The 234,146-nt window shown below is 37.1% G+C and overlaps 24 protein-coding genes, 3 long non-coding RNA genes, 1 other non-coding gene and 1 pseudogene across 44 annotated transcripts; 16 read left to right on the forward strand and 13 right to left on the reverse strand.

Annotated features, from left to right (window-relative positions):
• Positions 1-3,695: 3,695 nt before the first annotated feature.
• On the forward strand, positions 3,696-6,322 carry LOC147763234 (uncharacterized). Its single transcript, XR_015333451.1, has 3 exons — positions 3,696-4,073; positions 5,206-5,326; positions 5,747-6,322. It is a non-coding gene; the product is annotated as an uncharacterized LOC147763234 (long non-coding RNA).
• Positions 6,323-7,496: 1,174 nt separating this feature from the next.
• On the forward strand, positions 7,497-24,696 carry LOC106165843 (LIM domain transcription factor LMO4). Its single transcript, XM_013544207.2, has 4 exons — positions 7,497-7,845; positions 9,829-10,210; positions 18,351-18,600; positions 21,681-24,696. The coding sequence occupies exons 1-4, from the start codon at positions 7,809-7,811 to the stop codon at positions 21,687-21,689; spliced, it is 678 nt and encodes a 225-aa protein (XP_013399661.1). The 5' UTR covers positions 7,497-7,808; the 3' UTR covers positions 21,690-24,696.
• A 2,950-nt stretch (positions 24,697-27,646) lies between these two features.
• Positions 27,647-32,561, reverse strand: LOC106165842 (uncharacterized). The gene is made up of 8 exons (XM_013544206.2): positions 32,351-32,561; positions 31,833-31,953; positions 31,188-31,304; positions 30,742-30,839; positions 30,126-30,206; positions 29,470-29,601; positions 28,857-29,054; positions 27,647-28,400 (listed from the first exon to the last, which is right to left on the reverse strand). Exons 1-8 carry the CDS (start codon positions 32,414-32,416, stop codon positions 28,227-28,229), a joined length of 987 nt encoding a protein of 328 aa, XP_013399660.2. The 5' UTR covers positions 32,417-32,561; the 3' UTR covers positions 27,647-28,226.
• Positions 32,562-32,591: 30 nt separating this feature from the next.
• LOC106165841 (solute carrier family 35 member G1) lies at positions 32,592-36,234 on the forward strand. 7 transcript variants are annotated; one of them, XM_087008168.1, is made up of 3 exons: positions 32,592-32,689; positions 33,316-33,401; positions 33,705-36,234. In XM_087008168.1, exons 2-3 carry the CDS (start codon positions 33,399-33,401, stop codon positions 35,025-35,027), a joined length of 1,326 nt encoding a protein of 441 aa, XP_086864294.1. In that variant the 5' UTR covers positions 32,592-32,689; positions 33,316-33,398; the 3' UTR covers positions 35,028-36,234. The 7 variants fall into 7 exon arrangements, with proteins under 7 accessions (XP_086864294.1, XP_013399657.2, XP_086864293.1 ...); XM_087008167.1 differs by having other exon boundaries at positions 32,617-32,956; XM_087008169.1 differs by having other exon boundaries at positions 32,618-32,785.
• On the reverse strand, positions 36,229-45,211 carry LOC106165824 (long-chain fatty acid transport protein 4). The gene is made up of 11 exons (XM_013544180.3): positions 44,864-45,211; positions 43,903-44,291; positions 42,293-42,448; positions 41,774-41,843; positions 41,317-41,518; positions 40,875-41,067; positions 40,287-40,430; positions 39,862-39,999; positions 39,273-39,437; positions 38,594-38,740; positions 36,229-38,254 (listed from the first exon to the last, which is right to left on the reverse strand). The coding sequence occupies exons 1-11, from the start codon at positions 45,100-45,102 to the stop codon at positions 38,097-38,099; spliced, it is 2,001 nt and encodes a 666-aa protein (XP_013399634.2). The 5' UTR covers positions 45,103-45,211; the 3' UTR covers positions 36,229-38,096.
• A 132-nt stretch (positions 45,212-45,343) lies between these two features.
• On the forward strand, positions 45,344-48,292 carry LOC147763235 (ubiquitin-like protein 5). 2 transcript variants are annotated; one of them, XM_087008171.1, is made up of 5 exons: positions 45,344-45,490; positions 45,721-45,813; positions 46,054-46,137; positions 46,575-46,612; positions 47,051-48,292. In XM_087008171.1, the coding sequence occupies exons 1-5, from the start codon at positions 45,399-45,401 to the stop codon at positions 47,092-47,094; spliced, it is 351 nt and encodes a 116-aa protein (XP_086864297.1). In that variant the 5' UTR covers positions 45,344-45,398; the 3' UTR covers positions 47,095-48,292. The 2 variants fall into 2 exon arrangements, with proteins under 2 accessions (XP_086864297.1, XP_086864298.1); XM_087008172.1 differs by having other exon boundaries at positions 45,347-45,490; positions 45,721-45,783.
• On the forward strand, positions 48,121-56,935 carry LOC106165825 (uncharacterized). Its single transcript, XM_013544181.2, has 4 exons — positions 48,121-48,292; positions 52,914-53,068; positions 55,667-55,766; positions 56,008-56,935. The coding sequence occupies exons 1-4, from the start codon at positions 48,220-48,222 to the stop codon at positions 56,457-56,459; spliced, it is 780 nt and encodes a 259-aa protein (XP_013399635.2). The 5' UTR covers positions 48,121-48,219; the 3' UTR covers positions 56,460-56,935.
• Positions 56,936-58,697: 1,762 nt separating this feature from the next.
• On the forward strand, positions 58,698-66,395 carry LOC106165819 (TNF receptor-associated factor 2-like). The gene is made up of 8 exons (XM_087009564.1): positions 58,698-59,574; positions 60,194-60,333; positions 62,002-62,074; positions 62,250-62,351; positions 62,764-62,919; positions 63,408-63,485; positions 64,048-64,110; positions 64,658-66,395. The coding sequence occupies exons 1-8, from the start codon at positions 58,717-58,719 to the stop codon at positions 65,645-65,647; spliced, it is 2,460 nt and encodes an 819-aa protein (XP_086865690.1). The 5' UTR covers positions 58,698-58,716; the 3' UTR covers positions 65,648-66,395.
• Positions 66,396-67,271: 876 nt separating this feature from the next.
• On the reverse strand, positions 67,272-68,697 carry LOC106165821 (collagen triple helix repeat-containing protein 1-like). Its single transcript, XM_013544176.2, has 4 exons — positions 68,404-68,697; positions 68,088-68,164; positions 67,694-67,904; positions 67,272-67,520 (listed from the first exon to the last, which is right to left on the reverse strand). The coding sequence occupies exons 1-4, from the start codon at positions 68,615-68,617 to the stop codon at positions 67,369-67,371; spliced, it is 654 nt and encodes a 217-aa protein (XP_013399630.2). The 5' UTR covers positions 68,618-68,697; the 3' UTR covers positions 67,272-67,368.
• Positions 68,698-70,389: 1,692 nt separating this feature from the next.
• Positions 70,390-72,089, reverse strand: LOC106165823 (collagen triple helix repeat-containing protein 1). Its single transcript, XM_013544179.2, has 4 exons — positions 71,755-72,089; positions 71,416-71,492; positions 70,851-71,067; positions 70,390-70,628 (listed from the first exon to the last, which is right to left on the reverse strand). Exons 1-4 carry the CDS (start codon positions 71,786-71,788, stop codon positions 70,396-70,398), a joined length of 561 nt encoding a protein of 186 aa, XP_013399633.2. The 5' UTR covers positions 71,789-72,089; the 3' UTR covers positions 70,390-70,395.
• An 869-nt stretch (positions 72,090-72,958) lies between these two features.
• On the forward strand, positions 72,959-77,196 carry LOC147763236 (uncharacterized). 2 transcript variants are annotated; one of them, XR_015333537.1, is made up of 4 exons: positions 72,959-73,366; positions 75,037-75,222; positions 75,549-75,674; positions 76,155-77,196. It is a non-coding gene; the product is annotated as an uncharacterized LOC147763236 (long non-coding RNA). The 2 variants fall into 2 exon arrangements; XR_015333536.1 differs by lacking the exon at positions 72,959-73,366 and adding an exon at positions 74,466-74,737.
• On the reverse strand, positions 76,938-81,464 carry LOC106165849 (uncharacterized). Its single transcript, XM_013544213.2, has 4 exons — positions 81,329-81,464; positions 79,939-80,014; positions 79,523-79,699; positions 76,938-79,219 (listed from the first exon to the last, which is right to left on the reverse strand). Exons 1-4 carry the CDS (start codon positions 81,351-81,353, stop codon positions 79,174-79,176), a joined length of 324 nt encoding a protein of 107 aa, XP_013399667.1. The 5' UTR covers positions 81,354-81,464; the 3' UTR covers positions 76,938-79,173.
• Positions 81,465-83,456: 1,992 nt separating this feature from the next.
• LOC106165799 (uncharacterized) lies at positions 83,457-87,956 on the forward strand. The gene is made up of 6 exons (XM_087009333.1): positions 83,457-83,714; positions 85,306-85,411; positions 85,694-85,929; positions 86,187-86,528; positions 86,809-86,958; positions 87,216-87,956. Exons 1-6 carry the CDS (start codon positions 83,568-83,570, stop codon positions 87,333-87,335), a joined length of 1,101 nt encoding a protein of 366 aa, XP_086865459.1. The 5' UTR covers positions 83,457-83,567; the 3' UTR covers positions 87,336-87,956.
• LOC106165802 (xanthine dehydrogenase/oxidase-like) lies at positions 86,964-103,400 on the reverse strand. The gene is made up of 33 exons (XM_087009334.1): positions 103,000-103,400; positions 101,624-101,681; positions 100,433-100,529; positions 100,046-100,154; positions 99,662-99,788; positions 99,105-99,313; positions 98,635-98,776; positions 98,262-98,429; positions 97,902-97,978; positions 97,522-97,615; positions 97,156-97,268; positions 96,792-96,976; positions 96,379-96,544; positions 95,983-96,193; positions 95,441-95,616; positions 95,011-95,130; positions 94,482-94,703; positions 94,135-94,198; positions 93,854-93,923; positions 93,522-93,609; positions 92,962-93,048; positions 92,529-92,720; positions 92,108-92,253; positions 91,686-91,770; positions 91,335-91,433; positions 91,003-91,131; positions 90,681-90,755; positions 90,334-90,386; positions 89,948-90,062; positions 89,329-89,415; positions 88,593-88,760; positions 88,208-88,375; positions 86,964-87,888 (listed from the first exon to the last, which is right to left on the reverse strand). The coding sequence occupies exons 1-33, from the start codon at positions 103,054-103,056 to the stop codon at positions 87,838-87,840; spliced, it is 4,008 nt and encodes a 1,335-aa protein (XP_086865460.1). The 5' UTR covers positions 103,057-103,400; the 3' UTR covers positions 86,964-87,837.
• Positions 103,401-104,313: 913 nt separating this feature from the next.
• Positions 104,314-106,451, reverse strand: LOC106165848 (uncharacterized). Its single transcript, XM_087008398.1, has 4 exons — positions 106,291-106,451; positions 105,753-105,880; positions 105,402-105,499; positions 104,314-105,149 (listed from the first exon to the last, which is right to left on the reverse strand). Exons 1-4 carry the CDS (start codon positions 106,327-106,329, stop codon positions 104,989-104,991), a joined length of 426 nt encoding a protein of 141 aa, XP_086864524.1. The 5' UTR covers positions 106,330-106,451; the 3' UTR covers positions 104,314-104,988.
• Positions 106,452-106,621: 170 nt separating this feature from the next.
• On the forward strand, positions 106,622-111,306 carry LOC106165847 (F-box/LRR-repeat protein 3). The gene is made up of 4 exons (XM_013544210.2): positions 106,622-106,785; positions 107,197-107,435; positions 107,946-108,129; positions 108,421-111,306. The coding sequence occupies exons 1-4, from the start codon at positions 106,729-106,731 to the stop codon at positions 109,516-109,518; spliced, it is 1,578 nt and encodes a 525-aa protein (XP_013399664.2). The 5' UTR covers positions 106,622-106,728; the 3' UTR covers positions 109,519-111,306.
• Positions 111,307-111,948: 642 nt separating this feature from the next.
• LOC106165839 (uncharacterized) lies at positions 111,949-114,527 on the reverse strand. The gene is made up of 3 exons (XM_013544200.2): positions 114,417-114,527; positions 112,592-113,350; positions 111,949-112,405 (listed from the first exon to the last, which is right to left on the reverse strand). Exons 2-3 carry the CDS (start codon positions 113,330-113,332, stop codon positions 112,280-112,282), a joined length of 867 nt encoding a protein of 288 aa, XP_013399654.2. The 5' UTR covers positions 113,333-113,350; positions 114,417-114,527; the 3' UTR covers positions 111,949-112,279.
• A 40-nt stretch (positions 114,528-114,567) lies between these two features.
• Positions 114,568-128,150, forward strand: LOC106165838 (uncharacterized). 2 transcript variants are annotated; one of them, XM_013544199.3, is made up of 15 exons: positions 114,568-114,749; positions 115,217-115,341; positions 116,119-116,222; positions 116,652-116,707; positions 117,380-117,502; positions 117,883-117,992; positions 118,659-118,728; positions 118,954-119,128; positions 119,517-119,656; positions 120,346-120,393; positions 120,742-120,784; positions 121,177-121,395; positions 124,510-124,608; positions 126,120-126,214; positions 126,976-128,150. In XM_013544199.3, exons 1-14 carry the CDS (start codon positions 114,689-114,691, stop codon positions 126,178-126,180), a joined length of 1,434 nt encoding a protein of 477 aa, XP_013399653.2. In that variant the 5' UTR covers positions 114,568-114,688; the 3' UTR covers positions 126,181-126,214; positions 126,976-128,150. The 2 variants fall into 2 exon arrangements, with proteins under 2 accessions (XP_013399653.2, XP_013399652.2); XM_013544198.2 differs by having other exon boundaries at positions 126,120-126,176.
• Positions 128,151-132,581: 4,431 nt separating this feature from the next.
• Positions 132,582-135,809, reverse strand: LOC147763237 (uncharacterized). Its single transcript, XM_087008262.1, has one exon. The coding sequence runs from the start codon at positions 135,112-135,114 to the stop codon at positions 133,615-133,617; it is 1,500 nt and encodes a 499-aa protein (XP_086864388.1). The 5' UTR covers positions 135,115-135,809; the 3' UTR covers positions 132,582-133,614.
• Positions 135,810-137,793: 1,984 nt separating this feature from the next.
• Positions 137,794-147,360, reverse strand: LOC106165826 (uncharacterized). 3 transcript variants are annotated; one of them, XM_087008260.1, is made up of 8 exons: positions 147,239-147,360; positions 146,821-146,896; positions 145,284-146,590; positions 144,922-145,089; positions 144,446-144,575; positions 144,065-144,171; positions 143,539-143,635; positions 137,794-143,197 (listed from the first exon to the last, which is right to left on the reverse strand). In XM_087008260.1, the coding sequence occupies exons 2-8, from the start codon at positions 146,893-146,895 to the stop codon at positions 143,087-143,089; spliced, it is 1,995 nt and encodes a 664-aa protein (XP_086864386.1). In that variant the 5' UTR covers position 146,896; positions 147,239-147,360; the 3' UTR covers positions 137,794-143,086. The 3 variants fall into 3 exon arrangements, with proteins under 3 accessions (XP_086864386.1, XP_086864387.1, XP_013399636.2); XM_087008261.1 differs by having other exon boundaries at positions 145,284-146,584; positions 146,815-146,896; XM_013544182.2 differs by having other exon boundaries at positions 146,815-146,896.
• Positions 147,361-147,366: 6 nt separating this feature from the next.
• LOC147763238 (scaffold protein ILK pseudogene) lies at positions 147,367-147,822 on the forward strand (annotated as a pseudogene).
• Positions 147,823-150,485: 2,663 nt separating this feature from the next.
• LOC106165827 (scaffold protein ILK) lies at positions 150,486-161,239 on the forward strand. Its single transcript, XM_087008786.1, has 14 exons — positions 150,486-150,535; positions 154,087-154,252; positions 154,606-154,701; positions 154,921-155,017; positions 155,404-155,484; positions 155,804-155,889; positions 156,193-156,302; positions 156,671-156,792; positions 157,209-157,330; positions 158,189-158,257; positions 159,828-159,927; positions 160,464-160,594; positions 160,819-160,869; positions 161,087-161,239. Exons 1-14 carry the CDS (start codon positions 150,486-150,488, stop codon positions 161,237-161,239), a joined length of 1,434 nt encoding a protein of 477 aa, XP_086864912.1.
• A 3,571-nt stretch (positions 161,240-164,810) lies between these two features.
• LOC147763239 (uncharacterized) lies at positions 164,811-166,880 on the forward strand. Its single transcript, XR_015333412.1, has 3 exons — positions 164,811-165,000; positions 165,762-165,898; positions 166,168-166,880. It is a non-coding gene; the product is annotated as an uncharacterized LOC147763239 (long non-coding RNA).
• Positions 166,881-168,378: 1,498 nt separating this feature from the next.
• Positions 168,379-168,470, forward strand: Trnar-ucu (transfer RNA arginine (anticodon UCU)). Its single transcript is given in 2 exon segments — positions 168,379-168,416; positions 168,435-168,470. It is a non-coding gene; the product is annotated as a tRNA-Arg (tRNA).
• Positions 168,471-170,456: 1,986 nt separating this feature from the next.
• On the forward strand, positions 170,457-181,356 carry LOC106165840 (uncharacterized). 3 transcript variants are annotated; one of them, XM_013544202.2, is made up of 3 exons: positions 170,457-170,672; positions 179,800-179,946; positions 180,358-181,356. In XM_013544202.2, exons 1-3 carry the CDS (start codon positions 170,651-170,653, stop codon positions 180,555-180,557), a joined length of 369 nt encoding a protein of 122 aa, XP_013399656.1. In that variant the 5' UTR covers positions 170,457-170,650; the 3' UTR covers positions 180,558-181,356. The 3 variants fall into 3 exon arrangements, with proteins under 3 accessions (XP_013399656.1, XP_086864935.1, XP_086864936.1); XM_087008809.1 differs by lacking the exon at positions 170,457-170,672 and adding an exon at positions 175,161-175,350; XM_087008810.1 differs by lacking the exon at positions 170,457-170,672 and adding an exon at positions 176,833-176,990.
• Positions 181,357-185,271: 3,915 nt separating this feature from the next.
• Positions 185,272-211,116, forward strand: LOC106165834 (uncharacterized). Of its 3 annotated transcripts, XM_087008629.1 has the most exons (19): positions 185,272-185,447; positions 185,837-185,923; positions 188,988-189,022; positions 194,340-194,385; positions 197,775-197,911; positions 198,222-198,342; positions 198,647-198,706; positions 199,007-199,097; positions 199,355-199,544; positions 199,910-199,990; positions 202,047-202,210; positions 202,521-204,207; positions 204,676-204,798; positions 205,413-205,509; positions 206,091-206,129; positions 206,983-207,091; positions 207,498-207,573; positions 207,814-208,047; positions 209,062-211,116. In XM_087008629.1, the coding sequence occupies exons 2-19, from the start codon at positions 185,887-185,889 to the stop codon at positions 209,404-209,406; spliced, it is 3,672 nt and encodes a 1,223-aa protein (XP_086864755.1). In that variant the 5' UTR covers positions 185,272-185,447; positions 185,837-185,886; the 3' UTR covers positions 209,407-211,116. The 3 variants fall into 3 exon arrangements, with proteins under 3 accessions (XP_086864755.1, XP_086864756.1, XP_086864757.1); XM_087008630.1 differs by lacking the exon at positions 206,091-206,129; XM_087008631.1 differs by lacking the exons at positions 185,272-185,447; positions 185,837-185,923; positions 188,988-189,022; ... (1 more) ...; positions 197,775-197,911; positions 198,222-198,342 and adding an exon at positions 198,402-198,480.
• Positions 211,117-211,820: 704 nt separating this feature from the next.
• LOC106172700 (organic cation transporter protein-like) lies at positions 211,821-221,590 on the reverse strand. Its single transcript, XM_087008787.1, has 10 exons — positions 221,406-221,590; positions 221,138-221,240; positions 220,763-220,866; positions 219,540-219,638; positions 218,283-218,519; positions 217,841-218,055; positions 217,290-217,398; positions 215,841-215,978; positions 212,138-212,353; positions 211,821-211,887 (listed from the first exon to the last, which is right to left on the reverse strand). The coding sequence occupies exons 1-10, from the start codon at positions 221,588-221,590 to the stop codon at positions 211,821-211,823; spliced, it is 1,473 nt and encodes a 490-aa protein (XP_086864913.1).
• Positions 221,591-224,804: 3,214 nt separating this feature from the next.
• LOC147763240 (organic cation transporter protein-like) lies at positions 224,805-230,128 on the reverse strand. Of its 2 annotated transcripts, XM_087009034.1 has the most exons (8): positions 229,688-230,128; positions 228,968-229,122; positions 228,180-228,348; positions 227,385-227,609; positions 226,975-227,189; positions 226,370-226,478; positions 225,875-226,090; positions 224,805-225,766 (listed from the first exon to the last, which is right to left on the reverse strand). In XM_087009034.1, exons 1-8 carry the CDS (start codon positions 230,026-230,028, stop codon positions 225,604-225,606), a joined length of 1,593 nt encoding a protein of 530 aa, XP_086865160.1. In that variant the 5' UTR covers positions 230,029-230,128; the 3' UTR covers positions 224,805-225,603. The 2 variants fall into 2 exon arrangements, with proteins under 2 accessions (XP_086865160.1, XP_086865161.1); XM_087009035.1 differs by lacking the exon at positions 229,688-230,128 and having other exon boundaries at positions 228,968-229,158.
• A 170-nt stretch (positions 230,129-230,298) lies between these two features.
• Positions 230,299-230,835, reverse strand: LOC147763241 (solute carrier family 22 member 7-like). Its single transcript, XM_087008788.1, has one exon. The coding sequence runs from the start codon at positions 230,833-230,835 to the stop codon at positions 230,299-230,301; it is 537 nt and encodes a 178-aa protein (XP_086864914.1).
• Between the last annotated feature and the right edge of the window lie 3,311 nt (positions 230,836-234,146).

Consider the following 234,146-nt stretch of genomic DNA (forward strand, 5'->3'; position numbering starts at 1 on the left):
TACCAAATGCCCCTCTTTTCTCAAAACCCTTGATGACCAGCAACAGCTTGAATTTGAAAATGGGAAAATTAATTACCGTCGCAACTCGGTCTATAATTAAAACTGTGTTAATTTGAAATGCGTGATGGTTGCCTACGTTTTATGTACGTGAACGGCCATGTGCACGTGGTGATGCCGTACGTCGATCCGGTTTACTCCGTGCTAGAGGCCAGCTGAGTGATGGCATAAATTCCGTACAAAAATTCTAGCTTAAAATGCACAGTAGAAAAGGGTGTAATGAATTAGACGGTGATACATCGGTGAAAATCGAGTGAAAAAAATCCATCTATGGCCCTGGTAGAACTGACCACAGCCTTGGACTTGTTAGTTTGAGGCCAGGTGGGACAGGAATTCGAAGTACAGGCTCCCATAAGATTAGTACACGTTAGGGTTAGTTGGAGTATTGGGGTTAGTATATGGGACGAATGTCACCTGTACAAAGTAATGAGAAGCGAACTACGGTTCCTAGCGGAGTTGTACTCGTGTTACACCGGGAAATAAAGCTTCGGGTACAATACTATTGCATAATCACCACCATACATTACCGATGTTCATTTACAGAAAAATAGACGAGCAGCATGCAGAGAATATCAGACAATTTTTATAAAACTTCTCTCGATATTTGACAGTCGCACCTTTTTTCAGGACAAGGTGTGGGCCTTTCTCAGAAGAAGAGACAGTTCAGTACATGTCTGTGACGGAAATCATCACGAGTTCTTAATTAGTGTCAAATAGGACCCTTGCCTCAAACGCTCTCTTGAATGTTACCAAATGCCCCTCTTTTCTCAAAACCCTTGATGGCAGTTAGCTTGTCACATACCATATTACATGCATCAGTATACACCAGCAACTATTCAAATTTGGAAATGGGAAAATTAATTACCGTCGCAACTCGATCTATAATTAAAACTGTGTTAATTTGAAATGCGTGATGCGTGGCTACGTATATGTACGTGAACGGCCGTGTGCACGTGACGATATCTGTGAATATTTAGTCAAGATGTGGTTTAGGTGTAGTATTGGTCGTCAAGCGAAGTGTTTTTTTTTTTTTTTTTTTTTTTCTTTTTTTGTTATTAGAACTACTGCGGCAACTTGATCTTTTCGGGCTTACATCTTTTATATAATTATGTTAATTTTATAACTTCTAATATTTTAAACGTAAAAAAATGAAGAGCTTGGTTATTCAGTTACTTGCCCTCTTTAGGTGGGTTTTGTGTGATATAAGAACTACTGCGGCAATTTGATCTTTTCGAGTTTGTTATTAAAGATACATTTTTTTAATATAATTATGGTCATTTATAACTTCTAATATATTAAATGTAAATAATTAAGAGCTTGGTTATTCAGTTATTATTGCCCTCTTTAAAAGAAAAGTCAAAGATAAGTTATTGACCTTGAAACAAAATCTTTTTTAAGATAGATAGCTATTCGTTGTAATCTATGAATCATGCACTTGGGAAATATATTACAAATAATAATACATGCATTAACAATAAAATACAATATATAACTGTAGATAAGGTATTACACGTTACCTATTTGCAGTTGGTTTCCTTTAAATAAAGTAATATAAGGAATTTAAGTAATATAAAAAAAAAAGAATAACACGAGCTTCACAAGAAGAACCCATGGTCTTTGTTTCTTGAAAAAAAATTGGATCGAATTTTTTAACCGGTATGTTGTCCGCTTAATTGTAGGTTGTTTGTAAAAGGCCGTTCTGTATACTTGAACATCTTCTATTCACCACCTCCACTAACATAGCGGTTGTGTCACGGATAGACGGATCAGAGACGACAACGCCACTGATGGTTAATCTTTCTCGTCAGTTCTCTCTCTCTCTCTCTCTCTGCAGGCTATTTTGTAATTTTATCCTGTGTATGTATGTATGTGTGAGTAATTTGTCTTGTTGTTAGCGTGTTCTTCTCTAGAGCGTCCATTTGGACCTGATTGCGCCCAACTGAAGCAGACCTCTCTATCAAAATGTAGATGTTGCTCCAGAAAACGTGAGTAATATATCGATTCTCCTTCCCTGCATTGTCCTTTATCAGCTGCCGTAAGTAGCTTACATTATGTTGCCTTCGTCATTACATTCATTATTTACTTTTTTAAAGAAAGTAAAAGTTAAAATTTCATTCCCCTAGTTGGATAATTAGTTCTTCTGTCCTTGTATTGCGTTGTCGCATAATCCTTTCAAATGTGTAAATTGTGATTCAGGGGCAGCAATAATGGTTAATGTAATGGTATGTTGATTGCAGGGCAGTATTCTAAGGACTTCAAAAAAAATTGCATGTATATTGACAATTTTCTATGCTTTTTTTCATGCCCTTTTTGAAAACAATATATACATGAGGGTCCCACTGGGTATTTTGGTTGCCCGTGAAAGCCACTTTTTTATTTCCCGAGATGCATGAAATGTTCATATTATTTATCGTGATCCGTAACGCACCCCATTCCCTCGCGACTCGCGAATGCGGCTTTTTATTCTTCGCCCTTCGTGGAACGAAGACATTGTACTCGTTGATTTGTGATTTTCAGGATTTTCGACTCGCATCAGTGAGATATGGAGATATGAATAAAATTTTATTTACTGTGATTTGTGAACTGATGATTTATGATTTTATTTATATTGGGTGATCTGAAACACGTCAACAACTGTCTCGAAGTTCTTGTCATGACGTACAGTAAAAAAAATTGTTTACCTAATTTGTTTCATTTTCAGTCGATATCTGCCAAATTAGTCGAAAGAAAGGATGTTTTGTATGTACATGTATAGGAAGTGCAGAGTGCACTGACTTTGTTTGCTCATTGATTTCGTGTATTTTTAGTCTGTTGGACTGCAGTAAATAAATATACCCCTTGTTGTCATCTTTCGAGTATCAGTTTTTATCAATAGCACACGTCCTCTGCATTCCTAATAGAAAGGTGCCCCCCCCCCCCCCCCCCCCCCAATAGAAAAATAAAGTACACATTAAACATATTAACGTTTAGACATAAATATTCACGAGACTCTGCTCCCTGATTTGTTTTTATACGGAAATTTGGGGTCCTTTCATATCGCGCTCACCACCTACAGTACATTGGTACGCCTCTGTACCTCGTTGTCTGAACATGATCCTCTTTGTTGGCCACTCGTCGTGCGCGCTCCCTCTATCGGTTTCTCTATTTTTAATCCCCGATCTACAACTCCTTACAGCCACGATCGAAGAACACGGCCTCCTAAATTTCATCAACTTAAGACATGCGATATCTGCCTCGACAGTCATTAAGAAAATTTGGAAAATTAGGTTACAGGTCCCTCCACCTGCCCCGTTGTAATCTGCGGCATTTGCATGATTTCCCCATAGTCCGCGTCATAATACAATCAACCAGGAAAGACGCTAAGAGACTGAGGAAGGGGGTCGCTTACTGATTTGTTTTTAATCGCGATGGCGTAAGTATTTGATGATATTTCCTCGGTTATGGAGGCAACATAATTTCTTAAATGTCTGCTTAGATTATCTCTACATCGCCGAGGCCAGATTTTAAACGTGCTGGCGCTCATTTCGCCGACTACAGACGAAATCCTCGAGTCGAAGCCAACCTGCCAAAAGAACAAATGAAAACCGAGTTGTAGGTCCACCTGTACGTTTCTCAAGCCATAACTTCCAGGTTGGTCAATTAATGCATGAATGCAAAACGGCACGTGTAAAGATATTATGTTACGCTGAACGGAGAACAATCTCAATTAGTTTTAGGGTAATTACTGGCTGTGTTCATATGCTCCGATTGCCGCATAAAAGCGCACAGTGCAGTGCGGCGAGTTCGACACTTCTTTAATTGTTGGTGCGCTCATGTTGACGGACCGATAATAGACGTCATTAAGAAATTGCTGCTCATGTAAATTTAATAAGGAGCCTATCAAGGTGGTTCATTAGTGAGCTGGTCGTAGTACTCGGGATTGAAAGGTTCAGTTTTTCATGCACATGATCTTCGGCAGCGGTCGACTGGAGTTACCAGCAGAGCGGTGCAGCTACTGAATACATTTCTCTGCCGAGGTAGGTCAGATGATGGGTTTGTGTGGGCTTTGTAGTAAAGCACATAAGTTATAACAGTGTCTCGTTGTTCAGAGGGCATCGCCCAATCAATCTTTTTCGTATACCTCTCTCTCTCTCTCTCTCTCTCTCTCTCTCTCTCTCTCTCTCTCTCTCTCTCTCTCTCTCTCTCTCTCTCTCTCTCTCTCTCTCTCTCTGACACACACACACACACACACACACACACACACACATATTACTAGGACACTATATACTGGTACTATACTGGGGAATATAAAGTAGGCCACGCCCACCCCACCAAATGGAAATCTTCTCTATTATCACCCCGGCTGTGCATCAGACTTGGGTACACCATCTACCAGGCTTGCCACTATTAATGGTCAAAGTAGAGATAGCATGTTTCTGCAGGTATGTTTTTCGTGATTTTTGTTCCTGTTTTGCTATCATTTCCAGCAATCGGCGATACGTGGAAAACATTATATCCTAAAGCTACCCCCTAAGTGCTAAGTAGTAACTCCCTGCTTATCAGGATATTATCACTTGGGTTTTGGCAGGTGTAACGTTCTAGCTGTGCATGTGGAACTGGCATACGATATCATGGTTGCATGCGTGTATAATGGCACCAGAAATGTCCACATCCACTAATTTTTTTGTTTTTTCACCTTAAATTAAGGGTCGAATATTGTTATTATCAGTGAAGATAAAAGCAGTTACAGCAAAATCCATATTTGACAAAAACGATTCAACTATTCAAACCACTCTTTCTGTTTACCCCCCATACCCATACAAACACACGTTCTTTTAAAATAGATAAAGTAATAGAAACATCTGAAGTCACTCTAAAAGAGCGATACAAGACAGGCATGCTATATATCATATTGTGCCTAATAAAAAATGAGTTTACTATTACAAAAGTAGAAGGATATGCCCTTTCTGGCGCACTGTGAATGCGGCTGGTATCTGGTATTATCGCTTATTAGCTTGGAAAAAGCTGCAGCAATCAGCGCCCATTGTACGCCGTTCACCGTTAGCAGGAAATCGTTAGGTAGTTTTTCACAATGGAGGCTCGTTAGACCCTAGCTTATAATAACGAGCTGTTTTGACAAGCCCCCAATTACCAGTGTTGTTTTGGTAGTGCGCATAAGGAGTCAATTAGGAGACAGAAAGGATAGAAATAGACGTCTCCACGCCAGAGAAGATATCAGTGTAAGGAGTAACCTCGTCGCAGGCAGTCGTATTGCTGATAACACGTAAAGGTAGGTACGTCTGTTTCTTACCGCGTTCCAAGTTGCAGAAAGAGCGTTCTGCCAGAACGCAATCACTTGCAGGCATGAAGACTTGATACACTGTGTGCTCACCTGAACATGCCTCTGGGGTAGGGTTAGGACTAGAGGATGTTTTTATTTAATATTTTTGCCCTTTTCTCTGAATACGATCGAGAAAATCTCGTAGAAATAGTGTGTATAGATTTATTGTCAGCCGAGGAAATGTTTTCTGGGTTTGCAGTGCCTGCCCAACTTGTACAAAGGATAACAGTCGATGATTCATTCGCGTCTATGTTCTGCACAGCAAGTTGGGATTTGAAAATTACTCATTTTACTACAATTTGTCCTTTTTTGTGCATATATTCTATTCACCTAATTTCGTTATTCGCGTGTCATCACTCACATTTGCAGCTGGACTGTGACTTTTACGGAAGGACGCAGAAGGCAGGTGTCCAGCGTGGCAAACGAGATTGTTCGTAATCATGAAAAATGCGTTGATTGGAGAAAAGGAATAGAAAGTTAGTAACGGAATGTCAAAAAAAAAAAAAATCTAAAGAAGTTCGTATACATGACCTAGTTAATTCAGTCTTTTGCTATCGTTATGATGGCTCTTCAAAGAGATTGAAATTTAGCAAATCGACTTAGATTTGTCTATTAAAAGATACATATCATACTGTACTAAGTTCAGTTTAAACAAGACGCCATGGTAAAAGCTAAGAAATAACTTAAATTTCTTAAAAACTTAAAACTTCCATCGTTGCTCTAAAATAATTTCGACTGGCGCATTAAAAAAGAGAGTTTTTTTGGATCCAACATATCTGTTAAACATGCGTTAAATGTGCAAAAAAAAAACCGTCGGGTCTCATGAACTTGCAACCTCAGTTATCGGAGAAAAATTGAAGATAAATGAGAATAAATCGGGTGTTCTAAATTAATCATACAACATCGCGAAATTGAATTTCGACCGGACCTGTTCTGAAAGAAAATTGGATGCATTTTTGCAGATTACTTCCACGTTTATCAAGATCACGATATGGATCCAGGAATGATTGCATCAATGATGAGAAAGCTAACCACATATCGCAAGGCAGGTTTGCGTGTTCTTCTTCGGTACAACTCCCTGGCGTAACTTCTCTGAAAGCAAAATTTCAAAAAAAAAAAAATCATTTCTGTTTTAATTTCTCGTTCTTTATTGAAACTGAATATCTTATTACTTATGTTTATTAATGGTAGGCCATGGGAAGATCGCCCCTACCTCCTGCTTGCGAGTCCCGCTTAAAAGATATTCACCCCATTCTCATAGATTAGATCGACCTACATTGGATCGACCTAACTCCCTGGGGGTTCACGCTAAATAGCTGTCAGCCGGGCGGACACGAAAGTTAATTACCCCTTATAGCTTGTAGTAGGCGGGGACGGACACTTAAGGCGGATTATCTGACAGTAATCTAGTGAGACTCCCCGCGGTGATAGATCGATCTAAAAGTTGTGAGAACAGAGCCATTGATACGAGTTGAGGACTTTTGCACTATTTATTTTGGTCTTCTATCTTTGTTTGGATTCATTATGTAGTTGTGGATATGGAGGGAGCAATCCCCAGACCATGCACACCCCCCCCCCCCACTCTCACCTCTCCAACCCAAGGTTCTGTGTGTGGCAACATAATTTTTGTACACTTTTTATTCCTCATTTTCTCCTCTTTGAATATGAGTTTCCCAAGGCGTGAACCCATGCGTCTTGCTCACTCAAAAGACTCAAACTCTGCACGCTGCTATTGTAGCTTGCATGTCATGATATAATTCACCCAGATTTCAAACTAAATAACTACTTTGCACGGTTCGGTCATTTCATGAGGGTTAAATTGTTCACGAATCACGTTGCGTAAATTTTTATTAATCATGGAAATTGAAAAACGAAAGCAACGTTTATAATCGAGGATTTATCAAAATGTATTGTGCACACTTACGTAACGAACCACTATATCAAATCTGAATAATTTTGCAAATGATTCCATTAATGAAATTGCAACAAAACGATTTCTTTATCTCAATTTTACTAATGCAGAATATGATCCGATATACACGATAAACAAATGATATGAAACTTAATCTTATCATCATAAGCAGGTCCAGGTGGTCAAGGCCTGATTTTGACCAACGCGGGCGCTAGTCGCCGGCCCGAAGTGCACCGCACCGTGCAACGCCGCAGATTGCGACGCTGGCCTATTTTACCTCCGACACATGTTAGTCAGATGCTGATGAGCCCCGAGCCCTTAAGGGTGCGTGACAGGGACAGTGATAAACTTCTATTGCCTGTACTTCTATTTCATCAGTATTTCATTGCCAAGCGGGTCTCCTGTAACAGTCGAGAGTTGATTTAGTATCACTGCGTATGACAAAGGGGTGCGGGTACAGTCTATACGTGGTAATAAGACAACGGAGCTGAGAATCTCCTGTGTACGAGGAATTCGAGGATGGAGGGCACAGGCAGTGGGGAAGAGAGTCTGGACAGTAAGTGGAAGGGGTTGTTGTTGATAAAGAAGATTTATGGTAGCCTGAAGATACGTTAAGGGTACATTATACATGGGCATTGTCTGGATAGACCTCCTGTGCATAAAATTGCCCTCCAAGAGGCTAGGAAAACTCTCTCTCTCTCTCTCTCTTTCTCTCTCTCTCTCTCTCTCTCAAACATATTATTAGTGTAATTTGTCATGGATGGACGATAGCACCAGATAAGCCTCGTCACGACCTCTTATCGGCAAATAATCACTGTAATGCAAGGGAACTCCAACACGATTTTTACAACCCTGTGTTATGTATGTATGTAGAGCTGTTTTGACTATCACGATGATTAGGCTGGTGTAGATACATACTGATCCACCGTGATGAACAATCTGTTCCAGCTCCATTTATTTTACATGCGGGAGATGAATAATAATAATGCACTCGCAGATTGTTAGACGAATAGGTCATTTCCTCAGTCGAGAGGCATATGTAGTACACAGAGTTGCGTGCCCAGAATTTCGTGACGCTAGTTTTTGGCCCTTAGATTCTGCTCATTTATGTCAGCGCTGCTGTGATCAGTTCAGCGAGCCCCGACCTTGCTTGGCTCGCTGCTGATAATTATGCTCGGGTAATGATGCGCACAGAACACACGAGGCGCATAGTCATTTGAAAGCAAATAAAACTAACGAACGAAAGACAAAGAATATACTGACTTTTTATAACAAGGAAGTGTTGACTGTTTCGATCGATTAGGTTAGAGTTGGTTTTCTTTGCCCTTTTTTTTCTAAATGTTGGGTTCAAATACCTGCAAACAAGCTTCTGCAAACTAATGGGACTAGACGAATATTTAACTCCGAATTCGCGGGCTAGGTGGCGTAATTTAACATGATAGTCTGCTTCCGATCGAAGTGAACAAAATATATTCATATATATTAGCGCGACTGAAAGGGATAAGATAAGCGTGGGCTTGGTTGCAATTTTCAAGACGTTAGGATATGTGGTCTCATCGCCTTCCGTTGTTAATTAAAAAAGCCAGATGACAAGCGTGTGAATTTTCCTAAATCCCTTTCACGGACACCAACCCACTCGTTTTTGTCAAATCCTGAAGTGAGAAACTGGCTATTTGCACTTGATTTCGATCAAGTTTCTTAATTAACCCCGTTAAATTATGAGTTATTGACCAGTAGTCGAGTCTTTTGCGTTCACCTTTACCAAAATACACGTAAGAAAATGAAGCTGGATTTTTGCGCAGAAAGCACAGGGAAACTACTCCCAAACTACATGTAGGTGCCTCGGCTCATTTTTATCTCCTACCACGACCGTAACAATAAACCGTGTTGTTTGTAATACAAAATTAAAATTTTCCCAAACTATGACGAGCAAAGTGATAACGTTTTCAGTTCACTTATTTACCTATCATATATGGGGAGTTTAGTATGTTTGTGATCTGATATGATGCCTCAAAAGAGGCGTGGAGCGGCCTGCACAACATATTGAAGATAATATTGCACAAGTTACATTAGAATATTTTCACTGCAAAGTCAAACGGATGCAACAAGTTAATTTTTAATGTCACGGTAAATTATTAATAACCTGTTTAATGATGACAAAACAGGAAGCCAAAGTGAAAGATGTCGTAGAACCGACCTGGGAATGTCGAGACGACACCGCAGCGAACCTTCTCCTCAGAGACGCTGTGAAAGCGCAGCGAGCCAAAAAGAGGTCTGTTTACGGGTTTAATTGTTAGATCTCGCGTGCCTATCGATCTGGGGCAATTAATCGAATCCTCGGTCTCTACGACTGCTTTCAGACGTCGTCGCTGCTGTTAGTCAGTTTGTCAAACAGGAGTACTATACTACTGCCAGAGATAGGCAGAGTCTGCGCCTGATAAGGTGGAGAGAGAGGCCTGCAAATTAAGACCTGTGTATATTCTATCAGGAGACTTCCCGAGATGCCTTAAATTTAACCTCCTTCCTGCCTTCTTTCCAGCTATAAACGGCAGCGGCGGTATTGGTAGAGGTAGCACCAATAGCAGCAGCAGCATTGTCAGCAACAACAGCAACGGTAGCAGACCTTCGCCGGCGGAAGTACAGACCACAACCAGCACGCTTGACAACAGCTTCCTCAGCAGTCTAGGCCAGGCTAGCAGTAACAGTAGCAGCGTAGAACTAAGCATGGAGGGTTCCGGGAGCAGCAAGGCATGCGCTGGCTGTGGCGCCAGGATTGAGGACAAGTTCTTGCTTCACGCGCTGGACAGGTACTGGCACTTGGGCTGCCTTAAGTGCTCGTGTTGCCAAGCGCATCTCGGAGAGATTGGAACGTCTTGCTTCGCGAAGGCTGGGATGATTCTGTGTAAAAACGACTATATCAGGTAGGGGATTTTGTTGTCATTGTTGTTGTTGTTGTAATTATTCTGTCAATTGCGGTGTACTTGCCACAGTTTTAAGTTAATTTATGATAAACACGGTAGCATATAGTGCACATATTCAATACACATTTGTAAGGTTGACATGTTCCTCCAGGTGAGAGCCGGTTTTAATGTAAACTCTCGGTGTAGAGTTCTCCAATTGCACATAGTCTATCTGATCGCATTGAATTTGAAGCTCATTGCGTGTACTGCATCTCGTCAACATCTCAGTTGACCATCCAGGATAGATTCAACCATCATTATCTCTGCATTCGTCCAGTATATATTCTCCCTTTCGTTTCATGTTGTAACGATCAGGGACGTTAAAATGGTTAAAATTCTGAAGAAATATACCTCATGTATACCCTCATGTATACTCTCTCTCTCCTGTGTGTGTGTGTGTGTGTGTGTGTGTGTGTGTGTGTGTGTGTGTGTGTGTGTGTGTAGGATGGGGTCAGAAGGGTACTGAAATTATTTAAGAGTTTTTATTAAAATGGTGTAATTCTAGAAAATAATGTAAATCACAGAAAAATTGGCCAAAGGCAAACTAAACGAGTCATTAAATTGAAATTGTACTGCATGGATTGATTTAAAATGTGAAATTCACAATTATAAGCATAAAGTGAAATTAAATTTTACAAACAAAACGAAACCACGTCATGTGAGATGTTTAATTGAAAATTTACTCCATTCTATTTCATATTAACCTAATCCAACATATCGCAGTAACATTTAAACACTGTGTAGATGTGATACTCCATTCTAACCAAAGTATCAGCTATAACCACGGAAATAGTTTTATTTAAGCAGCAGTGAATGACGCAAACTGTGTTGATGACTTATTGAAGAAACAAAAACGGTTTTTGGTAGCTAAGGAAAGCACGTTTTTCGCATCATTAACACTATGTGAATTAAATACGCCATGTTTAAAGCATTTGGTTTCATAAGTTGCAAAGAAATTGAAGATTTGAGAGCCTGATAATGACGTTCATAATCAGGTTACTGTGACTGGATATAGTAAATACGTGTAGGACTAATAGAGTCGACACTTTGTATGAAACTAAAATGATTTCAAACGTGATTATAATCCATTTCTAGCAGGTATGTGGCGTGATTCACTTTCCCTCGTATACACGTTTAAAAGTCTTTTAAGTTAATGAATTGAAATTTTATTTTAAGCTCAAGTTAAGTCTTAAGTTAAGTGCCTTTTATTATATAATCGATTGTCAGCACATCACACTAGAAAGAAACAAAGGAAGCGATGTCGCTGGATCAAATATTAATTTTATATGTGACCGTGTATGTTTCACCACATATTTGCCAACTTTTCCAGGAATTTTTTTAATTGCATTTTTAATATCGCCCACGTCCTTAGAATTGTCCAATTTTATTTTCATTTGCCGAGTTTTTTTTTAAATCTCAGGCAAACTTGACATAGAGGCGGATATGTTACTCCAGGTATGACCTGCGAAACGGCGCTACTTTCATAGGCAGTCTTCATCAACCCTCTGATACCGGTATCCTAAAATAGTGTACAAATTTAAACTATTAGCAGTAATTTTATAACAGACTACTGGCACCCCCTGTGATCAGAGAGTAGTAGTATTCATCAGGTTTGAAAAAGGCATCACAGTAGAAATAAAACGCTACTTAAACCATAGAATCAACACTGTGTTACCCCCCCCCCCCCCACCCCATGCCACAGCCTCTTACAGACCCTGTGATCGAGTCCGCAGTCCAGGCCATCAGATTAAGACTACGGTGCAGAGCATTTGAAAAGTCATCTGAAGCACTGCTGTGGGATCACATAACTGAACCACATAGAAAAAGCTAAATGACATTTTGAAAAATGCGTCTATCTGCCCATTAATGTTTTATACATTCAATCCTCTACCCCCAAAAATAGTGGCCTTGTCTCGCTGTCGCCCGCATCACTAGTGAGATGTTTGCACAAAAGTGGACTTCATTAAACTCAATTTCCGCTTTGCAATGAGATCCAATACTCGAGTTGAGGGTTGAATACACAACACGGCCGTAGCACGGGGCTGCAGTGAAGCTCCACCATATACTGGAGATCTCATTTGTCAATGCTCAAAATAACACGGGAAATCCTGATTGTGGCACTATATCCGACTTCAAATTGATGTTTTCTGTGTGTTGTAGATCACATAACTCTCCATTAATGTACTCATGCTATCCCTATTGTAATTTAAACAGAACTGCATTTAAATCGTATTGAGAATCGCGCTTTGTACGGCTACTTTGGCCCTTGGACCTAAATAGAGCCACAGTGGATGCAGAAGCACGCTTTGAAGGCACACTGTTCAGACAGTGCACACACAAGTGCGCTTTGTACAGCCACTTTTGCGACAGTGCATATCAATTTTGAATCAAACGCGCTTTTGACAACCAGTGCTTTCGATTTAACAGATGCAACTAATTTCCCTTTCCAAATGACTGGGTTTCTTTACAGAAATTCTCCTTCCATTCTCAAGTACGAATTCAATCTATATTAAGTGCATTAAGTTAGATTATGAAGACATATCGCAGCGAGTTTTGCCTGTAGATATATTATATTCTAGAGTGGTAGCTATTGATTCACAGGCCGTTGTCTATCGCAAATTGAATCTCAAAGAAAGCAATAAAATAATTGAACATTTAATAGCTTTCATAATGCAGCCCCGAACATTGATTTTGCACAGGGAGCAGAGCGGTCTGTGTAGTTTCAATTAGGCCCATTCCCCTTCATAGGAAAACACGTTGTACGACAGGGTGAGCGGGGTAATACAAGATACAGCTTCCAGGGCTAGATGCTTTTATGAAGCGCTTGAAAGTTTTGTTCTGTTTTTTTCTTTTTTTTTAATTTTTAATTTATGTCAGCAACAATTTTTGTGCTGATGCGTCGCGAGCATCAACCTATTTTGTTTTACATTTTTGATATTGTTTTCATTACATTTCGAATTTTCGTGTGAAAATGGTCCACTGTGAGCATAGTTATAAAAGTTACAGTCAGCTCTGACGGAAGGTATACAGTTAGATTTTTTCTAGTGACGGGTTCATTCCAGGCCTCGAGTTTATTTATAGTGTATATATATGTACTGCTGCCATTGTTCGTCTCCGTTGTCACAGAGTATCATCTTCTTCACATGACAGGTCATGTATCTTGCTATCATATTCTATTTTGTACATGGGTTATAATTGCTATAGCAGTAGACCCTTTTTTTTACAAAAATAGCCTGGCTCTTTCTTCGATTTATTATTTTACTGATTTGTCGCTTTTTAAAAAGCCAGTGCGTTTATAGAATGTCGACCAGGGTAACGCCCAACATACCCGGATAAAGCGCGATCTTAGGTATCGAGGCAAACCCTACGCCATTTGTATCGCTTAAGATGCGGTCCATTTGAGAATAGTGTGAATGTAGCCTACACAGATTTTCTTTGCATAAATCAGCACCAGAAAAGGCGATATAAACATGATATATTTTTTATCAAGGGAAAGCTGAACTTGTAATAAAACCCATTCTATGCCCGAGAAAAGTGGGGGAAATTACTCTGCCAATGCTAACAATAGGGAAGATTAATGCTTCATAAAAAACTCTTCCTTATAAGCCTGGAGAACGCTGCATATGTCTACGTGTCCGTGTTTGTTTGGGGCTAATTTGATTTGCTTGGGCGTTTTACAGCTTGCTCGTGGAATTGAACTTAAATCGGAAATCATTTAGTTTTATTTATTTTTTATTAGATAGGTGTCCAGGATATTTTTTCTCCTGTTATTTTTAATAAGAGTATCGTTGTACGTTGCTATTGGAATGATGCCTCTTGACCCTTCCTGGAAAAATAAACAATACAAACAACACAAACCAACAAAGATAACTTTTATTTTCAGTTTCAGACTTTCTTTTTAACTCACCTAATTAACCGTCCTCTTTGTTATTTCTCACAAAACGATATTTAACGGATCATTTATAACCACGTGAGTGGCGCAGGAAGTGAGACAAGAATTGAGAAAGGTTGTTAATCTGTTCTAGAATAATCTCTTCTTTGGCTGCAAAAAATATCGTTGATCAGAAAGCGTTCCATGTTTTCGTTGGCTTTTTAAGACCAACGTCTCATCAGACGCCTCTGCGAATTTCAATCACTTCTGATAAAGGAGACAATTGCATCAATTTGATCAAACCAATTAAAGGAGTGCTTGACTTGCCACTTAATAGCACGATGCGAACGCCAGGTGGATTAAATTGGGATTAAGAGCCTATCTTTGCTGACGAGTAAATTAGGGCTAAGAATTCTGAGGTCGGATTCCTAACACATTCCATTATTTAGCAAGAGAAAGCTACGGCGATGAAACTTTGTTCCACTCATCAGACAGTGACACTGAAGTCATCATTATCAATCTATGCGTGGAGACAACAGGAAGGCCATATCTATTTGCTAGTGTACTTCATGAAACATAATAAAGTGCCTCTGTTAAAATTGGAGACTCTCCTTTGCTCGTCCAGCTTATCGTACAAACAGACGACAAAATTATTATCGATCGTTCTTGTGACAGCAGGCTAGACACAATTTGCGAGGAGGAGACAATAAAATAATCACTTACTAATTGACATAGTAACTGATCTTGATTTGGACGAAAGGGGTGTAATTTGTTCTGCCTTTCTCAAAGTGCGCTTGTAGATCTTCCGAATAATGGTGGCCTCGTGCAGTGTGCATGTGTGTGTGTGTGTGTGTGTGTGTGTGGCAGAGAGAGAGAGAGAGAGAGAGAGAGAGAGAGAGAGAGGGGGAGGGGAGGGGATGCCACACGATGCTGTGTAGCTAGGGGCCTTGACGCTAGGACCCGTCAAATCATTTTTTCTTAGTGTGGAAGTAACTTTCTGCGTACGGCGTTGACTTAATTAACTGAACCCTCTCTTCCGCTCTAATACCTTTGATACTGACTCTTACGATAAATTAAATCTACAAACTACCAAGATTGACTTGAATTAAGCCTTAGAAATTTGGGAGTATTTCTTCATTAATTCGCCGTGTGTTGCCAATAAGACAGTGATAAGTCCCATCGGAAGAAATTAATATTATCACCTGTCTATAGAATGGGAAACTGACATTTGTAATCGTCGTAAGGGGCAGCTAATATCAGGACCTGGCACAGAGCTCTGTATAAAACATTATTAATTATCGTCATTCCTATGCCGGGCACGAAGGCGTAAGATAAGGACATAGATTGTGGGCAGGAGTGTACTGAAATAACGAGCCGCCTGATAGACAGCGATTCAGGTCCTGCATAAAAGTTATACAAATCGGCTCTGAAGGCGCTATCGCATTAACCAGGCTCAAATTTAATTTTCCGATAATGAACCCAATTAGTTTCCCGTCTGATGTGTAAACAATGGTTAAATGCTGTTTACGCGCTGTGTTCGTATTCTGCTCCACGTTACCTAGTGTTACATTAGGTACTTAACCTGTTCGACCCCCATGTGACGCTTTTCCATTTATTTTATGTTTCAAGGATACTAGCTTGCCTCCGGCACGATGATGGAGAAATTTGATAGAGAAAAAAAAATACGAAGAAGACGAGACGAAATAAGGCTCATATATGTGAAATCTTTTTGTCCATCCATTCTCTCGCTCTCTCTCTCAACTCACATCAAGTCGACCCGTTGTTTATTTCTGATAAAAGAAGGCCCAGCAAATTATTGCCTGCTCTAAAACAATAAATTGTTCGCCGAAGGGACGTCAGCTCATGATGCGTGCGACAGTTCCCACGGAGCGTGTGAAATAAATCCACCCTCGACACCAGTGAGAATGACGTAATTTCCATACTCTTTTCGCTATTGGAGTTCACTTCAAAATAATCAAGACCCAGTAGCCGTAATATTTTACGGACTCTTCTTGTTACTGAAGAAGACACGAGAGTTGCGTTCAGAACGGTTTTCACAAAAATCACTGCAGGTTCAACTTGGGGGCATTTTCATGCAATCGACCCCACTTGTACTTGCCGTTTGGGTGGGGAGAAACATGCAATCAAGAACCAGTCCCGTAGCCAGCAATTTAAAAGGGGGGGTTCTTTTTCTGAAAAAAAAGTGGACCATTTACCATGACACCGTCATGTACCTAAATAAAATTTTACTCAGAGGGGACCTTTTGCAGGCAAAAAGGGGGGGGGGGGGGGGGTTCTTTAGAACCCTTCAAACCTCCCTGGCTAACCTAAGAACGGAAGAATCAAGCGTCCTTTTTTCCTTCACTTAGAACTTGAGGTGTTTAGGTGTTTTTTATTATAACGTCTTTGAACGCGGTGCACGTCCTCCCTGTTCAAGTGGAAGGTAAAAAGAGTGAACGCCACTTTATGTTCAGCACACTAGCCCCACTAGCACTGCGTGTGTGACAGGGCGGCGTTTATTTATACAAAGGTATCAGAGCCGAAGAGTAAGAGTGATGAGCGAAATTGCTGGCTCTATCTTTCGAGAAAATATGAGGCAATCTCACGCACTGTTAAGTCCAATAATTAGGGAAAAGAGAGGTTAATGTTTCTTTACGCTAAAATTGAAGAGGTGAACTGGTAGAGCGCCTCTATAATGCCAATATATTTGCCAGATCTAATTTAAAGCCTGAGCAAAAAAGGAAAGAAAATCCCTTTTTAATTTGTCGGTTATACAAATAAACACTACCATTAAAAGTGTTTTTGGCATAATTTCAGATAATAATTTTGGGAAAACTGTTCATATATGGGGCATTCTCATATTTTGATAGTTGCCTCTCATGAGTCTCTATGCTAGAGCACCAGTAGATTTACTAAAAAGTATTTAGAAGCATTTACAATAAAGCTGCTGCCGCAGAGGCATCGGCATATTACTCCAGAACCCGATAAACAGTTCACTGCTTTCGTGGTTTAAACCACTCTCGTTATCATGCGTGGAGTTAATAACTGTTATATATTGACTGTCGATGCCAATATCTTTAACTTAATTAAGATGGAATTACACTCTGGTTAATTGGCAAATATTTGCGCCCACTGTGGCTGTGACATGTTATTTTAATGACAGAGACAGTTAATTGGGCTCTGGCTAGGAGATTACACTATCAGACGATAACTTTGTACTCCAAAAATGACTTGTTTCTTTCGTTGTATTTCCAAAATTGGCAATATGAGTTTTACTATGTACATTTTGTAAAATCTGTTTGTTTCGTTGTACAGATTTATTTGCCCACCGAATGCACATCTATGTAACAATCCGCAGCACAAATGTTTCTTGTTAATCTTATGAAAATTTGAGAAATGTGAGATTGGAAAGACTATTGAATAATTACGCTTCTTCTCACTCACGATTTCAATACTTGCAAAACAAGAACCAAAACTAAAGAAAAACTAAATAGGCGAAACAGTTTGCCCAAGTACTTTTCGAAGTTCGGTTAAAAAAAAAAATTCACCTATCGTTCGAATCGCCACTTTTTTCAACTCTTGTTTCGCGAGCTAGGAGTGTGTTAGAGGCGCAAATTGTCAGATAATTTCCGTCTCTCAGCGGACTTAAATCGGTAAGTGCAACACGTAGGTCCCAACTTCTGGGCCGGTTTGGCAGCGTTCCTTCCCACTGACGGCACTGGTTCGGCTTCATTGCTGACGCTGATCACTAAAAGCTATCTGCCATTTAGTTTATTGCCATGAGTCTTAATTATCTCCAATTACCCCAAAGAAACGCAGAGGAGCGCTTTGTTTTAACTCTCTGTAGAGTTATGGAAAGTACGTTTATTATTCTAGAAGAATCAGCAACAGCATCTGTTGCTCTTTGTCCAAGTTGAGTTACAAAAATGTTCAACGAAACAGAACAAAAGCAAAACATGAATGTGTTATCCACGGTGCGTTAATGAAAATATAAAACATTTTATAACATAATATGTATTAACTTAGTAGTTTCTCCTTAGAATGGACTCTTAATATGTACCCTTATAGTGTGTACATAATTAAGTTCACCAGTAACTGTATATATACAAATAGACACATTTCTTTGTGCATCTGTTATACATTCTGCATCTTTAGTATATTGCTTAAAAAAAGAAACGCATGCCAAGTGTTCATTTGTTTAAAATTCTTAAATTTTGTCGGTTTTTCTAGGTTATTTGGCGCTGGTGGTACATGCGCAGCCTGTGCCCAGCCCATCCCCGCCAGTGAACTGGTAATGAAGGCTCAAAACAATACTTATCACCTCAAATGCTTTGCTTGCGTCCAGTGTGGCACTCAACTGGTGCGTGGCGACAAGTTCGGCCTGATCAACGGGAACCTTATCTGTGAACACGACTATCCAAACTTCGTCAAAGGAGGACACGCGCACGCGCAGCCCACGAATATGAGAGCCAATCATAAGGTATGTTTTGAGGTATTTTCTTGTACATTTCTTAAATTCAAAACGTGCCCCGATTCTAATTATGGTGTTAAAAGATCCTGCAGTATAGATATTGCGGCAAATTTTGCGTGAATTTAATGTCGGGCTCTGCCATATTTGTTTCTCGGGGCAAATTTTGTATTGCAATTCCCAAACACAGAAAAAAAAACTGAATAAAGCAACACCACTTGTGTACAGTGTCGGTAATTATCATGGCCGTAGAATTCTGTGCATGGGTTTCTTGGAGCAAGCATAAATTTATACTGACAACCAGAGTTATTACAATCGTCTTGCATGCAAGTGACATTTGAGTATTTTGTTATGAAATAATTAGCACATTTATACAATCGGCATGCTAGGATTTCACCGAAGGATTGCAAAAAGATTTCAGTAATTTTCTTGCTGTCATGCAGGTTCGATCGTGATACGGTACAAGAAGAAATCCAATCAGCCGAAGTCACAAAACGTTCCTGTCTTTTGGAATCATTTCTCTTTGTTCTACACCTGCTGACTCGCGACAAGTGAAACCCAGGCGGTTTCGTTTTATAATCAGTTTAACGTTTCATCGCATGCTCGCTTTTATTAGAAAAGAACTACTGACGGGGATTGGTGCTATATTTATAATGTGCCGGTCTGCAATGAGCATATCTTATATCAAACTACACCAAATAAGTGTTTTTCTTCGTGCAGAAATTAAATATCAAATGTGCGCAAAAGGTTAAGCCAATGTTGTTCACAAACGGAAAAATTCTTTTTATGGAAATTTTCTGTTTTGTGAAATCTTAAACCGCATAGTGCCATGGTTTCAAATGAAGCCTTTAATAAGATGAACAGAATATCTCATTAGATAACCACACTACCTATGACATTGATTAACAAATACATCAAGAAGTATCCAATTTGTTATTGACCATAATTTGATACGCGTTAACTTTTTTTCGTCATCACAACGGAAAAACAATTATTTCAGCGAATAAGTCGTTTCGGTTATCTTTCTGAAACACATATTTGTTTTAATCCGTTGTTAATATCAGTCTGTGAAAAAAAGGATGAACATGTAAAGATAGTTTGATAAAAGAATGTATAATGTTTACATATTTCATCACGTGGCTTTGACGTTATGCAGGACTGGACTGCAGTCTTTTTTCAACAGGGTGCGACTTCAGTTTTATCGTTTGAAACAAGTCAGCATAGATATACCCTCTATACCATCATATTTAATTCGGGACTTTTCCTCTGACTTTTCATTCATCTCGAGACACATCTGTGAATATCAAGTGAAAAATTAATCTGTGGCCCTGGTAGAGGGCAGCATAAACACAGGTATTTGACGACGTCCGAGGCAGCACACTGAGACCCTATAACAAAATGGCCTCTGCTTCTTAAAACGAGCCCTGTTTCTCCTTCCTTCAATATAATACGTCCGATCACGTGAAAGAGTGCTTTTTTCACGATCCCATAGTAGTTTTGCAAAGTAATCGCAGGGGCTTGCCGTGTCAGTGGTCTATGTTCTGGGTATTTTCATTTCGTTTTCAGTTAATAATTGAAATCAATTTTTCGTATTATATGGCGCGGAAGGTCGATAATTATTAGGTTAAAGAGGCAAGAGAAAATAACCTTGGAGTGTTTCTACATATATAAACAATATCCGATGAGTCTTAATTGAATTGTTTCCCCACAAATGTGGCCGGCGGGTCATTCGCTCTATCTGTAATAAGAAGAGAGTGTTTAAGATTGCCTCCGCAGAAAGAAGCAATCCCATTTTCACGAGGAAGTTTTAATCATTTTTATTGCATTAGTCCCACGATGATATATGCACAAATGTGCGTTCGGCTGGGTTGAGAGTAATTTAAAAAACGGCTCTGGAGAACCGTTCGAGATGCATTATCGGGTACCCGCCATAGCAAACGTCGTGTTCTTGTGAGTTAGTTGTTCTCACAGCTCATCTCCCAGTCTTAACAGCTTGTCTTCAAGGGTAATTCAATGTGTACCGAGTAGTTGGAGATAAAATAAATTTATATTTCACTCCGCACCGGTGCAGGTCAGGTCTCTAACCTTAATGCCTGTATTTCGTCTGATTTGTGCTAGAAATCTCCATATACTGACAGGGAAATGCGGCTTTTATTTAGAAGGAATGTCGGGGACAGAAACTTCGAGTGATGGACTTCTGCCTTATTGCTCTCTTAGGCCAGAAAATCAATATCTGGACCGTATTAAGAAACGTAAACGTTTGGACCCGTTGACAAAAGCGCAACCCGTCAACGTTCCGTTGCAACTACTTTACTTGACATCCACAACCGAAAACGAGTGTGTTTTATGCCTACACTGACGCTTTCTCATTACTTCAATTTTTTGTATTTTAAAAATCTTTTTTATTTTTAATAAATTGATTAAATGATTTTCTAATTTAATTATTATTATTATTATTACTTCTTCGTTCACGTTGTTTTCTCTCCAATGGTTTAGCGACCAAGACACGTAGCTATGACGCAGATCATTAGTCGCATACTGCACAAACCTCTGCCCTATACCGTTTCTTGCAGGGTTTTTTGGTCCCGTATGATGCCACAGAGTGCCGACAGTCTCGTTTTTATGCTGTAATGGATGATCTTCATTAAAAAAAATTAAAAACCAAAGATTCTTCTTTGTTGTATAAAAAATTCTCTAAATAGCACTCAAATGTTTGGAAGTTTTTTTATGTAGACCAAAAGGCTCTTCTCTCATAATTTCAATGTCGTTTACAGGAATCACGGCTCGCCCAGAGAAAGTGATTCTGTGTCAACCAATGTATTGCCATATTTCCAACTTGTGCCAAATAGTTATGATTTATATTCAGAAATTAAGCTAATGAACAATTTTGTTCATTTATTGCCAAATTGTTTTATTGTTCTGTACAGAGGAATGCCTTAAACATCGAGTGACGATCGACAGATGTGGCGTGAGAGCACGGGTGTTTCTTTGGGACATCTAACTAAACCGTTGTGTACAAATTATGAATTGTATAATCTTCAATTAAGCTCAATTTTTCTTTCATATGTTAAATTACCTCTATTTAATTTTAGGTTTGCTGATATAAGACATGGTTGTTGACGCCAACCGTCCCACGGTAGCACTACTGTCCAGGTTGGTAATTTGGAGGCGTTACTTTGAAGGAGGAACACTATATCCACTCGGCAGGAAGACCGCGCTATAGTGGAACACTAATGCACTTGGAAGAACAATAGTCTTTCCTATCACACTTGTTTGTTTGTCTGTGGTACTGTAAAGCACTGCGGTTTGAGTGAACTGTGAGACGTAACATTGTTTTGCCGCCAACCAAGTCGAAGAAAAGGGTCAGACGCTATGACATGAATGCTTCTGTACATTAAAATGATACTCCTTTATCTTGGCAAGTTTCACGAGGACCTGGACACAGATACAGGTATTATCTAGACGCCTAGGAGCATTGTAAAGGTTGACGATATTCTGGAAAGATAAAGGCTGTCGACAAAGAATACAGCACGCAGAACCCGATGCCGCAACGCTCAACTTTCTTTAGCGTGATGGTTATGATTAAATGAGAACAATAAGAATACTGTTACTTTCTATATGTGAAACTGAATACCTCATGTATCCAAGGACAAAGAGAAGAAAAGCAAGTTTGATCAAGAGAAAAATGCAAGAATTTATTATATGCAAAGGATTGTAGCTTTAATAAGTCGCAGACCGCGTTCAGCACGGTTTTGACAACTAACTTCAGGAAGCAAACGCTTGCATACATCCACGCTGTGAGCCGCCCCTGTAACCTTTGACCTTTGCGGTCAATTTTGATAGGGTGGGCTAATTATTGGAAAACGTGGGCCTTGAAGCGTGGTCTAGACGTTGATTGCCATGGCTTGCGTTTTATAAAATCTGATCTTATTGAATCCTAACAGTTGTAAACCTGTTCTGCGACTGCCAACTTGTCCTCTCCAATGGTGGCTCAAGGGAATTCGGGAAGACTTTTTAAAAATATATTTTCGTTACGTATGATAAAAATGCCAATGCATCTTGATACGTGTGACAGAAAAGGTATTTTTCTTATGTTGTTCCGTACATTTGCCAGCATTTTCTGTCTACTAATATGATCAGATTCTTGAGGAAAAAGAGCAACTAATATTGGATTTTGAAGCAGAATTACCGACCGTTTTCAAAATCGAATTTGTAATTCAAACCAAAACTAATAATCAGACACGATTTATTGGACTCTGTCACTAATATCCCTCCCTTATTTCTTTATCGTGAATTATGGCAAAACTCGCCTAATCATTAGGTCACTGTTATTATGATAGCATGACTTGAATGTCATTTTTATCCCGGTGTCTCGTACGGGAGAGTCCCCTGTCGTATAGGGCCCGGTTCCTATGGATTTGTACAGGCAAGTCCCGTTCTAAATTTGACACACTGACGTCACGATAACTCTAACCTGTATGAATGAAACGAAGGGCGGATTCTCAAGACCCTCTGTTTTATAACGTCGGTCACACCAAGTGGCTTTCAATCATTATTTTGTAAATAGGAGCTTTTTTTTTAGCAAATTTATATTAACATGGCAGAGGAAATTTGCGGATTGTAGATGGTTTATTGGAAAGATTTTAAAACAGTAGACATTGTCTGGTGCTTCACAATTTGCTTTTCATCTCAAAAGTTCTTTTAGTTAAAGGATAACACTAGGGCTTGTTTTCAGTTCCAGATTGCTTCCTTTTTTTGTTCTGGCCTCTCCAATTTTCCGTAGACTTTTTGAAGCATTCCAATGTACTGGTTGGCCAACTTTTTATTAAAGCATTGAGGAACATGTCAAACAGCATTAACGTTAAGGACTTGGTGAATTATTTATATTGAGTATATTGTTGATAGACCTTGCTGTATATATAGATAATATCATTATTTATTTTTGTGAAATTGCCAAAGGTGAGGAATGTGTTATGTGTAAGTGCTTATTGTAGGTAGTTGTTAAATCACCGCACTTGCGTGTACTTGAATCATTCAGCCATATTAGAAGATATTTAGTTGGATAGGTATTCCCAGTTTAATACTGCAATTTTTGATGCATCGGTGTTACATATACCGAAACAAGTATAAATAGATTTTTGCTCATCTCATTCAGAAATTCATTATACCTGTTGGTTCTCGTGTACGGTGTATGCATTTTAAGTTAATTCATAACTGTTTCATTCAGTAACGTTGTAACACTTCATTATCCCACGTTTAAACTTAAAACCAGCAAAAGATGATCACCGTGTTCGGTAAAATCATTTAGTAAATTTAGTAATTGACAAAATTTCCTTCGGAGTAAGGTATTTTAGTCACTTCAGATTGTTTCACTCAATCATGTCTTGGTACAACCATTGCCCCCTTGGTGTGGGGTTTGGGGCCTGCTCAAGGGCCCGGAAAATTTTTTGGTAATTTGGAGAGCCAACAGTGCCCCTTGGTACGGTTGAGAACTATGATTTAGCTAGTCAAAATTCTAATTTCAAGAGGGGAATATTGGTGTGGTATATATTTTTCAGAAACTGCCACTGATTGTAACGACCGAACCAAAGCGTATATGACAATATATAAAGTTGGCCGACGTTATTGAGTGCATTGTAACTCCATATCCATAAATTTTGGTATGTTGGTTATAGTGTTGTGCAGTATTTTAATTACATGTGCCGCACAGGTAACAGTCCATATTAATTTTGTTATCGTGGTTTATATCTACAGAGCATTTTGCGTTTGTTTTTTTTTCTTACAAATTACATAAAAGTTGCCGTTGGATACGCAGATATTATGGGGACGTTGAAGTTATTGTAAATCTTTGAAATCAATGGACTTGGCCATGTTTGTTTGGGCCCGGTTATTAGTACTGGTTTAAAGCAATATTTTGTCATTTCTCATAATAATGTAAGGTACTTAGTCTTTATATTTTGCCCCCAGATGCTCATTATTATTAAGTGGTATTCCAGCCGGGTATTTTTTACATGTGGTGTGTAACTTCTTTGTGAATACATCAGTTATTGCTCGAATTCATATTGTTGATAAATGTTGTTTTCAAATAAACAATCGAAGAAAATATGAGGGTGACATTCGTTTTGTTTTTTTCTGTAGGCCTACAGTAGGCTACAATCACCAGCACCAGTACCTTTGAAACTGAACAACCACCAGGAACGAATTACCAGTATATTCTTTATTAATTTATTTCCTATTTGATATTTTCTTTTTCGGTTATTTGATACGTAGAGCTGTCGAAGATATCTACATTGTATCTTTCTCTGGTGGCATATTATAATGAAGAGTGCGGTTTCTTTGTAAGGCGCACCTTGGGCACATCCTGTTGAGGCATATGTTAATAAGAACTAAGCAATTATTCAAGCATTGCCAATATATATATATATATATATATATATATATATATATATATATATATATATATATATATATATATATATATATAAATGAAACAAAACCGAACTATATTTGATAAGTACTAGGTTTTATTGAGAAATGATGTAAAACAGTTATCGAAAGCCGGTCCTTTATTTTTGGTCCACTGTATAGAAGTCAGTGAGATCTGAGTAGCTGTACTGGGCCAAGTACGACTCAGCTCGGTCAAGGTCTAGGTGAGGCCGCCATACTAACTGTTTCTATAAGTAAATGACTTGTCAGTCCTGAACTCCAGAGGAAAAAAACGTTTAAAACACTTTCCTGTGCTGGTTACGCTTTATTGGCCTATGAAGAGAGCGACCGGCAGCGAATTAAAAACGATAGAATCGTTGTTGTAAGTGGTGACGCAATGTTAAACATAACCGGTTTAGAAATATTCTAGCTGTCTGGAGTGGGAAATTTGATCAGGGGAGGCACAGGAAGAATATGCTGCCAATTTTTGCTAAACAGATCCAATAATTGTAATGTCTTTTACTACCTTGGTTTACCCTGGGAGACTCCAGCGTGATTCAGTTTAAGCAAGGTCACTTGCCAGACCAGCCAGTCGAGACTCTGAAACAAAGAAGTTTCAACTGATACAGCGCAGTAGTGACTATCATTCGTAGAAGACGCAGTATTGATATAAAAAAGGTCCATGTTACTGTATTCCCTCTTAAGTTTTGTGCCTCCCTTGTATAAACATTTATGTGTAGAAATTTAAAGTGAAAGGCGATTGAGTGAGGAGCCTAAAAAAAGTATTTTTAAAGATACAGGTATCAACAGTCGCATTAGTGGAAAATCAAACAAGGATGGAAACAGGTCTGAAGTGAAATATTGCAAAAAACAAGTATTGCTGATTTTTGTAAGTTTAATTGAACTGTAGTTCAAAGTTTTACATTTAATACGCCACACTGTGTACACATTTAACAGACGTCTGGGTGGTCTAGTTCTTTGGAATCATTATATTGCCAATTAACCGCATTTGAGGCAACTTTTTGCTCTACGAAATGTCAAAGATTGATACATTAGTGAAATAAAAAAAACTTTCCAACCTGCACTGCGAAATAATTAGACGCCTTAAATGTGTTGATACAATAAATTTATCCTACAAGCGACTGGGTCTGTATAAAGCTGTTATTTGTTACTGAATTTTAAGACTTACACAAGAATGGGCTCAATGCACACATGTCCAGGGACTGTTCGTAATGAATTTTGTCGACTTAGCTTATGCGCACTAATTCCACGGGGACTCTCGCTGATTGCAATCAAATTAACAGACTAACCAGGGACTAACTTTGAATGTAGAAATAGATTCATTAACCATTGGTAAGTATGGGAAAAGTGTTGTTTACCCCAGGAAAATTCATTTTTTGGCCAAAACGAACAATTATTATCCCTTTAACTTGATTAACGCTTCAAAACCGCCTTTTCTCCCCCAGGAAGACCAGAAAACGGATTTGGTTAACTTGCTCCTGTTTTGTGATTCAAAGATGTTGCCTCTCTTTTAGTGAGACCATGTTACGTCTGTCAAACGAACCGGACGGGTTCAACACGTGTCACATGTATCCAGAAATACTCGTATTTTTTTTATGAAGTCAACCGAAAAACAATTTAAAAGACTAGTCTATGGAAAATGCAAAACGAGCCAACCTTTAATCAGTCTTGATATATTTAAATGTAATGTGATGTTCATTTCAATTCCATAAACATCAGATTCACGAGGAGAAATCTTAAATGAATGATTTTGCTTACATCATAATAGCTTTACTTAAGGGGCAACCAAGCAGAACTATAGGCCATAGAATGATTTTTCTTATTAACATTAATCTCATAACGTTTTGTAAAACGAGTAAGAGCGTGTAGTGCTCTGTAACGCATTTGGCTCAACCATCCATTAGCACAGCTACCACATTTAATCCCTCTTCATATACAGGAGCGGTTTCTCCACGGGATTTACCCGCCAAAATGAATTTTTCTAAGGTAAAGAGCAGTTTCTCCTACTCGCAAAGTATTATTGGACATGTCCCTACAATGTGCGCTAGTCTTTGACATGGCAAAAATTAATTACCCGGCCGATTTTGACACTTTCCCCTTTATCACCAAGACGCAACATATCCAAAACCGCTGACAAAATAACGGTCTACACACTAGTTTTTGAGTTCACATAGTTTTTACTTTTTGAGTCATTGTCGTTTTAAAAGGAGTGTTAGACTGGCGAATATCAGTAATGACGATTAAAGCATAAGTTATGTATTGTTTATACAGGGTTGTACAGAGTTGGCAAAGGCGCCGTTGCAGAGGGTTTTTAATGCATGGGTGTGACAAAGTTCCTTCCTCTCTAATTAAGTGCTAGACAGTATTAACTCTTATGCTTTTCTTGGAAAAGTAAAATTATAACTTAATGGGGGAGAGGGTGTAAGAATACTCGTTAATTGCCATGTTATTTTGTTTAATGCCAAGAGTTTGGTGAAGCGGTTGGAAAACAACCGTCATTAGTTTACACTGTGTTATAGATATGAAGGCCATGTAATGACATACTGGGACTGCTTTAATCATAGAGGTAGATGCTTACAATAATAACACAAAACAACACCATTATGACTGCAGTGTTTATCACTTTATTTTAAAATAATTTTAATAAATGCATACAAATAAATTTCTCAAGCTTAAATTATATAAATATCTAAAATTTTACCATTTTTTTCCTCCATATATTTTTCAATTAAAAGAAATAGTAAAATTTCACTTGATAATTTGATGGTCCCTTTTTATATTCTTTGATTCTCTTCAATTTTATTAAAAGTAAAGTTTGCAAACACAACAATAATGCGTAGATTTGTAACTGTTCAAAGCTTAAGTTCCTGAAGGAAAACTTGCTTCAGGTTCATAATGAGAAAAGGACTCTTATACATGCATGAACACAGCATCTACTAGTATAAGCCATTTCCCATGTCACAAATATTTTCTGCGTTGACACTTCACTAGTGTCAACAACGTCACAATCATGTCAACAATATGTCACAGTTTATGTCTATGTCTCCTGTGTTTTACATGCTGATGTCATGACAGTGTCATCAATGTCACTATCCTGTCAACAACACGTCAGTTTGTCTCCTGTGTTTTATATGTTGATATAGTGATGTAGTGTCTTCAATGTCACAATCATGTCAACACCATGTCACAGTTTATGTCTCCTGAGTTTTATGTGTAGATGTAGTGTGATCATCCACAGCTGTGTCCTCATTAGAAAGATTGTGCCACACTCGTGGGGCGGCTGTCATCGTCACCTGAGCAGCACCTGATGCCACCAATATTCCGCTTGATGTAAAGGCACAGTGCTGGGCAGTGTCTGTCTCTCCCTGGAATTAATAAAAAAATTAAAACCCATGTCAACTTGCAAGGTCATAACAGGTAACACACACACACACACACACACACACACAGTTTCACACACACACACACAGTTTCACACACACACACACACACACACACACAGTGACTGACCTTTGCCATCTAAGAGGTCTCAAATAATAATATTAATGTAACAAGTCTCCCTTTTTGTCCTTTCAGTACTGACTCCTCCACAAATAATAACAATAATAATTATTATTATTTTAAAAGTTTTACATTATTTAATGGTGTACGTACATAAGAATGTTCAAACACATAGGAAAATCAGGAAAAATTATCATTGTAATGTTAAAATTGCATACATACTAAAAACATTCCACTTCTAAAGTATGAATTTCTCAAATACTCTAAAAGGCAATATGGATATTTAAATGAAGGCTATAAACCATACCATGATACCTCACCTCTAAAACCTTATCACAGTGTCCAGTCACCACGTCCCAAATTCTGACCGTCTCATCATCAGCCACGCTGGCCAGGTAGCAACTGTCAGGTGAGAAGATGACCGCCTGGACCCAACCACTGTGACCCTCCAGCACATGGAACAATTTGCCAGTTTTGGGGTTCCACAAGCGGATGGTTTTGTCCCAAGAGCAGGAGGCCTGTTTGGGGTGAAGTAGACAGTGAGAGGAGTGATTGGTACTAGTAAGTTAATACTTCAGATATACTCACTGTCTTTGTGTGTGTGTGTTCACAATGAAACTATTGTATACTATGTAGATTGACCCAACCCTACAGGGACTCTTGCTGAATGCAATCAGAGTAACAGAATGACACGTCTCATTGAGCAGCTTGGGGGTATTATCTTATGTGTTCGCTCAGCTTCTGGACGATTTTTTGATTTTATTTGACTGCACACAAAAGTTAATCACCCCCTATTTACTCAAGGTGAGAGCTGACATATACACCTTACAGAGGAGAGTGTTTTACACGATTCATGGAGCATGTACAAAAGAAGCATAGAAAAATATATACTGTATGAAGATACAGGGCCCAGATACTACCACATGTACATACCAGCATTCCTTCCCGGGAGAAAGCCACTCCATGTATATTGCCTTTGTGTCCCGTGAGCACTGTGACTTCATCTGAGCCGTCCATACTCTGCAGTGTCCACAGTCTTACTGTGTGGTCCCATGAACCTGTAGCCTAGAGTGAAAGATAACACACTGATACATGGGTTCTATATACTCTGTAGTGTCCATAGTCTTACTGTGTGGTCCCATGAACCTGTAGCCTAGAGAGAAAGATAACACACTGATACATGGGTTCTATATACTCTGTAGTGTCCATAGTCTTACTGTGTGGTCCCATGAACCTGTAGCCTAGAGAGAAAGATAACACACTGATCCATGAGTTCTATATACTCTGTAGTGTCCATAGTCTTAGAGATCCTTCAGAAGCAGTTAGGCCAGCTTGGGTTGTGTGACCTAATTTCACGGGGACCCTTGTTGACTGCAATCAGATTAACAAACTTACAAGCCTCCTTTTGTTTCCAACATACTTGTATAATTACCAGCTTCTCAGTATTCTAATTCCATACAGCATGGAATTAGTGTGTAAAAGCTATTGCAACCAAATTCATTCTTTAAAAAAAAAAAAAAAAAATGGAATGCTGAAGCTGGTATTATAATTACCTCAACTTACTTCAAAGCACTAGTAAACAGACTTACCAGCCACTCTCCTTTATATGATATGGCAACTGATTGCACTAAGTTTTCATGTCCTTCAAATATGCGTAATGGAAACCCTTTCTGAAAGACAAAATAAACTGAATCATATGAAAATAACAAAGGGTAAAAAAATAATCATCATACTAAATAAATAAACACATTTTAAGCAGTATTTGTGGCCAAAATAAAATCTGTTTTCTTTTTCTTTGGGAAAAATAAATATTTTGTGTTTGGTAAGCTCTTTTAAGCTTTTCAACCCTATAATTTTGAAACAAAATTGAACAAGCATTCAGTATGTTGTTGTTATAGTGTATTCAAATACCGTTTCTTACTTGACACCAGTCTATATTTCATATATTTAAAAAATCAAATATCAGATTCTGAAAGATAGAAATTTACATATTTTATATACTAATACATGTACCACAGACACAGGAGGCACAAACTGTCTCCCCCTCCCCCCCCCCTCCTTTGAAATTACACAGCTTCCCTAAAACAGCTTTTTAATATGCAGACATGCACTGATGTACAAATCTTGTGCTTATCTGTATCCAGTATCTCTCAACCCCCCCCCCCCCCCAGGAACCCAATAAACTCCTGCTACTACACACTCTACCTCCACATCCCACAACATGGCAGTTCTGTCCCAGGAGCCAGATGCCAGGGTTTTCACATCAAATGAGAAGATTATACACTCCACACTCTTTGTATGTCCTGAAAATATCAATCAGTGGTGTCATTAGGGGGAACACAAGCTTCTAAATTAGATTTTAAAAATTTTTGATCATTTTTATTTTGCTTAGTGGAAGTCTGTGTTCTCAGAGTGCTCTCCAATCAGCATAATTACTCATTTAATTTGAACAAAATAAATAAATCTCCCCTCCACAAAGTAATGCTTTGATAGTAATACCATGCTGATTCAGTAATTTTGGAATATTACTTGCCTTTGAGCTAAAAAGTACATTTTTATGACTAACAAATAATAAATCTAGAAGAGTAAGAGTGAGTAAATAAGTCAGGCATTCCAAAATTTTAAGGAAATACTGTATACAACTCTTTTACCTTGTAAGACGTGAAGCAGAACCGCATCTCTTGTTCTCCAGATCCTGATGGTCTTATCATAGGAGGCACTGGCAAAGCACTTGCTGTTTGAAGCTACAGCAACGGATTTCACTGCACCTAATAAAATAAAAAGGTTTGGTGAACAACTGCTTAGAAAGAAAAAAAAAAGACAATAAGTTACTTTCTTAGATGAAAATAGCAATAATGAAGAGCAAAGCTTTTAAACCACGTTCCTGAGTACTGTCAATAAGTACAATTCAGATAATGAAAGATTTTACAAGACAAAGGGCTGATTCCCAATGAAATTATTGTTCTACATAGATCGTTCCAACTCTGCGGGGGCTTCTCCTGAATGCAATCTGATTAACAGATTTAGACTCTCCCTCTTGGCAAAGAATAGAATATGGAAAAAAATTGTGATTACATGAGTAAGCTGGAAACAAGGGGAGGTGCACGTGGTTTAAAATCTGTTAATCTGATTGCATTCAGCGAGAGTCACTTTGGAGATGGATCAATCTAGGTAGAAGGGCAGTATAATTAGAAATGAGCCCATAGATATAACTGATGCTGACTTATGGAGTATTTAAGTACAGTATAAAATGGCCTGAGTTACACATCAATGCTATTTAAAAAAGGCCACTGAACCTGTATGCCCCTTTAATTTGCACACCAGTTTCCCAGTCTGGACATTAAACACTCGGACTCTGTGGTCATCACATCCTGTCACCATCATCTCAAAGTCTGTGGAAAAGGCAACAGTATTGACCTGAGGAAGACACATCCCGGGTATAGTCTGATTAGTTAACAACATATATGTGTGACACTGTTAAAGATACAAATAAACTGGATTTTTACATTTGACTTGATTACTTGAGAAAACAACTATTTTGATAAAGATAATATAAAATGTATTAAGTGAGGAAGCTATAAGTAAACTTGGGATTATTTGGTTACTTGAGCATATTATTTTCAACAAGACTCTTCAATATTAAAAAAAGCTTCAAAATTAAGTGCTAACAATGTCTCCATAGTCCAAAATTGGGGCACTTCTTTAGCAAATTCAGGGCAGTTAAGGAGATAAGTCCAACCCTACAAGTGTCTGCATAAAGGTAAGATTTTCAAAATACTTTTACTTGGTTAATTTTTTTTTTATTTTTACACACCTCGTCTTTGTGACCGCTGAACTTCTTCACGTCCAGGTAGTGAAATTCCTCGACGTTTGGAAACATTTTCTTTGAAATGAATCCTGACAATACTACGAATGATTTTTGTAGATTTCCATTTTTATAGTTGAAAAAGACAATTCACCGGACAACGTCACATTTTCAGTCATGTAAATCGTTCACGGCTTCGTTGACAACCACCCTCCTGCAGTCGTCCTTGACCTTTCTTGACCCAATTTTTTATTTTAACCAATCATTGAACTTGTAAACATTCAGACCTTTCGAGTGGACATCATCTGACAGGCAAAAAGAAGTTTCGCCACCGATACGTAATTTACGGTATGTCCAGTATGTGTGCTGAAACACAAAAACAAAATCCGGAAAGTTCAAGCTGTCATTTGTTATCAACATGTTACTGAGACCGTTTGAAGCTAGGTGAATGTTCCCTGCTGACCTTTTAGTGGACTTGTACCAGTACAGGTACACTGGTACAGAAGGCCTACGTGGTGCACTTGGTTTGTGTGTACATGTGAAAGTGTACGTAGTCTGATGTGTACATGTAGCTCCTTCAGGTAGTACCTGTGCATGTGTAGGTGCACTGTGAAGGTAATAGTAGCACCATTTTTTTTTTTTTTTTTTTTTTTTTTGCGTTAGCACTACTATTTATGGTTCATGTACTTATGTGCTGTTTGTAAGCACGTAATATGGGCATGTGGTACAGGTACATATCAAAGACCGTGAAAACGTAGTAGGCATGAGACTTTGTGCCAAATAATATTAACAGAAGCATTCTCTCTGCCCGCTCCCTTTTCTTTTCTCAGTTGTGGGGAGTCGAACTATACAGGACCCACATGTACAGTGTATGTTCTGCATTGCTTACTTATTTTGCATATATATATATATATATATATATATATATATATATATATATATATATATATATATATATTATTTTTCTTTTTCAGTAAAAAGAAAATCAAAACAAGCATGTGAATGCCTTAGCCAGAAATGAAGAATATGGGCAAGAGAAATACCACTACAATCACCCATGGTAAAACTTCTGATGAAATTTTATCTATAACAGTATGAACAATTACATGTATCTACATTATTCCAAACCTAGTAGAACAATGCTGATATGAAATTTTGTATTCTAAAAGATGATATTTATTTCTGCTTTTGAAAGCTGCAATTTCTTTGTACAAGTAATATTTTGACCAGCAGTTGAAAAAAAAAAAAAAGAAAAAACAAACTAAAGAAGCTTCCTTGGTGTTTTTCATTTGAAAAGATGGCAAAATTGTCTGCTGAAAATCTCACTTGTACAAATGAAATTCAACTGTCTCTTAATGATAAGGGATGTGATGGTGCTAGTATGGATGACATTTTAAAAGATGATGATGATGATGACTGTGAAGACAACTTAAGATCAACTCCGAGGCAAGTAGAAGAAGTTTCTCTACTTACTGGCATCGGTGTTCAGCATTTACAACAAATGGATGGCAATACTATGGAAAGTGAACCATCTTCCGGTGTGATTATATTACTTGGTGCTAACAGCAAGCCAGACTTGCTGACAGAAAATGTAACGCATTTACCAATGGTTCAAATTGTGGATGAAAATGGCAAAGAAGTTGGCGAGGGCCCTTCAGATCCCTTGATCACATCAGACGTGGAATGTGAAGAAGCTGTCACTGAAGAAGACGCAAAAGCTGTCCCTCCGTTTCCTGGCTTTGGCATTCTGTTGGGGGTCATATCGAGTGTGTTTTTTTCTCTAAGTTCAGCTTTCGTTAAATGGGTCAAGGATGTCCATGTCTTTGAGATAATAGTGTTTCGACAACTTGAAATCACTCTCTTTATCACACCATTGGTTATATACAACAAACAGCCATTCTTTGGTGTAAAAGGGCAGAAGTTTGGTTTATGGCTAAGAGGACTTTTTGGAACAACCGCAATATGTCTAAGCTACCTTGCCTACAAAAATATGCCAGTAGGGGACGCCACTGTGATCATAAAGAGCACGCCAGTCTTTGTAGGGATTATCAGCTGCGTGTTTCTGAAGGAACGTTTCCGTGTGTTTGAAGTGATAGTAACCATCACTGTAATTGGTGGCTGCATTCTTGTTATACAACCTCCGTTTATATTTGGACAGTTGATTGAAAAAAGTTCTGAAGTATCTCAGCAGCATTTTTTGGGTGCTCTACTAGCTCTTGGAGGCACGTTAAGTACTTCCATAACCTTTGTTATTGTCCGTAAGATTTCTCATGTTCATTATACCACCATTATATTTTGCTTTGGTGTGTGGGGAATGATCCAGTCATTTATTTCACTTTTAGCTGTTCAGGGCTTAAAAGACCCGCCTACAGGGTTGCCTAGAATTTTTATCGTGTTAATTGGCGTCTTTTCATTCTTGGGTCAAATTTTTTTCACCAATGCCATGAAGTATGAAAATGCTGGCCCCATTAGCGTGACAAGGGCCTCGGAGGTGGTACTGGCATATTTATGGCAGTATGTGTTCTTCAGTGAAATCCCCACGTTGTATTGTATCGCTGGAGCCACCCTGGTGACAGTTAGTGTGGCATTCATTGGTATCAAGAAATGGGTGCATGCTATTAAGGAAAAACCAAATCCTCCAAAACATGTAGCCATGAAGTGCCTTAGCAAGCTTGTAGATTTATGAGAGGCATCCATGTCAGTAAGAAGTTATATGTAAGAGAGAAATAATCAGACATGGGGAAAACTATGGAGGTACTGAAGGTCCAGAAGACCTGCACTACAAGAAATCTGCAGGTCCCCTCAATTCTGTGTTGGTCTAGACTAAATATTTTATTTCCTTTGGTGTATGTTAACATGTGATTTATTATTATGTTATTGTATTTGCACATAAACCTAGCAGGTCCTGTAGCATTTCAGGCATTCATGAATTGATGGACAAGCAGTTTCCCCATGTCTGAAGTATTCTCTGGATATTTTCCCTTATCCTATTTACTCAGTGAAAAAATCTGTAGTTCTAAGAGCACAATTAAGGTACATGATGAGTCAAGAGATAGTTAATTAAGCATTTTCAATTGCTGATTAGAAATGATCAACACAATTTGTTTTTTTTTTTACACCAGCATACTGTTAATACTTTTCATTATGTCCTAAAATCCATCTATGTTATGTTTTATTTTTACATATAGCCACAGTACATTTTTACAGTAGTTTTGAAATATAAGGCATTTATACAGCCTTACTAAGGCAGGAGTTTGGGTGGGTGGGTTGGGGCTGAGGGGGTGTTTGCCAAGGGAAGACGAGGCTATGACTACTGGGCATAGCCTCATACCCCATCAAGATGGACCCTCTGCCATGCTAATATTAACTTGTGATTGTATTTTAGTTTTCACTTATATTTCATGGCTAATGTAAAAGTGAACTGTGACTTTGACCTGGCCACTTAACGGTTAAATTTGTTGACTATTACTTTTTATTTTTGTACTCTTTTTTTTTTGTTGGATAATGTTCTGTTATTAAAAATGACATTTTAAATTATATTGTTTTCATTTGAAGTATAGAGTGGTTATGTACATTTTATGTGGTATTTACACATTTATTGTAATTTTAATACCTCTAGATTTAAAGCAGCATCTAAAAAATAATTTTAAAGAAAGAGAAATTATATCTTTAGGATTGTTTATGTTTAAGTAAAATTAAAATATTTAATGTCAAATTATTTCGCATAATTGATTTTATACTGCACATTGCTTTTAATGAAAGGTGATTCTTTTTGTAAGGAATGTTTGAAATATTGACCTAAAGGATTGTGAATATTATAATTGTTTTTCATATATATTATAATGGATGATTGGATTAGTATTACAGTTGAACTATAAACTCAAATATTCTTGTGTCTTTTTCTCTTTTATTTACCAACAGGATAAAGTATTTATAGCCTAACTCGGTACAGCAATGACAACATGGTTGGCAATGTAAAAAATAAAACTGTACATGATCCAATGAATTCAAGATTTTTTACAGTGTAATAAGTCTAAAAAAGGGGAAAAACAATCAAAACTCATAAAAGTGGATCCTGGGGATTTACAAACAATAAACAAGATCCAGATTTAAGATAAATAACAAGCATTTCAAGCTTACTTTTTAAAAAATCTACTCTGATAACCATAACAAAATCTATCAATACATGTGACCAGTCGTGCTGTATAAGTTCAACCAGACACATGTAAATAATTTTGAAGTTTCAATTGTTGCACAGAAGCTTATCTATTCAAATTTATCTATTCTCCAGATAACATGACTAAAAGGAAAAGTAGTTAATATTAAACATAATACATCAATACTGACTTTGAATTCTTAAAAATCACTTGAAGTGTGTAATATCAGATGTCACTAATGCTGTTACTTCATAAACTTATGAACATTCAATTTTTCATAGAAATCTCACTGCTTTGACTGGTTCTAACGTGTAATTTTGATTTATGTGTGTATGTGTGTGTGTGTGTGTTTTTTTTTTTTTTGGTTCCTTTTCGCAAGTTTGCTTTCTACAGTGTGAACCAATCGAAATTAATTTTGTTAACTGGCCTTGTGGAGCGAAGGGTTCCATTTACTGGAGGACCTAATACCCATGTTATTAAGTTATTAATCTCTGGAAAGGTTGCGATAAAGGTAAGTATGCTGCACAGTGAAATAAAAAGGGCCTAGCTGCAAGGGACATAACTAAAACATTAGCATATATAAATCCGCAGATAGGATTTGGATGATGTTTTCACTTTGTTCTTCAACAGCTCGAGATTCTCAAATGGTTCCCAACAGAAATTCAGCAAATTGTCTTGATATTATGAAAAATCCCTTCTTATGTCTAGACAACAGTTACAGTGCTTTTCAGAAACTTGTTACTTAATTGTACTTCTGCCATAATTATCAACACACTAAACAACATCAATGCCTTTTCCTAACATAGCTTGATCATCTGTAATAGATAAAATACAATACTTTTTCAAAGACTACTAATAGCCCTAAAATCTTGAAGAATTCGTACTAATAACTGAAATCTGGTTTCATCAAATGCTGTGACATGTGATCAAATGTATTGCCTGATTTTAACCCTTTCTAAATTGACTCGTTTAGTCTGAGTTTAAACCTTCTGACCAAGTTCCAGCCAAGTTTAAATGATCCCATTTTACATTCAGAAGCTACATCCATTAAAAAAAAAAAAACAGTGGGGTAATATCAACCATAACCAGCTTTGGACCAAAGCCACGCATTTTTCACCGGCATATTATACTGAGATGTGCCACAGTATTTATTATAATTAATAAAATGTTTTATGGTACAATCACTGTACAGGCCTGTAGCCAGCAATTTCAAAAGGGGTGTGTGTGTGTGTAATAGTAGACCTTTTACTATGAAACTTATGTATACCTTCTACTAGTAGTAGATCAATTTTTACCCAGAGTGCACATTTTGCCTGGCAGAAAGGGCAGTTCGTTCGAACACCCCAGGCTACGGGCCTGCTGTAAATAAGCATTTATTCACTGGTATAACTAATGCCCTTTTCAGACTGGTTCCATACTAATACAGTATGTAGAAGACAAAGTCAAACTGAGAATTGTTCCAGACCTAATATCAGTGATCTTCCTGACTTTCTGACCAGTCTGAATGTACTTTAAGGCACCACAAAGTCCCTTGCATATTCATAAATACAGAACCAAGACGATACCACTTGAGCTGTTTTTATCTCTTCACTCCTGTCTTAGAATCTTATTTTCCCACCGCATATGTCATTGTAACTTTGTTTACTCAGAGGTGTAAACTCTCCAATTTTAGAATCCAGATAAAACATTTTGTCACCAGTCAAAGCAGGGTTAAAGCCCACTTTCTTTAATTCTGTTTTCTTTAATTTAAAAGTACCTACAAGAGAAAAAATAACACTTTACACAGACATGTTCAAACATATTTGGCAAAAATTCTAATCTATTTGTTTACATTTGAAGTAAACTCAATATCTAGACTGAATATTCATTTTTCTTAAAATTATTTTTCATTACTTTTTATTCACAGTAAATTATATCAAATGTCCAATTTATTGGTCTGTTTTAATAACACTGTTTTCAAATTATGAATACTATTCTTACTTAACCAACAATAATATGAAACCAAGAAAGCAGAAAAATTTGCACTTAACAAAAACATGACAATAAACTACAGATGGAAAGAACAGGCTTTTCCAAATATTTATCTACTACTTACCTGTGGTGTCTACCTCTTCCATTAACCTTATAAAGATTGGCCTAGCATATGGAGGCAGAGATTTCTGGAGATCTCGCTGGAGTGCCTTCAAGTTAACTGTATGATGTTTATCCACAATGGCTGCCATGCCTGCTCGGCCCTCCATACCTTAATAAAAGGTTAAAAAATGCAGAAAATACTTATTTGTGGACAAACAGATTAGACCACTGATGAGATGAGATTAAGTATTTAGATGCACACTTTATAAGAACATACATTTTGTGTGAATTTTGCTGACCAATTAATAATTAAATCACATCAAACTATGGGTCTTTAGATGTTCTTCTCAGATCCAATATCATTTCTACTGAAATTTTAAATGTTTTTAATTTTTTCAAATAGTGCATGTTTTCAGGTTCACAGTTGTTCTGCTGTTGACATCTTTTCCTCATCACACACCAAACTCTCACAGCAGAGTCTCAATCTTTCAAATGGGGAAAAAATTGTGAATATTACAGATAATGTCTTTTTGTCTGTCCATTTAGTGGCAGCAACAAATTTTTTCCCAAATGTAAAGATCTGAGTCAAAAGGACCATTCCTAGACCCAATCGTACTAACTTTAGATCGAATTATCTCAGAGGGGGCTTCTCGCTAAATTGCAATCGACTTAAAAATATCTGAGTCATTGCTGTCACTAACCTGGGATCTCCACTCCATACACTGCTGCATCCTTAAGTTTGATTATATTACTGATAACTGCCTCGACCTCTGCGGTGGAAACATTCTCCCCTTTCCAGCGGAATGTGTCACCTGTGCGATCCCTGAAGTAGAGATAGCCGAACTGGTCCATCACCAAGACATCACCTGGAGAGAGAAAAATATTGACCACCTGATTAGAAAATATCTACATAATTTAACATGAGGCACAAGTCTTTACTAACCAGAGTATGCAAACTTTCATAAATAAACATGTGAATATTCTAATAACTAGTAACTGTGTTGTTTTCATCTTTTTCTTGAGACTGTCACAATTACCCTTTTTCGCAACAAAGACAAATATTTTTTCTTACAAATTTAAAATATTTGCATATCTTTTTAAGAATCCAACCAAAATTTCTGAGTCAACTAATTATCATCCTTTTCTAGCACAATTCTTGAATTATTAATGTGTGGTTTGTCATATTTTAATACAATTTACAAGAAAAATGCTGGCTTGGATTTTTTCATAAAAATCTCAGCTATAAAACTTCAGGGGTCCTAGGAATAGACAGATATATCTAATACTCACCAGTCAAAAATGCCATATCACCCTTTGAAAAGACATCACGAGCAACTTTCTTCTCTGTGGCAGACTGGTTTGAGTAGCCGTCAAACTCTCGGATGATATCCCCCTTGATGATTTTACCCACCAGTTCACCAGGTTCCCCTGAATCAAAAAATGAATATTATTTGGGAGCTTAATAGTGAAAATGATTCATTGTTAAAAAAAACTATAGTATAGCAAAATTAATCAAACAAATTCCAGATCTTATTTTAGCAAAAGAAGTAGAAAAAGAAGAAAATAGAAAAAAGGTGTGTTCATTATTCTCATGAAGACACCTGTGCCTACCTGGCTGACAGTGAACACACAGCCCATTCCTTCCCCTGACACCTGTGCCTACCTGGCTGACAGTGAACACAAAGCTCATTCCTTCCCCTGACACCTGTACCTACCTGGCTGACAGTGAACACACAGCCCATTCCTTCCCCTGACAGGCTCTCCAGTTTCCTTGTCCACCTTGATCAGGGTGACAGGATACAGGGCGGGGGCTATTCTGGTCGTGAACCCCACCGCACCCATCTTACCCTCCATATTTACTGAAAAATAACAACATTACATTAAGGAAAGTGGTATAGCAAGGACGGGCAGATTCTTTGTGAAACTAAACTCCCCTTATTAACCTGCATGTTTGCGAAAAAACATACTTATAATAATTTGAACACAGAAGGTCTCAGAGAGGGGATAAGTCTTGTGAATATTTTGAGTCACTCACTCTATTGTCCCTTGTTTCAAAAATGGAATGGAAAAATATGAAGCTTTAAACAAAGGACTGTTAGCTACTGCATTCTAACAATAAATACAAGACTTTTATTACAATATATTCAAGGCCGATAACAATAAGGTAAAACAAAACCACTGTTTGATACTGAGTAGTAGATGCCTATTATTTTTCAAATAACATCTTGATGCAAACAGCCTGTACAAAGAGGGCCACAAATCAAACTTTATCACTCATTTTTATAGGTAACAATGTTACTCACAGACATTGGCATTGCCCTCTGTAGCACCATAAAACTCCCCAATCTTTTTCACCCCAAATCTACTGACGAACTGCTCCCATATCTGTGGCCTCAGTCCATTCCCATAGGCCAGCCTCACCTGGTGCTGGGTCTCCGTGGGACGGAATGGCTGAGCTAAAAGGTACCTACAGATCTCTCCTATATATTGAATTACCTAGTAAAAAATGGAATGAATAAATTATTTTCTTGAAAATGAATTGATGAAAAGAAATCTTCATTTTTTAATTATCTTAAGTCTGCATGTTTCAGAAAAATATCTAAACTACATTTCGAGTGGTCGTGATAAAAACATCCTTTCGGGGAAAAAAAACAACAACTGTGATATATAAAATGAAAACAGGATAAATATGACTAATAAGTTACATTGTAACCAAAGACAGTAAAAAGTTTCCATTTTCCTTACTGTGCAATTGTAAGCCACACAATCATCCCAGAATTTGCTGGCAGAAAACTTTTTCTTGACCACCAGTGTACACCCACTGATAATCATCTGGCCAACGCCCAGGATTCCTCCTGCTGAGTGGTAGAGAGGAAGTGTGTCGTATATAACATCACTGCTACGCATGGAAAACATCTTGTGCACTCCTTGGGACATGTAGTAAAACCTGAAAATTAATAAATTTGGCAGACTTGGCAGATGTGAAATCGTATAGAAAATTTCATGTGACATAACATACTCAGTAACTCATCTTTTTTTTCATTAGATAAAAAAAATCTATAAAGCCTGGAGAATAAACTGAGGTGCTTTCTTGTACAGACACTCCTGTCCCAATGCTAAGTATAACCAATAACAAATTTAGCTGTTATCATCATCATCATTTTCATCAGGCAAACAACGTCTGAGCTGATGTCTTCCTCACCTTCCATGTGTGATGACAGCTGCCTTGGGAAGCCCTGTAGTGCCAGAGGTGTAGATGAAAAATAGCTTATCTGGAAGAGAAAGCATACACTCAGCGATAATAATGTCCATAGAGCAAAATAAACCAAAGCGGAAGTGATTAAAAACCATTTCATTTTTGTTGCTATATATATATATATATATATATATATATATATATATATATCAAAATCAAAGTTACTAAGACACGATCATAATACCATAAAAGTCATGTGTAAGATAAGTGTATACGCTTAACATGTTTTACCCTCCTTAAATAAAGTTTACTATTATTATTATTATTATTATTTAGTCAAAATGTACAGACAGTGGCGTGTGCACACACATAACCACACATACAGCACACACTCCATATTTTACTAAAACTTTAAAAGAACCAGTACCATTGACTTTAATAACTGGAGCATTGGTTGGGTACATATAACCAAGCACGCACACGCACACACACACTCTTTTACTAAAACTTTAAAAGAACCAGTACCGTTGAGTTTGATAACTGGAGCATTGGGTGGGTGTTTGAGACTCATCTCTATGAGGGGGTCTAGGTTACTGGCCCAACCATTGAGACTGGGGTCTCTGGGCCCAGTGCAGTAGATTGACATGTGTCTGCCAAATGACCCATTAGCATCCTTCATGGCTGAAAAATGTTGATAAAATTAATTAGTAAACATACTGGTTGTATGAAATAATTTCTGAAGAAATATATTTAAAATGTAAACAGAATTATAACAACATGGTCTTTCTGTGGCATTTGTACTTCGTTTGTGATGAAAAGAACCACTTTGTATCACTTCAAGAAAATCTAAAATAATTAGAACAACTGAATTCAATACAATGGGGAACTGTATGAATCATCAACCCATGACATATTTCACACATTCCACAGGGAAAACTGATTTAAGGACACCTGTACTCTAGGTGTCTGTACCTGATATCATATCATTCACAAAACCTCTATCAAACAGCACTGTCCCCAAACCAGTTCATATTAAAATCCCCATAGCAAAATTTGTGAACATGGCAATGTTAAAATGCAGGTCTTTTAGCAAATGATGAGTGTATAATAAGAAAGATAAAGGGGTTTATCCATCTACTTGTATCTTTTAATGTAATATTTATTGTTTAACATTGTATTCCTTCCCCTTCTTAATTAGTATCTAGAGAGCCTACAAACATTAAAACTTTTTTGTGCTCAATAAATTCTTATAAATTATATTATCGCTTTAAAATCAAAGGAGTTAATTCTCAAAGGAAAAATGTGTGATTGATGAGTCAGGTAAACACCAGTGTACATTCATGCACATGTTTACTGTGACTAGGATAGATACACATTTGTTTGTACAGTATAGCAATGTATGATAACCAGGCCGTACAAATTTATAATTCTACATAACATGGCTGTATGGCTATGATAGCTGATGCTATCCCTTAAATCATAGGGTAAAAGTGCACTGGACATATATTATATATATATTAGAGCTTGGATAACTGAGCTGTTTTATTCATACAAGATTAGGGCCAGAGAACATGGGTGGGTTTTGTGTTGTTAAAGGATTATAAATCCAAACATTATCCATTAGTTAATTATTAATAATTGTTATTAATCATAAATAAGAGACCTTGGCACTGATGCCAGATGACAAACAGGATCACTTGATTATAAGTCTACCTAAATTTTGAAAGATAAGATATCTTTTCTTTTCTTTTTTTTGGGGCATATCTGGATATCTCAAAACTTAATTCCCAATTCACTATTTACTACAGCATATGGACTAAAGTTATCGAAGTTTCTTATTTTGTGCTATGTTTAACATGGCATTAATGAAGAAAATTAACTTTACCACTTATAGCTCTTTTCAATTTAAATGTAGTTTTCTTATTAAATTTCAAATAAGTCTCATAATCTCGCCTTTCTGAGGATTCCTAAAGCCTTACTAGGGATTTCTTAAGCTTAGAACATTTCGTTCCCTTGTCAAGTTGACAGTAAGGGCTAATTCCCAGTGACATTCAGCGCGAGTCCCCCCAGAGTTGGATTGATAGTACAATACAGTATTTTCATCCCTTGGGAATCTTTTCTTGTCCTAACATTACCTTGAGTCAGTTCTGTGCCAAATATGAGTGCCTTGGCATCAGCTGCCTTCACACAGTGTACCAGGGCCTCCATCCTGAGGTTAAAGTTAATGAGGGCACCTGTCACCCCTATCTTAGCCAGACCCAGCCACAGACAGACAAACTCTGGCCTGGTTTCCATAAATATGGCTATGACGTCCCCCTGTCTATAGCCGGCATCATGGAAATAGTTGGCTACAGCATTGGAATACTCATCCACCTGTCTGAAGGTCCATGTTTGATTTTCAAATAACATAGCTGCTTTTTCGGGCTGCCTTTTGACTGTTTTAGCAAACACTGTGGTGAGATTGCCATTGGTTCTCATCAACCACCTCATGTTTAGTTTGATCATAATTAGGTATGAGAGAGCTCTGAAATAGTGAAAAAAATTGTTTAACATTTTAAATGTCAATAGAAATGCATTGTAGTTTCTTTGATCTTTAATAAATTGCAGTATTACAACTGATAATAAATAAGTAAAGATTACAGTGCCTTCCTTGTAAGGACATAAAAAAAATCAAAGGTAACATTAATATGAACTAGTAACAAGAAAAAAATTCTAATAAATTTGATAAGTAAAATATAAGTGAACCGGCCATACATTAGATGGGTGGGGGTGGGGGCGCTTGGGTCTTTCCCCAACCAATTTACTTTCATAAATACATGTAGATATGTGTAGCTTTTTAACTACTCCTGTCTGCCCACCCAAAATAATCCCTGCTAAATTACTGACTAGTGTCATCATCCGGTTACTAGTACAATGGTGCTAGTTACTCATCTGGCTTGAAATCCGTCTTATTGTCAATACTGTACAGTGCGTACTGGTATGAAAAAGTGAAATCAATATAATTATCTACGTACTCGTTCTACTGGGAACTTACAAGTCTTACAAGACTACAGTAACAGAAATTTTCCTAATTCACTCCTGAGTTCTGGTACCCACCTTGCATCCCGTGGAAACGTTCTGATCACGACCCACGCGAACCTCCATCCGCCGGTTAATAAATATATGAAAAAACATGACAGCAAAGATATGCCGATGGACAAATCAAAGCCAAAACACAGCACTGATGCCAATATTAAAAAGAGTAGCGACTTCATGGTTGTCGTTTGCAGCAGGTAGCCCTGTACAAAGTCTCTCAGCACCCTCGCCAGTCTGAATTCTACCGACTTTGATCCCATGCGTTAAGAGATGCGATAGTATTATTATGTTGGACTTTGAACTCTGTAGTATGGTGTGTTTGGTATCAAAGGTCCGCATGTCAGACGCAGCGCATTCGCCGGTCTAGACTCCCCGCCAGTAGAAATAGTTCTATAATTATACATAACTGGCTAGATTCAAGAAAATTTTACTTTAATGAATTTTATATGACATAACAACCAACTCACACGACAAAAGATTCAGATATGCCGAATAAAAACATTAAATTTACCACAAAATCATTTAGAAAATATTATTGCGCGCTATAATTAGCCGGATGTCCAAGTTTCACTCTTCTTCATTTAAAGTCAGGAAAGTTATTTTTCAAGGCGAGTTTTGGAAATTTACGTCGTTCATTTTACATTGTCGGTAAGTGAAAGTTTGGTACGACTTGAGGTCGTAGCAAGTAGTTAAGAAAATCCAAAGCAAATGATTCTTTTATGTTACTCAGGGATGGTGACATATACGAGTTTTTTGTTTGATTTGAATGAAAAATTTCGCCGAAATCACAACTTGTAATTTGGGTAACTGTCCATTTACTAATAAAACAATATCACAACTAGAAACAAGGTTTAATTATAGAACTTTTGTTGTTGCAGGAAAAACATGATTGAAATAACGTGTAACGACCGTCTAGGAAAGAAGGTCAGAGTAAAGTGCAAGTATCCTATTATATGTATGGACCATGAATGGTGATTGAACAAGATATTTTTTATCAGATATTTCAATGTCTGTCAAATTTAATACTTAGAAATTGGTTGTTAGAATTGCATATTCCAACAAGTAGGGTTTAACTATGAAAAGAGTGAGTTCATAACCAACAGGCACTTGTTTAAACAGTTACTGCATTTCAAAGTAAAGAAACATGCAAGTACAGTATTTTAAATTTAATGAAAGACCACACAGTACGTCAATCCTTGACTTTCCGTCAGTCCTGATGACAAAATTGGAGATCTGAAGAAATTAGTTGCGGCACAGACTGGAACAAGATGGGAGAAGATTGTTCTCAAAAAATGGTAAGATTGATAAATAACTAAGAATTAATGATCTTCGTGAAAATAAAATGAAATGAGAAAATGAACAGTAAAAAAAAGCATTATAATATAAACTTAAAATAATATTTTCCAACAGAAAGGTTGCATTAATTGCTTTTTTCTGCCACAGCCAAAAGAGATCTTTTTTATGAACAGGATACGTGATTGATAAACCATACATTTCATTTTGTTAAAATGTGGATGATTTATTTAACCTACATAACATGTAAAATAAAAAGGAATTTGCTGTAACATAAACATTTATAACGGCAAGAAATGGTCAGTGATAAAAATGGAACCACCAAAATTGAAAATATGACTCCCATATCTTAATATTAAACATAACTGCTATTTTATTGAAATTTGTTTGTTGGAAATTTTATTTGTTGTAAATATGTTTTTATGTACTGTTATTTCAGGTACACTATTTTCAAAGACCATGTCACGTTAGCTGATTGTATCCTTTGCAGTGCTATAGGGGGTTTATATTTGAATATGATGTGCAATTTGAATATTTTTTCACCTTGTTACTGTGGTTGTTATATTGATATTTTTCAAAGGTTGGGAGCTGAACCCCTATTATGTTTCTTTTGTTGAAGAATTACTTAAAAATTGGTGCATTTTGCATGGACCTGATTTATTTTAGGTAATTTGTATAAGACACTTCATTCTAATGACATGATAACAAAGGTGATCCCATAGTTTCTCGACCATCTTCCTATGGAGACTTATGTGTGGATGATTCTCCGCTTTAAAACCTACTACCTTTGATGACTTAGATTGAAAGAGAGTACAGCAGTGATACAAATTAACTTTTTATGGATCCCGGCAATCCATATTTGTTCACTAAGAAAAAAAATAGAAAAACAGGTTAAATCCTTAACAGGTGTTTCAGATGAAATCAAAGATGGACAGAACTTGGAGTTGTATTATCAGTAAATCAGTCACATACAATTGTCATTTGAAGGACATCGTTTTCCATCATCATTCATCAGCTGAACCAAGGCACTCTCTTCACCAATGAGTCCTAGATTGGATCATATTTGTGTTTTCTGACTAAGAAAAAGTTTTGACTATATGGTGAATAATGACACTGAGCATTTACAAAACTGTAAATATGTCTGGATGCCTGGAAAGAAAGGAAAGATATCTACTGTAGATGTATATCTGTACCTCTTACAGATGACGCAAAATGCAGGTTTTCTTTTTCTTTATTTGCATCGTTGAATATGTAACAATCATCTCAATTGCTGAGATGCAAAAAGGGATGTTTAAAAGGCAAAATGGATTCAATAATGCTTAAAGCTTCAAAGCAGATGACATCTCTCCTTCCATGCAGTTTAGTTGTCTTTGATACTTGATCTGTATAACAAAGTATAACGAAGTCAGCGAAAAAACTTTATTAAATCATCTTGGACAAAAGTTTGAAAATGTGCAGATAAAAATTCATCTTGGAACATTTGACATTTGAGTTAAATTTGATATTTGAGTTTCATAAAACATAATACTGTGGATATAATAAATATTTAATGTTTACAAATATTTGTTTTGAGTGGTTATAAACAATTTTTTTGCTATGTAAATATGTACACAAAATGGCAGTTAATTGTAAAACTAACTTTTACTTGGAGTAACTTTTTAAAGGTGAATGTTGCGCCTCAACAATTTTAACTAATCTCACCTGATGCAATTGGCACAGCTAAGCCAGACGACGTCGTGCACTAAGCGTTTGGTCTTGACATCTGAAAAAAAATCTAAATCACAGTAACAATAATGTATGCATGTAATGCATTTAATAAATAGACATTTCGGCTACATCTGTTGTTCAACGGTGAAACGTTTTTTTTTCTCTTTTTTTATTTGTGAATTTACGCGTTCCACCATCTACATCCACGTTTTGATGTTAACCCTACCTACCTGGCTGACGTCACGTGGGAAGTGTGAATCACATTTGTTTGCTGTGAGCTGTGACAACTAGCCGGATCTCTGATCTTTGATAAGTTCGGTGCCAGCGTTCATATTTAAAAACGCTTCTTCTTACTTTCGCCATGGATTGAACAGTCGATGTTTCTGATGGGGTGCTCGTCGTCGAATTCGGCAAAAGTTGCTGAGCACGAGAAAAACTCAAAAGTGCCAGGTAAGAATAATAAGTAATACACCTGTATGGACTATGAAGTTTATCTTTCTGTTAAGAGGCACCGGCAGCCTTTGATAATAGGTCAGGTAAACGGCGCAGTATCTTTGTTAGGGGCTCGTTTATCACTGAAATTCATAGAATGAAAACGATCTATAATTTTGTATCGAAGAATGATTGGGAAACTTAGTTTCGTTTTGATCAGTGTAAGATAATTGAACTAGCCTTTGGGGTATCGATCTTGGGACATCAAAACTAACAAAAAACCCATATTTTTACAAGGGCAAGAGGATGCATTTTAACGAAAAAAATTGGCAAAGAGAGATATGAGTCATTTGAAGCATTTTTAACTTTCCAAATAGTAAAATATTAATTTTTTCAACCATTAAAGAAAAATCAGCGTTATTCAAAAATATTTTTTGGAAAATTGTTTAAGATAATACAATTTGTATTATATTAATGAAAAATTAAAGAAAAATCTTTATGTGCAATATGTTTTTTAAAAATGAAAGAATTATGTATAATTTGTTACAAAGTGAAACTAATACAGAGAATTGCATTTGATTTTTTTTTTTTTTTTGAAAGTAATGTGAAAACTTTTATGGGCAATTTCTTAGAATGTATTTGAAAGTGTTTTGTTTAAATATAGCATGCAATAATTGAAAGGAACGTATTATGCATCAAAAGACACCTGTGAAGTTGTAAAATCTATTGAACTGTTTTGTCCTGCATCACTTCAACCTGGTCTATTCAATGCCTTATTGTGTACTTAAGTTCACAGATCTCACAATTTAAACATTGGGGTACCCACAATCTCGACAGTATTTGCCTTCACCTTGATTTAACCCAAGTCCCAGAAAAAATGTCTGCTCAATTAAAAAAGAAAAAAACTGTGGGACTTAAGTGCATGACTTAACTAATTTTTTATTGATAACATTCTAGATTTTACTGTTTGTAAGGATGTCAAATTCCCAGTTGAAAAATTACGTACATCTATACACTTTTTAGACAACTTATTTCTCCACCGGTGACTAAGCTGAGTGAACTGTTACTTTCTTTCCTTGTATCAGCAGTTTATATCACACTTTGTGAGCAGCGACTCGTTATTTCAATACTCAGGAAATATATATGAAATACTTTCAGGTCACGTTAAGGCAGGATTTCTGAGAAATCTGTAATATAAACAGTAAAATCCTGTGTACCTTGTCTTAAGAATTGAACTGTCACTGTCAAAAATATTGTTTAGTTATTATGAATGTTATTTGAAGTACTTTAAGATGCCACGCACCTCATGCAAAATCATTAAAACCTTTGCAAAGTTTACCCATGCTGCAAGGGAAATTTATGAGTTGTCTACCAGGGTTCAAAATGAAACATAGATGAACTGGTAATTTGCTATATAATAAAAACTTCTGTGAAATAGGGGATTGCCAACAAATGCGCTGGCAGATAAGAGATATATTGGTTAGGATACGTATATATCTGTAAATCAGTCATGTGTGCAGGAAAAGTTGGTGCACACAGAAATCATGACTATTTTTCATCTCAAAGCTATAAATAAAAAAATCCCAACAATGTGTACAATTTGTGATAATTGCCACTGAAATCACTTTAGTTTGAACCCCTCCTTGCTACACATCTTTGTTAGGAAAGAAACAATTTAATATATAAACCACTTTGCCAAATACGTAATGTCTGTATTGGCTCCTCATTGTAGTAAAATTTCTATATTATGAGTATATTTAGTATATTTCCATAAAAAAATAACAAGACAAATTTACAAAGAGATAACTTTCTACTTGGTATCTAGATTTATATGGATTTTAAAATTTCTTCAGTTAAGAAATGGCCAGCAGACTGGTATGATTTTCTTTTTTGTTGACACATGCAGTATCAAGTGATGAAAATAAGTTGAGTTTATTCAGCATTAACTTAACATATCAGTGACAAATAGACACAGACTCTGAAGTGTGTCATAGGGGTAGTGCACTGTGGTCAACACCCAGCAAACATCTGCAGGGTTTGACCACAAAACCAGTACAAAATAATATTTAATCTTACTTATTGATCCTTTAAATTAACTACACTTCACCTAGTTTTTATTTCATTAGTTTTAGTCAGAGAATAGTCTCTTCCACCAGATTTGTTAATCTCTTAAGACAGTGTCAATTGATTCTGTGGAATAGCATCCTGGTGTAAACAGCGCAGTATTCAATGAGAGGGTGCCGTGGAAACGGGTAAACATTGACAGTGGTCCCTTTGTGCCCAAGGCTACTTTATGTTACCTGTTTCATATATTCTTGAACATGCCCCAGGATTTTCTGTGATAGATTTGATTACAGAAAAAATTACTGGGGTTAGATTAAAGTTAAGTGTGTCTGAGAAGTCTTTGTTGGAACACTGTAGTGAGAATTTTGTGTCGCCCTGCTTTCATTGTGCAAATTTTAAGTCCTGCATTCCCTGTAGAATGAAATGACGTCGTTGACTGAAAAGGCTTATATCATGTTTGTTTGCCAAGGTATTATCTCCATGTGCGAAATTTGCTTGCTCAAACAAATTAAAAATGGCTTCAGATCAATTACTGTGAAGATTAACCTCCTCCGGGATACCTTATCTTTAAGGTTGATGTTATGAGACACCTGTTAAAAGGGCATTTGTAAAATTGTTAGACAGGTTTATTAAGTGTCAATTAAATGTAGCTTAAAAGTTACCTGCTTACTTGTTTCCAGTCAGTCATTATTATACAGATTTGCCACATCTAGTAAGAACTTAACCTAACTTGATCCATGCCACACTTTGATTCTGTGAAGGTAAATGTATTCTTCCTGCATTTGACAGTGTCACTAATTTTTTTCCAATTCATACCTTAAAAATGATAAAACCCATCAAATAAAAGAAACAGATGTTGATTATTTCTTCTTCAGTGTTGGTTAGACAGGAGCAGTCAAAATTTCTGGCTAGACATTTAGAAGTAAATTATTTAATTGAAAATGGTATGAAACATTGAATCTGGACATTGGGAGAACTGCAGGTGTTGGGATGGGTGGAGCAATGATTCTTGAGTCTTCAGGAGAAAATTATTTTTTGAAAAAAATTAAATTTGGCTTGAAAACCCCAGATATAATACCTTTAAATAGAAGTTCTGATGCAAACAAAAAAGTATTTTAAGTAGGAATATAATGCTGTGATTAGAATGGCTTTTCAATAATCAATACTGTTTGCATTTGCGTTCTTTGTTTGACCAGTTTTATTCTCCGTTAAGCAGTAATAATGTGAACAATGCTTTTTGAAAAAAAAAACATTTTTTCATCATTAGTAAAGTTCATAAATAATCAATAGTGTGATAGAATTCTTAGTTAAAGGTTACTGAAATGGAAAAGTCAATATTCAAATACCAATACAAACTATTTAAAGACTTCCTATGTAAATTTTACCATTTTGTAAGTAATTGAAAGATAAAGCATGTAGGTTATTGAATATTTCCCCCCCAACTAAGTCTTTCACTGGGACTCACATACCCGGCCTGAATTTAGAGGGTTGCAGGAGTAAACAGATTAATTAAATTTACGTATTTTATTAAGTTGTTGATTTACACAGAACATATAATTGGTTTATAGCTTGGGACTTAATGGTTCACATATATTTGTAGAATACAAATTATTGATTAGGCTTCCTGGAATTGCATTAGCAGGTAATTGTTTTCAGGAATATTTGGAGAACCCTTTATAGATTCATTAGGTAATTGTTTTCTTTTTAGTTGACAGATACTGTTTGTTCATCTATGTTGGGATCTAAATCATTCATAGTAATTCCTGCATGCCATCATTTAAGTACTAGTGACAGGGAAAACTGTCAATACTGTTGTAGATAATTATCACACTGATGGCAAATTGATTTTTAAAGCAGAATCAGTTTATTTTCAAAGTTTGCACTTACATGAAAAAAACCTACCCTCTAACAGGCTGTGGAAAATATGTATACTCTTCTCTATGGGGATATCACAGATAGCCAAATGACCATCTTTTTATCTAAAGGCAGTTAGTTAGCTGAACTTTTCCTAAATATCCATATATATATGCCTATTTGTTCTGCTGACATTTGACTGTATGCGGGGACACAAGGCAGTTCATGATCGGCCACATCATAATGGCCTTGTGATGGGGTTTGCTGGTCTGAATTTAAACGGGTTTTTTTTTTGCGACAAATTAAATCTTATAGGTAAAGACCTTTCCTCAAATTCAATTACTGGACATGAATTGAGAAAAACCAAAGACTATAAAGAGGTCTATAAAGAAACAGTTAGTTTAGGCATCACATTTTATGACATGGTAAATTGAGCATTACGTTTAACAGCATGCTATAATAAGAAGGCATGGTGTGAGCCTATGTGACTTATCTGTGTTGACAACTTGTATGTGTAACATACCCTTACCTCTGTGCTTAAGCTTTCTAATTAGTTTTGCTTGTAAATTGATTAAACCTATCAGTGAATTTCCTTTTTCTACCCAATCAAAAAAGTATTCTCTAAAAATAACTGTACAATTCTAAAGTAGTACTTAAATATACAATATTAGAATGCAGAATTTTAAACCAAATAAGTAAGATCTCAATTTTTCTGTTTTAGACAAATTAATTGAAGAAAAACAGAGTAAATTAAAGGCAGAAGAAGAGGTGGCTGCCAGAACACTGAGAGGAGATTTATATCAAAAAGAGTCAGCAAGAAAAGCCAGGGAAAAGAAACTGCAAGAGAAAAGGAAAAAGACAGCATTTAATGCAGAGGTGAGATATTTTTTCAATTTGTCTCCTCTTTTTTTGTGTCTCTTAAAATAAACATCTCATCTTGTTACACATGAGTACTTAAAATTAGATGTCTCACACAAACAACAGCATAGTCTGGCATTGAAAAATAACGAAATACTTGGAGTGGCAAGAAAGAAGAGGGAAGCAATATTGATTGTAACATGTAACACTCCTCTCATTTATAAAATACAGCAGTTCTTGCACTCTGACACTTTAAACCCCAATCACACTTTTTGATAAAAAAAGTAACCAATGGATAAATATTTATTTATTTATTAAAAGTAGGGGCTTGTGATTTCATAGCATCTTGGCATTAGGGGGAAATGTTACATAAATCCATGCCATTGTTTGATGAAAATCTATCACTTCAATAGTTTCGAAAATATTTGGTTTTTAGATAAGAATCATTTAATAGGTCATTCATGCTTAAGCAGTGTTGATATAGTTGAAGTTATCAAAGTAGCCAAGTGAGCAACCCATGAGTCTCCATTTTAAAATCACAGATTTTGGACTTTGAGACAATTTTTATTCATTGAAAATCTACCAGATGTGCAGAAACAGTTATTTTCACCAAAGATATATATATATATATAAATATATATATATATTTAAACATTTTTATGTTTAAAAATAGTATGTTTGAAAAATATTGAAAAAAATTAAAAGGAAAAAACCGATAAGCTGCCTTTTGAATGCGAAAGTAGACCCATAGCAACCTTGGGCAGATTTGATAACCTTAAATGTGATAAAGAATCATGTGTAGATAATTTCATCAAAATGATAAACGACAAGAAGGGGAGATAACACACCTGTTGATATGAAAAAATGAAGGTTTTCATGATGATAGTACCTGGCTTCATGTTCAGATGTATTTCAATTTGAAATATCACTATAAATTTGACTGAAATTTAATTCATAGTCTGCAGCCTTTCCTGTGAAAATAGCATTCCATCCATTCACTTGGAGTGCATGCACTTGTTCTACCTGGCAGCACAGTCTAATACGGGAATATTATGTAATGGGTCAATACACTTAATACATAAGGGGCATGAGAATTAATACAGTATACATGGTTGGTTTTTAGAGCAAATGAACCTGTTCTCCTATTAATTGTTGGATAGTGTGTCCATGTTCTGTGTCAGGCTGACCTGGGTGGGGGTCTGAATGAGTTGTGATGGGTCACAGTGTTGGGTGTTGTGCAATGTCAGGGGTAAGCATTAAGTGTATCACAATATAAACAGTCAGCCAGTGCAGCTGAGCTTTTGTTAATGGTCTCAGTTAGTTTGTGGAACATTCTACAAAAAAAAAAAAAAAAAGGAACATTTGAGACATATCAGTGATGTGCCCATCTTGTGTAAGAATTGCATAATTTTGATTTGCCCCAAATTTGGGTGGACCCAGCTGGGGGCATAGGTACAGGGAGTACTGTATACACGTGCCCCTTCCTAAACACGCACGCTCTGGGCATGCACATCACACATGCACATACATACGCACACATTGCATGCATACTGCATGCATACATATCCATAGCTTTTTCTAAAAAAAAAAAAAAAAAAAAGATCCCCCCTCTTTCAAGACATTTTGTATTATGTAAGCGTTATAGATATGCCTGATATAAACAGTGAGGCTTTGGGATGAGTTAAGAATATTATATAATTGTTCATGGTGTTTTATTGGGTATGGCTACTAAAATATACATACCTGTACTTGCATGTAGTAACCTCAATCTTTTGTCAAAAAAGTTCTTGGTATGTGATACCTAGTTTGTTCAATGGGACTGACATTGAATGGCAAACAGTTATCACTTTGAAGTGTATGTTATTTCAGCAACTGGCAAAAGTGCAATTTGATATATTGTATAATCATATCTGATTTCTAATTTTTCCGGCAAAGAGGAAGTTATTCAGTCAAAACCACGAGCTATTCATTTTTGAATTGCAACATTTTTGAGTTGCTTAGACTGCCCCACAGCGAATGCTTTCAATTTATTTATATATAACATAAATATTGTGATACTTGTTTATAGACAATATTGCATATCCTTTGAAGTGTGTGATTTAAAATCTATAGTTAAGAATTCAAGGCGGGGTTATGGTATGGCTTGTGTTTACACCCGAGGGGGTGACTCTTTCCATAAACCCATTGATCAGCCATCACAAGGACATACAGGCTTAGTTCATTTATTATTGACTGTGTGATTTCATGCACACTGCTTTTGTGTTGATTTCGTAGGCTGTTGGAAAACTAGGATTGTTGGCTAGAGAAACAAGAAACGAGTAATATTGGCAGCATTGTTGTGATCCAAATTTAGGTCATGACCTAAAGGCTGATATTAGTATTGATTTTTTTAAAGAATTTGGTGATATAGTTTTCTTTTTTTTTTAATCTGTTCTTTTTCTGTGTCACTAAACAATGTCACACCACAAGAAAATAAAACAAAGAGAGATCGAGAGAGAGAGAGACCTCTAAATGAATGACAAGAATTGATGTGCTTAAAGTCACGTAAATTAGCACCACAAATTTTTAAATTCTAATTTAAAATTTTTTAAAGATTGAAATCCCTTCTTGTACCAGGTGATGTCAGACCGTGTCATGGAGGAGAAGGAGAGGTTGTCCTGGGTGTCATCAAGATCCAGAGCCACCTCCAGGGCCGGCTCACCTCCTGAGAAAAAGAGTAAGTTTGTGAAATGAGGAAAGTCCCATTATCCCATTTATCATAGACTATTTTGTCATGCTTATTACACGAGAGAAATTCAAAATTTGCCAATATTTCATCTGATACTTCCTGATATCTAAACAGCTAGTTCTGTTACTGAATCACATATTGATCTGTACAGTTGTCAGCTTCTCTGCCTTGAACGTTAATTGTTGCAGGATGTTCTTCATATCTAACAGTGAATCTGTCGTCCTTTCAGAGCATGTTACCTTCCCGGACCAAGTCAAGTTCAGTGGACCGGGGTCTTGTAGAATTTCCCCACTAGCACAGAGTAAAGATGTAGATAGGAATGTACAAGATGACAGGAGTGACACCACAGACACTGCGAGTTCAGTCACCGATGGTCAGGTGACCTGTATTATTCGCGTTGACGACACCAGTCAGTCCAGTCATCAAACACAGAACACAAAGAAAAGAAACCAAACTCTTTCCGAAAGGACAGAAAAGTTGAAAGATGAAAATTCAAATGATAGTTTTGTGCAAATTAATGGCTCTCTAGGGCATAAAAAACTACCTCCTATACTTCGTGGTGAAATGAAAGATGGCGCCACTATACACAGCAATTACAGACATGACAAGGTGCTTACACATTCTGGGCAAAGAAAAGACGCTGAGCAAGAATTGTCCAACCTTAGCACAGTGGAGGAATAATCTTTTCTCAATTTTGAATTGTAGATTAATATTTTTCACGTAAGTTGAAGAAAATGTTGGTTAGACAGTTATATTTGTGGCACTTCATGTACTTTGCAATCTTTTCACCTTAGACACAAAAACCTTCAGCTTCACTTTTGAAGAAATCTATTTATAATATGCAATATGAGAATAACGATACATTTAGTTTTATACTGTCAGCCGGTCTGACAAATACGTATTTTTAAAAAGTGAAAGAATGGTTAATGGTTATGTATGTTATTTATGACTGTGTAATCAGTGTAGATGCTACAAATGCCATCAGTGATATGATCTCTGTAATTGAAATTCAAATGATGACAACCGGGTTTAGACATAACAGTTAATATTTTACAGAGATACTGGATAGACTTATATTCTACATGTTGGGATAATTTTTTACGCCGTCCTGAATGACAACTATACTAAATGTTATAGTAATAAATATTGAAATGTTACGCTGTGTTTTATGAAGTTGGATGTTTTTCACTTGAAAATACGAGAAAATTATGACGAAGTGTGATCTTCTAAATTACCCCAATTTGACGTAAATCATGCTAATTCAAATTGAAATTTCACCTCATTTTCAATGTTTACTGCTTTAGTCGTAAACCAGATGACAAACTTCTTCCCTTCCCAGCTCCATCTTGAGTCAAGTCGCGTTTTAATTGATAATGGTCTAACTTTTATAACTTCTGTGGTATTTTAGGTCAGCTGTCTTTCCTTCACCTCGTTTTATGGTTATTATTTTATTACGGAAGATTCCGTAAACTCGGTAAGCTGTACGCACTCTTCATCAACTTGGGGCGCAAAATCACCTAGAAGGGCGTATGAGGTGCATTTACCAAATTTACGTCTTGTAAGCCCCCCCCCCCCAAAAAAAAAAAAAAAACTAAGATATTGTTAATCATTATCCCCCTACAGTTGTCCCAACCCACAGCATGTTCTGTTTTATTTAGAACACCGATGTACTTTGTATATGTATTTTGGATAAGGCCGTAGCGCTTACATATAGTTCATCTAGCTGTTTGATTTAGATGTTCGTAATAATATTCCGTAAAGCGCGTCGTAGGAGTCACCGAGCACTTATTGAAGAACTCACATTCTGGAGGAAGGAAGGCCACGGAACTCTGCCAGTTTGAATTTATTAAAGACATAAGTTACAAACCCGTTTGCAATGGAATATTTGACGCCTTAGTTATCCCAAGATAAATAAAAATAGCGCCAAATAGTCTGTCTCCTTCAATTTACCGACGGTTTTGTTTAATCGTAACACCCTACTATTCAGTGGGAATTTCACTTTCACAAATGCGGATGCAGTGATGATGTTTGAAGTTTGACTTTTAAGCACGTCTTGGCTTTAAACAATAAAAATCTTTATTTTAGGCATATAGTATGTAGGCTATACTTATAATACCAGTGCATGAAGTAAGGACTTGCATGAGGTTGCTCAGCATCAGTATTATGTGAAGCCTCCATTGTTTATTGTCAAGACTTGCTCAAAGTTTGCCATGGAAAAGCGAGTGGACTTAAGACTTCCACAAGAATTATAAATTCGGAATAAGTTGTTATATCAGTAATTGTTGGAACAAATTGTTGGAAGAGCTTTAAGACAAATACACAAAAACTGATAAAACATTGAGCCGATCAAAGAAAATTGCTTCTTTATTGCACGGTTGCTATGACCATATATATAGGCCCTACCAGGGCAAACAGTTGCGGAAGTGACGGCCTTGTTCTGTAGCAAACAGTAGATCCTGGGTTTAGTAATGGACCTCCTATTGATGTTATTGTCATTGATACCATTACGATAGCGGAGTTTTGTCATCATATGTCAATATCAACTCGATTTGAATTTCAATTTATTCCTGTATCGGTATAGACATTTTAGTCATTTTATGACCTTGTAAAATAAAATAAAATATTGGTAAATTACCTATTTGCAAATAAATGCAGATATAACTGAAGATTGACATGTTAGGGACAGTGGAAAGAGCAATAATAATGATAGAATCCATATATAATATCTTTATTGAAAAGCCTATTAGTATTACATTAGTTGAGCCTATATATCGCTTTCCATTGCGGTAGAGAAGTTTATTTGTTCTAATGAGCATGCGCACAGCGAAAAACATGCCGAAAAATCCCCTGTTTAAAATAAGCAAATCAGCTATTATTATCATCGACCAAAATTCCCTATTTTGGCCCCAACTAATGTTTCTCGAATATAAAGAGCGCCATGGCGTGTGGAGGGGGAGCCGTCGATCTCTTTAGACCTAAACTTATTTTAATCAAAGATTTTAGACGTATTCTAGTTGAAGAACATGAAAGGAGCATTCGAGCCATCCTTGATGACTTTGTTGAAAATGAGTGTGACAAGTTTGAAGCAAAGATGGAAGATAGAATGGGGAAGAAGAAGCTTTTCCGCGAGTTGTTACTGGGCAAAACTGTTCTTGTGGGCAAGAACATGGCAGGGAAGGCGGCCATGGACGGCGATCAGAAGTTGCAGGCAGCGGTTGACAAGTTTAAGAAAAAATATAAACAGATAATTGCTCAGGCGTCGAAAGAGGCTTTCTTGTTACTGAGTGGGCTGTCGACGGACGATGAATCTGAATTGAGAAAGAGTCAATGTGCGTGTTTGAAAAAAGTTTTTCCCGGCATTGAAGACAAAGAGGGGAATGTCGTTGAGGAAAGGGAAGTAAAAGACAAAACTGCGATGTTTCAAGTTGTGTCGGAATTCATTAAAAATCACAGTAATAAGACTCAGATGTTTATATTCTTCCTGGGGCATGGCAACGAGGACGGCAAGATAGAGCTTGCTGGAGGGCAGTGTATGCTTAAGGAGCTCGTCAAATTTGTTGAAACCACAGTACAAGAAGTGCCCAACTTTACCCACTTGACTCTGGTACTGACGCAATGTTTTGGCCATCTCTATGAGAAACCGGAGAATCCGTGGATAAATGTCGTTCACCTGACCGACAAGTGTTACCCCGAAACGTATACTTGCCAGAAGGAGGGAAAACAACCGGTTTATTATATTTTTGACCTGCTGGAATGGGCGCTGAAGGCCCGAGACCAACTTAACGTTAAAAAAAATGTACGTGGTAACATCAACATGAAACACTTAGTATCCGATTTGAGTGCAAATTACCTGTATTGCATATTAATCACCTCTAGGTCCCTAACAGTTCTTTATACGACTCAAATAACAAGCACGCCAAAAAATAAACCTTATTAATCACTCGATCGGAAAAAAAATTTGGTCATAAATTTAACCTTTTTTATCCGTCCCTCCATTTTGTAAAAATCCGCCAAATGCCACAGTAATTTATTGGAACAGCATATCATTATTGGCGAAAATGACCAAGTTCAAAATATCTCTTCAAATGCCATTTTTTTGGGAAATATACTTAGCAACAATACTCTTTAGGTATTTCTTTACGTTATGCTATATACAGTAGCCTATATTGTGGCATTAAGTCGAGTTTACTTGCCAACTTGCAAGAAACTTAACAAATAATTCATTCCCACCACTCCATTTTAATATAAACCGGGATATTCCAGTGGACAATTATTAAAGAATTAATCTAATGAAAGGAACACCTTTTAACAAACAAGCTATTACTGCATCGCCATTACGTAAGGTGGGATCGGAAAGGCGTTTTTTATTTTTAATTAAAACAAAATTTTGGTCAGTTTAGCCATTTCTTTTTCAGGGGTGCAGGCCCGCCATATTTCCTGGCGGAGGAGTTGAAAACAAGTTTCTGTGTGTGCATTGCAAGTTCGTGTTTAGAGACCCCGTGCAGAGTTCATGCGGCCATCGATACTGTAGAGAATGTCTTGATTCTCTGATAAGGTAATGTTCACCGAATCTTTAAATGAAAATTTGTATACATAGCCTATAGATCTAAAATGTAGGTGTCTTGAAAAGCAATAAGTTTAAGGTCAGTGGTATCTAGAAGGGGTGTAACAGTAATCCAAGTCCCCAAGGAACCGAGGTCCTACGAACCTCGGTTCCTGGTAATGGTTGTCCGTAGGACTACCATTACTTGGGGATAGTAGTCATACTGGGACTTGAGTTTTTGGCTCATAATTAGAGTAGGTAGGACTTGTATTACTGGCGGACTTTTATTCCGGTCATTTGAAAGTCCTATCCTTATGCATTAATACGGTTAAATGATACAATTATGAATGTATATGAAAATCGTTCTGGTGAACCATATATAAGACAAAAAATTATTGGTATGCAACTTCAGCTCGTCTGTGTAGTGGTTAGCTTGCATGACCATAAATATGTTTTCGTGAATCGCCCTGTTATATACTTGGGTTCGAGACCCACCTTTGACATAACCTTACCCCCCTCCTCCCAGGAAAACTTATTGTAGCTCACTGTATATTGGTGTTTTTAATGTGTATTATTCTAAATTCTGTGATTATTACACTTACAACATTTTTTGTTTTGTTTTTTTAAGCCTCAAAGCGTCAAAATACCAAAGAAATATTACAGAACATTATATTTTATTTCAAATTCTAAACTGTCTTGATATGTCTTAAATCCTCTATCCAAGAGCAAATTTCCATTGAATTTGGGGTTATTGTTCAATTTCTGCGAGTGTAAGCCGAAAAATTAGTCTACACGGAAAGAACGGAGATCCCGTGTTTTGTGTAAAGTGGTTTTCCCCTCTTTTGAAGGCCTACGAAGGTCAATGACACATGTAAAAATATGCGTTTACTACAAGAAAAATAAACAAAATAAAATAAATGAAAAAAAAACTATGGGAACCTTGTTGTTTCTGTTACTTCATTAATATGTGTACATAAAAACTGCCTATCGAAAAATAAAAAAAACATCGTAAAATGTTAATATAAAATGAAATCGATTATTATACCTTTAAATCTAGTACATTTCTATATCTATTTTTCATGTCATTTCTCGGTGTAAACTATATAGGACATGCGTTACTAAAATGTTAGGAACGCACGTCCCATTAGGACGTGCATTACTGCACGTAGTACTTGCATTACATGGGAGCCTTCGTCCTACGGACATTGAATCCTAGTAACGGATGTCCTAGGACTTCCATTCCTAGCAATGCATGCCCTAGGACTTGCATTCCCAGGGCTTGCGTTACTAGGACGCGCACTCCTGCCATATGGGGTTACCCCCCTCTCGACTAGCTGCAATGAAAAATTTGGAAAAATATCAGGTGATTTATGTATTTTACAATTATTTTAAAAGCCTCATATCAGTGTACTATATTCCCTATAAATGTCCGCCAGTTTGTTTTTAAAAAAGATAAATAAGCTAAGGGTAATTTCTTCCAAATAGTGGTGTAACTTTTACTTTTGAACTCGGTGAAAGTCTTTTGTAATAGCATAGCAAACACCCTATTTATAATAACATTGGTCTTCAAATGTTGAGCATTTCTTCAAAAGATAGGTCATTGACTGCCTATCATTTAATCACTACTAGATAGACAATTATTTTCTCTATCTGTGATGGGTTCTTACATTTTTTGCCTAGAAATGGAACAAATTCATGTGCTGTATGTTTGGAAGAAGGGGAGGAACAATTCGACGCATATCTTGGGAATGAGGTACATCAGAATGAAGCCTTTATATATATATATATAGACTATTCACTTTTTTGAAAATCAGTACTAGACTGGGAATACTAACTGAGGTGTCATTCATTATTACATAGTAAAATATCAAAAATGTATTTAGATTTCCAAAATTTATTCATTTTTATAATTGTTTAACATTTTACAGATAATCCCGGACAACTGCATGAAGCGCGAACTTGATCGTCTGCGCGTTAACTGCGACAATGAAGGATGCGATTGGACAGGGAGATTCTCTGAATATTTGGGGGTAATGTTTTAACGAACCAGAGTATTGATAACGAGAATATTACAAGCCACCATTTAAAAAAATATTTATCTATTTCATAAAAGGCTAACTTTGCAATCTAAAGATATATATATATATATATAACTACTTTCCTGTATAGCAGACTACCGAAGCTAGTTGTCAAGACAGTCCGCCCTAGGCCCAGGGTGATTATAGAATTTAATTTAGAATTCAGAAATTATAGAATTTAATCAGCGGTGCTATTTGCCGCAAAAATTTTTTTTGGAGGAAATTGAAAATTAAATTAAAAAACAGACAACATGTTAAAACCTACAATTAATAGTACTTTACCTCTCTCACACATTTTCATTTTCATTAAACCATTGCAGCGATTTTTTTAAAGCAGATTTTAACGAAAAACATAACGTTTTAGGACCACGAAACTACGTGCGCTTACGAGGCTGTGGAGTGCAACTGTGGAGAGAAGATAGCCAAGGTTAGCCTGGACAAACATAAGCGGGACAAGTGCCCGAGGCGCCAGGTGCCGTGCCGTTACTGCAACCAACTTTTCATCGCGTGCGAGAGCAAGGTAACACAAGCTGGGATGAGTTATGGACTGAACACTGTATTGATGTTATATCCCCTGCATTCGATATGTTTGGAAACTTTATTTACAAAAAATGGAATATATTTGCATACTACCATCTTCTGTTTTTATTACAGTAAAAATCCATTGTCTTCTTGGGCATCACCTTTTGATAAAATACTGTTTTATTGTTATTGATATTTCAAACAAAAACTTTTTCTTATCTTTTTCTGGAATAATGCATCCTTTAACAAATAACGTTGCTTTTGCAAAGACTTGGACACAAAATCAAGGGGCTTCTGCTACATACTTTATAAAGATGTGGAAAGTGGGCATTTTTAGGAGTAAAGAGTGGATATGACAAGATAAAAACATTGATATGCCATTTTTGTCAGCTGTCTTAATATGTGTGCTCTCTACGCAGTCAAATGTTCTAGGCTACAATTTTAAAATAATCGGGAAAACAATTCCACCGTTTGTTTTCGTTATAGGCACATAACGAGTTTTGTCTCAAGTTCCCAGTCCGTTGCACCCTGTGTAACTTGGGGCGAAAACTACCGAGGGATAAGGTGAGCCAAACTTTCGCGGGAAAACATCTCGGAGAATTTTGTTGAGAAATTGAATTGATAAAGTCACAATAGTATAGTTAACAATAATATATTCAGAAAATAATATATTCAGAAAATAATATATTTAGAATATTCAAAACACTACTTGTTGATATTATTGAAACCACCTCAGTTGGAACGTGGACGCGATAATAAAAAATAAAGAAAGTGCAATCACGTTCCTAATGATAGTTATATTTGCAAAAATTAACAGCAACAACAACTGAACATAATATTATTGTTGTTGGTCCATATATTTAAGTCCTTACGTGCTTCATTCAGATGCAGAGGAGTTAAACTTGGATATCTAGCTCGGATCTAGAGATATTTCTGACAGTCTTCCAAATAATCTTTGTTGATCCATTCTCCATTTTTGACCGTCTTCCGACAGAAAAAATTAAACAAGGATTAAGGATTAATGTAAACTTTAAGACCCAGAAGGCAGCCTCAATCCGCCCCATGATATACTTAATACAATAATAATAATAATAATAATAATAATAATAATAATAATAATTTCCAGATGCTTGCTCACCAGGAAACCGAGTGCCCAAAGAACAAGAGAACCTGCCCCTATGGCTGCGAGGTGAGTCGACACTTTACTGTTATAAAACCTGTTGTGAGTAAGAAAGGACGCCAGGTTGACAGGAAGGGTAGTCCACTGGAAGCTTTAAACCGTTATTTATTACTCGATATGCTGACGACGGCTGGAGAATGTTTCAGTTTGATTACAAGAAATCACTACATTAGTTTCTGTATTGCGTTTTTGCATTGATGGTTCCATAAGCCCAGGCCACTGGTTTGAGTATTCAGTGACCAACAGGAGAATGTTTGCTCAAGTTTATCGTGTACTTTTAAAATTTTTAAAGTTACATTTCGCTCTATTTGGTACAGAAAGTTACAACAATTAATTTGGGAGGTCATTTAAGATATACACTCTACAACCTTTGTGTATTTTGTTAGCATTTAAATGTTTTCCCCTGCATTTTATTTTGACATTTTGATACAATATATGATAATAATTAAACAATTGAAATTTTGGTAAAAGATCATCAAAAGAGTGAAGCATATCTCCGAATTTGTTTCATATAAAATTTGGAGGGATTTAAGTCTAAACATATATGTATTTCCAGCTTGGTGACGGCAGTATTGAAGAACACATGGAGTCGTCCGCGGTCGCTCACCTCGACTTTCTTCGCGACAAAGTTAGCATTCTTCAGATCCATGCTAACAGCGTGAGAGACGGCTCACTAGCCAGGGAACAAATTTCTGCACGTGTATCACGTCTCCAGGACCAACTCACAGAATGTGATCGCAAGACAGGGGACATCGAGAAAAAGACGCAGGACGCCATACAGATCCGTGAACGCCGAGAGAGAAGTAACGCGGAACAGTTTTCTGCTGAAGTAGCCCAGCTGACCAGCAGAAATGGCGCCATCAATTCCCAGGTAGACACGTTTGAAGGGATGGTCGCTGTACTCAACAGAGAGGTTGAGAAAGTTTGCTGCACACTGGAGTCTTATCCAGCCCAACGGAGTCTGGATGTGGAGGGAATAGACTTCCAAGAGAGGAAAGTGAAGACCATAGAGCGCGCCCTTGCTCTTAAAGACGTGAGTATGGCCGAACAAGATCTTCGACTTCAGGCTCTCGAGAATGCCAGCTACGATGGCGTCCTTGTTTGGAAGGTCAACGAATTCGCCAGGAAGCGTCACGACGCTAACAGCGGACGCGTGACCAGTATCTATTCCAATGCCTTCTATACCGGACCACACGGCTACAAAATGTGCTGTCGCCTTTACTTAAACGGCGACGGCATGGGGAAAGGGACTCACATTAGTCTTTTCTTCGTGGTGATGAGAGGGTATTATGATGCACTTCTCAGATGGCCATTCTCACAGAAAGTCACTTTAATGCTGCTGGACTTAAACAACAGAGAACACGTCCAGGATGCCTTCAGACCGGATCCCACCAGTTCCAGTTTTCAGAGACCTACGAGCGAGATGAATATCGCCAGCGGTTGCCCGCTTTTCGTGCCATTATCACAGCTCCAGAGACCTGGCACTGCGTATATTAAAGATGATGCGATCTTCATCAAAGTTGTAGTTGATTGTAAAGATCTTTAGATGCCTGTGAAAATTAACCAGTGAATTGTTCAATTGTCTTTGACATTCTGGGAAACGGTTCTATAGATTCTAGAGTTTGGCTTTATAATAACCAGATCAGCTGCGTGCACTTCATTACCCGGCACTGAGAGTTTTATGATATATGAGAAAATGTTGCCATTGATTCATAATTACCAAAATGAACAGTAGTTACCCATAGGGAAAGGAAGAGTGGCAGACATTCATTCCATTAAAAGGAAAAAACGATTTCAAATTCGTTATTTTTGCGCTGGTATTCAAACTTTTTAACGATAAAAATAATGCAAAAATTTTTTCCTAAAAACTGAAAAAATTTTTTCATGTTACAATTGTAGCACCATTTTTATGACCGACTTCTTTTAAGCTTATAATCAGTTGTTATTATTGCATGTGACGCCGCTTACATCCAGCGGTTCTGAAATACAAGAGCTCAAACAAATACATTAAACGTTCATATGCATATTGCAATAATAAATCCCTGTTTGACATGATATAAAGGTGATATAGGGATGTATTTTATGCTTTATCATACAGCTCAAACGATCATACCATTTATATATAAATGTATAAATTTATCTTTTAATGTCATAGCGCAAGCTTATTTCTATTCCATTGCATTTTTATCCCAAATGTACATTTTAATGTTCAATAACTGATTCCTTTTAAAATAACAATTACTGAATCCTTGACTGTTATAATATAGATTAAATGTTTAGTTTTACTTTTAAAATTGTCGTTTTGTTTTTAATTTCATATAATCAATTTTATCTAATGTATTACCTCGTGGGTTGCAACATTACTAATAAACTATCATGATAATTATTGAAAAACATATTTAAGGCAGAAATGGATTTTGTATAATATACATGTAGGTAGGACCACATGTCAAAAGTGATGTTATGATAATGATAAATAAAGGAATTAGGTTAGAAAAATATGAAACGGACATAAATCAAGCTAGTTATTATTTATTTCGTAAAAAAAGGTAACATTGAATGGGGTGATTTGATAATGGAAATAAAGATATTATTTTTGGCAAATGGAAAGCGGAAATCAAAAAATGCAATCCGTGCCAATAAAACAGAAAGTTAATAAGCTTACACTACTGCAGTGGTGATAGATAGAACAATATGAGCAGGATAAAAAAAGATGAACGATAAATAATGAAATAATAATCAAAAATTAATAATGAAATAATAACGACATCCTTGTATATTAGATTGGCGTTTGGTTTGATGTAGTTAGACCAAGGCCGTTGGTGCTTATTATCTCCAACAAAATGTACTGATTAGTATAAATATAGGGTCCGTCTGCCTGTAATTGTATGACCCATGTTGGTAATTGTTGACACGTTTCTAAATTTTAATGTTTATGTAGGATAGAGAGGTAATAAAAAACGCATCATACGCTCTTCAGGAAAAGAGCCACAGAATATTAAATCTTAATTGCAGCGTTCGTGTGGCGCAGTTTTAGGAATGGATTATCATTATTTTATGCTTTTTCACCATAATGATTCGATGAGAAATGCCGGTAATTGAGCTAATGTGATTTTTAAAACATTTTTGTCTACAGTTGCAATTCACACGAAGAGAAAAAAACGACGCCCTAGCATTCAATTCTTTATTGAAAGCATTTGCAAGTTGACTGCAAGAGTACACAAATCAGGTAAAGATGTGTCAGTCATCAGTTGGATATCTTTGACATCAAATCACTGTCACCTCCTCTACGATGATACGGGATACGCCAAAATAGCCAGTGAGGGCGTTGCCCTCTGGATAGTTCCCAACTTTGCATTTTCCGATGTTGAAGCCAACTGTTAGCTCACCGGCGGGAACATTGAAGCAGAGGCCTTCAACTGGAACACAAAAGCAGTTGGGATGCAACATGCCCAATTCTTATTTTCTGTAATGGGGTGTTTAGAAAACTGGAGCCAATGTGTATGATATTTATGTATAAGCAAATTATTACAGAAAAAACTCTTTGTATTTGCCAACTGATGTATAAAAAGCGTATAAAATTACGCCCCACCTGACGTCGTTTTATGGAAGTTCTCAGTGGGCTCTCCGAGTTTAGTGTGTACCACAATATCTATGGCGTCTGGAGAGGTGCATTCGGCGCCATTGAAGGTGAAATACCAGCGTTTGCAGGCATACCCACTGGAAGACTGAAACAGTCTCAAATCACCTGACCATTTCACCCTCAATGCAGACTTCGAGCTTTTCTTTGTAATGTAACACGACTGAAAGCAGAGAACAATGTAGGCAAAGAAATTACGCAAATGACAGAATGATATTACTTAAAGCAGAACATAATCAGTGTCAGTGTAAGTACAATTCTTAGAAGAGGTTGACTGCTCATTTATGATAGAATTCATTTCTGATTTTTTATATGTTATATTGAAATATTAAGCTGTGGTTCGTACCTTAACAAGTCCCGATGATAAGGATTTAGCGGCCCCCATACTGCTATGGTTCCATGTGCACTGGACAATATGGCTGCCTATATTGAATTAAACAAAAATTTTTCAGAAAGTAAATCTTTTTAAAAAAAAATCAACATGTATTGTCTTATTCAAATGTCAAAATATTTAAAATGTATGATCTCAGCCTTGTCAGATTGAAAGATAAGGTTCAGTTTCTGCCAACGACTGAAAACTTTTTGGCGTTAATTGAAAAAATTGTTCCAGAGAAAAGGGCCAATTGTTCCAGTGGCAAATTCCCTTCCATACAAATACATACCTTGTGAAGCTCCTCGCTCTTTTCCAGCCTGCATCTGAACCACAGTTGACTGAAGCTGTAGAACAGAGCTCTGAAGCTGTGCCAGAAGTTGTTGTTGATTGGAGCAGACAAGGGTTTCCAAGGCATTGCACGCGGCCGTAGTGTCACACGTGCAAACGGACATTGTCAACGCGAACGAAACAAGAAACAAGATGGTATTTCTCTGGATTCCCATCACTGAATTCTTATCGTGTTTTTCCAGGAGAAAATTCCAATGTAGCACAGTTTACGCGCTCGACCAAATTGCTTTATTCGATTGCTGTCAGTTTTATAGGTGATTAGTAATTAGCTTGAAACCCGGATTTTGGTTCAAAAAGTGTCTCACGTGTCTACATTCTGGATGAATCAGTCGATGATCTACGTGGCAGTGGACGCTAAGTCACGTAAAACGATGACAGAGTCAACATCATCTGTTATCACAAAATAGATTATTATTATTATTATTATTATTATTATTATTATTATAGGAGTGACTGCCAAATTAACTCACAATCTCATTCGACTTTCTCTTTCGTTCACTGTTTTCATTCTCTCACTCACAATCTCCACTCTTTTATATCTCACAACATTGCGCCAAGTTGCCCGACATTCCCTGGGCGTCAAAAACCCCAGGAAAAGAAATCTTTTGGTGCAAATCTTTTATATCATAGACCAGGTCTTCATAACTATTCCCACAGATGGGAAAATGGCAAGGGGAATGATTTCCATGCTGTCTGAGATACTGGTAACAGGTGTCCCTCCCACTATATTGCATACGTCGGTCCAGGGTTTTACACCAGAACTACCTTTACTAACACAACGTGACTGATATATCGTACGTGATTCAAGAACTCATTTTATGCTTTATCGTACAACTGAAGCAATCATATCATTTATCTTTAATATGTCATACATGTAGGAGAAGCTGATTTACGTTCCGTTGCATTTTACCCCATGTGCACGTTTTTATGATCAATGACTGATTCTTTTTAAAATTTCAATTACTGAATTCTTTTCCGTGTGCAGCTGTGTTTATTAAGATTAATTGTTGTCTTCTAACTTTTAAATTGTAGTTTTATGTTCTTTATTTCACGACCCCAATTTTATCAAATGTAAAACGTTGTCCAATGGGTTGCATTTTTACTAATAAGCTATTACAAAATTTATTGGAAAAATTTTGACAAGTTTCAGGTAGAAAGTCTGCATCATAAAATGCATTATGTATAAAAGGAATTACTAAGTGCCAAATGAGATTTTCTGATAATGAGAAGTAAAGGAAATAGTTACGAAAAATGTTAAAAAGTCAAGCTAGTTATTATTTATTTCGGAAATCAGAAAATGGTATGTCGAACTAAAGGTTTTGATGATAGAAAGAATGAATTATTTTTGTCGAATGGAAAATTTGAAATCAGAAAGTGCAACCTGTGCCAACAACACGGAAAGTTAATTAACTATATATTAATGCAGTGGAGACAAATAGAACAAAAACGAGCCAGATAAAAAATACAGACGAAAAAACGAAATAATAACGGCATCCTTGTATGTTAGAATGACGTACGTTTGGTTTGATGTAGCGAGACCAAGGACGTTGGTGCATATTATCTCCAACAAAATGTGCTCACACTTATCAATATAGAGTCCCTTTGTCTGACCTTTATCGGGTATGATTATCGAATTTCGAAAGTATACTATTTATAAAGGTAAGACAAAGAAAGTATACTATTTATAGGTAAGACAAAGAGCACCATAGGCTCTCCAGGGAAACGAGCTACAGAATTTTAAATCTTGTCTGATTACAGGAATGATATTTGGAAACAGCACAAAGTTTGTGTAGCTAGGTTTTAGGAATGGATTATTATCATTAATATTTTTTCATCATAAGAATTCGAAGAGAAATGACGGTCAATGAGCTAATGTGATTTTAAAAAAATTTCGGTCTAGCGCTGCAATTCACACGAAGAGATAAGACACTATTCAATTCTTTATTGTAAGCATTTGCAGGGTGACTGCAAGAATACACAAATCACATAAAGATGTGTCAGTCATCAGTTGGATATCTTTTGACATCAGATCACTGTCACCTCCTCTACGATGATACGGGACACGCCAAAATAGCCAGTGAGGACGTTGCCCTGTGGATAGTTCCCAACTTTGCATTTCCCGATGTTGAAGCCCACCAGCGGGAACATTGAAGCAGAGGCCTTCAACTGGAACACGCAAAACAAAATAAAAGCTTTTTCAAGCAGATGGTAAACAACGATTCCAGCGCTGAAAATCTGCAGTGATCTCGGTACGTGACTGCATGGATTAATGTTATATGGTAACAGTGTATAAATTCAGATTACAGCAAATCATCCTTCAAAATTTTATAAAATCACTCTTGTGATTTACCAATTACATGTAAAATTATATGTGAGACCATGCCCCACCTGACGTCGTTTTATGGAAGTTCTCAGTTGGCTCCCCGAGTCTTGTGTGTATAACGATATCTATGGCGTCTGGTGAGGTGCATTCGGCGCCATTGAAGGTGAAATACCAGCGTTTGCAGGCGGCGTACCCAATGGAGGACGTATGAAACAATCTCAAATCACCTGACCATTTCACTCTCAGTGCTGTCTTCGAGCTTTTATTTGTAATATGACACGACTGAAAGAAGAGAACAAGTTAAGTACAACAATTAGGCAATTGACAAAATTATATTACTAAAATAAGTACTGGTGGCATATGTCACAGAAACGGTTATCAGTACAGTGTCAGTTTTGCAACAAGTAAATTTGGCGAAATTCAGTCTTCGTCAGAAACCATCTAAATACAGAAAGTACGCAAGTGACAACATATTATTACTAAAAGCAGAACATAATCAGTGTCAGTGTAAGCTCAACTGTTACCCTTGCAATTCTTAGAACAGATTCACCGCCTATCTAAGATAAAATTTTTGAAACTTTTTTCTACACAGCGCACTGTAATATTGAAATATTTAACTATGATTCGTACCTTAACAAGTCCCGATGATAAGGTTTTAGCGGTCCCCATACTGCTATGGTTCCATGTGCACTGGACAATATGGCTCCCTATTTTATATTATACATTAAGTTTCATAAGGTAATAAGATATTCATATGCCAATATATATATATATATATATATATATATATATATATATATATATATATATATATATTTTTTTTTTTTTTTCAGTCAAATCAAAAGAAGATTGATTTATTGAAATATATGATGTTGAGGTGCTGCCAATGACGGAAGACTTTTACACGTTTGTTTCAGGGAAAATGACCGTTGGTCCCAGTGGCGACTTCCTTTCCATACAAATAAATACCTTGTGAAGGTCCCCGCTCTTTTCCAGCCTGCATCTGAACCACAGTTGACTAAAGCTGTAGAACAGAGCTCTGAAGCTGAGCCAGAAGTTGTTGTTGATTGCTGCAGACCAGGGTTTCCAAGGCATTGCACGCGGCCGTAGTGTTACACGTGCAAACGGACATTGCCAACGTGAGCGAAACAAGAAACAATATGTTATTTTTCTGTAATCTCATCGTGTCTTTCCCAGGAGAAAATCACAATGTAGCACAGTTTATGTTCTCGAGTAAATAGTTTTACTTACTTGCTTTGTCTGTTTTATAGGTGAACAACAGTAAACTGGAAACCCGGATTTTAGTTTAGAAAGGAGTTCAGGTGTCATGAAGCAAAATCAGTCGTTGATCCACATGAAACTGGACGCTAAATGACGTAAAACGATGACAGAGTCAACAATGTTAGTTATCAAAACATTCAACTGAAGTATGAGGCTACATGTATGTCCCCATAGCACGCTTCACGAAATAAGACATCAACATGTTAACTGACAAGAGAAAGTTCCTGACGAAGTTAAGGATATTGTAACCCTTCATTATCACCCAAGAATGAGGGTTTTCCTGCATCTAACTATTCAGTAATGCATCTATCTTTGTGCTGAATAAAAACAATAAAAATCCCTCGAAAGTATAAAATTTGGGTCTTTATATTTCTCGTTGCAATCTATAAGCATACGTGTGTCGTTATTTTTCAGTGGTGTGTGACATAAATTGGTTTCACACCTTGCTTATGTTTTTTAAAAACTGAATAGATTGAAGGGTGGATTCAGGATTATTTGAAGAGGGGAGGGGGGAGTCCGCAGATGCGAAAGCGATCCTCCACCCTCTCCTTAGCTGCAGGGCCCCGAAATATTTTGTATTTTAGCGGGCGAAAGGGTGCCATTTGGTACTGTATAGAACTATGATTCAGCTATTAATTTTTAATTTCAAGAGGGGACCATTGGTGTGATTTTTTTTCAGAAATCGAAGGACCCCCTGACCCCCCTTTATCCGGCGCTGAGATGATGATGACTATTATTATTATTATTATTATTATTATTATTATTATTATTATTATTATTATTATGTGAGTGACTGCAAAATAAACTAACAGCCTGGCTCTCTCGTTCACTCTTCCATTCTCACTCTCACAACCTCCTCACTGGTAGGCCTATATCTCACGCCATGGCGCAAGTTGCCCGACACTCCATGGAAAAGAAATCTTTTGGTGGAAATCTTGTATATCATAGACCACGTCTTCAAAACAGTTCCCACAGCTGGGAAAATGGTAAGGGGAAGGATTTCCTGAGATACTGGTAACAGGTGCTCCCTCCCACCATACCGCATATGTCGGTCCAGGGTCCTGCACTTACTCTACCTTTACACACACAATATGGCTGATCTATTAGCCTGCTCACAGTGGCCAGGTGAGGCGATATTTATTTTCATTTATGCGTGTTAATGATCAGATATCAAAACTACCAGTGGGTATGGACGGGTTTTCTCATTACCGGGCTAAGTGGTGGGGCTGGGACCTTTGATCCCGCAGCAATGATGCATTCGCCAATGATGGATGTACTGGAGTCCTTAGAGTACGAGGTGGTAAGTACGTAGTCGTGTTGTACACACACACACACACACACACACACACACACAGAGAATTTCTGCGCACAAAATAAGCGTGGCTTTTCACTGTTTTGTGGAGAACTCTGCATAAAAAAATTTGAGTAATATCTGATGCGCGAACCATAAAGGACATCATAAATGCCCATGTCACATCATGATGAAGTGTTTATCGGTCAAAATGTGTCACGCGTCTTCTGGGGTTCTACGCCATGTAATTGTCTTTTTTTTTTAACAAACACAACATTTCAATATCTTGTGGATTACTGAAAGTGAACATCTTTGAATGTCTGTTACTGATAACAACCAATTAAGGGGGGACTTGGTATAAACAAGAAATCCTCCTTAATTTTCTGCCAAATCTATATATTTTTACTCATACTGGCACGTGTAAGATAATGTTTGTTGTATATACCGTAGATGGAACATGCACTACTCACATCTTGGCAAAAAGTTAAGTCTTTCTATCCTACCTCTCCTCTGAATAATGTAATACCTTCGAGGAGAGGTGTCACGTTAAACATTTTATTTTACCTGCATCTTCTACAAGTGGTAATTTCAAAGAATATGTTGTTTTCGTTAATTACCTCCCATACACGGTCTCCTTTAATAATCAACGTGTCAACACTGTCTTGTTTCCCTTTTTTTTTCTTGTTTCCTTTTTTTGCATTTTAGCACCACTGTGTTTCATTTGGCGATTCATATCTAGTGATTTCATTAAAGCCTTATCGAAACCGCATCACATTGGTGAAATTGCAGTCAAAATGTGTAGGCAAACGATAACGGATGTGATTAAATTTCTTCATAATGATAAATAATTCTCTAGATTCTCTGAAATGAATGTGTTGTAAACATGCTAGGGCTGAAGGACCTTGGGACAAAATTTCAGCTGTTTTCTTTTTTCTATATATAAATACTGCAGATGAAAAAATCAACTCGCTCTCTCTCTCTCTCTCTCTCTCTCTATATATATATATATATGTTTTTGTTTTAATCGCCTTAGATTGTTTTGCTCAACAACAGTAAGTTGACCAACACCTCAAGAATAAACATTTAATGTGACGTGTGTGTTTACGTTTCACTTTCGTAACTTATGGAGAACTGAAAGATGCACACGCAGCTTCCTTAAAGTATCTTGGCCTAGGAAGTGTCAGACAAGGTGTAAACTGGTCGTTATGTCTTATATCATACCCAAAACCCAGAGCCAGCTGTCAAGGCGTTTTCTACATAATTTAAACAGGCGTATTCTCGCGCATACGAGCACGTACCCGGTACAGGGCGGTATCTTCTCCGAATTGTGGTTCAAGCGATACTAGCGCAGGAACCCCAATACATTTTCTTTGATGTCTGGTAAATGTATTGGAATTCTCTGGTATCACAAAATCGCGGTCGCGTATTTTTCGAGATTTTAGATGCTTCACCAAAACTTCGCTGTTTTACGTAGTTTACAAAGCAAATGTGTATGGAGGCCTTCTCATTAGTTATTACTCAGTTGAAGTAGTTTGAAAAATATTTCAGTATTTCAAACATATTGCTTTGTTAAAATTTACAATGTATCTATTACTCTATCAGTTTATTTATTTATCCAGTACTTTATTTATCTATGCGTAACTCGGAAAATAGATTGCATGCATACCCATTTGTTGCAGGTGAGATGTTAGCTCTGTTGGAGAGGAGGAGGCAAGATTTGTCAAGGATGACCGTATTCGGCGTCTGCTGTGGTGATGTTGTGGGGGCGGGGGTGCGAACGGTCCTAATAAAAACCGACGCGGCGGGAGAGGTGTTCCCAGAACAAGGGAGATTAAGGAAAGAAGCCATAGATACCAGTTAAAACGGTAAGTAAGCAGGACGTTGTGCTCAGAGTACCTGTTTTGCTATTACTGCAGGAAGATATTGCAAGACAATGACGGGATGTTATAACGTTGTTTGTAAAGTTGCTGTATTAATTACTGTAAAGAAACCAACTTTTATCATATTCATAAAAATAATATTAAAACGATAAATTTCAATAAGAACAAGTAAAAAAATCACTAACTTTCTTGTAAAAGATGATGATGGACGTTACGTGTGTCCCCATAGGTATTCACTTATAATGGGCGACTTCTTTGATGCATTTACATAAGCGCCGTTTTGTTTTCAAAAATGCCTCCTTCCTTTTCAGATATGGGCGAGTACGGATCCATCAGCTTTTGTACGAGATCTTTTGTATTTGGGGCATTTCTTTTGGTTGGTTTGGGAAAAGTGGAAAGTGCAACACTTAAAGGGACTTTTCCACCCGTGCCACTAGGTAGGTACCAGTTGGTAGTGCATCATTTGGACCATACCCTGGCACTGTACTATGTTTATTAAATACACACAATGGGCAATAGAAAAGTGTCACCCCCTGAATCAGAGTAATCAAATAATCAAGTAATCAATAATCAAAGTAGGCAGATTTTGAGTAGTTATAATACCTGGTCTACATTTTGTGTTGTTGTTTTTTTTTTTTTGGTGAAATTTGATGTTAATAAAATGATACCAGGAGCATATCATTCCACAGTCATTTATATCTCCCCCAAAGTATTGGTTCAGTAGGGGTGACACTTCTAGACACTTCTATTGTCCAGTGGGTGTACATGGTGGTACACTTCTCTGTAAGAAAGCCGCCTTGCCCAAAACCGTTTTTAACCTTTAATGATAAAGTTTAAAATGTGTTTATAAAATGAATTTTGATTTGTGTTGATGGTTTCAATAACATTCAGAATCCAGATTGTTTTTTTTTCTACAGAAGACGTTTCAGTGACGACAGAACAACAAATGCCAAGAAATCTGCCAAAGGCCACCGCTATCAGAATGTCAACCCAGAAGATCCCTGAAACTCCTTCATATCGAATGAAATTATCTTCGAAAATGAAACCTGCAACAACAAGAGGTTCATACCCACTTCTAACGATATACGATCACGGTCTTGGCTTTTACCGAGTACAGAGAAGCATCCAAAAAGGAAAAGATGAACACTCAAATCTGAAATATACGCGCATGCGCGATCGTCGTTTTGCTCGGAACTCCAGAAAAGGAAGATTTGAAGAGGGCTGTGATCCCAGAAACCTTGTATCATTACAGGATTATTTGGATTTCATTCGGTCCAGACGAAAATGTCTACGTAAATATCATTTCAGGAGGGTTCGATTTGGTATATGATATGACGGGGATGTTGTGCGGCATATTTTTTTTCTGTGAATCAGATTCACGAGTGACAAGCTGACCGTACAGAAAACAGTAGGGTCAGGAAACAACCGACTTTTTGGACGGTGTGACGTAACAGAGAGTCCCCCATGAAAGAGATTCCGGTTCCTATTTTTAAATTTGCACGTTTCTATACTTTCCAGAAACAAGTATATTTATCACAACCGTACGGGAATGTTGATATGCTTTTGTTTTGAATGTTCTTTATTGAACTGCCTTTGAGTTTAATGTCTAAAATAGATCGATAAAGACATTAGACCTAGTACATTCATATATTTTTCATGTGCAATTTTTCGGGGATTTGAAGAACTTGAAAAGGCATACCTTTATTAGGATATAGATTTATTTATATAAATAAAATGGTATAGAGAAATGAAAATGGAAACGCCTTTGTTATTTTGTTCAGAGCGTTCATCATGGGCCTTTTCCCCCTCCATCTTTGCTAAAGCTTTAATTTTATCTTAAACTGTAATTGGTTTACCATACATAATTATCATTCACAGATTTATATTTATCTGTCTGTATTTTAGATTCGTATATGTGTATTAATCAAAGTACAAATGTCAATAAAATGACATTTTCGACTAACAACTATATAATTCTGTTGTATCTTTAAAAAACCAAAATTTTTGACAGGTAACTAGCCCCAGAGACTCCTCTTAATTCATGCACAAATAAAATATATTATCCATGCAAAAAGAGATCTGGTCAGTTGTATTATATCACAATTAAAATGTAATAAAATACGCATAAGTAAAATAACGATATTTGGTGAGATCGTTCTCTATTAGTAGCCTATATAATGGTATTTGGTCCCTTGACTGGCGATTGCAGAATATACATGACACCATTAAAACTTACGTGTTATTGCTGAGAGTGACTTAAATCATGCGATGTAATGGCATACTGCATCTACATAACGTAATTACAGTCAAAAAAGTTGAATTGGCTTTAAAAAAACTTGTGAGCAGAACCTGCACCTCTCATTGCCAAAATATATCTTATAACATCCAGAGCCAAAACTCAAGCATTTTTGTACATCTAGCACCAACATTACATAAAATAAAACGATATTTTCTCCTAAAAAGAGGGTGATTAACAACTATTCCCCCACTGGCCCTATCCTTATCTGAGCCCCCCCCCCCTCCATTGTAAAGGAGTAATTTTTATCATGATCAAATTTACCTAAAAAAAAGAGGTATATTAACAAAAATGTACACTTTTTAAAAGACGATTTCTTGTCCTACCTCACATAACTGAGAACAACCAATGACTTGAAAAAATGAGACCAACAAATGATGAAAACAACCAATTGTTTAAATAATACCATCGCCAGTGCACTTAAAACCCATGATGTATAATAGTCATAAATTTAAAAATTGAGGAAAAACAATGTTTGTATACAATAAACCCAAACGTATATGTGATAACAATTAAGTAATACTTATATTTAATATATAGAACATTTAAAGACATGCCTAAGCCGGGTACACTACATATTCTGTAGCTTCGTCTTTGCCTTGAATTATGCCACTTATGAAATATGGGAATGAGCATCAAGTTAAGATGGCAGATGAAGGTAGTGGTTAAATAAACAGAGCCATCAGTTAAATTTGTATGTGAAACAATGAACGCTGAATGAAATGTGAGTTTATAAAGGACTGTGTATGATGTTACAGTTGCCACAGATAACACTGTGTTGCAGTCTATCCTGTATTTCATCAGTGTGTCGAATTTCTTAATTTTCCTATAGTAACGCTATCTTCCTGGCCTATGAAATGGCGGATTTAGGGCCTATCCTTTACCACGACCTCACCTATACTACCTATTTCTCTTATTTAACAATATCTAAACTACCAGTTCAACAATTAACTATTATTTCAACAGATATCACAGCCATGGTGTGGAAAAATGACAAAAATGGAGAGACATTCATATTGGAATACTTTGCAAATGCATTTCAGGCTTGCAACATTATCTAACTCAATCTCGAGCGGACCAGGGACTTCTGTTAATTTTATTTGTTTGCAATGCCTGGAGTCTCAAAGCCTCCTCCGTATTATCCTTATCACTAAAATTGTGAACCAAATTGTTGGAGTCGATGATTGTTCACCGTAAATGGTGAACGCAGTAAAACGTAGTAAAACTGTAGGCAGTGTTAAACGCTGAATCTAGGTTGATACCAACATATGCATTATTGAAAACTACTGGTCTCCATCATGTATGTTGTCTATAGTGCTGACTGATTAAACCACTGCTAGTATTCATGTCTGGTCACGTTATGCACAATCCCTTTCAAAATCTTGCAGCTCTTAGAAAAATGACCTTGTATACCAAAGACGACGGTATCCAGCTTTTTTTCCCTTTCTCTTTTTTAAAGGGTAACATTTTAACACCTGGGAACAGCGAACATGATGTCAAACAGAGGTGTGTTAGTTGAGATACGAATGAGAAATGGGAACAATCACTGAGGCATCCAACACGAAGCTGATCACTGCTCGCAAATGCAATTTTTGTTGTCTCTTTGAAGCCGAGATAAAAATCCACTTCATAGTAAGCTACTATATATAGCCTTTAGCTTCCATCTCCATCGTTTCCGGTGGGCCTCTGGAAGACAAAGAGAACAAAAAGCTTATATGTCCGTAATGTATATCAAAAACGAGAAAGAGAGAGAGAGAGAGAGAGAGAGAGAGAGAGAGAGAGAGAGACTGTAACTGTATGTCACTTTCGTCACAAAACATCTTGCATAAAACAGGTTTTAATACCAAATAAACACCAAGATTTATCCGGCCACATTTTGCTGAATCAGAACGCTGTGGTCGTAGTCAAATTTTCCCAGCCCCTTCCCCTACTCCACCATCACCCACCCCTCGACAATATGTGTATGGAATTTATTGGGGTATTACTTACACATGATCTCTGTCGTGGTCTGGAGGAGGCGGCTTCTTGGCCTGTTTCTTGCACCACCATATAGAGAAAACCACAGCCCCTATAAGAAGTAGGACAACCACCACCACACACACGACTACGATGATGGTGTGATGATCTTGATCTTGACACTGGTCTCCTATATAGCCGTCAGGGCATCTTCAATATAATATAATATAATATAATATAATATAATATAATATAATATAATACATGTACAATAAGAATACAACAAGAAAATTGAGGCAAATAATCAAAGGTAAGAGAAACACACACGAGGAACCATGAAACCAATCTGCAGAAAAATGTTTTAGAATAATTTCAATTTCAGTTAGTCTGGCCTTCATTTACCTCATTTACGGTGGTACAATTGTAATTCTAAAACAAAATTTACTCACGTGCACTTAAATGCTGCGTTCACGACCGTACATGTTCCTCTGTTCTTACAGTACCCAGGTTCGCACCACATTTGAGCTGAAGTTGAAGGAAGATAGAAATACAGTTTTAAAAAGCGCGTTGTGACCTTCATTTTTGTATTGAACGCCACACAGATGTTACAAGAGTTAATGAGTCAACACTTCTTATATTATACTTTGGAGACAAATCCATTAAGTTGCATTAAGTAATTCATTTAGTTGTAATGGATAATAACGTTTGTTTAAAGAAATTTCAACAGGTTCTACATGTATTTATACATATAAATGTATAAGTACTCTCTGATTATATTTTATAGCAAGATCTAACTACATTTTAACACGAAGTACGCCTCTATCCCGCACAACCACCTAGCCGTGTACGGGTCTGAATTCATTTTAAAGTCCTTTTAAAAGGGATGACAAATGACAATCACAAGTGGTCTATGAATATATTTAACTTTGTATTAAAACCGCAGCATACACAGGACGTCTACAACCCCATGACGTCAGATCGATTGAGGAAGAGTCCTCAGGAATTCGAATTATTTCCACTGTCGTGTAAGGGCGTTTCTGAACACATGTGCCAAATAGGACACTTAGATGCACAATATGCTATTTCACGGCCGGTTTATTCGTTGTCAAAGGGGCCACAGTTCGCAAGATTACTACAAGTACTATTAATTCATTGGATAGATCATAACATGTAGTGCGCTGGTATAATAATACATCAGCGTAAGTAAACTGTCGAGTATATACTATAACACACCACGCACAATACAAGCAGCTTGGCGCACATTTATGCATAATTGATGAACAGGAATGTTTTACATCAACAGTTCTGATACATGCCATGGAACCGAGATAAAATGAGAGAGAAATCAGATTTTCAGATACAGTTATCTCATACATGTATTTGAGAAAGAGTGGGCCTCAGATATAATCCCGTCGCCAGGTCTCTCATCCACATGTGAACGGCGTGATGGACTCCAGAATAATACTACACGGTGCTAGAAATGTAGTAGCCATGTCGTCTATCGAATACTTAAATACTACCGGTATACTACATAAACTGCTTATCACATGTACTAAGTAACGCTCTCTGTGTGTATCAAAAAGGCAGTATAGCTTTCATTGTAAAAGGACATTGTGAACGTTCGTAGAACAGCCTACCGTCTTACACGTAATAATTAAGTGATCTACTGATATCGTATTTATATAACGGCGTTTACTGCATGAGTGTAAGCTGCGCCGTCTGGGGGCAGATGAAGATAACATATAAATCGATAACAGTAAAGCCCTCACTTAACACGTTCATCCATCTAAACAGATCTACTGTGAGGGTCAAAATACGACATGTTTGTCTCTGTCTTACCTGTCGTCTGAGTCGATGTCGCCATCTTGCTTGTTTGTTCACCTGCCGACCTTCATTTGACCTCACCTGTGTCACCTTAACGTTAAGTGCGGTTGTGCAGGTACGCTGTAGTATGTCTATTAATAATACACGGATAGAGATGAGTCAACAGTGAGGTCTTTATAAACCTATCGTCATCATTTAAGGAAGGTTCAGTCTCAACAGAATCAACAACATGAAGCTAGTGAACGTGACATAAGTCTTTCTTAAATTTTCTAAGATTAAAAATTTTAAAGGATGCAATTAAGAGCACTGAACTTTTTCAGTAAAATTTTCTTCTCAATCTCAACTATTTGGTTTTTAATCCAAATTAGGATTGGGGCAATCAAAAGGCTTACAAATTATCTAAGTTCAGGCAGCCAAGAATTCTGAAATGATATTGCCAATAAATACAATTCCATTAATCAAAACTTGCGCTGACTTGCGGGAATTCGTCAGCATAAAATGCGGATTCCATTCTTCTGAATAAAATAAATTGTTCACAGGCAAAAATGCACGTGTGGATTTAATTATTATTTGATTAACGGCACTTCTAAATCACCAACTCCGTCAATTTTTTTGAAAACTAAACGTGTTCATATTCTTTATTATAATTTTTGTTCGAAATGAATGAACACATCTGTATAAAGGCGATATCTGTTATTTATTTATTATTTTTTATTTTTTTCTGCTCGTACAAATGTATGTGCGTGAAAAGTACAACTTTTGATAGTATAACGTCGATTCTCCTTGGAAGAAAACAACTTATAGACTATAATGACACCCGGAAAGTGGTTTACGCCACTAAGGAAATTTTACAACAGAAAAACAAAAACCTATAAGGAAAAGACAAAACGATCTCTAGGTATACTATGAACTCGTAATCATAAGGAAAAGTAATAAGAATATAGAAATAGATCATTCATCATCTGTCGAGTTATCCTGTTATCAAACCGTGTACGGCACAGACCGATTGACAGACACACAGACGGACACACACGAGCACGCGCGCGCGCGCACACACACACGCACACACACACACACACACACACACACAAATCATAAGCGCACTCTGAGAGAGAGAGAGAGAGAGAGAGAGAGAGAGAGAGAGAGAGAGAGAGAGAGATAAACGTAAGTTAACTTCAACGTTAACTTGGAATCAGTACCCAATGTCACAAAAATGCAACATTTTAATAAATGTCTATTACCCCCTGATAGGGTAAAGAACATTTACAAGTTCCCTCTCCCCTGGTCTCGAGCTTTCATCACAAGCTGTCTCCAAATTGAACCTAGACCCTCGGCAGCTGCACTCTAGGTAAGGGCACCCAGTGCTATCTGACCTACCCCTCTTTGTTTTCTTGCGGCAACATAAAACCAGAAAACTGTCAAACTCGTGCCATGAGACGCTCGAACTGATTAACACGATATTTAGATGTCAGTGGATGTCGTATCTGGAATTAACAACTCATATTAACTTCTGAGAAACTTATTTTTACCAGTGCTTCACATGCTGTATCCATATGAGCGCATTCCCAGAGAAAAAGGTAGATCCAAATAGATCCTAACTCCCTGGGGGTTCACGCTAAATTGCTGTCAGCCGACCGCGCACGGAAGTTAATTACCCCCTTACATCTTTTAGTAGGCGGGACAGACACTTAAGCTGGCTAAGCTGACGGTAATCTAGTGAGACTCCCCACGGGGATAGATCGATCTAAAATCTGTGGGAATAGGGTCTATAGCGCATGGCATTGCAGCAATTTAACCATGTGCATTCAAGTTCTGGATTCCGAATGTTTGGGTTAAACGGTTTGTCCGCAACAAGCAGCTATATAAACATTTTTATATGTTAGAAAAAACAAATAGCAAGTTTAAATGTACTATACCATCCGTACAAATGTCAATAATTCGATGGTGAATTGGCACTTGGTAGTTTCACGAACAATGAGTTGCCCTATTGTTAGTTAATTGGTAATGCAAATACAGTAACAAAATTTATATGAACTTCATCGATCATGTTTTGAATGCAACAGATTTAAGCAAATACAGAGTGACGGGTGTGGGGTTTATCTCATTGATAGATGTCCGTATACCTTATATATCGTTAAATCAAAGTTTGTAACTAGATCAAGGTCGCACGTTAGGTTTTAATCCCTTTCATCCATCTGTGAGTTGCCCAGTGTGTCAGACCAGTTCTAATTGTCGTGCCTGTAAAAATCGCGATATGAAGATCACTAAAATATCTGTTTATAAGGTTATTTTGCCTTTGAAAGACGGTCCTATTGTTTATGGCGATGGAAAAGTAAACGATCACTTTGACAGCACAGTAGTCAAAGTGGACACCGACGCTGGGATCTCAGGATTCGGAGAGGTACGGAACACTTTAGAAAGTTTTAGATTTTAATGCACTTTGTGTGCAGGTTCTTATATTATGTTTCAATACTACGTTAAAACGCTTTACGCACATCTCAATAAATTATTCTCAAAAGATTCATAAAGAGATTACTTTAAGGGTACGGTTACTTCAGGTTGTTTGAACGCCGTATGTGCCTTACTAGCAGACTGACGTCAGCAAAGGTTTACATTTTACAGTGTACCCGAAGCTGATGGAGCTGGGTGGGGGTGGGGGGTGGGGGTGGGGGTGGGGGGAGGTCCCCCTCTACCCGTCTTCAAACATATTTGCAAAAAAAAAAAAAAAATAGAAAACAAAACAAAAGTAGAAATATGCAAATAGCAACGAAAACTAATTCTTGATATTATGCACCTATATGTAGACTCTATTTATTGCACAGGCTTTGTTGACATAAGATATCCTTGGCAGCGTACGTGTACATAGTTCTAAGCAGTTCAAATCTCAACATACACCTGTATGGGCACGCTGCAGCTTATCAGGTGCGCGGGAGGCTTTAGATCAACCAAAACTGACTGATTACGTTAATCAAAACACCGCCAAACTATTTTCGGTATTGTAGCGTTTTGCTTCAAGAACGGAAGAAAATCGCTGTTTGTTAAAAGCATGATTTTTCTATTCTCCAAATGCAGCCAGATTTGTGGCAGATAAGAAGCATGGAAAATAAATATGTCACGCTTAAATTTAATAATTAAAGGGATAATAACTCTTCGTTTCGGCAAAAAAATGAATTTTCCTGGAGTAAACAACAATTTTCCCATACTTACCAATGGTTAATGAATCCATTTTTACATTCAAAGTTAGTCCCTGGTTTTTTTCTAAAAAGTTTGGTTTTTTGTTAAAATCTCTTAAGAAATCTCTTAAAAGAGTATAGCCATCAGTGGAGGCCACGTGGTCTAAAGACAAGCTCACATATCAGAATAATAGCTATAACTGCCGTTTTTGTGGTAAAACAGAATATATTATATTTCTAAGAGTTATTCACAATGTTTTTATTGTGAAATATAGATCTTTTACGAAGTGTTATTATCCCTTTAAAGTACGAAGCAATAAAAGAAAAAAAAGATATTAGAGATAGTGCAACAAAGCAAATCATAGGAAGACTAAGTAGCGGAATTTGTTCGTTACCAACAAAATAATAATAATAACGATTACGATAAACTGCATAGGGAAATGTACTGAGGACAAACAATGGGTATCAGGTGTGAAGACATTTAAGCTTTTTGAATAAAATTTTCCTTTCTTTGTGGTCTTCCATTTTATATTGTATGACACCAAAATTGGACATTTTTTTCTTTACTTAAAATACCATTACTTTTCAATTTAAAATAATCTTTTTATAAACTTTGTACTTTATTTATGGATTTAGGACTCTTATTAAATAAATAAATAAACAAACAAATAAATAATAATAACACTTATTATTATTAATTTGATTAAAGACCATTTCGCATCTTTTTTAATTTCTTATGTTCAAAAATGTTAACATCTTCAAATATACCGTTAACATACATGTAGATGTAGATGTAGATGTCCGTTGCCTCGTTGACAGGGATGTCCGTACGGCCCAAGCTACATGCCCTCCCATCCCAAGGGAATACTGGCCGGGCTGGAGGAACTGGGACCCCACGTGCTGGGACTTGATCCTTTAGAAATAGGTGAGTGCCGATGTAACGAAACTGAGGGGTCCAGGAATCCCTAAGCAATTGGTGTAAAATTAGTCGTGGTATAGGCAGTTTAAATGGCTACTGTGGAAAAACCTAAACATTTAACACAGCGCGTACTGAAATTTTAATTTATATAGCCATAACTTGCATAAACTGCACAACACAAGATAAGCTGATGTGCAGAATTAGGCGTTGATAAAATACCTTTATATTTATAATAATCAAGTTGAGTTAACACAGAAAATTACCACTGAAATACGAAATCATTTTCAGGAAAGCTTAACACCATAATGGACTACCACCTCAAAGAACATTACGATGTTAAGTCCCCTATTGACATGGCCTGTTGGGATATACTGGGCAAGCACACCAAGCTGCCCCTCTGTACGCTGCTTGGAGGCCGTTACGGAGAGTCGGTGAAACTACATTACCACGTGGGACAGAATACCCCGGAAAAAACCAGGGAAATTGTAACAAGGTTTAAAAACGAAGGGTTCGAGTGTTTCCAGGTGACCATTGCATTAATTATTTCCGTTTCAAAATATATGTGACGAGATGTTTAAAACGGCCTAGATAAATAAATTAATAAAATGCGGAAAAAGGAGATACAATTTTCCAAATGACATTAGCAGTTTCTAATCGAACACGATTTATTTAAATTAAAACTTACGGATATACCTCAGATAACCATGGCAAGCAAAGAGCGTAGGTGAATGGCCAAAAGACCCATCCACAACTCTCAATAACATTATCCATTACATTTCAGCTTAAAGTCGGCAGTAATCCCACACAGGACATTCAGAGGGTGCACGAAATCCGCAAAATGCTGGATCCGTCAAACATGCTCATGGTGGACCCTAACACCGCCTGGCTTCCCCATCAGGCCATACGCTTTGCCAACGCCGTCCAAGATCTGGACGTGTACTTGGAGCAGCCGTGTGCCAGCTACGAGGAGAACCTGCACGTGCGCAGATACACCAACCTGCCGTTTATCCTGGACGAAAGCACGGTCGACGTGGTCCGTCTGATGCAAGGAGGATTGGGTCAAGTGGCCCAGGGGGTGGTGCTGAAGATGAGCAGGCTAGGGGGTGTGACCAAAACTAAACAAGTATGAACAAAGTCGAATGTTTAATTCTCGTACATATGCGTCAGACTTTTCGAATAGCAAATTGTTAGCGGTGTGACAGGAATGGTATTCCGCTAGGAACAGTGGCCCCCAATTTTTGTACAGATGAAATCAATCCCATATACTCACCCAATACTGTGATTAACCCTAGACTGTAGTTAACATATGGGACCCGGACCTTCATTCGTAGGACTACCATTCCTGTCAGACCGAATGTAAATAATACCAAACGGATGTCATATTCTAGTTTTAATCTCTTCAGGCAAGGGACCTGTGTGTCAACCTTGGCATCGCTGCCAGAATTGAAGACCCCTGGGGAGGTGAAATCGCTTCTGCAGCCATTGCCCACCTGGCCCACAGCACCCCGGAAAAATACCGCATACCGGCCATAGATCTCAATAACTACAACTCTGTACGTTGACTACTGTGCTTTTTATTTTTATTCATTTTTTCTGGTCATGATTTTTTTCATTATTATTGTGTTTTACCCCACCTATGTTCCTTTCCCTCGTATTCCCTTGGTTATCTTGATAATGAATGACAATGACACTTCATTTGTACCCTTTCATTTGTGTAAAATGATTTAAGATCAATCAATATAAGCATTTCGTCTACTGAATACCATTTAAAGGATGAACCCTGAACGTACACGTTTGTCATATTCTTCAGGTAAAGATTGCTGAAGGCGGACCAGTGAGAGTGAATGGAACAATAGCCGCCAATAAAGGTCCCGGATTGGGGATTACCCCCTGCATGGATGTCCTCGGCGATCCTGTTCTCACAATGTAGTGCGTGTACTTGTGCATGAGATCTTCAAAATGACCTATTTCTTCCCGAATCCCTTATTATAATTTTAATATATGAAGGCGCCACAAAGTATCACAATACCAAAAAAGAGTTCATCTTTTGTTAAAAACACCATAACCAGCGCGTGAGATTTGCGAAGTAAAAAGTGTGTGCAACCCTACATTAAGTCTGCTGCCATACCTAATACCATCTAATAAAACTGAAAAAACAAATTAATAAATAAAAATTTAAATTGTTGAACCAGGCTTAATAATCTGATCATCCACTAGTAGGCAACCAACAGCAATTACTGACAGATTGAAATTGAGCACCTGCGTTCTACACACAATATGAATCGTCACTAGATTTGTTAATAATCATTAGCTTTCCTGTCGAAATCTCAAAATATCTTCGAATTTTATTATATGCATTTAGATATACATTTAGTATCAACGTCCCTCAACTGTATCGGGCATATACTCCAATGAAACAGAGCCATCATTTATTATGCGTTGACGAACCAAGGTTTGAATGTGCCAGGCTCACTGGGTGGAAACTGAAAAAGGAATACTTATCATTACAATGTATTATTACTTTTATTAAATTTTAAGTTAAATAACATAACAGACGACTAGGACAGAACTCAAACACTGCAATTACATGTATCTGTGTCTGAACATTACGACTTCTACTTGAACTGGGTACTACAGCTGGTGAATCGAGGAGTGAGTGATTATGCTGAGAAATATCTTTGGATTTACTAACTCGAAATCAAATGTATTGTTTATTGTTTAATTTCATTCTAGATGTAAGAACGCGTCATAAGCTTTTGCGTATCAGTTAATCTAAGGACAAAATGATTTAAAAGTTGGTACCTGTTTGGTGAACTGATCCTCGCACGCCATTCTAATTCTCTCTGACGTAGCGGGACTATCCAAACGAAACGCTCGTGACTTGCCAGCGTCTGCGCGCGCAGAACTTATCGCATCCTTGATGGCATAAAAGACTGACGCTGCCAACATCAGGGGAGGCTCACCAACACCCTGATTGAATGACATGAAACAGAAATAAAATAAACAATTCTACAAATTATATAGCAATATTGCTGAAGTAGATTGATAATGATAATAAAAAGGGAGCTATCATGAATTTAATAATGAGGAATGAGCATGAACATCAAGTTATTTCAACAATGTGATATTTCAACATCATTTCAATATTTTGACCTATGTTCCACAAGAACAACCAAAATGTTCTCACCTTAGAGGAATAAATCGCTCTTGGATTCGAAGCCCCCTTCAAGAAAGAAACATTGAACACTACTGGAACATCACCACATCCGGGTATCTTATAACTTCCGGGACCTCGGTTGAGGAGGCTTCCTTCAGGAGAATATTTGAGGTGTTCCAGCGTGACAAACCCGCAACCCTTTAAAAGTGAAACAACCATAAGGGGTTGAATGTACCGGTATTCAACTTTTAAATGTACTTTGATCCAAGGAAATTAAACAAGGTGTCTGACAAATGATAATAAACATTAGATACCATTAGGAAACACCATTTACCATAACGCAGCATTCCAACAGCACATGTTTTTTAATAAATGTAATATGGCCCTGATTTAGGTCAGTTAATGGATGATGTATCTTGATTTATAATTCTCAAGAAGCCTGTATACAGTGACTATAACTGAAAATGGGGTAAAATCGACTCTCTCACACTATATCTTAGTACCCATACAATTACAATTTACTCAACAGGCTGTTTAATTACGAATGCCAACTACAAGAGGATAAATCAATCCTTGTGCGCACCCAGCCACTTACACTGAGGTAAGTCTCGGGTCGTTATGCTGGTTTCTTTCTGACTACGTTTACAAGTGGCACATAAGGCCTGCTGGTATATCTTGTAGTACACACCAAGTTTGGTCAACCCAATGAAAACAAGCCTAAATATAGACGCACCCACACACAGGTGCGCAAACTAATCTTAATTACCTGCAGAAAGGCCCCCTCTATCTGGCCGATGTCAATCATTGGGTTCAAGCTCTTCCCCACGTCCATGACAATATCTGTTCGCCGCACCTGAAATTATGCCATTCCAAAGTTGGACTATTACTATTACACGAAGCAAAATAGTTATAAACTCTTTGTGTTTTGTCTTGCAAAATTAAAAAAAAAATATCCCTCTGGTTTGATAATTGATACATTGTACATACTAAAATATAAGACGGTAAAGGCTTATTGTATTATATTCCATTGCCATCTTATAATTCAAATGTATAGATTAGTGCCCCATCCTACAACGGGCTTGCAACCGCTGGGAGAAGGAATTTTGCCCCCCTCATTCCATTTGAGTGGGGCTTTGACAATATTTGACAGCCAATATGGAATTCAGTCATCAGTAGCTTTTTTTTTTGTTTCTCTTGTTTCACATTTATGAGACTGGACCAAATTTCGTTCCGAAAAGCAGTCTCATTCGGAAGCCCAAAGTGAAACAGCTTTTTAAAACACGGCATATTCACCAAATAATCTCAACAATTTGAACACTTAAAGAAAATCCTTTCTGCGTGGAATCGAGGCAATATCTTTTAAAGAAAAAACAGCGCATACATACCACGTGACTTCCGGTCAGGCAGTCTATCTCCACTTCTGTGCACGCGGCGCCAAAGGTGAAGTAATTGAACCTCATCCCAGTATTGGTTTTGGGATCGTAGCCAACATCTGGGGTCCTGGATAGGGGATGAAATACGCTGCTTAATACGCTGTTTAAAACTTAGTTTCAAAATAAAAGAATGTTCAGCTGTTAACGTGCAATTCGCAGAAAAACGAATTTATAATGTGTTGTGGCATGTTGTTTCACAAGTCTAGAATTGTCCGAAAATACCTTTGAGATTCCTAGAGGCGCAAAGTGTTTTGTTTTGTGAGATGGAGGTATGCACATTCACGACGTCTAACGAAGGCGCGTGTATTGATACGAATTTGACTTAAACCAATACTTACTTATAGAACCCTGTGGTAGAAAGACTGACTCTATCCATGTACGCCGCTCTAACCTTTAATTTGACAAGATTATATTGTCATTGAAAAGGACAATGTAGTTAAGATTTGGTGGAATATCTTGGGCAATTGTATTCATAAGCTTCAATGGGCGTAACATCTTAAAGAACAACTTAAATCTAACATTATGTGAAACAACGTGTTGATCAGGAAAATTGGCTTGTTCACAGAAACTGTGAAATTCAAGTTGATTGTTTTTTCTAGACATAATAAGGTGACAGCTTATGAAAGAGAGAATATAAAAACATGGCTTTGAGAAGAACCATGTTAATTTGGCATAAATGTCTCACCCAGTCTTCCCAAGCGCCGTCAGGGTTGGCATCTATATACGGCTCCAATCTGTCCATAATTATCTCACAGCCTCTCTGAAATTGCAAAGAGAAGGGGAAAGACTAAATCATCATACCACTTATATTGCTATTACGTCATCAATACTAAATATGCATATGCACATGTACATACTCAATATTAACGCTTATTTTTCTCTACTAAAATTCCTCTTTTAAGCATCTGCTGCTGGTTGCAGAGGGAAATTGTTCAAAAAAGTTCCAATACAACCAGACATGCCCAAGGTTTACGGGTGTTTTTTATATGCTCAACGCATGATCTTACCAAGACGGCCATGCCAAAGATGTCGGAACAGGAGCTTGCTCCAGAGACGGTGGCATTGGGAACAAGACTGGTGCTTGTCTCGCTAATGTGGATCTTTGATACGGGGATTTTCAACACTCTGCTGGCAATCTGAAGATGTATAGTAAGAATGATCAAATACAGCTTTTCCTAATGTCAAACACTTTGGAAATTGAAAGTGAAAGTGCTTTTCGCAGTTTTGAGCTGATTACACCTTTGCTTTCAGGGGACAAAGGAAACACTCACGTGTTTGTTCAAGATGAAAGAATCTATTTTAATTATTATGCACTAAACTGATCCTATGTTGCCCTTGCCTGTATAAGCTTAGTGTGAAGACCTTGTCCCATCTCTGTCCCTCCGTGTGTGATCAAGACGGAACCGTCGCCTTGGTAAACGTGTATTAGCGCAGCCCCCTGCAAAGAGAAATCCGTCCATTAGTTCTCCGTACATTGGTCTCGTTCTCGTTCTGGCTAATTTAAACTTTAAAAATTGCAAAGAAAATAAACTACAATTACTACTGCTGAATGGCAATTTTATTGTAATTCATAATTATATGTACATTATTGTTTATGGTTTCTTCAAAAACAAATGTTTTATTTATCTTTGGTGGACCTTAAGGCCCCTATTTATTTATTTATAACACAAGTCCTCTGTCCGTCAAATACCTGGTCTAAGAATCCTGAGCCTCCATAGGAAACCCCATATTTTGTGGGAGTGATGGCGATTCCCCTTTTCTTCCAACGATTTTCGCTGAAACAATTTAAGTGTTATATTTTAGCTCATTAAAATATTTTGTGTGTACCACGTGCCATTCCGCGATGAACTTCACTGCATTCCTTCAAGTTAAAGGAAAACTGATATGATGGAAATGATGATGATAATAATAATAATAATAATAATAGTAAAATGAAATGAAATGAAATATAAGATAAGTAATATACATCAAAATAATTTTAAATTTATTCAAAGGACAATCAAATGCATACATCATAAAAAAATTCAGAGTTAATTCAGTAATTTACAGGAAAAAAGCCAAAAATCCACCGTGATCAAATGCGTGCATTTACACAATTTAAGCTTCAGCTACCTATTGAATACGTCGACTTCAGTCCTCCGAGTTACATAGTTGCTCTGTTCCAGCAGCTGATCCAAGCAGCCTTGCAGGTTGCAGTTGGTCACGTGTTGGTTGTAATGCGTCAAGCCGTTTTCTTTGTACATATTGAGTGCTTGCAACTACATCAGGGACAGCAATAGCAGGAATGTTTTTTTTTAGGATTTTTCGACACAAGTGTATAAATATCAAGAGAGATATATCAAAACAGCAGAATGTACAGGAAAAAATCACCCTCTGTGACGGTTTGTTTTAAAGTACAAACAAATAGACACAACAAGTTTCTGAAAATTCAAACAATGAAAAATTATAACATTTTAATCACGAAATCTAATATTAGTGATGCTTTATAAAACACAGTTACTTCAGTTAAAAATCTTGCATATTTAGACTTTACCTCCAATGGTGCAATATCAAGGTAGGCGGCAACGTCAAACATTACGTTTTCACTGACAAATATACCCTGGGGTGAGCCATACCCCCTAAAGGCAGCGTTCGACGGCAAATTTGTCTTGCAGATGATACCAGTGACCCTCATATTAGGGATAAAGTAACTACCGTCCACATTAACCATGGTTTTGTCGAGAACCTGTGGAAAACGAGATCTTGATATTTTGATATTGATGAACATTTTAACCAGATATTTGATACAGGCCTGAATATACTTCAACTTCTTGAAAACGCCCTTCCATGTTACGTCGCGTAAAAACTGATTCATTTCATTAAATCTAAAAATATTAATTCGATGTTCTTCTAATAAAAGAGTTTTCTAGTGCTAATGTGTCAGTAGGTCTACATGTACCAAAAATTCGTAGAAGAAAAACACGTACCCCGACTGATGCCTCGGTGGAATGACCTGCGTTTGAGTACAGTGTCACGTCTAACGCCTCCAGGCGCCCTTCCCTGCTGAACCCCACCTAATGAAAAAAAAAAGGATGATCACAGTATAAAATACACGGAGGCGATAGCAGAATACTGCACAGAGTCAGCAATACCAACAGACACAAGGCTGGTGTGACAGAGTATAGCTTATCTAAGAATAACCATCGCCAATAATATGACGCCCAGTAACAAATACAAACTGTTTGTCCAAATTGTAATGTGAATTTGTCATGTTTGAGAAATATTGAAAGGTATAACAGGTACTCTGACACGTATCTTTGGAGATGTATCTCCCCCTCTCTCCTTCAATCACAAATTTATTTAATCACATCAGATATGATTACACACACACACACACACACACACACACACACACACACAAAGACAAAAACACACGCCCGTACACACACACACACACACAAATACACACACACACACACACACACACACACACACACGCCCATACACATACACACACACACACACACACGCATATATTGCACAGTACCTTGTATTTTCCCAAGAGCGGGTGCCTCCCTCCAGAAATAAGCATGTCTTCGTGACGGTCCAGCATACAACGCACTGGACGATTAAATCTGGAAGATCAACACAGTTTTTTTTAAAGAAAATATTAGACATTACGTCATAATAGGCATAGAGCATGGCGATAATATCACACGAGTTTAAATGTATAAAAGTAGATGCATGCAACCAACTCATTTTACATAAAAGTCGAGCTACAAGTACTTACATTTTCTGTAAGTGGCGTGCTTTTAATTAGCTTCTTTAATATTTTGACATTTCATACTTTGTAATACGGACACTACGTGAAAAACTCACTTCTTAGCCGCTATCAAGACTGGTAACATGACAACAAACGCTCGCGTTTGTTTACCTCCAAAACCACCCCCTGAAATAGCGTGGTAGTTCTGAGAATCCCATACATTAAATAGATATTGTAATAAAGAAATATTTTTATACTTTGAAAACAAACGCTCTTCCCTTTTTTTAACTTCCCTGGACTTAATTAATTAAAAGAAAGGAAAGCTAGACATTAAACACAAGCAAGCACTAGTATAGGACTTTTTAAAAAAATTATACTAAAACATAACTGAACTTGCCTATCCTCTTGACCCGGATGTTGATCCTATTAGCAGGAACGCCAAGGGCCTCGGCAGCCACTGCCTAGAAAATTTACAGCAGAAATAATAATTAAACCCGACATTAACATGCACATATAAAGAAGATATAAATCTGAAACGAAATTTTAGAAAACCACTTGCTCCTCAATGTGCCACAACCGAAGCCGTTAGACCTTCAACAAGATTAGGAATGACACCAAACAATGCAATAACCATAAATAACATAGAATGGGATTTATCATCACTGAAACTGTCTTAAAGAAGTCAATAGAACACTTTCAATGATTCGGGACTTAACATATATAAGCCATCAGGGGTCGATCTACCTGTGCAAAATGTGGCGCCTGTGTGGCACAAAACACCTCCATCTCGCCATCTTCTCCCCTGGGTACAGCACGCGTCACGTGCGTCTCCAGATAAAAGTGCGACTGACCACCCATCCTCAACTCCCCTTCCAACACGTGATCCGACTGACCAAAGCCCTTGTCCAGATCACCCTTTACGATTGTTCTTCCTCCCGGGAAGAATGACTCCGCCTTTATAGCATCCTGTGTAGTAAAAAATCACACTGATGTATTCGTTATGGTGACGACGACGACGACAAATTTAGAGTTCTAACATTTATTAAACGCTTACTTATGAATTTAAGATTAATGAAAACGCAAGCGTTTATTTAAATTTTTACAGCATGTGAAAAACATAACTGGTAAAATCTGGAAAGCTGCTTTTTTGTTGCGTTGGATGCTATTTGGAAGTCAAACAACTTTTGTACCCTAGTTCAGGCAGTCGCCAGAATTAACAGATATATTGACTATTAAAATAGGAATCTGTGTAATAAAAGATCCTATAACTTACCTCTATCGTTATAACAGCAGGTAGCTCCTTGTACTCAACTTTCACTTTCTTGGCCGCTCTCTGAGACTGGATTCTTGAATTGGCGACTATGGCTCCAATCACCTGGCCGATACAATGGACCTATAGAAGATGAGACGGATTGTCAGAATATAATGGAGATTAGAGGTCTGTGTACCTAGTTACTTATCTCCGTGTTTCCCATTCCGTATTATGTAGGAGCATCTTTTCATTGATTAATTGGTTGATAAAAGTATCTAATGTCGATAGCATCCCCTGAAATGTACATGATGTTCTAAAAACTGGTCAGGGGGAAATTCATTTTGGTATGGTAAATCCCGTATAGTGTACCTTTAAACTGCAGACGTAAAAAAGTGACATACTTTTTACGATGCTGTGCAACAACTGCCATACCTGTAATAATGATTCATACCTCTTCTGAAGCAAAAATCTCATCCTCATTAACCGGGCGTTTGATATTTGATCCCGGGACGTCTTTGTGGCACAGAAATGCATGCACTCCTGGCATGGCCAAAGCTTCATTGGCGTCAATACTTAGGATCTTGGCGTGAGCTTTGGTGCTAGTGACCAAAGTCAGGAAAAGTTCACCTGGAAGAACCAGGTCATGTTCTGAATGACTGTAAGTTGTTATTTCTATATTTTATCAAAGATTGAGAAGTACGGTAGACCCCCGTAAGGTTCTTTTGTTGCCTGGTGATATCCCATAACCTTGATAATATCAATATCACAAACCTTTTAATTTTGATTCTAATTCACTATAAACATTTCACAGAATTAGGAGTCTATGAGAAAGAAATGAAATGAAATGAAACCGATATTTTCGCACTGTAAATGCCTTGGCCAGCTAAATGAATTTTCGTCTATATTTTTTTTTAGAGAACAATTTTACGGGTCATAAAAGATGTGCCGAAAGACGGATTAGTGTCTTTGCATGAGACACTTTCTAGTCCATACCGTCTGCGCATGGCATATCATCATAATACTGCGCCTCTCCTGTGGTTTGCTGAACGCTGGACATGGTGGGCATTGGGCGTCCCACGGCATCGTCAAGTGACTGGTCGTCTGGCACATCCTCGTACACCTGAGTGCTTCGGCTTGGGTCTCTGTGAAACACGTGAGTGGCACTCATGTCAGAGGAGAGGACCTTGGGCGCAGGTTGCTCTTGCTGCCAAAAAGTCAAGAAATGGTGAGCGGCTTTAAAAAACTTTGCTTTATTACAATCTTTTGACACATTCCGATTTGATATTTCATAAAATAAATAATTAAGTAACTTTTTATTGCGTTTTTCTTTTGAGAGAGAGAGAGAGAGAGAGAGAGAAGGGGAGAAACAAAGAGCGGAATATAATGTACCTTGCACTGCATCAAGTGAAGTTGGACTGTCAAGTAGAATTTAAAGAAGAAGCTGCTGACCAACGTTCTTCTGTATTCCACTTGCCCGCCAGGTGCATCCTGGGATAGAGGAAGGTCGTCTGCAAGCCAGCGGCACATGTCTGGCACCAGATCATCCGCCCACCTCCTGTATTTAGATTTAGATTAAGATTTCGTATACAGAGTTTTTTTTTTATTTTTTGCTTTGGCAAAAATTGCGAAGAATATTTTTTCTTTTTGCACATATTTTACTAATGCTTAAAGATAAACATTACACATATTTATACAAAAAAAAAAAAAAAATAAATAAATAAATAAAAAAACAAAACAAAACAAAACAAAATTTATGCTGTAGAAATTTAACCCCCTTTTGAATAAAAACGCGATGTACAAACCTTCCCTGTGCTTGCTTGGCTGCATTATGAGCCACCAAAGATGTCGTAGCCAGGCCGCCAAACACGAGAGACATATTGTCAATCACGTTAGAATTGTCCTGGAAGAGCACTCTGATACCGGCATTAACAATAGCAACGTCATCCTCACGTCGCTGGGCTTGCTTGTAACCATAACAATACTCATTCTGGAAAACCAACACATCCAATAACCATAAAATACCACATGTAAATAATCAGCTATTGTAAATTTCTTTTTTTAGATCTCTAAACGCTTTCCGTTTACTGCAAAAAGTAGATTTTTAAGAAGGGATCTTTTTTAAGCATGATACAAGCATTTTATGTAAAAAAATGTATCTCGAGCCACCTTCTTTGAGTAGGGTATGTGAACAGCCACCAGCACTTCCTTCTCCTGAACCAGCGTCTTTCTTTGGCTTATGAAGAAATTGTGATCAAGGGGCAATTTTCTTTTGCTCTGGTCTGAAAACAAACAATTACATATGGAAAAATGCCCTCGTTGGTTCTAAACCTAGTTATATCTATACAGTCTTCAAACTTTAACCGTTTCTATTCAACATACAAAGTTACTCAGATATCTTGCAAGTTAACGCACAGATTTAAGGATCCTGCCTGATCATTTAAAAAGTAACAATTCTATCATAGATTAATATTGTCACAATGTAACTTTGATCTCACAGTAATACATGTAGCAGCTTCTGGTAATAGCACCAACCTTTCGAAGCCAATGTAACATAGCACCCTGTAGCCATGAAGAGGGTATTTAGATCAGAAATCCGCCGAGTAGTTAGGATATTTCCTGCAACGCACTGGGAAAAGACACCATCATACAATTTATGTCAAGGAATAATTTTTAAAGACTAAATCCCGGTTCCGTATACTATAATATAACTAGGGATATAAGGGTATCCTCTGGAATACGTTTATACATACATTTGAACATAACTATCATAGTCCTGTTGTATAAACAAAAGCGGTTTTAAAGAATACAGTATAGGTTCTTAAATAAAACGACATCCAAAACCATTCCTCTCTCTCTCTCTCTCTTCTATTCCACAATCTCTCTATTTCTCCGTGTGTGTGCGCATTACCTACCGCAACATTTCTGATTTGAGGTCCAGCAAACCACCTTAACATCTCTATGATAGCGGCATAGAAACGACTCTGGAATTCTAAGTTGAAGACAAATTTATTGATGTATATCACGACTGGGTGACTATTATGTCAGATCTCAACTTTGAGTACTATTCCGTGCTGTTTTCAGTTTCTTCTAAAGGTGAACACCAGAAAACAACTGATATCACGCTATTTATGTACCAGTATGTGTAGTGCGATTCATTCAGTAAAAGAAAAAAAAAACGATTATACTTGTCTGCAATGGCAATTCTCGATCGAAGTTTTCTCTTGCAATAAGCTTACTTTCACTTTCTATTTGACATAACAAGTATAGACTACCTGGCAGACGCTCCGACGCTTTAACAAGGACCTCTTCTAGCGTTGACAGAGTCACAGACCCTCCGATACTTATCTGGCTGTCTTCTTCCTTCACCTGGAGAAGTTCTGGCACGTGCCGTGCTGATATGACGACTGGATAGCAAATATTTCTGGCTCTCACTTCAATTCCTGGAAGTACTTGTACATGTATGTTGGATCAATCATGATTATTATAGACTAGTATAAATGATTAGCGCATACAATATTTGATACAACCCCATAGTCATGAAGATGAAGGTTATTTTAAATGCGCGTTTGAAAAAGGGGGTATAGCAAACTTAAAACTAATATTAACATTGTGACCACGTTGAGAGGGATTGACATAGACACAAACCAATTTCAGTATTTCCTGTTATCAAAATGGCTTCTGGATACTGTGCTTTCAGTTCTAAGAGCTGGTCCAAGGTTGTTGGTCTGTACCACGTGGTTCTCTCTCCCTTGAACACCAATAACTTCGATGAGAAGCCGTGCTGAAGCTGAACATAATGTTAAAACATACAAATAAATGAGCAATAATGATCTGGAAAATAAAACGGCAATTTTTGCGCGTACCGGGGGTATTACGGTCTACATGTAGTATGTGCTGCTGTATATCTTACGTAAAGGATCGTTGCTGGAGGCCTACATTTGATATTTTGTTTTTGTTTTTTTTCAATTAAGTATTGTTCAATTAAGTATTGTTCTGTACTGAACGTCGCACAGGGGGAATTTAAATTTATACTATTACAATTACAAATAAAAAATCTTATTTAATTAGGCAAAGTTTCGCCTTGAGTGTAGTAATGAAACATATCTTAAGTTAACCTGAAGTTCTGGTGGAAAAATGGGTTCCTGCGTCTGGTCTTCGGGCACATAGGCGCTAGGCGAACACGAGGCGGGTGCTGGTGCCTCACCAAGATCACCAGATTCTCGGTTCCTGCAGCACTCCTTGCCTCTCCCGCACAGGTTTTCCTCAGTGAAGGGTCTTATACCATCCAGGATGGGCCGATATCCTGTACATCTGCATAAGTTACCTGTGAGTGTTATCAACATTAAATATTTTAACAAGTTATAACTTCTCGTTCAATTAGAAGCCGAGCTTTTGTTCTACTTTTTGTAAACTAGCATTGTTATGTTTTTGTCGAGGGTACATACATGTACTATTAAAGTCCTGTTTTAGGAGCCAAGTTTTCAAGTTGCGTATTTTAAAATAAACGCCAATACTGCATTTTCATAATAATTTACCAATTTGAAACTCGGTTACCCTGTTGCCCTCACGAGCCCCCCCCCCCCCTCCCCGTCACCCACTAATCTCAGTATAGAGAGAGAAAAATACCAAACCAGTATATCAATGAGCTGATTTCCAGATCCCTATCCCTTGCCTTGAAACGATTTTTCCACTTCTTTCATGGAGGGCTTGGGTTTGTTCCGTAAGAGTGCATATGCTGACAACACAAACCCTGGAGTGCAGAAGCCGCACTGGGTACCATTGGCTTTGGCGATCCTCTCCTGGTTTAACGAAAATCATAGATATCTTTGAAAAAAAAAAGCGTATCAAATTTGCATCCAGGTACGTTGCTTTAACTTAAAAGTAAAACAAATAGTAAATCTGTGTTTGTAAATAGAAAAGTAAAATATACATGCCGAACGTATTGTCCGGCACCATTAGAATGGAGTAGAAAAAATTCGTTCATAAAAGAATTGTATAAAAGGGTAATAGGCCTACTGGTTTACTAGTATCGGAATATAAGGTTATATTTTCTCACCTGGACTGGGTGGAGACGAGTTTTGGAGCTACCTATGCCCTCTATCGTCGTGACTGCTAAACTATGCATAGAACAGACTGGCGCCAAGCAGGCATTGATAGCATAGTGACTGAAACCCAGTCAGGGGACATAACACGGTGAATGACGAGTTTGGGTAGCGGCACGTTATGCGCATGCCCATGAAAAATATAAACGTTCGCTGTCTGAATATATGAAATGAATCTTTTAAGTTGAATATTTCTGTCTCTTAATTTAAATTTTCTCCATTTCTTTATTTGCTTATTTATTAATTTTGAATGGTACAAGGCAATTGTAAATATAAGATGCACGCGCACAGGATTGTACTTTAAAAAAACCCACGGCTAAAGCCCGAGGTAAAAAGGATACTAAACTTTCTGCGTGGCCTGGTCATATCTGGATACCATCACCGTGCATGATCCGCATCCACCCTCGGCACAACCCAGCTTGGTACCAGTCAGCCGCACTGAGGCCGTTCGGTCAAGGAAATATTACGTGTGTCAATCATTTTTACTATCTACAGAAATAACCCGAGTACTTGCAACGTCTTCAACAAGCATGAGTGTATCAGTGAAGGGATTGCAGGCCAGTAGCCGGAGGGTGGGGGTGGGGGTCCCCTTTGGATCAAATTTTATCTGGGTTTATGAATGTTTCATGTTAAAAGGTCCACTTTTTTAGAAACCCCCCCCCCCCCTTCTGAAATTGCTGGCTGCGGGCCTGGATTGCGACAGTAAATTATACTACATTGCAGGTGCAGAAGAGCAAACGCGCTTTCTCTCTCTCTCCTCTCTCTCTCTCAATTTAGAAACAATGCAGAGCAATGTGAGGGTAGCACGTGCCATTCATCAGAAAACATTTAAAAACAATACGATCTGATTTTATTATCATTGTTGGCTTTATCAGTAGGCACGTGTTTCTGGTAGCACTTGGCTGCCATTTACACGGGTTATCAACCACATGTTACATACGCCTGTGCTAATGTGATAAGCTGCTGGGCCTCTAATGGATTTTAATTATTCAACTTTCAACAGAGATGATCACCAAAACTGCCTGTAGAGGTACAGGTCATGGTCCTTTAAAGGACAGAGGGCGATTTTTTAACAATCGGCATAAGGTTCAGCAGTTTCTTACACGTGAATTATAATTCCGAACATATATAAACGTTAATTACTGTGAAAAATAAAAATAAATCGAAATTAGGCGCAAAGGCACAGAGGCAAAAGATTGTGAGGAATATCTTTCGTATCGAATGATTTCAAAGAAATGATCTGAAAAGTGGACTTTTGTCCATTTTGTCGGTGAAAAGAGAAATTCAGACATTTGAACAGCAAGGCTGAAGTCATCGACAATGCTATCATATCATTTCAATAGGGAAAACGCATTTTTATAAAATATTTCCTACACACACAAACACACACACACACACACACACACACACACACACACAAAATTGACTGATACACAGCCACAAATCCTAACATGCATTCAATTGTTTTTCTGAAACCTGATTATATAAATATTCTATTCGCGTCAATTTCGCGATAAATCATCGAAAGATACATTTCGTCCTCAGATACTCCAGCAGTGACATCTCTGGGTCGGCATTCTTCTCTGTAACCTGTGAAAAAACGCAACAACAATAATAAAAATAAAGCGATGGTTGACAATTATTATTTTACGTTTTTAATTATTGAACAGTAAATGTTGTATTTCAATGACTGCTGTTCAAACTAACTTCTTTTCGGCAGTACAGTTCACCACTATGAAGTATGCGGGTTTGCAGATCTATAATTCTGCCACATTAAAATTGCAAAGACTTAACATAAGGCAAGATCACATTTGCCAAGGACGAGTGTGCAATGCAGAAAAGAACCAACTTCCTAATAATCTGGAGCTACTACACCAAGCTTTTTAGGCAGATGGGACACTTTTCCATAAAAATAAATCGTTACCCTTGTTGAAGGCGAGGCGCGCCGCCTGCAGAGTTTGTACGCAGTCAACACACGCTTTAACGAGCACATCCATATGCTAATTGTGTGTAAATTAGGTGACATTTGGTGGTGTCATTTCAATTTAATGGACATTTCTTTACCTCTGTGGAAATCACAGTGAAACATCGGTTTGAGGGGGTACATGACATAAATGTGAATAAATGGTATAAAATATGGATATCTTCTATTTTGTATTTTCTGTACCATGAATCATGTTAGTTTATTGTATCTGGAATAAGAAGCACTGTTTATTACAGTTAACACCTGTGAGGGGATAATTTTGAATTACATTGTAAAAGCACATGGAACTGGGACAACCTTTTTAGCCAATTTTGTATTTGCAACGTATGAATATCGCATGGCAAATATAATCTGAGCTTCAATACTTGACAGCATCGGGGTTAAGATAAATGTCGATATTTGCTTATCTGGTCTTCTGGTACGTAGTATACACATTACCTCATCCCGTGTTTGTCGTGTGCCGAGTGAAATTAAAGGGGTGACGATATATTGGTATTGCGGATTCATAGCCGCGTAACTTTTAATAACTGTGGACTTTGGGGGAAGGATTATTGGTTAAAGATGCATTGCATGAAGAGTCTGAAGAAAAACGAGAATATCAGTGGAATATATAGTTAAGAGTGTCCTTCCTTCTCCTCCTCCTACTCCACAGGACTGTCGCCAATCAGTATGAACTCCCACCTGATATACGCTGCGGGGAGGGGGAGGAGGGGCTCATTACACTCACCCAATATTAAACCCCCTTTACACTGGACGGCGTCCTCTCTGTGACCATGAAACTGGCATCGCTGTGGTCGTAAAAAGAAGGCACAAGTGTCGCTTTGGTTGCAGAATGAATGCGTGAAGTATTTTTTTTACTTTCAAACGGGGCCGTTCTGCCGGACGCAGAAAGGACGCCGTCCAGTGTAAAGGGGCTTCACTCACCTTCTTCCCGTTTACGAAGAAGACCAACTCATCTGCTGCTTTTCCGTCCATGTGCATACTGACAGCCGACTACCGCTCCACTCGCTTGATTTATTTTGTTATCAATCAAGTACTAATATCTTAAACAAGGCTGTTCACCTGTTGGAGTTTTTCTGGCATGCAGTGCCACTACACATGCGCATACTGTCACTGGGTATAGTGTCATTTCGACATGTGTCATGTAAATCACTGATAAAAGATACGGGACTGATCGAGGGCCCGGGGTTGGCTGTCTCTACTCAATGTCGTGTCTGACGTGAAAATGTTAAGGAGGTCATAATTATATAACATTGGTGCATGCAGTTTTCACTCAAGAGTCCTTGTGTAACTTGGCAGCATCTCTGAGTAACGCTGATGTTAAGCGAACCCAATTACACTCTGCAATTTGAAGTGCATGTAATCAGGATTATGTACCGCGAAAACAAAGCATCAGTCTCTGTAGTTTCTGAAAATTAGTACAAACGTTTTTTTTTTTCATAAAATCATTTTTTTTACAAAATTTTGGCTCTTTTGACCTTGAAATAAAGGTCAAATGCAAGGGCTTATTTGAAATTTAGGCCAGACTTCTGTGGAAACTTTTCCCATAATTCCTTCCGTTTGCAGGGGCGGATTGGGGCCGTCTTCCGTCTTCAGACGGTCAGATATTCAATTTTACATTGTCGGGTATCTATTTTTTTCTGTCGGAAGACGGTCAAAAATGGAGGATGGATCAACAAAGATAATTTGGAAGACTGTTAGAAAATAGCTCTGGATCCGCCCCTGGTTTGGGTGATATTTACATGTAGTATTTAATTTTCAAAAGTAGTCTTATATAAGAGCCATACAGTTCTTATAATAGTTTACTTAAAACTTTTAAAACATTTTGTGCCCAATTCAGTGGGTTTGGTCTGGTGTAACGTGACAGAGAGTCCCCCATGTTGGAAAGTCTGTTTCCCATTCATATGTACAAGTCTTGCCTTATATTTTGACCCACTTACATGTAGGTCAGACTAACCCTAACCATTATAACTAAATGGAGGGCGGACTTTCTGTTACACGGACCTGAAGTTTAGTTACACCGCTACATCCTTTTTTTTTACACTTCAAAAAGCAATCATCACGTTGCTGAGATTGGCCTCTGATCTACTGTTCAGCAAATCTGTCAAAATCTTGAGTTTTAGTAACAGACAGAGTGGTCCATTTTAGTCTGCTGGACAAAGCTAAACCTGTCCTTTGTATGACATATTGGCGACTTACCTGCCATCTGTTGAGGATTGAACATGGATGAAGATCATCTTCAATTTTGACATAGAAAGGAGTACTTTTATTACTTCACATAAATAGGTTTTAAATACAATCAGTACTGTGCTGTATTAATATAACTGCCACATTTATATAACAGATCACAAACAGAGCCTCCTCCCATCCTTTCCCAGCCCTTCAGAACAGGACCGACTCTGACATAAGAAAATGTTGAAGGCCACCAGATTACTTAATATCAGACTGATAATTCAAAGAGGGGTCCCTAAATAAGCTGGGTATTCAGTGATGTCATTTGGGTCCATTTTAAATTCATTTGAATGGACAATAATCTGGTACTCTAGTGATGTTATTTAAAACCATTTCAAATAGAACTGAATAGACAATAATCTGGGTGACTTGTGATGTTATTTTGGCCCATTTCAAATAGAGCAGCATACTTAACTGGTCCAGTATACTTTGAGAGATACAAACTAGTATTAAATAACCTTGCTATTAACTACAAGTAGCCCCTGTGTTCCACAAGGCTAATTTTAGTACAACTGAACAGCAGAAAGTGAACTTGTGAGAGGTAATACATGTTAGGACCTGTCAAAGTGTACCAGTCCAGTTAAGTGTACCACTGGATGTGAAAAAGAGCCTTAGATGACTTCTTCTTCTTCTTCTTCTTTTGTAGAAGGCCAGGCTGTTAACAAGGCCATAGTCTTTAGACTATACAGTGTCCATTATTTCAGCAGTGTCATTAACATCAGTAGAACTTTTTTTACTTCTACTTTTATTGTCTTTTTTCTGTGTGCCTTCAGACTGAGGGTCAGGGCTTTTCATTTCAATGTCTTTTAATGCCCCATTTGTGGACACCTCTTCAACTAAATCTGAATAAAAAACAAGAACAAACTATGTATCATCAGCAAATGTCACGTGCGGTTTGAGAAAACACACTGTAAGTTTAAAATTTTTTAGAAATATTTTGTAGTGCTTTTTATCAGGTCTACACATTTTACATACCAAAATTATCTTATATTTTTACTATAAGCACATTTTATTCATATAAAGAGATTGGAAAAGGAAATCATCCTAAGCTGAAATCTGACACTGTTGGGGTCTTTACTGGAAATACTACAAACCATTCAAAGCTGTCTGGTCTTTCTGCATGTGCCTCAGCTGCTTCAAAAGTTTCCTTTTCTTCTTTCCTGAGAGTTCTATGTTAGCTCTTGAACTTGTCCTGCAAAAAACAGTATTATCATTAAATAACCAGTGCAGTTTTTGAACTTGAAAAAAAGGTGACCAACATTAGCAGAGACGCCCATTTCAAATCTAAAATGGAATTGAAGTAAGACTCGATTCAGTTTTTCATAAAATCCATCATCTTTATTGTTTATATGGCCAAGATTTAGAGTTTGATAAATTTTCCTTCTGTCAACTATGCTATATCATATTCTTCACACATACAAAAGAACAATACAGCAGGCACTTACTTTCTTTTTCTTAAGTGATGTATTGTAATCAGTTCAGGATCTGGGATTTCTGAGAAAATCTTGCTCTTTTCCTTCTGTGCAGCTGTTTTAATTCTTTGTCTGCGATATGCCTTTTTCTGTTTGTTGTGCTGTGAAGATGACAGTATGATTAAAACAGATGTTTTCACATGATTTTTTTAAGTCTGTTAGAAACATATTTGACAAATAAAACTTGGGTTTCTTTATTTTGAAGGCATTAATATTACAATCTTACATTTCCTTTTGGGTATGTTACACCTTTCTTATCATGATCTTTACGTACAATCTGCTCAGTCAGTCAGTCAGTGTACCATGTCTTTCTTATTTGAATATTATAATTATAATTGAATGCTGATCAGTTTCCAAATACACTCCTTTGCCTCTGGGCAAGGTCTTGCTCTGTAGCAAAGCGGCCCTCATTCAAATTTCTTACAGTACACTTAGTGTGAACACATTCACAATATATCTTAACGCACTGCTATTCACTCATACCAACAGGTATTACAATGGAGTAACTAACCCTTCTCTTGCGATTACTTATCATTCCATGCACACCCATGACTGCCACTCGTAACGAGTAAAATCCAAAGTATTACTTTAAACGAAACACCAGACCAAAGGTAGACGTCGACTTCTTCACGTGTTACCTACGGCAAATGGGTACTACTGACATATTGCGACAACGCATTCCATCCATGTTTGACTATTTTTTTCACTGATTGAAGAGGAGATTAGTTCATAAATACAACATACTATGAAAAGATATATTTCAAAATACCTGAAGCCCATGTATAACCCTCTTGCAAGCAAACTTGTAAAATGCAACATACAGATACTGTAAATAAGTACTTGAAAGGCATCGTGTTTATTTTCGTCGTTTCCGTCACCGATCATATCACCAGCATCGGTGATCTGGGGGTGAACTGAAGTAAAGATACAGGGGAGACATGGTAAAAGTATGGGATCGTTAGCCGACAGTGCTGGGGCAATAGATGAGCAGGATGAAATAAGAAAGGTACTGGTTTTAACAAAAAGAAGAATACAAATTACTAGTAATAAGTTACTGGCATAAGATTATCAGTCCTTTTAATTTATATTTGATCAAATTTGTACCGACTACTTCGACAATTTACAAAAAATTCCAAAGATTGTGCATTAAAATGAATGTATGGGCGTTGACACATTTACCTGCACAAACTTAACTATCAATTTTGCAAGATTAAGATATCTGTACTGAGTACTTTTGATGTCTGATTAGGAATAGGATATTCTCACAGTAAGACATCAAAGCACTGCATATATGTGAGCACAAAAATCCTTTTACACAACAGTGCATGCCATAAAAGACAGCATTATGGCATAACGCATATTATTGTCAACAATAATTGCTATATCATGTATATGCACATTGAAATCTGCATTGCAGGTTAAGGAAAATGCCCAGGTTACCTCAAAGGAATATGAGAGTGGCCCTGATTTTAGTGATTTGCCAGATGTAGTTTGGGTTCAGGTGCTGAAAAAGCTTTCACTGTCAGACCGCGCTTCAGTGGCAGCCACTTGCCATGCACTGAATGAAGCTTTCAACCATCCTTCTCTGTGGCATACAGTCACCGTAATACTGAGAGGGACAAGCAAACCAGTATCCTTATGGTATCTGGATGAGAGGTAATGGTTAAGTAAATAATGTTTTACTAGTAATCATACGTGTATAAGAAATGACAAATAATGAAAATGATAAATTTTCAGACAATATTTAGTTGACACAGCCCTGGTCAGCATAGCCCATTTTAAGTCATTTATAGTGATATTTGCAATGTGTGTCCTATTTGGGATTTTTGTGCTGAATGGAATTTCTCTTGAGAAAAATTAGCAATTTTTTCTACTACTCATAAATCATTGCATGGCCTATAAGTAACTACCTTTGGATTGGGTGTTTGGATTTTTAATTAAATAGTTAAAGTTCAAAATGACTGGCCATATATTTAGACTGCTGTGTCTTCTAAAACATTTCAGTAGAAAATTTTGACATTAGGTACTTTTTTTGAAGGATTTTATCATTTTTAAGGTCTGTGTTAGGAAAAAGTACCTTTGCAGGATATGTACTGGTAAACATAGAAAACAAGACTTTGAAGACATTTTGAAGTGCATAAAATATACCTTTTACGTGTGATTCAGGGGAGTGAACACTGGTTTGTTGACGATTGAGTACAAGTACCTGCAACTTATAAAAAGATTTGGCAGCTTCTTCCAAAACCTCTCTCTGCTCATCCAAGGATATTTCAATAAGGTTCCACCCCATGTGAATGAAATTGTCTCCGAGCTGAGTGCAAGATGTCGTTTGGAAACTTTGACACTTCAGGTACATAGTAACATGATGTAAATGAAGTTTGCTTTATAAGGTGATGTAGGTAAACAGTGGGAAAAGAAATTGAATTCCAAATGTGTGTTTGATTTATCAATAGGCTAAATTTAAAGGCAAGCTTTGGATGCTGTTTTTGTAATTTTTACCTATAATGCAAAGGGTTTGGAAAAGTGAAAATGAAGCAAAAAAAAAAGTAAAATCTTTAAATTTGCAGCTATTATATATTTAAACATAATATAAAAACTTAATTTTTTTGTTTGATTGTAATGTTTCATTTAAATTTATCAGGTTGGCTCAATTCGAACTGCACTAGAGAATAATGGTGGCCTGGCCAGAAGTGGAAGACCCAAAGAGGAGGACCTTCGTGTTATACTTTCTCTTTTGAACAATTCCTATCGCCTTCGTGAGTTCCAGCTGCTTTCCTGGCCGTCCTGCAATCCAAACAAATATCCCGGTTTAGACATCATCCAATCTCTGTGTGAAAATGAGAAATTAAAACAACTGGAGAAGTTAAATCTCTTCTACGATGAATGCAAATGGAGCACAGTTAATGCCCACCTGCCAAGCGCAGAGAGAATGGTAACCACAGTGCAGCACTTCACGTACCTGTCTCACCTAAGTTTACGTCTCTGTATGATGAGCGATGAGTTGGTGAAAGGGTTGTCAAAATCATTTCGCACGCCCCTGTCAAATCTCAAGATTCTGGTCACATATTCAAGGCACAATCCTGCGTTGGCAATCCCCGAGATTTACTCCTCTTCATGGTCACAGCTTTCACAGCACTCTCCAGAGTTGGAGGTTGAAATCACCTTTCTAACGCGAATGCCTTACGTGGAGAAAGCAGCACTGCTAAAGCCAGAGATCCCCTTGACTGGTTTAGCCTTTATGACTTATTCCAATTGCACTTCTCAAGATATCTTAGGAATTACAGATAAATATTCAAAGACACTCAAAAAGCTTGTTAATTTCTCTTTTGGGGAGTTTTTTGACGAGGAATTAATTGCTTTAGTTTCTTGTTCGTCAAGGATGGATTCTCTAGTCCATCTGGGTGAAATTTACAGTAATACCATAGTACAGCTGGCTCAGCTAAAGCAATGGAAAGTCTTTGAATTCAAGGCAAACATGATCAAATTTGAAGATCCTAGTTTGCAGGATGAAGATGTGGTTGTTGGTCAAAGAGAGAATGGGGAGCTGTATTTGACATCACTTGAACGCAAGCCCTGTCTGGAGGAAGATCGCTTGGACAGTCTAGCCTCACTTCGTGAAGAGGTTTCACGTCTGCTGAGCTACTGTTGGCATCCTCAGGTGCCGGACGCTGAGGAACAGGAACCAAGCTATGGTTATTTTCATGCCTTGGAGAATAATGCACTCTTTTTAGAAAACTGATATTCCAACACCATGAAATTTTCAAAGGTAAAAAGTGGACTTTCAAAAATGTCTTGAAATGCAAGGGACATAGCTGAGCAGCACTGTATGTGGGATTTTGAGGGGATAAAAAAACAAAACCAAAATATCTCAATAAAACCACAACTTTCATCTCTTTTTATAAAAATTGAGAGTGGGAGGGTCAACATAGAGCAGCTGGAAAACTGTATTTAAAAAATTATTACAGCAAACTAAAGTGTTAACATACACTCATGCATGGCATCATTGGCTTGGAATGTAATGATGTTAAAAATTGATCATGTTAGGAAGTGTTTTCAGTGTGGCAACTTTCACTTTGAGTTGATTTACAGCGAGGTATTTCAGTTTATCAAAAATGTTATTTATCTAAAAACTCAAAAATGATTTTTTATTTTATCTTGAGAGACTAATCATGTAGGTCTGTTCATGAAGCTTGTCTGCAGCTGGCTGCCTTTTAAATTTGAAAAAAAAAAAATTGTATAACAAGCTTTAAAGAAGCAATTATTATTATTTTTTTATTACCAACACCAAGGAGGTTATGTTAATGTCACCTCTGTTTGTCTTCCCATTTGTTGCCAACCTTACTCGAAATGTTATAAATGGATTTTGATCAAATTTTCAGGATAGGCCAGCAATGGGTTAAACTAAGTGATTAGAATTTGATGGTGATTTTGGCTCTGTAAGTCGAAAGCATCGCGAATTGCAATCGAGCGCAAGTGTCTCTACCCATAACTCGGCATTTACCAAGTCATACCCTCGAAATGAAAGGTGTTATCACTATCACAATTCGTGATGCTTTCTAGTTATGGAGCCCTGGATCACCATCTGGATCCAAGAATTTCTAAGGGGTTCCTCATTGCCAGATACGGCAAATGACCTTGTGCAATGGATGCGTTCTCAACTATCACAATGTATCGGTGCACTATATTGTAACCGGTGTCACGTGAAGAAACCGTCGTCGTGAATAAACCGTTCTGACAGATTCTTCACGCGGGGGTAGCAGTCCGTGAACTTATAGCTACGTAGCTGCACATACATTTCCAATATTTTCCCATAGAGAAAGTTTTATTATTATCGAACATACAATTTCTTTTGACAAAAATTACTTAACTCTGAATTGAAAGAACATTGTAGGGTGAAAACATTTATACTAAAAGTCTTAGATCTATTATATACGTTTTTCTCACAGAGCAAAAAAGTTCAGTCGCGATCAAAAGCTCATTTCCAACATTCCCCCGTAGAGTTATAAGATTATCAAATACATACTCTCTCATGACGAAAACCACTGAATTATGAATTGAAAGATCATAGTTCAGTGCAAACATATGTCGACATCGTCATACCGGAAGTTCCTTCTTGCAATCTACCCTTAATGTGCATGTGCAGAACGATTTGGTCACGGAACAGGTCTATCATGCCACACTGGAGCCTTGGTGCTCTCAGATTTCTTTTATAGTTAAAAAGAGGTTTTCTGTGTTGTTTGTTTAACAATATGTGATCAGTACTGGTGATGAAATGAACTGCCTTAGCTTAAAGATAATGGTATAGATATTTAGACAGAGGTCATTTTACATCTTTATGGCTCACCTTAGGCAATAATGTTTACGATATCAGAGGCACTTCAAATCTTACAACAAATATATTTATGATATTTTACCTTTATTGGGATTGTTCATTATATGTTTCAGACATTGTAACATATATCAGTTTTTGTCTTGAAAAAGGGTGAATTACTTCAACAAACACCATAATAATATTTTATTTCAAGTTTGTCCAGTGTTGCCTCTTCACTTTTTATTCAAGGATAAGTAAATATATGATAATTTTTAAAGGTACATACGGACCGAGCATCGGTGGAGGGTGGATTCCCAGTAACACATGTAAACTACTTCTACTAGATTCTTATATGACTCAAATAAATTTGACATGCCAAGGGATAAACTGAACAGATCACTCGATCAGCCATAAAAGAGCTTTAGACTGCTCCTTTCTTTAAATTTATGGCTGTAAATTTAACCTACTTCCGTGACCTACTTTCCTGCCCCATTGACATACAGCTAAGATTGCCAGCAGAAAAATCTGTTCAAACATCATTTTCGGGTAAAATTAAACAATGCCTTTTGGTAATTCTCTTAGTTATACTACTTGAAACTATATGCTGGCATTTGGTTGGTTTTTGTGACAAAAAATTGACTTTGTATGTATCTTTAAAAAGATTCTTTTGCCAATGCCCTTTCCTGTTAAAGATATATTTTTCAAGTTGTTTAAAAATGTAATTCAAATATGTATATATACTTCACATATAAGAGATATGATCATGGCAATTCAGCAAAAGAATTGGTTCATTTCAATTTGTTACATTATAATCACCTTAAATAGTTTGCAATTCAACATTTATCAATAAATTTGAGGTGGTGTGCTAAAAAACTGCTGACACGTTTATTTTTATTGAACTCATTTCACTTCAAAAAGTTTTTTTCACTGCAGGCATGAATCACATTATACATTTTAAAAAACATGCTTATCAATTTCCATCTTTTAAGTTTATTGGTGCGCACGCTGTGTTGCAATATGAATAAGTAAGAGAAACAAAAACCATTTTTTAAAGAAATGTGTACAAAACAGTACATTAATCAATTTTAAATGTAGCAGGTCAATTCAATAATTCTATATAATGAGATATTCTGATATAAAACCTTCAAAATACAAAATCCTTGCAAATATAAGAGCAATTCTTAAAGTCCTAGGTATCCAATTTTTCCAGTGGTTTCAAGATTAGCTTTACACTTCTCTCCCCTTCTTGTTTTTCAATCTTTGCAATCCCTTTTGCAGCAGCCATGATAGTTTCTGCTAATCTTGTCAAGTTTGACTGGAACAGAGAAAGAAATATGTAAAATTGGGTCTCAACAGAGGAAAAATAAAAAGTCAAAATCAAGTTTTGGAGAAGTGGTTTATTATATAGGAAAACTATATTAATGCAACTAAGCAAATCTGTAACTAATGGCAATTGACTATTGCCTTATCCTTACTTTAAATATATCTGAATATAGTGTACCTGGTTTGATTTCTTGTTAATATTAATTGACACTTCCACCTCCATCCCTTTCTGTAAAAATTTGATTATGTGTTCCATCTTTGAGTCTAAATCTTTCTTCTCAATGTTGCCCTTCATACGGATCTGTTTTATCTTGGTTATATCTTGTTGGAGTTCAGTTTGGATTTCTTTCTTGACTTTCCACCATCCTTGAGCCTCCTCTGGTGTTACCATGACATACTTTGCCTTATTCTTTACATCATTTTTGTCCACGTACTGAACAAGACGCAATCCCTGCTCAGCTGCTTCTCGTTGGGCATGCTTAAAAGCTATTTCTTTTATAAGCTGACCCTCTTTGTCACACAGTTGGATATTTTTATCTGCCTTCAGAACGATTCTGGGTGGCAATTTTACCTTTTCTGGTCTTTTCTTTGGAAAAGTCCTCTTTTGTTCAGTTTCATCTCTCTCACTTTGGTTTTTGTTTTGAGAATCCCTGAAAATCAGGCTTGTATGTAAGAGTCTTTGCTGGCAGTCTACAAAGGGTAAACACTGAGGTGCCTTACCAAAAGATGAATGTGACTTTCTGTGTGAAGATCTGATTAATTTCCACCAAGAAGATGATCTCATCAACTGCTTTGCTTTCTGCTGTGGTGCGCCCTTCCTCTCACCGTGAACATGTATTATAGAGGGCACTCTGATATAAGTAGACAGCATCCTACATCTGGTCCTTACTGTCAGCACTACTCCCATTATGGAAGCCATGTTGTTAATTTTTGTTAACTGCAATACAAATGATAAAATAAATATTAAGCATTGTACAACAGACAGATACTGATAGTGCTGTACGTTATTTAGACATCTGAAAGTAACTGTGTTTCTATTGGTGATTAAGTAGAGACCAGAGATGATAAAATGTCCCCTAGTGTCAGATTACTTTATTTCAGTTTATGCTAGGTAACCTTGCGGCAGGTAAGGCCTCACCCTGCCTTATGTTTTAAATGCTAGTTGCTACAAATATATACATCCTGAAAAAACTTTGTCATCTGCTGCTTGCCCTTTGTTGAATGTCACTTCTATTTAAAGTATCTCTTTGCTCTTCAAGCACCAATTTGATAAAGTCTTGCTCTTTTTACATATTCCAGATATCTACGACTGGGTTCCCATACCTAGATCAATCTAACAGGAGCGGTCCATCTCCACAGGGTTTCTCGCTAAATTGCTTTCAGCGTCAGTGGCTTAGATGTCTAAGACCTACTAAGGCTGCTAAACGATAGTTAATTATCCCACATCAGCTTAAAGTAGGTGTGACAGGCATCTAGGCCACTTAAGTTAATTGCAATTAAGTGAGAATCCCCTTGGAGATAGTCTCTGGGAATGGTCTCTGCTGCATTCTACATGTGATAGTCATCAGTATAATGGACTTCACAAATGTACACTATATGTATGGTATATATGAAGTTTTGTGTTTATAATATCGCATTTTTTCGGCGGAGAAACAATCAAAATCGGACTTTTGGATTCAAAACTTTCTTAGTAGCCCCCCCCCCCCCCCCCCCCATAATTTGGAGTGGGGCAAGTAGATTTTCAGACCTTATTGCTGCCGAGCAAATACCTAAAATAGTTTATATCAAGCCCTGATGTATACAAGGTTTTGGAGATCTAGGCAACGTGTAAAATTAAAAAAAAATATATATATATTAGTTTTATTTTTTAATGTTAGTAAAAAGCATCCAGCGAGCATATCCATCGCGTTGCAAGATCTCTCATTTTTTGCTCTCTTTTTTCTCCTCAAGTCACATACTGCTGCGGTGTTAGAAGTCTACTGATAGCCGCTTCAACCAGTTACCTATGTGAGACGCTTTTTCACATGCAGGGGTAATCCCAGAGAGCCGCGTCACATAATAAGGGCGCTGACATCTTGGATAATGTTCGAGTATTTCCGTGGGTTTTAAATAAGCATTTGGATTCTTATCATATTGTATTTTTACTTTAAAATACAATTAACGTATAACAATCCAATAAGATTGAAGAATAAATGTGAAATAGCTGCTGTGTGCTTACTGATAAAAAATCCATAATTTACGGAAAAGACCGAAGTCAGTCTCAATAGAAAACAGCATGGCGGCCGCTGAAGTAACGAAACCGCCGAGTGAAGACGATGAAGCGTGGCTTTATGGAGGTACACAGATACACAAATTGTGCACTTACATTAAATTATAGCTTTGACAAAGAGCGATTATCGAAACAAACTTTACAAGGAATAAATTTGCCCAAGACCCGAAATCAAATATGTTTCAATTACCGTACCACATAACGCACCAAGTTGGACAAATGCTTTTGCATTATACTATAGCCTGAAGTATGGTGTATCTATAGCTTGTCGGCATTGTTGCTGTTTAATGCTATCTAGTTGTAACTTCTGGTGATCGGTTTTTGCTCTCTCTCTCTCTCTCTCTCTCTCTCTCTCTCTCTCTCTCTTCCATTTCCAAGGTAAAAGATGGCTTTTTACTAATCAGTGCAACTCTTGTGTTCTTGTTTATTTTGAAGTACTATGCTGTCATTTTTTAAAATGTGTTAACTGGTCAGTTGCACAGGAATGGGACGTGATATAACTTTAAATTATAAATGTCTGGGCATCAATTTCAGATGCAGATCAGAAGAAAGCAACAGATACAGGGGCGGCTGGTGATGATGCTCCAGCGTCCAGTCTGTCAGTAGAAGCTGAACCTTTTCAGCCAAAGAAAACAGATGACAAAGAAGCAGGAGAGCTGGTAATATAACGTCACTACTTTTAGCACAGTAAAAATAATGCAGGAGAACTGAGCTTAGTTGTAGATTTGACCACATATTGAAAAGTCATCCAAGATAGCCTAAAACAAAACTGTTGACACTGCATGAGATCATATCATATAATGAGATTAGAAAATGTGAAAATCCAGATGAGGTGGGCTTAAGCTTTAAGTAAAGGGTGAAACTCCATACAACATGAATTATATCTCACAATACAATTACAAACTAACATACAAAACATGACGAATTTGTACTTTTGGGAAAAATACTGATTCCATAGGACTAAGAGAAAATAATCAGAAGAAAATATTGGGTAGATTTTGTCAACTTTTAATTATTGCTGCACTGCACTAGTTAGTCTGCCATTATTTCTAACTCCTCTCTCTTCTGAATCCTTGGATATCTGGCTTGATTTTACCCTAAGTTGAGAGACTTATAGCTATTTCAGATGATTACCATTACAATTGATAAATACCATTGATTACTGTTAGTTTCTATTTTAATTAGCTTCAATCAACACATCAGTTTTGTTGTTTACAACAAGACAGTGACAAATGCTACCTTTTGAGATGGATTGTTTTATTTTGTCATAATATTTGTTGTTTATGTATTTAAGGATAGGGTTAGGAGCACATTGTTTTCCCATTTTGTTTTCATGAAAGTTGCATCTTTATATAGAGTTTTTCTCCATTTTCAATGCTATAGTCCAGTTTTTACTATGATGTAACATTCTGAACTGTGGTGGTGCTTGATTGCAGAGTGGAGAGGAGGAGGCTGCCAAAGATGAAGACGATGACGATGACTCAGATGATGATGTACAAGTTACGATAGGAGATATAAAAACTGGAGCGGCCGCATACGAGTATGTGTGCAATCTTTTTAATCGTAAAAATATGCATTGATTCTTTTGACCAAGTTGGCAATTTTTGACTTTAATTTCATTCCTGAAACCTAATCTGACCAAAGCATGAAATATGACACCATTTGCCATTATTTACTAATTAATCTGTAATTAAACCAATTAATTTAATCTGGTAAATGAGCACATGGTAATGACCTTTTACTAATAATTTGTAAAATCCCTTAATTTTATGTACTTTCCATATTATACTTCATAGTTTGTTTACTTACTAATTCATCAGCATCAGTGTTAAATCAGCTAGAAAAGAAAAAGCAAAGAAAAATTGACTCATTTAGTAAGAATTTTAAGCTGATTTTATTTTAACAAAAAGGTTTTGACCTGAAATGTTTCTCCCTTTAATTTGTACTCACAAATTTGTATTATTTCCAGGGCAGCACCTAGGAATTTATTCAAGGCAACAGCTTATGCAAAGTCAGGGCCAGCAAGTATGTTGAATTTTACTTTTTTGTTTGTTCATTTTTAGCAATTAAAGTAGATAAGTAGATTTCTTGTTAGTGAGGGACAGAATAAAGCTGATTAAAAATGAGTTGTTTGTGACTGGCGTCTGTGATGAATTGTTTGGATAATACAATGTAACATGGTCAGAACATGGCATAACAACAAACAGTGACATAAATCATATATTAAAGAAAAATTCAACATATAACACATGTGCTAATTAACACCCCATTTAGATAAAAATAGATAATTCAAGAAAATAATACTTTTTACCTATACCTGTGTGAATGTTGACCTACTCCAGTGTGAATGTTGACCTATGTCAGTGTTGACTTTACCTGGGGGAATGTTGACCAGTGCCTGTGTGAATGTTGAAATACACCCACATGAATGTTGACCTTTACCTGTGGGAATGTTGACCTGTGTCTGTGTGAATGTTGACCTCTACCTCAGGGAATGTTGGCCTGTATCTGTGTGTTTGTTGACCTCTACCTCAGGGAATGTTGACCTGTATCTGTGTGTTTGTTGACCTTTACCTCAGGGAATGTTGACCTGTATCTGTGTGTTTGTTGACCTTTACCTGTGGGAATGTTGACCTGTGTCTGTGTGAATGTTGACCTTTACCTCAGGGAATGTTGACCTGTATCTGTGTGTTTCAGGTGGAGTCAAGGCACCTGCTAAAGGTGTAGATGTGGAAGCCCAGGGGACAATTAATGGGGTATCTACACTAGAGTTTGATATTGACTCTTTAAAGAATGAAGAAAAACCATGGAGGAAGCCAGGTTGGTCACCATTATATTGAAAACTTAGTTTGAAAAGATAATGTGAATAAGTGATAGAAATAAATAAATAATGAGAATAAAAACAGATTAAATAAAGGAGGTGCACGAGTGGTCATTTGTAGTGAAATATTTTTTAAGTACCAGTCAGTGGCACTTTGTTAATTGTCAACATTTGAAATGAAATATTATCCATCTGGTAAATGAGCAGATAGTTATGACCTTTTACCACTGATTTGTGAAATCCCTTAATTGTATGAAGAGATAGTTCCATATTATACCTCATAGTTTGTTAGTGTGTCCTTAATCTTATGAGTGAGCTGTGTGTTGTGTCTCACATAGAGATTTCAAGTTAATGTTGGCAAACTATAATATTTTCCTAGGTGCTGATGTGACAGACTATTTCAACTATGGTTTCAATGAAGACACATGGATGCAGTACTGTGAAAAGCAGAGGAGGATGAGGTTGGAGAGCGGGGCCAACAAAGTCTTTGTAATTATATGCTTTTTTCATAACTCTTTCCCCCATCTGCATGGGTGACAGTTTTCAGGAATATGCCTGATTTCAGGATTTTCAGTCTTTATTTTGATCATCTTTTCATGTGGTCTAAATACGATGAGAAATTGCAAGATAGGTTTACAGGATTTTAAGTTTTTTCAACTTTCACCCATGCACATAAGACACGTCAACAGCCTGCAGCAATAAAACTTTTTAAAATTAAGGCCAGCATGGAGATTTTTTTGGCAAATGCTAAAGTTGGTCAAATATGGTTCAATGCGTAGTGTACTTGATGAGATTTTTTTCTCAATTTATCAAAAATTTGGTAAACATATTTATTATATGTAAAAAAAAGATTTGCTTTTGAATGAGACACTGGAAAACATTGTTGATAGATTTTTTGGATGAACAAGATCACTAACATTGCTAACATCAAAATAAACTTTTTGTTGCTATTATTGTTATCATGATTATAAATACTAAGCTCCCTGTATTGTATGAAAATTGTACACTATTTTGATAGATGAAGAGATAGTTGTAGATATTGATACATTCAAAAGTAATCCTTATTCTTACTGTAACAAAATTATTGCCTGTGAACTAATACTTACCTCAAGCTACCAGGTATATAAGTGATAACTTTGTTCCCTGTTATGTCAGGTTCATCATGGACAAGGAGCCCAGGGAGCCCCGCCTAAACCAGATACCACACCCAAAACACAGGGGAACAGTAAGTACATCTGGCAATAGAAACTGATACTCTCAAGAATCTGTACTTAGTGACTTTTGTTAGTGGTTCAGCAAATTGTCTGGAAATCAAGTTTTTTTTTTTTCAAATTCAGTTTGTATAACATGAACTTTAAATTGATGCCTGTAATATCTTTTCCTTTGTATATATTATAATATTTTAAAATAGATTTCCTTCGTTTATCATTATTAAACATCTCTTCCTCAGTTCTTGTCCTGTCAAGCACGTCACCAGCTCGTAACTACAAAGCAGGCCCGCCTCCACAGCGGAAAGTCTCTGGAACAATAGATGTGATTGGTGGCTCAGCACAGTCTTCACGGCGAGTTGACAGCGAGCCCCACCCTCCTGGCTTACCATCAGATGGTCTAATGAACCCAGATTTGTGAGTTTAAAATGAAATAATGTAGTTGAATGTATATGACAAATAGTGACATAAGTTTGTTAGTATTATACTTCGGTTATGTTTTTATTTTCTTTTTCTTTTTTTGATTATGACAGCCCTGTGTTTCCAACAAAATTGATATGGAAATGTTTTGTCCTCCATAATTTTTGTATATTAAATTATTCCATTTGAGCAAAGGAGACTTAGATGTCTTGCTCTCTCTGTATCATTCTGATAACAAAAGGGTTTATTGGCTTATTGCTAGTGCATAAGTTACAACAAATATAAATTTTAATTAATAAATTGTCTCTGCCTTTTTAACATGGACAAATACCTGTAATAATAGCCATATTCTCAGAGACATTATCGTATTCATTTTATATTTTAGTAAAAAACCATACCCCCAGCCAGTGCCGCCCCCTGGTGTGGCACCCAGCATGCAGCCTGTCCCACAACACGAGTATCCAGTACCCCCTCCAGGAATGCCACCCCCGGGGATGCCGCCCCCAGGGATGCCCCCACCACCTGGTAGGTATACAGAAAGGTAATGGGAATTGCCTAAAATAATGGCTATATGGGTGATGTTATATGAGACTAGAAAATGTGTGAGAATGGGATTGACGTCTTAGGAAGCAATACAGATGTGACCTGCAAAAGATGGTGAATTTGTACCATTGCAATGGATATATAGTAATGGCAGATCACCTGAAGTCTTTGTTTCACCTTTCTCTCCCAAAGTATAATCTGATCTGTTGACACCTGACAGGTGTTAGCAATACCTTAGGGCAGTGGGAAGATAGTGGTCGTAGTTTGAATTTGATTACAACTGTTAAAAGTATATTTTGAAGGGATTTCTAGCCTTTGGCAATTTCCGTAAAGTTTGGCATGTGTGATGGATATCATATACTGTCAATAACACTATAGCCGATAGTCAGGCTTAATGGCTTAGTAGATAACGTCTTTGGCTGCCAGTGCCCAGTGCTGCCCAATGGAATGTCAATAGTAGGGTTGACTTTTTTGTATTGCAAGATTACAACGTATAAGCTTCACATTCAGCATGAATTTTGTATTTTTCAAAATTATTGTTAGACTTATGTTAGTCAAATAAAATGAAATCACCATTTCGTATGTTTGTTTTGACTTTAAAAGACACTACATAGTAACTTTTGATAAACAAACTGAATTATTTCAGTGTTGTTTCCCCTGTTTTGTTCCAGGTGTGCCACCCCCAGGAGTTCCTCCCCCAGGATATGGACCCCCTCCCAGTAAGTTACTTAACTATGTCTATTGCCCCCCCCCCCCCTACACCCCAATGCATGTTCTCTCTCTCTTTCTTTCTTTCTCTCTCTCTCTCTCTCTCTCTCTCTCACACACACACACACACACACACTTGACTTTTGAATTGTGTGTCCTTTCCTATTCTAGCCACTTACCTTGATGTCCCAATACGCAGGTGCAATACGTCTACGTTTTTATCTTTTTTATTTGATTTATCTCATTTATTCAGTATTTTTCAGTAGTTTCTTTTTTGAAATAAGGGTAAGAGTTCTAATGAAAAGGAAAAATTTTTATATTAATACAGAAGGTTAAGTTATTGTGTACTTGTGATTCAGGTTTTTACCCCCCGCCAGGCGCTGGACCACCCCCTCCAGACAGGTAAGACATTACTTCACAGAGCTATAGTTTACTGTTTGTAAAGCTGTGTTATCAAAATTTATAAAAAGTGAACAGGTTAACACGCTTGTTCTTGTTTCCAGCTTACTCATATAATAACCAGCTTTTCTGTATACTACTCAGTGCAAGGAGGAGGTGTGTTAATCTGTTAACCTGATTGCATTCAGCGAGAGTTCCTCTGGGGTTAGAGGGCAGTAGCTAGTATGATAGATTTTTTGTGAACACACCATAAATTTCAGTCTTATCTGGTCGAATGACCATAATGTGTTTCAAAAATGTAGTTTCAAAGTAAGTGATTCTCACCAACAAAAACTGCTTATTTGTGGTCTTGGCACCATGAACAACATGCCTGAAAATCATCGTTCTCTTTTCAGGGGCCCACCCCCAGGGTTTGAAGACAGACCCCCATATGGTTATGAAGGTCCTCCGCCCTCTTTCTCACCTTATTCTGGTGGACCTCCCCCTCATCCTGGTGGACCACCCCCTAATTGGGACCCCAGGCCAGGGGGTGGATACCCCTCCAACCAGCCACCCCCCTGGGAGTACAATAGAGACCGAAGTCCAGCACGCTCTGATTCTTATTATGACAGCAGGTAGGAGACAGTAGTATATCACCTGAGAGAGAGGGGGGGGGGGGGGATGGGTAGCTGGAATAGTTTGTTTGTCCTGCCTCTCTGTCTGTCTGTCTATTTATGTGTGTGTCTCCGTCTTTTGTCATCATTGCTGAAATAGGATGGTCTGTCCTTCTGTCTGTTTGCCTGTCGGTGTGTTTAACCTGACTGACAGTTATACTGTTTTGAAATCCCTGATTGATGGACATATATTGTGTCTGACCCCCCCCCCCCCTCCTCCTTCGTTAAATTTTATTTATGATTCATTTTATTATCAGCTTTTGGATGGAGAGATCATACTGCGTTTATCCACCAAATTTGATATCTTATCTTAGAACAAGTTGAAAATGTATCCACAATGCAAGTGCATAGGATGGAAATGAATTTTTTGACATTAGAATATTTTCCATGTGTCATTTTAGAAACCTCTTGTGGAACTTCCAAAAGCATCAAAACCTTGCAGTCATGTAACAAAATATTTGAATGGGTAACAGCTGTCAGTGCTGACAGTATTGAAAAAGTGGAACATAACAACATGTGCTGGTGGAAAAAGGTCTATGAAACACAAACCTTGAAAATAGTGCATTGCTGATACATTTTTGTTTGTGCCCCTTTGAGCTAAAAATACCCGCTTGTATATACAAGTGAGTTATTATAGCAACTTTTTCTGCTGCCACTTTCCAAGAAAACATGGTTAATATGTCCTTCCTATTGAAATTGTTTTTCACAAATGAGAAACTGTTGATAATAAATCTTACTGTAATTGCATCTGACATTTTAGTATTTAGGAACTTGAAATTTGACCTCCCGTCAATATAGGCCCCCCTTGATGATGTTAGGGTTAAATTTAGAAGACAGTGGCTAAATATAGCAGTGCTTTTTATATTTGAGGTGTCTCTATGAGTTTCTAGTTCACAAGAGGTGTCTACATATCTGTAAGATTCTTTTGAATAGGTTTATCAATAGGAACATTGTCATGTTACAGTGATAATAATTAATGAAAAAATGAGAAAATGATAGTCAAAATATTGTTCCCAGTTTATGTTACAATATACTTTGATCCATAGTTGTATAAATATTTACAATAGCAAAATTAATTGTTTATGCAGTAAAGTTTTTAATTTCTTTTAATTTAATTTAGTTTTTTTTTTTTTTCATTTGTAAATACCTACCATGTTAAGACTTTTCACCACTCAAGGACAGCAGAGCAAAAAGTCAGTTCTGGCAGCAAACTTAGATATTCTCACAGTTCTTCAGTTATTTGCAACATTTTGCTACTTAGTTTTAACTTGTAATTAAATTTTAGCTGAGTAAAATTTAAAAGTGCAGCCTCAGTCAAAGCCGCTTTATTTGACCCAAAACAATTAACTTTCTGAATGTGCACTAATAAGATATTGTTGGGATTATCCAACACAAGTTGTGTGCCAGTGTTAGTATAGGACAAAGTACAATTAGTCACAATTAACTTTGATATATGTGTGAGCTGTAATGTAAAAAGAGATGGAAGTCTGTCGGCAGAGAGTATGGTTATTTACATCCCCAGGTCATTGCAGGACAGGTCTGATGCTCGTTTGAATACAAACAGTCGGGGTTCGTTGGCGCTGGGGCATTTTTAGCAACAAATCTGTCACCGTTGATGTCTTGATTTTGAAAATTCACAGATTTTTAATAAAGAGGTGTTTCTGTGCATTTCTGCTCTGTGCATGTCTAATTCAGTTTTTTAATGGTCATTTGTAACATTGTTTATATATGTATAAAAACTACTGGCATTAACTGTTCATGGCTTAGTTTGTTTGATGTACAGGCCCGTAGCCAGCAGTTCTAGAAATTCTTTTTCTGAAAAAATGGATCTTTTTCCATGAAACTTTTGTGTACCTAGAAAAAAAGGCAATTCGTTTGAACCTCCTGATCCCTTGGATAAAGACCTTAAATATTTCCATGGCATGTAGAGTTATATGTTGAAACAATTGTTTTTATTTTTGTGTTAAAGTACATCCTTAAATGATTTTAAGATAACTTTTTTCCAATTATAAGGCCACAAATCAGTTTACTGTTAAAAATATTAAACAAAACAAACAAATTGGCACATGTGCAACAAATAGACTTTTTTTTTCAAAGAATAAATGTAAGAAAGGATTTCATTAAAAATGTACTCTTTTCCTAATGCTACTTACCGTGTCATGCTTGATGGCATGTGCTATTCTTAACGAGTTCCTTTTTATGGACAATGTTTTTTCGTCGAGGTGAAAGAAAGACCTGGGGGACTTTTTGAACTTCATTTTCCTCCTCTTTTGGATCAGCTCATTAGGCTTCTAGGCCCCGCCAAGCTTCATGACCTTAATCATGGCCTCAAGTGTGTGGTACAGTTGAAAAATATTCAGGTTCATTTTATGGAATTTACCAATAGTGAAGAACTTTTTTGGGTGCACCCCCCCCCCCCCCCCCCCCCCCCCCCCCCCCCTTTTTCATATGCTGGAGAAGTGATATTAGAATATATTGCTGAATAGGCTAATAACTAGATAAACAGCCTGAGTACCCAGACCTCCACCAAGGCAGAATATTTTTCTAATTAATATACTTTATTGATATATCAAGTTATGGATCACCACTAAAATCAGTTCTTAGTTATCCCATTTCCGACTAAACCTCAAAATTTTATTCAAAACCGTTTTTTAACTTTTTGAGTTGGACTGTTTAAAATTAACAAACCAAGCAACTGAGCCAAACATGACATCTCATGCAGGCAAGGGTAGTAATCATCCTACTCTCCTTACATAATATTTAGTGAAAAAGAATTTCAATCTCTTTTTGCTACTTGTGCTCACTGTTGGCCTCCTGCATTATTCACTAGTGTGTGGAGAATGGGCAGTTCACTTAATTCATTAGTTACCATGACATATTTTTCTCATTCACGTTTTTCCAATTCATTGTTACTGAAGCCTTGTTTCCATTTGTTTTATTTATTTTCATGTTATTTTTTTAAGTGATTAGAGCAATTGAATATTTCAGTCAGCCTTAATACTCATGTATGTGTAATTTTTTCATTATTATTATTAGTATTATTATTATTATTATCATTATTATTATTACTTTCAGTTCAGACAGTGAGGGAGAGAGGAGCAGCAGCAGGTTTAACAGTAGTGGTGGGAGTGGTACCAGAGACAGGAGCAGGGATTCCTATGAAAGGGATTCAAGGTCTGTGCACTGCATGCTTTCTCAAAGATAGTGATACTCTTGACAGGATTTTTGGAACCAAATCTAATTTACCATGAGAAACAATTTTTTTTTTTTTTTTTTTTTTTTTGGGGGGGGGGGGGGGGGGAGTGCGCCTGAATCATTGCTTCACCATCCCTGCACTTGGGTTAGTGTTTTTTTTTTATTTTTCATTTCTACAAGTAATTAAACCACCTAGTTCAAAGACCACCTTGTCTACCTGACATTTTAGAAGGAAATATCAGCATCAGGGAAAGGCTTTTTTGAATTATTGTTTATGATCCTGTATAATAGGGAAACAGAAGTAACTTTGCAGAATATTTAGACATAAAAATGACTTCAGGAAATTTTTAATTGCATTTAGCATACCTTTAAGTTTGTCTAAAGTATAAGACTGAAAGATATAGTCTGCTATGACATAGGTTTAATCTGAGGTAGTTCCATAAAATGAGATTTTTCTGCACAAAAGTAAAAAGAAACTTGTTTTAGAGGAATATTTTGTAATCTGGCCCTCAAGTGGAAGAATACTAGTTATTATCTTCTTAAATTTGAAATATCTGTACTTATTGCTCTTTATTGTGGACTAAGTGGGTTTTTTTATTGTCATAGCTAGCCAGAATTAAATATAACTGTACCTAATGATCTTATTGGGAGATTGAGTGTGTTTTTACCAGGAGGAGACTCATTTACCTGACAAATAGGTTCAAAGTTAGCATGGTTTTGTGTGCGGGTGGAAATGTTACATGTGTTTCAAATTTTGAGACAAATCACATAAATATTTTGTGCTATAAATCTGCTGTATAAAAATGTGTTGCTTTGTAGTGGTGTGAATATAGGTGAAGCTAAATTTTTGGTGAATTAAAAGCTTCAGGTTGGTCGGTGACAAAGTCTGATTTGTAATTGCTTAGCACTTGAAATGTGTGAAGCCAGGAAATTGGTTTTTCCTTCTTGTGTTATACAGATGTTTTTGCTCTTTTGGGTTGTGAAATTTCATAATTTATGACTGTTACAATGTTCAGAAGTTTGATTCATTGCTTTATTTTTTGGTATATTTATATGATGAATCTGTAAAAAAATTATTTATTTATTATTATTTATTTTATTTATTATTTTTTTGAGTAAGGAAATTAAGTTATATTTGCAAATTGAAACTTGTGCTGTCCATGATTTTGAACAGAAAAAAATCTTAGGTTAGTTTACATAAAACAAGTTTATAGTTTATACAGAAAAGATAAGAGCAGAGCACAGATGTGTTATTATGATAATTATTATGTATTAAACATATTAATTTTGTAATTAGACCTCTTTCCTTCCAAGACTGTTGTCTGCAAAAATAAGTGTATATAAGAGAGAAGTAATTAAATATATTTATGATTACTGACAGGAATATAATGATAACAGTTGGGCACAAAGTTTAAACACCCATAACCCTTATGATGCTGGTGCTTTTTTCTTTCTTTCTAAAATATGTGTGTTTTTGAATGTTTTTCCAGGTATCGCAGAGAAAGGAGGCAACCGCACAGAGATCGAGAGGATCGCCATCGTCGAAGGTAATGGTAGGGCCGGGGCCATCTCGTTTGGAGATCTAGTGAGTCCAAGAGTGCCTCCTTTGGATTCAGTTCTCCCATTGCCATCTTTGATTTCCCATTGCCATCTTTGATTACACTTAAAAAAAACAGAAAATATCAAATTTGATGAGATTCAGTTCTTTTTATTAGCTGCCTCAATTATGGTTGCCCTTTTTGGTTTTCAGTAACTTTTGCATTTATCAGCTTCTTAGCTCTCTCTTCCTTAATTTCAAAACAAGTACAAAAAATTCAGTGGGGTTGGATAGCATGCGGTAATATTATAGACCTTTTAATTTGTGGGTGAAGGATATTGAGAAGATTGTTTTTTTTTGCCCAAAGGGTTATCCATTCTGACAATGTTTCACTCCCACATTGGCTGTTGCTGATGGTTTTTGACATTTTCAAATACCTGTTGAAGACATATAACCAGTGGGTGCTAAAATATAAACTCCCTCACTATATAATCATTATGTTATCACTGTCTCAACAAGCATATGTGATATATGATTATCATTATCCTCATATAAAAAAGATTTGAATGCTTTGCAGTTTTGCTTGGGAACAGTAGGCCAATACCTGCACGTATGTTTATGTGTGCGTGCGTGCGTGCAATCTTAACTACAAAGTTGGTTGGTCTTAGCCCACACTGAAATCTATTATAAACTCTTTCAGTTAAGTTGATGGAGCAATGTTCTAAATGTAACTGTTGCTGTTCAAAATTTTGAATGAGAATATATTCATACGTTTGCACTTATATTTGGTCATTTTTTGTTAACTTCAGGAAACACAGAGAAGAAGAAGAGAAAGACGGTGACCGTCACCGTGGCCATAAAAAGAAACGTTCACGAAGAGACCGCGAAGATGGCGAGGGAACGGAAGACTCACAACAAGGAGTGGAGTGAAAAGGTCGAGGACATCTTGGACTCTTTGTAGCAAATTGGAAACTTAACTAAAAAAAACTAGCAGTTTCAAGTTTTTACAAGCTTTAACAATGGAAGAGGACAGAACATCGTGGCTTATTTATGGCTCTTCCGTGTTTGATTCTTGTATATGAAATGGCAGGACTTGGGTATAAAGCACTGCCCCATGCTGTATAGTCAGTGTTGTTCTATAGTGAAGTGACAATACAGAACATTTACAGCACTGTCGCAGCTTAACATTCCTTCGTGTCATAATGTCATAACGTTTGACTGGACGATTTGTCATGGTGTAAGCTCTACGGTTACAACGACAAACAGCCTGTGCTTGGGTTTAATGGAAAGGAAGGGCAGGCCGTCTGCAGATCACAGTTTAAAGGTGGTGAAAACACCCTGACAGAGGGGACACTTATGATCTTCATCAGAGTTGCGAATGTGACAGAGGTCAGAATGCGTAGGTCTGTTGCCTAATGTCTCACAAACAACAGAATAACTCCAATACGCAGAGTGAATCTGTCTTAAACAATGCGTACAATGTGCGTACATGCAACTCTGATCTTGACATCGTAAAAGAACGGGTAGGGCCAGCTATTCTGGTTTCAACATGCACAGTATAGTGATGTGAATGTAAAGACAGAGAGAGTACAATGTTTTCAAGCTCTGTCACACCTAGCGTAAAGAGAAACGTATGAGTATCGTATGTGAAATCGATTATACGCACAGTTTTAAGCGTATTAAACCAACCCTTTCCAGCGTATGAAAATGAACATATAAAACGGCGTATGAAATTTTGAAACGTGTTCAAAACAGTTTTGGCTCCCTCCACGCATGGGAACGTACGCCAACGTTTGCCTGCGTACTCGATACGTTTACCAACTGTTAGTCTGCGTATGGGCAATTTGTTCTCATACTATAGTGCTGTACGCTAAATGTGACAAAGCCTTTAGATATGCATGTTCATGCACACATCAGTTCATTGAAGAGAAGATAAAAAAGAACACCCAGTTGGGGTGAATAAATTATATATAACTTTTATAAATGTTATTTTGTAGTGTAGAAATGTCGTGAATACAACGTACAGCAGTTGTATGAATTTTGCATTTAACTCGTGGAATGGGTGCGATATTCTTGATTCCACCCCCTCCACTCCTCTCCCGAGTAATATCAGCTGTACCCTATTTTCAAAGGAATGATAATTTTTTTAATCATTTTAATAGAATTCAGTTAAGGACAATAATGTTAGTCATTGCTTCGTGGGGGTGAAATTTCTTACAAGCCACCCCACCCCAAATGATCATCACAATGTATTTCGTTCGACTGCACTTTGACACAGTTTTGTCAAGTGAGTTTTGTAAGAAGTTCTCACCTTGCACCTTGAAGTATTGGGGCACGTCTCGAGGGGCAATCTATTACCGGAACTACAACAAACCCATCAGTCTGGAGAAATGAACACCCCCTCATAACAATTAACCACTAGGGAAGACAGACAGGACAACGGCATATATAACGGAATTTCCATTCAGAGCGCACTTGTTGTGTTCAATAAAGATCATCAGTTGAGCATCACCGACAGCAGAGCTATTTTATCAACGCTAAAAATATCGATAACCTCATTGTTCGCTTGTTATGAGTATTATGGTGGCGGAACATGTTGGTAATCCTACCTTTAATTGTGAATAAGTGATAAGAGATAGTCCGCGTGAGGTAGGCGGGAGATCGAGCTTGGGTGAAGGAAAAAAATCACGATTCTTTTGTAACAATGCTACCCCTCTAACAAGGCGTAACATTTGTGAGTGTCAGGTTACCATGGTGACGCCGTGAAAACGAGTGCACTTGGGTCACCTTCTCTCAATGGACCTGGTCACGTTTGTGGAGGTCATAAAAACGCTGACAATGCCCGACAACCGATGCCCACTGTGCGTCCTGGTGATCGGTTTGAACGACAACCGAACCAAGTTAATGATACGCGCTGAACCACAGTCAATAGATCATAAATTCATGACAAATGTGGATAAAAGAAACGCACACACCTGGATATTTATTTCATTTGATGTGAGATGGTGGAAAGTTAATACTGATGCAAAGAGTCTGCAACCCAAAGTTGAAACCTACCCCGAGCAGAATATTTATATATACCAGTATATATATCTTCTATTAAAATGTTTAAAATTGAAATTATTGGTGATATGAAAACAGCTTTGGTTGTCAGTCCCTTGTAGATAGCCTACATAATAAAAATTGGGGCGTTGTTAACAATCAAGGTACCAGTATTTAATATGAAACGCCGTATCTGTTGTTCTCCCTCGTTCCATACTTAATTATAATTTGGCGAACAAATTAATTTCATTTGTGTTTGTAAATCTGCCGATTGTTAAACAGATTTCTGCACATCATCAAATTCTTTTCTTTTTACATTTTAATTTTTTTAATTCTAAAATCATTTAGCAAGGGCTGAGTTATTATACAGACTTGACATTAAAATGATTAAAATCGAATGATCAAGAAGTTGGGAAGAGAGAGTAGAGAAAGTGGAGAAGGAGGAGAGACCAAGACTCTTATATAAACCCTTTACAAGTCTTAAAGTTAACGGAAAGAGTAGCAGTTTATATTGTATCTAGGAGTATTCTTACTTGTCCTGTACCCAAAAATAAATGAAAAAAAAAAAAAAAAAAAACTACATAGGCAAACACAAAGCCCATGCTATTGATATATTTTGCCAAGTCATTTCACAAACTGGTTTGTGGGTGCCACTTCTATCGGTGTTTGTGTTGACGACGATCTGTATATCTACCTAAATCGAGCTCTTTGACTTGTTCTTTCTTTCCGACATTACACAATAACTGCCTTTTGTGTATTGAAAAGAAGGTAGGCTATCCACAAAAGGATGCCCCGCCATCGCAATCCCATAAAAGAATAATCGTGATGTACTTGCTGCCAAAAATAGCAAACAACCTTTTCTCTATTTTTTAAAAAGTAGCGCTTTTTTGTTTTGACAGTAACAAATCTATACCATACGTAAGACTTGCGTTTTGCCACTACCTGTGGGAGTTCACACCTAATCCTTGCCGTTATCAGGCCAGTTCTGTAATTAGCAAATCATGCCATGACGACAATATTATCGTTCCAGGCAGCAATATCACGATAGGGATTCCTGACATGTTTCTATTGTTCATGGTTTTTACCTACACACCTACACTGTTTTTTTAACAAACACAAATACCACATCTTCAATAGCGATCACTTCACAGACACCACTGGAAGGAGGAAGTTAACAGGTGTTCACAAAAAAGCAATATCGAAGATAATGCATAATGCACTCGAGCAATGTAGTTTACGTTTCTATGTATATAGTTCCGGCACAGATCGATCCTTTTTTTTTTATATATAGAAATGTGAGTGTCCATATAGCGTGATACTGTGACAAAACGAGATATCTGTTAGTAAATATTGGAATTAGACCAGACATTTACGGTAGGCATGGCGTTGTCAAGACAGACTAAAACGTCGATACCGTCAAAACTCATAGATAAAGTAAATCTTATTTTCATAACTGATGAACTGGGGTTTAAGCATTGACTGCATTTATCTATCTCGGGGGCTAATTTCCTTTCGGAGAAATGAGGTATTTTAAGAAGCATAAAAATGACATTGATCTACATAAGTGTTCAGTACATTCTGGATTGAAGGTTCAATTTTAAGCATTCTAAGCGTCCTAGGTACAATGAATACCTTTAAAGAGGTTCCCGAAGCTTCGGCAATTGTACGTGTCATAGAAAGGCTTGGTCCCCCCCCCCCCCCCCCCCCCCCCAGACGTTTCCTTTGTTAAACGACTGCACCTTTGTGGTCTCCCAAGAATACCACCTTGTTATTCCCCATTTTTACTTCAATAAAAAAATCCGCTGCCATCATTTCCACAATTGTTCATCTTTAAAGGTATGGGTATACTTGTACAGTTTTGATTGGCGCCGCGGCAATAAAACACCGCGCTGCAATATGATGTTTTATTACCTGGCATAATGGCAAATGCATCCATTATACAGACCCATTTCAAAGCCTCGTCGTTTCTTTTCAACTAGAGATAAATGCTTTGACAATGTATATATATATGTTCAACAAGATGTCTTGTTCACGGAGGAACCGATATTGTTTGCGCGCCGGTCTAGGACAATATACACATTTGATACAGGCCGAAATAGATTAACCTTTGAAATCTAATGATTCTTAACCATTCCATTCCCTTCACCAGAAAAAGAAAGATGAAAAGTAATAAGGAAACAGCGTGTACAGAATTTATCGACAGAGCATACAAGTCCACTCCATGAAAACTAACAAATCACACACATGCGTTGCAGCAAATATAGCGGCGTTTTCAACCAGTGATGTTCATCATTTACAGGTCTGTTGTCAAATATTAGCTTATGAAATGATAATGTGGCTAATCTACTGGATCGATTTCACCGCATGGGTGATAAGGCGGAACATCGTGATACCCGATGCTAGTGAAGTAATCGAAGCAGTAAACTTGATGAAGTAATGTAGCGGTCCAAAGCATCCGCAGCTTGTAACCCCACACTGAGATTTTGCCTACCTCTTACAAAGCTAAAAAGATTTTGTAAAAGTAACGTTAGTGACATTTCTTAAACAGGTCACGGATTGGAATAAGTTACGTAAATCAAGGCATATATTTCGACCGTAATCTGAACCTCTTCGCGTGGGTTCTTTCCTTTTTATGAAGTAGGCCTTAATAAAAAAACTAGTTTTGTTAATTGAAAAGAAGTCACGTGTTATTTAATACAGGACAGCAAAGTGAAGTCATCAATAGACTTTAGCATATTGAAGACAGGCTTGAAAACATCACCTCCGCAAGCCATTAATGCTTAGGTTTTGAGGTTCTTTTTTTTCTCGTTTATTTTTTGTTGTTCCTCTCCACCATGCCAACACGTCCACGACATTGAATTTCCTTTGTGAATAAAATGTACAATAATCAGTGTAAAATTATTATATTACCAAAAAGGTTTCACAAAGCATAGTATGTAACGTTCGACAAATTAAGTCCAGTTCTTTTTTGCCGGTAAATTGTTAAATTGTACATGAATAAACGGCATTGCATGAATTATTTACTGTAATCTTTGATTGAGGGGTCCCCATGCTAACTTGTTGAAAAAAACATAATACATTACTTTAAAAAAATTGTCAGCACAACGTGACGTGCATGGTCCCCTTTCATTTTCAATTTAATTTTTTTTAACAATTAAATTGCCAGAAAAAAACTATAAGATTTGAAATAAAAGAGGAGGCAACGGTTAGAAATCTAAACACTGGAATATATTCGATTTGTTCAGAGGCAAGTTATGACAATTTATCAATGACGTTGTAGCATATATCAACTTTCAGAAATCAGTTGGATTGAAATAAAACGCTTATTCCCTCAGCATTGCCTGTGGTATTTCTAAATATTATTTTATGTGGATTTATTATACAGTTAAATATCACTTCTTTGGTACAGATTTTATGCTTTTTTAATCAAAGAGTACTGGGGTGGGTAAATAAACTGACTTTTCAGTATTTGTAAATAGATAAAAGTTATTCTGAAACAAGAGAATTTACATTAATTGTCAAGATAAATAACATTTATCAAACATAAAACTTTATTTTCGGCAATAGAAGGGGAAATACACCGTTCGTACTAGAAACTATGAATAAAATGAATATTTACAGTTGTTTTAATAAAATACAATTAAAGAAACAGAAAATTAACTGCCACGTATCAAAATTAAATCCTTTTAAAGCATTTGATATCACAGATGGACTTTGATATGCGATACATTGATATACACTCTATCACTGAGCCTTATAATAAAAAAAAAATCTTCGGTTACTTAAAATAACACTGTTATTTACAAAATGCCTTTCGCGGCACGTCTACTGGCTTTTGTATCGTAACCCAAGAAGTTTACTTACTCTCACCCACGACAACAATCCAACGCATCATTTGACGGAATATTAAAAAAGATTAACTCTGTAATCAAGTTTGTTTTAAAACTATTCGCGATCATGTTTCATAGTTGTCGGATAGATTGAATGCTGCAGCCTTTCATCCCAACACAGAGTCACAGATGTTAAGTGCACGGAGTTAAATAGAAAATTTAATGAAGTAAACACCTTAAACTGCTTCATGTGCCTGCTTTAAAAAGGTATTGTAAAAACGTCATTATATCACCGAAGTTACCCAGGCACATGTAGGTGATGTCATTCATAATTTTAACGACTAACAAATGCCTTCTTTCCAGTCCAACCAAGAGTTTGTTTTCTAGGAGCAAACCATAAAGCAAACCATTGGACGTGGTGCTATACCGGGGAAGATACCGAATCAATTTAAAGTTTGGTCGCTTTTATTGACAAGCCTGCCCGGAACGTTCCTAGTTAGACGACTTCAGATGTCTTTATTTTCATTTTATTTTACACTAATCCCATTCTTTTGCGTTTTTTTTCGTACAGGAGTATCAATCAAGTTTTTTGTCAGTTACAAACTCTTTCTTCCAGGCACAGTTCCACTGGGTGTACTGGTCAATGGGGTCCGAGTCCTGCGCTCGGTACCTGTACGAGGTGACCATTTGCCCATGTTTGTCTTTAAGCCTATCAACGATATCCATGGCGTGTTGGAAGCGGTACGACAGCATCAGTTGTTTTTTCATTGGGATCGGAACCGGAGAGACTTCCCTTGGTAACTCGCGTTGGTCCATTGGATAGGAGAGTCGCCGTGTGCCCGATGCAGAGGAAAGTTGCCTCTCGGCGGATAGCGGTGAGGTATTGTCAGGTTTCGGCGGCAACGGTTCACTCGGCTGCTTGGTCAGTGGAGGTATTTTTCGCGGCAAACCAGGTGTAGCAGACGACAAGCGGTTTGCTGTCACTGAGTCGTCTGCTAAAACGCTGACATTTTCTGAATATTTCCATGCCTCTTTTACTACATCTAAATATGTTTTTGTTGGCGTTGCTGATCTCACAAGTGGAACTTCAGGCTCCTTGAACGTTTCAGATATTTTGTGGTGCAGAATATCTTCGTACCCTTTCAGCATTGCAAACTGCGCTTCTGCGGACATTGACGACGAAAAACGAGGCACAACGGGAAAATGAATGGTCCCTTCTTCTTCTTGCGTTTCCAAGGTCGGTTCCCGTCGCAAATATCTCTTATTTGAAATCCTTCGAGGGGATTTAAAAGCCCAAGCTCCATTTCCTAAAGTTGGCACGTTGCCGTTTTTCCTCCCAAGATCCGTGCTGAACCGGCGATTTGGTAGATCGTTTATCGCTTTAACGTTAGCGTTGTCCTTGGCAGACGCGGGTCCAGCGCTGGTTGCAGACGATACCGATAATCGCCTGGCACGATTTGTAGAACCTGGGAAAGCTTTTGTGACGCTTGATGCATGATTCGTGAAAACACTGGGCTTTTGATAAGAAAATTGTTGCTCAATGTTTGTGACATTTTCTACTGTCAGTTGTAACGTCATTTTCCCTGGCTTTGATTTCAGCAAATCACTCTCACTTTCGGTTACACTAATATCGCCCTGTTTTTTATTGTTTTCTGAAGATTTAGTTTCATTGCCATCACCGTCTTTGTTGACATCTTTTGATGAATAACTATCTTTTACATTCCTTTCTTTTCTTGCTTCGGCCAATACACTCTCTTCTGTTGGTGGGAAACTGTTGCGGCGCTTTCTTAAACTACCGACAGCTTTTACTGGAATAGGTACAGTTGCCACGCTTTTACGCCTCTTAAGGCGTCCATGCTTCTGCCCTTCGGTTCCTTTGCTCGAGCACCCAGTCTCTGTTTGTCGCGCAGAGTCAGAGTCGGCCTCGGTATCTTCGATTGTAGCTGCCTCTTCCTCGTGGAGTTCGTAGATATCCGGCAGTCTGCTGTTCATTGCAGGCATAGTCATCAGCGTTGCAATCAATAATTTTGATGGAGCCTGGAAACCGATTGTCAAAAGATGTTTGCCTCGATGCATGCAATTGTATGTCTCACTGCGAGTATTTTGTTAGCCAAATGAACATGCTACAGGCTGTGGCCCGTCAGAGTTCAATAACAGGAAAGAATCATCCAGGTTCTTTTTGTTGGTTGCTGCAAGCAATTAATGCAGTACAGTCTTGTCGATAGTTTGCCACCGCCGGCGTTTGTTTCAAGTGCCTCTGAAAACAGAGCCCTAATGATCCATTAGCTCGTGCGATTTATCTTATGGTCACTTGGACAACCTGACCGGTCGATGAATTAATCCGGTAATAGGTTTTAGTGCATTTATACATGCCAGCACGTGCTGCCTTTACCCCTTCAGGTCCAAGATGAGGGACTGGTACATGTTGGTTAAAACTCGGTCCTTTTATATTCAAGATGTGTTCGTCGATACCCAGTCTAGTGCCAGTGTACTGACAATGAAGACACGTCACAGGTGCTGTATTATTCCACTTCACGTGCTCATGACACATGCAGCGCGCTCGTAATTCTTATCTCTGTAGTAATTTCATTGGATATGTACCACTCCCTTCCTTTTTTTAAAAAGGCATTGCCTTTATTATCGTGACAGCTAATCTCAAGACAGATTTGTAAAAATGTCTTTTTTCTTCTTAGGGACTGCAACACACAACAATCGCACCAATGTGCTGATTTGCAAAATAAATCAACCCTTGTTAAAAAGGTAAGCCTGTGTACGTAACTTTTCTTTATAAATCAAAATGCCCTGATTTTGTGCCAAGAGGAGTACGCTGTAAATGTAGGTTGCAAAGGGGGAAGGCGCAAACATAGGCAGTGTTTTAAATAATTAGAATGACGAGAACAAGTGAAAACAGCCTACAAAAGGGGTAAAAACTAAAAAAAAAAAACAAAAACATTCGAGACAGCTGCTTCAAGAGATTGTTTGAAAAGTGGAATTGAATTTGCACCATTTTTGTCTTAATTTCGATAAAAAAAATGTATACGCGAACGAAATAAATACAAAAATAATTTCTATTAATACGATGCGTTTACCCGTTGTGCACCCCCGCGCCATTTGCGTAGTCAAACTTTTATTAGAATATGACACAAAGTTCTCGAGCAACAACAACGCTTAAGACTAAATTTAGAACCTGTGCCAGATAAATGACTACTTTTACATGCACTCGTACCCTGAAAGCGTTCCCTGCCCTCAGCGGGTCATGGAGACGGATGGAGATTTCTGTGGTAGGTTTCTCGTCTCTCACCTTCTAGCGTTGATGACTGACAAGAAAATAACACCCTTCAGTAAACTAAAGTAATACGGTGTTAATGATGGGCCGAGTTAAAAATGGGCTGCGCGAAAACAGTTGACGTTCCAGTAGCGTAACCTCCATATAATCTTTTCGCATCCCGGTAAATAAATGCTGTAGTGATCACAGGCTTGAACATTTCACTTTCCACACAAAATTGAAGCTACACCTCACAAAGCTTATAATAGCAAACAAATTAATGAGCTTTGTGAGGTATAGCTTGTTTTGCGCAGTTTAGTGAAAATGTTAAACTTACGCTCGTTATCAACAGACGTCACAGATGAATTTTCATCAAAATAATACAGTGTGCTGGTGGCTTCACAGATTAGATTGATGCTTTAAGCGGGCGAGGTATGGGTACGGATTGCAATTAAGCCTCGACCCTCGGAAGTTTGAATCAAAACGGTCATTTTCAAACCCCCCTCCAAATGGACCTTGTTCAAAACGAAAAGGTCTACACTACTAGAGGTAAAACATTCTTTTCGTTTCAAAAGACAAAACTTAAACTGAGGCGATTTCGTATTAATAAAGCAAGAATTGTGGTTGATAAGCTTACTATAAGTAAACTGTGCTCTATTTAAATAAACCTGAATTTATTTTTGCAAATGAAGTAAAAAAAAAAAAAAAAAACACATACACAGAAACTGGCGATTTAAAAAGAAATCTTACAGTAGGATTCGGATCTTTTTTTAAGGGCAAAGTCCACATACGCAATTAAAAAAGAACTGATTTAAGGGATATTTTTACGCCGACAGATTGCCGCCTTATAAGCCTTTGGGAATACGTGTTAAGTTATATCGTATTTTCCCGATTAGTAGCTGGAGGAGTTACCGAAGTAAACTTTTGGAAACTATAAAGAAACCCCAAGCTGCTAAATTGGTTCTTTTACTGTCAAAATTCAGATTTTGAAAGCAACTTTACATCACTACATAGTATTATGCTGTCAGAAAACGGCGCTATTTACGACGTGCGGTATGTTCACTTGCCTGGCACTTCATCCACGGAATCTATGATTAGCATCAAAAACAGAACAAAATATAAACCAGTCCAGATTCCTTTGGCAACTGTAGTCTATTTACAGTGAAGTCGAAAAATCCTTTTACATTTAGTTCTTGGTTGTTCCTGTCCAGACACACTTTGTCTGGCTCAACTACTGCAATGACGACCTGCATCACAGGCTGTTCCTGCGGAAAATCACTTCATTGCTGCATGTATTTACTTGCTACATTCGAAACGGAATGCTGGACTCTTTCATATAAAATCAAGTAATACTTCATTCACGTGAAAAAACATTGCTGTTTTTGATAAATATCGAGGAAAATTTTCAGGATCTTGGGGAGTTGCTCCAGCTCATAATAATAACAACAATACATTAATAAGTATGGGGAATTTAGTATAAACAAGCCAAATCCGAGTTAGTGGCAATTTTAATTCTCTTGCTTAAGGAAAATACAATAACAAAAATATAACATCAATTAACAAGAAAATTTTAAAATCACATCCATTAACATCATTTTTTCTTCCAAGTCTACAATGACTTAATGGGATGTTCTACGCTTCATAACAATATAAACACAATGAATACGTTCTTGTGTCAAATACCGTACAGAAAAATATATGCATATACTGTATTTTTGAAAAATGACAGCAAAGCTGTCAAATGTACAGATATATAACAGGAAAAAACACTTTAAATAACAGTGGATGTCTATTCCAACTGATTAACCAGCCTTAAAAACCTAGCAAAGTATAATGAATGAAATATCCACAAAAGAAGATCAAATTTGTAAAAGCAAGGCCAAATTTATTGAAAGAAAAACAGAAAAAAGGAACAGAAATATACTAATCTGGCTGTGTCTGGTGTCCCCATCGTCACTGTGCACTTTTCACTGTTAATTCAATAAATCCAGTTAAATCCAGCTTGCTACCCTTTCTGGCTCTCAATAGTAGTCTAAAACGTTCCAGGGAAATTCCAAATATACAAATTGTCATCAAGTCCTGAATGCATTTGGTCTGCCACAAAAATAGCCACTGCAATGTTAAGAGTCGGTTCAGCTTTAGTTGAAAAGTTAAATCTTTTGTTTGAGCTTCTTAGCAAGATTCTCTTTTATCTTTTTCCATGGAAGAGGCCCAGTGGCTTGAACTAGTAAGTGACAGCCACGAGTGAATAAGGAGCATGGAGTGTTTTGTCGAGTAACTGAGTTGATTGACATGTTATGATATACAACTGCGTGTAATGTGAAGGGAGAAAAGGCTGCTAGAGATTGCATGAGGTAGAAACAGAAATGAAGAAAGCAGCATGGATAACAGCTGGAAAGTAGTTAAATAAATAATAAGAAAGATTATAACAAAGTTGTATTTGCTACCTTGCATATCAGCAAGATAAAGGCAACAACTTCGTCACACTCTCGATCATAGTTTCTAGGCCTACACAAGATGGATGATTTTGTAAAAGAAACTATGACAAAATGGAACATACAGCAGTTCATCCAGTGCTTTGAAGGTAAGCTTTTTCACTTCTTTCCATAAATTTTGCCAGTTCGAGAATAGTGGTCTACTCAGACAAAATTTCAAAGCTTGGCCTGCCTTGTCCCACGGCTTATATTTCTCTCGCCACTCAGATCATAACCGAGTTATACTTGCTACCTTATGTATCAGCAAAAGATAAAGGTAACGGCTTCATCACACTCTCGTCAATAAATTGTTTGGTCTTCACCTAGGACTGGAGGAGCTGTCATGTCAGTGAGACGGTGAAGGAGCAGGGATATGTAGAGATTTCTCAGAGTAGGAAGGAGGAAGTGTAGAATATTCAGGACCTGAGACTCTCAGACGAGTATGTCCTTTAGGTAGGTTCCCAACTGCTCTTGAAACCCTTACTGGGTTTGATTGCCCAAATTGCCAAACAATGAGGAGGAGTGATCTTTCATCCAAAGACCGCAAGAAAGGTATGACAGCCACAGCCAAAGGCATTCGTCGTCAGCTGGGTTGAGGGAGGTCATCATCCAGGTGGATAACAAGGAAGTTACAGTTTCCAGGGCAACTGTTATCTTCTGCGACCCAGCAACATACCCAAGTGCTGAGGAGGTGGTTTCTCTAAAGTCAGAGGGAGAGAGACGTGGTGTCAGTGGGTTGGCATCCAAGACACGAATATCACCCTGAGGGCTGGGCAAAGTTTGAGCAGACATCCAGTAATTTGGCGGTGTCTGTTCTGGGTGAGACCACACCACCTCACCCGGGCAGTGGGACGCATAGTGCTGGAGAGGGCTCTTAAGCTGATAAGAGCTGACCAGGTGTTGGTTCTGCACTGCCAAGAAACCAAGGGAGAAGACGCAACAAATTTAGTCAGGAAAAATGTTTAAACATCCCAAGACTGGCTGAGGAGGTGAAGCATGACCAGTTAATAAACTGGGATGGTGAAGAAGTGAGTGGGGCACCTTTACACATTTACTTCAGAGCAAATGCTTGGAAGAGAAACTGATGGTTATTCTGGAGAGGGCTAGACACTTGCTTTAAACAGAAAGGCTTTAAAATAGTTTTAACATAGCCAGAACCCATCAGCTTTTCGTTCATTTTGAGAAATCGGAGTGCTCAAGCTACCAGCAGAGTCTACTCTCAGGTACTACACTAATGTTTTGCACTCAAGTGCAGGTTTTCAGATGGAAGTTTTTTTGGAACTGAAACATCTAGCAGAAAAACTAACCAACAAGGAACAGTGGGTTTTCTTGATACACGATGAAACTGCTATAAAGTCTGGGCTGGCTTCTGAACATCAGAGAGGGAAGCTAGTTGGATACACTGATGAACAGCAAGGAAAAGAAAGATCAGCAAGGGAGAACCACCTTACTGACAAAGGACATTGGATTTACTTGATGCAAGAAGCAATTGCTACAAAGTCCAGGCTGGTGTATGACTGTTGGATTAGGGAACTAGTTGACTGCATTGAAGAGCAGAAAAGAAAGAAAAGGTTAGTGAGGGAGAACCACCTAGCTACAAATGCTCTCGTTTTTATGGCAGTTGGACTTACAGGTGCCATCAAGATGAGCACTGGTTTCTTTCCAATGTGATACCAACTGCAACAGCTTATCAATTATTTCCACATACGTGGACAGCAGTTGGACTTCTAGAAGGTATGTGGCACTAGTGACTGTCATCACATTCTGTGGACTCTGTATGATGTCCAACAAACATGACATGACAAATGCAACTGTACAAATAGTTTTTCCTAAGTGTTGTAATTTAAAATTCTTGTAGACCATCATGTTTTTCATTGTGAATCATATTTCTAGCACTTTGTAATCATTCAGGTGATTTCTTTCACAAGTGACAAAGCAAGTCCCAACCAGCATCTGATCTGGCTTCACAGTATACTCAAGTCTCAGAATGTATTTTTACTCTTAGTGATGCCCCTCATCTTGTGAAGACTTCGAGAAATAACCTCGCTTCTACAGGATTGGGGGGAAAAACACCAAATGTCTGTGGGTATAGAGCTACTGTGTCATTCCTATGAATGACTATCCAGTTATACATTTGGTATGTCCTGCACACATTCAATAATAGAATGACACCAATTGCTCTTAAATTTAATGCAGGTGCAAGAATGTACAGGCTCTTATTTCTGTAGTAATTAATTCTTTTCTTAGATTGAAATACATAAATAAAATGGTAAAATTTTCGTAAGTTTCTTTTTTTGTTTTCATAGGACTTGATGTCATCATTGTCTGGAGATGACCTTGAGGAAATTGTTTTTTTAAATTAACTGTTGCGAAAGTAGTCCTGCTTTCGCAATGGATGTCGAGAACAACACCCGTGTGAAGAAGGGACAAGGTCCCTCACAGCCACAACCCCCTCAATAGTTCCACCTGACCAGTGTGTCTGTGGGAAATGCAGACAAATGCCCACTGCTCCAGAAAAGAAATATTGCCAGCAGCCTGAAAGCTGCAAAAACCTGGACCCTGTTTATATTTTTGATTATCAAACTGTTGCTATGCATGCAAAAAAGGTTTTACGCTTACACACCATTTGACTAAAATGAGATGTACAACTGAAAAAGGTTGCTTCTGCATTAGAACACTTTAGACAGAAACAACCATTCTGTTCCAACAGTGGTAAATCTTCACAACTATAGTAATTTTTTAAAACGTGATATACCAAGTTCTCATCTTCAGGATTAATTCCATATATATGGCCTTTCCAAATACCTAGATATAAAACAATAGTAGAAGATCTTGTTTTTATTATTTCAGATTATGGAGTTCAACATCTTGAACCCTTTTCACCTGGTCATTTATCGCATCATAAGGGGCATCTATGAGGGTCGAGATGATGCCAGGTAGGAGAATGAAGAGGACAATGCCTCCATGCTTTGAAATACCTTTTCCCCTTGTCATCTGTCCTGTCATAAGGGGTGACTATGAGGGTCGAGATGATGACAGGGAGGAAAGAGAAGAGGATAATGCATCCATGCGTCATGCTGCCTATAGAAGCTTCATAGCTTGGCAGTACCACAAGCTAACAGCAGGAGACAGAAGGGTTATACCATCCTGCTGTGTGTGGTGGATGAGGGACAGATTGCCCTCCCCAACAGGCCAGTACAGAGGGTTTTGCCTAGGAGGAGAGTTGAGACTTAGTGGAAGGGAATGGGAACAATCAGGAGAAACTTTGGTGCATATTATGTAAAGATGTGAAAAAATAGGGTGAAGGAGCATTGCAAATACAGATATGTATGAGAAGACAGATTGACCTAGCGTTAATACTCTAGGTGCAGAAATTGGGAAGAATCAGAGGTTTCTAACTCCCTTGGAGGAGAACCTTGCATTTAGTAGAGGTTTATGTTTGGATAGAAAATTTAAGATATGTTATGTTAAAATGATTTTTGAAATGCTCATCATATTATCAAGTGGCATAACATGTTTCGGAGAGACATTCAAAAAGTGGGAAAGGTGAGAAAAATTCTTCTGAAGGATAAAAAAGAAAGTCACAGTGAATCTGTGGGGGATGCTTTAGCTCTGAAAGATGTTTTTCCGTTTCCTGAGACAAAGATCTAAACAAAAATGTCTTGTCTGTTTTGAATGTACTGCCTTTGGATGGAAGGGCAGATAAAACCAGTTTAACATAGATAGAAGAGGATGGAGACATTATGAAACTTCTACTAGAAGCAGATAGAGAATCTACTTGTCAGTCTACAGAGATAATCTTTGATGCCTTTTTCTGTACTGCAAGGAGGATATCGAGTCTCAGCTACCAGTAAATCTCAGGCTGATCACCCTGCCATGCAAAGTCACTAGAATTGAAATAGCTCAAGATTTACACAACAACCTCCCATGTGAAATATGCATTGATAAAGCATGTATACTGTAGTTAATGCATTTCTTCATAATTCAACCACGTCTCTACAGAAGAAAGACGTTTTTTTCCACTGCTAAATGCTCTTGAACTACATTTTAGTGAAAATTAATCCAGCAAGTCTGAAGATAATAAAATATAATAGTTATATTGAGATAACAGTGAAAAGTGCACAGCGACAATGCTGAAAACAACAATGACAGATGCAGGTGATAGGTATATGACAAAAGACAAAATGTCGGTACATAAAAAATTTATCTCTGTCTCATTATTACATTAAGAAAAACATGAAACAATACATTAAATTTTATCAGTGATAATTTTAGACGTCAGTAGTTCAATCATTGGAAGATTTCATTCTCATCTTTTCTTGTACACACAGGGTTGTAGTTCTATCTTCGGAAGGTTTTTACTGTCTGTCTTCTTTACCTTTTCAAACTGGAACATCACAAACATTTTGTTTGATGTGTCCTGAAATTGTGCAAAATTTAGACTTCTAATATCTTATTCTCAAATTGAACATCAGCTCCTCATGTACTAGTTTACAAAAATAAAGGCATACCTTAGTAAAAACTATGTATCACATCCTGTCTAATGGTTAAGGCTGGTTCAGAAGTAGTTCTCTCTTAGTTAAAACACATTTTTACAAAACATTTTTAACACAACATTAAGCATTCATATTTTCTTATCTGTAAAATTAAACTAAATTCTTTATCATATACAATTAAAGAGGGAGCAGGGGAAAGCAGCTGAGGGGAGAGAGGTTTCGATGCAATTCTTATCATTATTGCTCTCCATCTTACTATACTTACCGTATGAAGCGATGAAAACCCCATCTGTTCAACACTTTTAACAAATGCCCCAATTCTGTCAAATCTGCTCACGACCTCTGCAATAAGCAGCTTGCCTCTGCAACAAAATTAATCTATTACATATAAAGTGAAAAGTAAAACAAGATTGCTTTGTTTCAAAGGATTTACACTGATGCTCGAGATTAAAAATCAAACATATTAAGTTTTTTCTCAAATATCCTGCCATTACCTTCTGTACTGCTAAAGACTATGATCTTAGGGTAAACAAACCTAATAACAAGCTAGAAACCCTTCCATTATTCATCATTCATCCACAGAAATTGACACACATGCATGGTTCATCCATTTCCACTGGTCATGTGTGCATGATCATTTCTTGCAACGTGCACGTGTGGTTAACCCATTTATTGCATTCTGGTTACCCATGTATGTGCATAACAGGAAATAGGCATGCAAACACGACCAGCCAAAAAGCAGGAATGGGTTAACACATGCACAGTTCTCTGTGGAAAGGTACACCACTCACCCCTTCTTTAACACCCTGTTGGCCTCCCTCAGGAAGTCTACCAGGTTAGTCCCCATCAGCGCCAGGCAGAATACAGCCACACCAACACTGCCATCTTTGAGAGGGGTCTGTAGAAAATCAATGTACGTGGAAAATTGGAATTCATGTTAATGCTATTTACTGTTATACCCAGTGCTTGGTCAGATCTTTTTGAGACTGGAATGATTTTTCATGAATGTCTGACAACCAAAATTTTCTTGAGCCAGAGTATTCATATCTCATAACTGGTAAAAATCACATGTAACTAGAGAGAGCCCAATTTTTCCCTATTTCAAAATTGTAATGGAACTGCTAAATATAAGATTAAAATAACATGCTTAAAATACAGAAAAAGAATTTTACCTTAGCCATGTCACACGCGGTGACATACTTGTTCACGGCAACCAGATCAAAGGAATGCACCTGATTGGATACAGACTGCGCTATCTTGGCATCTCCGCAGCCAAAATCTGCTACAACCTCATTGCTTGCTCTGTAGATGATGCAAAAATTAGAAATAAATTTAAGAGATCCACCTGACAAAACTGTGCTAAATATTTTGTGAAAATTGTAAAGCAGGTGTGTAGAGCTCAAGGGCCACAGAAATAACAGAAAAGAGAGATAGGTTGTGTGCAGGCCGTTTCCTTTTATTTTTGCTTAGTATATACAGAAAATTGTCCTTCTATTACAGGAGCCAGAAAGTGCAAACAGACATACAAACTTACAAACACAAAGACCCAGCAACATATTCAAAAACCTCCAAAGGGGGATTTCAAAGTAATAACAAAGAAGTTATACTATTGTGAAACAAAGTAAAAGAAAACAGAATGCTCACTTACTTTTTCTTGATGAAGTCTATGATAGTATTAACTGGGCTCTGTGGCCATTTTGCCACTTGATTTTGGAAGCCGTCATGATAGGCCTGGAAAGCTTCTGGATCAGAGCGGAACATCTTCACTGCCTCCTCACTAGGTAGAGTGTAAAGCTGTTCATTCAAATAGCGGAACCTTCAGAAAATTAAAAAAATTATGAATTAAGTTTTCTACCTCTGGTAGCCAGGTTATATTTCAATTGGCTTATGAAACATAAAAAACTTACTTATCACATAATAGAAGAAGTTTTCTGGAAAAATATCAAGCAAATATTGTGTTTATGAAACTGATTACTTTCCTTAATTGTACTATTGCTCTTATATCGTTACCTTGCTGCATGAAGACGCTCCATCATCTTTTCACGAAGCACCTGTGACTTGTTTTGTGACTTGGACTGAGGCGAGAGAATCTCCTTGGTTTCAAATTTCTCTTCTTTCTTTCTGACCATTTTAGTCTTCTTTCCTCCTGCATTGATTTCATCAGCCTGAAGCAGAGCCTTCACTTTATTTTTATCCAAGCCAGTCTTAGACTTTGGAGCCAACTGAAAATTATTCAAGTCATCTTTCTCAGCTAAAGGTTGGTTGATGTCATCCTTTGTCACCTTTCCCTTCAAAACCTTATGTTCTTTACCAGTTTTTCTTTCCAATTTATCTACTTCAGAAGATTTTCCTTTAGTCCTTTTCGAAACACTCTTCCCAGATGCATTACCTAATTTTTCAACTTCTGCAAGGGTACTTCTTTCTATAGAATATTTCTGCTTTTTTTCAGACGATTCACTACTTGTATTTTGTGCCATTTTGGTCCCATTAGAAAAGCCATTGTCATCACCAACTGATGCGCTGAGTTTTCTCTTCTTGTTATTTGTCATATTGTCAACAGGAGTGGCATTGTCCCTTTTGGACATATTGTTGTCCTTCATTTCATCCCCAGTACATTCTTTCTTCCTCTTTAAACTACTTTTGCTCAAGTTTGTTGCCATGCAAGCACCTTTTGTCATAGTTTCAGTTTTTGGTTGTTTTTCATCAACTTGTTGTGATCCGTCTTTAGAATTAATTACAAAATTTCCTTTATCTGCATTGCCTGTTGAAGCACTCTTTTCCCTCTGCTGTGCTTCCCACACATCTTTATATTTGTTTTTCTTAGCTTTTCTTTTTCTCTTCTTCTTTTTCTTGGGAAGAGAGGGCTGAGTTGTGTTGGATGCTTCAGCTTTCTTCTGAGTTTGTGTTACTGTGGTGTCCTTTCCACCTGAACTTTCATCATTCACAGCCTCTTTCTTATTCTTGTCAAAGTCTTTGTATTTATTTCTTTTTTTCTTATTTTTATTGATATCATTTTGAGACTTTTCCAAATTTTTGTGTTTCTTATTCAATTTAAACTTTGGCACAGATTCTCCCCCATTTGTCATCATTTTTGCAGTGGGTTTGTGAATTTTCTTCACTTTTGCGACCACAGTACTTTTTTGCATGTGACTTCTACTCTTTCCCTGCAATGATCCTGGACTCCCAGATTTATGTTTCTTCTTAGAAAAGCTGTCAACTGGCTCTAATGGTCTCTTTTTGGTTTTCTTTTGGCTTGCAATAATCTCATCTGAACCTGAATGGTCTGTATTAAGATGTGGTTTCTTTTTCTTCTTTTCCTGAACAAAAAAGACACAATATAAAATGTGGTTTAGATATAACTTAAACAAATGTGAAATGTGATTTATATAAGACCTTCAACATTAATTGCATTTCAATTTCCTAGGGTTTAAAAAAGAAGGATACAGAACCAGACTAAAATGTAAAATCCCATATTTCATTTTAAGATTGGGGGCACACGTTAAATAATCTAAATAAAATTATTAAGCTTTAAACAAAGTACATTTACTTTACTCTTGCCAAACAAACTGTGGTCTAGTTGGTTTGCAGATCTATCAACATCCCAAACCTCTGCTTCAAACATCCTGAAAAAGAAGGCAAAATACTGGTAAATATATATATATATTACCGGTAGATATTTACTACTACTACTGCCCCCTCCACCATTCTCATCCCCAACCCAACAAGATTTTTCAAAAAAATTAAAATTTTGGTGTTTATTATTTAGCCTCGTTCAACAGAGGTCAGCGTCTAGATAAGTACAACAGACTGTACAATTAACCTGCTGCCTTACACACAGATGCCCTAAATTTTCTCAGCCAGCGACCTTGCTGCGCTCTCCTCTTGTTTATCACTTCATGGAAAGATTGTCTAGTGCAAATCCCAATCACGGTAAAATACAGTATAAAAGGATGTCATCAACCAACCTGAACCCTTTCACCCCTGCGGATGTTATAAAGAAGAATGCCAAATACTGTTTTCAAGACATTCTTGTTGCTCTGCATTCGCACGTGCTACTCTCCGTACGTGCCTTAAACCGGAAGTAAATATGCGCGTGGAAAGATGCGCGCAGCTTGCTAGATAGAGGGAGTGGGAATCAAGACAGTTGTAATTAGATTGCTTTTGTTTTCAGCTGCTATTACGATTACATAGGCGTAGCATTTCATCGACTTGTGGATATTTGTTTTGTGAATATAACAGCCATTAAGGATTTACGACACTTAGATAGTTACGATCAGGAGAATACACACAGTCGACCAGCAGATTTGTCGATTTCAACCACACACGATATAGCTGAACTAGAGACTCGGAAGCAGCAGCATACCTGACATACTTATGCCAACTTCATGGTGGATTCTTGTTTGTGACTGTTACTGAATGACCTCTAGGACAAATATTGAACTGTTTTTCACACAGGATGGATGACATCTTTACACAGGTTCGGGAAGGGAACGCTTTTCACGTGAGAGTGTGGTTAGACAACACGGAAAACGATCTAAACCAAGGGTAAGAATAATTCATTCCTAGAAGTAGAAGACTTTCACTATGCTAGCATTGGGTGTTAAAACTGCCGTCGTGTTTACAATAAGATTTACTAGGGTTTGGAATAGACTTGTTGGCATTGGACAGTGTGTGTGTGTGTGTGTGTGTGTGTTGGGGGGGGGGGGGGGCAGGGTATAATTTGAAATGTGAGTCTTGGCAGTCATTGTGGTATCCAGAACACCAAATAACTGTTTTGCAATCTCCAGCACTCTTAGCAACCTAGCACAAAATGCATTATAATATTAGTTTTCAGATATATTCATGTACTAAATAGGAATGCTACAGGTACATATAAAAGTCATGAATTTCCAAATAGCATCACCACCTCCCCCTTTTTCACCTTCTCCCCCCCCCCCCCCCCCCCCCCCCAATTCCAGCCCACTACCATTCATTTTCCCTCCTTTGCAGCAGTGTATAAAATGTGCCTAGGTGTGCATGGTAAATTGTGTACAGTAAAGTTATTTTAGATTATGCACATTTTCATATGGGAGTCACTTTAGATAATAGCATTTACTGGATGAGGTCATTTGGTTGAGGTCACTGCATGTGAGCTTGTATTTTGCTAATTGGACATATCTTGTAGGTCAATACACATGTAGCTATTCAGTGGACATTAGAACTGCCCATTTTTACAGCAGGTTAAATGAAAATGACTGCTATATTGGTGCATAAACTTTAGAGATATAAATGTGTCGGTCGTAATAAACTGAAATGGTGGAGAGGGGTGGAGTCTCTTCCTTTCTCATTTCTGGCTTTAAATGAATAATTTTTAATATTTACCCTTGCCTGCCCTGCTTTAGGAAGTGACTTAAATGTAGAAAAAAAAATGTGTTTTGCAGTTTGTACCATTAGCCAAAGCAGTTACTCTCCTATAGAGTAAGAGTCAGTGTCTGTGTTAGTAAAAAAAAAATTGCATTTTATTTAACACTAACCCACTAAAGGCCCTGATTGCCCTACGGGCTAGTATCCTAACACATTTATGGCACTAAGTTACTGTAAGTTTTGAAAATCCTCATGATCATTTGTAACTTGTAGAATATAAATTATGTACCATTAAAACCAGTGAAATTGGGTGTTGAGCTTGTTTAATATATTAAACCACAAATAGCAGTCACCACAAATGCCAGCAGCTTTAGGAAGTCTGTGTAGCGCTATGATTTCAGTTGATAAGAGTCAGGAAATGTGCAAGCTTCCTACCTTCTTAGCCAAGTAGCAAGCTGATATATTCCAGTAAAATACATAAACAGTTTATCATGCATTTTTTCTGTGTATATTCATGTAGTGGGAAGGGTAGGGAGGGGAGGACACTGGTAGATACACTAAGAGATCTAATCACATTTTTTGTCTTACTTCCTACCTCTTAAAAGATGGAAAATGGCCATATTTAGTTAGTAGAGAGGTATGTTCAACAAAAAGGAATGATTGTCTGTAAGGAATTATTTTATTCAGGTAAAGAAAATGGAACTCTTCCCATATCTGCCTACTTAGAGCCAGTCTGATTCAATTACTGTCTGCCTCTGTCTCAGTTTTCCTCATATGGCTGTTTATCTACTAGAAGTCTGACTGGGTCAGGGACCCTGCAGGGAAATGGCAAGCTGTTTGATTGAATTAAATATCAGAGGGCAATTCATATTTGCCAATTGTGATTAGAAAAAGCTAGATTTACAGGCTGGGCCTAGAAACAATTAGAGGGGAAAATGGCTTGGTGGAAAATTTTTTGTGGTTTTATCCCTTTCTGTCTTAGTTGATGGTTTTTATTACAACTGCACTGCATCAGTCGATTGTGGCTTTTATTCCACATGCAAAGTTGAAAAACACATTTTTTTTGTTCAGTTTAATAATTATGAATTTTTTATGGCATTAGGGAGTCACCTGGACAATCTGAATTGAACCTTGAATAGAAATGCATAATTACTGGTATTAAAAGTGGCTGGAAATATATTGTTTTGTATGTTTGAACTGAAATCTTACAGTATCTGAAAATCCTTGCTGCATAGTTCATACTGTTTTCTTTTATGTGCATGTTACATTTTCAGAAGCAGGAGAGAGAAAAAGAAAACACCACATAACTATACTAATCATCTTACTTGATACTAACACACTGTTTTAAAAAAGCTGTGGCCTAACTACTTCCACAGTTTTACAAGGTAATACATACAATGGCATGTGTGGGATAGGTTTTTTTTTTTCATCTTAAATCCAATTTGATTACTGTGGATAATAAGAACATGAGAAAGAACTGTTCTTGATGACTTCTTTTTTATTTATCAGCGTAAGATTTTGGGTACCCTCCCTTGCTTCTTCAGTGTTGAAATTGTGCAGGATAACAACATCTTGTAGAATATTCTCTAGTCGTTTGGGATCTCCATATGACTGGTCATGTAACATGGATGTTTATGTACATTTTTTTTTCACTCTGAAAGAAAATTATTTCAAGTTATATTTCCCAAATCTATTTTATAAATATATTACAGAGAAAAGAAACAGTGAAAAGAATAATAAGTTCGATTATAAGGTCCAAGGTCAAGTTTATTTTATGACTGCCTGGCTATCAAGGAACTTAAAATGAGAGCTATACTTTTTATTTGGGGGGGGGGGGGGGGTGCAGATGTTTGAAATTTGGGAGTAATTATGGTAGCATATGGACAGACAGCTGTTAGTGCCCTCTTCATTAAGCCCAGGTGTGTTAAAACCTATAAACTTCCCCAGAGTAGTGTGTTTGATCTATAGCTCCTGGGAGCAGTGCTGGATGCTAAAAGGATTAACTAAACTCATTACTTCAAATGTTCTGTCTTGTATGTTTCATTGTCCTGTTTTATAGAAGATAATGGTCCATGCTAATGTTATAAGCCAAACTTGTGTTGAGAGCCAACAGATATACTAATTTTACCATTCCATTCTCAATAAACATCATCATTATTATTTTACATAACAAAATAGTGAAGTCTGAATACCTTATATCAAAATGGAGATGTTAAGAATTTAAAGAATGATTTTTAAAGCAGAAGTAGGTGAGGGCTGGCCTAATTTTTTTTAAAGAATTACTTAAGTAGTCAACTTGGCAAACTGAATTGATGGAAGAGCAATGTATTGGAAATAATAATAAGAAATTCAGGAGGTTAGTTTATAAATCATCATAATCATCTCTGTTTAATGTTATAAACAAGATAGAAGAGGAATTCACTGATATACATTTTGTATTACTGACAGAAGTTTGACTCTCTTAAGTGGTATTTCTCAAAAGTATATATGCCAACACTTGATAGATTCATATAGTATATTTCTCTCACTCTCTCTCTCTCTCTCTCACACACACACACACACACACACACACACACACACACACACACTAGTATATGTACCATACATTATAACTGTAATGATTACAAACACACGGTTTCTAGAAGACCCTGCCAATGGCAATATCTGTTAGTTTTGATTGATGTGTGGCATACCTGGAGTAGTATAGTCTCACTTTGTACTGCTCTCTGACACACTTTTACCTCATCAGCTGTGCATCCATCTTCACAGCTCTGGTTCAGCCCATATTGTCCTGTCCTGGTTTACTATAAAATGCCAGATCAGTAATAAAATGGGAGGTTCAGATGTTTTTGGTTAGTCTGTTTTATAATGTCTGCTAGCTATTAGTTCTCACTTGGGGTGGTGGCCATATTATTATTATGTCATTCCATCAGCTTTTTTTAAAAACAAGCTGCAAAATTGTTATGATATCATTATTTTCAACATCCTTGTGATTGCTGTTCTGCTAATTTATCCAACAAAAAATGAGTAATGAGAATCCTAGATTATTACATTTTTTATGTACAGACACAGATGTGTCTGTACATATTGCCATCACCTGCGTCTGTCGTCGCCGTTCATGTCGCCGTTCATGTCGCCGTCGATGTCGCCGTCGCCGTCGCCGTGCACTTTCAGCGTTAACACCATAAGTGGAAGACAGTTTTACTTTTTGGCTTTATATTTACAGAGCTGATGAATATTCATAAAACGCAGGTCAAGTTCGAAAATCAGCATGATCGGGCCATTATTGTAGAATTTATGCTGTTTTTTCACTTTTCAGCATATATGCAACACTGTTAACACATTTCAAAGAAAACCGATAGGCCTGTTGTCATGAAACTCACAGGAGTAATCAATCTTACTAAAATGCAGGTCAAGTTCGAAAATCGGCATGATCGGGCCACCATTTTAGTAGTTATGCTGTTTTTCCACTTTTCAGCATATATGCAACACTGTTAACACATTTCAAAGAAAACCGATAGGCCTGTTGTCATGAAACTCACAGGAGTAATCAATCTTACTAAAACGCAGGTCAAGTTCGAAAATCAGCATAATCGGGCCATTATTTTATAAGTTATGCTGTTTTTTCATATTTCTTCAGATTCAATTCTTAGGGATGTTAACAGTCTCATTATTTAATCAATAAGATATGCAAAAGTGTTTGTTTGACATTTCCTGCATCTTTACAACATTGTTAGTTGATTATGTAAAAATGATGGTAAACTTGTTATCGTGTATTGTGTAATAAAGTGTCAAAAATGGAAATAAACTCATATCATTGCAGTTTGTAAGATTCAATCATTCATTATGTTCAGAAACTCAGAATGGAGGAAATTGGACATTTGACACTGTTCTATTGATATTTTTCACATCTCATCAACTTTCTTAGTTGATCATAAAAAAATGGCAGTAAAATGTTAATTTTGTTTTATGTTAAAAAAGTGTTAAAAATGAAAATAAACACATTTCATAACAGTACTGTCTTGTTTTACATTTCCTCAGATTCAATTCTTAGGCATGTTAACAGTCTCATTATTTAACTAATAAGATACGTAAAAGTCTTTGTTTAACATTTCCTGCATCTTTACAACATTGTTAGTTGATTATGTAAAAATGATGGTAAGCTTGTTATCATGTATTGTATAATAGAGTTTCAAAAATGGAAATAAACTCTTATCATTGCAGTTTGTCAGATTCATTCATTCATTCACTATGTTCAGAAACTCAGAATGGAGGAAATTGGACATTAAACACTGTTCTATTGATAATTTTTCCATCTCATCAATTTTCTTAGTTGATCATATAAAAATGGCATTAAAGTGTTAATTTTGTTATATGTTAAAAAATTGTTAAAAATGGAAAAAAATGCATTTCAGGACAGTACTGTCTTGTCTACATTTTGGCATTTTCAAGGTGTGACTTTGAAGTTCCATGGGCCTGAAGACCTTTGCTAGTCACATTTTCTGAATATCCATGATACTAATATTTTATTATTAAAAATTGATGGTTATTATCCTGTTAAACATTATGTAATATTGCATCAAAATTTGAAGAAACCCCTATTTTGGACACTGCTCCCTTGATGACCATTTAAGGAAAACCATGTCACTTACTGTTCTCAAACTTACAGGAAAGAAACATGGGACTAAAATACAGTTTCATTAGGCAGTGCAGTCTATTTGGTAAATTTTTCTGGCAGTTAATCAGTTTTTTGTGAAAATTTAATTTTTCACATATTGGCAATTTCAAGGTGTGACTTAGAACCACCTTGGGCTTGAAGACCCATGCTAGTCACATTTTCTGAAAATCCACGATACGTATACTTTATTATTAAAAACTGATGGTCTTTATGCTGCTAAGCATTATGAAATATTGCATCAAAATAGAAGAAAACACAATTTTGGGTATTGCTGCCATGATGACCATCATGGGAAAACCATATTACTTATGATTGTTAAACTTTTAAAAAAGAAACACAGGACTAAAATGCCACTCAAGTTGGAAATGCAGTCTAATTGACTTCTTTTTCTGGAAGTTTTACATTTTCAAAGTGTGAACTCAAACTCCCATGGGCCTGAAGCCTTATGCTTGTTACACATTTTACTTACATTGGTATTACCTGTTGAGCATAATTAAAATTTGATGTTGAATTTGTAGTTTAACATAATGTACTTTTACATCAGAATTGACAGTAGCCTATTTTGTTATTTCCTGCTTTTTGTCTGTACATTTGACAGCTTTGCTGCCTTGTTTCATTATAACTGGAAAATAGGCAGGATTTGTAAAAAAAAAAAAAAAAAACACTGCCTGACAGATATGTGGTACCGAATCCTATTTCTTGGACCCATTCATAATGCCTTTCATAGACGATAATGCATGATTTATATTTTAGAAAATGTATGATATTTCTATAACCCCTGTATAATTCCAGAGATGACCACAGGTTCAGTCTGCTCCACTGGGCGTCCAGAGAGGGACGCACTAACATAGTGGACATGCTGATACAGCGAGGAGCGCGTATCAATGCCACCAACATGGGGGACGACACAGCCCTACATCTCGCTGCCAGCCATGGCCACAGAGACATTGTACTCATGGTAAGATTCAAGGCTTTAAGAGGAGTAATTTTGACTGGTGTTTATACTTGTATTGGTGCCACTCATGTATGTAACTGGGCTATTAGTTGTAAATGCAGCAAAGTTAGCAAATGTACAAGAGTCTTTTTCACAAAAGTCTCATATTAAATTTTTGGATTTAACTTCAGCTAAAAAAATTGAATAGCTGAACATGAAAGGTTGACTTTGATGTAAGTCTAGGAGCATTTCACAAATTATTAGCCTGCGATAGATGTAGCAGTGGTGTCCCATATGCAGGCATTTGGTAGTGAAATGGGTGATGATGGTGAAAAATATTGTATTGCGATTGAAGTGCTGTGTCCCTTTTCTTCCAGCTTCTCCACAACAAGGCCAACATCAACGCTATCAATGAACACGGGAACACCCCTCTCCACTACTCCTGCTTCTGGTCACAAGACATTATCTCAGAGGTAGGCTCTCACCGGTTTGAGTTTTTCTCAAAGGTTTTGTATTGGGCTTTGTCTTCAGATTGTATTAAATTGTGGGGTGGGGAGAGAGAGAGAGAGAGAGAGAGAGAGAGGTGTTGGAGGGAAAATTGAGAAAGAATCAGTTCAGAAAGGTCAGAGGACGTGACATTATGAAAGGACATTGGGACACCTTATTAAATCGTGTCTATTTCTTCCCCATAGGATCTGGTGAACAATGGTGCTTTAGTGTCAATGTGCAACAAGTTTGGAGAGACGCCTTTAGACAAGGCCAAACCCAGAATGGCAAAGATACTCAAAGGTGAGTGTGTCATACTGGTGCTGCCGTCTAGTGGGCCGATAACTTCTGGTTTTACAAGAAGAAATTAAGGAAGTTATTTTGTAAGCTGAGAGCCTGAGAGAATCTGTATTGATGGCACCAGTGTAAAAATCTTATTTTTTCTCAAATGAAACGTGTGTTCAATAAGATAAAAAAATTCAATCTCTAGTATATTATTATATAACCTTAACACTGTTGTACACGGTAAAAATTGATGTTTTTGTTCAAATTATTAAATTGAAATACACATAATAAAATCATTATGAGATTGTGTATTTACTGTATGTTAACCCAATGTATATTATTCTATTATTTAACACAAAGTGTATGTCTTAGTTTTATGTCTAGTTTTCTGGTCTTTATTTCAGACCGTGCCGTTGCTCTAGGACAAGACCTGAACAGAATTCCGTTCAAGGACAGGAGTTGGTTGGGATATAAGACCAGAAGCCGTGAGTTTAAGTTCAAATCAGTATCACTAGTATGCATTGCTGCCTTGTGGATAGCATTAAAGAAAAAATTAAGAACCCGAAACAGGTTGTTCTTTCTTGGTCCATCTTGTGGTACTTATTTAAGCAGAAAAGTATGTTTCTAGTAGTTGTACATTGTCTATTGAAATGATGGTGAGTCAATAAGCTATGGAAACAAAAGTGGTTCTGCAGCTTAAAGCTAGCAGCACAGACCTATCCACAGGTGTCACAGTAGCCACTGTACTTTTTATTACACAGTCTGTGTGCATTAAGAGTTCAGGAATTGATTGGTTGTTTCCAGGTGATGCCACGCTGTCCAGGAATGCAGGGATTGACATCTCTCAGCTGGCCCTCACTCAGCAGATCAGCAACACCCATTCTGGAAGTGTAAGTAGATGTGCAGGGGCTGCATGGCTTTTTTTATGGCAAATTATCCTTGATCTTAGACAAGATTTTGATAATGTAACAAAGTGAAGAACATCCTTAAGCTTTAAAAAGGAGACTGTTTATTGACCAACAAGAGATGAATAAAATAAAAAAATTAAGATGTGGAAAAAGTTGGAAACATTGCAGATAAGGTTCCTCTTTTTAAGGAAGAACCCCTTTTTATGTATTTAAAAAAAAAAAAAAAACTTTGGAAACTGCTTGATTTTTAATGAAATGTGAGTGAGTATTTTGATGCTACTGCAGGTGTGGAGAGGGACTTGGCAAGGAAATGATATCGTAGCCAAAATCTTGAAAGTCCAAGAAGTAACATCTCGGATTGCTAGAGACTTTATGGAGGAATTTCCAAGGCTAAGGTGGGTGACAGTTTCCTAGAATGTAATGGAGGGGAGGGGTGTAATCTCTTCACTTTGTCTGAACACAAGAATTTCCTTTTCTGTTGTGAAAAGTGCTTTTTGTCTATAACTCGGCTACACTAGTTTCTACAATCAGAATTGAAGAAAATTTGAATTAAAAGAAATATTTGCCCTTTAAATATTGTTTTTATCTTTTTTTCAGTTTATATTGTTAAAATTAAATACTTTGGCTAACTGATAAGGTTGCATTGTTGAAAAAAAATAACGTGCAGGAAAATGAGATCAAAATAATGTTTTGAATATCAGGTTTATAAACTTAAGCACAAGTTGTTCTAAAGTACAGGTAATACATTTTCCTTTTATTTCAGAATCTTCAACCACCCCAATATTCTCCCAGTGCTGGGTGCATGCAATGATCCTCAAAACCTGATTGTAATCAGCCAGTTTATGCCTTTTGGTTCTCTCTATAATGTACTTCATGAGGAAACTGGTATGGACGCCGTTCTTGTGTTTTGTGGAACTTGTAGAAGTGAAAAGACATTTGTAACCTCAGTTTTATGGAAGAAATGGCTTTAATTTCACATGCTTGTGTTCATACTTAGACAATATTTGCAGTTTAGAAACTATTGCACTTTTATTCTGAATCTGTAACAATGTTGCTTATCATTTATAATAGAGATTCTCAATACAAAATAACTGTGTTTGCACTTGTTCTTTAGTATTACTGAGCTTCATGATTAATAACATCTAGTCTAGTCCAACAAAGCCATAAATATTATGAAATGTTTGTAAGTTATTTTTGCAGAGCTGATAAGGTGAGCAATAACTGATGTAGGTTATTTACTTAACACTGTTGTTTTGTGGTTTATGGTGCACATTTTATCATCCCATCTTGTTGTGTTTTAGGGTTGGTCATAGACCAGAATCAGGCCTTGAGATTTTCATTGGACGTAGCCCGTGGCATGGAATTCCTTCACACATTAGAACCCATGGTCCCCAACTTCTACTTGACTAGTCGTCATGTGCTGGTATGTAGATGTTTAGATGATTAGGATTCACATTAAAAGGAATAGCCTGCCCATTGTTAAGATTCTGATCGATTGTTTTTGCATTGGTGTTGGTTTTAATTAAGACGGGAGTACATATTTTATAGCCCAGTGTGAATTTCTCAGACTATTCATCATTGTTAACCTGGTGATTCATATACCTGAGAGAGGTGGACTATACATTTAAGAAAGGGGAAGAAGGGGATTCTCTAGCTGCCAAACTCCTGGAGAGTTATTTTGGAAGAAAAGCAGTTTGGGGAAAATTAGAAGTATGAAACATGATTTTGAGGATCCTAAAGAAAGTTTTTGTTAGAGAGAAGAGGACAAGGTTTGTTGGTTTGTTTTTCAAAAAGTGGAAGATGAGGAGGGGGTAGAGGGGTTAATTTTTTGGAGATATGAAACTTTTTCAAAATGCCTGAGCTTTTATGAGAGATTAAATATCTTTAGATAATTACCATATTTGTATATTAAAATGGAAATCCCCCCTTTCTTTTGTCCTTGCAGCAAAAGTATATAATTTTGAAATTGTGTACTTGGAAGTCGGTGAAGTGGAGAATACAGATTTAACACAATGTGAAATTCCATCTTTAACACCTTTCTCTCTCGTGACATAATACTTCTATCTGTCACTAGTATTAAATGCCTAGCATTGTAATAGTTTTGTACACTGAAAAAAAAAATACATGTAAATCTGACAAATAAGCCAACTTCCTCTTATCTATTCTTCTTTCTAAGACTTTGTGTAACTTTCAAAACTTTTCATTATTAACTTTAACTTTCAGCTTCTGTCTGTTATCTGTCTGTTACTCTTTGCTGTGTCCTTTATTTTTCTGTGCACAGATTGATGAAGATCTTGCCAAAATAAATATTGATGATCCCAAATATATGCGAGAGGGTGCCGTGAATGGGGTAAAGTCAATATCAGAACATATTGCCTGGTTTGCTGTGAGATAGAATTTCATTCATACTAACCTTTTCCCTCTTATGATGAAGGAAAAACATCACTTAGGAATTTAGGCTTTGATAGACCGTATCAGGCATTGCTATTGTTTGATTGAAAGATAAAAGGTGTTTAAGTTTGTCTATCAGTATATTTGTTCTTTTATTTATTTATTTATTTATTTATTTATTTATTTGCAAATTTAGATTTACACAAATTTGAACATCCAGCAGAGCTTTTGTTTGATCAATCAGAAAGTCACTAGAAGCTTTGATACTGTAATAGTTATTGATCATACATGGTATTATAAAGTAACCAGTTCAAAGCGCACTTATCTCAATCAAACATTAAGTTCAAAGTGATAAGAAATATTGAATTTGGTTTGCTTATTTTGTCCCTTGAGATTCTTCTGTTGTTTATACAAATTGATAGCAGCAAGCTGAGAGAGAATGCTCTAGTTTGACTGCTTTTTGTAGCTGCCTTTTCAAGGAATTCATTGCTTTTGTCAGTTTTCCCAGCATTTTCCCCTAAATTATCACTGGTTGGATTAGATAGGTCCTCCATTTTGTTTGCAGCCAGATCTGCATAGTGTTACCTAGCAACAGATGTCATTGCTTGGAGACCAACAGCTTTGTCACATTGTTTCTTTTTCAGCAAATGCAAGAGGCACATAGCTCACTTCTGTTATATATTATTTTGTTTTTAATGATAAACCCTTTTGGCATGTATTTTTAGATTTTTTAATGATATATAGGGAACAGTCCCTATCCCAACTGATTATCTCCCAGAGATTGCATATATTCACAGTTCTGCATTACATCTTAATTTATAAATTGAGATGCAGCCTGAGAATGTTGGAAAACTGTGACTAATTCATTAAAAACCCCTGTGCAGATTATATTTATTGTGAATGAACCATAAATGCTTTTCTTTGGACGATTTTCTGCCTTGGTAGTCGCTGGACTTCTGGTTTTGCTGCACCAGATATGTTTAGACAAAATGGCATTTTTTGTGTTTTCTTAATCAGCTTCATAGCAAAATTTAGGCACACTTTTGAAATAAGATGTAATTGGCAAATTTGGATAATTTCAGAACAATTGCGAAAATGTTAGAGTCTAAATATTTTTTTAGAAAGTATTTGTTTTGTTCAGTTGAACTTTTGTACTGGTGTCTTGTCTGATATTGTACACTGACTGACAGTAAATCAGAAATGCATGGAAAAAAACTAACTTCACTCAGTCACATTTGAGCATGCAAAATTTTACTTTATTTTGGATTCTTATACAAAATAACTTCCGAGCTGTGATTTAAGGGAAAATTGCCTTGAAAGAATTGTTTTATAAATCCTTGGAAGTAATTTGTGGAAGTTATTTGATTGTCTGGATCACTTCACAATTAATGTGAGGGTGGGTGAGAGCAGTATGATCCACTTTTCTTTTTAACTGGACTTTCAGTGAAACTCAGTCATTTTTAATTTGATAGAATCCCTGCAATTAAATACACACTAAGATTTGTATTTTTCTGTTTTGATGTTTTCAGATTGATGAAGATCTGACTGCCAGAATCAACATGGCAGACTACAAGTTTTCCTTCCATGAGCGTGGAAAGCTATATGCACCTGCTTGGCTGGCCCCGGAAGGTATCACTATAAACTTTATCTTGTTAAAAACTCTTTAACGAGGAAAAAAACATTCCTGTGGTATCATGGTTTCCCCCAGCTGTGTTTAAACTTCTTGTAACTCCATCCCTTTTTCAGTGTGTGGAAACAATTGTTTCAGATAGGTTCCTCTGTTTTTACTCCTGCGTGATCTATTTCCTTTAAGTTGGATAAACTTTAGAATTAACTTTGAAGAAAAGAAATAAGACATGCCCTTACATTGGTATATCGCAGTAAGATAATATGTTGTTACAAAGGCAGTATTGGTTTCACGTTGACTGGGGCCTTGATCAAGATCAGTACTCTCAGGCCTTAAGCCAGCAGTTTCAAAGGGGGGGGGGGGGGGTCTTTTGAAAACTGGACATTTTTAGCCCCTGATTTGACCCAACTTGAGAGAGCAGATCTTTTCCCTCCAAAAGGGTGGTTATTTTGACCCCCCCCCCCCCCATAGCCCCTGTGCCTACAGGCCTAACACTGTAATTTTATAGACATACAGATATTTCTTTTTTGTTCTCCAGCATTGCAGAGAAAGCCCAGTGAGATCAATGTGAGGGCAGCAGACATGTGGAGCTTTGCCATACTACTGTGGGAACTAGCCACCAGAGAGGTTCCATTTGCTGATATGTCCCCCATGGAGATAGGGATGAAGGTGGGTACTATTACTCTGGTTTATCTACTCTTTTACTGACAACCCTAGGTAAATATATAGGATGCACTTAAGTATGTATAGTGCATAGTAAGTAGAACTGACTTTTGCCTAGAGAAAATGTCTTCTTGTCATCTCTTTGGTATAATCATATGTTTAGTTCATATGTTTGCTTGCACATGTTTTATGTCAAAAATTCTTTCACTTCCACATTTTCCCCTGTGCAGTGCAGTGGTTTCTTTTTGGTATTCTTTGATTTAGAGACAAAAGTCTGCAGGGTATGTGGGTATTTTTTTTTTTTTTTTCATGTTCAGGGGCTGTATTCTCCAAAGTTTGAGACTTAAAAACCTTCAAGAATACCAACTTACATGAACAATTAGAGTTACGTGAAAAGTTGCTAGAATTTGTACGTTAGAACCTTTCGAGAATATGGCCCAAGATCTAATTTAATCTCTGTATATTTCATTAAACTCTGATCTGTATACAATCTTTCAGGTAGCCCTGGAGGGACTTCGCGTCCAGATTCCCCTGGGGACGTCCCAGCACACCACGCGCCTGGTGAAGATCTGTATGAATGAGGAACCGGGGAAAAGACCACGCTTTGACATGGTGATCCCCATTCTAGAGAAAATGAAGTTATCCAGCTGATTCTCTTTTCTATCTTTTTTTATTTTTAATAACTTTTGAGTCATGTCTGCCTTTTGCTATGAAAATAGAGATAGAGATATGATTTTGGCACCAAAAAGAAGCATAGCAGAAAGGCAGTTCCTTTTCTTTTTACTTAGGTCTGTATTAAATTGTAAAATTCAACTAGATTTGGTATCCATGAATAGGTTTTTAAAATATATTCAGAGATGCCATCCTTAACAAAGGATTCAGTTTGATATATAGAATATTAACCTTCAAATTACTTTATGGACTTATATTTAGTCAACAATAATACAGTTTCTGTTGTTCGGTTGGTTCTGAAGAAAACCAGTTGAAGTTTTTCTCCCAACAAAAAAGTGCTACCTCATTATTTTCCATTTATACTTTGAATTATCCTAAGGAAAAGGTATTTATTTCAATACATGACTATATGGGGTAGAATTATTGAACAAATCACAACTTGAAAGAGACTGTGCTAAAACTTTTGACTGTTAATTAAGCCATTGACTGTGTTTATATTATTGAATAGAATCACAACCTAAGATTTATACATATATTTATATACGTACAACATTTAGTACAAGTTACCCCAGTGTTTAAGGTCTTTGCTGCTGTGTATAGTTTTATCAAAAGTTGACCAGCATAGGGAACAAAGGGTAATTGTTACTCTTCAATTAGACAGTATTGGATTTCATTATCAATATATTAAACATAGAAATCAGTTTGGAGGTGCTCACCACATCAATTGTATATGCCTTGTCACATTTTAAAATAAAAAAATGCAAAAAGAAGAATTGTTTCATATGGTGCTATTCCTCCCCCAGTTTTCAAATAAAAGCATGCTTTGTGGCAATACGATATTTGGAGTGGACTGATTGTGAGCTTTGTCACAACTAACACAATACACACAACATGCAACATGCAACCTGTGAGTGTAGCAATGCTGAATACAGATGAAACGTTGGATAGAGATAATCTTGGGAAATGTAGTAGTGATTTCAACATGTTGAAAGATTTAACTGACTAGTCCCTCATCAAGATTTGTTAACATACAAATCCCAACCATTCTTTTTGTAACAATGTAGATTTTAGTCACTTTTAATGTTAGTTGGTATATTTAAAGTAATTAGAACCATAACATTAATAAGAGGAGGGGTGTTAACAAAACACCGATTCTACTTCATAGGAAGTAGATTGTCCACAGCTGAGTGAAAGTTGTGAAAGTGTATCGCTTAAAGTGATTTTTTCTTTTACTTTGCAAATGAATCTATAAGCTTTACCTATAGCATATGTAATGTTTAGGGGTTAAATATATGTTTATAGAGATACCTTTTGTATTTTGATATTTTGCTTTCAAAATTTTCACAGTTCATATGTGTGCACAGAATCGTTAAAGAAATATCTTTGAATATCTTCGAAATTTTCATGACCCTGGTAGAGGGAATATGCCCAACAATTGCTGTCCTTGTTTACACCTCCGCCCATATTATATTTAGTCAGTATTATTGCAGGTTTGCCCGACAAATTTATTTTAAGACGTCATTTTGTTACAAACTCAAATAGAAATCCTGTCGTAGCGCATAGTATTCTGAAAATTACTAGGTGATAATTATCGTGTATGCAACTTTCTGTATTGACATCATGGATATCAGAGAAGAACTTAGAAGGGTCCTCCCGATCCGGATGTGTAAACATATTGCCATTGAGGCACAATGAGCAGATACAGTAGTGTACAGTGACTCCGTACTTATAGCGTACAATTTTATACAGTAGAAAACCAGCTGCATGCAGAGCTATCGCTTAATATGAATTTAATCCTTTTTACCTGAAGTTTGACAAAAAATAAATAAATAAATAGCTTGTTACGACGTCTTTTCATTTGATATACGTTATGATGCAGGTATAACAGGCCAAGACAAATGTAACTTTCTTTATTAAATGTCAACCGTGCAATGTTACGAGAACACAAACTTTGGCATGCGAGACAATCTTGATAATAGGGCACTCGGTCTACATGAAACAGACATCTGACATCTTTGATGGAGAACGTATTTAATACGTATACGCACACGATAGGTAAAGTAACTGATATTTAAAAAAATTCCTTACGTTTTTTAAATCATTTTTATAAATATTTTCAGTTTCATTTTCGATAATTTTGGCACTGTTTGTGTTAAATCAATTTCATCTAAACTTGAATACGGATACTTTCCTTCGAACATCCGTTCACGTGCACGTGTTCAGCGTTCCTTGTTGGGCTGTTTCCAACGTCCTGCCGGTAAACATGAGTTTATCACTTCCTTGATTTTCATTTTCTTATTAGAAATTTTCTAAAAAAAAGGGGTGCGCTTTAAAAACTTCCTTGTTGGTCAAGCAGAGAAGTATAACTCTACGTCAAGTTCTTGATTTAATGCAACTCGAACACAATACCAGCGAGCCTCAGGAATTCAAGACCCGTTAGACGGTTTCATTATTGTCGCATTTCTGATTAGCTTATCACAAAAATGCCAATTTCCGTGACTGAAAGTAAATTCCCATCGCAATATAGCTAAAGACAAGTATCCTACATTACAATTATACAGTTTTGAGAGCTCATTTAAGGGCAACAGACAATATTGCCTTTTAAGTTCCTTAATGAACAAACATCAAAATCTCAGCTAGCTTCCAAAATGATACAATTAAATATACTAGCACTTGGTTTCTATGAGTCCGTTGGCTTACCACCCGAAAATCTGTCTCACGCTATCGACATCTACCTGTCTAAATGACACAATATGTCTTTGACAATCGCGATCTTGCTCTACCTGGGAAAGTTAACGCCATTCGAACACAGTTGGCCCTGTGAAGGGATTGCGCTAAGCCGACTGTCCTTCGATCTCGCTCCGCAACACCAGTCGGTGTGTATTTTGTGTCTGAAGCAAAATTACGATTGACAAAATTATTTTTCGCAATCTGAGTTTTATATCTGTTCATCCTGACCAATAATATCGTATTTTTTATTAAAACCCGTGTTACGCAAAGATGTTAAAAATGGGTTATGCTTTTAAAACCACCGTCACTTTAAATAAAAAATCTGTATTTTGTCAGATATGTTGAATTAATCACATCTTAATGAATCTCATAACTACCCCCTTCTTCTTTATCCCCAATTTCATGGACATTTTGTGAAATTATAAATTTTACATTTCTTTTCATTTGATAATGGGTTTGGTGTGTTGCAATCCACCAGCAGATATGTGGGGTGTTGTTCATTTCATAACAGTTAGACATATCAATACCCACAATATATTACAAAACACAGGTGAGTTGGTCAGTTCATACAAAGGGTCATCTTGTCTTACTACAGCAGTGACAGTCACTCCCGGCCATTCAATCTCAGTGATCGCGCCATTAAGCACTCCATCAAAAGACGCGACGGACCTCAGGTCGGAAATGATGAGTAAAGCCCTCATAACGCAGGGAAGTAGCCGCGGCCACTCCTGTCTCGCAGAAATGATGAATGAACAAAACTTTTGTGAAAAATTACCGGGTCACATCTGTCATTAATATGAATCAGCTGCTGACCGGCCTTAAACTATTGTGGAGCTATATTTAACTGCGGCCCACTGTACCGGCGCGATCAGCTGTTGCGGAGTATAAAACCGGAGCACGTTTAACTTCGCCGTGCATTACCGCGGCTTCTACGACAGGTTTTACACTGCATGATTCTGGTCGATTTAACTCCTCTAGCTGTTACAGGAGAAACAAAAACTAAAACTGAGGTAAGTCTGTTTGTAAAGAAGGTTTTATCCAAAATGTATAAATCTAATGAAAATTTCTAGAGCTTGTGAAAAAAAAAAAAAAAAAAAAGACTTTCGATTCGAAAAATCTGCCAGAAATGGAAAGCCATTGCCAGCTGCAATTCGATTTGAATTGAATATTAAGAGAGACATTTCTGAACACTGACATTCTAAGCTAAAAGACTGCCTTAAGAAGAAAATAAAAAAGGAGAGAGCGCATCAATAATCTGTGCTGTCAAGGGTATTTGTAGAGTGTGCTAAAATCTCTATGAAAACCAACACCGACAAGAAACAGCTAATGTGTAGACGTCGTCCTGATTAACATTATGTGTTTTGTCCTATTTGACTGAGTGCGTGGGGAAATTACAAGCCTTATTATTATAATTGTTACCGGATTATTAATTGTCGTAATTAACTGCGAGTTACCAATGCATTATTAAACGGAAATATCGAACGTGCTTGGGTATATTACAACTATTGGTAATGATATACCCTCGTTCAAACTTAAGCAAGTGCCCATTCTAGTATTTTTAATTCTGTATATTTCAAAAAATTGGATATTATATGAAAAAATATATCGGTATTGCTACACCGGTGAATAGGACCTAATCTATCCTCATACAAACTTGAAGAAACTTTCATTTTAAATTTCTAAGTCTGACGAATCGGGTGTGATATTGATGACTTGTAAATAGGCATTTCTCACAGATTTTGTAAATCTGCTTCTTTTCTTTTTCTTGCAGAAAGATGAACAAGCAAACAAGTGCATTTATCGTCCTCGCCATTGTTTTCTGCCTACTGGTCTTCTCTTCCGCTGGCCCGGTGAGAAGAAACGTGGAGAGCAACCTGGAGAATGTTGTCGTACGTGCAGTCGAAAAAGGTGTGATAAAAATAAAAGTTCAAAATGAAAACAAACAAACATGAACCTATGTTCTCAAGCTGACTGCTAAACCGCTCACGGTGTCAAACTCGTTCCATGAAACAATCTCAACCTGCGGCGTACTCAAACATTATACAGAAATTGATCGTGGACTGAATGACGTTTCTGTTTTTTCCTGTAGTATTTTTTATATTTTAAAGCTATTATCTCATCGTGCTCTTTATTATCGTTTTTCTTACTTAAAATAAATTCTGTTGTTTCTTTTGCAGCCAACGAGTCCGCCTTGGGTTCGCACTCCAACAAGGTGAAAAGATTTAGTCCAGCGCACGCTTTTCTTACCAGAGTTATCATCAGCCGACCCTGTCGCCGAAAACCCTGTCCTACGAAGGAAAGAAGCAAACCTTCTTACTCTTCAGATATGTAAAGATATTTTGATGTCGAAGGTGTGATTGTGTGCAATGTCATTCTCTTCGATAATAGCAGAGATTGCCAATGATGGCATCCACGTCAAATAAGGTTTTTGCCCGGTTTGTGTTCTGCAAAAAAAAAAAAAAAAAAAAAAAAAAAAAAGAACACAAGCCGCACAAATCTTAAATCTACTTGCACAGATCTCATTTAAGGAATTTCCTGGACACGTTATGACAGGAAGGATAAAGCATTTTTAGATATGGTGTGGAGAAATCCAGAATACTGACGGTTAAATGTCTCTCATATTTTTATGAATCTATTTTGGAATATATCTAAGAAGCGCAGAGGTTGTATAAAAACTTCATAGTCATTATTTATGCTGACTGTACATTCCATTTTACTGAAGTTTTTGACGTATGATCTTTTAAATTAATTTAAATAATAAATATAATATAATTATTTATGTGTCTGTTTTAACAGACTTATTGTAAATTATGTGATATGGTCATGGCTGTTCAAATAACGTGACTGAATTATTTTCGTATCTTGCAAAATAAAATTTTCCCCATGATAATGTAAGGGTTATTTGTTATCGATATTCACAATATACTGTACATTTGATAATACCAAACGTAATTTCACTTCGCTGAATACATTTCCACGATGAGTTGTACGTAATTTGTCGTATTTAACAGTCAATTATAAAGTCGGCAATTCCGGAAATTACTTTAAGGACACACGTCCTCATGGCTGGCGGAACTCTACGGTATCAAGGCCTCTTTCCGCAGAGCTCTTCTGGTGCAACTCAATATCCTATTTTTCTGAAATTTGAGCCAAATCTAATTTTTCTGGATGAAGAGCAATTTACTCCTACTATTAGGGAATCTTTATTAGGCCCATCCCTGCACTGGGATATCATTTCTAATGACATGTAAGTGGTTTAGCTCTAGGTGTCTGATCGCCAAAGTCTTCCTGAAGGAAATATCGACATTTTTTACCCTATCTGGTGTTTTTTCTGCTTAGACAAACGAGAAATGTATACTTTTAAAACGAACTTGAAACGTCATCGGCGAACACCTGGCGTTTTAATTATCGGGGCTTAATGGCATACCTGGTGCACTGTTATAATACACTTATGTTCTGCTCAGGCAGCGGATGCACACGAAGGGGGAGGTGTGGTAAGGCTTGGCTGTCACCTCGATCGGTTGATAAATCAAAGGACACATTCAGAACCCGTTGACCCGCGAAATAACTAGTCTCGGTGCGCATGCTTCTTTGTGCGTTGAAATGGCTTTCTCGGACGCATTTTAAAATGCGACTGCTGAGACACTCGAGGAAACATTCCGTCGCATTATAATGTGGAGAGCTGGCACAGCAGAGGAAGTGCAAACAAATGTGCGTGCAAAGGATCATCTCTGTAGCAATCTTGTGCAACAGGGGCCTTAATCATATGGTATAGCCTCAAGTGGACCATCATTTAGAATATGAGACTGCACCAAGTGACACGTACAAGGATGTCTTCACTTGTTTTATATTTTATTATTCCGTTTTGGTGTCTGCCCTCTTTACTTTACCATGCAAATGCCTTTCGTGAAAGTTATTTTTCTGGAGAACGTTTTCGGATATTTTTCATACATATTCTGTGTGTTAAACAGTATCACATGGTCATATGCAGCGCACAGCTTTAATACTTTACAATATAAAAATGCATCTTGTACCTACCAAACACGACAAAACACCAAACAGTAAAGAAAAAATAGAAAGAAGGAGAGAAAGAAAGACAAAACGCTGCCATAGGCCTATTGCATAATTTTAGAGCCGTTCTTTCTTTCTTTTTTATGTCTTTTGAAGCGGATTGTTTAGACTTTTTGTACTAAATCTGCCAAAATGTGAAGTTCGTGCTTTATAGTAATGGACTGTTAATGTATAGTTATCATGATATCGTTACTGAGGAAAAGGGCAGGGTCGTGTTATCAAAGTGCCCTCATAACTTTTTACATGCAAACTTCACATCTTTTTTCTTATTAACTTGCATTCCAGCGATGGACTTGTCCGAACGCCCCAGCAGCGTCGGCTCCGTGGCGCAATTGGATAGCGCGTCGGACTTCTAGATGGATAGTTGCAAGTTATTCGGAGGCTGTGGGTTCGAGTCCCACCGGAGTCGAATGTTTTTGATATTATTTTAGATTATAAAACATTCACAAACACTCATCCACGCTTGTAGTCCATAAGGAGTCCCTCGATATCGTCTCAAACCATTTCCTTTTTCGTGAGTGTGATTTCTATTAAGAGATTTTGCTAATCTAATAGAGTTTGAAGGGACTGGCTAGGTTGCTTGGCAGTACCATAGAAGTAAAATCAGAAGCAATCTTTACCAGAAAATTACCTGGCACCAGACTGTGGTACTAATTGCTGTGATTTAATAGGCGATCAAATGGTGTTTTAACTATTAAAATAGTCGTTCAGGTGGAGGGGGTTCTGTATAAAATCTGTAATGAGTCTTTCTACCCCAAAACGCTGAGCTGTTACGCCATCAGCTCGAGTAAGCAAATTGACTCCGATGTATTTTTTGCTGCGTCAGAATTATGGCATAACATGTTAATGTTTATTCCTGCACTATATAAGCGGATATGGACAATTTTTCTAATGCATCGATCCCCTTAAATAACTTAATCATGAGTCAAAATGCATTGAAATTATTGTCATAAAATTAGCATCACCTTTATAGTGTAGTTGGGCCAAGACTTTTGAAATGTGAATGTTTTAACTCTAAAGTGTTTACTTACTGAGAGCAAAGTTGAAGTTTTTGTATTCCAGTGTTTTCTGAAAACGTGCCAGATTACGCGCGCCTACATGTCGCGTCAACACGGATGTATTTTAATTGTGTAAATTGTACACGGTCTAAGACTGGGTTCCCATACCTAGATCGATCTAATAGGATAGATCCATCTCCGAGGGGTTTCTCGCTAAATTGTTTTCAGCTTATATTAAGCGGCTTAGATGTCTGGCACGCCTACTGGAACTGGTAAACGATAATTAATTACCCCCTAGCAGCTCCAGTAGGCGTGACACACGTCTATTTGATTGCAAATTAGCGAGAATCCCCTTGGAGATAGATCGATCCACAGTTAGTACGATATGGTCTGGGAATGGTCCCTAAAAAGGAAATAGGATGGTATCAAATTACAGAAATCAAGGCCTGACGAGTGCTTTTTGGGTCATAAACAATTTTATCATCCTTTCGGCTGGCTTTCACATAATAACCCACCACATATGTAAACACAATTTAACTGACAATCAAAATTGCAAAGAATACGCTTCGAGATATATTATTTATTTTTTCCTCGGCTGACACTGATGACCAGTGATAAAAATGTTCCTTAACTGTTATACAGCAACCCCAAGATTCTACGCCTTCCATTTCTCATTGTGATCATAATTTTCAGGAAAAGGCAAAAAATGCACTGCATTTACTCTTATTGCCAAGTGAGAATAATACAGTGTAAAATTGTTAAAGCAGAATTTCAACATGACAGTGATCTCGAACTTTTTGCCGGCAATCGGCCATGTAATCGAGTTAACCGAATTAAGCTATGGTGATATACAAAACTGACAACGAGTAGCCATGTACTAGAACACGTTGGAATTGACATCATCATCTTCAAGGAATGCAAGCATTGTTCTATAGATATGCAATGAATGCCAATGCGTCATCACACTCTTCCCCTCCCCCCTCCCCCCTTTCCATCCTAATAGCAGAACACTGCCGTGTGCACTAAGACTAAGAAAAATACCAAAATTAGGGGGACGGGAAAAACGGCGCAGTTACAAGAACGAAAATAAATGGAAACGAAAGGGAACTGTGTTTTTAATAAGAAAATAATTAGTTGCCCATCGAACATTCTTCGCACAAATGCGCTATACAAGGAGTGCATTCGTAACTCACTGGTTGTTTCATGAATGCATTCATGAATGGTGAGTAACATTACAAAGTACAAAGAAAACACCGCGGTGCCTGCTCACGTAACGAAACCAGGCTATCTCGGGTGTCCGACGACCCGAACTTGTTTACCGTTAGTTACTGCACGCGGGTATTTTTGTCTCCTCAACCTGTTTACCACAGCATACATATACGGTCTGTAAATAAGGCACACGGTCATTTGATTCCACATGCCACGTACGGACTTGCAATCTAAAGAACAGTGAACATATATGCGCTGAAGTATATGAGCACTTGAGAAATTTGGAGATTTTAAGAAAATTCATTTACTGCACAGAATTACCGGTCGTTCCCCTTCGCCGCACGGTCTCTGGACGTCAAAACAAGGCTAACCTAGGTCAAACATGTGTTCGCAAAGAAAACGAGGTAAATTGTGTGCCTGAGTATGCATGAGCCTGTGTGTTTGTGTGTGTGTGTGTGTGCATACGTACAAAGTGATTAAATATAAAGCACCCTGAGTCTAGGATTTTTCATGGTAACTTAGAATACCCTCTCCGTTGTCGTTCAGCTTGGAAATGACATTAATTGATGTATTTTCACTATACAGTATACTTCAGGTGAGTTTCAAATAAAATCAAGGCAGCAAGTTTTGCCTGGCATTTTTAGCTAATTTAGGTGCAAATTGTTGGATATAGCGCTGCTTTTTTATGGAATTTTTTAAAAAATGTCGTTCTTGCAGCACTAAACAGCTATTTCACAAACGAAAGTTTTTATACTTAGGTGCATGGAATCTTCCTGGAGTGAGTAGTACCTTTATACCTTTATAACTTCTTAAAACCTCTGTTACACAGGGCCTGGGATCTCTTTAGGAAAGATTTTTTGCTCGAACCTTCAAAGTTGGGAATTGACAAAATTTGAAAGGCAGCGTCAACTTTATACGTCAGTGTTAAGGAACTTTAAAAATTGCAGTCTTTTCTTCTATTACATATTTAAATTTGTGAGCGAGGACCAAGCCCGATGGAACAGGGGCTTAGCTTTGCCATGCTTATAGATTCTCGTGCCCAGTCCACGTATTAATCAAAGGTGTATGGGGTGACGGTGTCGCAAACCTCTTGGGTGTTAATGTCACCAGTGCAGTTGCATTGCGGTCTCAACACATGACGAGTCTGTTAGTTTTATACGCGTGTAATTTAGGTATCATTTCACCATGTCCCCAGCACAGATTAACGACACTGATACTTCCCAGCCGTGTGCAGTCTAATCTATAAGTTGAAACCATTAGAATTATAATCAAAATTTGAGTCACATAACTATTTTAAAAGTCTTGACTTTCTTTCTTTTTATCCATCCTCTATCCTATAAGCTGTTTGAATAAGATATTGCGTAGCCATCCTGTCTTCAGGGATCAAAAATGAAAACGTTTCCGAAATGTTGGAAAAAAACAAGCACGAAAATGACGACCAGGGGAATTGCAAACGATTTAATCTATATGGGTTCTGTTTACTTGTTGTCTATTACCTTGCTTACGTTTTCTTTTCACTAGAATTGAGTGACCGTAATATGACTAATTTATGACCAGTGAAAGATATTCATCAAAAATAACTTGCATTACAAAGCATTTACCATGGGACCGAAACTAGATCGGTAACATTACTGTAGGCTGTTTATAACGGATATGAATAATGATAATGAATATTATTAAAATGGTAGCGTAGTGAGTCACAACCTGTTTTAGATCTCTGAATCTTCATTCATGAAGGAGGAGGGGGAGGGGGGTGGGGCGGGGAGAGAAAGGTGGATCAACAGTGCCGTCCCCCGTCAAACCAGGTCTCGCTCTTTTTGCCTGCCGTTACAGTGCCGTTTTCCTCTAAATGCGCAGTTTTCAGTTTATCAGGGTTATCAACATCAACATAGAAGATCTCAAGCTACATAAATACATTTTTTGTGATATTATTAACGATAGAAAACATCTGAAAGAAAAAGAATAGGAAAAACAGGCAGGGTATACTGGTATGCTTAGAGTTTGCATTTTACAACCAGTTGATAGAATTATTATACATTGCAAAAAGATTTAACTTTAGGAGTACTATGTAATTCTGTATGAACGAGTTAGCAGTATATACAATCCGTTGTATGACGACATACTTGGTACTTGTTGCATCTAGAATTTACATAATGTCTGAGGTAGGGATTAGATGACGTGCAGTCTTGTTGTAACTTGTTTACGAGTTCACGGATTGTAGCTTTAGCCTCAGTTATGAAAATAAAAACGGCCACCCGCATTACTGCAAGGGGTACGTACTATTCAGATAAGCTTTAGGCATAAAACGCTTGTAGCAATCAAGTCAGGTCCTATGGCAAAAACATACTACAATATCCTTGCTCGGACCTCAAATTGATGTCTGCCACCGTGAAGGACATCCATTGTAAAATATCCCCGTCAACAAGGCAATGACTCCGATGACCGCTGCGACCGCCATATCCTTGGAGAGGTTCTAATTTCTGATGACACATATTTGTCATCCAGGTCAGCAGTACTCTGTTAAGTAAAGTAAAGACGATACCTCCCTGATAAAGATTTTACATATTATTGAAGGAAGCTAAATTTAGAAAGAGGGTTTGGTGAGAACTCGCGGACCCTGCACCACTGGCCTAAAGATCACTTACATCGGGGGAAAAAAACTTGGAAAAAAATCCAATATATTATTAACGACGTAGTTACTCCGACATCGCCCATGTTAAAGGAAAAGGGGGGGGGGGGGGTAAGGGTTTGAAGTTCATGAAGGAGGATAACTGTATTATATCTCCCAGTGTGCTGCCAGCTATAAGTGTACGCGGCTGTACGCAAGTTACGATTTGCGTATCCAGGTACGCCTGTACGGACTTCCATTAGGAACGTTCTACGTATCCAGGTAGCTGTACGCACTCATGTCAGTGAAGTTCTGGTTTGAATGTAACCACTTGTATCATTGGCGTATAACGAATAAAAGAGCAATTGCACATGTCAGCCGTTGAAGACTTTATTTATAAAATACAGTGTATATGAATAGGCAAAATACCTATTGCAATTGTTTCAATATAAGATATTTAAGATTTTAATTTTGGGGATATAAATTCTAAAAATTGACAGTGAAAATTAAAAATGAGGCGAAATAATTGACCGGACTGTGCCTGAGATCCCACCCTTAATTATTTTTGGTATCGAACCACAGAGTTTTGTAATACAGTAGCTCAAGGTTGCTCTCTCCCTGTCAATTCAACAACACCTGATAGCGCGCTTCTTTGGTCCTCCATATCTCGCAAGGTGATGCTATAGGATGTATCTTAATATAGCACAAAATGGGCTGATCTCCTGTCCTTGAACCTATACGGACGGTCTCCCCCTCACCCTCTTACCCCCCCCCCCCCCCCCCCCTCTCTCTCTTTTTCTCTCTCCGACTTCTTAAACTGTATGCTATGGATTAGTCATTGTTCTGATTTGAACGCGTGATTGACATGAATTTAGTTCTGTATTTCTCTTCTTGAGGGATGGATGCGCGTCGAATTAGCTGCTTTGAATTTCGAACACGTCTCGTACTAATTTCTACTTTCTAAGCACCATTATATTCTTTTTGAAGAGCCCTGTCATACGAAGATAAAGCAAGTCCCAAATAAACTGATACTTTTCTTCATTTTTTTTCTTCAAGCTACAAAACAAAGTCGCACAGGTAAAACCTGAAGATAATTCCCCAACGCATGATACAATTAAGCAGGCCTATGTCACAGATATATATCACGTTTCGTTTACACTTGTATCCGACCCAAGAGGGTCGTCTTGATAGATCAGTCAAACGTGCAGGGGAGAACATTGGCCTGTTTACAGAGATTCTGACCCTATCTAGGACATTAAGTTGATCTTTGTCAGGTCCTCAAACTGCAGCGGTGCCAAAACACCGCTGACTTGAATAGCTCATTTAAGATTGCATTTACCTCGGCACTGTCAAGGTCACAACGACCTACACGCACCGGTAGCCTACATGTATGTGAGTATTCCTTACATGTGCTCGCAGGATCCTTAAGTCTGGTGATTTTTTCCGTGTACACTGCATTGCTATTTTTTTCAGTTTTAACTCGATAGTGTTGGTTTGTTTAGCTAAACACTTAAATACGCAACTCGCTTTAAAAATATTTTTTACAAAAACAAAAGCTCTCGTTTTTCAAGCTTTTTGAGAGAATGTTGTTTATTGTAAATACTGGTAGCTAAAATGTAAGAACACTATCTTGTGATGAAACAAGTAAGAGTGAAGAAGTCAAGCTTCTCTGTGTGTGGCACGTGCTGCTATCGAAAGAAAATCCAAGCAAGAATCTTTCCTCTAGACCACCCTGTGCGTGTGCAGGTCGTATGCATTATTACACTGTACGTCTAATTCATTATGGACTTTCATAAGTTTACAGACATATGGTTTTTTCTCATATTTATCACCTGCATTCCTCGTTTTCTCGAAGCTCTTGAAAATTCTTTACAGGTAAACATATGGGCCAATATTCACTACCGATATATATAATACTAGTAGTTCTAGGTTCGGCACGAGTCCTGATGACGACACAGAAAAACAGCTGATCAAGAGTTCCGTTCCGAACCTTAGCATACAATCAGCCATCCAAATAAGCAGATTAGTCACGTTATAATAGTGATAACAACAAGAAAATGCCGTCGTATTCACTGCAGCCAAGTGCTATATTTAGTTAAGGTAGGGTCTTGATACGAACTATGAAGTATACTGAATTTTACGTTAGACTGATTAAAGAGAACGATGATTGGTTAAGTCGGCCCACGCCCCCAGGGCAAATTAGCAGCTCACGTGACGAATTTAACCATATTTGGGGATACTCAGTGGCGTGATAAATCGCTATTTTGTCAGTTTCAGGTGCGCTATATCCAAACCCTCTCTATTTTGTGGTTGGGCCTATTATTATAATGACAATAACTTTTGTCCATGCTCCGTTATAAGCCGCAACTTTCAAATCCCCGTCCCTTCCCTCCAGCAGCGCTAGCCCGGCTGACACTGGTCTCCTAACCGTCCCCAGCCTCTCCATCCAGCACGAGAAGCCGGTTAAACTAAAGGTAGGCCTGTCATAACGTGAATGTAATCTATTAAAACAATACTACACGAATCTATGGGCTTTTGGTATTTTTAGTGCCAAGGAAGAATTGCATTATGTAGATACCATTACGTTAGGGGACCGGTCTCAAGCCGGTATAGCTTTAATGGACAACCCAGCGTCCGCACGTGCGCTTTGTTAAGACAGAAATTTCAAGAACTCTACAACGTGTGGCTGGAGTACGATAACTTCCTCGAACCTCCGGGATTGGATTTGTTCAATCTTGTGAAGTATTGTTTCCAATGACTTGAGTTCATTATGCCTGTGTAACAAATATAGGAGAAATCTGCGGCACGTTGAAAAGCGCTTGTTTTGTAGTTCGCTGGGGGTTTCTACAAACTGGCTGTAATAAAGCGACCGTCAACTGAAAAATTAGGTTTATGATTTGTTCAAGGAAGGTTCCCAGGTTTCTAGGCGGTCGTAAGTGGAGTAGGTGTGCGGTTACTGTGGGGGCTACAATGATGTGGTTAACCATATGCGCATGCTATATTTTAGTGAATTAAGGGCCTGGAAATAAGTGCCAATGTTCCTTTCTTGTGGTTCTCTGACATAACACTTGTTGTTTGATAAATCAAAGTTGATTGTATTGACAACATAATCAACATTTGGATCTTGTTCACAGTTAGTTAACATGATATGAAAGGCATTCGAACTGGGTTCTGTATGCGACAAATAAGACCGTCAAGTACACTGATTGAAAATAAAAAACTAAAACGGATGCAAGTAGATTTTCCAGATCGTAGACGTGCATTTTGATGTTTAACATCACGAATGTATGAAACAATTTGTTCTGCGCATCACAGGGATTACACGTAACTGGTATACTGGCAATAACATCGTGCCGTTGCGCCTTGCATTCATTCATGTCCCTATCTATCCAATATTTCTTTTGCCACGACGATGCTCGTGTCAGCAGATAACTTTAAGGTCAACCGCAAACGACAAACTGCTTTTAAGGACATTCCGATACCTGGCTTCTAAACGAGTTATTTAGAATATAAAAATGCACTAGTTAACGTGTAGGCCTGATGTTACTGCTATTAAGTAAGTAACAAAAAAGGACACGGGGCGTCCGTTCACCTTTTGCACGGGGGATCGAGGGTCCGTATTTACGTAACTCAACCACTGTTACAAATACGCTCTTTACAAAAGAAAGGAATAACAGTTATAGAACAATACTAAATGTGTCCGATTGACTTAGTTCACTCGTTTATAAAAGCCAAAGAAAAAAGTAGTGCACAGGTGCGCAGCACTAGAGTAGGAAGGAAAAGGTTTTGTGCCCATTCAGTAAAAGTTGCAGAGAAATTGATAAAAACATGCTAACAGAAGGCAGTTTGCTGGAGGTGTGTCCGGGGGCGTGACCCATTTTTAGCCAATCAAATCCGTTTTCATTTGATTTTCGGTTTTTCAAGGCCGGCTGTAATTTCCATTCACATTTGCAAATTGTTTGTCAAATTAAATTCACGTGTGCACGATCGCGAGGGGACCCATATAAGAGGTGTTTACCGGTTCCTTGTCCACTTCCATTGGCTCTTTGCCTCTTGGTCTTTCTACTCAAGTGCATTGAGCGGCTTGCCCAGGCTAACAACAAGTTTTGATAAGGTAGGCGGAGATGGTGCGATGATGATAATGCTTCTTCAATTTTAGAAAAAAAAATTAGTTTTATTTTGAACTGTATGAGATATTATTTCGAAGTGGTCGTTGAGACAATAGTGAAGAGAGATTTTCAGGCTAAGTGATTTCAATACATTTATGTGTAATTTTTAGTTATGATCTGTTTTCGATGAAATCATTTGTTTGCTAAGCCAACATGTTGAAAAAAAACAAGACAGCGTTTTCAACGAGAAATGTTTCAATGTGTTTAGTGGTGGGCCACTTCTGTTCTGCAATAATTCCCTTTTTCTTTTCTTTACCATTTTTTCTTTCTGTGTATTTTTTTTTGTGGGGGGGGGAGCACTTTGTCAGATAATATTCGTGAAGTCGGTTGGTTTGCGGTTTACAATTGTAAAAACAACTGTCAAAAATGATTTCTAATGCGGGTAAACTTAAAAGACGCTTTTAGGATATCGCATGTCAACACCAGTGGTTAATGAGTTGTCACAAAGTACCCCCTTCCGGAGATGCGCCTATTACGCGTTTAACTTCTTGTGCAATCTCAATTTCGTCGGGTCACGTCAGCTCAAGGTGGTACTGGAGTTTTTAGTTCTCTTGTTGCGTGACGGATTGAGCAGTGTTTTTACAGTAGGTGGCTGGTGTGATGGGTAATGATTGTAACTCCGGTATTACGGGTGAGGAATTTCTCTAAATAAATCGTTTGGTTTACACTGGGTTGACGCATCTGCTTTGGCCGGTCGTATCTGCCCAGATAGATGCAAAGCATCTATAAGGTCGATCGTTACGTATTTTGATAAATGCTTTCTCTGGATGAAATAACACTACAACTCTTTGAAAAGCTTTTCTAGTTTTTCCTTTACATCAAATCTAGTATCCCTCCTGAGATGGCACGTGAGCTCAACCGCCATACATTTTCAACCTACGCGTATAGATCTGTTAAAAAAAAAAAAAACAGCTAAGACCCTCCAGGTAAACAAAAAGGTGTTCTTATGAATTGCTGCTATTTTCCACAAAGGCAGCACACTATGTTCACGCACTTATCCACCCTCTTGCCAATTTTTGGACCACGAAAACAATAAAAATTATACGTGCTCCATTTTGACGGCTCGCTTCATTCGATTAGATAAGCACTATGGTGATCTAGTAATCGTGAACTCATTTTTTTTCTTCGTGTGTTTGCTTTCAAAACTGTGTTTACTTTCATTTTCTCTTTAGAATCGAGATTAGGTTCACCCCGTGCAACAGGATGTTAGCTACTTGTTACAGTGGGTGTTTGTGAAAGGCGTCTGTCTTTAAAGTCGCATTTCAAACCGTTTCAAGTATGGAACCAAATACTTGCTGCCCTTGCGGTTTATAAGTCTCCCCCCCCCCCATTCCCTCACAACAAGAACCATTCTTTAATTTTCTACAACCATAGTGCAGCTGAGCAGTCTACATGCATTTTACAGACTGAGTCTGTCCCCCTCCAACTAGTTCTTGATTTGAAATCTTTCTCTCATCGGAGAACAACGGCCAATCTTCAGAGGGGTCCGTACAGACAGTCATGGGTTAGCGTTGGGCGGGACAGCAACGGTTGCACAGGGTGCCCGATGAGACACTTTGAGGCTCATTTGTAAGTGTAGCAAGTGAGAGGGTCCTGAACCCGAACCAGGTAGCATATTAAATCTGGCCTCTAGGTCTCTTCTACCTACCTGAAGACTTGTGTGTGGTCGCCTAATGGAATTGTACTTAAAGTACTTCGTAATCAGAGGATGGCGGCTTGCAGAAGGAGACAAATCTCATTTTCTCTCACATTTTCTTTGACATCGATTACTTCCATTGTGAATGCTAAACATAAATTTCCCTCTTATGTTTTGTCAGTTTTTTAGTCGACACAGCAATTTTGGAATGTTATGCAAGTGTTTCTTTTCTTTTGAAGAATTTGGGTTTTTCAAGTCGTTGGCTGCATGTGTATAAGGATACATGTACTTGATAGCACTTTGCTGCAAATTCTTCATTGCCGTATTTGATGTCCTTGTTAAACGTTTGAAGAAAAGATTGGTTTGAAACCACGTGCACAATGTTATGCAGCTTCTTGCAGTTGCTTAACTCCCCGGAATTATCTAACAGCAACAAGGCATTTTTTTTTGCTAGTTACTCAAGTAATCTATGTATGATAAATATGTATTGCCCCATTTATTAAACACTAGGTCAATTAATTTTTTTACCCAAAATAAACTTCATACATATTTAAATCCCTTGTAAATAATGTATTTATATTGCAAATAACATTTTATATGTTTTATAAGGTCCAAAAACATATTAACATTATAGATATGTCTTAATCAAAAGTTCACAGTTTTAATATTACACCCCCTGTAGTTACTTCATCACCTATTTTGCGCTTGACCATTCAAAATGGGTGTTATTTGTCAGCGTACTATACAAAGCATAGAATTATACCGAAAATTATTATAATGCATGAACTTTTAATCTTGCAATAGAACTTATATTTATTAAAGTCAAATTTAAATATTATATACTATTTATTCAAGGCGACGTTCTAAGTGAAATTGGAGACATGAACATACCCTGGGATAAACCAGATTTCTGCACTGTACACTACTTTAAATGCTTTGTCTGAACAAACTCAGGTCTTTGACTTTTCAATATATCTGTCCAAAGCCAATGGACCGTAATAACAACCTAGGGTGAATATTATATAAGATTTTAACCTCTTTCACGATCCAATGAACATCTGTTGTTGTGATTGAGCCTTGAATCTAAAAATCTCAGTCCCTCGATCTTTTTATTGCAGAAATGGACAAGACGATCATCGCCCTCATCTTTCTCTCAATTCTTGTCTGCGAGATGTTGCTGACGTCAGCAGCGCCCACACGTCATCATAAACATCACAAACGTCACGCTGCAGAGAAACACTCAAACAGAATATCAAAGCACGCAGGTAAGGTAAAATCGTATAAGCATTCAGTAGTGATTGAAATAGCTTTTATTTTTTAACCTTTTAATCCTTTTCTTCTTTTTTTTTATATTTACTTTATTTTCATTATTATTTTGGCTTTATTCTCCTATCGAGATTGCCACCAACGGGAGATCATTGTGAAGCTTTTCTTGTCCAGTTTATACAACGAATGTCCTGTTGCGTTCAGCAGTTACCAGTTTATCTTCGATGTTAGGAATTTCTCGATCAGATAGATATTTAATGTGTCTGTGTGTTTTAAATCGCTATTGCGTATCTTGATATTCATTATAAATCTGGTATTTAATATTTGCGTGTATTTTAATTTTCTACCGAGACATTCAGTATGTATGTGAGCGTATGTTGATACTAAGATTTTGTTCGATTTTGTTACAGAAAGACACCACAGGTTACACAAAAGAGACGTTACAGATCTAACAGCGGTAGACCCCAACACTCCCCGTTCCCGAGTAAAGAGGCATCACCTTCGACGGAGAAGCACCATGCCTTTTATGGTGGTTTCGATAACCTTAAACAAGCCGACTAAACAGCAACGCCAGCGCCTAAACAGAGGAGCTATTATTGCTGAAATGTAAACCGACACGGAGAATCTCAAGGCTATGACGTCACCTTAATCAACATTCCATTTCATTCCATTCTCATCGACTGAAAAACATGTCAAGCATATCAATAGTGTGACGTCACACTACGCCGTCGAGTCAAGAAGAGGTACGAAAGGGGCGCACATGATCTTGGTGTGACTTTAAGAGCAATTTCATTGAGGTATAAAAAGAACTGGCAAGTTTAAAAAATGTGTGGACTACGCCATTCGGCGTAAACTGTGCGTCCCTGAAGAAAAGGGTGCGTGTCTTTTTGTTTCTTACCAACTTCTAGTCAAACAGTTGGAAGATATTCTTTCAAGCGATTCCATGATCTCATCTCTTTGTGGGCAACTTAAAGCGCTGTATTGCCAGGGACGTTCATCGACACCTCTTGTAGGTGAGTCCCTGTTGCAGATACACATGTACATACAGACTGGGCGGCTATATGCTGCCAAGCATAATCGGTTTGAAAACGTCAACTGCGCTCTTTCGAAACGTGATAAGAACGTAACTGAACGTAATGAAAAGCCTACAGTAAGCCGCCCATGAAAGGGTGTCTTGAAATTAACTATACATAAACTGTTCGATCTGAAAGTTACAACTTTGCGACGGTTATCGTCAATGGGCACCAGCGTAGAAAATGAGTTAAAGACAAAATGTACGGTCTTTTAAAGGAGGAACTCTTACGATTAACTTATTGTAAGAATGAGCTGCATTTAAGAATCTCGATTTCGAATAAACGAAAACGGGAACGCCTTATAAATAAATTGTAATTTTTTAAAGAAAAAAATAATCGCCTGTAGTTCCTTTTATATTTCCGTTTCACAGAATGACACCATGTATTGGCTTAGATTTTATTTCTCGCCTTTAATGTCACAAGTTCACGGGTACCCCTTTTATGAATATGCGACCAATACATATCTTCTCTGTGATTGATGTCAGGTTTCCTAAATATTGAATTTCAATAATAACCGATAAGCCCGGTCATCGACACGACATTCTCGAATGAGACTAGAAATTAGTTGTCGGGAATATCTCGGTCCTTTATTCGTTCAGAAAACTTGACGAATTTCCAAATTATTGAGTTATGGTGCATGTAATTGCCAATCAACCCACGTTTTTGCCCTCACCATATTTGTGAAGGGATAAGGATATGAACTGGTTTAAACTTAATCCTTGATTAGCGTTCAAACAAGATCGATTTTTAATCGGAAATCTGGGTAAATTACATCATGACGATCAGAGGCCCAAAAGAATTTTTAAATTATTAAAATTTTTATCTAATTCTTTTAATTTTTCATTAAATTGGTTAATGAAAAGGAACGATTTTAACATGCCAGGAAAAAAACAAAAAACAATCCAAGTTGCTTATTCTGACAAAATTTCAAAAGTTAATCATGATTAGAATTTATTGGTAGTGCGTTGTTTTCGTCATACATCGATATCTGTTTATTGCCTAAAACGTATTTTTATGCAAAGATCCATAATAAAGTAAGTCATTGACGCTTTTTCAACTACCCATCAGTTTGTAGTTGCAGTATTCAGAGACCCGTTTGAAAATTTGTTTGTTAGTTGATATCTTTACTGATTCAAAAAGTACTCCATTCAGCAATTGAAATTATGACATCAGCCAAGAAGTCAATTCATCAATCTTGCTCGTATGCGAGGTTCAAGGCAACACAAGCTTAAACATTCCACACGTGTTTGCCTGCGTCACCCAACGGTAGCTTTTGTCCTCGGCCCGTCAACGATGCTGCCCCTGGCGCTGTGTTACTGTTATTCTTCAACGCGTATAATATGATATAATTTGCCGAAGGTCACATATACGATAAATAAATAAACATGTATTAGTGTGATTCTTATTATTATAAGCGTCAAAGGAAACGGTTACCAACTGCAGGATACAAAAATAACTCGGTTTTTGAAGTCTTCTGTTATTCGTTTTAAATTTCTTGTATTACTTACTTAAAGCTACCTGGGGCTTAATATCGGATAGCGTTCCAGTGGAATTTGCGACGGGAAAAAACACTTAAGTCAAAATGTTCTTATTTGTTGTACAATGTAAGAAAATACTTGGCAACTATCACGACCGACCATGAACATAAATAGCCTTTATTTCTGTCAAATTCCTATGGCTTTAAAATTCCATTTTTATTCAGTTAATCTCTCTTTTTGCTACTGTCCAATTTCGCAATTTTTCAATACTCATCAAATGCAAAGAAGGGCTATTAGGTGATCGTTTGACTAATTTGCTGACAAATACTTACTCTATACAGCTACATTCTATTTGTAAGGTTGTTTGTTTGACCTGTTACATAGAAAAAGGCCCGAACCACACAATTCAAGTTTTGATAACGTGTTTATCATAGTCTTGTACAGGGGTCCGTACATAGGAAAATCAACATACAGATAAGCATAGCACCGAATAGACCTGAATAAATATAAATATCGCGCAATTGACAATTTCAGTGCACCATATTCTGGGACGAATGAAGCACAGGAATACGGGGCTCGGCCACACCTGTACAGCTAGGACCTGAACTGTTGTTGTTCACCTGTTTTCCTGTTTAGATGGATAGAAAGTGGAATGAGATTTATAATAAATAGCTGAATACTTTGACAATTCATGCCTTGGGGACTGAGTACTCATTTTAATGAGCACGAGTATAATAGTTTCACACACACACACACACACACACACACACGGAGAGAGAGAGAGAGAGAGAGAGAGAGAGAGAGAGAGAGAGAGAGAGAGAGAGAGAGAGAATATTAAAGGGATGAATTCATGGCATTAACTGACCGTGTCAGTCCTAACCCTACCAGGAAATATATTCAGCTAGATCCAGGCAGATTCGCTCCGCATTTGACGATTCCTTACAGAGCCTTCTCATAGTGTTCCCTTGCTCATTCATTGATTTACAAATTGCAGCAAGAATTCGATCATTCATTCGGTCGCTCGTTCCTTCTTTCCTTTCTTCGTTTGTTTTTTATGTGTTGTTATACACAAACTTTCATACTTCGCTTACTTTGTAAGTCTAATTCTGTGTACGATTGTCGTTCACATCTTAAGTTAGAGTCATTACAGCCTAAATCTATGCAGGGTAGTTATTCTATAGAAGATGTATATAGTTTCCAGGGAGGCCTACAAGCAGCTGAAGTGTTGCAATTGATTAGTGTGATAGATGTGATTTTTTTTTTGTGAAGAAGATTATTTCTTGTTTATGCTTCTAATTTTGCTGTTATATTACCAGGAAAAAAGAAAGAAAAAAAGTTGCACCTACCACCGCCTCAGCCTTTAACTTAAATTTCTGAATGACAAAAAGCTATACTAAGACTAGCTATACTAAGCCCATCTCCAAAGATCATATACATTTTTTCTCTATTCACTAGATCTACTCGTGAAATAGGTCTGTCTTCAGCCATTGACTAATAACGGACCAAAAGAATTGGTTAAACCCCTTCATATCAAAAGCAATTTACAGCTCAAGTGCAAGTCTACTCAAGCATTTACCCTCCACTTAGCTTGTACGCTAAGAATAACAAATGTCTCAAAGAAAAAAAATGAAACATCGTCTGTTTAACAGAGCATCGCTGTAGACCGTTCTGAATTCAAAAGCCTAGATATAATAACGCATGAAATAATTTACTGGGCGACCTGGGCCCAGCGTATGACCCAAAGGTGAGTTGGTGCATTAACGTACTTTGCTGTCACTCATTCACTGGGAAATCCGCTAGTGTCAACGTTACCTTTTTTGTCAACTCTTGTGAGACTCACGTTATTAAGAAGAGCGCGTATTTGCTCTTGCAATAAGTCCACTTTACGTAAGTTTTTATCCTATTTTTAAGATATGCGTTTAATCTCTCTTTATGCAGGTACATTATATGAAAGAAATCTCGAACTTTCATTGTAGTTTTTAGTCTTTTACCGCCTTCCCAATAAGGCATACATTATTCACTGGGCAATTCCTTGAAGCAAAAATGCAGGAATAGGTATTTTTCTGACCCACTGCGTCCTTCCCACGCCCCTACAACCCAGGCTTTCTCCTACCAATGAAATCTCCTCTCCCAGTAATCTGAGAGAATTTCAAGCGATCACTACCACGTGCTCATGCACCTTGATTAACAGTTTTGTTATGAATCGTCTTTAAAAAAAAATTTTTTCAGTGTTGGATTTATTAAGAATCATAAGAAAAACATAAAAATGCCTCTGCATAGATAATGCTCTTTTCATAAACCATACTTTTTGGGCATAAATTCCTTTGTCAATTTTTTTTGTATTTTCTATGAAAGACATATCATGGTAAAACTATTTCTCTGTTTTTGATAAAAAAAATATTCAGTTGGTATATAAAATTAGTTAATGGTATTTAGTAATAAGAAAGGGAAACAGTAAAGATGAAAAGACTTATCACTTTGTCGGACGTTTTGAATACAAGGCGATTGACCGATTGACTGTGCTAGCTGAACCCACATTGATTGTGTCGCAACTGGTGCATTCTTCACTAAATCTCTAAACGCATTCCTTTAGACATGGACATACATTAGTTGAGCTCTTTAGATGAGGTAGCATCATAGACTATATAGAGCACTACTTATAACTTATTACTTACTTATACTTATAACTGTCATTTTGCTCTTCAAAGGAACCAAGAAACGGATAAATATAGAAAAAAATGTGACTGTTGAACAAAATTTAAAGATCTGCGTTATTGGGCTTGTGTTGATGAATTGACACAGCAGCGGCTCCTGGCGGTGACATTTTATTTGCATTGTGGGTAGGTTGGCAAGGAAAATAATATGGCGGCGGCAGTAGTAGTATTTCGAGTTTCATAAACTCTTCATGAATCTTTCTTAGTCATATATGGGCTACACATCGCCAGCATGGTAAGCATAAAATTTCCGTTAAATATAATTCCGTCAATTTAGGTTGTTTGATACGAATTTTGAATTTACGGAGCGAAGTACGGCAAAATTGCATTCAAATTTATTTTCTAAAAATTGTAAATACCAAGAATTTCAGTTACTTGTTGCTTTTACAGTTTTATAGGTGAGCACTTTCCATTGGCCGTTTAAGCTTGAAAAATATGTTCGTTAAAAATTAATATTTAATTATTTTTTCTGTTTTGTTATTTGAATGCGTTCTGTTGCCTAAAACTCCAAGAAACTTATCTTGCAACTAAAAACGGAAAGTGTCTGACTTCGTTTTCTTGCTAAATAATTCAGATTCACGCCAGGTCTGTTACCCAAATATTCTGTTGTTTTTTATTGTGTAGGCATTAAAGCCAAACCGTATGGATATGCATGGATAGAAAAGTGTTATGTGATGAACAAGTACGAAGTTTTAGGAGTCGTAGGTGAAGGTAAGTCCTGTGAACTTGTTTTATAATTTTTTTTTTGTTGTGCAAGATTCATGTTGTACAGAAAAAAATACAGACTTAATTCTGCACTGAGGCAGGTCTTGTGCAAGCAAATTTTTTATTTTTGCTGAACCAAACCACTACTTTTTCATCACTTTTTTCTCCAAATGGTTTAAATTTAACTAAAACAAGTCAAAGCACCATACCCCTAATTTGTTTAGCCAATTCAAGTCATTTTAAGGATTTGTCTAAATTTACAAGTGTTAGTGCTACCCAGCTGCATGGAATTCATTGTGTGATAAAAGAGAATTAAAAAAAAATAAAAACAGTGTAATCAACAAAATCAATAAAATTCCTGTGATTCGGAGTTAGTGTCTGTCTTATGCCAAGCCACCTCTTACTTTAGGCATGGGTTAAAAGACACACATGTAGACTCAATGAGGCAAAGGGAAGGGGTAGTGGGCTAATGTATCAGCTATACATACATTGTAAGCCCCATTTTCCCAGCACAAGTGAATATCAGTATATAATCAGCTGAAGCTCTAGTTTACCACTTACTGAATACGAATATTATCATGACATATGAATGGGAAAGATGATAACGGCAAATAATATTTCAACTAAAAGTTTTTAACTAAATGAGAAGTCTTGAACAGAAAATGTAAATGTTCAAAGTGAGAGAGAGCACGGAATTTATATATAAATATTGAAAACGCCAATCCTCTCCTATTTTTTTTTAATAGAAGAAGTTTGTAAAAGACAAGCACAGGCTATGGTACTTGAAGAGAAAAAAAAAAACAAAAAAAAAAACAAAACAACAAGCATATACAGCATGCTTTTCTTTTCTCCAGTGTCTCCCATTTATATATTATATATTACTATTATTGTTCCCAGTAACAATAAGTGCCACTGTCTTTGACCTGTCCAGATATATTCTCAGTCATTACCATGACTACCACATACAGCATTAATGACATTAACATCATTAGCCGTCAACAAAGTTATATGACAACATGGTGACACTGAATGTAAAGTAGGAGTTATCTGTAACTGCAACAATGGCCACACCTTAAGTGGCTTTGATCAAAGACAGTGATTGATTTTTAAAGATATAGACTAACCACTTCCCATGTGGGGTCTACTAAAGGTTACTGAGGACACCGAGCTCGAAATTTAATCACTAACACCATATTTGTATGATGCTTCATGTGGTAGAAAGGGCACTTTGCTCACACGGGATTATCTCTGCTTTAGCAGGGACTTTTTGTGATGGACTGACTTGCTGAAAGATAATGGAAATGGGAGACTTTCATACTTTTAGGAAATATAATTGATAACCTTTCAACAAACACATTACCAATGAAGTTGATGGATTTGCTGACATGAAGTTTTCTACTTATGATTTTTTTTTATGTCAGTTTTTGTTAAGATAATGTGGTTTCATTATGGTTCGCTGGCTTTTATGAATAAGCTGCAAACACTGCTCTGTAGTTTGTGTTTCAGAAGTTTTTTTGTTTGTTTGTTTCACAAGTTTCATCAACATCTGTTTCCTTTTTTATTCATTTTTGTATCCTTTGTTATATGTCAGGTATCTTAATGGATCAATTTGAAAATTGGATTAATTACCTGCTTTATCAAGTTTTAATTTTGCTTCTGTGTTGCAAGCCTCAGTTTTCATTGATTTGTGACATTCTGCCTAATAGAGGAGAGGAAATTTCTTTCTATGGCTTCTCTTACAGAAGCAGATAGCTATTTCTATTAATTATTAATCTGAGACACAGTACAATTCTTGAATGGCATTCCCTCAAGTCTTATATTAATTCTATATTAATTTAGATCTGCTGGCTACAAATGGATATTTAGCTTAGTTTACAGTGGGAAAAGCTGCCCTCGCCTTCTTAGCTATATCAAGCATAGTTATGTTATTGCCTCTGAAAGATAAATTCAAAGAAAACTACTTCCAAGGCTACTAGTACTTTAGTACTAGTACCTTTTGCATTTTCCTCATTTATTGGATTTTCATATTTTTTTATCTACAGTGTTCTTCATACTGTGAGCTTCTTATCTTAGGTGATTGTTTTTTCAAATGCACAAAGGTTATTGGATGATCAAGTAATGGTGTGAAGATTGATAGCCATAATGGAGATGTAATTAGGAAAATTCCAGGTGGCATGAATGATGGCTGTCGTAATCATATAATGTGTCTATCAATCATCCAATTCTCCTTCTCTCTCATACACACACACTCATACATGTTCATAAACACGTGCACAAACACACATACTCTCTCTCTCCATCTCAGGGGCGGATTTAGGGCGTCTTCTGGGTCTTCCGGAAGACGGTCAGATTTTCAAGTTTACATTGACGGGTATCCATTTTTTCCGTCGGAAGACGGTCAAAAATGAAGAACGGATCAACAAAGATAATATGGAAGACTGTCAGAAAATATCTCTGAATCCGCCCCTGCATCTCTCTCTCTCTTGAGCACTTTAAAGCACACACATAATACAACATCGCTCTTTATAAGTAATAGAGAAAAAAAAAAACACCTTGAAGTCCCAAATTACCATTATCTGTTCCATGTCAAGAGGGTGTTGTTGTGAAGAAGATAAGGTCTCCCAGGCCTGGCTGTCAATTAAATCTCTGCCTTGGGTGTTGTTTTGCCTCTAATGCCTCATCATATTTCACTTAGGAAATCAAGGGAATAAAGGCAGCTGGAAGTCTAGGTTATTATAGATATACCCAATAAAGAATGATTTGGTTCAGATATTGATTTTTAGTACTGATATTTTTTAAAGAATTTTTTTTGATATCAAAAAATGAAAGTTAGGGGAGTGTTAGGTTTTCTGTACTTTGCATAAGATAATTTACATCATGTCAAATAGATATTGTATAACTAATAAATAAATAAATAAATAAATAAATAAATAAATAAATAAATAAATAAATAAATATAAAAAAATAATAATGAGTTTTAGGCTACTTAAAGGTATCCAGAGCATACTAGTATATATTCCCTTTTTCCCCCAATGAACTGTTGTTTATGAATCTTTATTTTATTTTGCAGGAGCCTATGGTGTGGTGCTAAAATGTAAAAACAAGGTAAGTATTTCTGAATTAGAATTTGTTGTAAATATGCCATGATTCTGATGGTTTTGATGCCAAAATCATGATGCTGAAAAATGTGCATTTCAGTGAAAATGAGAGAGGAGGGGAGGGGTGTAGCAAGACTCCACATTGAACATTTAGTACTGTTATCTCATAAGGCAGAGTTGCCAATTGTTTGCATTTATATTACGTTTTATTTAGAACCGACTCCCACTGTTTTAGGAGTTATTCTATTGTTAGTAAGATGATAGACAGTAGATCTACATGTTTTAAGTTCTGTATTGTCAGTTTGGCAGGGCTGCATTTTTTGGTCTCACAGAGTAACTCAGGCCTCTCATGCCTTTCAAGAGCACTTTTACATACATTACACTCAAATCCATGTGGTGACATGCTGTTTAAGTATCCCAGTGATATACAAAGAAGAGGAGTGTTAGCTGCTCAGGCTGGCAATCGTATACAAAAGCGCATCACAGCTGAGGCTCTCCAGTCATATCCGTCTCTTATCTTAGCACTGAGCAAACACAATGGCAGAAGAGGCCTATTTATTACATGTGGTTGCCCCACTTCAAGCCTGGCCAGGCTATTATAGTAAAAGTATGTTCTAGTACACTATGGCCTAAATCCAAAGTATTTGTGGTTGGTCTATCGGAGAGAGCTATACAAGTTTTGATATATACATGTTTTAGTACTCTAAGGGACCATTCACAATGAATTGTGTTGACCTAGCTAATGCCCATTAACTGTATGGGGACTCTTGCTGAATGCAATCAGATTAACAGACTAACACATCTCCTGGTATTGAGTAGAAAAGCTGGTGATTATACAGGTATGTTGGAAACAAGAGGTGGGTTAATCTGTTAAATTGATTGCATTCAGCAAGAGTCCCCATGGAGTTATTAGCTAGGTCAGCAAAAGTCACTGCTAACGGTCCCTAATAGAAAGCTTTGGATTTTAATCAAATGCAGTTGATCAATGCAGAACATTCTAACTGAAGTAGAATATTTGAATTACATATAAAACTGAAACAAGCAGCACCAGATATATACTGGGGGATGAAAAACGTGTTAAAGATAAACATTGCTAGTGGAAGAGAACATTAAAAGAATTTTTATGACGATATTTATGCCTAACTTGGGTATCAATGTGCCAAACATGCTTATAGAAGAGCTTTATGATCTTCACTATACAAACATAGGGAGCTTTTTAATCTTGATTTTGTTTGAATTTATGTGCTGAAAAAATAAGGCTATCTTTTGATGTGTGCTTGTGTACACCTCAATGTTTACTTAGTGGTAGGAATATGGCTTCTTGCGAGTGGCTGCTGGGTTTGTAGGGCTGTTAAATTTTATGGTAATATCTCTATCTTTTCAATGGGGAAAATTGTGAATTTTATTATTTATTTTTTATTACACATATTTTTCATACATTCCTTAAATGACAACATTCCTATTGAGCGGTAGCAACAAAATTGAAAAGCAGGCTATCTTTTAGTTCTATTTTACTATAGAGCTCTATCATAGAAGTACTTCTATGGTTTTATGTAGTATATAGTTAAAGCACCACAAATGCTGTATGTACAGAAATATTTTTTAATGATTCCAAAATTATATATCTGAGATATTGATCATTTTTTCCCCAAATAAAAATATTGGAGTCATATTTACCATAAAGTTGTTCCCATTGTAAGAAGATAATCTAGACTAGTGTGGTATTTACTTTCAATGTGTAGATCTATTTACTTTTAATGCAACCTATGGAGACTGAGAGACAAAACTTGAAATGTCAACATCATACTGAAAGCTGAAAGGCAGTATGAGCCATTGTTTCTAGCTGTATGTTAATTATTATTGTCAATCATCTGAATTATAAATGAAGAAAATATGCTATGGCATATACTATAAATAAGTAATTATTTATCTGCATATCTGACAAGTGTAATCAATGTATTATTTTCATGGATTGTGACATATTTTTTGGTCATTGTTTATTATTTTCACTAATTATATAAATTGCAATGAAATGGTCCTGAGATTTAAATACCAGTCCTGTAGTAAGAGAACAATTTCTTCTAAGAAAGAAAGAAGTTTTGGTATTTAGGTATACATGCGGAAAAATTCAAGAAATAAAGAGGGTTAAGAAATTTCTTTGAATAGATCTTCAGTTTTCTGATTTTAGGAAGTCTTTTTTACAATGTTTGTGAGGCATATTGGCTCTTCCAACCCCAGCTGACTTTTTTTTTTTACAAAATTTTTCACAAAATTCTTTATTATCTATGATGAAACAACAGAAGCAAAGAAATGGCCCAGTGAAAAATCGAGGGGAAAGTCACCATATGCTTTCAGAAAACTATTTATTGATTTGATTACTGTAATATGAAAAACTGGCTGGCAACCAGCCACGTAGAGCTGTATTTGATGAGTTTTATACCATCTGACATCTTCATGAATAAATCAACACAACCGCTGACTCTGATCATTGGGGAACCCGCAGGTCTCCTTGACAATGGGAACGACTCACCTGTAACAAATGCCATGTGGGAATAGATTGTCATCGTGTTATTCGTGCTATTGTTGCCTTTGAAACTGCAGTGTGTTGTCACACTCAGGAATGTTGGTTGGCAGTGAAAAAAGAGTTAATTTGAATAGATTCTCCGCCAGATTGTTTTTTAATTTTTACAGTTGCGTGTGTTAACTTAACTGGATTTCTTTTGGTTGGTGATTATGAGATGATATGCTTTGCTTGACTTTGGAATGTTTGTATTAGATGACAAGAAGGTTTTTTTCACATTCGTTTTGCCAGTTGAAAAACAATAAGGAATTAGGAACTATTAGAAAATAAATCTCAGACACTATATATTTGTCTCTGCTTGAAGCCCTGATTAATTCTGTAATCATTTTTGCTGTATAAATGTGTGTGAGGTCACTAGTGTCATACCTTATAGGTTTCATATCAGCAAAAAAAAAAGGTATTAAATGTATCCTGGTCTATAATATTGATGACGCATTAAGAGATTGAGGAAGTGCTAAGTATAGGTTCTGTATCTATTGGATTTTTTTACTCTATTAGTTCATATCAGCCCTGAATAATTAATTATTCATTTAAAGTACAATTGATTTACCAATCAGTATTGAATGGGTCCATAGAGTATCAAGATGTAGGTGAGTGAGAAACATATGGGGACAGAATGGGCCGGTTACAGAAGTTCATGTTATTAGGTTAGTTCATGTTTCTTTATTTCTTTAGAAAAGTTTTGGAATTTCTTGTCCTTTGATTGCCACATGGAATTTGTCAATAAAACAGAAAAAAATTAGGCATTGCAGCATGGAAAATCGTTATTAAGAATAGGTTGTAATTGCGAACCTAATGTTACTTAATCAGTGTTGATATTTGGATTAAATTGTAAATAATGGTTAGAGGTAATGCAATGGAAAATGTCTAGCCTTTTCAGTTCAGTGAAATAAATTGTAGTATAAATTTTGCATTAAGCTTTTCAGACTGATCAGCTTAAATTCAGGTATATCACAGTAATTAGACACCCTTATCACAGTCTACCCCACTAATCAAACAAGCTGGCCAGGAAATGCATGTCTTGATGCATGGCAGTGAAAGGCACGTTTGTAGCGTGGTTCATATATTGAAAGATCTGTTTTTCTTTTTCAAATTCCACTTTTTCAGTAGTCATGGTGTGCCAGGAACAGATAAGAAATGGGCAAAACGTTCAAATAGTTGCCCGGTTGAGTTCCTGCCTTTTCGCGCGCGCACACACACACACACACACACACACACACACAGAGAGAGAGAGAGAGGCAACAAAATGTGAATTATAGTATGCATATTATTAAAAAGTTTAAAGTCCCTCTACAGTAAAAGTCAGTGATGATGTAAAAAAAATGTTTTAATATATGCAGCAGTAACATTCCAACTGTGTTTAAACCCAATTTCTTTTAGCAAGGAAATTCATGGTCCCCCAGTTGGATAATTATAAAAATTAAATATGAAGCTAAAAGAAAATGTGAAATTACATCAGGGGTTTCTGGGTCTTTTCAGTAATTATACCGAGCCTTGTGTATTTGAAATTGATTTTTCCACATGGGTATTTTGTTTGAATTTGCTGAGGCCAGCCACTTCCATCTCTAGAGAATAGTCTTTCTATTAGTTTTTTGTTCTGCTACTTGCTGTTTACACAACTTTAAGTTTGACCTACTACTTCTGAATCACAGTAAAAGCAGTGTTTATGCTCAACTCAAACCTCATTCTTTGTGAGCCATTGTGCTCGGATATAAAACAGAAATAAAATTTCAAATGAAATATTTCTGCTGCTTTTTGTCCTTAAAAGACAGGTCCTGTATACTGCAAGTAAACTTTCTTTGCTCCCCGTAATTCATGCTTGTGTTTTGGATACCTGATATTACAATGCGTATAGCTGGCCGGGTTAGAGTTAAGATGTTTGATGTATGATTTACCTCAGTAGCCAGGCTGTTTGCGGTTAGTTCAAATCTCTTTGTGTACACCCAGATAGTGTTTGCACAAAAGCTATAGAGAGAAGTCTTAAGTGTGCTAACTGTAATCCACAAACTTCACACTGTTAGAACTCTTCATTAGCATTCTTAGAACCTGCATGTTTGTAGCAGTGTAACTTTGTTAGAGTTTTGATATATTAGCAAGAATCTTGGTAGCTTGGCACACCGGATGATCATGATGCTTGTGTAATTAACAAGGAGAGAGAGAGAGAAAAAAATAAGTAAATAAATATAGTACAAGACAAAGTATAACATTGCAAAGAATAGCTGATCACTATATTAAAGCAGTAATTTCAATGGTTTACAAAATTGTGCAATCTAACCATTTCCATGGTAACTAGAGAGGAAGAGGGCATCATCTAAAAATTACACCCCATTTAAGATATGATTTTTTATGTTTCTTATTTAGATAATTTTAACTTTTCCTGTAACATTCCAACAAGGTTTCTTACTGATCCTGAAAGAAAAAATGCTATTTTTCTTATAATTATCTTGTGTTGCATTTTTTCATTTTGTGAGTTGTAAAGAAAAAAAAAAGTCTTATAATTTCCCCATAATCACTCAGTGTCTATAGCTAATATATATATATATATATATATATATATATATATATATATATATATATATATATCATGTGATTTACCATAAATACTGGGCATTGGAGTGAGTTCATGAATTAACCATACATTCAAACATTATGAGTCAATGTTGCACAGATACACTTTTTAGTACATTCAGTGTAATTTGCCAAATTCATTTGATTGAATTTCTGTTTGATTTTGTCATTGCAGGAGTCTGGTGAGATGGTGGCTATCAAGAAGTTCAAGGACAGTGAGGGTGGGTATCACCGAGCTTTCATCTTTGATTTGAATTCAAATTCAAATAAATAAATAAATTAATAATCAAACTAACAATAAGCATGTAAATTTATTTTGATAAAAAAAAAAAGAAAACAGAAACTTAGATAAGGACATTAAAAAGATTTGGAAAAGTCCAAAGAAAAGATTAACTCCATTCTTCTCCCCATTTTAACAAATTTTATAGTAAAGTAATATTAAGTTGGCAACTGTAACTGCGTCCAGAAACTTATAACTAGTGAGCATTATTTATGGTTGTATTCCTGACCAACTACATGTACTAAACATTACGTATACGGAACGTTAAGTCTTCCACAGGTGTGCTGTTAACTGCAGTCATTGCCTTCAATTAGCAACACAAAGCAGTCTAATTAATTCATTAAGTGGGATACATTTCTGGTATCAACATTCAGTTAGTTTGGCAGAGAGCCATTCCAATAAGGATTTTGCGGGATTCATAGTTTCCCAAACATAAGTAGTTGCCTGTTGTCATGCAACTGTTAGCTTAGGATGGTGTATAGTTACCCTTCATTGACTTCACTGATGACGCAGGAATTGAAATGAATTTTTGCAGTGCAAGACAAGGAATTCACTTTTATCAAAAAAATAATCAACCTTTTTCTTTTAGCCATTCTGACAGAAGGGTCATAATGAAAATTGTAATTTGCTATTTTCAGCTGTTCATAAAATTGAAGTTAAGCTATGCTGAGTTTTTTACCTCTCTTTTTTTTTTATAGTCCTAGATTAAAATGTTTCTTTTAGAGAGAACAAAACCCATCTCACTCTTAACAATTACATTTTGTTTAAACACATCAGAGGATGGTAAGTTGATTATTCTGTTATCACATGTCTTGTCAAGAATTTTTGGCCAAATATTTTATATTTGTGTCTCACCAACATCACAATATATATATATGTACCACAATGGGGTTGCCTTCAAGGTTTCAACATCAGAGCACTGTGCTACATGCTTATCATAGTTTGATCTCTTGTTTTTTAGGCACATTATTATATTAAATATTATTCAGTATGGTAAAGATTGCAAAATTCATTAAGTGCACAATTAGAATAATATTATTTTGCAGCAGTTACGCAATGTTGCATTGTTATGATCCCTTTATGCATAACTGAAAAGAAAGAAAAATATTAAATTTGAAATGTGTTTATTATAAAGTAATTTTTTCTGCTACTGTAAGTCAATACCAATTGGTCTGATAATGACAATTAAGAATGGTCATGACACGCATGTGCCCCTTGGAGACAGAACACGGCAATGGCATTAAACAAGTTACATGGTTTATAGTTCAGTTTTGTTATTTTAAAGTGAAGTTTCATCTATGTACAACACAGCTCTCTTTCAAGAGCATTTTTTCACTCCTTAGTGGCTGCCCAATGTAAAATAGTCGTGAGCCACAGGTAAATAGTAACACGTGTCACCAAAATAGACACTGTCAACAAATGCTTTGAATACTTGTATTGAAACCGGCTGCGAGAGTGCTGTATTAACATGTGTACATTTTGGCTAAAAAGTTAGAGGTTAGCAGGCCTATAGCAAGCAAATTCAGGGGGGTTCTTTTTATGAAAAAAGTGAGTCTTTTTATCCCCTTTGAGATGACCCAATTTGAAAAATGGCCTAAATATTTTAATCCAATTTTGATTCTATTTTGAGTTATAATTTCTTTGGATTTTACTGACAATAAGGATAAACAGATATTTTTTTTAAATGTATTTTAGGTCAATCTACTGCACTAAGTTTTGCAGGTGTGATTTTTTCCCAAACAATAAACAAAAGCATGCATTGATTTTTATTCAAGTGTTATATATTTCTTGCCATCATGTGGGCATCCCCTTCTATACCTAGTTTACCTTGTAGATAACTGCTTAAGAGAGCTAAGATTGAAGAATGTGTGCATGATATATAAGAGCCTCATTGAAGTCGTGCTTCCTCCTCCCTAGCAACACGTATTTTCAGCTAAAACATAACATGCTGTATAAGTGTTTGCAGATCATCAGTGATTGAAATAATGCATCAGGCAACAAAACACACTGGAGTGTTACTTCCAAAGCTAATCCAGCATGAGGACAGCTTTGTTTGAGGCACTATATGCTGTCCATTCCCACGGCGACCTTACAAATTCTCCAGATACCACAAAAAAGAATGTATTGATTTTTTATGTCAATATAAAATTTCACCTGCTCTAATGTTTACCTGTGGCACTGACGTGAGTGTATTGTAGTGTCAATGTGGAAGTGATAAGCTAGCTTCCCGTCTATAATGGAGCAACAGGCTAGTTAATTGTAGTAGCTCTAAAAGCATGTTATTGCAGCTTATGTATTAGATATAGGAGGACTGAACTCGCTGTTAAGTGCTGCTGTCATTAAACCAACTTGTTATGAATTTTGTTAATGTGTTTTGTGGTGATAAATGGTGTATCAAAAGGAATATGGGATGGAATTTATTGTTTGAATATGGACTGTTGTATTTCTGTGAACAGAAATAACTTAAGTAGATCCTATTGTGTATGTTTTTGCCTTTTGATGTTGATTTATAAAGAAAATGTCACCAAGTAGATTTAATGATACCTCTATGCTTACCATTTTCAGATTTTTGATCAACAAATATCCTCAAAACATTTTTTTAAACCCAACCTCCTGTAAAGAATGGAAAAGAAGTATCTTACATGTTAAAATGAAATGACATCCTGTTTTTCAGAAATACAGGATAATGCAGAGGATATTATAATCATAGCTCATTAAGTCAATCATCTAAAAACATCCTGTTGGATGCTGTCAAGATTTACAAAGCATCTCCAGTAATACTAGGAAATTCAAACTCTTCCACTACAGACAGTCCAGGTCCCCTTCCCTCAGTATGTAACTGGACTCATTATCTCATAATTGGACTCATAATCTCAGATATTTCACAGTGACTGATTCCTTTATTGTAAACAAGATTCACTGAAGCATGTATATATCTGTGTCCACTGCAAAGTTCAGCATGGGTCAGTGGGTTGGATGGTTTGATATATGAATTGTGCCAATGCATGAAATCACCTGAATTGCAAGTTAATAATACATGAGAAGCAAATATATGTGCAGTGTTTGATATACCCAATTAACTAATAGTGAAATGTTCAATGGTTGTTATTAGCTAGGGAGCGGTGTTCTCCTGATTTTAATCAATCATCAACTGTTATGATTTATCACATTCAGCAGCAGGTACTTAATTGGAAAGGAGGGGATTAATTTAAATCATAATGATCTTTCCTAATTAGTTTTTTTTTTTCATTTTTTTTCTTTTTATTATTAACCACACTATTTCTATGGGAAAGTATATATTTAATATTTTTTCAATGTTTTTTTCTCCAGAAAATGATGATGTTAAAAGAACCACCCTGAGGGAGCTGAAGGTCCTCCGCATGCTGAAACAGGAGAATATTGTGGAGCTGCGAGAGGCATTTAGGAGGAGAGGAAAGCTTTATCTAGTCTTCGAATATGTGGAAAGGGTAAGTGTTGTTAGTCTGAAATTTGACTGAAATTTTGGAAAGTTTATCTTGATGCTAAATCAGCTTTGTTTTTTTTCTCTCTTTTTTCAAAATAAGGAAATCATCTTTCAGAGATTAGAAATGTTTAGAGGAAAGAAATCCACTGTATAAATTATTTCTTATTATTTTAAATTATTTTCTGTAAGATGTTCACTCTTCCATGTTACCAAGATTACATGGTACATTTTATGCAGTAAGTAAAAAATCTACAGTTTTTATGTGCATGTGTTTGTTATGGCAGATCACAATTTCATATTTCCCATCATTTCAGAACATGCTGGAGGTCCTGGAAGAGATGCCAAATGGAGTCCCCATAGAGAAGGCACGTCACTATGTCTACCAGCTATGTAAAGCTATCCACTGGTGCCACACTAATGACATCATACACAGGGGTAAGTTATATCCACTGGTGCCACACTAATGACATCATACACAGGGGTAAGTTATATCCACTGGTGCCACACTAATGACATCATACACAGGGGTAAGTTATATCCACTGGTGCCACACTAATGACATCATACACAGGGGTAAGCTATATCCACTGGTGCCACACTAATGTATGTGCATTTATGTGTGTGTGTGTGTGTGTGTGTGTGTGATCTAAAAGACTCAGTTTGTCAATGTTAATGCTAAACTTAAAATATGTAAATTATGCATAAAATAAATTTACAAGTTTTATTTTCTCCTTTCTAGATATCAAACCAGAAAACCTCTTAATTGGAAAAGATGATAGGCTGAAATTGTGTGATTTTGGTAAGTTGTGTACAGTATCCTGAGCTGCTCAGGGAACAAAGTTATAAATTTTAAAATGAGTTTTGAGTTACCTTTCAATATTTGACTTTTGATAAATAAAAAGCACTGTGTAATATCCATGCTGTGTTAGAGACGCTGGTCCTGAATGAGACTTATTTGTAACACCAGGACAGAGGACTCAACTGACAGACCTAGGGTCTTTCCATAATGATGGTGCCAGTGACTGTTTATGTTGAAAATATTTATATCTATATATAGTTATAATTTATATCTATTTATGTTTATTTTTTCCCTCCCCAGGTTTTGCCCGTAACATGAATGGTCATGGCACAGCTAACTATACAGATTACGTGGCCACCAGGTGGTACAGGTCTCCAGAGCTGCTGCTAGGGTGAGGACTGGCTGCTTCTTCATCTTCTAAAATACTATCTTCTTCTTATTTTAAAATACTGTCTTCTTCTTCTAAATTATTGTCTTCTCCTAAAATATTGCCTTCTTCTAAATGATTGTCCTCCTCTAAAAGATTATCTTCTTCTTCCAAAATATTGTCTTCTTCTTCTAAAATGTTGTCTTCTCCTTAAATATTGTCTTTTTCTACTAAAATATTGTCTTAATTGTTGAATCAACTCTGTTTATTATATCTCTCAGTGCTCCATATGGTAAAGCAGTAGATATCTGGGCCATAGGCTGTATCCTGGGGGAGCTGAGTGACGGACAGCCCCTGTTCCCCGGGGAGAGTGAGATAGACCAGCTGTACATGATCCAGAAAGTGATGGGACCTCTACCTGATGACCAGATGCACATGTTTTATAATAATCCCAGGTTTAATGGGCTTAAGGTAGGCACAGTTCTATAGTTATACATAGTTATATTAATAGTTATATACAGTTATAGTTATTCACAATAACTGTGATACAGGGGGCGTAGGTGTGGTGTGTATTGAAGCAGATCAGTTTGAATTTCTCCTTAAAAATGTTACTTCATTTGAGTGGTTTCCTTGAAAATATGTCGAGTATTTAAGTTAATAACTTGAAGTTTTTTGTTGTTGTTAGCATAGAATATGATGTAATCACTGCAATATCCATGCAAGTGCTTCATATTTTGATTCCTAGATGCATAGTTTACTCTGGCATATTGAGTGTTCACTCAAAGCTATTTATTATTTATTTATTTATTTTAACTAACAATTGTTTCTTATTTCAGTTTCCCTCCGTGACCCACCCCCAGACCCTGGAGAGGAGGTATCAGGGCATTCTGAGTGGAGTTCTCATTGACTTTATGAAGGTACTGACTTCACCAGTGCTGCTTTACCTAATATTTTTATCATTAAAGCTAATTGAAATTATTGTATGCTGTAAGTGTGTAGGGCTGCAAACCTAAAAAACTGTTTTGAGCTTACATCTTCTAGGTCCTCTAGAGTAGATAACCAGGATAGTCTTTAGGAATTTGTATCTCAGATTTATAGCCCATTCTTTGCTTAACTTACCCAAATAATAGCAAAGTTTACTGTGCATGCCTTTAATTAGTAGACATTTATATAATTATTTTATCATATATGTAGTGATTTTTACAAAAAAAAAAAGGCTTCCATTTGTTTTGCTTACTAGTTGAACTTAATTTTCTTTCACCCCTAATGGTATAGTAATCCTAGCAATCCTAGTAGATTTCCTATATTAAGAATACATTGGTATAGGTTTGAAATAATACTATTAACTGTTAACTATGAACTCCTCTGTTCTCAAGTCCACTCTGGCTCTAGAATACATTACACTAAGTACTGGTATTATATATACTAACTGTATAGTAATCCTCTGTTCTCAAGTCCACTCTGGCTCTCCTTCCCAGTGACAGGTGCTCAGTGCAGTGGTGCCTGGCACACACTTTTCTTAAACCTCTGGCTATTAAAGATGGTGTTAGTATCCTTTCTATTTCATCTTTATGTATACATGTGTGTGTGTGTTTGTGTGTGAGCATAGTTGATGGCTGATCTGGGATATTAATTGTGGAGCTCAGTTAGCCAACACCACCCTACCCCAACCTATCCCCACCATAATGGCCCTAGTTCTGAGTGCATGAAATATGCCTTTGTGGGATGGACAATCTCTTCTCTCCCCTTGGGGAAGGGTCAGGGGTTAAATGTACCATGTTTTTTTTTTTTTTTTTTTTTTTTTTTTTTTTTTTTTTGGGGGGGGGGAGGGGGGAACTTTAAAGTATGTCCTGGATCAGGCCTGATGTACAGCTGTGTGTGATGTGACTGTCACTTTAGTTTGAGGAATGTATGTATCCTACATGTACCACTGCCTTCTGTATTCCCTTCACTGCAGAGTTTTGTCTTTTTATCACATATATTGTGAAAATATTTTTTAAATCATTTACTTAATTTCTGTTTCATATTCCCTTTCACCAAGCCATTGTCTCTTTATTTTTTGCTTTGAATCTGACAAACTCCAGTTGCTGTGGCAACATACTCATGATTTTAAATCTTCATAATTACGATAAGTATGCCTGCATTATGACACATTAAGCAGCAGTTTCATTTTCACTTTGCTGAGGTCATGTGTCACATTCTGCTATTGACAGGAATCAGACTGCACCAGTATATCAGTGTTCACATGGCCAGTGATTTAGTTGCCTTGTAGGCATTTTATTTATGCATTCAATTATTTTCTGTAAACTGGTCATCTGATGAGGCTGTAAATTGGTCAGATATCTGGTCCAAGAAGGTCCTCATCTGACCAGATGTTCAGATTTGTGCGTGCCAGGTCTGGGGGCCAAGCATGCTGTTATGTCACCACATCACAGAGTTCAGTATAATATTGTATATTGTTCAATCACTGCTCTTGAGACACAACATGGTGACTTCTTGTTATTGGACTCGTTGTACGGTTGTTTTGATTTTAAATTGTTACATGGCATCTTGATTTTTTTCCTTGATATTCAAGGCTAAGTTTTTCTCATGGACTTTTTCTGCCTTTACTCCCTAAACTGGTTCATATATGTAAAAACCAGTATTTGCTTTGAACAGTATGTTGATTTAATCAGGAAAAAATGAAACACAAGGAAATATTTAGATTTAGAAAAAAAAAATGCATGTCAAGTAGATTTTAGCAATGAGAATGAAATATATGGTAATCATAAAGATTTTATTTACCATGTAATTCTAATGAAACATTATTTCATTGTACAAGACCATTAAGCTATAATAGATGTATTATTTAGTTTTGAAAGGGGGGGGGGCTAAAGTTGTTCATATATTCTCCTTTATATAAAATATTGTAAGCTAACTAATAGACCTTAATATTTTAAATTCTTATAAACCATGTACTATATATTCTTCCAGCACACACTGCGCCTGGATCCTGGCGACAGGTACTCTGTGCAAGAGAGTCTTCAGCACCCAGCCTTCCAGACAGAGAATCTCCTCAACAGGAACAGAGCACCAGTCAAGATGGCTGACGGCAGGCACCCTTCCAACAAGAAGAGGAAGAGTGAAGCTTCTGAAAGGTGCTGTTCTGTGACTCTTTGTCTTCTAATTTTGGAGTGTTTAGATACATGAGTTACTTATAGAATGCTGGAAAAGAAATATATGTCAAAAAAGAGAATATATGTCTGATGCAGATGTACAACAGAAATAATATTTTTATATGGATTATAAATTGACCCTTAGCAACATTACCTAATTATTTGGATAAATGTGATTCACACTATGTAATTGTTTGTTATATTTAAAATATGAAAACTTTTGATAAGTTTTATAGTCTGTGCAAATATTGTACTATTTCAGTGAAAATTATTTACCTGATTATTATTTCAGAATTGAAAGTGAAAGTCAGCCAAACATCATAAGTCAACAGTATCAGCAGCAATTACAACAGCATCAGAGACCACCCACAGTGACAATAAACAACAACAAACAGGAATCACAACAACAACAACAACAACAACAACAACAGTCGATACATCTACAGCTTGGTGACAATACAACACAGCAATCTTCCACGGAGCAGAGGAACGCCACTCCAACCATTGCTCTGCCTGGAGATGGCGGCCACAGCGAGACTTATAAAAAATACATGAAAACTGCACAGCAGAAATCAGACCCCCATCAGCATCACCAGCACCAGCATCAGCATCAGCAGGATGATTACAATGACAGTAAAGCTGACACTGATATGGTGAAGGCAAGGAAGAACGAAATCAATCAGAGACTGAACCAAGAGAACAGTCAAGGCGACGACGGGCCGATGGAGTGCTCTCATAGTGATCCACATGAAAGAAATCAGGAGGACAGGACTCCGTCACCCCCTCCAGCTTCCCCTTCTCCTCCTCCTCTGAAGGACAGTGATTCTGATGCACTGAAACCTCATCAGCAGCACACCGAGAAGACAATTCACAGTCAACAACAACAGTATGTCAAGCAACACCCCCCAGTGAAGAAACAAGACAGCATTCATTTCAATATACGAGACTCCAGTCTTGGAGCCTCTAGCACAGAGGCTAGTGGTCAGAGGGATGGAGGCTCACAAGGACATGCTGATTGGAGGACACAAGACGTGGATGGAGGGGGTCAAAGAAAGAGACAGGATGTTCAGTATAACTATACAGAGGGACATACAGTGCAACAGCAGCAACAGTCACAGCAGGCGCATGGGCAGAAGACTGTAGAGAATGAGGAAGGGACGAGGGGGGAGAAAAACAGAAAGGATAATAAAGAGGGGCCTGTGGCTGGAGCTGGTGCTGGGTTGCAGAACTTGCCAAATCAGAAAATTGTGAAAAGGAGGAATTCTCAGGAAAGACTTCAGTACCCTGCCGCAGGGGGTTTGACCCGCCTGGTGACGCAGGAGACATACACAGAGCACAGGACTCTGCCAGCCCCTGGCTCTGAGCCCAGACACTTTGGGAGCACTTTCTCTGACTTCCGCAGCATGGGGAATGCCATGCAGGACAAGGGGCAGGGTGGACGGTCAATGGACTCCAAGGTTCAAGGCGTAAAACACACAAATCCTGGCAGATTGCCGCCTGAAGATAGATCCAAGATGGCGGCTGATCAGAGTTCTGTAATGGAAGAACAGCAGTACGCCAATGAGCTGAGGGCCAGGTCCTGGATCAGTGAACACATGTACAATAATACTGAGACCAGCTCAGGATATCACCCTGCAAGTGAAAATAATAATGAATCTGACTCAAGGCTCAGAACTGAGGATAAAGAAAACAGACAAAATAATCATGATTCTTACAGGAGCTTTAAAAAGCAGGATTCGAAATTTGCCAGCTCGCAGGCTGGTGTAGGCGATCTCACTCTCACGGACTTGTCACCAAGGAGTGACACCCTCTCTCTGGCCCCTGCAAGGACAGAAGGCCACTGGTCATCTGGCCGAGATGAGGGTCAGTCTGGTGTCCAGTATGGGTCTGGGGGCAGCAAGACCAATACGTACACGGTCAGTTTCAGTGTGGGGACACATGGGGTCCAGAACAGTCCTCAGACAGAGAGGAGGAACAAGGTATAGTATGAAGCACTGCTTGACTGCTTTTTAAAAACATTCTATATTTGCGTAGGTGGAATTAATATTTTTAAATACTTTTTTAAAATTGTTTATGTGTGCTGTTCTTAAATTTTCATTCTCTTAGAGGATGAGATTATGTGAAGTCCTTTCCAGTTTTGCATCCCACCAAATTCTTTTAGACAACAGCTACATGTAGGGGGGTACTCATACCTCTGTCCATAAAACATTTTAAACTTGCATAGTTGGAATTTGTATTTACTTTTCTTTTAAAAGCATGTAAGTATGCTCTGTGCTGTTCTTAAATTTTCCTCTCCTCAAAGATTTAGATATGAGAAGCCCCTAATCGGTTTTTGATCCCACCAAATTCTTTTAACCAACAATTACATTGTACATGTGCCTCTGTATAACAGACACCAAACTGGGTTATTTCAAGATGTGTATGTGATATTTATGTATGTACTTTAGCATCAAGGCAATGCACGGGAGGGAGAACTCCAGAGGATCCGTGCCAGCACCCTGGGGAAGAAGAAGACCAGGGAAGGGTCTGCACCTGTCAAGACTCTAATGGAGAGACTGTCAGAAACTAGGGTGAGACTTAGACCCCATTCCCACAGATTTTAGATTGACCTATCCCTGTGGGGAGTCTCACTAGATTACTGTCAGCTTAGCCGGCTTAAGCATCTGTCCCGCCTACTAAAAGCTGTAAGGGAGTAATTAACTACCGTGGGCGCTCGGCTGACATCAATTTAGCGTGAACCCCCAGGGAGTTAGATCGATCTAGATGGATTGATCTAAATCTATGGGAATGCACTCTTAATGTCTTTTATATGGATTGGAATCATGGTTATTTAAAGGAGGAACTCAAGGCAGTGAAAAAAGTTTGTTACTTAAGTAGGGGACAAGTACCATTTTGAATAAGGCCTGAAATTTTGCCATCTTAAATTGTTCTGTGATATTTTGCAATATAGCATTTCTCCCAAACATATCAAATAATTATTGTTGAATTATGAAATAACTGCATGCTTCTGCTGGGGAGACTGGAAGTGGTATGATTCAAGATATTGGGTAAACATAAAAATATTCAGATGGTTGAAATGTTAACCTTTCTGTAATATATTTTTTTAATATTTTAGTTTATATATATATATATATATTGAAAACTGTTTTGAAAAATAAGATTTTTTTTAATTTGCCCATTTCAGCTGCAGAATGCCTTTGACCAGTCTCCATATGGTCAGAAGGTCAAGGACAAAGGAGGACCAGTCCCCAGGGAGAGGAGGGCCAAAAGTCACTATTTTGGTAAGTACATATAAAAATACAACCATGAGATATGTTTGACTATGCCTATACACGCACACTCAAAACCCTTTTTCTTAGATCATGAATAGTTGTTGTGACAGAAATACACCACTGACTCTGCTTTCTCCAGGGGCGGATTTGGAGATATTTTCTGACAGTCTTCCAAATTATATTTGTTAATTCGTTCTTCATTTTTGACCGTCTTCCGACAAAAAATTATGTACCCGTCATTGTAAACTTGAAAGTGTGACCATCTTCCAGAAGACCCAGAAGATGCCCTGAATCTGCCCCTGTTTTCTACTGTTTATGCCACATGTGGTGGTAGTTTTTATCCTTTGGGTCAAATGATGTCAGATATGTCATCCAGTGAAGATCTGTTCACAACAAATGTTCTGGGTCTAAGAGAGTGTGAGTGAATATGAAAGAGCGGTGAATTATATTTCTTACTTCTGAACCCTCTTGATGTATTATTTTCTGTGTCATAGTATGCCACGTTGTGATGAAAGATATTGTCTTAATGCCAATGATTAAAAAAATTGAAATGCATTATTTTGATGGAGTACTTTATTTTTATAATGCAGATCCTTTGCTTGTCAAAAATGAAGTGACAACTGCACAAGGTATTAGTTCAACATACATCTCTATATTCTAACTGGCTTTATGTCTGCAGCATCAGCTCATACTAACCTTATATATGGAAATCTGCAGTATTTCCTTTCATTTTGGTTTTTAATAATGCTTGCAGCAAATTTGCAATTGGCTGTTAAATTTTTGAAACACTGAAAAAGTATAGCATGAAGAGATTGAAGTAGCTGTCTTGCATATGAAGAATGATATAGAAAAAGATCATGTTGTTGTTAATTAACTGATAAAAAAGTATTTCTGTTTAAAAAGAAAAAAAAAAGAAAACAGTTGCTTATTAATCTCATTGTTATGTTATATAACCACTGCAGCTAACTCTAACTGAAGATTTTATTGCGACATCATGCTGTTAAAGTTAAGTTTGATTTAAAATCAATGTAACCACCATTCATTTATTTGTTATTGAAGGCTTTAAGTGGAGTTGTTACTGATTTTTAAATATTCATTTTTAAACTGATTATAATTGTATCTTTGTGTTAGCTATTTATGCATAAAAAATTATACATTGGTGATTTTTATAACATGATTAGAATTTTCAGTGATAAAAATGAATATAAGTTTTTTTATTAATGAAATTAATATTTTAAACTCCCACTTTCAGCATCTTTAACATGTGCTGTACTTGAGGCAGCATAAATTAGCACACATACATGTAGTCCTATTACTATGTGTACATGTATGTACGTATACTCTTAAATAAGATCTACAACCAATTTGAAATGGAATGTATGCCTCATGCATGCATCTACATCCAACAGCATTATATATTATGCATACATGTAAATTGTACAATTTTCATAGAAATAATTTATTTCTTGGTGTTTCCTCTAGATCCCAGTGTTTACCGAGAATCTCCAGGACTCCAGGACAGCCCCTCAATGTCCAGGAAGAAGGCTCAGGACAGTGGTCACTTTGGTGGAAGACCTGTACAAGATAATTGGTGAGCAATTGATTCTCTCTCTTTTACTATCTCAGGTGGTTTATTGGGCACAAAAATGGTTTTACATTTTTTGGCTCTCTAAGTATTAAAAAGGGGGAATTACTTTATTATAATTATGTGCTATTTACCTTATGTAAAAAGATAAAAGTAGATGGATAAAACCACTTCTAATACTTATATGACACTACTCATTTGCTAAGATGTGTGCATTTTAACATTTAAATTTCCTGAAATATAGCCACATGTATAATGAAAAGCGATATAAAAGTTTTAAATTTTGCATAATATTTCTCTTCTTTATATTCGTTGCTTTTTTTTTTCATTCATTATGATTATTCATTATCCGTAAATAAAATGTGTACTTCATGAAACTGTTTATATTTACTGTATAAATTTTCTGTGCCAGGAAAACCAGTGACACGGGCTCCAATGAGTGGCAGCATTCCTGGTCAAAGAAGAAAAAGAAGAGGAAAGGATTCAATGTAAGTTTAGGCATTGAAATAATATACATTATGTCCTGATACAGCGCATATCTGATAGTGTGTATATTATACTGAATGATTTATATTTCAATGTCTTTAGGACACTATCTTGGTTGTTTATTCTGGTGTTACAAAAATAAGAGAAAATTGTTTCAAGAAATTGTAAAAACGTCCATTCAACAAAGCACTGTGCACAAGTGAAAATCAGCATCTTGATAATTGTCTGCACACCTCTTCCAGATGCTGCTGTCCAACAGCACATCTCAGATGGACTCCCCCACAGTGCTGGACCCCAGGCATCAGTATAGTGAGACCCCCCAACCAGTGGGGGCTTCCCATAGAGAGGCAGGGGTCCCTGGTCTCCACTCACAGCCAGTGACTCCAAGAGACGCTCCCCCACCTTACAAAGACCCTCCTCAGTACACAAAGCAACCAGCAGCACTCAGGAAACTGACTCAAACCCCTGTGGAAAAGGTGAATGTTCACAAGCAGCAAAAGTAGTAGTAGTAGTAGTAATAGTAGTAATAGAGTAGTAGTAGTACTATAAAGTAGTGATAGTATAGTGGTAGTATTTCATAAACTTGAATTATAGTATTAGAAGTAATAGAACTAGTAGTAGTAGTAGTAGCAGTTGTAGTAGTAGTAGTAGTAGTAGTAGCAGTTGTAGCAGTAGCAGCAGCCTCAAAACAACAGAGCATCTGTATAAATCTTGAAAATTAATAATAAAAGTAATAATAATGAAAGTTGGTTTTTTGTCCAAATTAATTTTTTTTTTTTTTTTGAAGATCTGCTATTAAAAATGTTTTTGCCCGTTGATTGGTGTCCCTTTATCTTTGCTGTACAGTCAGGTACTCAGTATATGTAGGTACAAATTACATACAGATGAACAAGTAGAGTGGTATACATCAAAGACTCCCGATATATTTGTATCATTTGTTCCTATTCAAGACTGGAGAGTTTATAGCATGGGCAGACACAGAGGTACTCTGGCTGGAGTGCATTACTTCTTTTCTTTTTTTTTTTTTTTTTCAGAAAAAAATTCCTTCTGTTCTCAAGACAGCTAAAATGATCTGCTTGTTATTTTAACATGCTTCTGTGTGACCTGTGAGGAGATATATTGCAATTTTAGATGCAATTCCATTGAAGTGTGTATTGTGCCTGTGCATGGAGCTATATTTTGTTGATGCTTCATTTCTGCTTTGACGATTTTGCCCTTTTTGTAATGTGCAGAGGGCGTGCTGTGTAACAGACACATTTGTATTCATGAATGCTTCCATGCGGTGGAATAGATTGGTGTGAAGATTTGAAGTTTGCATGCATCATCTGTTCCCATAAATATTTCATTGCAAAAGGAATGCTTGAACATACTGACGTATCCTCATAACTGAAAACCTTCTGGGCGTGGACGTAAAAGCCACTGATGTATGTGACTGTTTTGTATATTAATAGATAAATATTAACGTATGTCTGTATTTTTTATGTCCCCAGGGTCCCAGGCTCCATCCCCTGGGGAAACCTCTCCCCCACCTGGGTAACAGTCCAGACCCTCACCGCCCCCCACAGCACCTCCACACGAGGTCAGAGATCTTAGACCCCCGCCTGATGCCATCAGGGGCAGACATCCGACCCCCCAAGTGGCCAGCTCGGGCCCCTTCCCCGGCACCAGCACCATTTGACGAAATCCGGTCGGAACTGAAAGACTTACGCTCGGAGCTGAAGTTACAGTCGCCAGTGAATCCGCCGGAGAGTCAGCGAGAACTGAGGCCGTTGAAGAGTGCCAAAGGAGCCCGAGGCGCTCCGGACTTTCGAGGCATGAAGGAAACGGCCATTTAGAGGGATAGAGTTTAGGGGTGTTTATTTTTTTTCCATTGTAGAACAGAGAACAGACACAAATCATGGGGAGAAATGTTATAGAAATTTATGTATTGTCAGTTTTGCCACAAATGGTTATTTGTATATTTGTAATGCGGCTCACACGACATGTGTACGGGATGGGGGATGGGCCAAGTCGGTGTGTTAAAGATGTCTAACATTCAAAGCATAATATCGTAAATAATCTCAGATTTCAAGTTTACATAAATGAGATAACAACCTTTACACAGTATTGTTCATTTCCTATTCATACATGTACATATATAAGGTAAACATTCTTCATTCAAAGCTTTTCCGTAAAACGTGCATAAAAAGCTACGACTTTACCTTTGAAATTTTGATATGTCGTTTCTATATTTAATGAAGAGGGAAAGCTTTGTTCAGGTTATGAAACTGAAGTTCTGTTTATTTATAGTATTACAATGTACATGTTAACATAGACTTCAGTTTATTCTTAGTAGTCCAGTCTAGGTGCCACGTGTTGTAGCTTCCTTTTAGGTGACGCAATCAAAATGTTCATGTCTACCATGCAAAAAAATACTAATACAGCAGGGAAATCCACACTTAACTTGATGTAGTTTATAGCTGAAACATAGACAATTGTCATCCTTTTATTTCTTTTTGAAAATAATCTACCTGAGCTTTCAGACTGAAGTTTGAATATGTGTTTAAGAGAACTTGAAGATTAATCAAAATGATTCATATTTTTCTTATACATTTTGCTGGTGTGGCGAGTCATATAATTGGATGTATATTTAGTATTTTCATAATATCCTCACAAAATGTATGATGGCAGTGCCAAAAGAAAAGATTGTAAATGTTATAAGTATTCATTTTACGTGAACTAGACGTTTTTATTGATTTATCTATGGTGGTAGAATTAACTTGGGTTCAGAGAAACTGCTGTCAGAGTTAAAAAGTTTTACTAATGTATTATTGTTTTTATTCATATTTAAATATCTTAGTCTATATTTAACTAACAGGATCAATATAAATACAAACCACTGCTGTTGTATATGATTTATTATTCTATATTTTATTTACTAAAATGTCTTATTTATTACCGTTCCAGTTTTCTGTTGCCAACTAACACAAAAGGTGTCCATATTTGATTGTTTTAACGTACTCATTCAAATTAATATATTTAATATGCAAAGTCCAAAGTAAAAGTATATGTAGTCTATATCTATTTATATACATATATTTGATGATAGGTGAAGTAGTCAAGTTGTGGACTCAGTTTATTTATGACCCTTCACAGCAGCCGAATTTTGCCATCAACTTGGGTCTTTAGTCGAAGATTAAATTACATGTAGTTAAACTTACGCACTATCACAACTTTTTGAAAATTCAAATCACCAATGAAGAGTTTGGCAACACAGATGGTTGTGTCCAGCGAGAGAGAGAGAGAGAGTGTGTCGAGCCGCCAGTCTGTTAATTGCTATCTCACACACACACACACACACACACACACACGGAAGAGTTGTTCTAAAACCCCGTTTTAGGGATTTTTATATACTTGTTGTACCAACTTGTAGACCGTCGTCCAGGACTTCCATGCTTGCCTGGTTAACTCATGGATTTTTGTAGTCGGAAGTCACTTTATTTTCATACGTATTATTGTTCAAAGATACGAGTATGTTATGTAAAATAAACGATAACACACGCAATCAAAGTGCGTTTTTTTCTTTGACAGATATCTAGGCTAAGTAATTGACTTGAACTCGGTCAAGTTCAGTACATGTGCACGATCTTCAACCAGTAAATGTACAAACGGTTTCTTCAAACCATGTTTAAGCTCGATCAGTACGTTAGAAACGTGCATATTTTATTCCTGACTAAGAAAAAGACAACCAAGATAAAAGACAAAAGCTATAACATAAAGTAATCCTGAGTTTTGCAAAGCAGATAATAATTTTAAAAGTTTATGAAGAAGTATAGTTTGTGTTAACAACCATGCTGCCGATTCAAATATTTTGACGTTGTAAAACCTGTCCCTTACGGGTCTCTGGATAATATAAGAAAGGTACTTGTGCTGCGTGCATCCTTCCTGTAAAATATCATGGCACGCCAAAATGGGCAAGCCCACCTCTCCACCCACAATAAGACAATGGCACAGCTTCTGTGAAATGATGATTACGATATTTTCACATTTTAAAAAAATCTCAATTTTGAATATGGATTAAATTGGTACCCTTAAAGGGACCTTGCGCTATCAAGGCAGAGGGGGTGTGGCCGTGGCCCACTGCCTCCTCCCTTGTTTCGGAGATAACTTCTCCCCCCCCCCCCCAAAAAAAAAAAAAAAAAAAAAGAAAATTAATTATAAGTTGTATAAACAGCAAATACGCAGTGATCGTAATGAAATATTTTTTTGCCTACGGATTTTCTTGGTTAACGTCGGTGGTGGTGACACATTCCTCCTGATTCTGGTCCGTTGTTGTTCTGTATATAATAATGATATATATATAAAACCAAATAAAGAAATAATATCGAGAGAAACAAACAAAGGGCATTTTGCCATGTATATTACATGTAATACTTTATTTTAAACCAACAGCCAAATAAACAAAAATAAAATAAATGTAGCAACATAAAGTTCAGTGCCTCATCCACCTGAACCGTTCACGTCAATATGAAAATGGGATTTACCTAATACAGAGAGAAGCGGTTAAATGTGCATTTTAATACCAACCTTCCATTTATCACCGTGTCGAAAGCGGCCATGGTCTGAGACAGGGGCTTTCCCAGGGTCTCTGGCAGCAACATTGCCAGCCCTCCGGCGGTCACGGAACACAACCCAATTACTATGAACGGCAGCGGCTTGTAGACAGTTTCCAAGAGGAGAATCTGAGGGGCCAAAAGACCACCTAACCGTCCAATAGAGGAATGGAAGCTTAAGCTGACGTGCCTGAGATAAAAAAAATCCAATGTGATTTATCAATATGATAATGACAACTAACTAAAACGGTAAAAAAACATTCTTCTCGACTTAAGCCTAGATTGCATATTCCGCGTTTGCCGTACTTTGATATCGTATACAATTTTTCATGCGATTGTTCTGGCATCAGAAATGGATACGGGGTTACGTGCAGGTGTCAGGCCCTTCCGAAAATTCGGTTTGTACGTAGAAAAGTGATAGTACGAAGCCATTCCAGTCTCATTGCAGTTGCCGTACATGTACCCCTTCCGTGCGACTTTTCCAAGATCGATACTCATCGAAATTCATGCAAGTGAATAACTGAAAGTTTTAAACATTTTTCCTGTGGTTATGCCTCTCTAAACCACCAAAGTTGAAAGGAAAAGAGACCAACAGCAGGTTCAAACATTATTGCAAGTTCATCAAACATTGCCTATACGGGACAGCGCATCTACGATAATGCTACGGCCTGTGGGCTTACGGGTTTCAAAAGTTGTCAAACGTTTTAGCTTGACAAAATCGTAGAGGCTACGGAGGCCGTAAATACGTATAGTACGATTTCGTATGATTTCGCACGGCCACCGTCTACCTCCCACGAAAAGTGATTTACGGGTAGCGTAAGTGCACCGTACGGACATCGCATGGCAAATGTAATCTTGGCTTTAGAGACAAAATAACGAGTGTCATTCTATCTATGGATATATCTGTGGACCTTATAATCAAGTGAATGGGACACCTAAAAACAGGAGGCTGTTGACGATTCACTGTTGCGTCCTGTTTCCAATTTGTGTCATTTATGCATGAAATGTCTCGCTAATAGTTTTTCCAGTATAAAGACTTCTTTAGACTGTTCTATTTGTGCACAGTCTTTTTATGATTGTCTGTGCATTATCAGTCATAGTCCAGAAGATTTGAGAAATGCTCCGATATACGCATGGGCACCCCATTTAAAGACGCATCATATATATTACACGGGATCACATTTCACATCAGATAGTTAAAAAACACTAGACCTCGGGTCGCACTGTTTTCCCCCACTAAATTCTAGAGGTATCATTGGTGATGACCGAGCATTTTGCAATACGACCATACCTTTTTTGCATACCCGGTAATTGCTTGTAATTTCAGCTCCAAGTAGGGAGAGGTAACTGATTGTTATGCAGGTATAGTAGGCCTATTACTCATCAATGTTATATTATAATTCTGAAAATGATTGGGAGAAACCCTCCAACCACCACAAGACATCTTTCAAGTTTGACTTTATATTATATTTTTCCAAAGTTGTAGAATGGACGGTTCGGATAAAAAGACAATCTGGACTGAAATTTTCATATGTCCAAGTTGTCCTTTAGACCTCGACCCCGGATTATGGAACGATATTTGACGTTTTTCAGCTTTGCACAGTCTGTGTATAAAAATGAACGTAAACTAACCTCTAATACTTTGCATGTAGCTACGATAGAGCTTTATTTACTATCGTGTAAAGCTTAATCTATATGATTGGGGTTATTATTGGAGAAAAACGCTAAAATAATGGTTAACTTCGTGTTGTTCTCAAACCCCGGATTATGGAACAAAACCGGAAGTGCGCAGATAACGTTGCGTCAGAGTTTGTTAGATAAGATGCAAGGCAATACGTAGCGCAGGGGGTCTATAAAAGACAATAAAACGGCAAATGCGCTTTATATTGCGAATATTAATGAACATTACAGCAGTTGTTATTCATATTTAGTTGGTCTTTTACTTTTAAACACAAATATTGCTAAAAAATGGAATAGTCCACTCACTCAGAGTTTGTTAGATAAGATGCAAGGCAATACGTAGCGCAGGGGGTCTATAAAAGACAATAAAACGGCAAATGCGCTTTATATTGCGAATATTAATGAACATAACAGCAGTTGTTATTCATATTTAGTTGGTCTTTTACTTTTAAACACAAATATTGCTAAAAAAATGGAATAGTCCACTCATTTACCACTGCCTTGATCGGATTATGGAACAAAACGAGAAGTTGCCGCTACGTCGGAGTATCGAAGCGATATTTAGTAGTCTGGTCATTTAAAATGCCAAATTGAAAATACTGTATTCATTATTATGAAAGAATAATATTGATATTTCTCATTTTAAAAATCATCGATCATTCATTTGGCCAGCCTTCAGGTACATGTAACAACACCAGTAATGATTCAAAATAAAAGCTTTAATTCATGATAACAAAACTAGCAATTAACATTAACAGCTCACACACCACCAACAAAGAATTTATCGAAAGTGTGACAAATACAATAAAAATAAATAGATTAAAAAAAAAGACGGAGAACTCATGTAACAGACTAGTGCTGTGACCTAACAAAGAGATGAATGTATTCAGTTTTTTAACATCGCTGACCTTTATAAAATGCATTAAACATTTAACTCCATAAAACGAAATCACTGCAATTTATTCTATTATTATACTGTCTCGCAACTCTGTTCACCATATGGAATAATAATGTGCGTTTGTGTTATGTTCGTATGTATGTTTATTTTTACGTTGCGTTGTTTGTTACGCACAAGAACATATCACTTGTAGGATCATGTACTTTTGCGGTATAAATAAGAAAAAAAAAACAATATAAATATTTAAAAAATATATAAAACAAAAGAACTCAACCAATGTTTCTCCTTTACTGAGATAAATTCCAGCAGATATAACACAGGAAAACGTCCAAAAATGTAGTGGTTTAAGCGCAAGTGAAATGTTCTTGCGCGTTAAGCCTAGGTCCCAAATACGTTTTGGACGCACGGTTTTTTAGTTCCTTGCGTCCGGCTAGGACGTAGCTAGATCGCACGTAGCGGCTGTTGATCATGTCGAAAAGTTACTACGTGCTGTTTGCGTCTTCCAAAAGTCGCACGATGGATGTGCTCCTCACGCACGAACTCCCAAGTTTTTCCCATTTTTTTGGCCGTAGACCACACGGAGCAGCCTGTACGTTCGGTTCGGACCTAGGCTTTACAAACAACGCAACGTAAAAATTCTTTTTTCTCTCTTCTTCCTTCTTCTCTTTTCTACGTACGTTTCACCTCCAATGCCCTCTGTGCCTTTCGCTCTCGTACCTCAGCCTTCTTCCTCTTCCTTTCCACGCCCGCTCTTCTCTTCTCCTCTTTCTATATTCTTCGCTTAGCGCCATCTTCGGCTTTTCTCATTTTTTCTACAGCTCTTCTTTTCTTTCTTTCTTTCTTTCTTTCTTTCTTTCTTTCTTTCAAGTCTTTAAATAATGCTTTCTTATTATCCGATATCCGAACAAATCTTTATTTGAAGACAAAATTCATTTTCTCATTATTTTTCATTTATTTAGCATGTTTTTTATTTCACTATATTGCACCTATTTATCCTTCCCGGTTTTCTAAGGGACAACTCGGGATGTCGATTCATGAACCGACCCCACCAGCCGTTCGACGCTGAAAAGCCCATAGGCCTATCCCTTTGTTTTCCCACCGCCAGAGCAAACTTGCAGACTCCAAGTCTTTGGTGAGGGGAAACCCCCAGTCACTCATAATAAGGCAGTAGTGGACTAGAGCTGCCTCATCAGAGTGACTGAGGGCCAACTTCCCATGACCACCTCCCTTGAGAGCACTTGTGGTATATTTAAGAAAAATAGAAGAAGAAGATACTGGATAGAGATAGTTGAAATAAGAAGTTTTAAAGATAAAACTCCCAGAAAAGGCGCAAATCTAGTAGGCCCTAAATGATTCATAAGTCTAATATATATTTTTTTTTTTTCATCACAACAAAGATCAATCATGTGTCATTTGTGTAGGCCTACCTGAAATATGATTTAAAATGATCCTCTTTGGCACCTCATAGGCCTACGTGCCGCCTCTGATATTGAATAAGAGTGGGCCTATAATTTCCTCTTTGACATGCTGAAATTTATCGAGCATGAAAAAGGTCAGTAACGATTTTTTCTCTCATAATGTCAATACAAAAGTCAACATTAAGTGATTTTGTGAGAACAAATTTATTTATTTCACAAGTCGCTTGAGTCTAATAGCGCTCGTAGCGTTCTCTAGCGGCAGTTTACAGTGAGCAGAAAGCACCCACAGCTATGCCCAACATCAAAGGCATTTTTATGAGATCTTGGAATAACCTACTTCAACCTCTTGAAAGTGGATGTTTTGAAATAATTTCATTAAGCCGAGAACAAGAAATACAAACAATAGGCTAAGGGATGAGACAAGTTAGGCTACAATACTTATAGCAGTAAAAGACGGCCGTGTTTACGTCCACAGCGATCGATGTAGGCCTACCCGTAACCAGTATGAAAAAGTTAGAAATCGAGATCGGAAACTGACAGTAACACGTGCAGACGAAAGCGGACGATAAACGGCTTTAAAACTTGCTTGAATAAACGTAAGTTCATTATTAATTTTATCAAATTTGAGAACAACGAACTTTCAAACGCTAACACTTCTATTGTATCAGGTCGTAACATGCGTCTGCATAGCTCGTTTGATACATTGTAGCAGACGCTTGAAACTTTCGTGGCAACGGGGATTTTTTACGCTCTGCATGCTGGGTAAAAAGAGAAAACTTCCGGTTTTGTTCCATAATCCGGGGTCGTTCCATAATGCGGGGTCGGGGTCTATATTTGAATCAAAGTTCACCTTCATGGCATGACCCTGGCATCTACGAAATTTGACTCCATGACTTAGCAACAATAACGTTCCTGAAGCACACAATAACAACTTCCAAAAATCCATCCGCACTACTGCTTTTCGCAGTTTCAGCTGTAGTCTCTTAAAATCAATTTTGTAAGTATGTTGGAAATTTGGCCAGAACTTGCAATATCTGTTATATCACATTAATGTAAGTATTCACACCAACAAGCAATGTGACCAAATTAAAAGGGCACTATTTCATATTGCGGAAGGTGATGCAACTGACCTTATTACCGTGGGATAGATCTCGCTAGTTACCATATAGATGACAGCAAAGGTGGTGCTTATTGCCATCTTCCCCAGTAAAGCCAGTGTTATAGTCAGCCATTGCAGGTCTGGAATGCAAGATGTCAAGAAGTTTTAAAAATTGATTGTAATTATAGATAATCTAATATGATTTCCTTTTTTGTAATTGAAATTATACATGTAGGCGAGTTCTGGGCTATTTTAGACAAATGAGACATATCATAAGGTCTCTCTACGCCTCAACGAAGTTTGACTATACTTTTAACTATCCAGAATTCAGTACACCATTAAGATAAAAAGCAAGTAAGTTCCCGAAGCCGAAATAGATGTACGAAGAAACCGCAGTAATATTGTGACAGGAGTGGTAGTCCACTAGGAACCGTAGTCTGTTCCCCATTACTTTGTACAGGTGACATTTGTCCCATATACTAATCGCGATACTCCAACTAACCCTAAACTGTACAAATCATATGGGGCGTTGGGCTTCAATTCTTAGAACTACCTGTCACACCTGTACACTGTAAGACCTACCTTTAGGTATGAGCATAGCAATGATACACGCCAGTCCACCAATTACCATGAAAATGAGCAATATCTTTCGACGCCCTATTGTATCTAAAATGAATAGCGCTAAGAATTGTCCCGGGATATCTGCCAGGCCCATAAGTGCAAAATTGAGGAACAGGCTGCCTCCGAGATCTTGAGTACCATAGGAGAGGCCAAAATATACCAAAGAGTTCACCAACCTGAAAATAGACATGTTTACAAAGCATGTGAAGTCAAAGTCAATCTTAATGTGTGCTTGGGGGCTGGTCTAAAAAAAAAAAAAAAAAAAAAAAAAAAAAAAAACGCACGCTCTTGACCATGGCTACGTAGTCATTATCCTTAAGATCCAATTTTAATTAAAAAACTATTATCTTAGCATAAAGAAATGTTAGATATGATCGGAAAGCATCCTGTAAGATTTTCTTACCAGAGGAAAGCGAGGTTGAGAGTCACTTTAGCCCTGTTCAAGGTTTTCAGTAAATCGACGGGAGTGTGCGTTACCCTCTTCTCCTGGTCTCCCTTCAATAAAAAGTCATCGAGTACATCTGGATCCAGTGTGACCTTGTTGACGGCAGCTACTCTTGTAATGATTGCCTTTGCTTCTTCATGTCGACCCTGAGCGAGCAGCCATCGCACCGACTCCGGAAGAACCCTGCGATGAAATCTTATTATAACGCATTTTTGTTAAGACAATTAATATCTTTAATTCTTTTTGTAACCTCTTTTTAAGTATATTTCTGGTCGATTTCCATTTTTTTATCTTTAGCGTGTTACAGTTCGCATAATGACTGGATCGACTATTCTTTTTTATTGAAACGCCGTGTCGTACTTGTACGGTGTACATGTACCCCTGTACCTAATTTGTATAACATGTCACCTGATACAGAGAAAAATTAAAGAGTAATACACCTTTTTCAATTTTACCCAATGTACACAATAATACCTTTTTTAATGCTGTTATACAAATCCCTATTCTTACATAAATAATTAAACACCAATAACTTACAACCAAAACAAAGTGAAGAAAACTGCAGGTGAATTTGCCACCAACGCTAGATGGCGCCAGTTGCGTACCAAGTACGCCTCCAGTGCCAGTAATGTGTGTCCTAATCCAAAAAACATTCCGATGATGAGGCCGGCCATACGTCGCTTACTTGTACCTACCAATTCCATTCCTGGTAACAAATGTACATGTAATTATACAAGTTAAAAAGTTGAGAAAAATTAAGATTTTTGTGCATTAAAACATCTATTTAAACTGGGAACAATCAAACATAGTTTCGCCTTCTTAGTTGACTTCAAAAGTAACGATAACCTAATATTATACATTTTACTGCACATGTGCAATTAAGAGACTAGCGTCACATCTTGAAACATGCACCGATTGACACAAAATCAGGCTGGAACGGTACATAAAGATTCTGCATGTACCAGTATACGTAAGCAAACTGCATATAATGTCACACGATGCTATCTTAGAGGTATGATTTATGATAAGAAGCGATAACAAAGATTTAAATAAGACGAACAAGGCGGAGAGATCCCTTGTCAGCGCTGCTGTAGGCCTACTGTACATGATTTTTTATTTTTCATTGTTCATTCTAATGTTGGTCATTTTCAGCGCTCACCTAGTGTATAGATAGTTAGGTAGACCAGGGCGTCGCATGATCCTTGGAGAACGTACAAAACAGTAAAAGACAGCATGTCCGGTGCAAACGCCATGCTTATCCCTTTGGCGGCTACAAAGAACTGACCAAACAAAAACACATGTCGTCTGCCAAATCTGAAAATAAAATATAAGACAACAGCTTTTAGAGACCTACAGGTACAATGTACATGCAAGCAGGTTAGAGACCCACAGGTACAATACATTTGCTCACATAGAAGCTGATTGAAGGAAAAGTAAGAAACTGCTATTGGATTGCAGTAAAGTAACCCCCCCTTTACACTGGACGGCGTCCTCTCTGCGTCCTTTGTGCGACCATGAAACTGGCATCGCTGTGATCGTTGCAAAATGAATGCTCAATGATCGGCCAGTTGTCGGCACGTAAAGTATTTTTTTTTACTCTCAAACGGGGTCGTACTACGGGACGCAGAGAGAACGCCGCCCAGTGTAAATTGGGCTTAAAAGGCTAACATTTTATAAAGACAAAAAAAAAAAAAAAAAAAAAAAAAAAAGAAAGAAAGAAAATCGCCATCCCCATGCCCCCTTACGTGATAATCTTTGCTCAGCAGTGTTTAATAGTTTTTCCTCAGGTCAGATATCTATCAATGATTTTGTGAAAACTGTCAAACAAAAAAAAAAAAAAAAAAAAAAAAAAAATATTAACTTGTCTATAGTTTTTGAAGTATTCCAAACTTTTTAAGAAAGAGTACATTTGCGTACATTTGCATAAAGCAAAAAATAAATAAATAAATAAAATAACAGGGATATTGTCCAATTATAGCCATGCAGTTCAATGCAGCATAAATATATACATAGACTTGGATAGAACTTCGTGATCTTGTCCATGAGATAAATTAAGAACGTTAATAAACATGTTTGTGAAAGTGGCGCAGGCGCAGCGAAGCCACCATACAAGTTAACTTGGTGTTACACGCACAACCATACACGCACCCTTGTAAATATACAAGTACCGCACCTTCACTGTACCCTGTCGTTAAATAAACCACATCACTGCATAACTTGTATTGTGCATTCCTACGAGTGTTTGCATTTTAAATCAATACGAACCCTTTTGGAATCGATTGCTTACATGACTTGCAGTTCATATACTGTGTACATGCAGTCATTAGGCATAAATATATGAAGGCTACAGGCATCCCCGACATTGAGAAAGAAAGAGTGTTCATTTTCCTATTCTATTCTAAAATATTTTTCAAAACTTATTGGTTGTGTTGTTTTACCTGTCCGATATCACACCTGACAATAAGAGGGCAAAAAGCTTCCCAGCAAACAGCGCTGACTTGCAAGTGCTCAGTTGCCAAGCATTCCCACAAGACAGGTCAAACTTGAAAAAAGAAATAGAATTTGCATTACTTTGCAGGAACACTGAAACACACCTTCGTAAATAGGTAATAAAACAGGGAACCATCACTGTCTTAGAACAAAAATATAAATAACTGATCGGTTATGTGGCAATTAAACGCTTCGGTCTACCGTTAATTACACACCCAAACTGGAAGAATCTGCTAAAGATATTTTATCAGGGCTCTGTATGTTTTCATAAAATTATGATATACTTCTCGTCTAAATGAAATTATGCAGTGATTTCTGCTAACCTCAGAAACAAGTGTGCTCTTAAACTGTTCCTGGCTATAAATTCTTCCCTCTGGACATGGTTTTGTAGTGATGTTACTTCTCTCCAAATGCAGTGCTCCGAAACTGTGGGAAAAATCAGAGGTTATGTTTTGACCATCTGCTATGCTGTATATTGCCTCCAAACGAGTGTCGTTGTCGTACCTATATAATATACATTGCTCTCTCTCCCCGTCTTTATTTCGAGGTATGGCAATATTTAACAGTTCTTCATGTGAAACGTTTCCATACGCCTGTGTTACCCAGTCTATGTAGTGAGCAGGGACCTTACAATAATGGTCCATCTGAGCACCAAAAAACACAATTCCTAGCATAGCCATTACTGATTGGAAGCCCAGGATACATATCAGGGCGTATCTTCTCTTCTGAAAGGTGCCAAACTCCCCAAGAGTCTTGAGAAGATCGTCGAAGTGCATTGCGATGTCTCTGTGTCCGTCACAACACCTGGCCTCAATCCTAAAGATCGCTAACAAGCGTCGTCTCCTTTGTAGAGCCCAGTCTTTTGATATCTCAAATATACAGACACAATAAATGTGTCAACCGGTAGATCCTCGATCGCTGGCGTTGACACTCCAAGAGGCGAACACATAGTACAGAACATTAACTTTGCTTGCACGTTTTAAGGGTCAGTACGGGTCCTGGGTGATCTTTGGGAAGATGGGATCTTCGAAATAACATCACATGAAAACAAATAGCACACATAGCTGCATGTATCCCTGTGTATAGCCTACATAGAATTTTAAGATGGAAAGAGGTGTTCAATATTGATCATCGGGATACTAGTTAGCTAAACGAAACGAGGCAAAACCAAGCTTTACTTCCATCCCTGGGCACTACCGGTAAATTATCTTAAGGTAAATTATCTTTGTCCACTATCTTACATTAGCCTAGCGCAGCGAGAGTACCTTTACTTCCCATCAAAACCCTGGTCCTGCCTACCCTGTACCAAGGCGACAGATTGACTATTCACAGGATATTCACAGATTTGTCTTTATAGAAATAGACGGTCATTTTACTATCTCTGTTCTCTAGATTTTCCCATTTTTCCCTATATAATCTGCCACCCTGGTAGAGGGTATGTCCTGCCAGTGTAGCTGTTCACCAGGGCTCCGTAACTCGAAAGGATCGCGTGTTGCGAATAGCGATATCACATAGAGGCTACAATGTATTACATGGGGCGAGTATGGGCGAGTTATGGAATCGAGACGCCGGTGCTCGGTCGCAATGTGCGATGCCTTCGAGTTACGGGGCCCAGGTGTACCTGTTATCGACTTCTTGGGTTCCGTCACACACCAGATAAAAATCCCGAAGAACGCTAACTGACCCCCAAATCTCGTTCCCCTTAAAGCCCCGCCTATCCCTTGTTTTCTCCTTCCGTCACCAGTCCGTGCGTACTTCCGAGGTCCGCCATTTTTTATCCCAGAACCAGCCGAGCAAGCCCAGGACAGAGTATGAAAACGTGACGAAGTTTGTTGCTTTTTATCATGTACCCAAAGTACAGTCATGCAAATATGTGGCATGGATGTACCAATAGACCGAGTTCACAGTAAGGTATTAGTTTACATAAAGCACCAACAATCATAAAAGGTCAAGGCGAGGAGACACCAAAGTTGTCTGAGGAAAGGCGACGGTTATGGAAGGCGGCAATAAACAGGAAAGATATCACCTCGGATAGGTATATCAGAAACTTTTTCAAACTGATCAGAAAATTATAATACTTATATCTTCTGAAAGGTAATACAAAAAAAAAAAAAAAACAGATGAATTCTTTTGAAATTTTTAAAATATTCCTACAAGCAACAAAGATATTGAAGTTTTTTAACTGCAAAAATTCACCAAAAGTGTCCACACTTTTCAGCTAAAACCTGTGACCACTGACCAGCAGTGATCACTCAGCTGTAGCTGCAGCTCAAATTGCTTGTGACCAATTAGGGCAATTTGGGCTCTATGTTAATCTAATGACCCGGAAACAAAACCAAATTGGCTTCCGGGCAGATCATGTACTATAAATATTGTGCATCAAATAAACTATAATTCGCATATTCAAAATTTTCAAATTTTTCTCAATTTAGTTTCTAATATGCCTCCAAAAGGCAAGAGAAAGAAGCTTATATTGTAGAAAAAAAGGGAGGAGGAAGAAAAAAAAGGAGAACAGGAAGCAAAACTGACGTACGCCGTCAGTACGTCACCACAAACATGTGAAGCAAGTGTGAAGCAAAACTGACGCAAAAGGACACTACTTTCGCCGTGCGTTGCATTCCCTTCGTAAGTGGTGAGTGTGTGCCTCGTGCGTAGGAAGCAAAACAAACTCAAGGGATGAGTGCAATTTCCACGGCCATCGATCCTTGCAATTAGCTTCCCTGCTTGAAAGGACATCTCAAGTGGCCCTTGCGACTCGCAAGGCAGACTTTCCTCTACCTCTACGACCTCCACGGCCTCCGCAACACCCAAAAAATCGCAGGGGACGTACGATCCTGAAATTCGTGCGTCCGGTTGTGACCGAGGCTTTAGTATGACGTGGTTTGTCTATGTATGAATACACATAATGGCAAGGTTTCCGTGCATATTTGTTAACAAGCGAAACGAGACAAAATCAAGCATCCCAGTGCCTTACTAGCACGTGTTACAGTAAAAATATCATAGACAATAACTGTCTTAAATTTGTCTAGAGAAGTGTGGAAAAATTTTAATCTTTTTGCCCTTGACCCCCTGTCAAAACCCCAATGTCAGTGCAGCTGTAAACCAAAACAATTGCGAATGAAAACATTTACTTCAAATATACCGTGCACAAATTGAATGCCAAATGCTTATAATGACAGCATTAAGATAACGTGGCAAAAATTTAACTTTTGAAATATAATGGAAAGAACCTAAAGGCGTGTAATAGGAACAGGTAAAGTACGGATGAAAACGTGAGGTATTTTCAAATGATACAGGAAAGTAGAAAGATAATCTAAATTATAGATTCTGAAAAAGTTGTGATTTTAAAGGGAATCAGAAAAACAAATGAAGTAGTTATTGTGTTACAGCTAGTATGGTCGTTATCGGTAACTCTTCCTTATCACAAAAGAAATAAAGAGTTAGACTGCATTCCCAGAGATTTAGATCAATCCATCCGGATCGACCTAACTCCCTGGGGGTTCACTCTAAATTGCTGTCAGTCGAGCGCGCACAAAAGGTAATTACCCCCTTACAGCTTTCAGAAGGCGGGACAGACATTTAAGCCTGTTAAGCTGACACCAATCTAGTGAGACTCCCCAGGGGGAAAGATCGATCTTAATATCTATGCGAACGGGGGCTTATACTGTGACAATCTTTTGATATAATACATGTACTGTACTATCTATAGATCTATGCAGGGGCGGATCCAGAGAAATTTTCTGACAGTCTTCCAAATTATTTTTGTTGATTCATCCTCCATTTTTGACCGTCTTCCGACAGAAAAAATCAGACACACGTCAATGTAAACTTTAAAATCTGACCGTCTTCCAGAAGACCCAGAAGACGGCCTAAATCCGCCCCTGCTATGTGTTATTACATGTACATGTGTCTTCTACTGGGCCAGCTTAACAAAGCAGCCGCAGCCCCGTAATTGGTTTTAACTATTAAACCCAAGACCCTAGCCAAATAACGTTCTTCTCACTAGCTTCATTTAACTGTAAGTATGAATCGTATAATAGCTTTTACTTTGTTTTTAATGCAAATGTTATTCTGCTAAATCATTGAAAGTGCAAAAGGACAACTGTCTTATTATTCTGTTGGAGTTTGTTCAAGATCTCGTAATCGCTACAGATCACGCCACTGTTATTTTAAACAGCCTAGGCCCCTAAACAACGTCTTACTTCTTCGTTAATGTCCAATCTCAGACCATCTTCAGCAGTAGAAGCGCCACCAGCACTGTCCTTGTTAGCTGCCCAAATAGTTATATAATTACCAAGGTGTTCTAGAAATACATACGACACCCACAGTAGTTCTAATTGGACGTTTTCAAAGCACGTCTTAAATGGCGGGAATTAAAGTATAATCCATTACGTGAAATTGTGATTAGATATATGACATAAAGGGCATATATAAAATATGTATAGTTTCGTCACTCGGCATGTGGAATATAAAAAACAAGTGCATGTCCCTAATCATAACCTTCTAGAAGACCATTAATTATCAGATTAATACCATACCAATAAACACGAACTCTGTGACCTCATTTTGACTGATTAAAAAAAAAAAGATTTCAAGTAACAAAATCGTCACAATTTCTCATTCATTGCACAGAGCGTCTTGAAATTGTGCAAGGGGACATTATGATACGACAGGTAAGATTGTGTCAATTTTCACAGCTAACACAATTCTCAAGAGGGCGACACAGCTAAAACGCAGGGTACTAAACGTGCACTAAATAAGGGCAACTTGTAGGGTTTCTTTTGTATCTTCAGTCAGCGTATCTCTCAATTTGAGGACAATTATGATTCGACACTGTCTCGAGCGGTTCCTCAGCGCCTTTCTTGTCGTCTACCGGTACACACCTTCGTAGATCCTCTCTTGCGATAGAAACGCCATCACCTTCCTTTACAGCGCCACCATTATAAAGTGTCCTGAAATTTTAACGGAATTACTTGTAGACACAATACCTACACAAATATACTAGTAGTATCCTGATTTAATTGCCGTGCTTATAATTTTATTGAAGTTGTTCAGTTTACCTCCCGCTGATCCTCATATCAAAATCCTCCACGGTTTGGCAAAGTGGTCGGTTCAGAGTTTCTGGGACCAACAAGATAAGCAGGCCGGCTAGGATGGAGACCGCCCCTAGGACGACGAAGGGAAGAGGACCCCAGACGCTGCTAAGTAAGAGAACTTGGGGAGCAAGAACCCCACCAACACGTGACATGGCGGAAGAGAACCCGAGACTGAGGTTTCTGGAATGATTGCACGGTAGTAAAAAAAATATCGTTCTATTGCCTTTATATAGTATGTGAATTTATGTAAATATTTTAAACTGAAATGCGTCTTTCAATTTAAACCGTGCATTTATATAGTACATGTATATGTAAGCCCTGAAGTCGTTTGCACCAACTATACAAATGTTTACTATTAATAACTAACTGTTTTCTTAGTATGTCATTATTTCAATTGCTTTTATCATTTCTGTCCATCACAGGGAATTGCACGCTAGTAATTAGTAGAAGTTAACCTACCTCATTACTGTGGGGTATATTTCGGCCGTGATGAGATAGATGACGGCAAAGCTTGCTCCTATCCCAATCTTACCGATAACTGCGAAGGTTATTCTGAGCCACTGAAGATCTGGTAAGGAATGAGAATCAGACGAAATTAACGTACATCAACATAATGATAAATGTGTTGGTCGGGTCGACGTTTGTTCCCAATTTACCTACATTTACTACTGTCATTGATTATAATTACCAGTAAAACATTGGATATTCAATAATAATATCGCGGAACTATTACGACACTTGCCATAACAATTAACACGGGTTCATTTACAAATGAACTTAAATGACACACCATTGATTGTGTACTACAGTAGTATTTAATCACACGCACAGCACCCATCTTAAAAGTTAGTTAAAGCGTGTAATTAAAAGATAATACGGAAAATGTCAAGACGAAAAGTTGATAGATAATTTCATTCAAAAGGGGTTCTTCTTTTTGTTGTAAAGATACACATGTTGATTAATTAGGTATAAAGCACGTAAGCAGCAGTTCATGCATTTGGAAAGTGTCTCTCTAACTGTTATCTTCAAAATAAAATTTAATCAAGATTTTTAATGATGCTAACCTGTCGGGAGCACTCCAGACACGATGATTCCGCAGCCAGTAATAGTCAGCAACAGTAGTGACATCTTGCGGCGTCCTATTCTGTCCAATAGCAACAACGCTAAAGCAAAACCGGGAAGTTCAGCAAGACCCAATAGGGCAAAATTAAGATAGATATTCCCGCCTAGGCCTTGGGTGTTTAAGGCAATGCCGTAGTAAACTGCTGTATTGACAATCCTGAGGGGAAAAAAGTCACTTTTAATACCGGACCAGATTAATCGTAATATAATCAAAGCATTTTTTTTTTCAGACTGACTGATGCAGTTATTTGGTTTGTACAACGTATGGTCAAATTATAGGTTGAGTAAAAAGTTCTACATAAATATATTTCAACTTTGAATATTTTCCATACTGTAAACTGCCCAATCTTACCAATTAAAACTGATGTTCAACGTGATCTTTGCCCTATCCCACGTCCGAAACATGTCTATTGGCGTGTGAAGGGTGGTATGCATTTCCGACTTTTCCTCAAATAATTTCTCCAAGATTCCTTGCTCAAGTTCTACTTTGTTTACTTTGGCCACTTTGTTGATGATAACCTCTGCTTCTTGGTTTCTGCCTTGCGACAACAGCCACCGAACCGATTCCGGGCAAACACTAGCAAAAGATGAAAATAATGAACAGGAAATAGTAGATAATAATGAAACCATTTGATCCTTGCAATTGGTGAGTACAGGTAACATATTTGATACTGTTGGTGAAGAATAAGTATTTTACAGTTCTCTGTTGATATTCCACTGTCACGAAATCAATTGAACATTTGTTTTCAATCTCTCATTGTTGCATTTTCACATCAAGAGTACAAGGTTTCGACGGAATCTCAAAGAATATGTACATGATCGTACATAAACATGAATTTACGACTTAAGTAGTTTGTAACACTGCCATTATATTGAAACCATACAGCGATCGATCATCAGTTACAAAATTAACGCATGCGCAAATCGACCATTTAGGTTTTATTTTGTCCATCAGGACTCTGTCATAAACGTGCACAGGTGCAGAATACTCAGTCAACCAAAAAATTTATCACCGACTAAGCTTCTTAAATTCTATATTCTGCATTTTCATCTAGCAAATAATATATTCATTTTAACGTTTGCTTAAGAAATGATATACTGTAGTCGCAATGCATTTCACAAAACAGCACATCGTTACGGTACTTACAAGTAATAAAGGCAGAAGAGCAACCCAGGTAAATTTATAACCAGTGTCAGGTATCGCCAATCTCGCACAAAATATGCATATAGAGACAGTAAGCAGTATCCAATACTGTAAGATGCCATGTTACCAAAACCTGCCAGCCTTCTTTTACTTTTGCCTACAAATTCCATTCCTAGAAAAAACAATTATCAGTTTTATAATTTTCTCATCAAAATTTCCTCCAACAAGAGAACAATATATATATATATATATATATATATATATATATATATATATATATATATATATATATATATAAAGTGCGTAAAGAAAGTAAGAAAGTTATTTTCCACCACAGTATAAAAGGGAAATATCAGGCAGGGTAACTGAAGTTTTATATGGTCTCAAACAGACTGAAAGTTATCGTTTATGTTTCAAAGACTATTGGAAACGTGTCCAGCATTCAGGGAAAGCAATGGCTAACTTAGATGGACATTCACTTGTGTAATGTTTTGGTTATGTAATTGTTATACGCTTAAACCTTTCAATTTCGACATTTACTCGAGCTGTACCTAACAAAGCTTACAATGTCACAGTAACACACACTGAGGAAGGCCACAGTATAGTGATTGAAAGCTTTGCTAGCTACAGCTCAAGTAGGTGTAAAAAATAAAAAGTTTAAGTGTTTAAGATGATGCTCAATTAAGATTGAAGGTTACCAAACTGCATTCAAAAATTTACAGTGAAAATGATTTAAAACTCTTATGTTGCACTACAAAGGTCTAATCCTGTGCCGTTCTGTCTGAACTTACCTATTGTGTAGGAAGTCAAAAATACGGTTACTTCACACATCCACAGCACGGTGTACATGGCTGTGTAGACGATGATATTAGGGGACAACATCATAAAGGTTCCGAGTAGACTTTGTGCGCACACCGCTGTTATGAAAACGGGTATCCGGCCAAACCTTGAATGAAAAAGAATTCAAACAAATGGAAAGGTTTTTTAAAATGCACAACTCTGAACGCTTTGTTGGATGCTAAGTCATGAAAAGTGAAAATGTTTATTTATTTTTTAACCTGGTGAATTTGTCCTTGTTATACAGATATATCATTTCTATGAATGTAAGTTAACGTAAAATACTAAGAAACAATCTGTATCATATACTGTCGTTTTTTTTTTTTTGTATTTACATGTACTGCAACTATATTTTTACAAGTATAAAAGTATCTACATCAAATTGTTTTGTTTTGTTTTTTTCTTTGTCAGAATGTATGCAGGTATTATAATATCTGCCGGTTTTTATACATGTAGTGACATATACTGCAATTATACTTTTTACATATATTGAAATATCTACACCAAATTGTTTTATTTTCAGAATGAATGCTGGTTTTAAAATATCTGTCGTTTTTGAATTTACATGTACTGCAACTACACTTTTTACATGTATTAAAATAACTACACTAAATTGTTTTTTTCTCAATATATCCTGAAAAATGTTTACACGGATATCTACCCGTACTGTTTACCTATCGGATAGGATCCCAGAAAGAACGGAACCAACAAGTTTTCCCAAGAAAAGTATAGATTTACATGTACTGAGAATAACCTTGTTTTCACATACCAGGTCGAACTGTAAAATAAAAGGTTTTAAGTTAGTTAAGTTAGAGAAAAAAACGCAAAATGTCATATTTTGAGGAACGGGATAATACTGTACAAGAATGAAATTATATATAACGCTATTTTTTTTCACAAACGTTGTCATCATTGTTGAAGATGTTGTATATATGTCACAAACATGACTGAAACCCGGCAAATTTAAAATCTGTCTAGGCCAGTCTGAAATCCAAAGTCTAAGACAATTTTCCATTATGATCCGATTATTTGCACCCCCAATAAAGCCCTTTTCATCAACTACAGAATATATGTTTAAAACAACCTTTACGAATCATCTTGCACATGGGGGATTGCAAAATTTTTATTATTATTTTGCCTCACATAGGTTCTTTTGGACGTCTGCTTTTGCTTTTCGATATGCACCAGGCTAATTTCAAAGCTGCATAAGCAAGATTGCAATTTCAATCCTTTCTGGAATATTGGTTATTGCATAGCGTTTATGGCTAAAAATGAAAGTTTCAAATTAAGCAGCTGACCTGTAAAAGTCATGTGACTTTTGGAATTTCTTTACTATAATTTTTTTATGTATCTTACGTACATCAGACACAATGGTTGCCGTGAATTCCTCTTGGCTGTACACTCGTCCTTCGGGACAGGCTACTTCACTCATATTTCCCTTCACCAATCCTACCGTTATATTTCTATCATCCCTAGTACCGTTATTTACAGAGTAGGCATCACTTCCAAAAAAGTCTAGATTTTCAGTCCAGCTCTGGTAGTCATATATTTTGCAACTACTTCGGTGAAGTGTCCCATCATCGTCTTGTATCCACGGTATTGTGAGGTTTAACAATTCGTCCTGTGTCACATTGCCATAGTTCAGGTTCAGGTAGTCAACGTAAGCGTCTGGCACCTTGCAGTGATGTTCCGGCACGGCGCTGGTAAATACTATCATCAATTGCAGAGTATTTGCCAGGGCCACGGCACATATTAGGAGGTACTGGCGTTTCTGGTAGGTCCCAAACTCTCCAAGTATTACCAGGAGATCGTCGTAATGCATTGTTCACTTTGCATTGTTGAGTGGCCTAAGTCTTCGTACATGTAGGTCTAACAACCCTGAAAGATATGAATTCGTAAAACATTGGTTTCAGAATCAATTCATTTCATTACATGAGTCGACTTGAATTCATAATGCACTGTCAATTAACGGGCCTCTTTCTGGATACGGTTTAACTATTGCAATACCCTTTATGCAGTAGGCCCTACATGTATACCCAGACTGTTTAAATGGGGTTACGCAATATATTATTGCTGCCATAAAAGGACATCTAAGACAAATATATCGCATTTTTTTTACCTCATACATTAATGCATATACACTCATGTAATCTTATTGGTGTAGCTATCACATATCGCAAAGTAGATCTTAACTGGCCTTACGAACAGTCCATTTGATGACATCGTTCACCTGTAATATTTAATTACATCAGAAATGGGGAAATATCAAGGGAGTTGATCGCATGAGACGGGAGTATATAGAAAGCCCCGGTATTATGTCTCTTTTACACACAATTAATTTAAGATAATATGTGAAGCAATTAACTACACGTCTTGGCTTTCTTCGTCCCATATGTGACCTATATATATATATATAATACAGGTGCTGAGTTTACGATTGAGTGATCCTTTCGATGCACACTAAGGGTGCTTTCCCAGAGATTTAGATCGATCTAGAGGTTAAGATTTAGAACGACCTGACTCCCTGGGGGTTCACCCTAAATTGCAGTCAGCCGAGGGAGCACCATAGTTAATTACCCCCTTGCAGCTTTTAGTAGGCGGGACAGACGCTTTAGCCGGCCAAGCTGACAGTAATCTAGTGAGACTCTCCGCAGGGATAGATCGATCTAAAAATCTATGAAAATGGGGTGTAAAATTGACTTAGATTGCCATGACAGCTCCCTCCGTTCTAGCGCCCTCTTCATTTGCGGTCAACAGTTTTATTGAACTTCATGACCTACCTTTTACACCATCTATCCTTTTTGCGTATGTCAAGGTTTGAGACAAGGCGTTCTACCAGTATTATAATCATTCTTCGTTTTTGTGTGAAGGAATGGGTTCACTCTCCTCAATGTCCATACCAAAGTCAACATAAAAACAGTAATGGCGTTTCATCCTTTCCATTAATTGTCCCAACACTGAAATTTAAATATTTTGACTATATTGCCGTTACAGCTGGTTGCGTAAATAGCCATGTTTTGTGTCTTATACTGAGGCAAAAAGCAACCAAACCTCAGTTGCATCCAAGTTTTTTATGACCCCCTTTCAACTGTATTTCACTTATAACCTAACATATGGTCCTTTGCAGTTGTGTAATAATAGAGTTTTTTGTGTTATTCACGATCGAAATGAGTGTCAGTTTGAGATAGCAGAATATTCACCTGGCCAGCCCCTTTTTGCCAGTGAAAATGGTCCACGATACTTGAATGAGCATATTTGAGTCGAGAATGGTAAATTATCCCTACTTGGAATAGAAGTAGAGTCACTTCGCATGTATATATAGTTTAAGACCCGAGAGTGGTTGATTTATTTTGGCATTATTATGGATTTTTTATAATATACCTACCGAATAGAATGGAATTGTAAGACCTTTTCTAGATTTAAATAACTTAGATGCAGTCTAGGATAACTTAAGTATTTAAAAAACGACAAATCCTGGGACGTATCCTTTTTAATAGTTGTATAAAATTGGACAATATGACAAGTGGATCATTTCACATGATTTTGATTAAAAGTAATTGCATGGTGGTAAAGTATGTCTGTATACGCCTCTCCAAGAAGACTAGATAAATATGCCAAAAACAAAGACACTGTGACATTTTGACTTCAAGTAAAAGTTAACGATGCGTCTTAAATGTTAATTGATCCGATGAAGAACGTCTGATGCGTCGTGCTTGCTTTCTAGCGGTTTTTGTCTCCGCTAACGCAATAGTGTTCTTCATGTGCCAAAAATCGAGACTGAACGATTCCGTTACACTTTTATTCCATTTTTCCTTAACTGTCTATTAGACGTCCGTTTTCATTTTGAACTTAATTTGCTCTTAATCTAAACCCTTTGTTTTCTAATTTTTATTTGAATTTTGAACTTAAACCTTTCGGTTGCAATGGTTTTAAATAAACGTATAATTATATTATTATAAATACATACATACATTTGTCAGTACCCCTGCATTATCTGGAGGGGGAAGAGGGATGGATGGATGGGTGGGTGGGTGGGGGGAGAATGCTTTGACCAATGAAGGGGACCGGTGTGACGAAACTAAGGGTCCCTGTAACACAAAGTCCGCCCTCCATTCAGTTATAATGGTTAGGGTTAGCAAGACCTAAATGGGTCAGAATCTAAGGCAAGGCTTACCAGTAAAAATGAATGGGAGGCGGACTCTCTATCATCTCTATCGTCATGTTACACCGGCGTGCAGTGATTATGCAATTCAACAAGTTAATTTAGGTGGATATATATATGTACCATAATTTAGATGGATATACATATGTATATCACATCTGTGTATAATATATATATGTATCTGTGGCGTGTTCCTTACTAATAGGGAAACTTGTGACAGGACCTTACATTAATTTACTTCACGCAGTTATTACGCAACACGTCTTCTACACTGTAGGTACAAGACTGATATATATATATATATCAACCATTGCCACCTGCCTTCTGCTGTCACTCGCATTTTCTATTCTCTCACACAAACTTTTCTTTAACCAGTCGTTTTTGGTTAAAACTTTTGTACATGTTTGTTTGTGTGTTTAGACGTATCACAAACCCGCGCTGTTACACTCCAAGCTTAAAACAAAATAAACAATCCCCGTGTGAGAATAAAAAAAAATGGGTTTTATGTGTCCTTAAATAAAAGGAAGAGCCTTCTCGGTCACTTTCTTAAATATTCACCCTGGTGTGTTAATGGTTTTTTTTTTTCAATGATATTATTTGAAGCGTGTGATAAATGAAGTATATAGAATAAGATTTAAAAAAAAAAAGCGTCTGGCGAAACCGTTACTTTGATTAACGGCTTTGTGGTCAACATATAACGACCGACATTATAAAATTTTCCTCCACTGTAAACGAACATGAACCGGGCGAATCAAGGTGGGGGTTGAAACAAGAAGCCCTTTATCTAGACCCGCCGGAGAATACCTTCACGGATCCATGTATTGCTTTTCTGCGTTGCACAATCTAGAGCAACAGTTATAGACCCCATTTTCAGAGATTAGATCGATCTACTTTAGATCGACCTAACTCCCTGGGGGTTCACGCTAAATAGCTGTCAGCCGAGCGGACACGAAAGTTAATTACCCCCGTAC

The sequence above is a fragment of the Lingula anatina genome, chromosome 3 (genome assembly GCF_051362555.1).
Source record: "Lingula anatina isolate TDL-2025a chromosome 3, LinAna3.0, whole genome shotgun sequence".
Lineage (NCBI taxonomy): Eukaryota > Metazoa > Brachiopoda > Lingulata > Lingulida > Lingulidae > Lingula > Lingula anatina.

What these genes read in the sequence shown, in the direction of transcription:
- LOC106165843 (XM_013544207.2), top strand. Translation starts at nt 7,809, where the DNA reads ATGGAGGGCACAGGCAGTGGGGAAGAGAGTCTGGACA. An exon ending in TGGGGAAGAGAGTCTGGACA is followed by an intron (nt 7,846 to 9,828) that starts GTAAGTGGAAGG and finishes CCTTCTTTCCAG; the next exon opens with CTATAAACGGCAGCGGCGGT. An exon ending in TGTAAAAACGACTATATCAG is followed by an intron (nt 10,211 to 18,350) that starts GTAGGGGATTTT and finishes CGGTTTTTCTAG; the next exon opens with GTTATTTGGCGCTGGTGGTA.
- LOC106165842 (XM_013544206.2), bottom strand. Translation starts at nt 32,416, where the DNA reads ATGTTTCCAAACGTCGAGGAATTTCACTACCTGGACGTGAAGAAGTTC. An exon ending in TCAGCGGTCACAAAGACGAG is followed by an intron (nt 31,954 to 32,350) that starts GTGTGTAAAAAT and finishes TGTCTTCCTCAG; the next exon opens with GTCAATACTGTTGCCTTTTC. An exon ending in ACTGTGATAAGGTTTTAGAG is followed by an intron (nt 28,401 to 28,856) that starts GTGAGGTATCAT and finishes TATTAATTCCAG; the next exon opens with GGAGAGACAGACACTGCCCA.
- LOC106165841 (XM_013544203.3), top strand. Translation starts at nt 33,639, where the DNA reads ATGGCAAAATTGTCTGCTGAAAATCTCACTTGTACAAATGAAATTCAA.
- LOC106165824 (XM_013544180.3), bottom strand. Translation starts at nt 45,102, where the DNA reads ATGGGATCAAAGTCGGTAGAATTCAGACTGGCGAGGGTGCTGAGAGAC. An exon ending in TCCAGTTATCAAACTCAACG is followed by an intron (nt 41,844 to 42,292) that starts GTACTGGTTCTT and finishes TTTCTCTTCCAG; the next exon opens with ATAAGCTATTTTTCATCTAC. An exon ending in GGAAGAGGTAGACACCACAG is followed by an intron (nt 38,255 to 38,593) that starts GTAAGTAGTAGA and finishes TTTCTCTTGTAG; the next exon opens with GTACTTTTAAATTAAAGAAA.
- LOC147763235 (XM_087008171.1), top strand. Translation starts at nt 45,399, where the DNA reads ATGTCCAAGTTTCACTCTTCTTCATTTAAAGTCAGGAAAGTTATTTTT. An exon ending in TCGTTCATTTTACATTGTCG is followed by an intron (nt 45,491 to 45,720) that starts GTAAGTGAAAGT and finishes TTGTTGTTGCAG; the next exon opens with GAAAAACATGATTGAAATAA. An exon ending in AAGATTGTTCTCAAAAAATG is followed by an intron (nt 46,138 to 46,574) that starts GTAAGATTGATA and finishes CTGTTATTTCAG; the next exon opens with GTACACTATTTTCAAAGACC.
- LOC106165825 (XM_013544181.2), top strand. Translation starts at nt 48,220, where the DNA reads ATGTTTCTGATGGGGTGCTCGTCGTCGAATTCGGCAAAAGTTGCTGAG. An exon ending in GAAAAACTCAAAAGTGCCAG is followed by an intron (nt 48,293 to 52,913) that starts GTAAGAATAATA and finishes TTTCTGTTTTAG; the next exon opens with ACAAATTAATTGAAGAAAAA. An exon ending in CTCACCTCCTGAGAAAAAGA is followed by an intron (nt 55,767 to 56,007) that starts GTAAGTTTGTGA and finishes TCGTCCTTTCAG; the next exon opens with AGCATGTTACCTTCCCGGAC.
- LOC106165819 (XM_087009564.1), top strand. Translation starts at nt 58,717, where the DNA reads ATGGCGTGTGGAGGGGGAGCCGTCGATCTCTTTAGACCTAAACTTATT. An exon ending in AACTTAACGTTAAAAAAAAT is followed by an intron (nt 59,575 to 60,193) that starts GTACGTGGTAAC and finishes TTTCTTTTTCAG; the next exon opens with GGGTGCAGGCCCGCCATATT. An exon ending in GATTCTCTGAATATTTGGGG is followed by an intron (nt 62,352 to 62,763) that starts GTAATGTTTTAA and finishes ATAACGTTTTAG; the next exon opens with GACCACGAAACTACGTGCGC.
- LOC106165821 (XM_013544176.2), bottom strand. Translation starts at nt 68,617, where the DNA reads ATGGGAATCCAGAGAAATACCATCTTGTTTCTTGTTTCGTTCGCGTTG. An exon ending in AGAGCGAGGAGCTTCACAAG is followed by an intron (nt 68,165 to 68,403) that starts GTATGTATTTGT and finishes AATTCAATATAG; the next exon opens with GCAGCCATATTGTCCAGTGC. An exon ending in CTTCCATAAAACGACGTCAG is followed by an intron (nt 67,521 to 67,693) that starts GTGGGGCGTAAT and finishes TTTGTGTTCCAG; the next exon opens with TTGAAGGCCTCTGCTTCAAT.
- LOC106165823 (XM_013544179.2), bottom strand. Translation starts at nt 71,788, where the DNA reads ATGCAGGCTGGAAAAGAGCGGGGACCTTCACAAG. An exon ending in AGAGCGGGGACCTTCACAAG is followed by an intron (nt 71,493 to 71,754) that starts GTATTTATTTGT and finishes AATATAAAATAG; the next exon opens with GGAGCCATATTGTCCAGTGC. An exon ending in TATCATCGGGACTTGTTAAG is followed by an intron (nt 71,068 to 71,415) that starts GTACGAATCATA and finishes CTCTTCTTTCAG; the next exon opens with TCGTGTCATATTACAAATAA.
- LOC106165849 (XM_013544213.2), bottom strand. Translation starts at nt 81,353, where the DNA reads ATGGCGACATCGACTCAGACGACAG. An exon ending in AACGCAGCATTTAAGTGCAC is followed by an intron (nt 79,700 to 79,938) that starts GTGAGTAAATTT and finishes ATTATATTGAAG; the next exon opens with ATGCCCTGACGGCTATATAG. An exon ending in GACCACGACAGAGATCATGT is followed by an intron (nt 79,220 to 79,522) that starts GTAAGTAATACC and finishes TTTGTCTTCCAG; the next exon opens with AGGCCCACCGGAAACGATGG.
- LOC106165799 (XM_087009333.1), top strand. Translation starts at nt 83,568, where the DNA reads ATGAAGATCACTAAAATATCTGTTTATAAGGTTATTTTGCCTTTGAAA. An exon ending in GGATCTCAGGATTCGGAGAG is followed by an intron (nt 83,715 to 85,305) that starts GTACGGAACACT and finishes CCTCGTTGACAG; the next exon opens with GGATGTCCGTACGGCCCAAG. An exon ending in ATCTCAATAACTACAACTCT is followed by an intron (nt 86,959 to 87,215) that starts GTACGTTGACTA and finishes CATATTCTTCAG; the next exon opens with GTAAAGATTGCTGAAGGCGG.
- LOC106165802 (XM_087009334.1), bottom strand. Translation starts at nt 103,056, where the DNA reads ATGCACATGGACGGAAAAGCAGCAGATGAGTTGGTCTTCTTCGTAAAC. An exon ending in CTGCTGTTATAACGATAGAG is followed by an intron (nt 94,704 to 95,010) that starts GTAAGTTATAGG and finishes TTTACTACACAG; the next exon opens with GATGCTATAAAGGCGGAGTC. An exon ending in GCTCAGGATTCTTAGACCAG is followed by an intron (nt 91,434 to 91,685) that starts GTATTTGACGGA and finishes TTCTCTTTGCAG; the next exon opens with GGGGCTGCGCTAATACACGT.
- LOC106165848 (XM_087008398.1), bottom strand. Translation starts at nt 106,329, where the DNA reads ATGGGTGTGCATGGAATGATAAGTAATCGCAAGAGAAGG. An exon ending in TAAGTAATCGCAAGAGAAGG is followed by an intron (nt 105,881 to 106,290) that starts GTTAGTTACTCC and finishes TCATCTTCACAG; the next exon opens with CACAACAAACAGAAAAAGGC. An exon ending in CATCACTTAAGAAAAAGAAA is followed by an intron (nt 105,500 to 105,752) that starts GTAAGTGCCTGC and finishes TGTTTTTTGCAG; the next exon opens with GACAAGTTCAAGAGCTAACA.
- LOC106165847 (XM_013544210.2), top strand. Translation starts at nt 106,729, where the DNA reads ATGGGATCGTTAGCCGACAGTGCTGGGGCAATAGATGAGCAGGATGAA. An exon ending in AGCAGGATGAAATAAGAAAG is followed by an intron (nt 106,786 to 107,196) that starts GTACTGGTTTTA and finishes TCTGCATTGCAG; the next exon opens with GTTAAGGAAAATGCCCAGGT. An exon ending in TTATGGTATCTGGATGAGAG is followed by an intron (nt 107,436 to 107,945) that starts GTAATGGTTAAG and finishes CGTGTGATTCAG; the next exon opens with GGGAGTGAACACTGGTTTGT.
- LOC106165839 (XM_013544200.2), bottom strand. Translation starts at nt 113,332, where the DNA reads ATGGCTTCCATAATGGGAGTAGTGCTGACAGTAAGGACCAGATGTAGG. An exon ending in TTAACAAGAAATCAAACCAG is followed by an intron (nt 112,406 to 112,591) that starts GTACACTATATT and finishes TCTCTGTTCCAG; the next exon opens with TCAAACTTGACAAGATTAGC.
- LOC106165838 (XM_013544198.2), top strand. Translation starts at nt 114,689, where the DNA reads ATGGCGGCCGCTGAAGTAACGAAACCGCCGAGTGAAGACGATGAAGCG. An exon ending in TGCAAAGTCAGGGCCAGCAA is followed by an intron (nt 116,708 to 117,379) that starts GTATGTTGAATT and finishes TGTGTGTTTCAG; the next exon opens with GTGGAGTCAAGGCACCTGCT. An exon ending in GCGGGGCCAACAAAGTCTTT is followed by an intron (nt 117,993 to 118,658) that starts GTAATTATATGC and finishes CTGTTATGTCAG; the next exon opens with GTTCATCATGGACAAGGAGC.
- LOC147763237 (XM_087008262.1), bottom strand. Translation starts at nt 135,114, where the DNA reads ATGCATCGAGGCAAACATCTTTTGACAATCGGTTTCCAGGCTCCATCA.
- LOC106165826 (XM_013544182.2), bottom strand. Translation starts at nt 146,895, where the DNA reads ATGTTTGAAGCAGAGGTTTGGGATGTTGATAGATCTGCAAACCAACTA. An exon ending in ATAGACTTCATCAAGAAAAA is followed by an intron (nt 144,576 to 144,921) that starts GTAAGTGAGCAT and finishes CATCATCTACAG; the next exon opens with AGCAAGCAATGAGGTTGTAG. An exon ending in GGTTTTCATCGCTTCATACG is followed by an intron (nt 143,198 to 143,538) that starts GTAAGTATAGTA and finishes GCACAATTTCAG; the next exon opens with GACACATCAAACAAAATGTT.
- LOC106165827 (XM_087008786.1), top strand. Translation starts at nt 150,486, where the DNA reads ATGGTAGCATATGGACAGACAGCTGTTAGTGCCCTCTTCATTAAGCCC. An exon ending in GCAACACCCATTCTGGAAGT is followed by an intron (nt 155,890 to 156,192) that starts GTAAGTAGATGT and finishes ATGCTACTGCAG; the next exon opens with GTGTGGAGAGGGACTTGGCA. An exon ending in TGCTTGGCTGGCCCCGGAAG is followed by an intron (nt 159,928 to 160,463) that starts GTATCACTATAA and finishes TTTGTTCTCCAG; the next exon opens with CATTGCAGAGAAAGCCCAGT.
- LOC106165840 (XM_013544202.2), top strand. Translation starts at nt 170,651, where the DNA reads ATGTGTTCGCAAAGAAAACGAG. An exon ending in GTGTTCGCAAAGAAAACGAG is followed by an intron (nt 170,673 to 179,799) that starts GTAAATTGTGTG and finishes TTTTTATTGCAG; the next exon opens with AAATGGACAAGACGATCATC. An exon ending in CAGAATATCAAAGCACGCAG is followed by an intron (nt 179,947 to 180,357) that starts GTAAGGTAAAAT and finishes ATTTTGTTACAG; the next exon opens with AAAGACACCACAGGTTACAC.
- LOC106165834 (XM_087008629.1), top strand. Translation starts at nt 185,887, where the DNA reads ATGAACAAGTACGAAGTTTTAGGAGTCGTAGGTGAAG. An exon ending in TCTTCGAATATGTGGAAAGG is followed by an intron (nt 197,912 to 198,221) that starts GTAAGTGTTGTT and finishes CCATCATTTCAG; the next exon opens with AACATGCTGGAGGTCCTGGA. An exon ending in AGACAGAGAGGAGGAACAAG is followed by an intron (nt 204,208 to 204,675) that starts GTATAGTATGAA and finishes TATGTACTTTAG; the next exon opens with CATCAAGGCAATGCACGGGA.
- LOC106172700 (XM_087008787.1), bottom strand. Translation starts at nt 221,590, where the DNA reads ATGCACTTCGACGATCTTCTCAAGACTCTTGGGGAGTTTGGCACCTTT. An exon ending in ATGCTGTCTTTTACTGTTTT is followed by an intron (nt 218,520 to 219,539) that starts GTACGTTCTCCA and finishes CGTTATAATAAG; the next exon opens with ATTTCATCGCAGGGTTCTTC. An exon ending in TGCTATGCTCATACCTAAAG is followed by an intron (nt 217,399 to 217,840) that starts GTAGGTCTTACA and finishes CTTGCATTCCAG; the next exon opens with ACCTGCAATGGCTGACTATA.
- LOC147763240 (XM_087009034.1), bottom strand. Translation starts at nt 230,028, where the DNA reads ATGGAAAATTGTCTTAGACTTTGGATTTCAGACTGGCCTAGACAGATT. An exon ending in TCTGGGATCCTATCCGATAG is followed by an intron (nt 229,123 to 229,687) that starts GTAAACAGTACG and finishes TTTTCATTCAAG; the next exon opens with GTTTGGCCGGATACCCGTTT. An exon ending in ATATACCCCACAGTAATGAG is followed by an intron (nt 226,091 to 226,369) that starts GTAGGTTAACTT and finishes CAATCATTCCAG; the next exon opens with AAACCTCAGTCTCGGGTTCT.
- LOC147763241 (XM_087008788.1), bottom strand. Translation starts at nt 230,835, where the DNA reads ATGCATTACGACGATCTCCTGGTAATACTTGGAGAGTTTGGGACCTAC.